The sequence below is a fragment of the Notechis scutatus genome, chromosome 1, assembly GCF_049901735.1.
Source record: "Notechis scutatus isolate UNSWTSFEM ecotype Mainland chromosome 1, rNotScu1.2, whole genome shotgun sequence".
NCBI lineage: Eukaryota > Metazoa > Chordata > Lepidosauria > Squamata > Elapidae > Notechis > Notechis scutatus.
Window position 1 is genome coordinate 68,469,633 of NC_142009.1, and position 237,220 is coordinate 68,706,852.

Genomic DNA, 237,220 nt, shown 5'->3' on the forward strand with positions numbered 1-237,220 from the left:
AACATCCTGTCACCAAAAGTGTTCAGAAAGTATCTTTTAATCTTAACAATCTTACCTAAATGTTTTACTTTACAGTAAAAGCTATAGCTTTGTTTGAAACAATGGGCCTTCGTTGTTTCTGAACTATGCTCCTGTTTTCAGGCCCAGTGGAACATTTTAAATTTTCTTTTGAGACAGGCAGAAAAGTAATGTATATTGGGTTCACAACACTTTAATATAAAATGAAACAAACAGAATGTTAAAAAGTTATGATATTTATGTAGTTACTTACCAAGCACATCTAGATTATATTAAAGTAACCAAAATATATTTATAATCCCAAGGCATGTCACAACTTTTGAGCACCTCTAATGTTTGGAAATTGAAAATTTCCCCCCTCCCCCACAATATATGTATGTTTTCCATTCCAAGGTGATATATTTGCATGGTAAATAATTATTTGGAAAATGTGTATAGGAAAAATAAGCCACAAAAATAATAACATGTTTAAACAGAAGCATAGAGCAAATCAAAAGGATCCACAAGTCAGAGCAAGCCATTATTGTAGGTAATTCAGAGTTGAATACAAATGAGTGACAAAATGAGTAGGTATGTCAATGTAGTTTGGTTTTTAAAGACAATGAATGAAAATTAAATCACGAAACAAACACACAGAGGAAGAGTGAATAGATTGAGAGGAAGGAGAATATCAGGGGTGGGATTCTACTGGTTTGACCCGGTTCTATAGCACCAGTAGCTCCGAAGAGCAGCTGACACCGAAGATCTTCTTTTCTTCAGGTGGACCGACCCGCCTGCCCACCCAGGCTCTAGGCTGTCCTTTATTCCCTGCTAAAGCAACCTTAGTTGCTTTGCGTGTCACAGCTGAGTGCTGCGTCTCAGCAGGAGATGGTTATTGCTTGCAGAAGTTGTTTTACAGGTATTGCACATGCAAACGCAGCGTACCAGTTTTTATGCTGGTAGGATCCCACCCCTGGAAAATATTGTGGTTTGTAGAGATTGCAGAGATACTGAAAAAGAGAAAGGTAAGAACAATATATGTAGTGATGTATGGATAACATGGAAGCAATGATAACTAGACGAAAGAAATGGAAAGATATACAAAATAGTATACAATACGTGTAAAGTATATTTAGCTGTATTTCTTTTGCTTTTCTCATGCTTTCTATTTCAGTGCTTACTATCTTTAACTCCCATGTTAGTGTAGTGTATGGTTTATCTCACAATAGCTTCCTGCATATCAATGAATGCACACAAATCACTGTAGGATTTCTCTCCTACATCAACTTGTTCGGGGAGGAACAATATGAGATGGGCAGAGCTGAGAAGAAAAGATGACCATTACTGCTGATTAAAAACCAAGCCTGCCAAAATCTTACTGAATTAAGTGTAGTAATAATACATCCATGCTTTGAGAGACTGACAGTTCTATTTTGAATTTTAAATGGATTATCCCAATTCAGTAAATAGAGTGTCTTGCAGAGGCGCCATAAAAAGTGATAATTAGCCACACACAATGTACATTTAAAGTTCTTCTGGACACCACCAGAGATAGTCAGAGGGCAGCTCTCAATTTATTATAGGTATCTGAATGATTTGCCTGTTATTCTTTCCCTTAATAATAGCACTAAAACCACACTGTTTATAAGAACAAGACATAGTAGATTCTTGTACAGAAGTGCTTGGTGTTCCTTTCAGTCTTGGAACCCAAAGGAAAATATTTCATGAAAGACTCTGATAATTTCCTGACTGGCGATTCCCAAGATCTTGTAAAAAAAGTACATTCCACAATGCTAAAGTCTGATTGTGAGACTAACACACAGCATTTCATAGTGATTGCATGATCTGGGATAAAGAAAACATTGAAAACCCTTAACTAGTCAAATCTTCTGTTTCTTATGAATATCTAGCATATCATGTTAAATACGAGTATCAGGTATTCTAAAGCATCTAAAACAATCACGTTGTTCTAGAATGTTAATGAACATTTGGGAGATCCAATTAGTTGTAAGATACTAATTCCATTCTAGACTTCTTTGCTTTTGTTGTTCTATTCTTCCTCTTTGCTGACTTCATTGGCTCTGCCTTTCTTCACTCCCTCTCTCCAGTCCAATGACAATTGTAATTCTTCCCCCATCCCCCGCTTTCCAGTTCAACCTTATTAGCTATTTTGGAAGAAGAGGCCTTTGAGGACTGTTGGTGTCTCCATGGCAGCAGTCCAATAATATACCAGATGACAAATTAGGTGGGTGAACAGTTGAAGTGGATTAAGTGCCTGCCTTTGTATAACCACTGTGATCCTGTTTCATCCCATCAAAGTGAAACCAAGCGTGCAGCAGCTAAACACACATATATTTTAGTCCCCCGTTACTAAATTATTGATATATTTAAACTAAACAAACATGTCCATGCTATTTGGGATCTATTAGTTTTCTGTCACACAGAAATTCCTGAGCATGCTGTTCAAATATTTTTCAGAAGTTATTTGGTTACAATTCTCAGTTGCCATTCTGTTTGGCTTGTATTCCACTCTACCTTTCCTTTTATAAATGACCAATTTATTTGGGGACTAGCCAACTACATTTTGCTAAGCAAAGCAGCTACAAAAACATAATTCTAATGCAAAATATACAGGTAGTCCGTCATGTATGACCACAATTGAGCCCAACATTTCTGTTGTTAAGTGAAACATTTGTAAAGTGAATTTTGACCATTTTATGACCTTTCCTGCCACAGTTGTTAAGTGAATCACTGCAGTTGTTAAATTATTAACATGGTTGTTAAGTGAATCTGGCTTCCCCATTGCCTTTATCAGAAGATCACAAAAAGGGTCACATGACCCAAGGACACTGTAATGGTCATAAATACGAATCAGTTGCCAAGGATCTGAATTTTGATCATATGACCATCAGGACACTGCAATGGTGGTAAGTGTGAAAAACAGTCATAAGTCACATTTTTTCAGCGCCGTTGTAACTTTGAACAGTCACTAAATGAACTGTTGTAAGTCAAGGACTTCATGTACTAGGTTGCAGATTTGAGTCCCATCTAGCTACTTTACTGGCATCTCATCTTGGGCTTGTTGGGTGAATCAAGACTGGAATATCTGCTTGGTGATCTGCATTGAAGGATCTGCTATATCCTAAAAACAAGGTAATGAGTTTGCATTTGTTACATAAGAAAATGGTAGCTCACTAGAGATTTTGAAGGAAGTGAACATTTTTGAGATTATACAGCCGCATCAGTCTTGGACAAGACCATAGTTCAGTCCAGAATATCTGGTTTGTATGTAAAAAAGTCTCAGTTTCAATCCCTGGCACCTCCAGCAAAGATTAGGAAATAATATTGTTTGAAAACCTGGAGCGAAGAAATACCAAATTTACCTTTGATCTTAAGTATCAGCTCACTAAACTTGGAAAGGAGAGCTATACTGAAGAAGAACTGGTTGAAAGAGATTTTGTTTTGCAATGTTTGCAGTGTTCTTGGAGAAGAACATTTTAGGATGAAGACAAAAATGCCTCGTCATCTGATTGTTTAGTTTTAGTTAATATAGAACACTTATAAGCTTTAGTTGACAATTAATACATATATTTGGCATTTATATATTGTTCCTTGTTATATATTTTTCTTTCCCCCCTTTACTTTGATCTATTGTACTTATCATGTATGCTTTCCAGAGTCACACAGATTTCAATAAATACTGTAAATAAATACTGTAAATATAAAATTTTAATTCTAAGTATGATCACCCTAGCCTGCTCTTATCTAGAAGGTGGAATGCCGTGAACATATTCTCCCAGAATTTTCTGTTCCAATTCTAGATCTTTAATTTGTCCCACGTCTCCTTCCTTGCATTAAATCAGTGGTCCCTAACCTGTCCGGCTGATGATTCACACAAATAGAGCTTCAAATGCACACGAGAGTGCCTGCCGTTAAGTCAAATGGAGCTGTGCGCTTTTGCATCCTAGTTCCAAACAGGCCATGGCCACTGCCCGAGGGCTGGGGACCCCTGCCTTAGATTGATCTTGATCAGATCTTAAACCACTCGGGTTGCTTTCTTATGGTTAAGAATATAATCTGAACCAGAAGTAACTGCCATTTTCAATTAGTATCCAAAAAAAACCTTAGAATTCAACAATGTGGTTTCATATTCTGGTGCTAATAAAAAAGGTGTTTCAGTGCTAGGCTTAACTCTACAAACATCACTGAGCCTTATTAAGTAATCATATGGAAATAGATTAATAACATGCAGATTGCCATTTAACCAGTCTGACTGGCTTATTTATTTTAACTGTTGTTAGCCCACCGACTATTCAGAAGATCTTACAGAGTGTTGCCATTTATGGGGCAAGTTTAGCTGATAAGTTTACCTGTTCAAATTTAAACCCTGGAAAGCAACTGTAAAATCTGTTAAATTACAGTTGTTAAAACTAACCAAGTTTTTCCCCATTTAAACACAGAAACTGAATGCACAGCTCCAGAAAGTTTAAAATGAATAATTCTCTATTTTAGGGTGATGGCTGGCTGATTGCTTTTACTTAGTGTTATCTTTCTCAGATCTTATGAATAAAAAAGATACATATTTTCTCTTTCAGGTTAACAATGAGGCAATCCCACCCTGCTAAAATGTAATCTCTCTCAGCTAAGAATTATGCAGGGTTGTGCCTGTAGCTGCTATAGAAACAGAGAAATCACAATAAACAATGAGGCAAATTTGACCTGACATATTTAGGCTATTAAAAGTTTTCTATATCTCTTTTCTGTCATCCAATGGATCTAATGCTCCACCTCTGAGAGATTACCTCTTTGGGGATTTGATACAGGTAATAGAATTTCGGTTAAGATGCCTAACGATTTCATGTCAACATATAGTACTTCATCTAACAACTGGAAGGCTCACCATACATACACACACAGGGAAGAATAAGTGTTAGTACACCATGCAAACAAATATATTAAGGATATTCAATTTATTAAAGTTGCTTAGAACTAAATAAAGAGGTGTAATGTGGACAATATTTACATAATATAACACACCAACTCTGGCATTTCCCAAAAGTAACTGATTCAGTGAAAGGTAACATGGCAAATCAGCCAATGATGGCTTCTTGAATACCTACCATTATTTTATCCATATACCAATCTTGGTTATTTCACATTTCTATTAAAAACAAAATTAAAATAAGTGGGATTGGAGGCAATGCAAATAGGCTAAAAAAATTCCAAACTTTTATTATACCTTTTATGTGTATCCCTTTCACTCCCACATCCCTGAGAACAAAATGGAGCACAAATTGCCCTGTTTGTAGCTGTATCTTGGGAAATCAGAAGGAGGAATTATTTCATTAGTCCGGATTACATGACATGTAAGACTGTGTTAAGTAAGTAAATTGATGACAAGCCGGGAATAGAAGTTGTGGCTAAAATGATCCTCCATGCTCTGGAGGTGACACTTGGCTTAGCCACATGCTGGGTTAGGCTACCAAGTGAACAGCCTATGGATCTTATAGTTATCCATTGTCCATTGGCAGAGTGGTACTAGATGGAGTAGACACACAAAATTACGTAGACTATTTTCTATGTGTAATTACACTAGTTTCCCAAAATGCAATTACCATTTAGGAGCCCCATCTCACACACACACACATTATCCACACATCTTAGAAAATGAACATAAGCTACATCTTTCATAATTTTGAGAAAAGTAGGAAATATGATAAAGGCCTTGTCACTAAACTGAGCATCCAAACACAGAGTGATGGAGACATGCCATGTGACAATCTAGTTGGGAGATGGCTGTTCCTCCCGAGTAGAGAAACAAATTTAATCTAACAGCCCATCTGTGCTTGAGTGGAAATCAGGAGTACCTAACATAAAAACCTTTGCCTGAACTAATACTCTTCAATAGCATGTATGTTCAGCTATACATATTCTGTCTTTAATCTGGACCTTTCTCTATCAATGTGTATATTTTGGGCTCTATCAGACTCATGCCAATACCTTGTAATTCTGGAACATTTTGCCTCAATTCTGAGTGGACCTTGGCCTTTACTGTATGTTTCCTGTGCTAATTTCTAAATTTTAGACTTGGCTTCAGATTTTACTTTGCCGTCTGAATCTCTACAGGACACCCATGCTGGCTAGAGTTGAGTTTGATGGGATATAACATCTGTGTAGAGTAGAATAAGACAAAATCTTTCCCACTATGGATAGCTACAATGTATTTGAATTTAAATTGCAGTAATTATTTCTATATTTATATACAATGCACATATAAATGACCTAGCTTGGTGTAGTGGTTAAAGCATCAGAGTGGAAACCAGACGATTGGGAGCTCTAGTCTTGCCTTTGGCATGAAACCAAATGGGCCGATCACTCCTTCTCAACCCTAGGAGGCAGGCAATGACAAACTGAAAATCTTGCTAAGAATAGTCCAGGCAGTTGCCAGGAATCACCGCTGACTCAAAGGCATTAAAAAATACCCCCCATATATGCATAAGTCTATGTATACTACCAAAATGTGTGTTCCCTTATATTCTTTTTATCCTTTGTTTGAAAAATGGATGGACGTATTCTCCTTTTCTTGAATTCAGTTCTGGGTGGTTTTTCTGTGCATCACTATATCTAAAGCTATATTTCCTTTTAGTTTGGTCAAAACACAAACCAACAGTAGTAATTCAGTTGTTAACTCCAGGCAACACACTATATATCTAACAGTCATGATGTCTGCCTTCGGCTGGCAGTGAAATACCTTTTCCTCTTGTAATGGATAATATGAAACAACAATCTTCATAGCACTTATGACCTGATCTTCTTGTTTGCTCTAAACTACTTAATAAAAAGTAATGGAGAGAAAAAGACAGGCACAGACCTTAAAAATGGATGGGTAGGGGTTTTAAAAGAATACCCTTTAAAAATATAGTATGCAATTAAACTGATGATTATAAAAATAATCTTACACATAGTTTATTTACATGTGCCATTAAAGTTAGATTTATATCAAATATAGCCTCAGGCATAATACATATATTTTTAAGTGTAATGTATGAGTAGTATAGTAGTTGTTATTGAAATACTGTTTTTCTAAAGGAGTTCAAGACAGAAGACATGGGAATCTCCCTTCATTTTATCCCAAACAATCCTTTGAAGTTGGTTGAACTGATAGAGTACTCAGTCTTCCAATGAGTTTCCATGGCTCAGTGAAGAGCTGAACCTGGATCCCCTAGTCTTACTCCAACAATCACACCAAATGCAAACAAACAGTACCTACAACATGTAATGTATGTGAAATGGGGAGCTAGGTACATAGAATAAATGTATACATAAATGCATGTGAATTTAAAAAAATAGCAACTAAAGGAAGCTAGACAACTTAAGTTTAATATCACTGAAGAGGCTCAGTCAATAAAAGTATATGCAGTGCCAGTTTATACATGAATTGTCCACAAGAATGTCATTACAATTCCTAATCAAATGAAATATCCAACTTCTAAAATAACTGTCAATAAATTGATTCATTGGATCCATAACTTCATAGGTTCTACATAACATTGTTCCCATTAGAGCAGGGGTGTCAAACTCAAGAGCCGGGGGCCGGATCCAGCCTGTGGGGTGCTTAGATCTGGCCCATGGAGCTGCCCTGGAAACAGCAAAGGATCGGCCTGCACTGCTTCTGCCAGCAAAAATGGAGCTCACGAGGGCCGCAGATGGCCCTCCCAAACTCCGTTTTCACTGGCAGAGGGTTGCAGGAAGCTGTCGCAGCCAAAAATGGAGCTTGGGAGCCCGTTTTTGCTGGTAGAGTGCTTGGGCCACCAAAAGCACACCCGACATGAGTGATGTCGAGCTGGTCACACCCAACCTGACCACGCCCACCCTGGCCCCGGAGGTCAAACACAACCCTGATGCGGCCTCAATAAAATCGCCATTGACAACCCTGCATTAGAGAGTTGCAAAATATAGGTCCATTGATTCTACATTTGTAAAGATATGAGAGACAGAGATTTTAAATCATTGTAATTTAGGAGTAACATTCTAGGGAACCCAGTTATTGGATTAGATAGCAGGTGATAAGAAAGACCTCTGCCCAAGATCCTAGATAGCGGATACCAGACAGAGCTATCAATGCTAATTCGATTAGATATGTATTCTAAGTTGGCATAAAACATTTTCATTGTTCAGATATTTGCCTTGTTAATTTTTTCTGCCAATTCTGATTGGTAGATTTTCAAAATAAAGGAAGGGTGTAAGAACTAGAATCTCAAATGGCATATCCAAAAATTTTTTTGCGACAAAGCACTCAGTGTTTCCAATATCTTTGTAAACATAAGACTCAGAGTCTAGGGCTACTCAGAATCTGTGACAGGGCTCTCATTTTGAAATGGTTTAAGTTATTTTGTATGTTTGAGGGGGAACCTGTTTAAGTAACAGATAGAACAGATAGAAATCTTTTGCCTCAAGAACTTGTTATTTTTGATTTGATCATTTGTGTTATTTCTAGTATCTTTTTAAGTACTACGTAAATGTTGATTTATTTTATAATAAAATTAGATACTTTACAATAGAAAACCAGCATAACATAGTTAAATTTAATAAGCCTAATTAGTAACTTAGTTAATAAAAGTGAACTGGATTTTTCAGTCTATACTTATTATGACATTTGTCGGCCTGGTAGCTACATAACGGAGGAGTAACCTACTATCAAAGCAATACAAACTAACTGGACAATTAACTTAGCAAAATAGAGGAAGTTTTCTATAAACACACATATACACACAAGCACACTGAATACTTTATTTGTCCAAGTGTCATTTGCAACAGAAGGAATTTGTCTTCAGTACAGAAGCACAAGTACTTGTGAATAAAGTTTTTAGCTAATACAATAAACAATATCTGACATACATTTCAGTACTGTAAATGCTTATATCCTAAAATTTTAGATCATTTTAATGCTGGCTAAGAAATTCTGGGAGTTGAATTCTATATACCTGAAATCTGCTAAGGTTGAGAAACATGCATGATAGCATCCCAAGTTATAAAAATGCCCAAGAATTTCTATTACAGTAGGCGTCTCCAAACTTGGCACCTTTAAGATTGTGGACTTCAATTCCCTGAATTCCTCAGCCAGACATGCTGTCTGGGGAATTCTGGGAGTTGAATTCCACAAGTCTTAACATTGTCAAATTTGGAGACCCCTGTATTACACCATCATTGGTCTGATTCACAGGATATAGGGTGATTTTTGGTTTAAGATTAAAGCAAGAAGGATAGAAGAAATTCAGCACAGCATTTAATTCATATTCAGCCAAAACCAATGTAATACCAAAGAAGCTGTATCTGTTGGCCTATGCAAAACCTTTGAAATAGGTATTTCACATAGAGCTTGAGTATAAACTAAGAATATTTCTTTTTGAAATACTGAAGCAGGTGGTCCTCTGTAAAGCTAACAGGGCTATCCAACTTCACATGCTGTCTCAGCAGTAAATCCTAGCCCTCCAGACACACAACTTATTATTCAGTACTTGGCTTGACTTGGTAGAAGATTCTCTGACAATCAAAATCTCTATCCAATCAGGTTCAATCCTTTATTTGCTTACACCTAATGGACAGACGTCCCCCTTTTTGCTCCTCTGGGGTGCAAATTCTATCACAAATAGCACGAGATAGAAACATTTAGATAATTTGTTGGTCAGAAGTTTGGCAATCAATGTCCCATGAAAAAATATAGGCCCCAGCTTTTTTTTTCTAACATTAGACATTAAAGTGTTAGACCATTTAGATACTCCAAGTAGCTATCTGGCTGGTTATTGTGACAAAGCTGCAAACTCTCCTTCTTCAAGGAAGAGATATTGTGTTATAGTGGTACAGTTCTTGCCATACTAGGACAATGATAAGGGAGAAGTCAAATCTCCCATCCTGAGGTCCATCCGAGACTGCATATATAGGCTCTATATTTACCAAGTATGGATTTGATCAGTTATAAAGGCATTTCATTCCAGCCTCATGAAGCTCAAACCAAGCATTTGACGGAGAAGGCAGGATTTTTCAAAGTGCAGAGTGGAGTTTGGAAGACAGTCATAGAGTGAGAAATATTTGGGTTTATGTGGTGAAATATTGGCCTGCTTGTTTTGCAAGTCATAAATGCAAAAACTACAAATGTTTAAAAGAGGGAAAAAGTGTCAACCTAACCTATAAAAGCATGGACTTGCAAAATTTATAAATCTTTAATCTTCATCTGGTCAGTCTGGACTGATATAGGCATTTGACAAAGTAGACCATAACCTACTTCTTAGTAAGCTAAAAAAAAAAAGTGGGTTAGACGGCATCACCATCAGACGGATTTGTAACTGGCTAACAAAACTCAGTGTAGTTCTCAATGAAACTACGTCTACATGAAAGGAGGAAGCAGTGAGTCACCTCAAGGTTCTGTATTAAGCCCAGTACTCAACATCTTCATAAACAATTAAGATGAGGGAATACAAGCGGAACTCATCAAATCTGCAGATGACACTAAACTGGCAGGAATAGCCAACACTCCAGAAGATAGTCTCAAGATCCAGATGGATCTCAACAGACATGAACATTAGGCCTATCCAAGGATGGGATCCGACTGGTTTAACTATCAGTTCTGTTGCTTTGCGTCGTGCGCGCATGTGTGAGTTGCACAAGTACAATTTACAACCTGCTGAGCTGCCCGGACAGCTGAGCAGCGCTGTGTGCGGGTGTGCAGCAGTTGGAAAAGCCCTTTTTTCCTGCTTTTTCAACTGCAGCTGTGCCGCACAAAGCAGCTGAGGTTGAAAAAGCAGGAAATAAAGGACAGGTAAGAGCCTGGGTGGGCAGGTGAGCCAAAACAGCAGCAGACATAGAACCGGTTCTCTTCAGAGCAACCAGTTCTACAGAGGTGGACAGAACCAGTAGAATCCAACCCCTGGCCCTATCTAACAAAATGAAATTCAATATAGAGAAAAATAAGGTTTTACCCTTAGGAAAGAAAAATCAAATGTATATACAGGTACAGATTAGGTGAAACCTAGCTCAATAGCAGTAACTGTGAGAGGGATCTTGGAGTCCTAGTGGACAATCACTTAAATATGAGCCAGCAGGTCAATGCAATCCTAAATTACATTGAGGGATAGAATCAAGACCATATGAGGCATTAGAACCACTTTATAAAGCCTTAGTAAGACCACACTTGGAATGCTATATCCAGTTTTGGTCACCATATTATAAAAAAAATGTAGGGACTCTGGAAAGAGTGCAGAAAATAACAGCAAGGATGATTAGGAAGCTGGAGGATAAAACATGATGAACAGTTGCAGGAATTGGGTTTTAGTCCAGTGAAAAGGACTAGAGATGACATGATTACATTGTCCCAATATTTGAGGGGCTGCCACAAAGAAGGTGGTCAACCTGTTTTCCAAAGCACCAGAGGTAAAAAAAACAATGGATGAAAACTAATCAAGGAGAGAAGCAACCTAGAACGAAGGAGAAATATCATCATGGTAAGAACAAGTAACCAGTGGAATGGCTTGCCTTCAGAGGTTGTGGGTGCTCTATCACTGGAGGCTTTTAAGAAGAGACTAGACAACTATTGGTGCTTGTCTGAAATAGAGGTCAAGACAAGGTTTCCTGCTTGAGCAGGGGATTGGACTAGAAGACCCCCAAGGTCCCTCCCAACTCTATTGTTCTGTTCCATTTTGTTCTGTTCTATTACATGTACTCTGTGAGGTGAGTTGGGCTGGGAGAGAGTGACTGGCCCAAGGGCACCACCCAGCTGGCTTTCATGGCTAAGGTGGAACTTGAACTCAGTCTCTTACCTTCTAGGCTGGTGCTTTAACTGTTTCTGGATGAAGATTGTGCTGACTGAATGTCCAACAAGCATGTCAATATTAAACCAATACTGTATAAATGTTAAATATTTAAACAATTAGATCAATCTTGGCTGCTTCAAAATAATAACAACCTCAGAGCAACTCATGTCTGATAATTAAAAGATTGCTGTCTTTACCTGCAAAACTGAAATGATTCCAACATAACACTCTTCTGTTCTATTTCTCTCTGGAATAGATTATTCTGAATACAGTAAGGCAAACTGTAAGGTGTTGAATATTAATAACATCATTACAATAGTCACTTGTAATTATTTAAGGCTTTTACTATACAATATCTTACTTATATCTTATATTCTTTCAGTATGTTGTAGGAAGCTCTCACCTCCACAGAATAAAATATTATTTATTCTTAACATTAAAAAGTGACAGGATAGAATATTTTCCCAAAGAAAACTACCACCATTAGAATAGCAAAAGACACAAGGCTCTCTACATTGCACAACCCCCTAGGAGCATCTCAGAACCCCATAAAAAACCATCCATTTCAAAACCAAGGGGTCAGCCACCCCAGAAACATTTGCTGCTGGCACTAAAGTTTCTGGAATCTGAAGTTTCTGAAGTTTCCTTGCAGCCAGTTAGCCTCCATTTTATTTCCAGCACCTTTCTCCCGGCTTCGAACCAGACCGGATTTCTTCTTCCCAACAATATTTTATATTCTTTTTCAAAGGCAAAGAAATTTCCTTCTCCGTTGCTTTTTTTTTAAATTAGAAACTGAGCAGCTGCCAGAAACTGAGTTAATTTGGAAGCTTTGAAACGTGCTGGACTAAAACTTCCAGTACCCACTGCTAGCTGCACACATTATGGGTGTTGTAGTGCAACACATCCGGGTGCACCAGTTCCCGGAATATTAAGCGGCGACAATCTTTTCGGGGAATCCACCTTTTTTTTTTTTTTTTTCCAGTCTAACTTTCGAGCGGACCATGCAGAGCAGAAGCAGCGACCCTCACACGCGCTTTTCCACCCCCTCCCTTGAGCAGCTTCCCCCTCCCCCCAAAAAAAAAAACCCAAACCCGTCGGCAACCCTCTTATATCCCCTCGAGGTGATCCCGCCTCCTCCTCTCCCAAGCCCACCTCTTCCTCTAATCTTCCCTTCACCTCAGAGACACAAACCCCCCAATCAGGGAGGCCAGATGCCATCGCCACGGCAACTTCCCGGGACCAATCTTAAATGATCCCGCCCGCAACCTTCCCATCAGCCAATCGAGAGGAGGCTTTTCTGAGCGCTGCTCAATGGGAAGCTGCGATTATTGCCCGTCCGGCGAACAGGGAAAACCATTACCCAATCGCCACAGGACCTTTTGCTTTCCTTTGCCCAATGGAGAGCCACGCTGGTCTAGTTATTATGCCACAGGAGCCGAGTTAGGCCAAACCCGGCGGCTACCGCCTGCTCTGTGGGGATCGCCCAGGCGGCGGTTGCTGCCTTGGCCTTTGTCCCCCACCCTTAGGCTCTGCCTTCCTCCGCCTCCTTTCCTCTCCTCCGCTGTCTGCACACAGGCCGGCGGATCCTACGGCATTTCCGAGCGCCTCGCTGCGTGTCGCCTCCACTGCCTTTCGTTCTGTACCCCGGAGTTCCTCCAGCAGCACCGTTTCCCCCTTCCCGGGGGTTTCACTTCTGCCGGGGGAGGAGGGGGACTTAATACCGCCGCGGCCGGACTCGTCTCCTGCCCTCCCCCCCTCCCGACACTCCCCCAACACCATAGGCGGCTCAGGCACCAAGATGTCCAACCGAGCGCTCTGCCGGGAGGCCAGCCATGCCGGCAGCTGGTACACGGCCTCAGGTACGAGCTGGGTCACAAGCCTCCGTGGGTGGGTGGGGGTTGTCTGCGGGGCCTGCTTGAGGAGCCAAGTTGAGGGAGCGGCGGGGGTCTGTTCGGGGGATTGGGGCGATTTTTAGCGCCCGAAACTCTCCCTTTCGTTCACCGGAGAGCTGCTCCGCTGTGCTTTATGCTTCAAAAGCCAAGTCCGTAAATCTCGGAATAAGTGGAATATTAATGCTGAACGGTGGACGCGAAGGAGGGTAAAACTGTGCCCGGAGGCATTGAATCCGTGCTCTTTCCCAAAGGCCACTTTGCACACACACACACACACGGAAAGGCGGATCGGGAAACTTAAGGATCGCGGGAGGCGTTAGCTTTTGGCGATGCCCCATCCTCCCCTTTGAACTGCAGCCACCCGAAAAGAGAGGGGGGGGGGGAAGTCGACTGTCAATTCACCAAAGTCCTTGTCCTAATAAGGCTGCAATCTCGGACGCGTTTTGCTGGGAAGGAAATCCCATTGAATCCGGTAGGGCGCTGCCGAGCGGTGCTTTAAGCTGCCGTGAAATTAACTTCGGTTGTGTGTGTGTGTGTGCCATCGCCGTTAAGGGGGGAGCATTGGCCAAGGGGGAAGAAGACGTGTTGCAAAATCGGCTGACGTTACCCTGCCAGGAAGCCGGGAGAGCGCCTGTTACTTCTCCGGGGTGGAGGGTATAGCAGCGATGAATCGCGGGAGCCGGCGTGGTTTATTGCGGAAGAGGCTCCCCCCCCCCCAATGATCGCTGGGGCCCGGGTGGGCCTTTGACTGAATCAGCACTTTTCGCCGGGAATGCCGGGACCCCCTTCTAGATCCCACCACCGCAATTAATCGTCCTCGGCCTCCCCCAAACAATGTCCTGCTTGGCCTGAGGATCGATTCCCCAAGGAATCGGCAGAGCCTGGAGGAAAAAAATCTTAAGGCTGGCCCCGGAAATCTCCCCTACTTCTCTTTATAATATTCTCCCGTAGAGGAAGCGGACAGCGCCTTTCAGCGAAGGTGCCGAGGACAAAGGACCGATGAGGAATCCTCTAGGGTGGGGGTGGGTTTCGTGTGGAGTCGGGGAACCGACCAAGATCCCCGAAGTGTGTATGTGAATGAAAAGGGGTCATTTAGGGTAAAGCGAGGGAGGGGGCGAATTGCATTGTGGGAACGCAGCAGTTGTAACTCAGGACCAGACTAGTAGGCATTTGTCTACTCGGGCTTCATCATCCTTACTATCCGGTGGGGTGGGGTGGGGTGGAACAATTTTGAAAAATACATTTTTAAATTCTGTATTGAAATCCCATGGAATTGAAAGATGCCAGTGTGTGCAGGATTTAAGGTTTTGAAAGGTTATTTTAAAGTCTTTTTGTTTGTCCGTATTTGAATTTCTGCATCATACATGCAGTGAGATTGTAAAGAAGACAATGCTTTTAAGCGGGTGCATTTAGATGTCACTTGATTTCCAGTATCGGTAAATTAACCAGATATCAATATTTTTCTCCCCCCCACCTTTGTTTCTTATACAGTAGTTTCTTGAGAAAACGTGCACAACAGTGCCCTCTGCAGGATGTAAGATTCACATTGCCTACACTATGATATTTTTTTTTCTGTATGTGCTCATATTTCACTTGTCCTAAAAAAATTCTCTAGGGAAAGACAAAGCAAGGAAAGCAACACATGCTTACTTCATCTACCTTCTGAATGTATATTCTCATCTGAAAAATGTGATAGAGAGAGGGAACATCAGTTTTTACAAGCATATATATAGCATATCAGGCTACTTGTTACTTGCTTAAAATTTTAAACTAAATCTTTCATGGCAGAAATTATAATTTAATTTTATAGCATGCTTTGCTTTTTTAAGTTTCAAATCTTTGCAACATAGAATACAATTCTATTGTTTAGGTATCTGGGAAGATGTGATTAAATGTGTTCTGTTTTACTTTTTAGACAAATATATCCACCAAACAAAGAGGACAGAAAATAGGACTAATTTCAAACCAATCATTATATTGGATGATAATGATCTAAAGATTATAGAGAAGTGTAAGCCATGTGCTACTAGGTTTTCACATCTATATGATATGCTGAGCCTCTTTATATGGATTCACCAACATTAGCATTTCATGAAAGCTCAGCATACTCCTTGTTAAAAATAAGGAGATATGGTTGTTGGAGCAAAAAAGCAATGACGAAACTGTATTGTTTATGGCCTTAAATGGCTAGCTATATCTGCTGCTGTTTATACAGCATCGCCTACTTTTCTTAGCCCTTTGGAGTTCTTTTCACAGTTTGCCAGTAGCCTCCTCTTGGCCTTCAATCCTAAAATGAAAAGTAGACTGCAGTTGAGTGGAAGAATGCCGGTGGAAGGAAGAATCCTTTCACAGGCAGATACTATTCTCAGTCACCAGAAATGAAGCTTGTAAGGAAGGAGATTTCCATCTTTTCCAGCTAGAAAGCAGGCTTTAAGGTTTTTTTCCCTCATGGTCTTTGTCTTCTAGAGGAATTTTCAAAAGAAATGTTCCATCAACTCTACTTGGGAATCCAGAATGAGAGAGACTAAGAGAAAGAGCCCTGAAATTGTTAACAAGCACTCTGTCCACTTTAGTATACAAAAATGCTTCCTGGCTATTCTCTGTAGGCTGATTGATATGACAGCAGGAGATTTTAGCTACATAGCCAAGCTGACAGATTAATGTAGAAGATTGTGAAAGAGCTTGATCAAACCACCGGGTGGGCCCAGCATGAAGATGAGTGGCAATGGTTACTTCAAGTCTGCAAATAACCCTGCAAGGTTGAAGGCCAGTTCCTGTACTACAAAGTCTTGAGCAGGGCCATAATGTGGGCAAGTCTATGAACATCCCACCATTTATTACAATAGGAGCACTGAGCATCAGAAGGCTTAAGAGGCCGACAAGATGACGAGAAGGTTACAGAGGATGGCTCCTTGAACCTCTTCCTTCCCTGACAGCTGAGTAGGCACTGGGAAATACCTGTGAGAAACTAGGTAGGGTCTCTTCTGAGCCTCTTGCCTTGCCCAGTATCCAGCTGTGATCCAGCTCTGATCACTCCCTAGGTAGAATTTTTTTTGCCTTGTCTCCCAATCACTTTCCCAGATACCATTACAGACTCAGAGGTTGCCTGAACCAACCAACAGTTGAAAGTCAAACTTGCAGCAAAGCCTTTCTTTGGGAAGAAGCTATTAGAATAATCAATAAGTACTGATAAGTCTGATTTTGCCTATAGCCGAATAGAAGGAAGAAAGCAAATACAATAGATGTCCTGCATCTTCTTTTCCCACCAAAGATCAAATTCCCTACTTAGTTCTCAGCAGGTTTGGGTGATACACCCTCTTGGATTCCCAGACTCAATAACCAAAATATTGCCAGGTTTAGCACACAAGAACCAAGGTAGACATTTCTCAGCTTTATTCCATTACTTTTTAAGTGGCCCTACAACTGCAGAAATTCAGACATACCTACAACCTCACCTACCAAAACAGGTAGATTGAGAGTACCTACTGTATCCCAGAAGAGATCTACATTCGGTTCCCCCCCCCCTTTTCTTTACGTTGCCAAAATACTGTCTTGAACTGAACCCTCATAATAAATTTATCAGGCGATGAAGCTTTAAAAAAAGGAATTAACTTTCTAATTTTAGTGGATTTGTCAGAAACTTACCTAATATCCTAACAAGGAACCCTCCTCCCCCCACAAAGTTTCCTCAGATTTGTATGCAAGAGCAATCAGCTTCACTTCTCAGCTCTCTTTTTCAGTCTGGTTTTGTCACTGAGTCTATTCATCAAAACCTGAAAATGTCTCCTCTAGGCCCTTTAAGAACCCAGTGGCTGCACATTTATGGTTACCTAGACAAGCTGCTTTCATAATGTCCTTTATATACCAAAAGCTTAGCTTGATGTGTTACTGTTTCTAGACCTTGTATGAATCTAACTAAAAGTATGTTGGTACTATCTAGGTGGATTCTACATCTGCAGTTACAATTAACAAAGAGGGAAGGAAGGTTTTCTTGACTCAGAGATGCAATGCCAAGAAAGAGAACTTACTATCTGGGTGGCTGAACCTTATAAAGCTGATAAAAGCACAATTATCACAGCACTGAATTTCAAGGACAAGCCAATAGCTCTATTTCTAGGTATTTAATATGTATTGAACCACTAGGTACATGTTCCTGCCATCTCATTTCCTTACATGGGTCTTGTCAGTAATATATGTTCTTAGTGACACCCCCAAAAAAAAAAAAAAACTAATTTTCTGTGAACTTATTTTACCAGGAATCCAGGACTCTGATAACCCAAGCCTTGGTTTGAAGGGTTGTGGAGATAGGAGTGTTCTTGGGAACCTGTACAAGGTATTTCTGGCCAGATCTTTGCTTCATGGTTTAGAACCAGGGGTGGGATTCTATCTTATTAACATTACGCCTGCTTTTAAATTCTATGGGTGTAATGTTAATAAACATTTTAAGTAGCTTTGGAGTGGAATCACCTACCTCTATAAGACATTATAAAATATAGACACAGATTTGGGGCGCCCATAATAACTGACCAACCTTTGAGTAATGCTGTATTATATCTTAGATCCATCTTCAGTGACCAAGAAGACCAGCAGTATCTTATTCACTACAAGGAGATTTTGATGATCTTACTCTAGTTAGAAAGAGAAGTAGATTAAGAAAGTGGCTCCCAGGATCTAGGATGTGCATTACCTTCCTATACCGTGCTTCTTCTGTTTCCATGTGTCTTACTGGTTACACATTTGTTAGTACAATAAAATACACAATGAAAGGGAAGTTGAATCACTCAGCTGAAGTGACTACATTGCTAAAGGAAGGAGCCTTTTTCCATAGGCTAGGAAGAAGCTTAACCTTTGTTTTCTAACTAGAAGAGATGGAGCTAGTCCTTTATTACTGGTTCTGTCTTCTGGTGACCTGAAAGGTACTTTACCATAAATCAGGCTACTATCCTAATAGCAGTGGATGAAAGATAGCACTGTGTTTGAAGACTAAATGTATAGTAAAAACTATCTTCCTGAACATTATACCTTGTACATTTGCTATAAATGGGAGGCCTCAGATTATATACAGGGGCTCAGAATTCCTTGAGCTTTAATGTGAATCTTCTTTGTGGGTAATAATTATTCATTGTGGTGGAAGAGTTGGTATAAGAGTCCAGTCTTAACTGTGGAAACAAGAAAAAAATTGAACTGCAGTTGACTCCAATTTCTTTGTTAGGGAAACTTTCACTCACCTCATGATGTCTTTCAGCTTTGTTTTAGTTATATATATATTAGATATACCTCTATCCACAAGGTAAAGCTCAGGTGTAGCTCAGAAAAACTTACATCTTTTAATAAAAATTGTTGGAAAAGGTGCTACTAGACCATTTCTATTTGTTACCAGATCCCTTCTATTTGGTTTCCCCCCCAATAAGATACATCTGCATTTCCTAGTTGTTTATAAAAGTGGAGAGGAGGAATAACTAAATCAGAAATGGATCTAGCATCTCTTTATGAGGTCAGTTTGGAAATTTTGGGGCTGTAACTGTAGTTGGAAGGTTTAATGTTAAGGCAGAAAACCCTATTACATCACTTGAAATAAAGATTTTTGTTCCTATTAATAAATTCCCAGTGTACATTACAGAAGGAGGACAGGGCAGAAGGGCAGAAGGACTGTTTTGGCAAAGCAATATAATTGTTCAGCAGTCTGAATTTGAATGGGAAAAGTGATTTAGAGGACATAGAAACATGCACACTGCATTTATTGGTGTCTTCTTAAATCATGTGCAAAGCTTATGTGAGTTAGGAAAAGATGCAGCTTCCTTAAGGATTTGCTAACAGATGTAATGTTTGTGCTCTACATATTTTGAATCATGTGTTCCCTTTTGAATCCATATTTTTGCACAAGCCTAGAAATAAATGTGAGTCTTCAGCTGAAGAGCAGAAGTTAAGTGGCATAAATTTGGAGAGACACACAAATGTGATTTACCTCCTCTCTTCCATACCAGGTCTTGAATACACTGCATGTGGAAATTAGTAAAAAATGTCTAGGTGAATGAAGTTTTCATTCGCTTTCCACAAAACTAAATCAGAGTCCTGAGATTTCTTGAGGCAAATTATAAATTTAAATAAAGTAATGGATTTTAAATGATGTGGAGATACTCTTATTGTGTCCAAACTTGTATGTACTGCAGAGTAAACACATTCCCTACTCTAGGGAGTTGGCATCAAGACAGAAAACTGAACTGGCTGGCTAGACAGGTTTGCTGTGATCTCTTGCTTATTCTACAAAAAAATCTGACATGAGCTCAGTAATTACAAAAGAACTTGTATATGCCAGCCCATTTTGCTGAAGTAAATGCTGATTAAGCACCAAAGTATAAAATGATCTGCAAGCAAATGTTCTTTTAAGAAGAGTGTGGTGATACCTTTGGGATCATCAACTTTATGTGCATATGTTTTTAAAGACTAGAACTTTCATCAGGCACAAAAGTTTATCCAAGATTGGCAGATTCTGGTTGGTAGATAGATAGATAGATAGATAGATAGATAGATAGATAGATAGATAGATAGATAGTTGAAGGAGGGAACTAAAATACTGTAAAGTGTAAACAAATGAGCCAAAAGATCTCTAAAAGTTCAACATTTGACAATTCAATGTAAAATTTAAAAATAACCTGAATATTTTTATACTTTCTTGGATGGATTGATTAACAAATGTTAAAATATTAGCTGTAAAGTTGTATTTTGAAAATCTTAAAAATTGTGCTAATTCAATTATTTTCTTTCATTTGACCATTTTATATTATAAATGTTTCTTTTTATTTCTCTGAAATGCTGATGCTATGTGATGAAGGATGATGAAAAAAGAACTTAATTTCAAATAGTGTCACGTCAAATAGAAATCTGTTGTATTCCTCTTATCTTCTGATTGCCTGAGTTGTATGTTTTCCTCAAATGGGAAAAGTTCATCCATTCAAGAAGCATTTTGCTTCTTGCGCTATTGCTGCTTACATTTTTAAATTTGCATTTATCATCTAATACGAAATACTATTAAGCATTGTGTGTATGTGAACCAGTATGCAGAAAAGGAATTAATGCTAAGCAAAAAGGATGATAGACAGACAGACAGACGGATATCTCAGTGGTTTTACTTGTTTCATTTGCTAAGTTTATATTGGTCTAAACTGTAATGGTTTTGTTTCACTTTAGCTTAGCACATTGAATAAACATTGCATCCTGTAAAGCATGGCATGTGCTTGGGCAAGTTTAGGCAATTTTAGTTGATTAAGTAAATTGTGATTGAACAAACAGCGGTTTGGCATAAAGTGCAAAACAAGTCTAAACAAAAAACAGACACGCCACATTTTGGTTTAGCGCATTGTTTAAACCAGACTATACTTTAGTTTGAACAGAGTCTGGTTTTTATTTTATTTGTGTTCCACCTTTCAATTCTAATGAACAATTAATGTAGCTGTCAAAATTAAAATATAAAATCAGTATAAGCAATTAAAAACATAAATTAAAATTAATACTATTACTTTTAACATTAATTAAAAGTTCTGACAATGAAATATATATATAACTTTTTTTTTACAAATGCCAAGCAGTGTGGCGGAATGCAACTTCTGACTGAATGCATTCCAAGATTGGGAGTAGCACAAGTGAAGGCTGACTTCTGTTGTCAGAGAAACCTTAGATCCTAACAAACAGATAAATGTAGACTTGTCAAATTATAAACCATGTAAGACTGTCTAGGTTGGTAGTTAAGATATAGCTTGTTTATTAATCTTTATTTTCACACCATTATATTGGCTGTCCTGAGGAAACTTTCTTAACTAATATCAGGGACTATAGAGATTCTCAGTCTCAAACTTTTAGCTATACAATTTGGGATAAAAACCCTTTGAATGGTGTGGGAGTAGAAATGGATTTCCAGAGGAAAAATTGCAGACTACAGGAACCAGGAGCACTACTCAGGTGACTCTGGGGACACAGATAAACCTCCCAAATGCTTCAATGACCCCCTAAAAGGATGTAAATTACCAGCTGTCTGCAAGGAATATAAATCCTGCCATTCTCCACTATCCTGTCAGAGCTGCAGAAGCTTCTTGGATGAGAAGTGAAATGTCTTCAAAAGAAAAAGACAAGAAAGTCCAGTTGCCTCCTGAAAAAGCACCTTTTCAACTAATGTCAGAGAATATTTGCTTTCATAATTATTTTGTGTTAAAATATTTAATAGTTTGTTTTATTTAAAATAAAAAATCACTTTTCCAGTGTTACTAAATATGGATCTCTGCCCTTATTATTCATAGAAGAGTCAGTTGGATTATGATTAGAAATATATTTACAAAATACATCTGGGAGAATCAAGATGACTTTGTTGGAATTTCACTGTATTATAAATTCAATCATACAGATATAATATTATTAATCATGTTTCATTCTCTCTATAACTATCAAACATCCTCAAAATTTAGTTTTTGTCAGTGTTTAGTGTGATGTAAGTGCATAAATAATAGTACTCTGTTAAGATTTCCAAAATTTGGTTAAGATTTTAATAAAAAGAATAAATCCGATAGGCCCAAAACTAGTCAAATGCTAACAAACCTTGGGACAGAAACACACTGCTACATGATTTTGATATTTCAGTCACAAATAGAAGATTTCAGGGGTGGGATGCTACCGGTTCTGCCTGGTTCTAAAGAACCGGTAGCTCTGAAGAGCAGCAGACACCGAACTGGTTCTGTGTTTGCTGCTGTTTGGCCCACCCGCCTGCCCGGTCTCTTACCTGACCTTTATTTCCTGCTTTATCAACCTCAGCTGCTTTGCGTGGCACAGCTGAGGTTGAAAAAGCAGGAAAGAAGAGGCTTTTCGCTTTTCAGCTGTCTGGGTGGCACAGCTTAATGTAGTCACCGAACCGGTAGTAACACCAGTTGAATCCCACCCCTGCAAGATTTCCCAGAATCCAAAATAAGGATAGTGGTCAAACCTTACTTTACATTTTTCTTTTGACTACCCTTACCGAAGCATATCTAAATTGTAGTTTTAAAATACATTAAATAAAACATTTCTTTGGGATTATTAAGTGACTACAGTTTTCTGTCAGGTTTTCTCTTGACACTGAGATAGCATTCTTCTAATACTGTATAGATTAGGCTGCACCTCATTTCTTTCTCATTCTACATGAATCTCTGAAATACATAATTTTTATTTAGTAACTCTTGACCAAAAATATAATAGAAAACATATTCAGAAATCTGTGAAAGCTACTGAAACATTATGCAAATATAATGGATTTTAAAGGGCACTTCTAAATCCAAGATTTGTCTGGAAAAAAAAAGGTTTACATTATGTGAAAGTGCTCATCCTTTGGAGAGATCAGTTTATGTGCTCATGGACATATATTTGTAGGCCTTAAATCAAGAATTTCTGGGAGTAATTTTAAGTTAACTTTGGACTCTGGAGTTGATGCGGAGAAATTTTGGGAGAAATGCATTTAATATAAGCATCAGACAACTTCCAAGGAAAACTTGTTTTCACTTCCTGCCTTGAAATAGGAATAGGATTTTCACAATGGTTGAATGATGCATTATTTCATTTTTTACTCTTCTTAACACTACTGTGTTCATTAAAGTGGGTTTTAATGCGCTTCTGGTGGGCAACCTGGTACCCTTTAGATCTTCTTGACCACAACTCCCATAATTACTGGCTGCTGGCTATGCTGGCCAATGCAGTTAGGCAAACCATTGAGAAAAAATGTTGCTTTAAGTCAGTATTTGAAACAATGAAATGTTGATTACATGGTGAGTACTAACACATTTACCATGATTTTAACTATTTAGAGGCAAATTGTCTTTAAAAAGTTTTGCTTTAGTTTTCAGTAATTCCTTAAGCCAGACTTAAAACACTGTCCCTTTTTAAATAACTATGTGGTACAGTTTATTTTAATATATTCACCAGTCTTCTTTCAAATTTTTAACAACTGTAGTTATGTGTATAAAGTAATTGTACCAGGGAATATAAAGTGCATTGAAAGGAGAGGGTGCATAAAGAGTAGAGTGAATATAGTGTAGATGATTTAGCCAACTCACAATAAATATTAAAAAACATCTTGTTATAAAGATGCTCTTCTGAGGAGATGGAAAAGTTATCATCTAAAAGATAGAAATTGCTCCTGGATTTAGTTTTGGTGGAAAGAGATATCTTGCAAGGCAGTTTCAAACTGCTCTTAATCTAGCATAAAAACAACTGTTTTTCATTGATTGATGTCTCCTATCCATCACACTAAGGAAACTAGTTTTCTATTCTAACAATGAACAATGTTAATTTAGTTGTGAACTCCAAACAGCAATTTATAAACCACATTTGAGAGAGGCTATGGCAGATGTAAAGTTAATTACATTCAGCAGTGTGCTAACTCAGCAGGTATTGTTGATCTTAATATGTTTGGATAGTATAATCTGTACACCAGAGAATTATCTTCAGCAACTGAGTATATGTTTCTGGCCAAGCAAAGCTTGGAGAAATAATGACAAATGGGGTAAATGAGAAGCTGACTGTGGTTTTAAAACTACAATATTCTTGTGATTCTTGCCTCATGGTCTTGTGTTACCTGTGCAAGAAATCTGATTCCTTTTTTTTCTGAGTCTTCCCCCACCCAGTGTTTATTTTGTCCCTAAATAAGTCATTTGCATCAATAAATCTATTCAATTTCATTCATTGGTATTAATAAAACTAATGCATCAGCAGATCAACTTTGGCTAAAATACAAAGCGGGAAACATTGACAACTACTTATTAGTAGCTCCATAATCCCCTAATGAGTTCTTCAGATTAAAAACATCATTAAATACAATAGGGCTTGATTGAAAGTCAAGCTTGTATTGTTTTAAATTATTGCTGGTACAAGAAGAATTAAATACATGGGAAACTATAACAAGGAATAATTCTTTGATAACATTATTTTAAAAATCCATTTTTTTTCTGTAGGACCTCAGCTGAGTGCACAACTAGAAGGTTGGCTCTCTCAAGTACAATCTACCAAAAGACCTGCTAGAGCCATTATTGCACCGTAAGTTTCCCCCCCCCTCTTCCTCCTGTTCACTGAAGATTGTAAAAGGGCTATCCCAAGAATTCATACAAAGATGTTAGAAAAAGTTACTACTCCCCTCAAGTAATTAGAGAGAGCAAAATCTTCCATATCCCAATTTATATTGATTGGATGATGAACTAGTCTTGTTCCCCTGACTTCTTGGTAGCAGTTTCTTACCATTTATTGTAGGTTGACTGTTGAGTTACAAGAACCGGTACACTTTAATTGCTTTGGTTTCACTGTGACAATTAGCTCTGGCTTACTCTGAACTCAGTCTGACAAGATATCAGTAGCAATTAGTTTATGGCTATATGTGAGGGCAAACTAGTTTGAATGAAAGATACAAGAATCAGTCTACTTCTGTCTTATTTTTAATTTCTTTTAGAATAGCTAACCATTTCCTGAATTTAGTCATTTATAATGGGCAAATTAAATATTTAATCTAAATTAAAATATCTCTAGTTTACACACACACACACACACACACACACACACACACACGCATACACACACACACACATATATATATAAAGAGAGAGAGAGAGAGAGAAATATCTAGTTTCTAATGTGTGTGTGTGTGTGTGTGTGTGTAGAGAGAGAGGGAGAGAGAGACTGACTTAAGTAGATAATTAGCCAAGCAATTCTTATTAAGAATCCTTTTTTATGTTCATATTATTCTTTTTTCACAAATATGGTTTTTTGAGCCCTAATCACAGGAAACTATACTTTTATGAAAACCATCTTCTGCTACTCAATTGAATACTTGAAATATTAAGTCTTCTAAGCCTCAACCACTGGGCCACGGACCGGTACCGGGCCGTGGAGCACTCTGTACCGGGCCGCAAAAAAAAAAAATTAAAAAAATGGCTTTCTTCGCCTTCGGTGAATGCTGCTGGGATCGGGATCAAGGACACAAATGAAAGAAGGGGAGGGAGGAAGCAACCGAAGCCTGTCCTGCTCTCTGGCTCAGCAGCTTCGGTTTCCTCCCGCCTCGTTCCTCTCTCAGTCGCTCTCTCGCTCCTCCACCAGCCCAGGAAGAAACTGCTTCAAAGAAGCCGGGGTGGGGTGGCTTTTCCTGTCGCCGCAGCTCCTCCGAAGCGCCCGTTTACCCCCACCCCGCTCGCACGCGCGCACTTCAATTCAGTGCTCCGTTCTGCCTGCCTGCCTGTCTGGTTGTTTGGGAGCAGCTTCGCTGAGAATAATAACTATTCGCCTCTTTTTATCAGCCGAAGCTGCTCCAAACGCAGGCAGGCAGGCAGCGAGCACTGGGCGGGGGGTGGGGGTAAACGGGCGCTCGGAGGATCTGCGGCGACAGGAAAAGCCACTCCCCCGGCTTCTTTGAAGCAGTTTCTTCCTGGGCTGGTGGAGCAGCGAGAGAGCGACTGAGAGAGGAACGAGGCAGACACCTGAGGGAGGGAGGGAGACACCTGAGGGATGGGGCTGAGGGAGGCAGGGCCGAGGCGCTCCCTGAACCAGGTGGTTTGCTGGCAGACATTTTATTACCCGACTAGGTAACAACATCAGATGTTACCTAATCAGGTAATGAAACGTCTGCAAGCAAACCACCAAACTCGGATTCTTCTCTCTCTCCCCCCCGGTCCTTGAAAAAGTGTTTGTGCTTGAAACTGGTCCCTGGTACAAAAAGGTTGGGGACCACTGTTCTAAGCAATCTCCTGCCTACAATTTTCACTTTAATTTTTAATTAAAATATACAGATGTGACTTTCTTTTTCTGTGCCTAGAGTTAACAATCTTGATATGGCATACATACCTGGGCTGAGGATTTTTTCTTTCAACGTGTCTGTATTTTCCCCCCGCTAACTTTTCAGAATCTGTATGCCTTTGGGATGACCAGACAGGCATTCCTTGTTTTTCTTGTCAAGAGGAACAAGGAAAGATTCCAGGAACTCTTTTCAATATGCTTCAATCAGCTTGAAACGGTATCTCCCAAGGAGGCCTGATTTTACTTGCTACTCCCTTTTTCTATAAAATAATTACTTTTGAATCATTGCACTGAGTTGGGTCAGGAGATCTTGGAGGCCAGATCTGATCATTACATCATAGTTTTCTCACTGCTAGTACCCACTTTATTTTCTGCCACATAAGCAAACTTTTCACCTTAATTTTTAGTACTTAGCTTGGAGCACTCACTTGATATCTATAGATTGGCCTAGTATCTGCTTATCAAACTCAAATATTTCTTTTATTGAGATTTTTCTGCAGAGATTCAAAAAACAGCCTCAAAGAAAGTGCCTTTTGTTTTTGGCAGACATGCAGGGTATACTTACTGTGGGTCTTGTGCAGCTCATGCATACAAACAAGTGGATCCTTCAATTACGTAAGTAGCATTCAAGAAGATTCTTGTCCTAACTACAACCAGATGCAGTTTGTATAGATACTGATTAAGACCACATAAAATTGTTTAAGGTGGATTTGTCAGGAGAGGAAATCTGTTTATCAGAGTTACAACATAATCAACTGGATCCTGAGATGTACGTACAGAATGTAGGGGACCTGTATGATTTTTTACTGATGCTTTTCCCCCCCACATACTTGTCTAAAGTCTATTTTTTATGGCCGGGGGAATCATCTTTAATTAAATGGAAAGCAGAGCGGGAGGTTGCAATGGAAAAAAGAATCTGAAAGATTTATTCTGTGTTCAGAAGAAGCCTTTGTATTGTCAAATACCAACTCTATACCTGTCCCAATGCAGATTATCTTTTGCCTGGGATTGTGCTTGCCAAATTCTATACAAAACTCTTCATGTGATCCAGGTGTTATGTGATTCAACTCCCCACAATCAACCACATTGCAAATATAATGTGGAAATTAAACAAGAGAATCTATCTAAGACCTCTTGATGTGCTTTAGTTATGAAACATTTTACTCATATGTTTTTTCTTGTTAATCTTCAGACGGCGAATTTTCATCCTTGGGCCTTCCCATCATGTGCCCCTCTCCAGATGTGCACTTTCCAGTGTGGATATATATAGAACTCCCCTATATGATTTGCGAATTGATCAAAAGGGTAACTGTACACAATTCATGCAATGCACAAACAAAACCAGTTCTTAGCCAATTTAGTCTTATTATTTTTCTGAGACTGTATATTCTGCATAGTCTATCTCTTAACCATTTACACAAAAAGGCAGCTGTATTGATGCAGAAGGTTTTAATACTTATTGCTTCTTTTATGTATTGGCTGCGTTTGCATAGAATTTTAACACACAAAGACTGAATTCAAATAGTGTATTAAGTCAAAATACAAGCCATGTTAAAGCTTAACTCAGTACATGAACTACAGTATACATTAAGCTTGTTGGTGACTGTCTTAGGTATATTTACATATAAGCATAATTTAATATTAACCATAGTGCATGCCAAACACAACACAATTGACCACAACCTGCAGTTGTTTACCTATTATATTTCTCTGCAGCTACTTCTCTACATCTTTGGTAACTGGCAGCTGCCAGTTCCAAGATTTTACGTTTTAAACAAAAATGCAGGAGCATATCTAGTCAGTCACAGATCATCCAGGTGTGGAGTGAGCAAAGTCTAATCCTTCCACCAGATCGTTTAAAATAAGAACCCTGCGTGGAGTGATTAAATAAACCTGAACAATGGAGATAACGTCAATGGAAGCAATTCTGCTTTGTTGCTACTTTTGTTTTTTTGTCTCAGTTACTGCATTGATTGATGATACTTAATTACATCAAGTTAAGGTGAAGTGGAAGTCACATCCAGACTAGGTAAGCTGTGGCTATGGAAGGAGTAAAAGTTATTCATAGCCACATGAAAACTATGTGCCTGCGTTCAATCGATACACTAAGCCTAATAGCAAAATGACAAGTAAATGTGTTTATTTCCAATGTATATTTCTCTAAAAATTAACCACATTTTCAGCTGGAAGTCCCGTATTGAGCTCATGGTTTAAATCAGAATGTGCAAAACTCATCAATTTGGGAATAGGACATTCTGAAGAATTGAGAAACATCCCACTCCAAGTCCAATCATGGCAAATATCCTACCTGACCATGTCATTCCAGAGATGGTTGGTACCTTCCAGGATATTATAAAGTTTCTGACCTAGAAGCTGATTGAAGTGTTCCAGGTGAAATGCTCATTTGGAATCCATGTCTGGGATACTTAGAACTACTCTGGTTCATAGAATTTACTTGTAGAAATTGTTGATTCACTCCCTCAATGACATGTTCCTGTTCTCAGATTGGTTAATTTTGTGCATACCTAGCTCTAACAAGCTTTTAGATTTTCAGACAAGCTTTTAGATTCTAAAACAAAAATACTAGCTATGTCTGAAAAATGTCCCTTATTATATTTTATAAACGTTAAAAGCTGTTAAATGTGCTATAACTCCACAGTTTTGTCATTATTTTATACAGTTGAAATCTTACATTAGTGTTCTCAAAGCTACATTATGTATAAGTAAATACAAATCAAACTAGCATATTTATTTTCCTGGTTTTTATGTGCGTAAACCTTCCCCAGTTTTAATTTTTTATTTGTTTGTTTGGAGTGGCCTATTTCATTTCTAGGCTGTCAGGGGGTGGGATTTCATCAGAACTACTATGAATAGCATTCTTACTACAAGCTGTGGTTCAAGTGTTTAATTCTTCAGGAATCATCAGTCTACCGTATAAAGCAGAAAAGGGGAGGGGAGGGTTATGCTGCTGTATCCATTTGTTCCTTTTTAAAATATGTTAATATATTTGAAATTTTTCAGTTTATGCAGATCTGTGGAAGACTGGAATGTTTGAGCGCATGTCTTTACAAACAGATGAAGATGAACACAGTATTGAAATGCACTTGCCTTACACTGCTAAAGCCATGGAAAGGTACGCAGATCATTTAAAAATTACAGCTATCAAATTGCATGTATAATAATAATATAAATAATTATAGTAATAAATCCATTTTCTCACTTATTTAGTAACATTGAATACATTTATGTCTTCAAAATCCTTAGTGCTTTGATGTACCAAACCAGTTAAAATGAGAGGACTGTGAACTGAAACATTTAGACATGTAAAGATAGGCTATATTAGAAGAATAGAAAAGCACAGGATTGGGTAAAATAGTTTCCAATAGATAATTTTTGTCCCTTTAATAATAAAAATATGTGCATTTTTAAATAAAGAGAGATTTAAAAATTTGAAATCTGTAAATATCCTGCTTCTGATCTCTACTTAGCTCATAAGTGTGTTTTTTAAAAAAAATAATTTGGAATGATTGGCAAAATTTAAAAAGTGTTACATAGACAAGCCTAGAGTCCTTCATTACTATGTGTGCTGCTGCATTCTGGACTAGTTAAATTTTCTGGCTGATATGTAACTGGGTGTAATCAGTAAACAGATGATACTAATCTCCATACCAACTGATGATCTCTCCTAGTTGTTTTATGTAGATGTTACAAAGGAACAGTGAAAGACTTGAGCCTTAGGCATCCCACATTGCGAGGCTTAGGGCTCGACTTCTCCTAACAACCATGTCTTAGACTGAAAAGTTATGGAATGTAAATTGATGATGCTACTCATTGCTGCACCCTATTATTTTTCTAATCTGTCCTGCAGTTTGTCTTTTTTTTTCCTGACAGTTTTGGGCACGCTTCCTAACAAACCATTAATTTGCAACCAACAATCCCATTTTATTTTTTAACAATATATCTTGAGTCTTTGTGTGGTTGAGGTTGAGGTTGGTACTTTGATTTGAACAGATGAACTTACATTGCTTTTTTGTATATTAAAAGACTTAGTGAACTAAAACCAGGTGTCTCAGGAAGACAAACATTGCCAGGCACCTTGACATTTGTGACTACCATATGTGGTATCCCGGCAATCATTTACAAAAAATCATTTACAAAAAAGTCTAAATGTTTTTGCCAGGTGTGCCAAACCATATTCATTGTCAGGAATAGTCAGACTTTTTCAGGGAGCTCATCAGGCCATACAGAATCCTTTGAATGTGAGGAAAAACTTAAAAGGGCACTGCTCAAGTTCTGAATCCTTTTTGTGAATCCTTTTCTTCTTCTTTTTAGCCATAAGGATGAGTTTACTATTGTTCCTGTATTGGTTGGAGCACTGAGTGAGACAAAAGAACAGGAATTTGGAAAACTCTTCAGCAAATATTTAGCAGATCCTTGTAATCTTTTTGTGGTTTCCTCTGATTTCTGTCATTGGGGTAAGTTAAATTATATATCTGCACATCTTCACAAAAGAACTCTTTTAAACCTATCTTAAAATAACAAACCTGCTTCAGCAAAATAAAGCAAAACATGGTGTTGTTAACATTCCCCAAGTTATTTCTTTTCTATTGTGATGAATTATTATCCATAATCTACAGCAATGGTTCCCAAACTTTTTCAGTCCACTGTCCTTTTGGTGCTACAAACTCATCCTCGGTGCCGCCCACCCAGGGGTGGGATTCAAATTTCTGTGGGTGTGGCCTAATTTGAGGGTGTGGTTTGCTGGTCACATGACTGGGTGGGCATGGCTTTCTGGTCATGTGACTGGCAAACCAAATACAAGTGGTCCTCACTTAATGACCGGTTATTTAGCAAGTGTTCTAATTTATGACTGGCCTCCCCAGAGCTACTTGACCAGTTTTTGGAGTTTTGACAGCTTTAGATCAGGGGTCTAAATCCCACCCTGCCTTTGTGTGTGTGAGAGAGGGAGAGAGAGAGGTTGGATCAGATTTCTCTCTCCCACCAACGCCAGAAAGCCACCGTCAGTCAAAATTCGTATTAGTAGTCTCTGGGATTTAAAATTATGAGTTTGGCGGTCCCTGAGGTCCAAAAGTTTGGCGACCCCTGATCCAAAGGGGAGAGAGGGAGAGAGAGAGAAAAGAAACAAAGAGAGAAAATAAAGAGAAAAGGGAAAGAAAGAAAAAGGGACAAAGAAAGAGGGGGGATGAAAGGAAGGGACAGAAAGAAAAAGAAATAAAGAAGGAGGGAGGGAGGGAGGAGAAAGATAATGAGATATCTATTCTAGTCCAATCACCTGCTCCAGCAGGGTTAGAAGGGAGTATGTGTGTGTGTGTGTTCTCCTTGGAATTTACCAGTATATTTTGGTTTTGCCTTCTTCAGAATTGGCACTTTAATGCATTGGGGAAAAGTAATTTTTAGGGTGGAGATCTGGTCCAATGGATCCTGTTTAAAGCCTCAACAAAATGTGAGAGCTTCCTGATAGTCTTGACCATGTTTCATCCACAAAACCTTTAATAGAAGCCAAAGAGGTTTCAGTGTGCTGGCAAAGATGTTTCACTGTGGAAAAGGGCCTCAGTCTAAACTAGGCCTCATTTCAATCTGATGCATCGGCTCTCTCTCTCTCTCTCTCTCTCTCTCTCTCTCTCTCCCTCCCTCCCTCCCTCCCTCCCTCCCTCCCTCTCAGATTGGCTTTGCTCTACTTTCCCGATGTGCTGTTATAAAATGCAATGTCATATGACTGCATTACTTTAGTGATGGCAATCCTGGTGGTCCCAGTTGCTGTCATAACCCTGGGTCTATGCAGGTTGCTAATCAGGAAGAAGTGGGAGTCCCAAGCAAGCAGGCTGGTGGGTTAGGGACAGCACTAAAGAGGGCAGGCAGGCAAAAAACTTCCTGCCAGCTTCCCCACTGATTTTGTAGGAAGCCAACAGGGAACTTCAGAAATCACGATTGCATGTAATCTGGGGGACTTCCTGGACTCACTGCTCCTGCTCAAAAGGATAGGTAGCATCTAGGCCTGGGAGGGCATACCTTTAGATTGTGTGCCGCCTGTGCCTGTTCCTGGACCAGGAGGCCCTGCTCACTGTCACTTATGCCCTTATGATCTCTTGCCCGGATTATTGCAATTCCCTCTACATGGGGCTTTCATTCAAGAGCATTCGGAAGCTTCAGCAGGTGCAGAATGTGTCAGCATGAGTAGTAAATGGTGCTGGTTACTTGATATATGAAACAGTAGTAATATGGTGTTTTGGTTGCCAGTGTGCTTTTAGGAGAAATTGTAGGTGCTGATTGCCATCTTTAAAGCCCTTCTTGGCTTAGGTCTGGGTTACTTAATGGACTGTCTCTCCTCAGCTGTTTCTGTCCATCTGATCCAATCAAACAGAATCAGCATGCTTTTAGTCCCATCAGTCAAAGAATGACAGTTGGTGAGGCCAAGAAGACAATGTTTCATAAAGTGGCGCATATATATATATATAAGGCCCCAAAGACCTGGTTCTGGGGGCCTGAGTATGTGCAGGGACCTACTTCTTAATTGTACTGAATTGCCTGTATTTAAATGTGTAATAATGGTTTTTATTCTATTCTAATTCTATTTCTCACCCAGAGATATTCACTGAGATGGATGACCGTATAAATTGGATGGATAGATGAATGGCTGGGTGGGTGGATAAATGAATGGATGGATGGATAATTATCTTAATGACCTTTCTTTTTTAAGGAGGAAGCCATTCTTCTAAACAATGCACTAGATTGCATTCTTTTCCCTTTCCCTTATCATTGTTTTATTTTCAAAAAACAGCTATCAGATTTACGCTCAAAAGCATTCCTAAAAATTCGGGCTATGCTTCAGGCTGTTGCTTTTCTTTGCAGTCTAAGTGTACAAACCATCTGGACAGGTATTTCTTAAAATGATCCTCCAGACCTAACTGCTCAGAAAGTTGAGATACTCATGTCATTTGAAGGCTTGTTTTACTTGTCTTAAGCAAAATCTTACTTCCCTAGGCACTGTTGATGATACCTAGGGTGGTAATGAAACATCTGCAGAAAAACAACCAAGTTCAGAGAACATCAGGAGACTAATCTTTCCCATAGTTGTGTGTGTGCGTGTGTATGTGTGTAGAGGGAGGGAGGGAGGGGGGAGGGAGAGAGAGAGAGAGAGAGAGAGAGAGATGAGGTACTTCCACCAGAATTGCCATAAAAGGAAATAACAACTTCAGCCCTTCAAGCAGTTGAATTTAAGCAGTAGGAAAGTGCTTTATTTAAGTTTCCCTGAGTAGTTTGTGCAGCTCTATTTCCAGCAGAGTAGCTTCCCATTTGTTTTAATTAAAAGAAGCATTAGCAATTAAAATCAGTGGGCAGGAAGCCTGGTGAGCAATAAAAGAAATGTCTGAAGTCAGAATAGTGCCTGCATGCACATTTAACATACAGGATTTTTTGTCCTTAGAGGTGAGATGCTTGTACAAAAGCAATGCATTCTGCACGTGCCAAAGTATTGTTAATTGTGCATAGAATAATTCTATCATTGTAGGATTCATAGACTCTTTTTAAAATTTGCATTTTTTGCTTGTGTGTTTCTTCCTCCTAGGTTAATATTTCAGATCTTTCAATACAGCATGTAGCTGGGAATGGGGTTTGGGGGTATCTTTCTTCAGGTATTACCAGAGGCATTTTTGATGTGCTTTGGAAAAAAGGAATTTCTTACAAATGCCATTGTGTTCCAGAATAGCACAAATTTCCGTATGTGTGTGTGTGTATGTGTGTGTGTGTGTGTGTGTATGTATGTATATATGTATGTATGTATGTATGTATGTATGTATGTAATGTGTTATTGTATATGTGTGTATACGTATTTATGAATCAGATTTGCTACAATTATTAATGTGTGATCATATTATTTATTTTAAAGATTGCTTTAAAACAGCTATCTACCTGTGTCAGGTGTTTGGAATGATATCTCCAGGAGAGTTAGTTTGTTTGGATTTTTGATACCTGCTAAAATGTAATTCTGTTTGACTTGCCATAAACATGTATACAGCTACACATTTGGTCTTTAATTTCATATGGCTTTTTCTCTTAAGGTCAAAGGTTCAGATACAGTTACTATGATGAGTCTCAAGGAGAGATTTATAGATCAATTGAACACTTAGATAAAATGGTAAGTGTAAATATCTCCTGCACATTTTCTGTCTTGAATTTGATCAAAGCATTATCCATTGTGCGTTATCCATCTTTATGCTTTGCATGAACCAATTCATACTATAGTTTTTGTTTGTGTAGGGCTTATTGCATTGTGTAAACATATCCATCAAGGTTTGTCAATCATGGTAATTTATTGTTTGAACCCAGACAGCCTCATTTTATTTCAAGTGTTTTTATGATGTTTTAAGCAAACAAGAGAGAGGGGAAGAGACGTGGTTTGGAGAGGGAGAGGGGAAGAGAGAGAGACCAAGAGACCATACAAAGCTACCATTTTGCTACAGTTGAACTACAGTTTACTCATCCCCATCCAGACTCCTCAAAACCTCCAGGCATTAAAACTGAGCCCAGTATCCCTTGGCTGACTGGGGCGGAGATATATAATATGAGTGTTACTACATATTGATGATATCTCATCCTGCGCCATCAAATAACCTCAGTAGAGGTTTTATGTAGATGTTAAACAATAGTGGGGAAAGAATTGAGCTGTGTGCCACACAAGAGACCTTCCCTCATCAATAAGAAGGACAGGAACAGAGAACCAGCCTCCATGCCCCTAATTGTTATTCTCTGGAACCACTTGAGAAGAAGAATACCATATTGACGGCATTGAAAGTAGCTGAGAAATCAAGGAGAGGAAGGATGGATGCAATACTTCCACCCCAATCTTTCCAGTGGTTATCCACAAGTGGGACAAATGTCACTTCACTCCTATACCTGACCTGAAACCTTTCTGTTTCTTGGCACTAAGGCTGCCAAAAGAAGTGTGTTCTTGCCTTTCCGTCCTCCTTCTGGGCACTGATAAAGTGGCTGGATCTTCAGTGTAGTTCAGCAGGACCTGAAGATTTCAGCACTATCCTTATCTACAAAAGATATTCCCAAGATCATGAAGCAGACTCCCTGTCCCGATAAAACCCCTTTTATTTAGGTTAAAGTGAATTCCTCTCCAGCAAAGTCCCAGCAAACAATCTTTCATGAGATTTCACAAATATAGACCTTTATCAGGCTTGGAGAGTTGCCAGGCCAATATCTTCCAAACACCACTCTGTAGCAGAAATTACTTGGCAAGAAGTCAGGAACAGATCTTCACCCTAATGAATTGAACTAATTGTCTCCTGCAAACACCACTTTCCTTTCGCTCCTCTTTATTCCCTATGGGAGGGCCCATTCACTTTCCATCTGTGCCCTTATTCCCGAGTCGACCTTTGTTCCTCCTCACTGTCCGAGTCTGCCACCAGGTCCGCTGGTCATTGGTGTGCCACAACAGTTTTATAAGTATGATTATTTGGCATTGTGACAGATGAAATCCGTTATAGCAGGGATCACCAACCTTTTGGACCTCAGGGACCACCAAACTCATAATTTTAAATCCAGCAGACTAGAGACCCCGGGAAAATCCCCCAAAAAGTCTGCAGGAAAATTCCCTGCCCCGTTTTCCTACCAATCAATCATTCTTTATTTGGGGTCACAAGATACCGTCTCCAGCTCTGTTCTCGGGGGTGGGGTGGGGGGGAGAGGCTTCATGCAAGGAAAGCAGCAGAAGCAGCAGAAGTCTTTCTTTCTCTCCCCCAAATTCTGCCAGAAGTGAGTCTTTGTGAGACTAGTCGCGCTGGCGCAGCCTCTTGGAACAGGATGCCTTGCAGGGTCCCAAAGTCTCATTTCTGGAGGAGTTTGGGGGAGAGAAAGAAAGGCTTTTGCTGCTTTCCTTGCATGCAGCCCAAAGCAGAAGAAGAAATAAGCGGAAAGCATCAGGCCGGTGGCCAGGCGAGGCACATGGGGCAATTGGGGCAAGTTCCCTTCCTCCGCCCTTTCCCCCCTCCCCTCACTACCTCGTGTTGTTCGCAATGCAAGCGACTCAAGCCTTGTGTTCCTGCGGACCATGTGGGCAGCACAGCCTTGTGTTCCCATACAGCCTGGATTAATTGCTTTGGGGGTGTGTGCTTTGGGGGTGACATTTCTCTGCGGACCACCAAAATTTTCTCACAGACCACCAGTGGTTCCCAGCCCACTGATTGGCGACCACTGTGTTATAGGAAATTAGCATAAAGCCTAGGCCTTTCACTTTATGGTTGGATGCTGACTCTGATGTTGAAAATAAAATATAAAAGAAAATAATTAATAGAACCTGTAAGAGAAGAAAATAATTACTGATTTTGTTGATGGCTCACAAACACTCAAAACACCCAATATCACTCTTACTACTAGTTTTTAAAAGTAAAGTCAATATAATCTATAAATGCTTTTTCCACATATATAACCTGTTGGGGTCCTTGGTCCTCTGAGCTTGGTTGTTTTCTTGCAGACATTTCATTGCCAATCAAAATAACATCACCAGTGCTAATAGGGAGTAGGGTTTCTTCTCATTTTATATACTAGTGGTTCACCTTGTCAGCATTGGTGGGCGTGGTCAACAGCCCAATCAAGGAATCACCAAGACTTCTTCTATAAGAAAAGCTCAGATAGTTTCAAGGACTCACAGTTCACCCCTGTGCTAAATAAGTTATATAAATTATTATATTCATAGTATACCATGATTTAATTTTATCCGTCAATCACACTGCCAGTGTTTTTTTTTTTTTTTTGTTAAATAATATTTTTTGTTAAATAATATATTTTATATTTGAGGCATTTACAAATTAATGATAACTTTATAACTCTCCTTAGGGTATGAACATTATAGAACAGCTTGACCCTGTGTCCTTTAGCAATTACTTGAAGAAATACCATAATACAATATGTGGAAGACATCCTATTGGTGTTTTACTAAATGTAAGTAATGTTGCTAAATGAAATATGGAGTAGAAGTTTTCAAGTTACAAATATATAAAAGCTCTTCATGCCCTCAAGGCTGTGACTTTCTGATTGCTTTGCCTAATTGAGAGGATCTGGTTGGCATACTCTAGATCCATAAAGAAAGCCCTGCTATTCTGCAGAACAGTAGATACCCTCTTTCTCTGTGGCTGTCCCTGGTCTTTGGAATAGTATTTCTTCTGAACTCCATGTGGCCCCGATCAGGCTTTTTTTTCCACAGGGATAGGACAGGGTGATTTGTGATCTCATTGATAATATGGTTTGTACTGTTGTTTCTCATTGTGGGTGTTTGGCCATATTGGCTTATTGTTGGCCATTTTAAATAATTACTCTTTTTTTTAATCCCACTTCAGTGACTGAGACAGCTAATAAATAGATTAAATAATGAAGTAATTTAGGGAGTTGAGAAAAGAGAACCTGTAAGATAGAAATGATAGAGATTTTGAATTTTTAAAATGTCCCTTTCATTAGTGTAAAAGTCCCACCAACTATTTTTTTTGGTTGTAATTGCATCTAGCTATGGGATGGAAGAGCATATCCCTTGGGGTGCTTGCAAGAAAACGTTGATAGAGCCAGTAGAATTGCATCCTTCCTGTTTGCCAGTGCATGGAGGAGTTGGGATCATAACTTTACCATGACAAGTTGATTATTCATCCAAAAATAAACCAATCTCCCTGTGAAAAAGGGATTTTCCTTTACCATCTCTATATATATTCTTGGATTGTGTGGGGGTGGTATGTGTGCGTGCTGAAATTTCTGCGTAAATCAAACAAAATACAGTCATTCAGAAAAAAGCCCTTTGTGTTAAGTTCCTCAGAACTCGGGAAAATTCACAATTAGTAGAACCATGGGACTATGTGCCTCCCTATATGAGTCAGGAATAAACGACATGGTGCCTTCCCAAACGCATCCTTTGTTCTCCCACTTGACTTTAAAAAAATATTGTTTTAATAAAAATAATTACAGCAGAAGATGGTGGATTGCAAAATGAGTATAATATTTATTAGCAGGATTGTATTTGGGCTCCATTTAATCTCAATTGAGATTAAAAAGCACTCTGAGAGTTAATTTGCCTCCTGACAATCAGTAGTGTTTTTAACGTGTTCCAAAGTGAATTTGTACATCCATCTGCCTCAGTTTTTCATATGAATGGTTATTTCACTAACTATGAGAAAAGTTGTTTGAAGTTCTTAACCTTTTTAAAAAGGAATTCATTATGAATGTGTTAAAAGTGTCACCAATGATCCGACTGGTCATTTTATAAAACTTACTTTTTATTCCATCTAGGCTATCACAGAGCTCCAGAAGAATGGAATGAACATGAGCTTTTCATTTTTGAATTATGCTCAGTCAAGCCAGTGTCGAAATTGGCAAGATAGCTCAGTGAGTTATGCAGCAGGAGCGTTAATGGTCCACTGAACCTCTGACTACTCAGGGATGACACCTGCACACTCAATGGGGTCCCAGCCTTGCCCTTGCAAAGATGCAGTTCCTGATCTTTGGGTATACTGAAACCTCAAACTAATAGAACTCTTTTTTTTTTCTAGTAGGTGTAGTCCTTCCTTAGTTACAACTCATTTTAAAAATGCTTTCTTGTTTAGGACAAGGGAGGAAGGCTGGTGTCAAAATGTTGTGACTTCTAAAAACCAGTGGCTATAAAGGTATGGTGACAGACGGTCCTTGCAAAATACAACATGTAAAGCATTTACCACATCCCAGATTTGCACTCTGCAGACCTGTGCACATACTCTGCTTTCAGAATAGTTTTGCAAGTTTAAACAGAAAAGGATGGAAGCTTTTTAATAAAAAAAATGCATTTATAAAAGATTCTGTATTAGAATATAATAAAACTCCAGTATAGTCAATTACTACCCGTGTTGTACAACAAATATCTTCTATTTTAGTTGCTAATAAAGGGCTGCACAACCAAAATGGCTGCATGTGATTTATTGTATATTTTACATTAAGCTAAATAAAATTGACTATGTCTTCATGAAGAGCAACTTGATGCTCTCCTGATATCTTTGGCTTTCACTAGCCTTGTGGCCGAAACCAATAGGAGTTTGAGTCCAAAATACCTGTGGAACTTTCATTAGAGAGCATGGATTATGCATAGACTGAATCATGCATAGATTGACAATATCCCCCCTACTAGTTGATTCATATTACTGCAATCTTCTAAGTTTGCTGTGGCTTTCACAGATTTTGAAGCATAACTAAGCTCTCTGTCTTAATTTGGAGAGCTCACTCTTCACTTCTTCCAAGTTCCTAACGTACAGGTTGTTTCTAGCAACAGGATTAAAAAGTTGTATGAAAGGGAGAAACTGCCTTTAGAAGAGCTGAGTAAATCGCACATAAGTTGCACAAACAGGGTGGAGTGCTTATTGGAGCTATCCTTGATGCTCATTGGGGAGAATTGTAGCCTGATCTGTTACAGCTGATAGGAAGACTTGCTTTGCCAACATATGAGTGGGCTGTGTTATAAGCAATTCTCAAAGAGCTTTTTCAAAATAATAAACACGTTCTGTAGTTGTGAGTAGACAAAAGCAAATATATCTAGGTATTAGTATTATGCATTGTCAAGCTGATACTTGTCAGCATTTTATCTCAAATGTAAAATTATATTTTTAAAATCATAGTGGTGCCATGCCTAAACTCTGGCAACATAGCTTAAGAGTTTCGTATTGCAAAAAATAATAAGCTTGGCAGCAAAATTAATGGTTACTTTCTATTTAATTTTTGCTGCTCTGAGTTGCCAGAGATTCTGATTAGTTGCTGAATTAAACCTCTTGGGGAAATTTCCATTTTCTCTTGGCTGCAAAGATTTCTGAATTCAGGTGGAACTCTGATTCACACTGTAAGTTCTGCATATTTTTTATTGCATTTATGATTGGAATAATGTTAGTCCATGTGGAATTCTTTAATATTTCTTTGCCCAACCAGTACTTTTATCATTTGCAGAATTTTTATATCAAGCAGTGCTTCAAATAATCTTGAAATAGTTGGAAGCATGTTGCTCATAACATTGCTTTTCATCCTTAAACAAAGTGAACATTATTACACCTTGGAGGCTGGGACAGTCCTAAAACATCCAAACCCTTAAAATTATTTATGCCTTTTGCTTTCTGACTTTTGTTTAATAAAAATTCATCAGAAGCCAGTAAGTTGCAAAGCACTATCTTCAATCCTAAACTGTATCTTCAACTCTATTTTCTTTGCACCTCCAAGCGATGTTCTTTAAAAACAAAACAGGTGATTACAGCCCTGAATTTTGTATCCCTTCTGCTATATGGGTATTTTGTGCCACCATGGCATTCATTTTGTGACACTACCAATAAAATTTACAGGTACGCCCCTAATTCCAAGCTTTGAGGATCACTGTAGTTTGAGTTCCTTTTTATAGTAATTGTAATAAATGTATAATTACAACAATAAAAACTAATATAAACTAAACTATAGAAAAATAAAAAGAGTGCAAGCTGTAGAAAACAAAGGAAGAAATTAGAAAAAGAAATATATAAAAGGTGACTTCCCATCTTCATAATAAGTGTAAACAGTTTTAGTTATTTACCACTTCCTTTTAAGGATTAGATTAACAGATCTCTTCTTCCTAGATCCTTTCTCTTAACCATAAACAAATCCATAAAGCCTTGTCATTTCAGAATGTGTCAGCGAAAGTCCATTGAGTGTTACCCCAAATAACAAATGTATCTATTTTAACCTTGATCAAATAAACCAGTTTTATATTCATTTTACTCTTAACAATTTTAATTTTTAGTTCATTCAAATGGTGTAGAACTTGGGGGTTTTTTCCTTTGTCCCTTCTCACAAGATTCCTCAGTGCTTTAATAAGTTTCTTTTGTAAATCCAATATAAGAAAATTATCCAATTGACTCTATTGCTTTAGTATTTGAATATTCCTTTTTTTTATTACATCATTTGATTTCATCTGTATGTCCAATGCACATCTTTGCCATGTCATTTTGTAGCCTGTCATTTGTAAATCAGTTTTGTCAGGTAAAACTTGTTCCTCTTATAGAACATATTTTAGATACAGTCTCTCCATAGAGGCAGATGTCTCTGTTGACACCATTAATATTGAGTCCATGTTTCAAAAATATTCAATATTAAAATATTTAGCTCCATTTTATAATTGTAAGTTGAATTTATGTGTACTCTCTTCATTGTAATCTTACTGCTGAAGTTTTAAAATCTTATACTTAAAAAAACAATTTTCCCACAGGAAGGATTCTTTATTTAACAGATTTAACAGATAATCAGAGTTGGAAGGGACCTTGTAGGTCATCTAGTCCAATCCCCCGCCCAAGCGGGAGACCCTACACCATTTCTGACAGATGGGAGTCCAATCTTTTCTTGAAAGTCTCAACTGATGGCGTTCCCACAACTTCCAAGGGCAAGCTGTTCCATTGGTTGATCTCACTGTCAGAAAGTTTCTCCTTATTTCCAGGTTAAATCTCTCCTTGTTCAGTTTCCATCCATTATTCCTTGTCTGGCCTGCAGGCGCTTTAGAAAATAGCTTGACCCCTTCCTCTCTGTGGCAGCCCCTCAAATATTGGAAGACCGATATCATGTCTCCCCTGGTCCTTCTCTTTACTAGACTAGCCAAGCCCAGTTCCTGCAACCATTCATTGTATGTTTTAGCCTCCAGTCTCCTAATCATCCTTCTCTGTACTTTTTCTAGAGTCTCAACATCTTTTTTATAATGTGGTGAACAAAACTGGATGCAGTACTCTAGGTGTGGTCTTACTAAGGCTTTATAGAGTGGTATTAGTACTTCCCTTGATCTTGATTGTATCCCTGTTAATACAATTTAGGATTGCATTAGCTTTTTTGGCTGCTGCTGCAAACTGCTGGCTCATATTTAGCTGGTTGTCCACTAAGACTCCAAGATCCCTCTCACAGTTACTGCTGTTGAGCCTGGTTTCACCCAGTCTATATGTGTACTTTTGGTTTTTCTTGCCTAAGTGTAGGACTTTACTTTTCTCTACGTTGAATTTCATTTTGTTAGATATAGTCCAGTGTTCTAGTCTGTCAAGATCCATCTGGATCTTGAGCCTATCTTCTTGGGTGTTAGCTATTCCTGCCAGCTTAGTATCATCTGCAAATTTGGTAAGTTCCCCTTCTATTTCCTCATCTAAGTCATTAATGAAGATATTAAAGAGTACTGGGCCTAAGACGGAACCTTGTGGCACCCCACTGCTTACTTCCCTCCATGTAGCCTTAGACCCATTAAGGACTACTCGTTGAGTACGGTTTGCCAGCCAGTTGCGGGTTCATCTAGTGGTGGTGCTATCTATTCCACTTTTTTCTAGCTTACTAACAAGTAGGTTGTGGTCTACTTTGTCAAATGCCTTGCTGAAATCTAAATATATTATGTCCACAGTATTTTGCTGATCTGCTAATTTAGTCACTGTGTTCAAGAATGAAATAAGATTGGTTTGGCATGATCTGTTTTTAACAAACCCGTGCTGACTGCTAGTTATTACTTTATTTGTTTCTAGATGTTGGCAGATCTGTTTTTTTAATTATCTTTTCCAGTATCTTCCTGGGTATTGATGTTAGGCTGATTGGTCTATAGTTTCCTGGGTCTGTTTTTTTCATTTTTTGAAGATGGGAACCACATCAGCTCTTTTCCAGTCCTCTGGTAGTTCCCCGGTGCTCCAGGATTTTTGAAAGATATGGTGAAGTGGTTCTGAGATTACCTCTGCCAGCTCCTTTAAAACTCTGGGATGTAATCCATCAGGCCCCAGTGATTTGTTTTCATCAAGATCAGACAGGTGTTCTCTAACTATTTTTTTTGCTTATTTTAACTTTTATTTCAAAATAGTTTGTATAATTAATTCCAATGTCTTATTTTAAATTTATTTGGACTCTTAGTCTGTAACTTTATAAAATCAAAGTTTTAATCCCTCTTGCTGTGACATAGGCAGGCAGGCAGGTGCTAGCCGCACCTTGGGCAGATGCTTATTCTCTGGTTTTCCTGAGTTCTAAAGCTGCCAGAGATTGCTATTGAGGTTTCCTCACAAAGAGCAGTTGGCTGGAGCACTTGTGGCTGATCTAGTCTTCTCCTTGTCATACTAAAGGGATGGAGTGGAAAGATGTGGTTTTGCTCATCTTCCAAGCAAGTTGATCTCACAGCTTAAGACAGCATTCAAACAATATGCATATTTAACTTGATGGTAGTTAGCTTCTGTTGTCTTGGTGCATCACTTTCTTGTAGAATTACAGAATTTCTTTCAGTTGCTAGCAAAACAAATCACAATCCAGGCATGTAAGCATCACTATTCGAAGACAACTTTTACTTCAAAGTACTTTTCCTAAATGCTAGAGAGTACATTGTATTTGTGCCATTGTATTTGATGTAGGATTTTGCTAGTTTCCGTGCACTGAATTCTATCAAATCAACCCACCAAGAGATGTGACATGGGGTGGACTTCTTAGCATTGGGCCTCAAACTCTTAGGGCAGATGTACCCTTTCTACTTAGCCATTAGCAGTTCTGGTCATTCACCATTTCCTGAAAGCAGAAGTGCGTGGCATCATCATCCTCCCTTTCCCAGAGGGCTGCAAATGCATCCTATGCTCATGTTCTCCAGCTTCACTTCCAAATTTCTTTTTTCCAAACTGAGTCTCCAGGCAGATGGTCTCCAGCACTTCGTTCTGATTTACAAGCAGCCATTTCTTTGATGGCAGCACCAGGCACATCCCTTCCCTTTCAACTGGTTGTTCCCTGGTGCATCCTGGACTGATGGGGAGTTACATTTTCAGCTGATCAGAAATTGCTGGGGGTTTTATAATCCTGTGGCTCTCCTTGAATTATCCTCACCCTTAAATGCAGAAGCTCTATTCATCCCTTCTATCTCCCAATGGGAATCCTTTCCATTTCTGTCTTAAGTCAGGTGAAGCAAGCTCATGTTTTTCCTACCCCTACCATGACCTGAAAAACTAATTAACTTCCTCTTTTCTATTTTAATCATTATTAAAAAAAATCAGTTTCAGAAACGAGCTTAGCCTAGCAATGTTCCCTCATAGTAATTTAAGAATTAAATTTTTGCTCTAGATGCACAAAGAAACAGAATCAAAAGGGCAACCTATTCTGTATTCATTTTATTGTTGTAGCGTCAGGACATTTCATTGTTATAGTGTTAGTACTTAAATGGGAGGGGAGGTCTACTTTAGTGTCAAAGGAGATACTGTGGGAAGGGAGAGTGAAAGCTGGGAACATAGCAGACAAGCAATGTAGGCTGCATTGTGAAGTGGATAGATTCGGTATAGTGCTATTGGTACAATGATCTTCAAATGTAGTTAATTTCCACCATTTTGTTTCCACAACAGATGTATCATAGTATGCTTTAACTAAAACACATGATACAACATACTTTGACTGGACCATGTTCAATAAATCAAACACTGATATATTTCGTTTTGGCCATTTGTTAATTAGAGCTTTATAGGGTCTTCTAGTATCACCCAGCCATCACCAAGACTTTTTCTCATTTCTGCTCCTCATTGTAGATAATGCTACAAATCGCTAGCAAGGAATTGCCCCTTGTTTAGTCCTAGGTTATGTTTAGGAGACATAGTGGTGCAGTGATTAGAATGCAGTATTGCAGGATAATTCAACTCACGGCTAGGAGTTCAATCCTCACTGCTCAAGTTGATTCAGCCTTCCATCCTTCCAGGGTCGGTAAAATGAGGACCCAGATTTTTTGATATGCTGACTCTGTAAACTGCTTAGAGAGGGCTGTAAAGCACCATGAAGCAGTATATAAATCTTATTGCTATTTTATGTTCATGTCAGGAACAGCACGTTTGTATTGTAGGCAGGTTAATCTGATGTTTCATTAGATATAACAGGCCAGACCTGTTTTGCAGATGTATTGGACTACAACCCCCACAATTCCCAGTCAGTAAGGTTGAAGAGTTGAGGAATTCTAACCCAGGGTATTTTGAGGATATTGCAGTGGGCAAGGCTGCTCAAGATTTCTGGATAAGTCTATTAAAACTAGGTTGTGAAATGCTTTTCTCTGAAGGTTAGTTAGTTTCTATCAGTTTCTAACAGTATTTGGGATGGTGGCATGCTTTTACCTATTGTGTCCAATAGGGGGAGTTGTTGTCTTTGTGCTGGAAAAGAGCGAGCAAGCAAATAACAGCTGACTTTTTTTTTAAAGAACAAGTACTTCCTCCGCTTCTGAAAGTATTGCTTGTTTTATGAGTTTGTGTGGGAGAGAGGAAGTGAACTGTGTACTCCCTTCCATTCCAAAGGCAACTGATAGCAAGGAGAACATTCATTATTCTTCCTGCTCCTAGTTAATAATCTACTGCAAGGGTGTCAAACTTGTGGCGTCATGGCGGTGAACGTGACGTATCCGGACTTTTTCCCCCTTCGCTAAACTGCACATGACGCACCTGTCCCGTGAGCTACTGCTACAAACGTGTCTCTTCAGCATTGACTTCAGGTAGTGTCAACTGACACTTTTGCTTAAGCATTGTTCTTCTAAAAAAATATGATATTCAGACAACCATTAGGTTACACCGTAGGATTTTTACCTCCTTCCCTATGTTGAACCTTTTTGGGATAAGTATTAAGCACCCATAAAAAGCAAGGGACTGAATAAAATAAAAATTCCCCTTCTTCCACATTGATTTCCACTCTTCATACATCTTCCTCTTCCCGCAAAAGTATCCCCCCTTATAGTGAAGACAATGTATTCTCTTCTTGTTTCAGGAGATAAATGATTTCTTTCCACTTTTAAAGAGAAACAATAGGCTCTTTTATTTTGCTCTTTCTTCCTACCCTGTCCTCCCAATTTGGCTTAGGGTTTGGCCAAATCATGAATAAAATGATATTTAAAAAGTTCCTGGAAGAGTAGTTCATGCATCCTCTCTGCCTCTTTATTTGCATGGTTGATTTAAGGAAATAATGCCATATTTGGGCTTGTCCCCTTAAAATTCTGCAGATTATTTGCTTAGATGTGCTTGGAAAGTTCACTGACTATTGTTAGTAAGGAAATATGCACATTCTCAGAGGATCCTTTGTTTATAGCCCAAGCAAAAGCCATTGAGTAGTCCAGACAATGAACTCTTTAAGCAATGTTTCTCAAGCTTGGCAACTTCAAAATATGTGGGGTTGCAATCCACCTATCTTAAAGTTGCTATGGTTGAGAAATACTGTTTTAATGTATACTGCAGAGGTGTCAAACTCAAGGTGCTTAAATCTGACCCGCAGGGCCGGCCTGGAAATATCAAAGGACCGACCCATGGTGTCTCTGCCAGCCACAATGGGCCATGTGAAGGCCTCATGAAGCCCCCACGTGCCCTTTTTTTTTTGCCTCCCCAGCCTACAGCAGCACTCTGCCAGGCAAAAACAGGCCGTGCAGCACATTTTTGTCTGGCAGAGTGCTGCTGGAAGCCAGGGAGGCTGAAAATGGGCCACCCAGGGGCCTTGTAGGGCCTCCACGCAGCATGTTTTTGGCTGGGAGAGTGCTGCAGGAGGCCATGGAGGCCGAGAACAAGGCATGGGGGGCTGCACACGGCCACCCTGAGCCCCGTTTTGACCATCAGGGTGCTGCAGGAGGCATCGGTCCCATCTTTCCCCTGCTTCCTGCTCCCCCACCTGCCGTGGAAGAAAACTACAATGCTGATCCAGCCCTCAAAGAAATGCAGTTTGACACCCCTGGTATACCGCCTATCATCTTCTCTAATGAAACTCTTTTAATTTTCTTCATTGATCACTGTTTTCTTAATTTTAGTTTCGGATTAGAATCTCTTCATGACTACAGCATTTCCGTATCCTTCCAGTATCCTCTCCACGTCTCCTTAATCATTTATTTTCTTATTCTTCCTATAGGCTAGGAATTGAGACAGTATTAGAATCAATTCCATTTCAGCTCAAATAAAAACATCTGATCCTTTCTGCTGAAATAAATTTCTTGGCAACAGCCTATTGCAGGGGTGTCAAATTCGGGGTTTGTGGGCCGGATGTACCACACGTTCGTCGCACCCAGCCCTGGTTTAGCAAAGGGCAAAAAAGTCAAGATACCTCACGTGACGACGCGAGTTTGAAACCCCTGGCCTATTGTATGCAAGATCTAGTGGACAGGGTGAAACATTTTTAAGTTCACAACAGACAGATAACATTCAGAAGCGTGATTCGGACTGTAGATTGTTGCCTCTGTATGTCAGAAGCACATAGTCATCAGCAAAGAGGATTTCTTGAATAACTGAATGGAGGCATTTCATCCATGTGTTCAAGTAGCAAAAGAGACCCATCCAATCAGTACGTGATGTACACTCCCCAGGCATGGACAACATGCAATGAAAGAACAGGCTGAACAGGACTGGAGTTGTCACATAACCATGTTTCTCTCCACAAAAATGGCAAATGTTGCTGATGTGTCACCATTGTAAAGGGCCCGTCCTATCATTTCATCATGGAGCAGCTGAATTAACTTAATTGATTTCCTTGGACATCTATAATGTCTCAGGGCAATCTAGAAAGCCTCCCATTTATAGTGTCAAATGACACTTTATTGTCAAGTCAACTAAGACAGATAAAAGAGGTTTGTTCTGCATAATGCACTTTTCCTGGACTTTCCTCATAGCAAATATCATGTTTGCTATACTCCATTTTGACTGGAAACCCCACTTTGCCTCTGGCAGGTTTCTTTTCGAAACAGTGACAGTCTGTTCAGGAGAATGTAGGCAAAAATCTTGCCTGTAATGGACAACAGTGCAGTGCTCTGTAGTTTTCAAAGTCTAGATAGGTTTTAAATTAATTTTGACTGAACTGACATATTTTGATCAATTTCAAACCAAGTAAACAGCACACCTTGGTTTGAAATCCTAAAAAATAAATCTGTGATGGGAGACTCTATAAAATGAGCTACCTACAGCAAAGACACAAAGAATACCCATAAGAAGGGAGGGAAATGGAGAAATCTTTTAAGATGACTGTAGGGACTGTAGGGATGACTGTAGACAAGCTAAGAAGCAACAAGGATCTGTGTATGAAATAGAAATGTGCTGATCACTAAGAAACTATACAGACTGATACTTCCCGTAAGCAGAGACAGACCCCGGAAACTTAAGGCTTGGAAGGAGTTGAGAAATAAGGAATGCAAAATATAGTGCCAACATATTGGGAAGAATATATCCATTCCAAAAGAGTCAAGGAAATTGTTGGTCTGTTACACAGGGAAAGTGAGGAAGTAGTAAAAGCAATAGGGAGGATTTTTTTATATTTGTCATTTATTTATATCTGTGTTCTGTCACAAGAGGGAGAAAGTGAGTGAATATGAATGCGAAAAAGGTAAATAACACAACTCAATTTCAATAAAGGGATGGTACATTAATTCACCCTGTTATGTTAAATACACTCAAGACAAAGAGCTGACGGGATTAAATTAACTGCTGACTAAAATTTTTGAAAAGTCTAGGAAACTGGAAAAGTGTCATAACTCTGAGACATTTAGTCTAAGTATTCAGAAAGGATAAGAAAGAGAAGCTAGGAATCTACAGCCAAGTCAGTTTTATGTCCATACTGGACAAATATTAGAAGAGATTGTCAAGTACTATGTCTGAAAACAGTAAAGAATGCTAGCCCTATCAAGAGCCAGCATGAATTTGTGAAGAATAAATCCTATCAATATCTGACATTAATCTCTCTTTTTATGACATTTTGACATTTCAAGGGACTGTGGAGGATGAAATATACCTTGATTCCAGTAAAAAGTTAAATAATACTCCTGATATCCTTGCATACAAGATGGACAAACATAAGCCAGAAAATAATATAGCCTGTGGCATTTACAACTGGTTGGAAATTGCACCTAATAGATGCTAATAAATTATTCTGTGTGTTCCTGGAAATATGAACCAAATCAGGCCAGCCAGGGCTCCATCCTCATGATTTAAGTAGATATTGAATAGACTCTCAGGATGCTTACATGACACAGAGGTTGGAATAGAAGGGCTCTTATTACATGTTTAGGTGAAACCAAACTAGGGGCAATGGCAACTTGCAACTGGGTAAGAAAATCAAATGCATAGGTAGTTCTTCAGAGTCTTGGTTTGGCTGTAGGGTGTGACAGAAAGATCCAGGACGCCTATGAGACCACTAGCTGAACTTGAGCAAGTAATCCAATGAGCACTTTAAAAAGATAGAACTGAAGAGGCTTCTTGGATGAAAAGTGAAACGTTTTCAAGGGAAAAAAAACAAGAAAGTTCACCTTAGGTTAAAAAGTTAGTGTACCCTTGAGCTTTATGAAGCATTTGGCCCAAATCACACAAATGCAATAATTCCATTCTGCACTGCTCTGTTAAATTGCGTTTGGAATGCTACATCCAGTTGGAGCATTGCAGTTTTAAAAGGACATAGACAAGTGGAGTAGGTTCAGAAGATAGGAAGCTAAAGTTTCTGGAACTGGAAAGCAAGTTCTGTGAAGAATGGTTAAAGGAATTGGCATGTTTAGCTTGAAAACTTGAAGATGGAGGATATATCTATATCTATATCTATATATCTATATATCTATATCTATATCTATATATCTATCTATCTATCTATCTATCTATCTATCTATCTATCTATCTGGTAAACATTTACAGTATCTTGAAAACTGACACTTATGCTTAGTTGAAACCTGTAACAGGCAAGGACAAATGGGTTAAAATTGAAGAATATTCAAAAAGTATTAGGAGTAGACACTGGAAATGCCATAGAACTCTAAGATCTATCTACTAGAAGATGCTCGTCATTGTTTTCCCAATCAAATATCCACTACAATTATTTTTCTGATTTTAAATTCAAGATTGGGCAACCTTGCAAGATCATTTTAATGGCCATGGGAACTCACTACAAATTTTGGTAATTGTATTATAGTTTCAATATAATATAATTATCAAAATATGAGGGCATCATTTCTCAGCTGGGGACAAACAAGAACACAGTAGCACAGTATAAATCTGAAAATAAGTTTACAGCAGTTAACAATTTCCAAAATCCTGAAAAATCTCTACTCCATCAACGTGGCCTGTCAGGCTTATTTCCTTCGCTGGCTTAAACTTGGTTAAAACTTGTCATACTTATTACTGAACAGCTAATGAGGAATCATTAAAATTGAATCTAGAGCAATACAGTACCAGTCATTTCATAGAGAAAATGAATGAGGAAGGTGCATACACAAAGCAATGACTTTTTATATCCAGTTAATGTGACTATGTCCTACTGGAACCACTGGTAAAAAGAGTTAGTCACGGACTGGATTGAATGAGTTGCATAAACAGGACCAGACAGTAATAATACCTGTAATATTTCTTATATGTTGTTTGCTTTCCATCAAAGAGGGTGGCAAATAACATGAACTAAGCTCACATCTTTTGCAGTTTGCATGTTTGCCTGAAAGCATTCCAGTATGTTCAGTTGGAACACAGGGTTGGATTAGCCCACCAGTCTGTTTTTTTCCTGGATTTCAAGGGATTTAGCACTTGATACATTTTTAAAAATTTAATAAATTTTATTTCCACAGCAGTCAAGCTAAAAACTTGTTCCGCCCCAAAAATACAGGATGTTCTTCAAATGTAGTTAAATGTTAAGTAGCTGAGAACATCTGGAGATTGATAGCCCACCCAAGTATCTGACCAGGCTTTCAATAATAAGGAGGAAGTCCTGTGTTTGAAAGATTATTTCTTTAGTTGTCTGTTTGTCTCTTATTTTATAGCACATTGGAAAAAGGAAATGAGTTTTAAAATATCGCAAACCAATCTGCATCTCAAATAATCTTAAATAAAAAACAGTGAAGCATAAGAGTGACGAACATAGCAATTATAAATCATAGTGCTGACAGCAGAAGATAGGTAGGGGAAACAATGAAAACACAGCTTTTTTCTTTGAAATAATAACAATAACAGCAGTTCTGTTTTATATGAGTTGTTTTTTAATGTGTTCTTAGATTCCTATTCAGCATTTCTGAGCTTTTCCAGCGTCCTTCAGTCACTCAAGCAAATGACACCTACAACAGAGTTGCTTTTATGTCCATCTTCTTCATGATCCAGATAACATTCCTAATAAATTTGCAGTGTGAAAAATTGACCAGCAAGCACGTGAAAATATATCCAATGTTTCCCTCCCTGGATTCCTTAGTGCAGGGGGTGTCAAACTCAATTTCATTGAGGGCCGCCTGCATCAGGATTGTTTGACCTCAGTGGGCTCCAGGGTGGGCATGGCCAGTTCGATGTCACTCCTGTCGGGGGTGTCTGAGGTGGTCCGAGCACACTGACAGCAAAGAGGGGCTCCCAAGCTCCATTTTCACTGGCAGAAAGGTGCAGGAGGCCGTGGCAGCCGAAAATGGAGTTTGGGAGCTCATTTTCGCTGGCAGAAGCACCGCGGGCCGGTCCTTTGCTGTTTCCAGGGTGACCCCTCAGGCCAGATCTAAGTACCCTGTGGGCGGGATCTGGCACCTGGGCCTTGAGTTTGACACCCCTGCTTAGTGCAAATTCATCTACTGTTCTACTGTGAAGATACCCCAGAATGGAAAGAGGGCAGTCAGTTCCTCTGGAGATGCTCAGTGGTTCATATTGTTTCCTGCACGTGATTCAGCAGTAACAACGACACAATTATGACATACAAACAAATGAACGTAACACCCAATAATCAGGGATATTAAGTCATAGCATACTCAAATGCTAGGCAACAATGGCTATGTTGTTTAAATTCAGATGATGAAAAAAGGGAAGATAAGGACAACACATGTTAAATGGTCACTGAATGTTTGATGAGGAGTAGAAAAGGATATACACCCGTGTTTCCCCAAAAATAAGACCTAGTCTTTTCTTTTGGGCTCCAAAATAAGCATTAGGGCTTATTTTTAGGAGATGTCTTTTCCCTCCCACATATGGGAGGCCTACTTTTTCTGCTTGCTTGAGGTGGGGCAGCAGGCCGCATGGTATGCTAGTGCCACTGCGTGAGGTGGGGAGCTGGAACTGTCCCATGTGCCCTGCACCGATTTACTTCATGGCTCCCACAGCCAGGCCACCCACACCCCGACATTTGCCTTGCCTCACACTGTTGGCTTTGGCAGCCCCATCTATCAGGACCCTGCATGGTCACCGGCCCACTTCTTCTGCTTGTTAGTGGCCGCAACAGAGCTGGAGGCAGAGTGACACACCAGTGTTGCGGCTACTAGGCAGTTGTCGGGGCATGGATGGCCTGGCTGAGGGGGCCCTGAGGTAAGCTGGTACAGGATGCATGGGGCAGCTCCACCCCCCTCACCTCACCTCATGTTGGCAGCACCACAAGGAACAAGAGGAATGAGTGGCTAGCCGGCTGCTCAGGCACTTAAGTAGGGCTTATTTGGAAGGTAGGGCTTATATTAGGCACATGCATGAAAACATGCTAGGTCTTATTTTCAGGGTATGTCTTATTTTTGGGGAAACAGGTACTTGTTCCGGGGGATTCGAAAATATACATAATTAAATAAAATATTTGTATTTAAAACAGGAGAGGAAAATCAGCAACTTATAATAAATAAAACCAATCCAAGATATGTTGTTACCTAAAGTAAAGGACTATACATCGCATCTTATTCCATGTATAGAAATGAATTGAGTGAGTTGGCATGGGAACAATGGCTCCCTTTATCAAGATACTAAGCATAGTGTTGTGAATCAATAAAAGTTACTAGCATAAATGCAAATCAGGGTTTGGAAACCTGCACACCTGATTGGCCCTTATACAACAACTAGGGATTGGTCCATAACTAGTCCCTGATTGGCCACTATTTTGACACTTCTCATTGGTTATAAATTTGAACTTGTGCACATGCCATTGGTTAATAAGGTAGCAGATAACCCTATAAAAGGGTTGCTGTTGCCCATAGCCTTGCTCTGTTCTGTTCTATTTACTATTATTAAAGAGTTGAAGTCACTGTCAGATGTCTGGTCTCCATTATTCCCCAAACTTAACACTGGCGACGAAGGTGGGATGCGGAGACCGAAGAGCTGACTGAGTTACAGAGCAACCAACAGAGCACGTGGTCGAACATGCACCATCAACGGCAACATGGCCAGCGGTGCCGTACCACCCGCTCCATTCAACCCAGAAACCGAAGACTGGGAGTCATACAGGGATCGGTTCCAGATGTTTCTGGAGACCAACAATTTGAAAGATGCAACAACCGGCAAAAAAAGAGCTATCTTTCTAACTCACTGCGGGCCTACCGTGTTTAAAATGGCAAAATCACTTGCCAAGCCAGCCGAGGTAAAAGAGATGGACTGGGACGTCCTCGAGCCTTTACTACGGGCTCACTATGCGCCCACCGTGCCAACCTTAGTCAGAAGACACGAATATTACCAGAGGGACCAACGGAAAGGCGAAAGCCTTGCCAATTACATCGCGGACCTCCGCAACCTTGGAGGCCTCTGCAGATTCGCCAACTTAGAAGAAGCCCTCCGGGACCGCCTGGTTCTGGGCCTAGAAGACGGCACGATCCAGAGCAAAATTATGGCTAAGGGGGACATCAGCCTCACCGATGCCCTTAAAGAAGCCACGGCAGCGGAGGCGACCAAGAAGTCGGCAGCCCGAATGCGCCGCACCAACGCACCGCTACGTCAACTCGCCAATGATACCTCGCCTCGCTCAGAGAGACACCCGGTATCGACTCACCACGAAGACCTAGAATCCCCATCAGAAAGCGATGAGGAAGAGGTCAACCGACTCCGAACGGAACGAGACCAGTTCACACAACCCTCATCCCGACCGTGTGCAGGATGTGGGCCGAATCACCCACGATCCAGCTGCAAATTCCTCGATGCACTCTGCCACATTTGCGGGAAACGAGGTCACATCGCAAAGGTTTGCAGAAGCAAACAAAACTCCAAACCCCGACAGGCCGAATGCCAGTCTTCCGGATTCTTCGGCACACACCGAGAAAAACTGAACCACCAATGGGGAAACCACTCCTACAGAAACAAACCATCCACCACTTCCACCAGGCGTGAAGAAACCAGGCAGGAAGAGACCCACCAAACAATCACCATAGGCCACGCTACATCCCTTGATGCCGGAAAAATCCGAGTAAAGGTCGCCATCGAAAACAAACCTTGTGTGATGGAGGTGGACTCGGGATCTTCCCTCTCGATGGTGTCGTGGAAAACGCTCCAACAGCTCATTCCAACCATTCGCCGCCAAGACCTTAACCCTCAAAGGGTTATACTCAAAGACTATCAGGGTAACCGAATTCCCGTCGTCGGGTCCCGCAGATTCCAGGTCTCTTTCAAGGACCGTACCGTCGCTCTACCACTGACTGTCGTGGACCGCGACAGGCCTAGTCTTTTAGGCCTTCAATGGTTCAGGCCGCTCGGAATCACTGTAGCCGGAGTCCACCGAGCCGAGAGCAGCGATTGGGAGGAGGCACTCGTGCAAGAATTCCAAGACATTTTCGCGAACGGACTAGGCAAGTACAAGGGGACCCCGATCTCGTTTAACTTGAACCCTGAGGTAGCACCCATCCGCCTTAAGCCGCGTCGGGTGCCATTCGCCTTGAAGCCTAAAATCGACGAACAACTCGATAAGCTAATAGCGCAGGGCGTGCTGGAGCCCACCGACCACGCCCGCTGGGAAACCCCTATAGTGACGCCTATCAAGCCTGATGGGTCACTAAGAATTTGCGGAGACTACTTGGGCCACCTTAAACCACGCACTGCAGCAAAGTGCATATCCAGTGCCGGTAGTGCAACACTTGCTACATTCCCTGGGTGGCGGGAAAGTTTTCACTAAACTAGATCTAGCCCAGGCGTATCAACAATTGCCTGTAGATCCGACCACGGCAGAGCCGCAAACTATCGTAACGCATAGGGGCGCATTTAAATGCAACCGGCTCCAGTTCGGGGTAAGCGTTGCCCCTGGAATCTTTCAGAGCTTAATGGAAAGGTTGTTACAAGGGATCAGAGGGGTCGTACCATATTTCGACGATGTACTCATCGCCGCCCCTAACAAAGACGTTCTAGAAAAACGACTCAGAGAGGTTTTACGAAGATTCCAAAACGCAGGCCTCAGAGTTAAAAAAGATAAATGCCAGTTATGTACCGAAAAAGTAGAATTTTTGGGATACCTCCTGGACAGCCAAGGAATCCATCCCACCGAAGACAAATTAAGGGCGATTAAAAAGGCCCCCACTCCAAGGAACAAGGCAGACCTACAGGCGTTCCTTGGACTTATCAATTTCTATAATGTGTTTTTACCCCACAAAGCAACGGTAGCTGAACCATTGCATAGACTATTAGACAAAAAAGCAACGTGGGTTTGGGGACAACGGGAACAATATGCTTTCCAACAAGTGAAGAAATTGCTAACTTCTGATTCTGTACTTATGCAGTACAACGAGACTCTTCCGCTCACTATCACGTGTGACGCATCACCTTTTGGGGTTGGGGCAATTCTGGCCCACGTATACCAAATGGAGCGGAAGCCCCCATCGCTTTTTTCGCGAACCTTAGCTAAAGCTGAAAGAAATTATAGTCAGCTGGACAAAGAAGCTTTAGCTATTGTGGCCGCAGTTAAAAGATTTCATGAATATGTTTATGGCCGTGCATTTACGATAATTACTGATCATAAACCACTACTGGGGATCATTGCGGGTAATAAACCAACCCCATATATTGTCCCCCAGAATGACCCGTTGGTCTGAATTCTTGGCGGCCTACAACTACACCTTGCAACATCGCCCGGGGAAATCAATTCTCCACGCTGATGCATTGAACAGAACGCCGCTCCCAGACTCTGTTGTAGATCCAGCCCCAACCATCTCAACACTACAGGTCGAAGCTCTACATGCACCACCATTGACGGCTAGAGACATTGCCTTTGAAACGAAACGTGACCCAGTTCTGCAACACATCCTACGCTGGGTTGAACGGGGGTGGCCGACGGACCAAATAGCACCGGAATGGGAGCCTTTCAAAGCCCGCCAAACTGAACTGTTTTCCCAAAAAGGCTGTATCTTGTGGGGCGATCGAGTCGTAATCCCTGGCAAATTGCAACAAACTGTTTTGGCGGTATTGCATGAAGGACATCCGGGTATCGTGCGGATGAAAGCACTCGCACGCAGCTACGCTTGGTGGCCGGGAATCGACAAAAGAATCGAGGCCTGGGTCGCTACTTGTCAACGTTGCCAGGACGTCAGCAACGCCCCGCCTAAAGCAAGCCCAACCGAATGGGAAACTCCGAGGGGACCTTGGTCCCGTATTCATATTGACTTTGCGGGACCTACCAAAGGACACACTTTCCTTATTACTGTCAACGCCTATTCAAATTGGCTCGAGATCCATCGAATGAACACAACTACGACGGACTCAGTTATCAATAAATTAAACAGACTATTTGCCACACACGGGTTTCCGGACGTGTTGGTCTCGGACAACGGCCCACAGTTTACTGCATTACCCTTTGAACAATATCTTGCTGATCGGGGCATCCGCCATGCGCTAACCTCGCCCGCGCACCCTGCGGCGAATGGACGTGCAGAAGGCATGGTACAATTTGTAAAAAGACCCTTCACAAAATGGAATTTGGCAACATCGACGAGAAAATCAATCGAATTCTCTTGCTGCAGCACATCACGCCCCACAGCATGACCAACAAAACGCCCGCTGAACTTCTTATGGGGCGGAAACTACGATCGCCCTTGACCGGCTCCACCCCGCATTCGCACCGGAAAAGCCTTTCGGCTCCAGCAGCAAATGCCGGGAATTTAAGGTAAGCGATTTAATCTTTGCCAAAAACTTTTCCGGCGACCCGTTATGGATACCCGCTACCGTTACCCACCTTACCGGGCCTAAATCTTACCGCCTGCTAACGGACGATGGGAGGGTGTGGAAACGCCACATAGACCAACTCCGATCGAGATTACCACCCAGCGCCCATGACTCCCGGGTTCACCAACTCAAGGGGGAGGAAATATCGGGAAATTGACTTTGATATGACAAATAGCAGGCCAACGGAAACCCTACAGCCCAGCGAAACACCGGAACTTGAAGCGGGGAGGGAGTTGAATTTTTCAGGGAACTTTAATACGGGGGAAACCGAACTGCAAAACCCCGAAGAAACACGGAGTAGCGGAGACAACCACAATGAAAGCAGCACGGAATCACCGTGCAGCGAAACAGAATTTAATAAAGATCATCCAAACGCTCCACCGGAACCGGACCTTAGACCAAAACTGGTGGAGCCATGGAAATCAACCAGACAGACCAAACGGCCTGTCTATCTTGAGGATTTTATTACAGCTCCCCTCAAACGGAACCCAAGGGGGAGGGGTGTTGTGAATCAATAAAAGTTACTAGCATAAATGCAAATCAGGGTTTGGAAACCTGCACACCTGATTGGCCCTTATACAACAACTAGGGATTGGTCCATAACTAGTCCCTGATTGGCCACTATTTTGACACTTCTCATTGGTTATAAATTTGAACTTGTGCACATGCCATTGGTTAATAAGGTAGCAGATAACCCTATAAAAGGGTTGCTGTTGCCCATAGCCTTGCTCTGTTCTGTTCTATTTACTATTATTAAAGAGTTGAAGTCACTGTCAGATGTCTGGTCTCCATTATTCCCCAAACTTAACACATAGAATAAATTGATCTGTTCTAATTGATAATTGTGTCAATGCTTAATGCAGATCACATTGTTCAGTTGCTCTTTTGTTTTGACCAAGGAAGAGTTTCTTGGGTGAAATCTCAGGTCTCCCCAGCTTCATGAGTAGAGCGCGATCTGGTTAAGTTGGATTAGTAACTACTTCTCACCTCTACAGGGAAAGGGGACCTATTGGGATGGGTCTATCTAACAAAAATCAGTAACAGCTGTTGATAAAGGATAATATTTGTAGCTCAGGATTAAAATGAGGGTTGGTGGTCTCTGAGCTTCTTGTTTTCTTCCAGACATTTCATTATGAGTGACAATTTCAATTGGTTGGAATGGGATTGGAAGAGTTTGTGAAATGATTCAGCCAATGCTTCTGTTGATGCCTTGATTGGTAGCTGGAATAAGGAACTTGCTTGGATAGTCAACACAATTGCTCTTTGGTAGTGTCTCTGAGCTACTTCAAAGATGGCTGCATGACATGCAAGGATAAATTGGAGAGTTAAATCAGTATAGATAATATATACTGCAGAAGAAGATTTGAATCAAATCTCATGAAGACACACACATACACATCACACTATTCTCTTTCAGGGTAAGCAACATTATGCAGAAAGCAAAAAAGGGAAAAGAAATAATAAGCCAAAAATTATAGGTAAGAGATAAGAAAAGAAATGTATCTATATATACTTTATTCCAGCTTTATATTTTTCAGTCCTTTCAAATCATCATTCCACCACACACATGTAAGACATCATGCATTGCTTTTTGTTCTTTAAGCACCTTACTTCTCTCTCTCTTTTATATTCTCTTTTTTAAAAACTTTATTAAATGCAAAATATAAAGGTAAAAAATACAAAATTGTACAAATAAACATAATGACAGATTCTATAGTGCAACCACTCATGTTTTCCTATAGTACAGTTTGATAGTGATTTAAATATTCCATCTAGATTATTAAGTGGCGGTTACTTTCTATCCCTTGTAAAATACCTGTGTTAATGATATAAATACCTATGTTAATGATATATATTACGTATTTCTCTATTCTTACTCCTGGATTACAACCACATAATTTTATAAATAAATAGTTTATTTGGCTTAATCAAAACGAGAGAGGAATAAAAGCTCGTACTATGATTTCCTGTCCTTTAACATATATATGGTAGTATATTTCTTAAAGTCCTTATTTCTTTTTATTTTTCACACTTACGACCATTGAAGCATCCCCACTGTCACAAATAAAAATTCACTGAATCATATTTATGACAGTTGCAATGTCCCGGGGTGATGTGATTAACTTGTGCAATCTTCTGACAGGCAAAGTCAATGGGAAAACCAGATTCACTTAACAACCATGTTGCTAACTTAATAACTGCACTGATTCACTTAACAACTGTGGCAAGAAAGATTGTAAAATAGAGCAAAATTCTCTTAACAAATATATTGCTTAGCAACATAAATTTTGGGGTTAGTTGTAGTCATAAGTAACAGATAACAGATAACAGATAATCAGAGTTGGAAGGGACCTTATAGGTCATCAAGTCCAACCCCCCTGCTCAAGTGCCCAAGACCCTACACCATTTCTGACAAGTGGCAGTCCAATCTCTTCTTGAAGGTCTCAAGTTATGGCGCTCCCACAACTTCCGAGGGCAAGCTGTTCCATTGGTTGACTGTTCTCGCTGTCGGAAAGTTTCTCCTTATTTCCAGGTTGAATCTCTCCTTGTTCAGTTTCCATCCATTATGCCTTGTCTGGCCTGCAGGCGCTTTAGAAAATAGCTTGACCCCTTCCTCCCTGTGGCAGCCCCTCAAATATTGGAAGACCACTATCATGTCTCCCCTGGTCCTTCTCTTCACTAGACTAGCCAAGCCCAGTTCCTGTAACTGTTCTTCATATGCCTTAGTCTCCAGTCCCTTAATCATCCTGGTTGCTCTTCTCTGTACTTTTTCTAGAGTCTCAACATCTTTTTTATAATGTGGTGACCAAAGCTGGATGCAGTACTCTAGGTGTGGTTAATGCAACTTAGGATTGCATTAGCTTTTTTGGCTGCTGCTGCACACTGCTGGCTCATATTTAGATGGTTGTCCATTAAGACTCCAAGATCCTTCTCACAGTTACTGCTATTGAGCCTGTTTCACCCAGTCTATATGTGTACTTTTGTTTTTTTCTTGCCTAAGTGTAGGACTTTGTTTTTCTCTACATTGAATTTCATTTTGTTAGATATGGCCCAGTGTTCTACCTGTATTACATGAAACAAATACACAATGAAAATCATTATTTTTCTAAGCAACAGTGGAGTCATCTGCATACAATATCATTCATATCTCTAACCAGCGCAACTCTAAGGTTACCACAGGCATTCCTTATATATGTATCAAGGGTGGTATTTAGCAGGTTCTGACCAGTTCTGGAGAACCAATAGCAGAAACTTTAAGTAGTTTGGAGAGAACCGGCAAATACCACTTCTGACTGGAGATTTTACAGTATCCTCCCGGAGCCACACCCATAGAAATGGTAGTAAAAAAAATTGAATCCCACCACTGATATCTATCCTTAAATACATTAATCAAAGGTACATTGTGCAGCTTGTCTTATTCCTTGCTCAGTGTTGAATCTTTTACTATGTATTCGTATAGTCTCACACATTCTTTACATCCATCCATACTCAACAACATTCAGCAACCAAACTTCATTTTTACACAAATTGAGGCTCTTGAGTTTAGCATACCCTTTCTCTAAATCAAGAAATGCACAATCAGCTTTCTTTCATAGATGTCCTTAAAACCTCTGAGTATGTCCTAAAAAAAGAGTTTAGAAAGCAGTCTGTAACATCTCCGTCTCTCTTTTTTTTCCTAGAGGCTATACAAGGAATATAGTATCTATCAAACAGCGAAGGGTACCATATTTGTGTGTGGTATTTTTTATGTTGGAATGACATTATTCAGTGTTGGTGTTTGGCAGGACATACAGATCTTTTTAGATTAAGGGAAGGAGGGTTATCTTTAGGGTCATAGATTAAGGGAAGGAGGGTTATCTTTAGGGTCATCATTCAAACTGAATGTATCCAGAATGTGTATTTTCTCAAAACCATTTCAAATTGTCCATATTAAATCCCACTTAACAAAATGCAAACTCATAGAAGGAGAAAGAAGATTGCCAAGGATAGAAAGGAAGACATCACAAGCAAGACATCAGTTGTACTTTTCAAGCAATATAGTAACTATAGTAATATACTATAGTTACCTATAGTAATCTACAACTTCTTGGATGCTATATATTCACCCTCCACAAATTTATGGCCTGACTTTTATTTGTTTGTTTGCTTGTTTAGCAAATTTATTAGGCTGCCTATCTTAATCAAATAACCCTGGGAAGTAGCAAAACATAAAACACAAATGTATTTGTAAAACAAGTAAAACAACAAAAATAAATCATGCTTGGTAAAGATAATCTGTTCCTCACCAAAACTATCAAACCAGAACAAAATACTGATTCCACTAATTCCCTGGCTCTAAAGACTGAGAGAATATATATCTTGGCCACAATAAATAGCTGTTATGTTGTCTATATTGTAGTTTAATAATTGGATTTGGCAGGATTGCTGTATAACATCAAGTTTTTTCTTGCATTGTAGGCACACAAAGGACAGCTATCAATGTTTCTTGAAATAATGTGTGCGGCTTTGCTCCGCATTTGGAAGGCTGCCCACTGGGTGGTCGAATGCATCAAGAAAGACACCAATGCAGGTTCTATCTTGGATGAGCTGCCCCGATCACAAGTTCGGGAAACTCTTTTATTAAAAAACACACAGTGATACGTCACAAGCAGTGAATTCTATCCAATCATTAAGTTACATGAGAAGGAATATTAGTGCACACATAGTAACATCCAATTACAATGCATGGTAGTGTGAAAGGTGCAAGGTAACAAATCAGCGCCTGCATTACAGTTATCCGCCCATGATAACGTGTTTGTTGATTGGTGATCTCTGTTCCTGGTACACTTTCAGCCTACGTGAGGCCTAGAGGCCTTGAGGCCTGGTATGTACCGAAACTATAGAAACTAATTTATTACTGCATCTCCTCTGTTTTAGTTTTATAGAAAGAAATTTCTTCTGGATCTTCGTCACTGCCCATGCAAAAACTCGTGCGAGCGCACGCATCAGGGTCTTCTGAGGGTATGACTTTGTACAGAGGTTCCTTTTCCCAGAGGGCATTAACCTGTGCAATGGCGCGCTTTTCAGCTAACAAGGATAGACTATTGGAGATAGTGCGAATAAAAATTGGTAATACACATGGAAGAATAACACATCCTAAAGCAATCATACCTATGAGAGCTACTATAGCTTGTAATCCTGGTAGTTTTGGGAACCAGGAACTAAAAATATTTTTAAGATCAATACCTTGCCATACTTGATTAGGATTATAGGTTAATTGTCGCATCTCAGTTGTTAATTGTGCTACTACTTTGCCAACTTTATCAATTTGAAGACAACAATTCGTAAGATTGAACCTACCACACACCCCTCCTTCTTTGGCTAGTATGTAATCTAAAGCCAAGCGATTTTGGTAAACAGCTGTGCCAATTTGTCTGTGGCAGTTGCTAGAGTGTTTAGAGCTTTGTCTATTCGTTGGCCAGCTAAATCTAAAACAGCTTGTAAGCGAATAATTCTATTAATCATATATATGGGGGTTCTGTACCCCCAGGACCCGTCTTGGGCCCAAGTAGCCACGCCATAGGTGCAGACGATTCTCTCTGAGCTCCAGGTATCCCCTGTATATTCTGATTGACAGGGGAAGCCTGCAAAGGTATTATCGGTGTTTCTTCTCCTGCGGGATAATGTATCATACACAGGGATGCCTAGTTCTTGCTTAATGGAGATCGGGAGGAGGAAAAAGGAAGGTCTTATCCACCCCAATGCACATGACCCTTGCCAATCTGCAGGAAGGGACGGATAGGCTAGGTTACCACAAATCCAATACATGTTATTTGGGGCTGTCCAAATTTGGGAAGATGTTGTGTCATTGAGATAGGGCAGGAGGGAGGTGTTGAACTTGGCAGGTGTGGTGGTAGCATTGACAGGTGCTGTCCAAGTCTGGTAGGAGTTATCCCATGTACCTAAGCAAAGGAGGTGTCCTACTGGAGTGGACCCATTTCGGGAAAAGCAGTTTCTACCAATTAAGTTGGTGGTAATTGTCCAGATAAGTGGATCGGAAACTGTTCTAGCTGTTATGTTTCCTACAGAAGACATGTTGTTGAACAGTGATGGTGAGGCTTCCAAGGCTTGCCATGGCCATTGTTCTCCTGTGGTGGTTCCCCCACAGACAAAACAATTGGTTATTGCAAGTTGTTTTGCAATTTTTTCTGCCATATCCATGAACAAGTTTTTTGCAATTACACTGGTATCAGGGGCTTTTTCTAATTTCCTTAAATTATTATATACCGACCAGCCCAATGATGTTTCCTTACCTTCATATATCACTTCGGTTTTTATGGTAATGTAAGTGTTTGGATCCGATCCTGTGCCATCAATCCCTATACCATAAGTATCCAAGGCAGGGTGTTGTCTGGAGATGGTGATTTCTACCTTGTTGTCTGTGGTAGACCCTGATATACGTTTGAAATGTGACAGATGATTGCAGGCTTTGTACCCTCCCCCAGTATAATCACAGACACAAGACCAACCTGAGCACTCAATGGAACCTCCACAAGGGACCCATTGATTGGGGTTCCCTATGGCCCAGTTGATGGGTGTAGGACACAAATATTTATGATTGTGAGCGTATGTTCTTTTCCAGTCAACCGACCCGCATGAATGCCCCCCTGGTTTAGAACAAGCAACACAAACATCAAAGGTTAAAACAATTGGGTTAGTACCGTCCCTGAGCACGGTGGTGTGGTTTAGGTAATAAAGTTTTCCCTCCCCCTCAGGATCAGATCTGCCAGAGGTTCTTGGAAGTCCCGCCCATAAGGTAACGTTGAGACGAACAGCCGTCTTGGGATCGTAGCAAATGGTTTTTGAGTTCATCTTGCATAGATGGTACATGGTCCCGTTGTTTTGGCAAGTTTTTCCGGTAGGAAGGCACTTCTGCGGTTGTTGGGTATGGTAGATGAGAGTTAATTGAATGAAGCCTGCTCGTGTGGTTTTGGTCAGGCAGGGGGTGCAGCCATCTGACACGCTGGTGGGATTCTGCGATCTCTTAACCCGATGTGGAAAGGGGGGGGCCTGAGCATGAATGTCAGGCTGATTCGTGAGTTGTCTGTGATGACGCTGGGGTGAACGGGGTCTGAGGACTGTCCATGAGTCATAGATGTTATGTATGGAATCATAGAGGCGTCGACCAGAGCAATAATAGGCAGTGGCAGTAGGACGAAGTATGAGGAGTGTAGTCCGAGGAGGGCGTTCAAAGGTGTTGATCTGGAAAGAGGCATTGCTGGAGATGTGGAGCCATGGCTGAGGGAGTGTTGACCATCTGAGATAGGGGGGAAAAATGTCCCCAGATGCAGTGCAGGTCAGCAGGAGGGGAGTACCTGGCGTGAAGTACGTCACTCGAGATGGAATGGAGACCTTGGAGGCATGTGCACCAAGAAGGAGGAAGAGGGTCGGCAAGGCAACGAGACGAATCATGATGATATGTCTGCAGGTGGTGATTTTTCTACCTTGGGGTGGTATGGTCTGACGTGTCGTCCAGGAACCCACAGGACACGATCTGGAAGCTGGATAGCTGCGTAGCCATGAACCCAGGTGAGGAGACCAGCAGGGCCTTTCCAAGTAGGGTCTGGCAGTTGGCGGTAGTATACCTGTGGTTTGGGAGAATCAGGGGAAGAGGGGGAGGAAAAATGTCGCTCCGCTGCCATCATAGCAGGGGTGTCTGAGAGATTGAGGAAGTTGAGAGTATAAAGACAGAGATTAAGAGTGTCTTGCATCGTCGGGAGGCTAGGGGTTCTTTTCCCTTTGATCAAATGTCGTTCTAACGCTGTTTTTAGCGTTAAGTTAGCTTTCTCTACCAGGGCTTGTCCCTGACTGTTATAAGGGATCCCAAATTTGTGGGTAATTTGCCACTTAGTGCAAAATTCTGACATAGCTGTGCTAGTGTATGCAGGACCATTATCTGTTTTTATTTCATTTGGGCGTCCCAACGATGCAAAAGTGCGAATGCAATGATTGATGACATGTTTGGAGGCTTCTCCTCTTTGCGGGGTTGCCATTATGAACCCTGAATAAGTATCAATTGTGACATGCAGATACTTCCAGGGGGCAAATGGGGGAAACTGAGTAACGTCCATTTGCCATATTTCGCAGGCTTTCAACCCGGGGATTTACCCCTAAGGGAATGGAATGGGCTTGTTGACTACAGGTGGGGCATTGTTGCCTAATGGCTGAAGCTTCGGCCATAGTGAGGTTGAAATGTTTCATGAGAGCTTTGGTGTTTTGATGGAAATAAGAATGGCTCTCCCAAGGAGTCAATGTGTGTGATGTCATGATGCCTGCAGCCGCTTGATCAGCCACATCATTGCCTTCCTGGAGGATTCCTGGGAAGGGTTGGTGGCTGCGAATGTGTGCTACAAAGAGAGGGTGCTGGCGCTGTGCAACAAGGTGTTGCAATGTAACAAAAAGAGAGAGAAGATTTTTATCAATAGCAGGAGAGAGGTAAGAGTCATGAATAGTAGAGACTATTTGAGTAACATATAGGCTGTCTAAGATCAAGTTGAGGGGTTCATTAAAATTCTGGAGGATTAATAGGGTTGCAGCAAGTTCAGCCCTTTGTGGTGATGTCTGCACAGGGGTGGTTTTAGTGTGCCACACCCCATTCCTTTATAGCGCATGCTCCTCTTTCCTACTGCCATCAGCAAATATAGTCAAGGCGTTGACCAAAGGTCCTTTGCTGATGGGAGAGGAGAAAGAAATGGGTATAGTCCGAATGATTTGAAAACGTGGATCAGCGGGTGGGTGGCAGGAAACTAATCCAGGCCAGTCGGCTAAGGCAAACTGAATTTCCTGGGAGTTTTGGAATAGAGATTCCCATATTTGTAGCGAAAAAGGGATATAAAGTGTGGAGACATCTATTCCCATAAGTAATTTTGCACGGCTCCTACCTTTTATGATCAATTGAGCCAATTGAGCTGATTTGGAAGTGATAGAGCATCGTGGCGTATGGGAAAGATAGATCCACTCTATGATGTGGAGTTTTTGGTCTTTTTGAGTTACTGCTGCAGTCATAAGCCTCGGGGTGGTTAAAATGACCACATCTAGAGGAGTATTGGCAGCAGCTCTATCTACCCATACCTTTCGGATATTTTCTTCTATTTGAGTTATTGCTTGGAGCTGAGGTTGCTGCAAGGATATTATGTCAGCAGGCTTTTTCCCCCAAGTAAGGGCTTCAAACAATGGAGAAAGAATATCAGTGGTTAAAGACAGGAAAGGTCGGGCCCAGTTTATGGTACCCAGATATTGCTGAAGTTGAACCAAGGTGGGTTGAGAAAGTAGAGACAAAGAGGGAAGTGAAGGATAGGCAGTAGTTGAAAGCATTTTATAGCCCAGATATGCGTATGGAGTTAGTACTTGCACCTTTTCAGGTGCTATGTGCAAACCTCCTTTTGCAAGGACGGCTTTCAGGAAGGAAAATGAAGTGAACACCGTACCCAGGAGCAGCTACAAGGATATCATCCATGTAGTGATACACCAGAAATTGTGGAAAAGCAGAACGATAGGGTAGCAAGACATTATTTACATAGTGTTGACACATGGTGGGGCTGTTGAGCATACCTTGAGGTAAGACTTTCCACTGAAAGCGGGAGGAGGGAGAGGAGTTGTTTAGGCGAGGTAAAGTGAAAGCGAATAAGGCACGATCTTGTACATGCAAAGGGATAGAAAAAAAGCAGTCTTTTAAATCAATGACCATTAGATCAAATTTTTCAGGGATGATGTTGGGATTTGGAAGACCACATTGTAGCGCCCCCATTGGTTTTATAATGGTATTCACGGCCCTTAGATCATGCAATAGCCTTCATTTTCCTGACTTTTTCTTTATGACAAAAATGGGGGTGTTATATGGGCTGACAGATGGTTCAACATGCCCTTTGACAATTTGGTCCTGGACCAGTGATTGCAGGGCCTCTAGTTTGTCTAATGTGAGGGGCCATTGGTCTACCCAAACAGGTTCTGTGGTTTTTAATTGTAGCCGCAGTGGAGTTTTAGCAAAAGATTCCATTAATCAATAATGAGTTTTGTGTTAAGTTGAGACATAAGATCACGGCCCCACAGGTTAGTATGTAATGGAAGGACCAAAGGTTGAAGGTAGGCAGTGTGAGAAATATCAGAGGAACTCACCAGTAGCCAGTGTTTGCTACGGTGGGCGTGCTGAACTCCTCCCACTCCCTGAACGGCTGGGGCAGTTTCCAAAGGCCAATCGTCTGGCCACTCAGCCGTTCAGATGACACTTACATCAGCTCCAGTATCTAAGAGACCCGAAAAGACTTTGTTACAGATTGTAAATTGTAACACAGGCCTGGCTTGTTCCACTGTCTGATGGACAGTAAATGCCCAAGCATCAGCCGTTTTAACAGGCACCAGAACAGCGGTTGCTACTAATTCTTCCTTGCTAAATTTTGTGGGAGTATTTCCAATTACTGCCATGGCCACTGATGAAAAGTCATCAGAATCTCTCAGAAACGGAGAGGCAATGATTCCCTTTGCCATGAGGTCTCGGATGGGATAAATTATGAGGGGCGTCATGGCAGGAGGGATCGTTTTCAGGCATGTGGGGAGAAAGTAAACAGTGCCTGGAATGTCAATCTCCATATCTTCTGAGGCAATTAGTTGGAAAGATATGGAGTCAGCCTTTGGAGCGGGGCTGGCTGATCGCCCCCACCTCTAGTTTCCCTGTGGCTGAGAAATGTTGCTGCGACACTGGTTTGCCCAGTGGTACCCTTTCTTGCACCTTGGGCACACTGTTTTAGGTTTGATGTTGTTCTGTGTATTATCTCTGGCTCTACATTGTGCTTTAAAATGGCCAGGTTTCCCACAATTGAAGCAGTTTCCGGCTGGCCTGTTTTGAGGATTTGCTTGCTGCAAGGCCATGGCCAGATGCTCCATATTGTAAGAGACAGTTCCCACGATTCTGCAAGCCTTTAGATAGTCCGAGAGGGAAGCCCCCCCTCGGGCAGATAGAGGCTGCAGAATCCTCTTGCAATCCTCATTTGCATTTTATTTATTTATTTATTTATTTGATTTGATTTGCCAATTGTTTACAAGATAATAAGTATAAATGTATACATAGTTGTGAATACATGAAATGGGTACATATAAGAAAAATAAAAGAATAAGAGAAACAATAGGACAGGGACGGTAGGCACGTTGGTGCGCTTATGCACGCCCCCTACAGGCCTCTTAGGAAAGGGGTGAGGTCAATAGTAGACAGTCTAAGGTTAAAGTTTTTGGGGTTTGGGGAAGAAACTACAGAGTCGGGTAGAGTATTCCAGACATTGACCACTCTATTGCTGAAGTCGTATTTCCTGCAATCAAGTTTGGTGCGGTTTACTTTGAGTTTGTATCTATTGTGTGCTCTTGTGTTGTTATGGTTGAAGCTGAAGTATTCATTGACAGGTAGGACATTGCAATGTATGATTTTGTATACCATGCTTAAGTCAGACCGAAGACGGCGTAATTCAAGGTTTTCAAGTTCTAGAATTTCAAGTCTGGTGGCATAAGGTATTCTACAACGAGTAGAGGAGTGGAGAACTCTTCTTGTGAAATATTTCTGGACTTTCTCAATTGTGCTAATATCAGATACGTAGTGTGGGTTCCAGACTGATGAACTGTATTCGAGTATTGGTCTAGCAAATGTTTTGTATGCTCTGGTTAGTAGTGTGATATTACCAGAGAAAAAGCTACGTAGGATTAGGTTAACAACTCTTAATGCCTTTTTGGCTATGTAGTTGCAGTGCGCTCTAGCACTTAGATCATTAGAGGTGAGTATTCCAAGGTCCTTTACAGAGCTTGAGTCATCAACAAGATCTTGACTATTCAGCTTGTATTTTATTTTCTGATTTTTTTGCCAATATGTAAGACAGAGCATTTATTTGTTGAGATTTGAAGTTGCCATTTGTTTGACCACTCTGATACATAGTCAAGATCTTTTTGTAGGGTAGCAGTATTGTCTGTGGTATTGAACAGCTTTACATCATCAGCGAAGAGAACGCAATTGCTCTTAATATGATCACAGAGGTCGTTTATGTAGAGTATGAAGAGAGTTGGTCCTAGAACACTGCCTTGGGGAACACCACTATTGACAGGTACTGGATTTGATAGTACGCTCCCGATTTTGACCATTTGTTGTCTGTTTGACAGGAATGCTTCTATCCAGTTATTCAGTTGTCCAGAGATACCATAGGATTTTATTTTTAGGAGTAGTTTGTCGTGTACCACTGAATCAAAGCCAGTTGGATTTCAACAGCCAGTTTCAAAAGCCAGTTTGATTTCAACAGCCAGTTTTAACAAAAGCTCTTTACGAGCCTCTTCATTTGAGATTTGTCTTTGAATGGCTTTCTGAAGCTCCTCTACAAACTCGGCATAGGGCTGATGTGAGCCTTGAGTAATTTTTGAAAAAGATCCTATGATGCCAGAGGTAGGGTCATCGACTTTGTCAAGGGCTTTGACCGCTATGATACTGATAGAGGCAAGAATACGTTGTGGGAGAGTCGCCTGAGCTGCTAAGTCCATATATCGCCCCGCACCGAAGATTTGATCCGCTCTCGCGGCCGCGCCACGATTGCGGGCAAATCTCTCAGCTTCAGCGCGAAAGTCTGACTCCCAAACAACATACTGTGGTCCAGTCAGTATCATACGGAAAAGATCTTTCCAATCTTGGGGTAACATGAAAAAGGAGGTGCTAATGGTGTTAATGAAGCCTCTGACATATGGTGCCTGGATGCCGTACATGGCCACAGCTTGTTTTAAATCTCTGATTAATTTCATGGGTAAAGGTTCAAGTCTAGGCATCATATTTCCGGTTCCATCCCCCACATATTCAACAGGACAGAGAGAGAGCTCCTCCAGGGTAAGAGAGCCCTCCCTGTGTCCCTGCGCCATGGCTTGTGCTATCGCTCCCATGGGTGTTTGATCCTCCACAGAATTTAAGTTAGGAGGATTTATGGGTTTAGGAGCTGTGGGAGATGAAGCTTCTAATGGGAGAGCGTCCTTTGTTTTGGTTTCAGCTGTATAAGGAGGAGGACCCGGGGGGGCTTTGGTCAGTGCTAAACCATGGATTTTTAAACATTCCATGACTATTCTCCATGTGGTCAGAATCTTTGGCGGAGCCCTGGGGTTATCATGAAGATAATCACCCAAACGTTGCCATGTGGAGACTTTCAAGGACCCTTTCTCCGGATAAGCCGGGCATTGTGTGTAAATGTAAGTCAAAAGGGTGATAAGGTCCTTCTTAGTTGGAACCGGGAGCATTTTGCCCTGATTCCTAAGAATAAGAATTGAACTCTTCGTTAATTCTCCTAATTCCTGCAAATGTGCTATCTGCGCTTTGGAGAACTTTCTGCCCATACTCACCTGAAGGGAGGATGTCTTCTTTGCAGAAGATTCCTGGGGAGGGATCCGCAACACGAAATGGCGTCCCTGGGTTGCAACTGGCTCGTCCGGCCGGGTGAGATAAGCAGTCAAAGATAAACGCACCCGTTTATTTTAACAGATCACGTCGGGGTCACCAGATGCGGCTTTGCTCTGCATTTGGAAGGCTGCCCACTGGGTGGTCGAATGCATCAAGAAAGACACCAACGCAGGTTCTATCTTGGATGAGCTGCCCCGATCACAAGTTCGGGAAACTCTTTTATTAAAAAACACACAGTGATACGTCACAAGCAGTGAATTCTATCCAATCATTAAGTTACATGAGAAGGAATATTAGTGCACACATAGTAACATCCAATTACAATGTATGGTAGTGTGAAAGGTGCAAGGTAATAAATCAGCGCCTGCATTACAGTTATCCGCCCATGATGACGTGTTTGTTGATTGGTGATCTCTGTTCCTGGTACACTTTCAGCCTACGTGAGGCCTAGAGGCCTTGAGGCCTGGTATGTACCGAAACTATAGAAACTAATTTATTACTGCAAATGTGCCCACAGAGCTTCATTTTATAATGTTCTAGTGCAATTTTTATGAACATACTAGCTGGATACCCGTGCTTCGCTACATAACTATGTGATCAGGCTTAGTTTTCGGGGAGGAAACTAAGGAGAAAAAAATTCTGCCTTTGCCTACCAGCATCCATTGGTATTCATCTGGCTAGCGTCCTGTCAGTGTGTGAGAGAGTTGAGTGCTGTTTGGAAACTGAAACAGTATTCACTGTGTGAGCAAGGAGACAGCAAGGAGCCTGGGCGTGGCTTAGATCAACTGTTCTGTACTAAAGCTGCTTGCTGCTGTGAAACTGAAACTGAAACTCCTCTCCTCTGCTTGTGTTTTACAGGTGGGGAGGGTGAGTAGAACTCTTTAGCATCAGAGTGTGTTAATAATATACAAAATACTAATACTCTGGTGGTCATTTCGAAAAATCCTTACTCTGAGGGGCAATGGATGTTTCCTATTTTGTATAGGACTCGATGTGCATTATCATCTTTTTATCCACAGATTTTTACAAACCATTGTCTTGTTTTTATTTCAAAACCTGCCACTGTGATTATCAAAAGAAGAATGATCTGTAAGCAATTATCAAGCAGAGCTTTAATGTTTTGTTCATCTGATCCCATCTTGCTATATTGATTATGCTTCAAAGTTCTGTATCAATATTTATACTGGTTTGCATTGCACTGTGTTTTTCAAACTTGTCAACTTTCAGATGTATAGCCCTCAACCCCTAGAATTCCCAACCATCATCTCAAAGTTGCTAAGTTTGAAAAATGTTAAATTAGGAGATGACCCTTGTTACTGATTGGTTGCTCTCTTTATATAAACTGTATGCCTACCATTGAAAGACCGGAATAAGCATAATTATTCTATTCGTTGTTGAGGGTGCATTCCCCCAAAGCTAAATACTGGTTTATAAATTTCCTGTTTAAGTAAATATGAGCGAGAGCTTACTATTCTCTAGTCACAATTCCAGTCACCACATTAGAAAATGTGATTCCTTCTAGATTTTTTTTTTTCAGCCCTCAAAGCCCTTGAAGCCATAGAAAGATCTCCAGGCTTTCGTTGCCTTCATTTTATAGGCTGACTCTATTCCCCTGCTTGAGAAATGCCACAATGGCTTATGCCATATGCCTGGAAAGGTAACACCCCATTCACATGCCCATGAGTATTATGCAATCCCTGTGAAATTATTTATTTATTTATTTGTAAGGACATGGTGATGCTCCCATTAGTGTGACAAAGTTCTGCCCTTTTCTATATTCATGTGACATCAACATACATACAAAGGATGGAGTTCAAACACATACTTGCATATTTTCTCCTACTTTCTCCTATCTTCATACATACGCCTGTAGATACCATTGAGTAATTCTCAGTATGAAGGCAACAAATGAGTTTGAACAACTTGGGTTTATCTTTGCAGACCCAGGATCTACCTCTACCATGAATATAAAACCTTCCACAAAATCATTTCATTTCAATAGGGCGATATTTAGTCAAATGGGTGTTAATTACTGGCTACATCTATCAAGGTTACCATTAGGTGAAAAGACCTTCCCCAGAGCAGCCATTTTGTCATGTTCCCAATGAATTAGCTCAACATTCTAATGTTGGCTGCCAGATTAAAATGATTTTAAATCTTTGCCATATGTGATGTTTGATGCTTACCCAGGATTTGGGTGATGGATGAGCTTTCTGAGCCTTGAGGGCATGAACATTCTGGTGTGAGAAAGAAGTTCCCTGAGGATGGACTTCAGTATGAATCTTAAAGGTCAGAAGACCTGTGGTCCCAGTGCCTGACCCAGATTGGATCCAGCAATTAATAGCTTTCTGTATTCATCTCACAATGGCCATGCATGGTAATATCAGGAAGTAGAAAAGCTTTATTTTTTCCCCTTTTTAGACGCCCAGCCCTTTTTGTTTCTGGTTAACTCTGTGTATTTGTATGTGTATATACAGAGTGTGCTTTTAAAGTTGTAGCAATGTTTCGGCAGAATCTCATCTGCCATCATCAGGCTTCTGTATTGTGTTCGTCTGTGAGTCAGACTTTTACAGCTGTTTCAGTTTTAAATTTGGGGCTAGCCTACTGCTTTGCCAGAATGGTTTTTTCTTCATCCTGATTGGTTGGGAGTCTTGGTCTGTGTTTATTGGTCTTGGAGTTTGCTGTGTTCTGCTTGATTGGTGTTTCTAAATATCTTCTGTCTGTTTTGTGGCTTTTTTTTGTCTTGATTGGCTGGCAACATTGTGTTCCTGTATTGGAGGCTTTTAGTGCAGCTTGGCTCCGAGTAAATGAACTGCTATCATTTATTAGGAAGCTAGGTTTCATCTGGGTGCCTGGTTATACATATACATATGTATATGTATACGTAGTATACACATGAACAGCACAGTAGCCTAGAAGTGAAGATGCTTGCCTCACACTTGGGAGCTTGAGAGTTCAATCCTAGGCAGCAACAAATGTTTATCAGGGCTCAAAGAGAATATATCTGCAGCAAACTCTGTGTGGTATTAGGAAGGTCACCTGTCCAGTAAATACTCAGCTCCACTTAGCCATCCTCACTCCACCCCAATAAAAGGGATTACAGAGTCATAAAAAGAAAAACAAATGTATTACACACACACATACATACACATGAGTGTGAAAGTATACACAAATACACTCTGTATGCATACATCTAAAGAAATATTTCCTATGGTAACAGTTCACAGTGGCAATATATCAAGATAGTATGGTACAACTTTTATTAAAATATCTGGCTTAATTGCAGAAAAAAGAAAAGGATTTATGAATTTTGTCTGAATTAAAAAATATAAAGCAAGACCAACAATGGTACAGTTTACATAGCTGGGAATGTTATCTACAATGGCTCTTTATTAATTAGAGAGCCAACAACTAATTGCTTTAATGAGGTTAATGTTGCTTCAGAGAAGAAAAATCCAAGGAAAATGATCCAGCCAAATCTGCATGCTGTTTCACATCAGCAGTTTTAGTCAGAAAGTGTCTAACTTTACAGTTTAATGGAAGATATTGATCTTATCTTTGATTATTGGGGAGATCTATTACTATTACTATTATTATTACTATTATTACTATTATTATTACTATTATTATTACTATTATTATTATTATATCCCACCTGTAATATTTATATAAATTACTTAGACAAAAAACATACCTCATACAGGTAGTCCTTATGACTAGATTTATGACTACAATTGAGCCCAACATTTCTGTTGCTAAATGAAACATTTATTAAGTGAATTTTGTCCCATTTTATGACCTTTCTTGCCACAGTTGTTAAGTGAACCACTGTAGTTCTTAAGTTAGTAACACAATTGTTAAGCAAATCTGATTTTCCCATTGACTTTGCTTGCAAGAAGGTTGCAAAAGGTGAGTACATGACCCCAGAACACTGCAACCATTATAAACATGAGCCAGTTTGCCAAGCCTCTAAATTTTGATCATGTGACCATGGGTAATGCTCCAACAGTCATGTGTGAAAAACGGTCTTAAGTCACTTTTCTTAGTGAGGTTGTAACTTTGAACGGTTACTAAAGGAATTGTTGTAAGCCAAGGACTACCTATACTCCTTCCTTCTCCTTTCCCCACCACAAGAACAAGCCTGTGAGATGAGGTGGGCTGGAAGAGCCTGTCTGGTCCAAAATTGAAGTAAGATCATAAGCTTGTCCACCCCAAAGATAAAACAACTAGACACAAACTGAGCAATGTGGTATATGCAGTACCGTGCAGTGAGCCATGTGCAGATCTGTCCCTTGGGGAAATAAAACAACCATTTCACAAACGCACGGCACAACATAGGAGAACAAACTCATCAGGACTAGTTTAAGCAGTTCCATCAGCATTTAAAAGACAAAAGCCACTCTTTTGAAGACATTTTGGACAGAGGACTTCTGATTTGAAAGAGGGGTCAAAGAGGCCATCTATGTCAAAACTGAATAGCCCTCTCCCAACAGAGCGGAGGGATATGACCAGTGGTGGGAATCAGAGCCAGGTTGGCTGTCATGGGAGGCATGGCCCATCCCTGTCCTTCAGTTCCACTGCACATGCAGGACAATTTCCTACAGCAGGGAACCTGACCCGGGGCAAACCAGTTGTTAAATTACTCCCCCTATCAAAGTGGGTCCTGGGTGCTGCGCTGCACTGCAGTGGAGAAATGGGCAACAGAGCAGCTGGCAGGAGGAGGCAAAGTGGCCTTCTCCTTCCCTTGCACCAGCTGCTCCATTGCCCGTTTCTCAATTGCAGCGCAGTGCAGCACCCAAGATCCACTTTGATAGTGGGGGATGAGTAATTTAACAACTGGCTCACGCAAACCAGTGCGAACCAGCTGAATTGCACCACTGGATACAACATCGTCTATCCCCAGTCTACAACACAGTCCTTTCAACAGATCCAAGAAGGCTCTAAACTCATTTGCACCACTGACGTGATCCTGGTAACACAGATAAACTTCCAGGTGGCCTTTCCATTCACTAAAAGAATGCAAACAGCCAACTGTCTGCAAGAATTATAAATCCTTCAATTCCCCACCATCTAGTCAGAGCTGAAGACGTGAAATGTCTTCAAAGAAAAACAAGCAAGTCCAGTTGCCTCTTGAAAAAGCACAGTCACAGTTTCATTTAATGGATGCTTTGCTTAATAACTGAATTGCTGGTCTCAACTGTAGTCACTAAAAAAGGCTACCTGTACTTATGAGTCAGTTTTCTGTCTACCTGTAAGAAAATAAATTGAAACGTACCACTTTATGTTTTAGCATTATGGGTGTACCCAGTTACAGTTTCCAGCAAAAGTGATAAAAATGCATATAACAAAATGAAGCTTTAATGCTATAAAAATATAATTAGCTCATAAAATATGAGAACAGAAAGCCATTATATAGTACCCAAATGTTATTTCCCAGCTGAGTATCAATTTTAGGCATTAAATTTATGGTTATTAAATATCATTTGGTGATTATCTATAAAATGTGTTCAAAGATATCAAAACAGAAGATTTGCTGGGCATTTTAAAAGAAAACAAACGCAACTCTCCGTTTGTGAATATGTCACTACAGCTATAGCTGTGAAAAAATGCAGTCAACCTGAAACAAAAATGTCTTAGGAATGACATTGCATTTTGCCTGGACAGAGTCCCAGGGATGTACAGTATATAGCTTCCAACAAGTTTATTGTTCAGACAGTTTCAAAATGGAAGAAGCTGTTCGCAATATAAAAACAGGAAATGCATCCCTTGGTTAATCGGGAGAGTATAAAAGACAGAACAGAACAGCTCCTTTATTAATAAAACTGCCAACAAACAGTGGGATGTATTAATAGGCACTTGAGAGTTATATTTTATGATCTAAGTCTTTGTGATAATACACTTTTATTAATTCCTTCACATGCGGATCCAATTGGCTGCAAAACCAATCGCTCTATCATAGAACTAGATAGAAAAACAGCAGTAAGCATGAAGTAATCTCTTTCAAGTAGTACATTATATTCCAGAAAAATGGTCCAGTCCAATAACTTCCTATTATCTAAATCATCTCACTTCAACAGTTTTATTGAAATGTACTATCATTTCAGAGTATTTTTCTAGTGTCTATATACTACTGAAACTATTGTGTGTCTGTTGGATACTTTGTAACCTTCAGTTGGGGAGAACAGGGCATCATAGACAGAAATGCTATTCAGCAGGTTCTGACCAGTTCTGGAGAACCAGTAGTAGAAATTTTGAGTAGTTTGGAGAACCGGCAAATACCACCTCTGACTGACCCTGCCCCCATCTATTCTCTGCCTCCCAAGTCCCAGCTGATCGGCTGGGTCTTCTTTTGTTGCCCTGCACAGGAGAATGGAGCTGGAAAGCAGGTTAGTGGGGTGGGGAGGGAATGGGATTTTGCAGTATCCTTCCCCTGGAGTGGGGTGGGAATGGAGATTTTGCAGTATCTTTCCCCTGCTACGCCCACTAAGCCACGCCCACTAAGCCATGCCCATAGAACCGATAGTAAAAAAATTTGAATCCCACCACTGATCACAGGGCAAAACTTTGTCAACCATGGTACCTCAAACAGATTAGTTTACATAATGCCAGGAGTCATTGTTTCTGAGGGAAATGGAATTTGGGAAAGCTCTGGCTGCTTTGGTGCTGACAGGCTGTTGCTACTTCCACATCACCACATGCTACTGAAGTTAGTTGCAGTCATGTGATCCTCATTCTCCACATTTCCTGACAACTTCCCAGAAGTCCATGGGGAACTCAGAAGGCGCAATTATGATTGCCAAAGCTTCTTGCCACCTTCCCATCAGCAAAGTCTTCCTGGTGGGAATTTGGAGAGAGTCAATGGAGAAATGTTGCATCCTCTGCCAATTCTGTGCTGGCACCATGCTGGTCACTCATGCCTCCCTCGCTTCCTTCCCCATCTGGCAGCATCCACTTACTTGTATGCTGGGAAGGGAAGGGAAGGGATTTCACACATATTCACTGCCAGTTTCCCACAAGGAAACCCAACGGGGAAGCCAACAGGAAGTTAGAAGTTGCCTCCACTTCCACAAATTCTCTTTGTTCGCCTTTGGTCATTATGTTTCTCTGTTTAAGTAAGGAAACTTACTTAAAGTTTCTTTATTTAACTTACCCAACAGCTCACAGGTTCTCTAGTACTATAAAGAGTGGTGCTCCATGGAGCTTTCTGAGCTTGGGTTTTTGTTTTGGTTTTTTTGCTTACAAACAGTTCAATACACAAGTAGGTAACAATATCAGTGCCTCTGTGTGTGTGTGTGTGTGTGTGTGTGTGTGTGTGAGAGAGAGAGAGAGAGAGAGAGAGAGAGAGAGAGAGAGAGAGAATGAGAATCATTGTGTTTGAAGATGCTGCTTGGTGGTCTGTTTCCTTTTTCTGGTGTTCTAGTTTGTGCAGTGCATTTGTATTTGTATTTGCAGTGCATTGGATGGTTACTTTGGTAATGAGACACTTGATTAGTGTGGCTTATTTTTCAATCGACTTGTGTTTCTAATTTGCTGTCTGATCATCTGTTGATGAGGATATCCAGGAAGGGTAGCGTGGTGTTGTTATTTCTTCATCTTTCATGAATTTTATTTCTTTTGCCTATAAATTCTAGCAAGTGAGCAGTCAGAGTAGAGAGATCCCCACACACCTTCACAATATCCCCATAGTGATGTGAACAAAATTTGGGCGCTTGGCAATCAGCTTGTATTCATGACAGTTACAAATCCCGGGGTCATGTGATATCCATTTGTGACTTGCCCAGCTGGCTACTGACAGGCCAAGTCAAGAAGGGAAGCAGTAGGATTTGTTTAACTATCATGTGATTCACTTAGCAACAAAAGATCTAGGGCCCAATTATGGTCATAATTTTGAGGACTCACTCTAATAGTCTGCACAATGAGGTGGATAATTTTCATAATTGTTTCAAACTGAGAATTTAATTGTTGGTTCTCAATGAAGCATCCTCAGAGTATTGCATTCCTATGTCAAAAACTGACATTTGTTTCTACTACAGTTAGAAACAATTAATGTTTCATGCTTTTAATTATTGAACAAAGCTTTTATTTTGCACAAATCTGCTGTTTGATGCAACCATCTATTCCTTCATACAACTACAGTGCATTAAATTTTGGAACATTTAAAAACTATAGAGATTACATCAAGGCAGCAAATCAAGAATTAAGTACATTCAAAGTTGCTTCAGTTGCTAGGCTTGTGTTTTGCAGTTATTTTTTGGTATATAGTATAATATATAGTAAAGTGTCACCTAACAATTTAAATGGAGAGCTATTTAATATTTCTATATCAGAAGTTGTATTGGTTAGGTCCTGGAAGTTTTTCTTGCTAGATGGCTGATCCACATGGCTTCTTTATATGTCCTTCTTTTACAAAACAGAGATTTTGACCTAGTTGAACATCGTTACTCTAACTTATTTTTATTGTAATTTAATTCAGTGCTGCTGTTTTAAATTTTGTTAAAGGCCATTAGACTTGATAAATGTGACTACAGTTTATTTTTCCTTGAAATTTCTGCTATGAAGAACAATTCAAATGGCCATCATTTATAAAATTAATATGGTTACATTAAAATTTTGGTTTATAAAAAAGAAAACAAAGTGATGCTGGTTCCACCCAAAATGTATTAGTGTCACAGACATAAGGTACGTATTATTATAATGTTCAGTCCCATTACTGCTAACCTTTTCATTATGGAATAAATTACTAAATGTCAAGGTTTGAAGAAGCAAAAAAAAAAAAAGCAAAGTATGAGTTCCTTCTCTTTTTCTATGTTTAAGTAAGTTTGCTGAATTACATACGGCAATAAAAAGTCCTTAGCCCACAATTTAATACAGATGAAGTAGCCATATAGGATCCATGTGTCATGGCCAATAGAGAGGGATTGTTGAGAATTTAGCATCTTTGTTCAAATAGGAAACACTCCTGAATAACTAATTCACCAAACTGCCAGAAAAGTTGTTATCTCCCATTCAACAGAGGATAACGAAACACAATAGACATGGCCTAAAAACAAAATAGGTATTTTACAGAAATTATTAATACCTTGGGTGGAGTAGGCAAGGCTAGATTTTTATGGCCTGTAAATTTGAGCATAACTGAATCTTGTTCATCCTTAAACAAACTGGTAATCCATGTCTAACCAATTTATTGATTACCTTCCTATAACCCAAGGGTCTGCAAACTTGACAGCTTTAAGACTTGTGGACTTCAACTCCCAGAATTCCTCTTCCAGTCATGTCAGCTCAAGAACTCTGGCAGTTGAAATCCACAAGTCTTAAACTTGCCAAGTTTGAAGACCCTTGCTATAACCTATGAGTCCATATGGATGAATCCATTTCTTGAAGGCTTCATCATAACTCATGTTCCTTTGCCCAGGCAGAGAATAGAATAAAATTGCAATGGATCACCTGTTTCTAGCACATTTTCAAATATTTATGTATTCACTATCACTGCTTAGCCTTTACCAAGATTTTTGATCAAACTAAATTATATGCTCATGTTAATAAGAATCTTTTTTGTTTAACCCAGTCTAAGAAAACAAGCATATAGCCCACAATACTTACTCACTGAAGCAATTTCTGGCAGCAAACCAAGACACAAAGAATACGTACAATATCCCTACATTAGAATATCTTTCAATGTGTGGAGAGATTCTAGTTTGTTCTTCTTGAAGACCCTGATAGAAAGGGAATGGAATAATAAAGGAAAATGGCAGAATGATGGAAAAGAGGCAGCACCGAGGAAAAAAGTATGAGAATTTGAAAAAAGTTGCTTGTATTATCTCTCAACCCCATCTTCTTTTGGTTTGATTAAAAGCTATTTTCTGACTTGTACTCTATATCTATGTGACTGTTGACTATGGTCAAAAGAAAAAGTTTGAGCAACATATATGACAGGCATTTTATCTTGTCTTGGTTGTTGTATACAGATGTGGAGACAGAATTTGAACTAGGACTAGGCAGTGTCAGGTACTTAATCTTCCTTGACCCACCTGATGGAAGCTATCTGCCACAGCTGCTATTTGAAGCATGGCCATAAAGTGCCAATAATTTCAGTGGCAGTCACCATCCTGGAATAAACATGAAGACACAAGATGGAAACCAATTACACATTTCCCTTATTTGCCAGTTTGGTTCAGAAATATAACCACTTTGCCTATATTTGATGCTTGATCTATACATATAGCACAACAAGTTAACAATAAAATAAGACTTTTTAAAAATGGCTTATGAGTTTTTCCCACTACCAGACTTATTAAATCCACGCATTCTTAGATCAGCAGAAATCTATACCAGCATGAAATTGGCTTGACCTCCTTGCTTATTCTTTCCTGTCTTTGCTGCTGCTCTTTTATGTTGGTGCAATTACCTGCCCTCTTTCTCATATACCTGTTCTATAGCTACAAAGATCAGAACAGTGCAAGGAATTATTTTTCCCTGTGACACTACAGAGAAGCAAAAGTTGGACTATGAAGAAGCAGGATAGAAAGACTATTGACACCTATTAGACAAAAATACGGGAGAGTAGAATGGACAGCCAAGAAAAGAAATGGATCATTGAACAAATCATCCCAGGGGTCTCACATGAGACACAGAGGACTGGACTCAAATTATCTTACTTTGGACACATCATGCAAAGACACTTTCTCTGGAGAAAGTTCTAATTTCTCTCTCTGGGAAAGTGGAAGGAAAGAGAAGAAGACAATTCGCAACAAGGTGGATATTATATGTAGCCCTAACTCCGTGATGGCAAATCTAGACCACACGTACCAGAAGTGGCACACAGAGTCATCTCTCCGGGCATGCCAGCCATTGCCCATTGCTCTTCTGAGTTCTGGAGCACACATGCGCGCCGGCCAGCTGGTCCACATGGGTGGGAGCACCAGAACCTGGAAGACCAGCTCCCTGGAGCATATGCGCACACCAGCCAGCTGGTCTTCGCACACGCATGCACGTTAGAAATTGGAAGACCAGGTGGCTAGAGTGTATGCATGCACCGGGAAGCTAAGCTTCCGGTTTCCGGCACTCCTGCACGCGTCATGAAGCTGCTTTTCTAGTTTATGGCACGCATGTGTGTGCTCCCATTTCAGCACTCAGTGCCGAAAATGTTAGCCACCACTGTCCTAATTTAATAACAACCCTCTCTTAACTAGCCAGTTGTGGAGGGGTGCAACAACCAAAACTTTAAGGACCAAAGCACCACTCATTCAACCCCATTGCAACTTCAAATGGTCACTGAATGAATACTCGGTAAGTAAGGACTACTTATAATAGGCAGTGCATCTAATGTAAAACATGAGGGACTAGGTTAGGGACAGATTGTGATGGGGAAATTCTATTCATGTGATTGGCTTGATGGCATACATTAGCACAGTTTAGGGCAGTTCTTGGATGGAGCATAATGAGGAAACTATTGCTTTAACACATGGTGTTAAGGATGAATTACAATAGGTTGGGAACCTTATGGTGACATGGCAGAAACCAAAAATGCCATGTTAGTAGCATTGATAGATGTAGCTTAGATAGATGCAAAGCTTACATCACTTCAAACTGTAGAAGGAAAATTATATGTTTCAATGTTTCCTTGCATAATGATAATTGTTGTATGTGAACTGCCCAGAGGTGCTTAAGATTGGGCAACCACATGAATCTCTGAAACAAATGAATGTGCAAATAAGGCTGTCATTTCAAATTATATTTGCCTAACCATGGGTATAACATCCAAAATCATACATAAATTATGACTAAAGCAGAAAAACTTAATTCAAGAGTTATTAACTGATGGTATGTATATGATATATGGGTAACTTTCCCACATTGCGATCAAAAGCTGTTTGACTCTTCTGTGTAAATGGCTAAAAATGAAGCTGGCTTACAACATCTCTTTTGGACATTCAACCCTTTCTTCTGCTTTAACTATAGTGGTTGGCTGAGACAATGCTGTTGAATATCTCTTTTTCTTTGCACTCCCTAATGTTAGGAATGTAAGTCACCTAATAGTTGGGTTGGAAAATATATAAACCAGGATAGACATTTTAATACTGTCTCTTTAAGGGAATGCTAAAATTGTAATTGGGTGTGGTTCCTCAAACAGCCATAAGACGGAGCCAGAAACCTGGGTTGTTCTGTTCTGTTGTTGCTGAGAGTGTGTTCCTACATTTTCCCTATTGACTGTTGCTGATCATAGTTCTTCTTGGATTTGATGTAAGTCTGTTACTGAACTGTTTATGATACTGGACTTTATTTTTGGATTATCCCTGGACTGAAAACTGACTGCTTTAACCGTGAATGACTTGGACTGTGTTTGGACTTTGCTTAACTGTTTACTGGAAGTAAAGCCTACATTTTACTATACAGTGTAGCTGTATGCTGTTTGTGTGTTATTCTTCACCACTCTCACTATGTCTCCCTGTGTGCGCTCATTCTCCTAATGGGGAATTACCTCAATACCAACCAATGTTGGGAAAACAAACACCCTTTGCTTTTCCTCACCTATTTTTCCCTGTGGTTTCCACCGATCAAACTTTGTTCAAGCCCCATTACTGCTGGCCTCTTATTTCATACTGGACATCTTCCCCTCTTAGTTTGTCCACTTGTGGTTTTCCTTGTTTCACCCTTTCAGCAGAGACCTGTTAAAGAGAAATTCTAGTGTTTCAGCAGTTTTGCAATCCAAGGACCTGCTACCAGGACTGTGACCAATGACTGGAAAGGAAAGGAGGTTTCCTGGCACGATGCACATTAATGAATTGGAGGGAGTTGCCTACAATGGTACTAAGCAGAAAAGTCTAACTCAGAGGTCTTCAAACTTGGCAACTTTAAGACTTGTGGACTTCAACTCCCAGAACTCTGGTCCCCTGGTCATGTGATCCCTTTTCACAACTTTCTGACAAGCAAAGTCAGTGGGGAAGCCACATTCACTTAACAACCATGGCAAGAAAGATCGTAAAATGGGGCAAAGTGCACCATAAATGTTTCACTTAGCAACAGAAATGTTGGGCTCAATTGTGGTCGTAAGTCGAGGACTACCTGTATAAGTAATACTGGCTCTGCCTATGGAGATTGAAACTAGTTTTCAGGTGAGTCTTTTTTCCAAGGGGGATGAAAAAGAAAGATAAAACAAATCCCTGTACTGAAAAGCAGCCTAGCAAGATGCAAATTTGAGTAGCATGTGCATTTATGTCCCTATTCAAGGTGACACATCATCTTCTATTTTCAGTAGCAGAAGTGAAGTGGTATCAACTATCTTTATTTAGGTTTGCCCGCCTATTTTACCCTCATCATCTTCTGTATATCAGCTTTCCTCACATGTGTGCCCATCACACTGTAAAAGAGTGTGACTGAGAAATCTCTGAATGAGATCCAGCACAAATAAATGAATAAATAAATAGAGGTAACCCTTTGTCACTGATTTGCCTCTGGTTCAATATTACTTTTCTGCAGTTCAAAGGTCCCCATTTCTTTTAGTCATAAGAATTTAACTACTTTGATATTAATGGCATTTTGATAATGAAAATGAATGAACATCCCCAATGGCTTGTAAGCAGGTAGCACCAAACTATGTTTTACATCGGCCTCACCATAATTTTCATAGTAACCAAGTACTTATGAATGCATTACATTTCTGGTTTTTGTTTTTGTTTTAAATGGAGAACTGGACTCCATTCCTTATAAAAGGATGGCTATTTTGACTTTTTTTGTATAAAAAGTTTTTTTATTTTTTACTCATCTCTTCAAGTGAGCAACGTGATTGGTTGCAACATTTATACATAGTCATAATTACATTTCCAACTTTCTTATCTAATTTCATATCAAATCATTACCTATTCCACTGATCTTTAAATAAGTTCTCAATTCATATTTCAATTCATTAATTCAATATCAAAAACATTTCATCCTCACATATATTTTCCATTCTTTATCCCCTATTATTTCCATTTTCAGCTTACCACCTATTTTATTTTACATTATTCATTATTGTCTTCATTAACTTTCTCAAAGCAGATATTTGGAAACCCGCCCTCATGAACAGACGAGTGCCTAACATGATGAATGACACCAGACCCACACCCACGAGGGCCACACGAGATGCCACCACCACACTTCCACGTAAAAAGCAGACTCACACCCACACAGAAGATGAGACACGACCACAGACCAGAAGCCGCACTGCAGCTGCATCACTATCCACTTCAAACCCCCCTGAGCCATACATGAAGCGAACTGACCCCCACCATGAAGATGCAGCACGACCAGCTGCACTGGCAGCATTGTGTTACTTTATTGGAGGTCTTTAGTGCAGCTTGGCTTCGGGTAAATGATTCCACCAGGCTGTCAATCATTTGGAAGCCTACACTCACAAACAAAAAAATCTCCACACCACAAGCCAGGCAAACACCTGGGCACAAACAGATCCCCCCTGATACCTCCAGCTCAAACACATCCCAACCAGGCACCCAGATGAAACCCAGCTTCCTAACTAATGATAGCCGTCCATTTACCCGAAGCCAAGCTGCACTAAAGGCCTCCAATAAAGTAACACAATGCTGCCAGCCAATCAAGATACAAAAAGAGCCAAAAAACAGACAGAAGATATTAGAGACACCAATCAAGCAGAACACAGCAAACTCCGAGACCAATAAACACAGACCAAGACTCCCAACCAATCAGGATGAAGAAAAAACCATTCTGGCACAGCAATAGGCTGCCCCAAATTTAAATCTGAAACCACTGTAAAAGTCTGACTCACAGACGGACACAATACAGAAGCCTGATGATGGCAGATGAGATTCTGCTGAAACGTTGCCACAACTTTAAAAGCACAACTATAATGACGTGGGAAAACACCCGAACAAAGCTGAAGGCCATACATGTAAGTACCCGCGAAAACTTAAGAAAACAAATATCAAACCTCTACGGGGAGGGATTAAACAGCCAGATCAAAACCTATGAGAAACTGGAAATTAAAAGAGCAGGAATACTATGTGACCTCCAATTCCTACGCAGCTGCAGAGATAACAATACTACACCAACCTGCTTCAAATTAAAATTTCATCAAAGCACAGCAGCCACTAAACGTATCCTGAAAAGAACTGAAATGGCTCTACTAAGGAACAAGCTCCACAGTAAGAGATTCCAATTAGATCAGTTAAACAAAGATTTGCTAGCACTACACCTGGAATTGAGCAGCAAAATCCACCCTCTACTTTGGGACAAGATAAAACAACTCACAACTTGGAGAGCTGAATCTTCAAGCACTTACAAACAGGCAAAGCTCTTGAAAAAATTAAAGAAATTAGAACATGACAAGAAAACCCCCAACAACTCACAACAACACCTGAAACAATTAGTGTACAATGTTTCCAACAGAGAACTCACCAAAACAGAAACAGAAGTCCTAACCAAAGGATTCAACTATGCTATAGCACCCCAAAAAATCCCCACAGAATCCATCATATGTGCAGTAGAATCCAGCCTAACTAAATTAAATACAGATGAAGCTGATAAAATAAGACACCAAGTTACCAAGCAAACCACCAAAAAGCAACTTACAGCAAAATGAAATTAAAGCGCTACAAACCCTGAAAAGAGACAGCAGCATAATCATCCTCCCAGCAGATAAAGGGAATGCCACTGTAGTAATGGACAGAAAAGACTATGAAACAAAATTGACAGACCTACTTCAAGACTCCACATACAAACCCATAAACACAGACCCAACCACATATCTGGAAAAATTAACCAAGAAGAAAATTATAACCAGCCACATAAGCAAAGAGATCCAACACACGATCATACCCAGAGAGAAATCTTCCAGATGCCCCAAACTATATGGCCTCCCAAAAATACACAAAGAAGGCATACCTCTCAGACCCATAGTCAGCTCCAGAGGAGCACCACTACAAAACCTAGCTAAACACCTAGCAAAAGAGCTACAGCCCCATGCTGAAACAGCAGCTTCTCATGTACAAAACTCATACCACTTCTTGGAAATGATCAAAGATCTACACGTGGAGCAAGAAGATCTGCTTGTAAGTTTTGACGTGGTTTCACTATTCACTCAAGTCCCGATAAAAGAGACCCTTGAAATCATCAAAAATAAATACCAACCAGCTAAACACCTCATGGAACTAACAGAACACTGCTTAACCAACACATATTTCATATACAAAGGACAAAGATACAAACAAATAGAAGGAGCCCCCATGGGATCACCACTGTCACCTGTCATTGCAAACCTGTTCATGGAAGAATTCGAATCCAGAGCCCTGGCCAATGCCATCCTCAAACCCAAACTATGGTTAAGATACATCGATGACACATTCGTGATTTGGCCCCATGGACAAGAAAACCTAAACAATTTCCTAACACACCTAAATAGCGCACACCCCAAAATCAAGTTCACCATGGAAACAGAAACAAACAAACAACTACCATTCCTAGATGTACTAATCTACAAAAAAACAGATGGCACACTAGGACACACCATATACCAGAAGAAAACACACACCAACCGCTACCTCAACGCCCAATCCCACCACCACCCAGCACAGATAAACTCCGTGGCTAAAACACTAATTACTAGAACCAAACGCCTGGCAGACAAGACACACATTAAGACTGAACTATGCACCCTGACTAAAATATTGACAGCCAACGGCTTCCACAAAAGCAAAATCACCAACTTGATCCACAAAAACACACTGAGACATAATAGAGACCCAGAAGATGAACAGACCCATGGAACAGCTGTCCTGCCCTACATAAGAGGCACTACAGACAAAATTAGTAAGATACCATACAGACACCACATCAAGACTGCCTTCAAAACAGACAGAAAAATAGCAGCCATCCTCAGAAACCCCAAAGACAAAATTGACCTGGAAAACCAAGGCATATACGAAGTCCCCTGTGCATCATGCCCAGCCACATACATTGGACAGACCAATAGAAGAATAAGCACCCGCCTGGATGAACACAAAAATGCAGTCAAAAAGCTGGAACACACTCCCTCACTAGTCCAACACATGGAAGCCACAGGTCATAGCATCAACTTCAATGGCACCAAAACCCTAGCCACTATAGAAAATTCCAGCCACAGAATCATCAGAGAAGCCATAGAGATTGAAAAAAGACCAGAAAGCATGAACAGAAGAGATGATTCCACCAGGCTGTCAATCATTTGGAAGCCTGCACTCACAAACAAAAAAATCTCCACACCACAAGCCAGGCAAACACCTGGGCACAAACAGATCCCCCCTGATACCTCCAGCTCAAACACATCCCAACCAGGCACCCAGATGAAACCCAGCTTCCTAACTAATGATAGCCGTCCATTTACCCGAAGCCAAGCTGCACTAAAGACCTCCAATAAAGTAACACAATGCTGCCAGCCAATCAAGATACAAAAAGAGCCAAAAACAGACAGAAGATATTAGAGACACCAATCAAGCAGAACACAGCAAACTCCGAGACCAATAAACACAGACCAAGACTCCCAACCAATCAGGATGAAGAAAAAACCATTCTGGCACAGCAATAGGCTGCCCCAAATTTAAATCTGAAACCACTGTAAAAGTCTGACTCACAGACGGACACAATACAGAAGCCTGATGATGGCAGATGAGATTCTGCTGAAACGTTGCCACAACTTTAAAAGCACAACTATAATGACGTGGGAAAACACCCGAACAAAGCTGAAGGCCATACATACCATACATACATACATACATACATACATACACACACACACACACACACACATATATATATATATATATATATATATATATATATATATATATACATACATATATATATGGATTTGATAACAATAAAGCCATCTTAATTTCTCTTACTCTATCATCATTTTTCTCATATATAATTATATAATAATCTTAAGGTAATTCCCAATAAGTTTTAAACTTCAAATCTGCCCAATCTATATATCTAAAAAAAATAGCCTATTTTGACTTCTGATCCAAGTCTTGCTCACAAAAATGTTCATGCTCTGAAGGGCAAGTGGTAGATTTTTCCAAGAATAAAAAATACCCCCATTTAGGTATAATTGAAAAACAAGCATTCCAAAGCCCATACTTACCCACATCTATGAAATTTAAAGTGAAATTTATTTTAATCAGCTGTTCCAATTTCTAGGTTCTAGAATTATATCCAGACAACACAAGTGAAAGAGTGACAAATTATAGGTTTATAAGATTTTTGAACCAAAAGGGATAAAAACTTTCTCAGTAGACCCTGTATGTATGTATATTTAATTAACTTTCCAATAATAATTTCCTATGATAATACCTGTTTCCAATTATGTTAGTCTTTTGTGACAAATACAGAGTTCCAAAATACAAAATCTTTTCTCACAATTTCTCACAATAGGGGTCTGAAGGCTAAAACATATGAAGAATGGTTGCAGGAATTGAGTATGTCTAGTTTAATGAAAAGCAAGGGCTCCATGATAGCAACTTTCCTTCAGAACTTGTGTGTGCTCCAACAGTGGAGGTTTTTAAGAAAAGGTAGGACAACATTTGTCTGAAATGGTATCAGGTTTCCTTCTTGAGCCAGGATTGGATTAGAAGTCCTCCAAGGTCTAATGCTGGTCAATATATTTCAGAGAGAAAGCACAACATTAGAAAAGGAATGCCTTGCTAGATGACAGTACTTAATAAATGGGACCGGAACATGCTTTTCCTGCCTAACCTAAAATGACAGATAGAACAATGAAGTTCTTCAAATATCCTGGATTCAGGCCATGTAGGGCTTTAAAGTAGCATTTTGAATTGTACCAGGAAGCAAACTGAAAGCCAGAGCAACTCATGGAGCAAAAATGTTACATGGATATAGCAAGACATGCCCATAATTCCCTGGGCCACTGGATTCTGCACCAATTGAATGTTCTTCAAAGGCAGCCCTATATACAGAACAGTGCAGTAATTCATTCAGGAATGACTAAAGCACAAATGACTGAATGCAGTATCTCAAGACTCAGGAAGGGATCCAAAGGCCCCTTGGCCAATACTGCCACCTGCTCTTTCAACAGGAGCTGTGAGTCCAGGAGCATTCCTATACTAAACACCACTTCTAGATAGGGTGGTGCAATTCCATCCAGAATTAAAGATGAGACATCACTGGATTTAGGAAGTTCTAACACCTAAAGTCACTTCATCTGTTAGGGTTGAGTTGAAGCCCATTCATCTCCATCCAGACCTCACAGCTTCCATTCACTGACATTGAGTATCAATAGCACCAGTTGGGGTAGCCAGGGCCAGAGATGCACTGTTGGGTATCATTGCCCTATGCTATCAAATGACTTCATCCAGAGCTTCCATATAGAAGTCAAATATGAATGGAGTGAGAATTGAGTCCTGAGGCACCTCACATAAGAGGGGGCATGGGCAGACTTCTCCCCTTATATCAACACCAAATTGAACCAATCCAAAAGAAGGATAACTAGCATAACACTGCCCCAAATTTTAATTCCCGGAGCTGGTTCAGCAGTCATACCATGTACTATGGTATCAAAAGCCACAGAGAGATCAAGGAAAGGGTGGATAGACACATTTCCCCACCCTGTTCCCTCTGGAAGTTATCCACAAGTGCAATTAATCTGTTTCAGTCCTGTTTCAGTCTCACATCCTGGACTGGACCCATTTGGAAGAAGTACAGGCAATCCTTTCTGAGCCTTTAAAGCTGCAAGGCAATCATATTCTTACTAGCCTTTCCTAAAAAGGGAAGTAGGATACAGGATGATATTTATCTAAAACTAAAACTAAATTTAGGGGTGGTTTCTGGGGGGAAGGGTTCTTCTGCCTCCTTAAGGAATAGCACAAGCAACCCGTCTCTCAAGAATGTATTCATCATCACCCAGATCCAACTACATATCATTTCATGGGTAGCCCTAGCAAGCCAGAAAGGTCTGGGACAACTTGGCATGACCAGCTTGGACTGGCCAGCTCAGCATGGCCAACTTGCCACCTCCAAGTAACCTCTGCCAACTTACCACTGCCAAGTTGTCACAGGACAACTCAACATGACCAATTAGCCTTGGGGAAAACGTGCTGTAGGCAGCCGGAGGGAAGGGCAGGTGGGTGAGCAAGCAGGTGGGTGGAGCGTAGAGCGGCAATGGCAGTAGCTGAGGGCTTCCCATTTTCACACTCCCTGCTTGCCACTGCACCGAGCTCCAGGACTTTCAGAGTTCAGTCTGCTCGACGGTGGTGGCAGCATGTCAGGAGGTGGCAGAGACTGGACACGTCTGTTTTCATACTTCCGTCACTGCTGTGGGCTGTTCCATTGCAATGGCAGTGTTTGGGCCATTTAGGGGTAGTGGTGATGGTCAGGTCAGGAAACAGAGAGAGGACAGAGCCTGGGCACGTCCCATTTTCACACATACCATGTTTGCTGCCATGCCAAACTCTCCAGCAGCTCGGCATGGGAGCAGTGGCAGTAATGGCAGAGGATGTGAAAATGGGATACACCTGACTGCCACAGCCTCCTGACCCCCTGGTGTGCCCACTTCCACTGCCCCCAAGTGGCCCAAACACTACCACCAAGGCCAAACAGCCTGAATTCTGAATGACCGGAGCTTGGCGTAGTAGTGGCAGTGGTGGTGAGTAGGTATGAAAATGGAAGCCCACGGCCACCACCGCTGCTGTACGCTCTGCCCACCCACTCACTTGCCCACCCAGCTCTCCCTCCGGCTGCCCATAGCAAATTGCCACTCTGGAAGAATTAGCCATGTTGACTTGTCCTGTGATGAGTTGGCAGATACGACTAGGTGGTGGCAAGCTGGCCTCACTGAGCTGGCTGAGCAAAGTTGTCCCATTCCGAGCCAGAAGAGACATACATCCAACACTAAGGTGGAGAAACTTAACCAAAGTATCTTGTCCACCTTCAGAAGCATGGTGGACAGAGCATTTTAAAATAGGCCATTACAAAAACTACACTCCCAGGTGCTCTAATGGCAACACTTCTCTATCAATTCTTTAGTTTTTCCATAATACCTATAATGTTCACATGGTTTTAAAGATGTACCTTTAGGATAAAATGTGGTCCTGATTTCTCAGAAAACCTTTTCACTGAATATAGATTTCTAGACAGAATTATCTAAGTCCAGTATTCAGGTCATATAGTCTGGTTGACTGAGGACATAAACTCATTTTACTGTTCCTTCCGTCTGGCCAATCACTTTCCTGCATACACTTCTGTCCTCAGGCTAGATAATTCACACCCCAATTTCTTCCTTTCAGTCCAATAAGATCATTATAGTCAAGCAGCTACACTTAGAATGGTGACAGGCTTCATTAATATACAGTACGTGCTGTGATACACATAGGGGATTTTTTATATATATACATATTCATGCTCATTACATTAAACTTAACATAGAAATGTGAGTATTTAGAGCTCTTACGGTCAGCTCTTGCAGACACCATCCGTTAGTTTTTAAACCAGCTGAATTTTGTTTTTGGCATGCTATGCACTAACTCCATTGTTTAACACCATACTGTTACAGAAACTGACCTGCGGCTGTTTTTACATACCTTTTCTGGGTCAAGGTCAAAAGAGAGAGATTGGTTGGATTTACCTAGCTTTGTTTTCCCATCTTCTGGTAGGAAAACAAAGTTGGGCACCTGTTGGGCAAGTGTAGGCAAGTGCTTAGAACAATGGGCGCTGGTATACTGCCAGGAGTTTTTAACTTTAATATATATGCTGATTTTAAAGTGTTAACATTTATGATTTTCAAATAATCAAGCAATAGTGAAATACATAAAAGCACCCATCCTTCCATATTATGGCTTCGTCACTGAGGATTAAGCTATAACCAATCTTGTTTCCTCTGTGATTGTGGAGGAACATTATATTGTGATGGCTACTTCCGACTGCAAGAACATATGCAGAACCCACAACCTACTTCGCAGTCTTTTTTCAAGCTTGCTAGTGAAAGAAGAGTCCATTTTGGTGGGAGGAACTGGACACTGAATTGTCATCGGTGGAATGAAAGCACAACAAATCAGTTGAGGCATCACCAGTAGTCAGGCATTACCACAGAAAGGAATGGGACAACTTGCTGCAGCCAACTCACGATGGCCAACTCATCTTAGCCTACTCGCTGCAGGACCCTGGCCAACTCACAACTCACTGCGGGACAATGTAACAATTCTATATAATTATTTAAAATAAATAAAACATATTTTTATTTTTGCCATTCGCATTTTATTCTGTTCCTCCTTTTGCATCCTTTCTTTAATGATTCTAATCCACCATTTTTTTTTGATATTAGTGTAACTCTTTTCCCGCAGTGAGTTGTCTGTGGCAAATTAGCTGTGGTTAGTTGACCGTGGTTCATTGGCTGTGGAGAATTGTTATAGACCCTGCCATAAAGTTACCAAATCAATCATGCATCTATTGTAAAATGACTGGTCCAAAACCTGCAACCCACAATTAAGATGACTCTATTCTACTCGCAGAAACTTTCTGTTTTGGTAGAGCAACCCTATTTTTGGAGAGAATAGCACTCTTCATGATTCCTTCCTCAGTCCTTGCCATTATCTCCTTTATGGTTTTTGATGGAGAAGCAGGTGGAGCCGGAAGGGGTCAAGATAATCTTCTCCTTATATTTAGGAAAAACCCTGTTGGCAGAGAAAACAATTTCAGGCAGGATCATATCCTCTGATTGTCCACGTTCATAATAATAATAGTTTTGTCATACCTGTATTGACATAATCTCCTATTGAAGATCACGTGCTCTAAGTCAGGTGGAATAATCCTATTCTTTCCTCATGGGTTAAAACCTTATTTACAAGTTCCATGTGTATTTATTTAACATATTTATATGGCTGCCCATCTACCAAAAAATTCTGGGTGGCAAACAAATAAAAGCAACAATAGAATCCATGATATTAAAAAAAAATGGCATAACAAAAATACCAATAATAGTGAAAAACCCTTTCTAAATATCTTAAACGATAACAGGTAGACCTGCACCCATATCAGAGCTCCAATAGCTCCCTTGGCAGCAGTGCCCGGGGGGAAGAGCCAGATCATTCCAGCCTTGCAGAAGTCTAAGAAAACAGAAATAATTCAGCTTTCCCTTTCAACAAGTGAAGAAATATTTAATAGTTTGTTTGCCAACTGAAGCACTTTGTTATGGATTTTGTGCCAACCTTATTCGAAGAGAAGAGTCTTTATGTTTCAAAATAATGGCTGCATATAAATCTTTCAGATACAATGCATAACTTTATGGGCAGAAAAAAAAAAAAATCCCCTAGTGCAAATACAAGATGTTTGCCGAGGAAATCCAGAGGCATCACAAAACTCTTTCTGAGAATGTATTTATTTATTAGACTTTTTTAAAATCCCATTTTTATTACTTTATAAGTAACGCAAGATAGAGAACATACTCAATAATCTTTCCTCCTCCTATATTCTGCACACCAACATTCTTGTAAGGATGGAATGAGAGAAAGTGACTGGGTCACTTTGGAAGAAACTGATTTCCGAATAAACATTTGCAGGCCACCCTTTTATCTTTATTAAATTGGGTTCAGAAGTGGCAGGAGCATGATAGCAACTACTGTACTTGGCTGCTATGAGTGCTGAGCGTTCACCTGCAACTCTACTGGTAGTTGACTTCTGTCAGCAAGAACCAACTTCAGAAGTAACAAAAAGTGGTCTCTGGACCACCTGGGCTGGAAAACCACCTACACTAAGCAGACACCAAACTCAACCCCTTGAGTCCCAGGATCCCTTTGGAAGATGCTGTCATATCTCCACATTTTATTTTATGCTGGGAAAGGTGGGGAAAAAAGAGAAGAGGAAGAAGACCAGTAAGCAAGGTGGACAGATTCAAGCAACGGTAGTGATGAGTTGAGAAGACCTGAAAAATCAAATCACGGAGAAAATCTAGATACGTGGTCGCTACATGTTAGGAAGACTTGAAGGTACATAATCAATCTGTCAGCAAAAGAGAGAGGTGAATATGAAAGGATTCTGTAACAGTGCACTTGTCTGAAATGGTATCCCGTCTCCTGCTTGTTGTTGGACTAGATAGAAGACCTCTAAGGTCCCTTCCAGCTCTATTCTGATTGATTGACTGAAATGCCTAAATCTGCCAAAATCAGTGGGATTCTCTAGTGAGATAAGGATGGAGCAGAAAACACAAGAGCAAGGAGATTCGGGAGTGGCTTGCCTTTATTATTACAACTTTAACATGTCCCCCACCTCCCTCCCTCCCTCTCTCTCTCTCTCTCCCCTCCCTCCCTCTCTATCCCTCCTTCTCTCTCTCTCTCTCTCCCCCCTCCCTCTCTTCTCCCTCCCCTCTCTCCCTCCCTCCCTCCCTCCCTCTCCCTCCCTCTCTCTCTCCCTCCCCTCTCTCTCTCCCCCTCCCTCCCTCCCTCTCCCTCTCTCTCCCTCCCTCTCTCTCTCCCCCCTCCCTCCCTCCCTCTCTATCCCTCCCTCTCTCTCTTCTCCCCTCTCCCTCCCTCTCTCTCTCCCCTCCCTCCCTCTCTCCCCTCCCTCCCTCTCTCTCTCCCCTCCTCTCCTCTCTCTCTCTCCCTCCCTCCCTCTCTCTCCCTCCCTCCCTCCCTTCTCCCAACCTCCTCCGACCTGATGCCGACACCTGATGGGATGGTTCAGCTCCCACGCTAACGGAATGCAGCTGACTCGGTCTCCGGGCTGGGAATCCTGAAGACCGTGCAGCAGTTCAGCCTGAATCCAGAAGGCGCCAAATTGTTGGGAAACCTTCGCACAGGACAAAGCGGGTTACAAACGAGAGGGCGCCAAGTCCACCCGCTAACTTGAAACCTGAGCGAGAAATGCGGGGTGGAGGGGGGAGGGTGTGGAGCGGGGGGAGCGGTCCCATTCTCTCAATCCCCGGCAGATTTAAATTGTCGCACGCCCAGGCGAGGAAGGGAGGCGGATTCGGACGACACAGGCTCGGGCGAGCCCCTCCTTTTCTTCGCACTTCGCCCTGCCTTCATTGGGAGTTGGAGGGGTGGGGGGGAGGCGGTTCTAATCCATGGCAGGTTTCTCCTCGACCTCTTCCGTCGTGGCTGAGCGCCTTTTCGGCAGGACTCGAGACCATGCACTGCTGGCCGAGCCTGGTGATGGCCATGAGCGCCCTGTTGGTGCTTTTGGGGGTGCTGCACTTGTTCTTTCGTCACCGGCCCACTCGCTACGGGAAGCACGAACCCCGGCAGTCAACCCCGGCCAAAAACCACGCCGCGAGGACCCCGCGCTGCGCCCACCTGCCGGCCGGCTGCGCCTGGTTCCTCCAAGAGCTGCCCGCCTTCCTGGTGCCAGCGCTTCTGCTGGCGCTGCGCGACCCTCCACGCTTCGCGCCGCTGGGCTGCAGGCTGCTGGGAGGCATGTTCTGCGGCCACTATTTCCACAGGTACCCCGCGTGGGGAGGAAGTCGGGCTGGAAAGAGAGGCGAGGCGAGGCGAGCGCGCCGATCTCCCCCTGCGCCGCTTCTTTAAGCAGATGCGCCCGATCTTCTATGCTTGCTCTTCTAAGCCTGCGGCGAATTCGCCTAGTTATGTATTGGGGGCGCGCGGAGTAGAGGGGTGGCAGTAGGGACGTCGAGTCTGCAAGGCGCTTCTTACACATCCTGATCCTTTATGGGGGACCGGGGGTGGGTGGGTAGGTTGAGTTTCCCAGGTTAAGGTGCCCGTTGCGCGAGTACGAAAGGTGGAGAGCTTCAAGAAGCCTCCGCTTCTGTTCTGGAGTGGCGATCCAAGTTGGGACCTATTTGGAAAGAATTAAACTTTTCCGCTTCTTTTGGACTGACTCTCCCCGCAGATATATATAAAGATAGACAGACAGACAGACAGACAGACACTCAGATTTTGAGGTCAGTTTAACCTAGTGCTGTTTTGAAATGGCGTACCGAGATTTAAGTTTTAGTCAAAGTAAATCCCGCTGAATTTTCAATAAAAAGTTTATTTATAAGGTAACATTTTCTAATCGAGCTTCATTCCTGGTGACTTCACTGCCAGGTTTAGTGGATAGGATCCCCAGTTCCTGCAAATAGTATTCTTGAGTAGCTGAAATGCTTAAGCTTTGCAACCCTTAATTCTTATGTGGGTTTTTTTGTTTTTTTTAAAGAGAGCAGTCTAAAAATATCCAGACATGTAGAGATGTTATCTTGAGAAATCTTAGTCTTTTCTGTCTGCTGCAATTTGTTGCAATAAATGTTCAGTTTCTATTTTAAAAAGGAATGAGGAAGAAAGAAGATATTAAAGCTATTGATGGAACACCTTGCTTTCCCTGAGATACTAAGATCTCAATACCACAAGAAACTGGTTTTTGTACTTCTAACACTTTATTGAACAATTTACACCATTCACCTTTTATGTCCGGTGCCTTTCCAGAGTCTCATCTGCTGCCTTCCTAAATCCTTTAAACTCTTTTTAAAAATATTTTATTTTTTTATATTTTTTACTCTTAAATTAAAAGTCTAAAAATAAAAATATACGTTTCTTGAAAAAAAAAGTCCCAACTAATTTCCTGTGAAGGATAGCCAACCCCAATGTATCCTGCAAGAATGTGGACTACAATTCCCACAATTCTTACCTAGAAACTGCCTCTAGGTTTTATTTATTTATTTATTTATTTATTTATTTGATTTGATTTGCCAATTGTTTACAAGATAATAAGTATAAGTGTATACATAGTTGTGAATACATGAAATGGGTACATATAAGAAAAATAAAAGAAGAATAAGAGAAACAATAGGACAGGGACGGTAGGCACGTTGGTGCGCTTATGCACGCCCCCTACAGACCTCTTAGGAAAGGGGTGAGGTCAATAGTAGACAGTTTAAGGTTAAAGTTTTGGGGGTTTGGGGAAGAAACTACAGAGTCGGGTAGAGTATTCCAGACATTGACCACTCTATTGCTGAAGTCGTATTTCCTGCAATCAAGTTTGGTGCGGTTTACTTTGAGTTTGTATCTATTGTGTGCTCTTGTGTTGTTATGGTTGAAGCTGAAGTATTCATTGAAAGGTAGGACATTGCAATGTATGATTTTATATACCATGCTTAGATCAGACCGAAGACGGCGTAATTCAAGGTTTTCTAGTTCTAGAATTTGTGGGAGTTGAAGGAGGGGAGGTGAAACTATCAAGATTTGTATTAATCCCATTTGTAGATTTATTCATGAGTGTCTGTTTGCACCAAATCCTATTGGTTCTGCTACTGTTGTGAAAGTGATTACCTATAGGCAGAAGGACGGACTAGATAGAAGACAGTCTTGAAGGGCTATTCCAATCCTTTACTCTGTCTGATTCAGCGGCACCTGCTTCCAAAGTACTGTATGTTACTGCAGCAGTTGTAATAGCCTTGCAGAAGAATTGTAACTACTACTTTAAGGCTATATTATATATAACACTCACTTGGAATTTGCCTTTCTTGAAAGTCAATGATTGGATTGGATTGGTTATATCTCCAATATAGTTACTTTGAAAGGGCAAGTAAAGTAAAACCTCTAATGTGTGTGCCAAAGGCACTGTGTAAATGTCATGTTACATAATTTCATTAAGCAGATTAAAGGTGATTTCAATTTTATTAACGCTTTAATCTTCATAAAAATATTAAAACAAATATAGTTAGCATTTAAAATTGATTTGGGAAGGCACAGCTTATATTCAGCTATATAACAATATGACATTTGTGCCGGCTTTTTAAAGTTAAAATCATAGTATTGAAAGATACAGGATTCAAATTTATAAAGTTATGTAAAATATATATTTAACAAAAATGGCCTAGTGTAAGAAGGGATACAATCAAAGAATGCTAAAGGGTTAATTTAATGAGAATGACTCTCTACTACAATACATGATTTGTGGCTTGCTTGTTCTATTTCACCCAATTCTCTGGGATCGGAAAGTAATTGAGAATGGAGTAAAGTCGCTTTAGAGCAGCGCTTCTCAATCTTGGTAACTTTAAGATGTGTGGACTTTCCTCTGGCTGGGGAATTTGGGGAGTTGAAATCCATACATCCTAAAGTTATCAAGGATAAGAAACATTGCTTTTGAGGTTCTTCTGGGTCTCATCCACACAGCAGCAGTGATATTCCTTCCTTTCTTCTCTCCCAGGACCAGAAACAGAATATGCCAACACATGAAATTGCCTCACATTATGTATTTAATCCTGCCTGCACTGGATTACTGTTAATACAGCAAAACCACGTGAAATTGAATAGTTTATGATACCTTCCCTGTGATCTCAAAGTTCAATGCCATCCACAGAAACAACCTGTCAAGTGTGTGTGTGGGGGCGGGGGCAGGTCTACGCCTTTTCTGCTTGGACAAAATTTCTTTTGGGGAAAGGAATATGGCAAATATTCCTTAGCAAATATCTGTCATTTTTCCGTGTTTGAGGCTTTGGAAATTTGGTGAGGATTAGCCAGATATTGCTCAATAGCAAACTTCTCGATTTTTTTTTTTTTTTTGAGAAAGATTTTATTACATGGTGTTATTTTATTTATTAGTTGGTATGTATACTTTGTTTTTTGGGTTGAAGTTACATTGTGTACAGGAATAACCACAACAGCAAAGTTCTCTTTCCACCCTTTTTCCACTCTATTTTTTTTTTTTCAAAGCCTGCCTTTGGGCTTCCGGATGTTCAAGCCCCATTCTCCTTCCCTTTGTGGTTAACTACAGGCTTCCTCCTCGATTGTCCATTTCTCTGCTATTATCTGATTGTTTGCCATAAACTTGTTTGCCTGCAGCTGTGAGAAAGAGCCACATTTCAATCTACAGTTCCCAGGAAGGAGAACACTGAAAGTATTTCTGACGTGCTACCTAAACTGGGATAAACACAGTCCTCGACTTCGGACCACAATTGAGCCCAAAATTTATGTTGCTAAGTGAGACATTTTGCCCCATTTTACGACCTTTCTGGCCACCTTTGTTAAGTGAATCACTGCAGTTGTTAAGTTAGTAATACTGTTAAGTGAGGCCAGAGTGATTTACAATAGCTCTTTATTCCCCAAAAACTTTATTCCCAAAAACTTCAACCTTAGACTGTCTACTATTGACCTCACCCCTTTCCTAAGAGGTCTGTAGGGGGCGTGCATAAGCGCACCAACGTGCCTACCGTCCCTGTCCTATTGTTTCTCTTATTCTTTTATTTTTCTTATATGTACCCATTTCATATATTCACAACTATGTATACACTTGTACTTATTATCTTGTAAACAATTGACAAATCAAATAAATAAATAAAATAAATAAATAAAATTCCATACTGCCTGTGAGGCAACTTAAAAAAAAACCCTGGCTGACATAGCTCCTTTTAGAGGGAACTAATCAGCCAACAACCAATCAGGAGAGAGTATTTTTCCAGCTCCAAGACCAGATTTAACCCTTCAACTGATAATTATCTACAATACATAACAAATACACTTGTTATCTAGTCTTCCCATTGAGTTAGCTTGTCAGAAGGTTGCAAAAGGGAATCACAGCAACCTATGAATTTCATTTGAGAACAGTTAATGAACTGACGAAAGACAATCAGCAGGAAATTCATTTGGCATTTGTTTGTCAGAAGGCTGCAAAAAGTGATCATACCACCCTGGGATATTGCAGCCGTCATAAATATGAGTCAGTTGCCAAGTGGCTGAATTTTCACCATGTGACCATGGGAGTGCTGCAATTATCGTAAGTGTGAAAAAAGGGGCATAAGTCATTTTTTCAGTGCCATTGTAACTTTGAGTGAACTCTTGAAAGTTGAGTATCTGTATTAAAAGACAAATACAGGTGTTGGCCAACTAGTACACTGACTTCAGAGTTGTTGTGGCTGTGTCAGTCTACAGCAGGGGTGTCAAACTCATGTCGTCTTGGGGGCATCACATGCCATATTGGGACATATTGCTACACCCGCCTGGGTGTGGCCAGTGTGTGATGCATCTGGCCCATGGGCCAGGAGTTTAACAGCCCTGATCTACAGTGTTTCTTAAAAATGGGAGCTTGAAGATATGTGCACATCAACTTTCATTATTCCTCAGCCACCCTACTGGCCAGTCTAATAGTTGAAGAATTTTGGCAATTGAAGTCCACACATTTTCCAGTTGCCAAGTTTGAAAAATATTGGTCTAATAATGCCAGTAAGAGCTGCATATACATCTTTTGTTTTGGCTTCATGCTTGTGCTGGAGAATGTTGCTAATTGCTTGATTGCCACCACCAATGCTGTATCTCCTTCCAAAGCATTCTAAAAGTGCAAGTCTGCATTGACAGAAGATGACATGTGTTATGTATTAGCATACTTACCTGCAATTGGTCGGTCCATGAGGGCAGGAATTTTGAAGAGCCATCACTGGCCACAGCCGCGAGCAGCCCGACTATAACAAGGGCTGCCGCGGTTTCTTCGGCGCTCAGTCCTATACAGAAGTGAAACAAATTGGAATCATGCTGGTGTCCTGAGCCAAAGCGTTAGCAGCACCCATTGACGTGAAAACAATGGCCTGGCCAGACCTGGAAAAATTACTGAGAGCTCACTACACACCAACCGTTTCCTGCCTAATCAAAAGACATGAAGTTTATCGATGCGACCAAAAAGAAGGTGAGAGCATTGGCGATTTCATTGCAATGCTGCGGGACATCGCTGGAGCATGTGAATTCCTAAACTTGGATGAAGCCATGAGGGACCGAGTGGTCCTAGGACTGAGAGACCTTACACTCCAGGGCCAATTATTAACAAAACCCAAAATAACACTAAAAGAAGAGATAGAGGAAGCTACCGCAGCAGAAGCTATGCAGAAATCGGCGGCCGCCATGCGGAAGATCAACAAAGCAACACCGGAGACCCCAAAAAATACCACCACAACCCACCACGAGGACATCGAGTCCCCATCAGAAGACGATGATGAAGAAGAAGGGGTAAATCAACTCCAGGCAGAACAGGGCAGAAAGAACCCGAATGGAAAAAGGAGAGACTTTCGTTTTTCCGGTTGCGAGGGGAACCATGCACACTCCGAGTCATTTCCTAGATGCCATCTGCAAACACTGTGAACGGCAGGGACATATTGCTAGGGCATACTGAGCAAGAAAGAACTATGGCCCTAGACAAAGATGGAACAGCCCCCCGAGAGAGAGAAAGACAAACAGGGAGCCGTTGGAACCAAGACAACAGAAGCAGGCAAGGGAAAGAAACAAGTAATGGAAAGGAAGAAACACACCAGATGGTGACCATTGGACACTCCAACACAACAAATGCCAAGAAAGTATATGTCCAGGTCACCATAGAAGGCCAGCTGTGCTGGATGGAAGTTGATTCAGGCTAATACTTGTCAGTGGTATCGTGGGACACCATAAAAAGACTGAAACCAGACATGAGCCAGGAAGAACTTGAAAAACAAACACTAACACTGAAAGACTACCAGGGGAACAAAATCCCCATAGTAGGTACCAGAAAATTCAAGGTAACATTCAAAAAATACACCAGAATTCTTCCATTAACCATAGTCGACCAGAATCGACCCAGCCTATTGGGACTCGAATGGTTTGCACCATTAGGAATCGAGGTCACAGGGATAAACAGCATAACAGAAACAGAATGGAAAGATGACCTGATGGAAGAATTCTGAGATGTATTCAATGGAGAACTGGGCAAGTACTGGGGTCCCAAATTTCCTTTAGTCTAAACCCAAATATAGCCTGCATAAGACTAAAAGTGAGGCGGGTTCCTTTTGCACTATAACCAATTGATCACGCTAAATGGGAAACCCCAGTTGTTACACCAATTAAACCAGATGGGTCGGTGTGCATCTGCGGGGACTACAAAGCAACCCTTAACCGCGCGCTCCAACAAAGCGCATACCCGGTTCCAGTGGTACAGCATCTATTACATTCCCTGGGGGGGCGGAAATCTTCATGAAACTAGTCCTCGCACAGGCATACCAACAGTTGCCCGTTGACCCCGAAACAGCGGAAGCCCAGACAATTGTGACGCATAGGGGGGCATTCAAATGCAACAGGCTACAATTTGGTGTCAGCATCGCCCCAGGGATGTTCCAAAGCTTAATGGAATGCCTATTGCAAGGGATAAAAGGGGTGGTACCATACTTTGATGATGTCCTGGTATCCGCCAGGAACAAAGAACAACTACGTGACCGCCTAAGGGAAGTCCTAGGCAAATTCAAGGAGGCAGGACTAAAAGTAAAAAAGGGAAAGTGCCAATTAGCCACCAGCAAAGTTGAATTCCTAGGATACCTTATAGACAGTGAAGGAATCCACCCCACTGAAAATAAAGTCAGAGCAATCAAGGAAGCCCCCAGACCCACAAATAAAACCGATCTACAAGCTTTCATAGGACTCATTAACTTTTATAATATATTCCTACCGCAGAAAGCAACCATTGCAGAACCACTACACAGATTGTTTGACAAGAAAGCAACCTGGTCCTGGGGGCAACAAGAAGAAACAGCCTTCCAGGAGATTAAAAACTTGATCACATCAGACAATGTACTAATACAATACAGTGAAACACTTCCATTAACACTAAACTGCGATGCATCACCTTTTGTCGTTGGTGCTGTACTCAACCACGTACTACCCGATGGGAAAGAAGGACCAATAGCCTTCTATTCAAAGACTCTGTCAAAGCCGGAGCAGAACTACAGTCAACTAGACAAAGAGGCATTGACAGCTGTCACTGGAATAAAACATTTCCACGAATATATCTACGGGAGAATCTTCACACTAATCACAGACCACAAGCCACTCCTGGGCATAATCGCAGAAAACAAAGCTACACTCAATATATTATCACCACAAATGACAAGGTGGTCGGAATTCCTGGCTGCCTATAACTACAAACTGACCTACCAACCCGGAAAAGACATAAATCATGCTGACGCCCTTAGCCATTGCCCTCTACCTGACATAGAAGACATTCCAGCACCAACCACATCGACACTACAAATAGAGACATTAGAAAACCTACCCGTGACGGCAGCAGACATTGCTAGGGAAACAGCTAGAGACAAAACCCTGGCGCGGATTTTAAATTGGGTAGGAAAAGGATGGCCAGAAACTGAGAGCGACGAGACCACCAAACCGTTCCGGAATAGACGAACAGAACTCTCAATGCTAAAGGGGTGCGTACTATGGGGGGATTGGGTGGTCATACCGGACGTTTTAAGGAAACACATACTTGAATTGTTACATGAGGGACACCCGGGTATTGTAAAAATGAAATCCCTGGCAAGAAGTTATGTATGGTGGCCAGGGATGGATAAGGAAATAGGGGACTGGGTGGCAACATGTAAACGCTGCCAGGAATCTAAGCCAACACCCCCCACAGCACCAAAACATGAATGGGAAACACCTAGGAGACTATGGTCAAGGCTACACATTGATTTTGCAGGCCCAACCAAAGGACATACATTTTAATAGTCGTAGACGCTTACTCCAAATGGCTAGAGATAAGCATCATGCATTCCACCACAACAGAAGGCGTCATTAGACAGCTCAGGAAACTTTTTGCAACACATGGATTGCCAGATCTAATTGTATCTGACAACGGGCCACAATTCACGGCAACAACATTTGAGGAGTTTTTAGCACAACATAGGATAAGGCACGCACTGACAGCGCCGGGACACCCAGCCATGAACGGATGGGCGGAACGCATGGTACGTTACACAAAGGAAACATTACAAAAGCTGGGGCCTGGGGACACACAAGAAAAGATAGATAAGCTACTAAGCATTCAGCACATGACACCCAGTGCCACAACAAATAAAAGTCCAGCAGAGTTACTCATGGGGAGGAAACTAAGATCACACCTAGACAGACTACACCCCACATATAGCCCAGAAAAACCAGCAGACTCCTACAGTAATTGCTGCACATTTCAAACAGGGGACCCAGTATACGCAAAAAACCTCATGGGGGAACCATTGTGGATACCAGCAAAAGTGACCCAGATAACCGGACCCCGTTCATACAGGGTAGACACTGGGGATGGGAGGAGCTGGAGGAGACACATAGACCAGCTCAGAGCTAGAGCCATGAAGGGAAACCTAAACAGACCCACGGAAGAGGGGGGAGACCCCTCAAGCAAACAAAACAAATACAGGGAAGGGGTAGACCCCTCAAGCAAACAAAACACAACCAGAGAAGAGGGGGGGACCCCTCAAACAGACAAAACACAAGTAGAAAGGGAGGGGGAGACCCTCCACGAACAAGAGAAATAACAGAAGAAAACCTGACAACTACGCAACAACCACTACTAACACTAGCCCCAGTCGGGAAACGCAAACACGTACCTGAGGCCAGGGAAGAAGGCAGGTCGGGGAGACAGGAACAGGTCCAGAAGGATAGCGGAAAAGCAGTCCCTGGTGGGAGTGGCCGGGCCGACTCAACCAGCCAGGAGCTTCCAAGAAGATGGACGGAAGGAACAACAGATCCATCCAAACAGTCCAGAGGCCAACCCGCGACTGAGTTGCGCAGGTCCAGTCGGACCCATAAAAGCCCCGCCTACCTACGTGATTATGTACAGTAGGTGAGGCTCATATTGGTTGGACCGGACCAGGTGGGGAGGGGTGTTATGTATTAGCATACTTACCTGCAATTGGTCAGTCCATGGCGGCGGGAATTTTGAAGAGCCGTCACTGGCCACAGCCGCAAGCAGCCCGACTATAACAAGGGCTGCCGCGGTTTCTTCGGCGCTCAGTCCTATACGGAAGTAAAACAGATTGGAATCATGCTGGTGTCCTGAGTCTCATTCCCGCGACTTAACATGATTAATCCAGCTGGCACTGAGTATTGTGTTGTGGCTATTTTGTAGATACTGCTGGCAATACATTCATGACTCCATTTACAATCCTACATTGTAAATGTGCTCATGAATGAATCAATGAATCAGAATAGAACTGCAAGGGACCTTGGAGGTCTTCTAGTCCAGCCCCCTGCTCAACCAGGAGATCCTATAACATTTCAGACAAGTGACTGTCCAGTCTCTACTTAAAAACCTCCAGCGATGAAGCACCTACAACTTCTGAAGGCAACCTGTTCCACTGGTTAATTGTCCTCACTGTTAGGAAGTTTCTTAATGCTCCTTGCCTCCCCTCTCTCTAGGACACTGCCATATTCTGATCTATTACATCAGTCTCCATTTCAGAAACACACCGCGTGTCCATTAGTCTCATTCATTCAGGCTGATAAATTGACCCCCACCTCTTTGTGGCAGACTCTCAAATACTGGAACACTGCTATCATGTCCCCCACGCCCCCAGGCCTTCTTTTCTCTAGACTAGCCAAAACCAAATCTTGCAATTGTTCTTCATATGTTTTAGTCTTCTAATCTATTTAATCCTCTTAGTGCTCTTCTTTACACTTTTTCCAAAGTCTCAACATTTTTTTTGTAATGTGGTGACCAAACCTGAATGCAGTATTCCAGATGTGGTTTTACTAAGGTTTTATAAAGTGGTACTAACACATGATTTTAATTCTATGCCTCTGTTTATACCACCGAGGATTGTATTAGCTTTTCCGGCTGCCACACACTGCTGACTCATGTTCATATGATCATCCACTAGGACTCCAAGGTCCCTCTCACAGTTACAGAATGTATTATCAGCAGTGTCAAACCCTTCCTCCCCTCCAAAGTAGAAGAGTCATCCTTGGCAATGATACTTTGCAATGCATTTGCATTTCTACCCAATCTCTCAGCATTTATGGCTTCCCTTCCTAAAGGGCTCTATTTTGACATCCACATTATTGTTCTGACCCAAGCCTTGTTCAAATCAAACAAACACAAAACATAGATAAAAGCAAAATCTTTTAAATGCGTCTCTGTGAATTCTGTTCATTCACAGCAAACTGCTATTAAAACTAATTGTCCCAGATAAGAGCAAGCCCCGTAAAGGCTGTGCAGGGCTGCCAAGAACATAAATGCAAGGAAATATTCAAAGGCAAAAGTCTCCAAAAACAAACCGGGATAAACCGAACATCCACGAGAACTTGAAGTGCAAGAACTTTGCTTCCTGCAAAGAACCCAACTCCTGGGGGCTGGCTTTTATCCCTTATGGGAGGGGCCATCAGCTTGCAGCCTTACTCCTGGGTCGTCCGTGCTGCTGCAGCTGCTCTTTTCTTGGAGCAGCCCTGCTTACGTGTGTGCGGACTGGGCACAGGTTCCTCGGGGTCCTCTGCATCACTGCTGCCAGACTCCACAAGCTCCGAAGGCAGCACCCCATTCTCTGATAGCCCTGGCTCCATCCCTGCATCACACGCAGGCCCTTCGTCTGAGTCTTCGCTCTCAGAGACCTCAGCTGTCCACACCTGCTGCCGGTGAACCACAACAATTATCAAGAAGAGTCAGGTAATACAGTATATGGGGCTTGTTGCCTCTGTGAGTAGGACACCTTTTACATGTAAATGTTTTACATTTATATTTTACTTGATTTGTCAATTGCTTACAAGATAAACATAGTTATGAATACATGGGTACATATAAGAAAATAAAAAACAATAGGACAGGGACAGTAGGTCCGATTGGTGCGCTTATGCACCCCCCCTACAGGCCTCTTAGGAAGGGGGTGAGGTCAATAGTAGACAGTCTAAGATTAAAGTTTTTGGGGGTTTGGGGAAGAAACCACAGAGTCAGGTAGAATATTTCAAACATTGACCACTCTGTTGCTGAAGTAAACAAACTTCTGCAGTCAAGTTTGGTGCGGTTAACCTTGAGTTTGTATCTATTGTTTGCTCTTGTATTGTTATGATTGAAGCTGAAGTATTCATTTGTAGGTAGGACATTGCAATGTATGATTTAATATACTATATTTAGATCGGACCGGAGGTGGCGTAGTTCTAGGTCTAGAACAGTGGTTCCCAAACTTTTTCAGTCCACCGCCCCCTTGGTGCTACAAATTCATCCTCAATGCCCCCCACCCAGGGGCAGGATTCAAATTTCTGTGGGCATGGACTAATTTGAGGGTGTGATTTGCTGGTCCCGTGATTGGGTGGGTGTGGCTTGCTGGTCACATGACTGGGCGGGCATGGTTTGCTGGTCACACGACTGGTGGTGTGGCTTGCTGGTCACGTGACTGGGTGAAAGTAGTTTGGTGACTGGCAAAACAAATACAAGTGGACCTCACTTAATGGCCAGTTGCTTAGCAAGTGTTCTAATTTATGACTGGCCTCCCCAGAACTACTTGACCTGTTTTTGGAGTTTTGACAGCCATGCACACACATATACACATACTCCCTTCCAACCCTGCTGGAGCAGGTCATTGGACTAGAATTGGCAAAAGGTTAGGGTTAGGGTGAATAGAATCTAACCAGAGATGATTGCCGATTCTTGTTGATTTGTTTTATTTGTATTTCTTTATTTTATGTTGCTGAATTGCATTGATATGTGTGTCCATTCTTGTGCACAACCCAGAAGCTTTTGTGATTCTTTGCAGCAAAAATTACCGACCTCTGGCTTTGCTCTACTTTTCAAACGTGCCGGCACTGCTGCGTTCTAGGTGCCGGCCCCACAGGTCCACCCCATTGAGCCCGCTGCACTGGAGGGACCTGCCCAAGCAAGTCCGAGCGGAGCGGTACACCAAATCAATGGGGTGAGCCTGGGAGAGGGAAAGAGAGAGAGAGAAAAGAGAGAAGGAGGAAAAGAAAGAGAAAAGGGAAAGAAAGAAAAAGGGACAAAGAAGGGGGCATGGAGGGATGGAGGGGGGAGGGGGAGAGAGAGAGAGAGAGAGAGAGAGAGAGACCTGATGCATCAGATTGAAATGAGGCCTAGTTTAGAGGCCCTTTTCCACATTGAAACATCTTTGCCAGCATCTTTGCCAGCACATTGAAACATCTTTGGCTTCTATTAATTAAAGGTTTTGTGGATGAATGCCTTTTTGGCTATGTAGTTACAGTGAGCTCTAGCACTTAGATAATTTGAGATGAGTACTCCAAGGTCCTTGACAAAGTTTGGATCCTCAACAAGGTCTTTATTTTTTTCTTGTGCAGTGCTTTCAAGCAGAGAGAAGAGTAATTAGTGCCCAATAATTAAAATGAGATTCATGTATCAGTGGCATGGAAGGTAGTCACTAGAGTTACAGTATTTGTTTTCTTTCTCTTGTTAATTTGCATGCTGTGCATTGTCCTGGAGGTCTCACTTGTACTATTAAGCTGAATTTAGTGTCCAGAATTCCAAGCAAAGAAGTGCTGTATTTAGGACTCATAAGAAGCTGAACAGAATTAAGCTATATTATGGCTTAAAGTTATTAAGAATGTACAAACCCCAGTTAGAATAATATTCTAACCATAGCTTTGCTCTTTCTACTAGTATTACTACTTTAACTAGGTTACTATGACCTTCTCAACATTCTTTAGAAGTCCATTCTAATATGGGAGTGGGGGTATTCCTTTGTAACTGCTTTACTTACTTTCTGCTAAAATAATGTTGTTTGCAAATTGCCAGTTTCCATAGTTCATAATAGAATATTTAAAATTCTCACATAATTTCTGCAGTTCCTTCTGAGATAAATCACCAAGTAATAAGGAGAAATATAAATAAGATAAATATAGGAATGGACAGTGGAATATATGGTTACAAAACAGTCATATATACAGCATATCTGCAGCATCATGGAATAGGTAGGATAGCGTAGGGTGGGATAGGATACTTTATTTTGGCAAGAATTGTGCAAGTGTAAGAATGGATCCTGATGCATTCCCTATTTGTCAGATTGTCAGATTGATTTAACTCTCCCAAAATTGTTTCTGAAAGCTCCATAATGAAAGAAAATAAGTGCATGCTCAAGGCTAAGTATGACCTCAAGGGACACTTAAGATAACAAATCAATTCTTTTCATGTTTATGTGAAAGTAAGAAAGTGAAAATTTAAAAGTAAATTCATATTTGTTGCATTCTTCTTCAACAGAAAGAAATTTGAAGCTGACTTAATTAACCTTCTAGCCTCAGATTGATTGGACTTTGGAGCACATCAACACATCTGAAGTGCACTAAGTTAGAAAATATCGTTTCATGACATTCACTCTAAATGGGAGCCATGAGCAAATAACTTGGCTAGTGTACTTTCAATATCTAAATGGGTACAGAATTCCTACAGTACCAAGTTTAAAGTACAAGTGATAGTATATCACTTATCTCTTTTACAAAGTCCTATTATCGACTGGTAGCTGGGTGCTTTCTTGAAATCATCAGTGATGAAACCATACATTTCACCTGAACACAGGTTACCAGTAAAGTATGCTAAAACAGATAAAATAATAGGATCTACTTGAGTCAATTTTATTCCATATCTTACAATAATAGGATTTTAAAATCAAGAATCTTTTCCTCATATATCCTGCTTCATGTTTGCAGAGGAAATCTTCAAAATGTAAACTAATTATTAATTAATTAAAGAATTAAAGTCCCAGAATGCAAAAATTCTGTTTCTTAAAAGTTGGACTTCATTTCTATATTCTTTTCATTTGTCCATTTGTAAACATTTTAGTATATATGTTCATAAATCACATGTGGTCTTTCTGTTTATAGGAATGTCACAAACTTTAATTGTGAGTCCTGTTGCATGAGGATTAAAACTCCATTTTAATATGCAAGAAGTCCTTTCTGTTCTCCTCATAATTAAAACCACATAATAAATCTTAGAACTTTCTGCAGTATTCCAGCAACTAGCTTTTTGAAGTATCAAGTCTGGCTAAGTCATTCTGGCACATCTTTCATCCTTTGAGCTGATATATGGGACACATTAAAGCAACAGGAACAAACTGATCTATCTTCATAAAATTTCATGTGTTTATTTTCTAGAAAAATAGTAAGGGATATTTTGTGGCAAGAAAAGAAGGGCAATTTTCAATTGTCTGCCAGATTGTAAACTAATATATATCTCAAACTAATAAATAGAAAAAGACTAGTAGAATAAGTCTAGCTGGAAAGTAGATGGAGGAGGGAGAAAGTTTGGTAGAACTTTCCAAGAATGAACATTCCCATGTATAGGTTATAAGCAGATAGCCCAACAGCACATGGGGAAAAATTTTGGATATGGGATAGACTTAGAGAAATGGCAGAAATTATGGTCTCGAAACTATAAAATAACAATGTCAATAGCATATAAAGAGAATTTGTATAAGATGTTTTATAGGTGGCATTCACCCCTGGCAAGAATAGAAAGGATGTTCAAGAATAAATCGGAGAAATGTTGGAAGTGTCATCAGATATCTGGATCATATTATCATATGTGGTGGACATGTGTGGAAGCCAAAAGAAACTGGACTAAAATTCATACAAGGTTGGAAAAAATGACAAAACAGCATGTAGACTTGAAACCAGAGATATTTTTATTGGGTATCTTACCTGAAGGATACAGTAGGAAATTGACATATCTGATTATAAATTTTTAACAGCAGCTAGAATTGTATTTGCTAAAAACTGGAAAAGTAAAAAAATTGTGATAGAAGAGGTGATTAAGAAAATAATGGAATGTGCAGAAATGAGTAAATTGACATTAGCAATTAGAGAGCAAGAAGATTACAAAATTTGGGATTTATTTATCAATGGCTAGATAAGAAAATAGCGAAATAAAATACACTATAATATAAATACAACATAATAGTAAAGATAAGACAATTGAATGATATGTTATAACTGACTACAATGAAATGAATGATATTATGAACTAGATTTTGTAAAAGTTGAGATTTACTCGTAAAGGATGACGTGAACTTATAATTAAAGTCTAATAAGGAGTTAACAATAATATAATATAATATGCATAGTTGATCTATATAATATGAATTTTAATTTTAATTTAGAAGGGAAAGACTGTTGATATAGTGCACAAAAGATATGTACCAAACAACACAGTGAACAATGGAAAGATGGTTTTATTTGTATTTGTCAATGTTTGTATTTGTCAATGTTTGTTGTCAAAATAAATAAAAAACTTTTTTAAAAAAGTTGTTTCTACCAAAGAAGATAAGACCAAATATTACAGCCAACGGCATGCTTGCTTTTTCAATAGAAAGAAACAGCTTGTTCACTTTTTATTGAATAAATGATTGCAAATGTTCACAGGATATTTTTTTGTTTAGTTATATCATCTTTATTTTTTATTTTTTTTAAAACAAGTTATTAGCTTTTGAAGACAAACAAAACATAAACCTTGTACACATTAAACCTCTTTCCCTTGTAAATTTTTACAAGGCAGATAATACAATATTTTATACAATGTGATTTTAATATTTCTTCTCATTGAATTTAATCATCATATTCATATTTCCCTCTGTCTTGTTTACAATTATTCTCCTCCCGCTTTCCTCCAAGGTTTTACCAGCTCTCACATAAACAGAAACACACAAAACACATAAAGTAAAACTTCTTTTTCAAAAAAGTAGCTTGGCCCCGGATTACCACTCTTTGTATGGACTTCAATTAAATTCATGTTCATCTTATATGCCATTACCTATCTTAATTACCATTCTGTAATTTCTTTGTAGCTTCTCCCCTCTTCTTTCCTCTCTTCTTAATTCTATTTTGTTTATTAACTTAATTTAAATCATTATATTTCTATCCTTTGTCCATTATTTCCAATTATCTATATATTTCATTCCCCATAGTAAAATAAAAAAATTTCTCCTGAAATCACAAATCAAAGTATGATGCCTTTCCATCGCACCTCTAAATTAACATTTAAGGTAACTCCAAATTCCCTATCTGATTCTGCTTAGTACATACTACTTACAAAAGAAAAAAGAAAAAAATAGTGAATCCATAACATAATTAAATATATCATCAAACATTAAATCTCATAACATTTCAATTATCTATTTCAAAAGCAAGTATCACAATAATATATTCATACTAACATCCACGCAATAATCAATTAAGCTCTACATTTAAACTAAATATTTCAAACCTTATTTTATTAAATCTTAAATTCTACCATTATTAAACTTTTAATATTTTAGTCTTTACTCAGATCTTATAAAGTTATAATTTTTTATTTTTAATACAAATACTACAATACTATCATATATACCTTGCAGAATCCTTTTAAAACCAAATTATATTACCCTTTATCCCTAAAAAACCATTTCTTTTTCACATCTTGTTTAATACCCTCGTGGCCTTTTTCCCCCTTCTTCCTCCCTGTCTTATCCCATCTGGTCTTTTTACCCCCCTTAACTTCCCCTCTCTGTTGTATTTCTCTTCCCTTTTGCTTTCTAACCTCATATTGATTTTGCATCTTGTTTTCTTCTTTCTTAAATATTTGTTTAAGTCTTATATCCTTTTTTCCCCCTTTCTTTCTTCTTTCTTTCTTAAGCACCTCTGTGGGTTCATTAAAGATGGCTTCTTCTTCTTCATCTTCTTCCATCAATTGTTGTATTTGCTGATAAGTAGCAAGCGCCATTTCTAAAAAGCAAAAAATTTGCCCCACATCATCTTTCTTTATTTTGCCATATTCCTCTCTCAGTTCATCAGCAGATAAAATCATTGTAAATCCTCTTCTTCTTTTTCTTAAAACAGCCAAAGATATTTCCAAGCTTAAAGCAAGTCCCAAAGTCCCAAAGTCACCAAACAATCCAAACAAAGCACAAAGTTCTTCCCTTCTTCCTGGGTTAAAATCAGTTGCAAAGGGAGAAAAAGAAAGCCAGTCTGTATTTTAAGTTCTTATTGCAGTAACTTCCAATCTCTAAAATCTTCCAGGCATCTCCTTCAACAGAATCTTAGTATAAATTTTCCTTTTGTCCTCTCCCTTCCCATTTATAACCAGAAGCTTTAGATTTTTACCTTTTATAGAATAGTAGTATTTTCAGCATTCATTCGTTAATTCCATGTGGAAGGAGAGTAAACTTTCACTTGAAACACTTTCACTCGCCGCTTGCCAAACTCTTCTGGAAACAAAGTATCTTTCAAACAAAAAACCAAATCTCAGATTTCAGGATGTTAAATATATCCTCTAATCCCAGTTCAGCCAAAATAACTTTCGCTTCAAAAATTTCTCCTTCTTCCTCCAGCACGATCTTATCCGGTTGCTGACTTCTTTGTGGCGGCCATTGCTGACCGCCGCTGGACCGACTTGAGAAAAGGAGGTTGTGCCGGGTGGGGAAGGGGTCTGCGAATACCCCAACCCCTTGTCCGGATCCTCCCTATCTTCGGTTGCCTCTACGGGGCAACCTTATCCTCCGGACCCGTCTGGGTCGGAGGAACCAAGCGCGGCTAGTGCAGCGGGGATCGCAGAGATCGCGAAACCCCACCGCCTCCGAAGCCGACAAACCGGAAGTCCATCTTTATTTTTATTTACTGTGTGAATGAAATTAATTTGTTGATTTGTCCACAGTGTATGTTAAAAAAGAAAAACAAACTTTCATGAGGTGTACTTCCTTTTTTTATATGACAGTAGTTAGGCAGAAACAACACTAGAGGAGCTATATTTATTCCAGGTTTCAGAGAAAAGACGTTCTGAAAACGTATCAGAGTGAATCTATGGGTAACAATGACAGGATCAGTGCAAATCTGATTCATACTTAAATAAATAAACTGTTAAAAATAATTGTCAAAGTAGATTTTTTAAAAGTAGTTGGTGAAAATGATCTGATTAATGCTAGCGTTCATAAATATTCTATATCTGATTAGAGAATTGAATCGGCATTAACACTTGAAACTATGCTCGAATGTACCCTATTTTAACAGATATGTTGGCTGTTAATTTTAAATGCACAATGTGCTTTCCTTGTCCCTGAAAGGCCTGCATAATTGCCTAAAATGGGGCTTTTTGTCCTGATTGCTAAGTTAATAAAAACAACCAGCACTTGTTTAATTCACTGCTTAATATGTATGATAAGATGCAAATGGCTTTTGCTGTATTTTTGCTGGAGTTATCTAATGAGCTTCGTTTAGAACAAGTTGATATTATAGTTTGTGAATAACTTGGAATGAGTCATGCATAGATCAATGCATGGATCAATATAAATCTGTTCTGTTTTACTATCCAATTCTGGTCCATCATGTTCTTCCCAATGTTTATAGTGAGCTTTTTTTAAAAAAAAAAAAAGACAAATTTTAACTTTATTCTAACTTAATTCTAATTCTAAAACACAGATCTTTTATATAAATATTTTTATTGTGCATATAGTTATTAAATTTCTCAAAGATTTTTTAAGCACACATTTTCTAAATTACTCCAGAAATATGTTCATTTTTCAAATTAGCATTGTGCAGCATTTTAACTAAGCACGATGGAGGCTATTAGAACTCCTTTCAATTTTCCTATGCTGCAATAGAATGTGTTTTGTTGAGCTTTCAGTATTTGCTCTCACAGAAACCTCTAGTGCCTTTTTGTTTTACTTCTATTTGTTTATACCGCTTTATCTAATTATCTGAATGCAAACTGAGATCAGATAAAACAAACTTAGCGTTTCTTGATGGCCTTGGGGAACAGATTGGCCCATCAATGAAATATAGTCTGTGAAAAGTTAAAAAAAATGTTAAAACTTATCTGTAGGTTGCATAATGACATCAGAAGACATGAAAAAAAATGGTAGTTGAAGGCAAAACTATTAGGAATGAAGAACTCTCTCTAGGAATCTCATCTAGGATTGGTAAATCTCCTGATGAATGCTCATTTGTTTACACACACACACACACACACACACACACACACACACATTTAGTTATTATAGACTCCCTAACAGTGGTGGGATTCAAAAATTTTTACTACTGGTTCTGTGGGCGTGGCTTGGTGAGCGTGGCAAGGGAAGGAGACTGTAAACTGTCCAGTCAGAGGTGGTATTTGCCAGTTCTCCGAACTACTCAAAATGTACGCTACCGGTTCTCCAGAACTGGTCAGAACCTGCTGAATATCAACCCTGCTCCCTAAGTTATGTGTACTAGAACAGATAAAATTGCAATCATAAACCCTCTGTCCTAAAGATCATAGCCAACACCTTGAACCGCTCTCAGAAGCAGAGTGGTAGCCAGTGAAGTTTGTGGAGCAGAAGTGTAAAAGGGGTCCCAAAGACTGGTCTCGCTGCTGTACTTTGCACAAGCTGAAGCTTCCAAATGGATTTCAAAGGTAGTCCCATGTAGAGCGCAATGTAGTAGCCTAAGCAAAAGATGACAAAGGGCTTGAATAACTGAATACAGAATAACAGAGTTGGAGGGGACCTTGGTCATCTAGTCCAACTCTCTGTTCAGGCAGGAAATCCTATTCTGACAGGAAATTTCTCCTTAGTTCTTGGTTCCTTCTCTCCTTGATTAGTTTCCATCCATTGTTTCAGATGCTTTGGAGAATAGCTTTACTCTCTCTTTGTTGCAATCCCTGAGATATTGGAACACTGTTATCATGTCACCCCTAGTCCTTCTTTTCATTAAATTAGACATACCCAATTCTAGCTAATGTTCTTTCTATGTTTTTGCCTCCAGTCCCCTAATCATCTTTGTTGCTCTTCTTTGAATTCTTTCTAGACTTGCAACATCTTTTTTATATTTTGGAGACCAAAACTGAGCATAGGGAGTCATGATCCAGAAAAGGTCGCAACTGGTGCACAAACCAGAGCTATGCAAAAGCTCTCCTGGTCATGCCTGCCTCTTCAAGCAGGAGACTTGAGCCCAGAAGAAACCCTAGGCTGCACACTGGGTCTGAACAGGATAGTGCAAAACCTTAGTCCAGAACTAAGGATGACAAACACTTGGATCCTAAGGCTCCATGCACCCAAAACCACTCAGTCTTGCCTGGCTAAGTCTGTTGTCCTTAATCCAGATACCTACAGCATTCAGGCATCATGAGAAAACAGAGACAGTATCATTCAGATTGACATGCATGGAGATGGCTTCATATAGATCAGAAGTATCAAACTGAAGGCCCAAGGGCCAGATCCAGCCTGTGGGGTGCTTAGATCTGGCCTGTGGGGCCACCCTAAAAACAGCAAAGGACCGCCCTGCAGTGCCTCTGCCAGCGAAAACAGAGCTTGGGGGCGCATGCCCGGGCTCCATTTTCACTGGCAGAGGGCTAGCAAAACAAACTAAAAAAAACAAAAACAAAAGGAGAAATTTAAGCATGCAAGAAGGGACAGGAAAGGAGAAGGAGGAAAGAAAAAGAAAAAAAAGGACAGATGGGAAGAGGCAAGGAAGAAAAAATAAGGAAAGAGAGCAAGGAAGAAGAAAGGAGAATGAAGATGGAAGGAAAAAGAAAAAGGAAGGAAGGAAGGAATGAAAGAAGGTAGGAAGGAAGTTTATGATGAGAGTGAGGGAGGGAAGTCCTATTTTAGTACCACAGGTGCCCCCAACATAAGTGATGTTGAGCTGGCTACGCCTACCTGGCCACACCCACCCCAGCCATGCCACCCTAGCCCTCCCCCGAGGTCAAATACAACCTTTATGCAGCCCTCAATGAAATCAAGTTTGACACCCCTAAAACAGATGTTAAATAATAAAGGAGAGAGTACCAAGCCCTGATTCAATCCATTCTCAACAATCCTTTTGGATTACAGTGCTTAAAACAAAACATTTCACTGGGGTAGCAGATTTCTCTGGAAAAGGAGGAAACTATTTTGCATACATGATGCTCTGTGCTTAAAAAGTGTTTCAAACATTTTATTTGTATGATTATTTTTATTAGGGATTTTTGTGATGAGGGTGGGTTGCTGTATACTTCATCTGATAGCACAGACTCATTCTCCAAGTGACAATGTAAATATTTTTAAGGTGCTACTGAAAACAGAATATTTGGCAACATGTAAGATTATTTGAGATCTTGAATCTGTTATAAATCCAAGGTTTAACATTACTTTTTCTGTTTTTTTTTTCCTTTCTTTCCTGGTGTACCTCAGGACATTCATTTATTCATTCTTGCAAAGAGGCAGACCTTTCCCATTGAAGATTACGTTTTTTAGTGCACTGTTCTGCTTCTATAATGGCTTCCTTCAAGGATACTACATGGTTTATTGTGCTGAATACCCAGATGATTGGTGTAAAGACATACGATTTTTGTCAGGTATTGTCTATGATGTGTGATGGGTCATATGTCTACTATCCTGTTCATCCAAACTCTGCCAACATTGGGAGGGGTGGAGGGCATAGTACCTGTGAAAATCTTAAGGCAGAAAAACAAAAGGAGAATTTAAAAAAAAATCCTCATAAAACTTGTTTTCCTGCTACAATTTTATACTAATTGAACAAAGATACCAAATAAATTCTGTACTCATGGTAATAATTATCAGAGGGGATTCTGATCATATTTCAGGCTACTATAGAAAGGGCTTTATCTCTTGAATGGAAGAAAGAAATGATGTTTAAAAGGAATTAGTACTTTTAAAATCTATGCTTGTGGATCCAATTACAGTTGGATATAGAACTAGCATTTTTCTGAGTTCACTACTCAGAATAATTTGCCCAAATATGTACCATATTAGGGAAAACAATAAGCTTTCTAATGAACATTTTTTAATGTGGAAAGTTTTGCAAAGTTATGCAGCAAGCAGACAAAATGAACTTAAGATCTGAAAAATGAGAAATGTGAAACTGAGCAAAATAAAACAATTTTGCGCACTCATACTATTGTTTTTGGGAGTATGTTTCTATCAGACATCTGCCCAACGCATTCTTTTATATTCAATATTTTATTGCATTTATTTAATTATTATAAATAGTTGATACATTTGTAATGAAAAATTTATAGAATACTATGTGTGACTTTTATACATAATTTTGCTTTAACTTGTAAGCCACTTTAGAAAAAGTCAAAAACACCCTATTGAATGCTGAGAATAATCGTCCTGATGATCCTGTATAGCAGAGGTGAGGAACCAAGACTTTATGATGTGTGAACTTCAGCTCCCAGAATTCCTGAGTCAGCCATGCTGGGAGTCTACAAGTCATAAAAGGGCCATCGTTCCCCACCCCTGCTGTATAGGGATCTCCTTGGTCCCTCCCAACTAGGAGAGATCAAGTCAGCCAGCCAGCACAGGGCTGAGAAATAAGCATGTTTTACCATTTTAATTGCCACAAGGCAAGCCTGAAGAAAGACTCTTCCATGGTCCTGATTGGAATTGCTCTTGAGATATCTCTTCTACATACTTTTCACAAAAAATAGGAAGTAGATTTTCTCAGTGGCAAACAATAAAGCCAGTGAAATATTTGTTTGAATAAAGTCTCTAAATCAAATACTTGTACTATCCAACTCATTTTTTTTCTTTAGGTCTTTTATTGTTTTTGTCTGGCATGGGAATCAATATCCACAGTGATTTCCTTCTACGTCAGCTAAGAAAGCCTGGAGAGTTCACTTACAAAATTCCACAAGGTATATCATTTTCCTTCCAAACTTCATGTAAGGTAGGACAATTCTGAAAACCTTGTTTGCATCACAAGAGCCTATCCTTAGGGCATGATAAAGCAGACACGAGCTGGAAATGTGAAACCATTTAATTGGCCTTTTGTTCATTAACACAGTTAATGAGATTCCCTGAGAAAGTCTTGATCAAATGCCAGAATGAAGAACTGGAAGAGATCACACTTACTTTGGGCCATCAGCCCTATTTCCTGCTGGTCACCATTTATTTAGCCTCTTTGGTGTGCCTAAAATGCAATGGAAATAGTTCTCTTACATCACGGGTGTCAAACTCGTGGCGTCAGGTTGCCATCACGTGATATTTCGCGATGATGTTTTTTCCCATTCATGGAGCTGGGGTATTTTTATGCTGTACAAAATGTGGTGTCTGACAACATTTTAGTTAACAATATTGCTCAGAAGCAGGGAATAATATATATGCGGCTTGCACATGATGCATCTAACCCGTGGGCTGCCAGTTTGACACCTCTGTATTAAACAATGTGTATTGTCCAACCTTTCACATAAGCACTCAGTTTTGGTACAATTCTTCAAGGGAGTCATAAACAAATAATAACAATAACAATAATAATAATAGTAATTAGCTGCTGTTTCTCAAGAGTATTTAAATGAATCTCTTCTATGCAGGAGGATTGTTTGCATATGTCTCAGGAGCAAATTTCTTTGGAGAAATCCTGGAATGGTTTGGATATGCTATAGCGACCTGGTCTCTACCGGCTTTAGCCTTTGCATTTTTTACACTCACCTGCGTTGGACCACGTGCTTATCATCACCATAGGTATTTTTATGCTGTACAAAATGTGGTGTCTGACAACATTTTAGTTAACAATATTGCTCAGAAGCAGGGAATAATATATATGAGCTTTTCTATATCAAGCTGGAATTGCTCTATGAGTGAGATGGGGGTGCTATCTAAATTCAATATATAAATAAATAAGTAAAAGGCCAATTGGTCAGAACTGTGAAAGCTTCAGAATAAGTGCTTCGGACCATTCCATGAATGTGATGCCTCTCTGCTGCTTATTAAAGCAACTCATTTTTTTGTTTTTCAGGCTTCTGCTTGTCTGAAAAAGGGTATTGTACCCTCAACTAAAGCAATTCTTAAAGCAGTTGCATTCCTTCTTTTCATCTTGCTCCCATTGATTTTATACTCTGTGCTTGTGCTCTTTTTCCTTTTCCAAACATACATTGTGTTAGTGTATACCAGAGGTCTCCAAACTTGGCAACTTTAAGACTTGAAATTCTAGACCTAGAAAACCTAGAACTATGCCGCCTTTGGTCCGATCTAAGTATAGTACCCTGTTTCTCCAACAATACAGCCTCCCCCAATAGGAAGTCCCAGCATGTTTTATAGGCATGAAATGAAATTAAGCCCCTCCCCCAAATTAAGGCCTATATTAAAACATTCGAAATGGGGGAAATGGCGGGGGCTTGCCGTTAGGAAGTACTTTTGTTGCACACCCAGATATGGTGCTGCCTACGTTGACCCCAATATGAAGTGCCCCACCAACGCCGAGGTCAACATCCAAGCCATCGCTGCCTGCCCGCCCGAAGATGCAAGGGGGGAATTAAGTTACCCCGAAAAGACGGCCTAGCCATTTTTTCGGGCTCAAAAAAAAAATAAGACCCGGCCTTATTATATGAGAAACACGGTATATAAAATCATACATTGCAACATCCTACCTGTCAATGAATACTTCAGCTTCAACCATAACAATACAAGAGCAAACAATAGATACAAACTCAAGGTAAACCGCACCAAATTTGATTGCAGGAAATATGACTTCAGCAACAGAGTGGTCAATGTCTGGAATATTCTACCTGACTCTGTGGTTTCTTCCACAAACCCCAAAAACTTTAACCTTAGACTGTCTACTACTAAGAGGTCTGGAGGGGGTGTGCATAAGTGCACCAACGTGCCTACCGTCCCTGTCCTATTGTTTCTTTTATTTTTCTTATCTGTATCCATGTATTCATAACTATGTTTATCTTGTAAGCAATTGACAAACCAAATAAAATAAATAAATAAATAAATCTCCCAGAATTCTGGGAGTCGAAGTCCACAAGTCTTAAAGTTGCCAAGTTTGGGGACCTCTGGTGTATACGTTTGTTTTGGGAAACAGATTATGCACATTCTCCGCCACATCTCCGTTCTATTTTTATTGTATTGTAAACTGTTCTGATTCCCCTTTTCACTAAAATTCCCTTCTCCCTCACAAAACTAACATTGTGTTATTAGCAAGAAATATGCAGTTATGCTTCAATCTATCTTGCTCAAATATTTGCCTCCCAGAATTGTCAAAATAGATAAAACAGTAAAAGATAAGTAAGAAGATGCCCATTTATTTGAAATATTAATACTCTGCCTTTGATCCAAATTGACTCCAGTGCACTAAAATTGACTCCAGTGCACTAAAATAATCTCCTGTGGGCCCTTAAAAATGAGAAATGCAGCTGCGGATTATAGTTCTGTTTGGATGGGCACTGTGACCCTGGGGAAATTCGTCTGTGATCCTTTCTTTTAGCAAATCTAAGTGTGAGCTGCCTATAGCACAAGGCACATGAGAACATATGTGTCTCTATCTGTTTTATTCTAGAAGCCAAACAGCAAGTCCATGGAAATGTCTGTCTTTCTAGATAGGAATTTTGTAGCTACCTTAGTCATTGTCAAACCACATAAGATAGTCAATGGATTTATCTAGTTGTGGCCTTCTACAAGTGGATTAGAAACTGCTGAAGCATCAGCTTTTTCCATTTACCCTTGTTTTCTTTTGTTTCCACACAGATCTGCTTCACTTGTGTAATTTATAGGACCTAGCACACAGCATGTCTATTGTCTTCTTGCTTTGGCCCTAAAACTTCAAATACTGAATTGTGTATGCCACTAGTCATACAAATATACACAACGTTTTCTGTAGGAGCCACACTGAATAGATAACTTAGAAAATTAGAATAAGAACTTTCTTTTCATGTTATCCTTAAAGCTGAGGCTTTTGTAAACATTCAACAAGGTCTTATAACTTTTTATTCTATTACTTAAGTTTTATTTAGCCAAGCATAAAAACCTTGTAGAAAATACCTAGAAATACAGGTGGTCCTTAATTTACAATTTACCACCATTCATTTAATGACCATTTAAAGTTATAACAGCACCAAAAAATGTTTCTTATGGCCAGTTCCCACAGTTATAACTGTTGCAGGATCCCCTTAGTCATGTGATCAGACTTTGGATGCTTGGCGACTGGCATGTATTTACAATGGCTGGATCCTGAAATTGTTATTCTCAACCTTTCTTGACAAGCAAAATCAATAGGGAAACCAGATTTGCTTGTGAATTGCCTAACACCCATAGTAACAATGGTTGTAAAATGGGCCATGACTCATTTACACTGCCTTGCTTAGCAACAGAAATTTTGAGCTCCATTGTGCTCGTACATTGAGGACTACCGGTGGCGACTCTTCCACTGTTTTATTCTTGGACTTTTCTCATGATGTATAAATAATGCTGAATATAGATCTCTGACATTAACATCCAGTAATTTGTATAATGATAATCAACACTTACCAGCTAGTTGCTATTCAAAGCGAGCAGGAGTTCTCTACAAATAATATCAGTTGAAGTTTGACCCTGCTGGAAGACATCAAATGTTTGAATCTTGTCTTCCAGAAGTACTGAGTCTTTTCAAGTGGCTTACAAGTGAAAGGAAAATTATGTATAAAAGTAACATATAGTATAGTATTCTATAATTTTTTCATTACAAATTACTGAATGTATATAACAATTAAATAAGTGCAATTGTTATAAATAATTAAATAATTGTTTATCATAATTAAATAAGTCACAATTATAAGTGAATATAAAAGAGTGAGTTTTGACATCATCGGAATTGTTTCCATAGTGGCAGATGGTCCTTTGTTAGGGAGAAGGACATAAAATTAACTTTTCATTTATCATTTAAATCACGGGCGTCATCATGTTGGCATCACATGACGTATTGGGACTCCCCCCCCCCCTTTGCTAAACTGGGAAGGGGCGAGGCCAGCACATAACGCATCCGGCCCCGGGCTGCAAGTTTGACACCTCTGATTTAAATGTTAACGTTCTTTGAAACTTTGGATCCATTTATGACCCATTTTTGAAGAGCCATATACCAGAAGAGATTTGAGAAGTGAAAGTCTACCTTCTTAAAGCAGGTTTATAATTTAGGGTACATATCTGCATTTTCATGTTTGTGTATGTTTTCTTACAGGTTTTATCTGAAGACATTCACAGCCTATCCAAGATCAAGAAAAGTCTTGATTCCTTTTATATTTTGAAGAACAGTTATCAGAATGGATGGATGTTATGTGTTCTTTATTGTTTACATAAATGTTATATTATTGTAAAGTATAATGTATTAAAGATTCTTGAATAATTTCATTTTATATAATAGAATTCTTTTGGCCCTTAAGAGCATGAAGAGTATTCAGCAACTAATGTTGTCCTACCTGCATTTCACAGGTTGGTAACTAGTGCTGCTTGTCTGGGAAATTGAACTGTTATCACTATCTACTTTTTACAGGAAGCAGTGAAAATTAAGAAACGTTCAGGTAAAGGGGGGAAGGGCTTGTTGTTAGCTGTAAGCCTATTGCTTTATTTCTGTGTTCTTTCTCATAAAGACAAAGAAAACATTCTATTAAAAAGTAATTCTCAGTTTCAAGGTATATGAGTGCATCTTTTGGTATTTTTCAAATGAGTTATGGTTGTATATAATTATCATCAAAAATGAAATGTAAGCTGCTCAGTTATTGTAACAGGCAATTTAACAGGTGAAAGTGTTTTTTATAAGTGTGATGCATGAGCTGAATATGGCATCAAATAAACATCATACCTTTTGCATGAAACAGAAAAAATATGCTTGTGAATTGTGGTTTTGATTATTAGAAAAAAATGGATAATAAAAAGGGGTGGTTGTAATAATAGAATAAGAATTAATATTGTACATGTATTTATATTTCCTGCAAAGAAAATTGGAAGCTTCTTTCTTTCTATCTTTCTTTACTTTAGCTTTTCTTTTTCTTTCTTTTTCTCTTTCTGTCTTCTGCTCTTTATTCATTTTTATGTGCTTTGTAAAACTTTAAAATTATTTTTTTTAAAATTACACAGAGCATCCTATCATTTAAAAAAGTAAATATCCATTTACTTTTACCTGTCAAATCAAGAAATAGGTATACATCTCCCATCTTCTTATCCAGATAGATATTTTGTGTTAAAAGCCTAATATCTGGTGACTCAATGGATTCATAGCACAGAAATGGTTCTTTATTGCCCTTTCTTGGTTTTCTTTTACTTTTCAATTTAGTCTGTAGCGCTCAAGTTTCTGAGTAGTTCCCACACATCCAGTTCTGACTTAGCTCAGTTTCAGAGTCCAGACAAGAAAGATTAACTGTTGCCACCGACCTGGCCAACTAATAAATAGTCTCAAACTGCCAACAAAGAAAAAAAAACCAGGAGCTGTTCAATGCTCCCAACAGCAAAATTTCTATGCTTCTCAAGAGACATCTAAATTTCTGTGCATATACAGTACCGCATACAACAGGTCTGGCTCCATAGATCAGTTGACTAAAAGGTAAGGAAGAGCAGAAATTGATCAGTTTCCTCTTATAGTTCAAATGACAGAAAGACGAATATAAAGGTAGTCCTCATTTATCAACTGTGTGTTCAGTGACCAGCATTAGAACAATGCTGAAAAGAAAATGAAGAAAAGAAAAAATAGCTTCACAGCCCATTTACAATCTGTGCAGCACCCCTCAATCGCATGATCACCATTACAGTCAGTAAGTATAATGTACTCCCTCTCCTCTGCCCAGAGTAAAAAGATTAGAGAGGGATTTCAAGAGAGTAAGCTGTTTGCTTTTCTACACAACGAAAGCAATCATGATCGCGTAGGCAACAGGAAAGGATCAAGCAAAGGAGAGAGAATATAGAGAGGGAAGAATGGGAAAATATGCGCTGAAAGTAATGAAATTTACACTGTTATCATCTTGAAGAATTTTTTAAAATAAAATGAGGTACCATTAGCACACTTCAAATTTATGTTGTAAATGTGAATGACAAGAAGAAACATTTTATCGTATTTGGTGGATGTGTAACAAGGTTAGAAAATTCTGGATTCAGATGCATACGCTAACTCAGAGGATTTTAAAGATTAATATACAATGGGAGACCAAAAGTTTTTCTTTGGGGATTGATGGTTTTTGATGATGAAGAGACATCCATAAGGTCAGTGCACTGGTAGTGTGTGTGTGTGTGCACATACACACAGACACACACACAGACACACACACGTGGGCACTCATGCAAACAGGAGCCAAAGGTATGAAACTAGTCTTGCCTCTTTCAAGCCAGAAAGTATAGTCATGGACATGTGATTTCCTACTTGGTGGGAAATGTGGGAGTGGATGAACCATGATGAAGTGTAAAGTTTTGTAGGAAGAAAAATCCAGTCCGGTTCCAAGCTAGGAGAAAAACACTGGAAATAAAATGGAGACCGGCTGGTTGGAAAGAAGGTCTCTGTTTATTTGGATGCCAGAAACCTGTTTCTGGGGTGAATGTTTCTGCGGTGGCTGACAAAATGGTTGAGTGGATGGATCTTTATAAGGTTCTGCAGTTTTGTGATTGAGATGCTCCAGGGGTTGTGAGCCTTGTGTCTTTTACTATGTTAGTGGTAGTGGCTGAATCCTAGCGTATTCTAAAGTTCATGTCCTGTCCATAGAATTTGGGTGGGGGAATGTAAATTCTTAATCCCATCAGCTCCAGCCTTAGGTATGAACTGTGGTTGAAAGTGTTTTATTTATGAATAGATTGGCCCAGTTTTTCTGAATGGATACAAATTATATATTCCTAAAGGTCAGCCTCTTCAAGCTTCTTAGTTTGAAGCTATTTTCTTATGGTGGGAAGACTGGGGCTGCTTCCTGCCTTTATTAAGATTTTTTTTTCTCCATTTCTCCTTTGGGGAAATTCTGCCTCTTAATATTCTCCAAAATATTTCATTCTTGGGATCCCACAGCTTACATGTGCTGCATGACTTTCTAAATCTGTAGAGCTCCCTCCTGCATACTCCTTGACACTCCTCCTTCTGGGATGCGTCAGTTTTAAATATTCTTTCATTTAAAGTTTTTGCTTGCATAATGATCCCTGCTGGATAGTAATTGTATAGCAACTGTATTTCAAATCTGGAAGAATACATTGTGAAAGCCTTTAGGAGAACTTAAAAAACAACCATAAGAAGTATCCAGAGATGCCTTAATATTAAGATAAAGGTTTTTTTCCCCTTTGATTCACTTGATTTTTATTGCCACCACTATTGGCTGCATCCCTTCATGTTGATAGTGAGTAGTCAGAAGCCAATAGAATATTACATTACACAAGATATGAGATTTACAAGCATTACAACAATATCAGGGCAATACATTTTTAGATGATATCATGTTTAAGAATATAAGCTTTTGAATTCACCAGAACTATTTGTCTGCTAAGCAGAGGAGGACTAGCACAGAGGGCAGATGTTTGAGCTAAAAATCTACATGGTATTCAGAAAAAGCAAACATCAAGTATCGTATGAACTGGTTTGGGCAGAATGGGGTGCAGCCTCTGTAGAGATTCTATTATACAATTGTATTTATTGTACTTATACACCAAATCTTGCATCACACCATGGTTTACACAAAATAAAAATATAAAAGCCACACTACAATTAAACAAGAGAATAAAGCTTACATGGTTCAAGACTTCAATATCTATAGAATTGCATTCTCCCAATAACATCTGGCAGGGGTGGGCTGTTTGTATGTTATTTGGATTAAAGAAACATGCCTATGCAGGAGCCACCACTTCTCCATTGGTATCAAGTGTTTAAAGGATATCATCTCTCCTGATTTTTCAGTAATCTGATGACGACTCGATTATACTCCAATATGTCTTGTGGACAGGATTGTTGGAATACAATTCCTCCAAAAAATGAATGTTGGTTCCTGTTTTTCCTATGGCTAGCAAACTACTTAGGATTGGTCAGTTGGAATGCAAACAAACAAACAAATAAATAAATCCAACCAATAGTTAAAATAATCAATCAGTTCAATACAGTTATCATAGGTACCCACATCAAACATGGGCAATATTAACTTTTGATAATTCTGGGAGGAAAAGTCTATTTTAACAGCTGTGTGGGAAAATGCCAAGATTAGTACCAATCTAATATCTGCAAGGAATTTATTCTATGGAGCAGAGGTCCCTACCAGGAGTAATGGCAATTGAGAAGGAGTGTCTTTTACTTCATGAGCCTAGGGGATCTCAAAATGTCAAAGTACACAATATAGGATATGGAAATATATTAAAATTAAGATGGGTATAACATCTTTTTGCATTCAGAAGGCTATAAATTAAACTTGACATAATTTCTAAGACAAGAAATATGTGTATACATACTTTAATGTAATATTCATTGGCTCTCCTGGTTCAGTATAGTTGAATTTACTTGCCCTACCTTCCTAGATAATGCATTTGTCATTATCAAGTTGTCATTTATTTTTATTTTTCAGTTTTGTCCATGCATCTGATTTTAGAGACTGAAATTGCAAAACAGTGCAAAGACAGCCTAAGAGTGTAACACTGATGTTTGCGCCTCTGGCCAGACCGGTGGGTCAAAGACCCATCATAAGAATAGCGCTCACTCCAAGAATCACATACTGACAATACAGAAAGCATTTATTACGTTACTATCCTGGGTGTGAGACCAAAAAAACATTATTTTCCTACAGAGAGGATTTAGTCCGAAGAAGGGAGAGTTGCTTTCCCCAGTCAGTCATATGCTTTTCTTTACTTTTCTGCCTCCTTTGGGAGGATCATTGGATCTTTGGATTTGTTTGTTTGTTGTTGTTGCTGCTGTTGTTGTTGTCGTTTATGGGTAAGACCTGCCAGGAGCAGATCGACCACTATTCCCTTTTGAAATTTGTATGTTGTTGTTTTGGTAAATTGCCCTGCCGTGGCCTGGCCAAAGCGCGTTCAAACTTCAAAGCAACGCATGCCGGGAATTGTAGTTTTGTGGAAACTGCATCCGAGGACTTCCTACGGTGTCCTCTCTAGAACATCCACTTAAACCAACCGCAAGAGAACAGGGATTTGAAAATTCCCGCGACGGCTGTGATTTGCTCTCGCGAGACCTCGTCCCTCCACCGTCGGGCCCTCCTCCTCCTCCTCTTCCTGCAGCCGGTGAGTGATCGGGTGGTGGGGAGGGGGGGAAGAAAGAGGAGGTTGCTGCGTAGGCAGAGAGCGGGCGAGCGCGGTGACGGGCGGCTGAGTAGGCCTGGCCCAGGGAGCCCGCCAGCTTTCTTTAAAACGGCCGCGGCGGAAGCGGGAGAGATGCTGCTCTTCTGAGGGTGATAACGCGAGCGGCGCAGCCCAGGCGGCAAACCCCCGCCTCCGAAGCAGGTACGGGGGCGGGGGGAACAAGACGCTTGGCCGAAGAGCCAAGGGCTGGGCGACCGGCTCGGTTCGGCAAGCGGGGCTTCCCTAACTAGGCCCCGTTCGGCGGGGAAGAGGAGGGCCGTCGTCGGGCTTGTTATGTAACCAGCCGTTGGAGACACCGGGGGGGAGATCCGGGGCTGCCCTCGTTGCGTTGCAGCTTCGGAACCCCGCCAGGCTGACGGGGAGGGGCAGGGGGCGGCCTTCCCCTTCCAGCCCCGTCGCTCCGGCCTCCTCGCTATCGCCAGGCGCCGGGAGAGCCGCTCTGGCCGGGTCGAGCGGGTCCTTTCCTGGCGGCAGTTTCAGACCTGAGTGGGGGAGGAGGAGGAGGAGGAAAAACGTGCTTCGCGCTATCTACCGGACTCTGAAGGAAGGCGAGGTCGGCGTGCTCTCTTCCTGAGGCCCTGCCCCGGTGCCTCTGATCTACTTTAGCGAAGGCAGCCTTTTGGATTTTGTTCGCAGGCCCTCGTTCCTGGCCATGAGTCTCTCTCTTCTTGGAGGCGTAATCGCTAAAACGAGATGAAACAGCCATGGTTTTTTTTGTTTTTTGTTTTGTTTTTAAGAGTCCGTCGGATCATAGGCCTGGCCTGGACTTCTTGCTGCTTGGACAGTCTGGTTGGTTTTGTGACTGCGGAGGAGGCTGGGATTGGTTTAATCGCATTTCTTTCAACAAGTGTGCAAGTTATTTCTCGAAACCAACCAGACTTTTCCGTTTACAGGGCCCAGTGTGTAATACTTGGTGTTAATTGTGATTTCACCTGATAAGAATAAGGCAGCGATCATGAAATGCTGCCCAGCGACTTTATAGAATTTGAACTGACAAAAGACGCTTCAAGGCTTTGGGTGGCGGGTGACATTTTAAAATCTCCCCTCCCCCAATTGCAAATTTTGTAAGAAGAAAGTTATCCTAAAAGTAACAGCACTGAGCTGTTTTGTGCATTTGAAAATATCCCTGTCCCTGAAGTGTGAAACCTGCTTAGACCTGACAGCTAGGTAGGAAGATATAGATATAAATAAGCTAGATATAAACAAGGGTGAGCTGTTAATGCATCTGTGTTTTAACATGTAGACAATTATCAGGATTACATTTGAATTTGACCTACCTTTCCAGAGTCAAAGTAATTAACAAACATGAAGACTATTAGTGTATGCTTTAGGAATGACAGGAAAGGAAAAGTATGCCTTGATAAGAGGAAATAGTCACAGAATGTATTGGCGTATCTGATTTCCAACTGATTTATAAATGTTGGTAAAATGTACAAAATATTTGATTGATAATCAAATTGTTGACATGTCAGCAGCCTTTGCCTTGAAGTTAATCTATATCCAGAGACTGCTGCATAGTTGGTTGTTCTAGATTAGGAATGTTGAACACATGAACACTGGGTTCCCCTGTGAAGAGATTATTTTTTTTAAGTGATCTCAAAAGCTAAACATTATTTTCTGCTAGTTTGGTTAAATGATCACATTATCTGAACACACATAGCAGCATATACTTTAATATAATAAGAGCTGCACAATGTATTTTTCTTGTTCTTATTGGCATGCTGAATTGGTATTTGATGACCCTGTTTAAAGTGAGGTGGGAGGGAGGGCAAAATAATCATCTGCAGGATACTGTTAAGGATTATCTGAAGTATGTGGCAGATAAAATCATTCAAATCTGGAGTTCTGTCTGGGAGAAGACTACCTTATCCAGAAGCATCAATGGAAAATCCCAGATTCAAGCAATCCCATAACCCATAGCTACTTGATCTGATTAGGATTGAGCCTAACCCTAATATTTGATCCTTCCCAACCTTGACAGAGTTACCTGGTTGGCTTTCAGTAAATATGTAAAATTCCATGTCAACAGCATATTGACTATACCTAATGCCAGCAAAACTGTTTTAACCAGCATGCCCCTGCTCTTAACCATTTGAGCCAGTCCAGAAGAATACTATGATCAGTTGTATTGAATATTACAGAGAAAAAAGGAGGACCAGTGGGGATGCATTCCCTCCAATCAGAGATCACTCAAAAGTGATTTTAATGCCATCTCAGTGCTATACACAGGCTTGAAACTCCTGGAAGAACACCAAGATAATCTATTTCTCCTAGAGTAGGGGTGAAAAACTTGTGCCTGCAGTCTAGAGGCATCATGCATGACCACGACCACGCCTGGTTTAGTGAAGGGGAAAAAAGTAGCGATAGGTCATGTAACGATACAAGTTTGACAGCCCTGCTCTAGAGCCCTCTTAAGCTGCAACTTGATCATCATCTCTGCAACTTTCCCTTCAAAATAAAGGTTGAAAACATGGAAATTATCCAACATCATTGGGTACAGAAATAGTTTCTTGAGTACAGTCCACCCCATCACTGAAGAATGAATTTTGGATGAAACCAAAAAGTATTTCCTGACACAGGACTTAGCCAACTAGAAAGGACCTAATTCGGGCAACCATGCTCTCAGCTTCCGAAGCCCAATCCATATCCTTGGGACCAACAAGCTCCAATTATTTCCATGGCTCTTTTGTCTCCAGTTCTTTTGGCTGTCCCACAAAAACAGATAAGGTTGATTTGTTAAAGATCACTTATATTTGATGCACCTTCTGATAGGACCCAGGAGAGCATACTTTCTATTCCGCTGTTTCTATCATAAGAGACAAGTGGCCTATCCTTGCTTGCCTTTACAAGGCGCTGAATTCCTGATTCTTTCTCCCAGCATTGAGCCAGGTGATTAGTTGAATCCATTTTAAGTGCTTTATGTGGCTAGTTAAATATAGGGTTTATTGGTTATGGATACATAAGCTGCCCCTGGTGCAATATATTTTAATTGCTATTTTTGTTGATGTTTTAGTTGATTGTTAGTCACACATTTGCATGGAATGTGAATGGAAATAAATAAGTTGTAAACTGAATTGCCTTCGTTGTCATGAATAAAAATTCCTCTGGCAAATGTTCTAAAATAACTAGTTTTATTGTTAAATGTAGAACCCAACAACCCAGTATTTTTACATTCTGATACCATGTTTCCCCGAAAATAAGACCCAGTCTTATATTTTTGCCACCAAAAAGACAGCAGGTCTTAATTTGGGGGGGGGGGGTTGTCTTCCACTGACTCACCTTTGTGGCTGTGGCACCAACAGCCCCACCCAGCAGGAGTCCATTGCTGGGCCACTTCTGCGGCCACTTGTTGCTGCTCGCGCATGTCACTCCCTGCCTCTTTTTCACTGTCAGAGACCTTTCTGGAAGGCCTCTGACAGCAGCAGAGAAATGAGATCCAGAATGACGTATGTGGTGCCCCTGACCTCCACTTCACCGTCAGAGGCCCTTCAGGAAAGGCCTCTGTAGCCAATAGCAGAGCTAAACTAAGGCTTACTTTCAGGGTAGGTCATATTTTCAGGGAAACAGTAAACTAAATCAAGACAAAAAAACTATCACAAAGTATCATTATAAAAATGTTTTGTGGTCTTTGAAGAAAATGTATTTAAGGCTTAAGAAAAGCAATATAGTTATAAAATTCACTGAAGGAATAAATAGACAATTTTATTATCTTTTATTGTGTATAAAACATGTAATTTACAATTTCTTTTCCACTGTTACGTATACTAGCTTCCTGTAAGCGCAATATATTGCAGCTTAGAAACTATTTTTAGATATAATGTTGAACAAACAAGGTCTAAAATAGTATGTAGAACATACTAGTATTGTTTTTAGCACTGATCTTGTTATCAACAGCATTTTTCCAAAATAAAGTCTTTCCTGATTTCTGAAGAAATCAGTACATTTAAAAAAATTAAGCACATGATTTTTTTTCTTCTACAAATAATCTAGATGCTGACTACAAAAACCTTTAAAGGAAATAAATCTAGAAATGATAATTGGGCTATCCCAAATGGTCTAGGCCAGGGGTGTCCAACCTTGGCAACTTTAAGACTTGTGGACTTCAACTCCCAGAATTCCTCAGCCAGCAAAGCTTCATGGCATTCCATGAAGCTGATAACAAAGACCTCCTTAACTTCAGTGATGGTGAATTAAGGACATAGATCCCATAGCTTAATCCAGTAAAAGCATAGCCAGTTGAGGGCATTCTACCAAGTAAACAGTTAAAGCAAGCTCAAAAGGACTATTCACAGTCATGCTGTGCACTTGTGGATAAGTTTTTACATATTTACAGACTTTTCTGGGAGAAACTCGGGTTAAAGGTATATTTTAAGTATAATTTATAAAGACGTAATACTGTATACTATACTAGATTTTAATATTTTTATTACTTTGTAAAGATATATTTTCCTACAAGTGTTTAGTTCTATAGTGGATTTATTAACAATTATAGTTTGACTTATTGAAAATTATTGTTCATGGAATGATATCAAACATTTTGCATGCTTAAACCATGTTCCCAAGTCTTCATTAATTTGCTTTTTGCAAATTTCTTAAAACTGATTTAAACTAAATAAAACTCTTTTCATATTGCTAAGGTTTGCATTTTAAAATTTAAAATAATATAATAAAGGGCTATATATTTCTATAGAAACATTTTCTATGGATTTTTTTTAGTAAAAGAGCAGGTATTTGAAGTACAATAATATAGTCACTTTTGCTATTATCTCATTTCACTGGTCAGGATAGTATCACAAAATCTGAAATTTAAATATATATGCTTTTCATCTTTGAAAAGTACATTGATATTATGTAAATTAACCTAAAACAGATTCAGTTGTTAATAATCTTCCCCTCCCTTAGCCAACTAAATCATAATTCTTCATTGCCATTGGTGTGATAATTCATAGAAAAAAATGGACAACAACTGGCACACATATGTCTCTTGTTAAGGTCTAGCATTTGCCTTCACCTTGACTTGAAATATATAGCACTCTTACGCTACTTGCCTATAAGAGTGCTAATGATAAATTGTGGAGCCTGGCAAGGTGATTTTAGTGCTGGCCCTGCCTGTCCTGAGCTCATTGGGCAATGTCAGATATTAATAAAATAATATTTGTAGCTGAGGGTTGACATGAAGGGTCCTTGGTGCTCTCTGAGTTTGCTTGTTTGCTTGCAGACGTTTCATTACCCAAAGTAGGTAACATCATGCACTGATGTTACCTACTTTACCCACTGATTTTACTGCACTGATGTTACCTACTTTAGGTAATGAAACGTCTGCAAGAAAACAAGCTCAGAGAGTACCAAGGCTCCTTCTTGTCAGATATAATTTGTAAGCATGTGACTGATTCTGGTAAATTTTATCTAGTAGCCTCCATTGACTTATGCAGGTTGATATACCGCTGCCTTATCAGTAACATCTGAGCCCTACACACAATGATTGTACTTGCCTTGTCTGCTGAGTGAATCAAATCTAGCTCCTGGGCATAGAGCAGCACCCAACAGTGCTTAGGTGTATACTGAAGGTATTGGCTGCTGCAACAGCAAACCTCCCCTCAGTATTAGTATGAAGGGAGGAAAAACTTAAGGTCTTAGATAAAGTAGTCATTTGTGTAAGAGGCCTTCTCTACTTCATTGATGCGCAATGCTTACTGCCTGCTGAAGGTAGGAAAGAATTGTTTTCTATCCTTCCCCCTGCTAAGTCAGGCCTCAGGGAGACAGTATAACATGGCTGTTCAATATTGTCTGACATAGTCCAATTTTACATTCTAGAACTGCAGTATTCCTGGTTCCTCCAACTCTTCAACCTCAGCAGCCTTAAACTGAAATTCAGAAAAGGAGCAGTTCTACTTCCTAATCATCCTCTGATTTATTAAGAGAGAGAGGGTGAGGTGAGAAAGCAATCAACACCTCCATCTGCACTTTGGCAGGGAATTTAGGAAAAAAGATGCCCCTGCAATTACCCAGACCCTAACCCTAGCACCATTTATTTAGTTGTCATTTGCACCTGTCAGAATTGCTGGAAGTTTTTTTTTATTTAATGCAAGAGGTAGAGTAAGGGGGAGGAAACAAACAGAAAATTCAGCTCTCTTTTTCCCTTTTAGCCTTATTAGTCATATACTCTTTAAAATTTTAAAAAAAAACTTAAAAGAAAATAATTACAATTAAAGAGACTTAAAAGAAATTAATTAAAATCTGGATTTCTTTTAGCATGCTATACCACAGCCTTGGTGTACAGTACTGTATTTTATAGTACAGTATTTGTAATTTGCTGGCACTAACTGCTTAATTGAATAAACTTCCCATTGCATTTTTTATAGTGAAACATGCGAGACCTAACTGCTCATGTAACCAGCTGTCTACTGCAGTTTCCAGATGTGACAATACAAGCACTTGGAGAAGATGAGATAACACTAGATTGTGTACTTTCTGGGAAATTCACAGGAGGTAAACATTTGAGCCTATACTTCTTAATTATTAAAACTACAAAAGATTATTGTGATATGCATGATTAAATATTTCCGTGAGGGCAAAGAAAAATGGGGTAGAGAAGTAAATTGCATGAATCTACAATTTAGTATAGGAAGGACTTTTCTTGAATCAGTACTTCTATTGTTGGACATACTGCCTTTTATATTTCTTTAAATGCAAAATCTGATTGTAGAACTACAGCGGGTTTATCTGTATAGAAGATAAAATTTATGATAAGTCCAGTGTTAGATAATCCACATTGGCTTAAATGTAGCCCAATTCTAAAGTTTAGTCAAATGTTAATAGCTTTAAAATAGCTTTGGATTCTTATTCTTTTTTTTACTGTGTAGCAGTTTCAGTTTTCAAAGTGTTTGTTCATAATTGGTTGTCCTTTTATAAATTCAGAACTTCAACAAACTGTTGAAAGTGTGCTAATATATCATTGCTGTATTTTTCACCCTGTGGATATCTTTGATTTAAATATCCAGTAGCAAGTACATGCCTTATTAACACCAAGGGAAGTTTTAAAAGTTAACCTTACTCATTATATTTGCTCCATCATATTTCTTGAATAATGTTTTGCTTTCAATGGGAGCAGCATTATCCATATAAATTTCTGGTGATTTGATTCTCAGGAATTAATATGAAATTCATAAATTATCTTGAATTATATAGCATAAGCCATTTTTATCTTAGATATATAGTATATGATCTGACCTCTAAGTTTTTAAAAAATGCATTGGAGACAAGTTAAAAATGCGTGCTATTACTCAGCACTAGACGCAATATAATCCTGAAGCAATGTCTCCATTCTCCAAGCAATAAGTGCTTTGTTTGCTAAGCCTTTGCTACAGTTGTCTTTATCTGAGTTCATTCTTCTCTTGGACTTAATCCTGTTACCAATAGAGGGCTGAATCATTGTTCCACTGGAAAATATTTTGCCACTCTGTACTCATCCTTGCATTTGCTTAAACAGGAATCATAAGAGTATTTAGGAATTAGCATTTTTTGTGTGAAACACCATAGTTTTTAGGAAGTGTTCTCATTTGTAAATAATTTAAAAATGTGAGGCATAAGCATGCTGCTGCAGATTGCAGTATATAATTTTTTTCTGAACTCATCAATTAAATTTACTGGGCTATTTAGTCTAGAGCAGGGGTCGCCAACCTTTTGGACCTCAGGGACCACCAAACTCATAATTTTAAATCCTGCAGACCACTAATATGAATTTTGACTGATGGTGGCTTGCTGATGTTGGTGGGAAAGTCGGTCCCATATTCCAAAGCTGCAGTAGTCACAGGACTGGCCCTTTGGTCATCCCAGAGCTCCTCCGGGATGACCAAAGGGCCAGTCCTGTGACTACTACAGCTCTGGAATATGGGACCGACTTTCCCACCAATGTCAGCAAGCCACCCGGGCGGATTTCCTCCCCGCCGTTGGTCTTACCTTCTACCGTAGTTCCGGCTCGCATAGTTCTACTCAAGGTCAGGTTTGTGCTTGGCTGAAAGGTGGGGGTCAGCAGGTGGGCGGGCCATGTGGGCAGTGCAGCCTTGTGTTCCTGCGCAGCCTGGATTAATTGCTTTGGGGGGTGCTTTGGGGGTGACATTTCTCTGCAGACCGCCAAAATTTTCTCGTTGACCACCAGTGGTCCGCAGCCCACTGGGTGGCAACTACTGGTCTAGAGTGTGTTTCAAATGGTATGTGACTAAGATATGGAATTAATAAATCCTAGTGCCTGATGCAAGACTTTCCCTCCAGTGTTTCTCCAATTGTTCTATTTTTCAGAGATAAGATTTCCTCTTATATATATTTCTTCTCTTCTAGGTCGAAGTGGGTTGGCTTGCCTTGCATGTGGACCACAACTTGAAATTGTAAGCCCGATCACAGGAGAACGACTGTCAGCATATCGTTTTAATGGAGTGAATGAACAGCTACCCACTATTCTTGCAGTGAAAGAGTTTTCCTGGCAGAAAAGAAATGGACTGTTAATTGGTTTGGAAGAAACAGAAGGAAGTGTTCTGTGTTTGTATGATCTTGGAATATCCAGAGTGGTTAAAGCGGTTGTTCTTCCTGGAAGGGTATATGCATTATTTCTTAATTTAAAAAATAAGTTATTTGTCCTGAGCTCCAGCTATTGTTTCTGCTTTAATGCTTTCTCTTACAGCAGTTTTAATTCTCGTAAGTATTAATTGTGACCTTTAAAAATTAAAACCACATCTTTTTATATTTCAAATTTATAATGTAAATTAATCAGTGTTGCATTCTGTAGTATAAGATGGTTTAATTATTAGAGTTATATTATTTTTTATATATTAGAATTATTAGAATTCTGCCAAATTCTGGAAGAGGATACTAAGCAGGCTGAGCTGCTAGTGAATGTAGAAATAAACTCTTTATGAACAGTAAAGGATTTTTATGTAATATAAAAGAAGAGATAAAGAGAAACAAAAATTCACATATTTGTCTTCTCGTCTATGAAAGAACTTTTTATCATTTTGCCACAACTAAATTTATACTTTAGTCAGAGTAAAATAAAACAATAATGTGGTTAAAGTTACCCTTTAGTTTTACTTTCTACCTTATTTGTTTCAAATGTATTGCCAAATGCATGTGTATTTGCACAGATTATAATAAGCAGTAATGCTTGGTTTTTGTTCTTTTTTATCTTGGGCAGCTGCTGACTGCAGTAGCATGGCTGATCTGATGTTTAGAATTGGCCAAAATTGGAAGTAGGAATAGTCCTTTCTTTAGGAATATCTGTGCTGTTTTTTGAGAACAGCCCAACTCTCAGGAATAATATTTTAAGAATTCAGTGAGAACTGTGCAAATAGTTCTCTGTCTGGCTTTTGGTGTAGATGCAGCCAATATACTGCTACTTTATTTTATTTATTTATTTGTTTATTTTAAATAATATATGTCAATAATCAGAAAACACTTCTGATTTTTTCCAGTTTTCTTTGCCCTTTTTACTTAGATATGAATATAAAACAAATATTGAATTTGATTAGAATTGTCTTCTTCTTGTCTTATATTTAGTTAAAATCAGAAATAAAGTGTGATGGTTTAGTAGGTCCTCTACACTTCAGTTTTTACTCTTAAAATGCTAAAGGCGTGGATGAGGTCAGCAAAAGAGTGACAAATCTATAATTTATGATTTAGCTAAGAAAATAAATGATAATATGTAATATTAGAAAGCAGTATATGCAGAAGTATCCTAACATAAAATGTTTTGTGAGAAAGCAAACACAATCCTTAAGGGGAGTTCAGTATTCCAGTATTTGAAAAAATAATTGACAAAAGGGATGAATCTGGTTGTTCAAATTCAAACAGGGTTTGGATGGCATTATATGAAGAGTATTTTTTTTCAATGAACATTTGTGTTCTGTTTAGGAAGCTTAGTGATTTCTTTTGGCAATGAGTTGAATCTTATTTATTTTATGTTTGTTAGGATATTCGAAGCAAATTTATTTGCTGCTTGTCATCCTGGAAAAATTATATTGCATGATTTATAACATTCTGAGGATAAATTAATGGTTTTCTTACGATCACTTAAATAAATGATAGATGAAAGGCTTCTATGTAACTATTTTGGAACAATAATCAATGTGTGTCAAATATATGAAAAATTAATGAACATTTGTAATAACTTTTAGTGGCCATGTAACAAAATTGCACTCATTGCATTTAAAGAGGAATTGATTGTATCAGTATCAGTACTTAACCAAAATAGTTTTTCTGAATTACTATATTAAACTGAATGTGGTAGCTGTTATTTGGATATTTTGACTGGATTTCAATAATTCAAAAATCACAGTTATAAATCCCAAGGTGACATTGACTGTTTATATGTTTATCCTATAGGTTGTCCAATTCCTTAACTAATATTACACTTTTTTAGGTCACTGCTATTGAACCAATTATAAACCATGGAGGAGCCAGCTTGACAACTCAGCACTTGCATCAGTGTCTCAGATGGCTATTTGGTGTGGCTGTGGTGGTTACTGATGTTGGTCATGTCCTCTTGATAGATCTTTGCTTGGATGACTTATCATGTAACCAGAATGAAATAGAAGCTTCTGGTAAATGACATTCCTTTTCATCTGTAATACTGATTTCTAGAGGATTTAAGTTTTCTACATTATATGGGAGTATAATTTACAAAATTAAACTCATAATACTAATTGAAATTATCATCACTGAAGATGACTGCGGTTGGTCTATTAACCCATAATATGTATATTTGATTAAGATACAGAAATACAAATTGACAGCAGCAGGAGAAGATAAAATAGAGCAATATTTTTTTCTGTAGTAATTCACTGAACTAGAAATACTGGGCTTTCAGATTTATCTGCAATAGAGTAGTGATGTAGATTATAGATATGATGTACCTCTAACCTGCTATGGTATTAAATCATATGGAAATGGGCTAGGAACAAATACTTAGAAATGTAGAAACTTTTGTTTGACTATCCGTTAATTCCTACAGCTTCTTTTTTTTTTTTTTAAACAAGTTTTATTAATTTTCAAAACACACAAGTCATCATTTTCCATTACATGTTTAAACCTTTTTCCATTATAAATTTAACAAGTCAGGTAAACTATAATTCTATTTTAAACCATTTCCATATAAACATACAAAAACCTCTTATCCAATTTCCCTTTATTTCTCTTCACTCTTATTCAATTTTATTATTATTATTTCATCTACTTCTTTCTGACTTAGTTACCATTATTCTCATTCTATATTTCTACAAGGTTTTATTAATTTCCCCCCCAAAAAAACAACATAATCACACAACACACAAAACATATAAAAGATCTTTTTGGAAAGTAACTTGGACCCAGGTATCTCTCTTTTCATGGACTTCAATTATATTCAGGCTCATCTTACATATCATTACTTATTTTATTTACCATTCTAAGTCTTCTATATTAACTTCTCCACATATTTCACTCTTCTTGATTCTATCTTAATTAATCATCTTAATTTGAGTCATTATATTTATATCTTTTGTCCATTCTCTATTATACCTTTGTCTCATTCCTTTTAAAAAGAAAGAAATTTCTCCTGAAATCACTAATCAGAGTATGATGCCTTTCTATCTTCCCACTAAATTAATCAAATTAATCTTTAAAATACCCAATCCGATTTTGCTTGGTACATTCTAACTGAATAATACATCTAAAACAATTAAATACATAGTTAAGCAATAGATTTAAATATTAAAAGCGAAATACTATAATGAAAGTTTTATAATAACATCAATACCATAATCTTAATAAACTCTTTAATTAAAGTTTAATATTCTAAATCTCCCCTCATATTATATTTTCAAACCAATCATTATTAACATTCCAACATTTTAATCTCTTATCAACTCTCAAGCCATTTAAATTTTCTATTTCTGATACAATACTACAATATCATCTTATGTACCTTGCAAAATCTCTTTAAAGAAATTATACTTATCCTTTATCCCTAAAAAAATTTCTTTTTCTCATTTAATTTCAAAACTTTGTAACTTTTCTCCACCTTTTCCCTTTCTTTCTTCCCCCAACAAACCTTTCTAGCCCCCTTCTAGCCCCCTTCTTCTAGCCTCTGCCTTACTGGCTTCCCTTCTCTGTCGCATTCCTCTTCCCTTTTGTTTACCATCCTTATATTGATTTTGCACCTTGTTTTTCCCTTTCTTAAATGTTTTTTAAATCTTAAGTCCTTTATTTCTCTTCTTTTTCCTCTTCCTTCCCTCTTGGTGAGTTCTGAGATTTATTAAAGATGGCTTCCTTTCTTTGTTCTTCTGCTGTCTTCATCTGTTGCAATGTTTGTTGATAATTAATAAGCGCCATTTCTAAAAAAAGGAAGGCTTCTTTCAAACCAGCTTTACCATTTTGTTTTGCTTGCTCATAGTCTTTTCTCAGTTCCTCGATAGAAGAAGCCATTATAAATTTTTTCTTTTCTTTTCTCTTACAACAGCCAGAATATTCCAAAGGAAAAATAAGACAATCCCAAAGTTCTCAGTCAGTCCAAACCAAGACAGAGTTCCCACTCTCTCCTCCTGGGGTAGTATCAATTAAAGAAAAGGAAAGTCCAAATCTGTTTCTTAAAGTCTTATTACAATATATTTTAGTCTTTCAATCCTTAAGGCATCTCCTCCAACAAGGTCTTAGCATACAAATATTTTTTTTTAAGTCCTCTCTTTTCCCACTCACCGCTTAGAGCCAGTTTTCACCTAAAAAAAATAGGTTTCTTAATGTTCACTTTTTATTCCGTAAAAAAAGAGGGTAAGCTATCCTTTCAGCACCATTAAACTGCCGCTTTTTTCCTCTTCTCGAAGGTATCATTCAGAAAGTCATACTTTTCAGGAATTTTGTTAAATATGTCTTAGAGTCCTAGGAACCAAGAAAGACTTTCTCCTCTCAAGCACTTTCTCCACTTCCTCCTGCGCATTCTTACCCGGCTGCCAGCTTCTTTGTGGCGGCCATTACGGACCGCCGCTGCACCGTCCTGGGAAAAGGGGGTTCTGCCGACCGGGGAGGGTCTGCAACACCCCAAACCCTTCTCCGGATCCCCTACCTTCAGCTGCCCCTGCAGGCAGCCTAGCTCATGCCCGTCTGGGTCGGAGCCCCAACTTGCTAAGCGCGGCAGGGATCGCGCAGCTTCGCAAATCCCTGCCGCTCGCGAAGCCGACAAACCGGAAACTCCCTCCTACAGCTTCTGAATATCTTGCCTCACCAGCCTACACTTGGGTGAAGTGACTGAATCCATATATGGATTTATTAAATAGAAAACTGTTAATATTATGGACCAGAATCTGGAGTGCTCATGTTTTTTCTCACATGCCCAAAATAATGTCCAAAAGGCAAAGCACTCTTATTTGCTTTATTATGAACATCCAGATTGTGATATGTATTGGTATAAAAATATGAAACTCTGTTGATTCCTGTAGTCATTTTTTCAGGACCTTCCACGTTCAGGAAATTTTAGAATCAACTAAAAATGAAAGCAACTGTTAATTTGGATTTGTAATAAAATCAGGATATGTTTTTAATGAAACAAATGCACATTTATTGATATGTTCATTTTTAGCTCTTTGGCACTGGAGGCATTAAATTGTACCCAAGAAATAGTCTAGTGTGTACATGTCAATAGTGGGGGGAAAAGAACAATGAAACAAGCTATTGGAAAGCTCTAGTAAGCCTCAACAGATTATTGAAAAATTAGATGCAGAATAAAAACGTAACAGTGAAGTTATCATTTCAAAGCTTTATTTAGGTTAAATATTGGATTGTGCAGGTATTTAATTGGATTATCTATAATGTTAACAAAATCACATGTCTGCATTTCCTCTTAATTTTTTTTGAGAAAGGAATGAACTAATGAATGCACACAGTTCAAGAATAGTTATGGAGTCCTTGGTACTCTCTGAGCTTGTTTGATTGCAGACATTTTATTACTGGACTAGATAACATCATGATGATGTTATCTGGACAGGTAATAAAACATCTGCAAGCAAACAGTCAAGCTCAGAGAGCACCAAGAGCTTAATAGTTCAACCATGAGGTACAATTCTCTTTTATTGATGCAAAATAGTTAAAATGAACAAAACCAATCTGTATCATTAGTCAGTCTTACTTAATTATGTGCGTAAGCTACTTTATTCTGTGAGCAATTTCTTTAAATAAGCAGCTTTTAAATAAGGCAATAAGAATCTGTTATATGCTGCCATATATACAGATCTAGAAGTTATCACTGGAATCCCTTCTGAAATCCCACAAGTAAGGGAAGCTGTAACAAGGAAAGGCCGACATCTCTGTTTCCAGTTATTGAACCCATCAGGAACTGCTGTGACAACTCTCTCCTATATACAGAGAAGCAACCAGTTAGTTGTGGGATTTTCTGATGGCTATGTTTCACTGTGGAATATGAAAAGCTTGAAGAAAGAGTAAGTGTATGAAAAGTGGTATGTTATTTAAAGAAATAAATTGAAAAGGAAACATGCTGATATGCTGAGCATTGAAATTGTATATATTTTTGAGGTGCATATTCTGGATATTTTGTCCCCTTACTAAAAGGACCAACGTATAGCTCTCCAGATGTTGGATTGCATTTCCACTGGTTCTCGCTATTTGTCTTGTCAGCTTGAACTAGTGTGAGTTAATGTATCATTCAACCTTACCTTAATGTATTATAACGTGTGCAGCAATTTTGAAGAGATAAGTGAAAAGGGATGTTAATGTAGCATGAAAGTTCTCACAAGTGTAGATCCATTTATGAGACCCTCTTTCTAGAAAAAGACTGGGGTGAAGCAATTGTTCTTGATTCGTCCATCCTCTGGAGCCTTTTGAAGTTTCATCTTCAGGAATTAAAATCCTGCATGCAGAACATTGTGCCTGATACTGCAAATAAAAGGAGACATTTGTTAAAAAAAAAAAAAAACATATTTCATTGTGAAGTTCCAGCCTTTTTACAATAGAATATTTCCTTGGATTAATTCCAGTATATTCAAGTGAATAAAATAACTCTAGTTACTATCTTATAGTTTAGGAGAAAATAAAATTCCCCAAATGAAAATTGATCCAACATATACTGTTTTATTATGCATATATTATAATTAGGATTAATAATATGGCTACCTATTTAATTTGTTTCTGTAAGTTTTGAACAGTTCCATGTGATACGTATTTTAATTCAGACAGCATAATCTTTTTAGTCTATATTGTAGAATGCTGCAATGTAGATTATACATTACTCAAAATACCGCATTTCCTCTCATTTCCATGTTGATTGTATAACTGAATATTGAATTAAAGTATGACTACTGAATTTCCATCTATTATAAAACAATAAATATTAGAAAAAATGCCAAAATAATAGAATATCCTGTAAACTAGAGAATTATATTTAAATGTTTATCCATTTCCCATGTCTTCCATCCTACCCCTAATATTCAGATACCATTTCCAATTGGAGGGAGGGAGAGTTCCTGTATATGCGGTTACTTTTCAAGAACCTGAAAATGATCCTCGCAATTGTTGCTACTTGTGGGCTGTCCAATCAACACAAGAAAGGTGGGTGAAGCAGTTTGGCCACATGACTGTAGATTCTGAAAATGTGTTCAGATCATGATTTAACTTGTGTTACCTTGTGTTGCTACTCTCTAACAAGAAATTGGTTCATTGGAGAGAGATGTTTTACCAGACTCTAGGTATGCAGCTGTATCTGTTTCAAAAACAATAATATGAAATGGAAACCCAGAGTTAGGATCTTGGCAATTATTTAACCCTAAAAAGCCTTCATTTTCCCTACTTAGGTGTTGAAATAGTATATGTGTACTAATGGAAAATAAATGACAGGAGAATAAAAAGGGGATAATTTCAGGAATTCTCATTCTTTGTTCTTCTCCCTTTCTGTGTTGAGAAGCAATATGAAGAGTTGAAGGAATGAAAAAGGCAAGTTCTACACTCGATCCTATTGATAGATACTTTTAAACTGGAGAAACTTCATTCTTACTGAGAATTTGTTCATTTTATCTAGGAAACATGGATTTGTTATGTATTAAACATGTGTCTCTTAAAACTTTATCTTAGGTTTGAGGTGCCCAGTAGAAATGACATTGGTGAATTTTAGTATGATTATTCTTGTATTCTGTAGAAACATGAAGATGCCTGCAGTTCTTGTTCATATATGAATATAATTTCATGATCATTTCAGTGGCATGGATCCTGGTAATTAAGCAAGCGAGATCATGCAGATCTCGCTGCATGAAATAAATAGGATCAATTTGATTTTTGTGCAATTGGTGGAGCTTCTACATCTGAAATAACAATGAAAACCTTTGCTGTAGTGATAGCAGTAGCACTTAGACTTACATATATACTGCGTCACAGTGCTTTACAGCCCTCTTTAAGTGGTTTACAGAGTCAGCATATTGCCCCTGACAGTCTGGATCCTCATTTTACTGACCTTGGAAGGGTGGAAGGTTGAGTCAACCTTGAGCCGGTGAAGATCGAACTGCTGGCAGTAAGAAGTCAGTAGAATTGGCCTGCAGTAAAGCATTCTAACCACTGCACCACCATCAGTGATACCTGTTAGATGAAGGATGAGAAGTATTTTGAACTATTGGCAGAGGAGACTTGCGCAGTAATATGGTTGTGTCATGCACAGGGCGGAAATTTTGAATTTTGTCAGGGTGTTGGGTTGTTGTTTTTTGAGTTGGAGCTTTCAACTGTAAAAGACTGCTTTAGAGAGCTTAAACAGTTGTAAAATAAGGCCTCCCATGTGAACCCTAGAGACATAACAAAAGTTCCCTAGGGTGACAAGGTATCCTTTCTGTGATTTACTATACAATTCTGCTTAATTTACTATCTACTATATATTACATAGTAAATAATTGAGATGCCTGTATTCTTCATGATAGTCTTGATATTTCATTTTAGTGAAGGAGATATTCTTAGTTTACATCTGCTGCAGTTGGCTTTCAGTGACAGAAGACGGTTGGCATCAGGACAAATCATGTATGAGGTAAGTATGTTTAAATTTTAAGTACTAAAGTAAAGTATTAAAACCTTTTACGGCATTGTTTGAAAAGGCAATAATCTCACCACTGCAAGCAGGCTGCTAGTTTGCTTGCAATTATGTTAATTTAGATTTTAAGATAATTTGGCTTGCTGTGGAAGAAGTATATGCTCAATTTGTATTTAATACTATAGCTATTGAGATAATTCTACACGTTTTAGACAGTATTAAGAATATTTTTAATTTCACATGAATATGTGCTTGCATTCAACAGTTTCTTCTCAATCGTTAACATGTTATACATGCTGAGTTTTGTACTTATTCAGCCATTTACATTATTCCTTGTTATAAAAGAGAAAAAGAGATTAATAGGATATAATTTAATTATGGGCCATTTCCTGCCACAGATTTAAAATTGTTGATTTTGTAAGAAGGTAAATAATAATGCAGTATTTGAATGTAAATAGGAGTCAGAGACCAAGGCATCAATTGGGAGAGTGTCCCAAAAAAGAGTGATTGCCATGGTTGTGTGATAAAAGCCATGGCCCTATGCAACAAATAAAGGGGTGCGCGATTTCAGTTGTGCGGTTCAGCATTTTTCTGGAAATCTTTAGCATGGAAACTTGAAAGTGGGACTGTAAATGAGAGGAGTTCTCAAATTTGAGGTCATGTGAGAAGGAAATAGAAAGAAATCAGTGGTTGTTCATAAGAACTATAATAATGAAATTGTGCTTATATTTACATATAAGCACAATTCAAAGCATTTATTTTAATCTCTCATTCTTAATGCAACACCCGAAAACCACTTGAACTTTGTTTTGAGTTATATTTTTAAGCAGATATTTTTAATGGCTTGTGAGTAGTTTATATATCTTTCAGCTGTTTTAGAAAGAACAAGCCTCAAACATTCTGAGAAGCTTAGAAAAAAATTTCACATATACACTTCCTTCCAGGGCTAATTTTCCATAGGTTTAACTGCATTCGTAACCATTATATTTTTTTCATAAATTCAGTTTCCTGCCTTTCCCTTCAAAAATTGTTTAATTCAAATACCTGATTTTCAGTATTTATATGTTGAATCAATAGCTCATGTATAAGTTGCCTAACATTGAACTAGATTCATCACAGGTACTGAAACGTCACAGCCACTAACTGCTTACTAACTGACACGTGAACTGCCTACTGATTTGCACATTTTTCAGCTTGGTTATTTACTTTTACAATAGACACTGAGAAGTCATAGAAGTTTCTTTAAGTATAGTTTAAGCTAAGTGTAATTGTATTTGTGCAGCAATTATCTCTTAAAGCATTTTAAATTATTAGGAAAAAATAAATTCTCTTACTTTAAAATAATTTCTGTGCTGTTAAACAATAAAATGGCTTCTGATTAAAAAAGCAACAACAGTATTTCCTCATTTAAAATAACTGGTTAGTTAATATCAAGAGGTATATTGATCTGTGAACTACTGGGAATATACATAACTACTGGGATTATTCTAATTTTGTGGAAAGTAATTTAGAATCAAAATTTTGCAACCTGGGAGAAGACATACATATATCATCAGAGTAGTTCTAACATGTTTTTACATTTTTATTTAAAGAAATATTGCCACTTCTCTACTACTGAACATTCATGGCAGGGTTCAGTATGCTTCCTGCTTTTAGTTGTTCTTTATCTTTCACTTCATTTTTAAAAATTTTCAACACCACTGATGAAAAGTTGCCATTCAGATAATACTTTTAAGACCAAAAGAATTTTATCATAATTGAAAAGTGTTTTTTCAAATTCCCAAGATGATGATGATGTTAGTTGCGAAGTTGTGCCTGACCCATCGTAACCCCATGGACAACGTTCCTCCAGGCCCAAGATATTAAGCATTTGTTATTAAGAATTGAAATTATCACGTTCTTGATCAGATACACTGACTTGATATAATATTTTTCCAGGGTTTGGAATACTGTGAAGAAAGGTACAGTCTGGACCTTACAGGGGGAGTCTCCTCTTTGAGAGGACAGCCTAGCAATACCAAATTAATCGGTTGTCAAACTATAGAAAAATTTCGAAGCCATGTTGACAGAGAAGATAGTATTAATGAAGGTTAGTATTGCACACATCACAGCTAATAATGAGAACTTATTATGTCAGACTCAAGCCGGAACTATACAATTTGTTTCTGCATAAATGTTCTTTGAATTTTTTGTCCTGTTTAGTTCTTAGTAATAATTTGTGGTATATATTTCACTTATGAAGCAACCTAGATACATTTTGTGATGGCCTGTAAATCTGTATTAGGATTAGTACTTGACAAAAATCACTGAAAAGTATGTATGCATCCACAAAGACATACAAATGTATATCTAATATAAAAGGAGTGCCCTTCTGCGTGTGCAGTTGAATTTCCTATTGTGCTTCCTGTATGAGCATTGTGTTCCAATGTTACACCCCCAGATTTGGTATGGAGAATGGGCAGAAGAAAAGAATTGGGGTTTTTATTGCATTATCAAGCAGAATGACATATTTAGATCTGACCAAGAACAATTAAAAGGAGCTATTTCTGGCTTTGGCAGTTAGATAATATGACTTTTCTGAACAGATCAATAAGTCACATCTCTATATTTTCCAAGAATACTCAGTAGAATATTCTGTTACATTTTTTAGCCACAGGAACATCAGTGCAATTTGCTCGAGAATTTCATTAATGCCTTGGGGGAGTGCAGGATATGATGGATGATACAACATTTTCCCTTTCGCTCTCTGCTTGTATCATCACATTCACCCATGTCCTTTTGTGTACTAGTTTGGAAATAGTCTATATTAGATTATTATTAGCGCACAAAACATAGTCACCGAACTGGTAGTAACACCGGTTGAATCCCACCCCTGAGTGTGCTGCAGCTGCCAAAAAAGCCAACACAGTTCTTGGCTGCATTAACAGAGGGATAGAATCAAGATCACGTGAAGTATTAATACTTTATAATGCCTTAGTAAGACCACGCTTGGAATAATGCATCCAGTTTTGGTCACCACAATGTAAAAAAGTTGTTGAGACTCTAGAAAGAGTGCAGAGAAGAGCAACAAAGATGATTAGGGGACTGGAGGCTAAAACATGAAGAACGGTTGCTGGAATTAGGTATGTCTAGTTTAATGAAAAGGACTAGGGGTGACATGATAGCAGTGTTCCACTATCTCAGGGGCTGCCACAAAGAAGAGGGAGTTAAGCTATTCTCCAAAGCACCTGAGGTCAGGACAAGAAGCAATGGATGGAAACTAATCAAGGAGAGAAGAAACATAGAACTAAGGAGAAATTTCCTGACAGTTGGAACAATTAATCAGTGGAACAACTTTCCTCCAGAAATTGTGAATACTCCAACACTGGAAGTTTTTAAGAGGAGATAGGACACCATTTGTCTGAAATGGTATAGGGTTTCCTGTCTGAGCAGGGGATTGGACTAGAAGACCTCCAAGGTACCTTCCAACTATGTTATTCTATTATCAAAAAGCTTCAGATGGTCACAGCTGTATACATTTCAGAAGTGAAATTTAAAGCCTTTTTTAATCTTTTACACAGTGATGCAATAGCATTTTATTATTCAGTTTTGATAGTTGTTTGCTTTCAAGCATCAAAGTTTATTTTATAATGATAGATTAATATTTGCCAAAGATTAAATAAAGTATAATCTGTATAACCAGCTGCTTTTCACATGAAAAGGTAACGACATTGATTTTTGCTGCAAATGTGGTAGGCATCTTTTTTTAAAGAAAAAAATGAAACTTTCTATCACTTTCTGCCACCTTAAATTAAAACCATCTTTGAAAAAACTTAAGTATTTTTGTTATGTAGATTTTTGGTGAAGGGTTATAAAACCCTAGTTTACCTTTAGCAAAGAAAGATAGCTGAGAGCAAATGTCACATGCACTTATATTCATGGACTCTTAACTTGGATTGGACTAAGTAGCTTAATAAGTTAACTGCATGACATTCAAGAGTTTATGCATAGCCAAGTATATTATTATTTTGCATGGTTATCTCTTGAGAGGTAAAAGAATGTAAATCTATTCCATAGAATTGTATTGATATAATTTGTAGCTGCCTTTTATAGTAATTCCATCACCTTTTCTTTTTGATCCAGTCACATCACCTGATACAAGTGTATCTGTCTTTAGCTGGCAAGTAAATACCTATGGTCAAGGCAAGCCATCTACCTACTTAGGTATTTTTGATATAAATCGGTGGTATCATGCTCAGATGCCAGATTCATTAAGGTAAGTGGTAGTTTCCTATCACTAAGTTTCAGAAAAAAATAGATTTTAGTGCTGTCAGATTTACTTCTTCTTTGTCTGTTTTCTTAAGGCCAGGGGAATTTTTACATAATTGTCCATATTTTGCATTATGGTCTTTGGATGCTGTGGTGAGCATCACCTCTCCTAATCATATTTTGGATGTCTTGGTACATGAACGAAGCTTTACTCGGGGAGTGCCTCCTTCTTATCCTCCACCTGAACAGTTTTTTAACCCAAGCACTTACAATTTTGGTAAGTATATTATCAACTGCTTTTATGGGAGCATTCTGAAGTTATTGCATCCACAGTACTTTTGAAATATTGCTGATGGCCTTTCCAGGCCAAAAAAATGGGATAAAAATCTAATAATAATGCACATTCTGTGCAGTCGATCAATTAGTGCCGTTAATTTGTATGTCAGCTACAGGAAAAGGGCTGTGTAAAGCTCAAGATTTATTCTTAATACATATAGTCCTCAACTTACAACCATTTGTTTAGTGACAATTCAAAGTTACAACGCCCCCCCCAAAAAAGTGACCTATGATCATTTGTCACACGACTGTTGCAGCGACTCCATGGTCACATGATCAAAATTTGGAGTCTTGACAGTGACAGTGTCCTAGAGTCATGTGGCCACCTTTTGTGGCCTTCTGACAAACAAAGTCAATGGGAAGATAGATTCACTTAACTGCAGTGGTGGTATTCTACCGGTTCGGCGGAGCCGGTAGCAGTGATGAGAGCTGTTGGGCCCACCCGCCCGCTCGGGCTCCCATACTCACCTTTATCCTCTGTTTTTGAAGCGCAGCTGCTTTGTGCAGCAGCAGCTGAAGCGACCGGGAGAGTGCAGGCTTGTAGGAGATGAGTTGGAATGCCTCTGCACCTGCACAAAGTGCATGTTTGGTGCACGCACGCAAAGCGCGCTCACCAAGCCACACCCACTGAACCGGTGGTAAAAGTTTTTTAATCCCACCACTACTTAACTGTGTTACTAACCTAGCAATGAAATTATTCATTTGACAACTGTGGCAAGAAAGATCATAAAATGGGGCAAAACTCACTTAACTGTCTTGCTTAGCAACCAAAAATTTGGGCTCAACTGTGGTTGTAAGTCAAGGACTACTTGTATATTGAATGCCCTTTGCTGCATTTTGATATAAAATATTAACATCCTAGATTTTCCTTTGGGGGGTAGTATTAGTGATAAAAAGTATGATTCTTTCATAGTACACTTAATGTTGAAAGTCAACTGTATTACTTGTTATGCTCTGCCCCAGGGAGTAGCATTTCATTTTAGAATTAAATGTTGGAATTTAGGTGTGGGAAAACATTAATACTGGAAAAGCTACTCTTCCTTTCTCTTTAAGCAAGTGCCCTTTCTCCTTGTATTTTGTGTGTGTGTGTTTGTGTACATTTTTTTTTGCAAACCTTCCTCCTGCTTCTATTGTACAGGGGCAAGAAGTTGATATACTAGATCCGTGATGGCGAACCTATGGCACCCGTGCCACAGGTAGCACGCAGAGCCATTTGTGCCAGCACACGAGATGCAGGCAAACTTATCTCACTGCACATCACCTCACAGCTGATTTTTGGCCAGTTTGAGGCCTTTTTCGGCCTCCCAAAGGCTTGAGGAAGGCTTCTTCAGGCTTCTACAAGCTTTGTAGGCCGAAATCTAGCTCCGTTTTGTCATTTCCAGTTTTTTGGGAAACACAGGAAGTGACGAAACAGGGCTAGATTTTGGCCTACAAAGCTTGTAGAAGCCTGAATAAGCCTTCCTCAAGCCTTTGGAAGGCCAAAAAAAGGGCTCAAACTGGCCGAACATCAGCTGTGAGGCGCAGTGCAGGTAAGGGGGCGGTGGGGGGTGAAGGGTGGGGTAGGATTGGGTGCATATGTGTAGGGGGCGTGAGGGGGGGTGTGCATTGCGTTCTGGGTGCTGGCACGTAAGCATGAGCATGCAGGCACGTGCACAATTTTTGGCACAGGAGCCCAAAAAGGTTAGCCACTGCTGTACTACATCAATAATGTAAAAAGTAGTAGCATAGTGGGGAGCCATCATTATTCCTAGCTTGGTTTTAAAATGATCAAATATATATTTCAAGATTCATAGAATTAAATTATAGTCCATTGATGTGGACGGAGACCTGGATGTAGGCTGAGGGAATTTAACTCTTCATCTTATACATTTCTCCTCTCTGTATCAGTGCCCGAATATATACTAGCAATGTTGAAATAAAATTGCTGGAAAGTTTTTTTTTCCTCCATTATAATACCAGTCATTTGCCCCTCATTATTCTCATGAAGAACTCTGTTCCATAGATTTCACTTGTTTGCTGAATTGTGGAATAGTTCATATGTCTTGCACAGGATTTCAAAAAGATGTAAGTATTATTTGTTTACTGTTGTATTGTGGCATTCTATTTATTTATTTTATCTTTTTCAATTCATCAACGTGTGGATCAGTTTTACTTTGGAAACTTCATTTCTAATTCCTGCCTAAAAGAAAAAAAAAATCAGTGGTTTAATAATTAATCGTTGATTTCTAACCCTGCAGAGCCAGTTTGGTCTAGAGGTTAAGGCATCAGGCCAGAAACCAGGCGACTGAGTTCTAGTTCTACCTTAAGGAATGGAAGCTGGCTAGGTGACTTAGACCAGTCATTCTCTCAATCCTCAGGTGAAATGGCTATCGCAATCAATAGACCAACATTTGGTTGATATGGGAAAACAGACCCCTGGAGCTGGCAATGCAGAAGTTATGATTTTTTTATATGTCTGCTTACACTTCCCATTATATTTGCTGAGACCAGAAGGCACCACTTCCTTTAAAAATGTTTACTTTCCCATTTTTAAACATTTTACGTATTTTCTTAACTGGTACAGGTAGTCCTTGAATTATGACCACAGTGGAGCCTACCCATCATGATTGCAAATCATGACAGTTGTAAAATGGATCAGTCACTTGACCATGTGGTCTTTATAGTCTTTCTTGCAATAGTCATTAAGCGAATCATCACAGTTGTTAACCATTCATTCATTATGGACACCATTTTACCAAAACCTGGAAGTAAATGCCAGTTTTTAATAAAACAGTTGTAAAAAACATCATGGGATTGTGGGATGCTGCAAGTGACCATAAATATGGCCTGGTTGCTAAGCACCCAAAGTTGGGCCATTCGACTGTGTGTGTGGGTTTGGGGGTGGACCAACTGTCAGATCTTCAAATCAGATCATAAATACCCAACCCCGGTAAGTTTGTCAAAACTTTGAACAGTCACTAAGAGACCAGTCATAAATCATGGACTGGCTATATTTGGAATCACTTAAAAATAGTTCTTAAACATTTATGACTTTTTGTACTAGAGTACACAGTTTTTCAGAGGCACTTGAACAGCCCAAAGCCTTGCAAGTTATGGGGTATTGATTTTTACTATCCTGCCCATATGCAACACAGGCACTTTTATTTCTTTATAGCTTCTTTGCTTGGTATAAAGAATATGGAAGAAAACTAATAAATACAATAATTTATATGGTTTAAATTTGACAACAATTGTTTAATTTTAGTAGTGATTTTTCAGTGTTCTACAGACAGTTTGTCCTAATGCAAAATTGTTTGATTAATTGCAGACATTGCATTTCTTAAAAAATTCTTCCTGTTCATTAAATGAAACTATTCCTGAGGGTTATAATAGATGCCTTATAGCTGGTTTACTATCTCCAAAGTTCATTGATATACAGCCAGCAAGTCTGAGCCAGGTAAGTTTATGATGAAGATAACATTGAAAATGCAATCATTCTTTTATTTGATTCTTAAATTTTATGTCCTGCCTAATTGAATTGGGTTATAGCATTGGATCTAACAAAAAATTCCACAAGGGAAATGAGGTTTGTGAGCAGCCCCAGTATGTTCGTATTCCTAGCTGGATCCAACATGTCCAGATGAATTACATTTTAATGCTGAAATTGTGAATTACTGATGCCATGAAATGCCTTTTTTAAATTTTTTTTTAGGAAGAGCAGTTTGAAGCTGTATTATCAACTGCTATCCAGACAAGTTCATTGGGACTCCTCACTAGCTGCATTAAACAGTGGACTGCTGAAGGTAAATGTAACCTTGTTGTTCAATAAAATCATTTTGTTAAAGTAACTTCTATAATTTCTGCTTTTTGTTTTTTAAAGAGCAACCAAATTCTGCACCCAACTTGCGTTTTGTTCTTGAATGGGCATGGAGTAAAGTTGTTAAAACAAAAGAAGACTTCATTTGTCTCTGTAAGTAATATCATGTGCTTTGAAACAGTGGAAAACAACATATTGTATACAGAAATCACTCAATAATTGGGCTTAATTGTTTAATTATATTGGATAAAAACATGTTGGATTCTGAGTCTTGACTAAGGTTGTCAAAACTCTATTTTTTTTTAAGGTGCTCCCTTATTTGATGGATCATCTAACTTCATTGATCCACAGACTCTACGGTCTCTCCAGCGCTGTGAGTTGCTTCTTAGCAACCTTAACACAGTGTTAAACTGTTTCATCATGGAAGCTCAAGAACTGACTGAAAAAGGTATGTAAATGTCATAAAATTTAAGATGCATATTTTATATTACTTTTAACAAATAATCTTACATTCTTCTTCATGTATTTGTATGTTCAACTATTGTATAGCCACTTCCCCCTTTGAATTAGAAAATTATTGATTTGATCTCCAGACACAATACAGAAAAGTTTAAAAGAAAACTTATTATCTCATTCTTAGTATAGTGGAAATTTTATATCCTGTACAGATAATTTGTGGCTGTATTTGAATTAAAGCTAGAATGCCTGTACGGCCATGAATGAGCTAAATGATTCCTCTATCTTTAAGTTGACAATTTATTACCCATATCTTGTCAAGGTTACATGAAGTTTTTTTTAAAAAGCAAGTCTTATGTTCATTTTTTTAGGCATTACAGATCTAACAAACAAACAGGTTGTAACCAGTCTCCTTTCGCAGTATTTGCAAGTGGTCATCTGGTTCTGTCGATCCAATCTCCTTCCAGAAAATTTAGGTAGGTCTCCTTCAGCTGTCATATTTCAGTAACAGGCTATTTTCCATTTTATTACTAGTGTATGTCTATTTCTTACAGAAAAGTTAACATCGTTTTGAAAAAAATGTTCCCTGAAAATCTAGATTTTTAATATGCACATTAAGAACTCATAGAAGAATGCTTTTTTATTGCAGTTTGTTTAGGACCGTTTCATCTTTACTGTCACTATTTATTACATATGTTTCATATTGAATCAAATTTTATTCAAAACTGCTGAAACTATTCTTTTTTCCTAAAGGCAACTGTTTATGCTTGTAACCAATTTTCCAGAAGCAAGAATGAGAAACAGAAATTTTTATTTCCCTCCCTTCCTCCCTCCCTCCCTCCCTTCCTTCCTTCCGTCCGTCCGTCCGTCTGTCTTTCTGTCTTTCATTTAGTTATGGAATATTAAAAGTACCTTGGTGAATCTTTATTTTCTTGATAGTGACCAAAACTAATAGCAGCAAATTGAATGATCCTTGAATTTGAACCTGTTCTTATAAAAAAAAAATCTGCTTTCAAATATTAACAGGATTAATCAGGGGAACTGGGTCATTATTGCTTTTTACTGCTAATAGGTTTGTGCACTGTGAGATATGCACACTTCATAGCAATCCCTGACTAATTTATACCAATAATTAGAAATCTGCTTTCCTAATATTTTTCTTAATTTATTCAAAATATGATTACGGGCAAGGTAGTTGTGTCTTAACTTCACAGCTACATTGCAGTTAGCCAGTATAGTTGCCATAGTATTCACACTTGCTGTATTTTTCTAAAATGTTAAACTCATGACCAAGACAGTCATATATTAGTGCATGAGAATATCTTGCCATTAATATTTCCGTAAAACTTTCATTTTACTTGCATTCTCAATTACAGTGTTTTGAAGCCTGGCTGGATTTGCATTTTCAATGTCCATGCTAATATATTGGCAACCTGTACAGTGAGAAACTTTGTTAAGATATTTAAATTTAGTAACTGGAGCACTAGGGTTGTGCAGTGATACAGAACACACAGTTATAGCTGATTGGTGGAAGAGTGCTGGCTCTTGTTTGAGGCAACCTGCGCCGTGATTGGTTGTTGTGGGTGTGGAGGGATAGTTTCCCATTTTTCCTTATCTGTGTGCTCTGTGTTCTCTGTGATTTACCTGATGATGCTCCTGTTTGCCTGATTATCTTGTTTGGTGTGTGTGTGTGTGTTTATATACAAGTTAATGTCAGCGTCTCTGACTCCATTTGGACACCGTGCAATTCCCTGACAAAATTTGTTTCCAATTGCTTTCAAAAATGCTGAGATACGTTGTATAATTTAGACATTTGTAACTAGAGTCAGTGATAATGCTTGACCAAACAATTATCATTGAATTTTATCCTATTCTCTAAGGAAGAATATGATGAACAATAATATAATGAATGACATTAATAATGGTAGTAATTTATTTTTTTAATAATTGAATTCAGGATTTTTAATCCAGTTATGGAAGAAGATGTACTTCTTACAAATATAGTTTGAACCAACATCTCATCTATAATTTTCTTGGTCTTTTGGATATTTTATCAAAATGTGAAAGCTTGATAGAGTTGGAGCTATTAGTAGATTATGGTAATACCAATTTTGAATGTAAAGTTTTTCCAAAAACAAAACATTTAAGGGTCTTCATTTGCTATTGACAGCATTTTGTATGTAACTGGAAAAGCTTATGTTTAATATTTGATCAGATATAGTCTAATTAATATTTTGAATTGCCACAAATAACAATATAAATATGCAGTAGCAGTTCAGATTTGAAAATTCTGTTTTTGTATTCTGGCTACAGCTAGAATTTTTTTTCATCTGATGCATTTAAAAATGAGTTTTTATCTTTTTTTTATGCAGAAGAAGACATGCATTTGCCAAAATCTTTCTATAATTACCAACATATTCAACGGTTTTACATTAGTTGTCGTCAAAAATTGGAACGCTTATCAAGGTAAAGGTTTTTTTAAAGTGTGTTAAGTCTCAGTAAAAAGATTTTATTTGTTGTGAGCAGCTTTTAAGTAGTAAGGGAAAGGAAAAAGCAAGGTTTATGTAAAAATTACTGAGTGCAGGTTTAGAAAACAAAAAATGCGTAGGGAGAAAATATCACGTCATTTTCTTGCTGACATTTGAGAGCCTGTTTATTCCCTTTTTTCATGACACGGAAGGTGGTTCAGTGTCTGCCTTCCTTTTTTCCCCCTTGTTTTTATATAACTGAGTAATATCTTGTACTCCTCGGGCCCCTTATAAGTTGTTACGTGTTTCTAGATGACATTTATTAAAGCATGTGGCAAATAAGTGTCCACACACTTTTAAAAAAGTGATTTTAGAGACTAGTCTTTTGCTTATGCTTCTATATAAATTGGTTATCTTTTAATGTTTGGTTGAGGTCTTTGGGTTTTTGTGAATAAATTTTGAAGGAAGAGAAATTTGAATTGCATAAATTGTTACTAAATAGCCTTTTTAAACTTGCTTTTAATAATAGGAAATTAAATGCCTGCCTTCCTGTTATAGGGGCAAATGGAACCCTGATTGTTTGATGATTGATGGCATGATTTCCCAGTTAGGTGATTCAGTTGTGAAGTTGTGGCAGAGAGATGGGGGAACCGGAAAGTATCCTCCTCCATCATTACATGTAAGTAACATGAATAAGACAATCAGTTTTATGTAGTGGTTTAAGGCATTAGGAAATAACTGGGAGACTGTGGATTCTAGTGCTGCCTTAAGCAAAAAGCTAGCTGGGTGATTTCGAAAATCTGAAAAGTGCATGGATTTGTCCAGGAAATTGCCACCGACGATTTTTTTCAAGATTTGTTATATTTGAATAATTAGAATAGTTGACTCTGTCTGTGTGTGTTCTGATTATAGGCACTGCTTGATCTCTACTTGTTAGAAAACACTGAGGAACTCTACAAGCATGCAATTGTATCCTTTCAGAAACATAGAATATAACAGTGGCTGCAGCACATTTAATTTTCAATGTTTTAAAATGAAATTGTTCACTTAACATTTTAGCATTTTCCATTATCATTTCTGTTCGACACCTACAAAATAAATGAAAACATGGATATTATTGGAGTTGATAATAGAATATTGAGCCTGGGAGGAGTTTGATATTTATAAGCCTGCTTCCTACTTTGTAGGTCTCTCCGCATTAACATATCCAGTTGAAACTTATTCTTTAGACCCAAGATAGAGCATATTTAATCCAATTCATGTGAATTTTGTACTTTCGCAAGGATATAGCACCATAAAACATCATTAAGCATCCCAGTTGTATGCAGAACAGGAATTGCTTTAAATTTGACAAACCTATTTTGAATTAAAGAAACTTCTAACATGTTTTAAAGAGTCTTTTGTGTGTCATAGTCAAAGTTTTGACTCAGAACAATTCAGATGAAATATTTAGTAGGCCCCTAATGCGAAGCTATAGAGAGGCTTGGAGAGGCCAAAGTTCTTCTGTGTTCTTTACTTTCTTGATTTCAGTAATTCACAATTTCAAGTGTTAAGTTACATTTGCAAGATAGAATTTGTGACTTCATAATTTGTTTATATTAAAGATTGAGGTTATATATGTTTTAATATTGTCAGTGAGATTTTACAAGATAAAATTGTAGCAAAATATATTTACAAAGTAGGAATGTTCACTTTCATAGGAAACATAACTTTTGGTTAACCTTAATAAGCTGATCAGACAATTTATTTATTATTGGATATCATGCATTCTTGCCCTAACAGAACTGATACTTCAGTGGATTCTTTCCCAACAGCCTTTGCAGTCCCAATAGGTCTGGTAAACCTAATTCAGGGTTTTTGGTGTTTGGATCATAATGACTATGAGGTCAGTATAAAGTAGCAATTCCATTATTTATTATTGGATTTATATTTTACCTCTTGGCTGATATAAGTTTTCAGTGCTTCCTGAGAAAGTTCAGTAAAGTACTCAAGAGTAGGTTGTCCTCAAACTGTAAATAATAAGTTTGCTTTTACAAAGATCTAAATTGGTGGCAATATTGGAGGCAATATTAAATTTAAATATGCTAATAGTCTTGCTGAAGCCAACATATACAACAAGAAGAAATTAAAATTAGCAATCTGGATAATGCAAACTTGGAATAGAAGTACAAAATACTGCACACACACAGACACACACTGGAGAAAATACTAGTTTAGATTATTCATATATGTTTTATTTCTATTCTAATTATAACCTTGCACTTTTGCAGAATTCTCTGTCCTATCTGTTTCATCCAGCTACAATCAAATTGCCTTGGCAACATATGCAGATCATTCAAGCTTTGATGTGTCAAGGAGAGCACAAGCGAGCCCTTCGATATATACAAATGATGAAACCATCAATGATAAGTAGCACTGAAGTTGCACTCCACCTTACTGTCTTGCTATATAACAGGTAAAGCACGTCTTTATCTTTTCTAATACTGTGCTTAATTCATAAAGAAAAATAGCCCTCAAGAAAAAGAATCAAAATAACTATTTTTTTAATGAAAGGCATAGGATATTAAGAGTTTTTAATGTCTTTTTTTTCCTGTAGCAAAAAGATCTGCCAAAATTCTAATTCTGAATTTAATTTCAGTTGCATGGTGGAAGCTTGGAATGTGTTGCGGCAAAATTCTAGCCAGTTAAAGATCGAAGAGATGCTGAAACATGTTTATGAAATCTGTCAGGAACTTGGACTGATGGAAGATTTACTAAAATTACCATTCACAGAAACTGAACAAGTAAGCCAGAACAAAAATAAAATCTACGAAGTAACTTTTCTTTAAAAAAAAAAGCAGTGGATGACTGATTAATACAATGGCATTATATGTGTCTGTTTATGTCATGTAGGAGTGTCTAGAGAAGTTTTTACAGACAAGTACTGGTATCAACAATCATGAGTTTCTTTTAGTTCATCACCTCCAGAGGGCCAACTACATTCCTGCCCTGCAGCTGAATCAGTCTTTGAAGATTAATCTCATGGTAAATCATAACATTTGGGAGTACACAGGAGAAATTAGGATTATTTTCTAAAGTTACTGTTGTCCAAAGCAGGAATTGGAGGGGGCATCTCAGAACTGGCCCTCCCTAATTCTCTAGAACATAAAGTAATGGAAAGGGTGGTGGGGGGAAGCATTTTCAGATTGGCGAGATTTTTTTTACGGTAATATTGCAATAAAGATAGTATTAATTTGGTTTTGGTTTCCTGGTCTAGACCAGCAGTCGCCCGCGGCCCACTGGTGGGCCATGAGAAAATTTTGGTGGGCCGCAGAGAAATCTGACCCCCAGAGCACTCCCCCAAAGCAATTAATCCAGGTTGCACAGAAACACAAGGCTGTGCCGTCCACATGGCCTGCAGGAACACTCCCTGCCCACTCACTCCTTACCCGGCAAACTTGCCTGCTAAATTGCTATTTTTCCTTTTTCCGACCATCATCTGTTCTGCTGTGCAGGGAGATTTAGATTAGCTAGGAAACAGGAAATGGTTGGATTTCTTGCTTTCTAGCTAGTCTTTAGATCTTTGGCTCTGCTTTTAAGCACAGCCGAACCTCCCTTAGGACTGAAGGTTTTGTTATTCAATGCAGGCTCACAGCAAGCAAATTGAGAGACTGAGCTAGCTGATGGCAGAAAAATAAATCACTGAATGAATCTGTGATTCTGTGAGCAACTCAATCTGTCTGCCTGCTTTGCCTGATTTTGGGTAAAAGTTGCTCTTTTTTATAAAAAATTCAATATTTATATAAATATTTATAATATTTACATCCAAGCCATGCCCATCCAGTCACATGACCACCAAGCCACACCCACAAATTAGGCCACGCCCACAGAACCGGTTAGTGGTCCCTGGGATTTAAAATTACAAGTTTGGTGGTCCCTGAGGTCCAAAAAGTTGGCAACCTCTGGTCTAGACTACCTGACAGGATCTTGCAAAAAAAAAAAGAATAGACCAGAGCTGGTGCATATTGTTTTTTCTTCCATCATCCTTTTTGTAGCCTCTATCCTGATCTGTCCACTGATTTTCCCAGCAGCTTTTCCTTTCCCTGTTTCCCCTTATCTCCTGTTACTGGCCAAACAGAGCCTCTCCAACCTATCTATAGAACAGAATAGAATTCTTTTTGGGGCAAATGTGATTGGACACACAAGGAATTTGTCTTTGGTGCATATGCTCTCAGTGTACATTAAAAAAAATAACATCAAGAAATCATAAGATACAACACTTAGTGATAGTCATAGGTTACTAAATAAGCAATCAAGTCATACTAGGAAACAAAACAATATAAGTTGTAGAGATACAAGCAACAAGGTTGTGGTCATAAGTGGGAGGAGATAGGTAATAGGAAGGATGAGAAGAATAATAGTAATACACTCTTAGTAAATAATTTGACAGTGTTGTGGAAATTAGTTGTTTGGCAGAATGATCGCATTCAGGGGGAAAACTCCTTGTGTCTAGTTGTTCTGGTGTGCAGTGCCCTAAAACATCATTTTGAGGGTAGAAGTTGAAACAATATATGTCTCAGGATGTGAGGGGTCTAGACATTTTCACAGCCAGTATACAGGTCCTCAATGGAAGGCAGGTTGGTAGCAATAGTTTTTTCTGCAGTTCTAATTATCTGTTGAAGTCTATATCTGTCTTGTTTGGTTGCAGAGCCAAACCAGACAATTATAGAGGTGCAGATGACAGATTCAGTAATTTTTCTGTAGAACTGAATCAGCAGCTCCTTAGGCAGTTTGAGCTTTCTGAGTTAGCGCAGAAAGAACATTCTTTGTTGTGCTTTTTTGATGACATTTTTTTACTTTAGGTGTCCATTTTAATTCTTGAGATATGAGAGAACCTAGAAACTTGAAGGTCTCTACTGTTGATCATGTGTTGTCTAGTATTGTAAGAGGCAATAGTATAGGAGTGTTTCTCCTAAAATCTACCACAATCTCTATGCTTTTGAGCTGAAGTCTACAAAGAGGACTCTTGCATAGGTCTTTGGAGATTCAAGATGTTGTAGGATGTAGTGCAGAGTCATATTAACAGCATCATCTTTCAATCTATTTGGTCAGTAGGCAAATTGTAAGGGGTCTAACAGCGGATCCGTGATGGTTTTCAGATGGTCCAAGACTAGCCTTTTAAATGTTTTCATAACTACAGATGTTAGAGCAACCAGTCTGAAGTCATTCAGTTCCTTGATGGAAGGTTTCTTCAGCACTGGGATGATAGTAGAGTGTTTGAAGCAAGAGGGAACATAGCACATCTCTAGTGATTTATTAAAGATTTGGGTGAAGATGTGGGGGCGCAAGCTTTTAAGCAAGGAGGAGTCTGGTTGCTTTTCTTAGCTTTTGTCTGTGAAATAGACTTTGCACCTCATTTTCTGTAATCATCAGAAGTGGTGGGCCCAATGGGATGGGGCCTGTTGTAGGAGGCTTGGCTGTTGTTGGTGTGTCTGAGATGGGGGTTGTGCAGTTAGGTGGCAGTAGTTTTCTCTCAAACCTACAGTAAAACACATTCAGGACATCCGCCAGTTGTTGATTTCCTTCAGCATGGGAAGGAGGTTTGCTGTAACAGGTTATTTTATTCTATATTTATTTCTATCCCTTTCCCTTGCAGTTTCTTTCCCCCTTCCTCCTTGGTTGCTGATTCCTTGGTTGTTTTTCATTTCTACTTCCAAAATACATCAATGCAAATCACTCTCCAAGGCAGCATGTTATTTTGAGTCCATATCAAGACCAATCACATGCTTCAGTCCAGACTGGCCACCTGAAACTTATCTGTTTCATGCATGGGAAGGTTTATGCATAGAACATTTTATACATTCCTATTTACTATTGACTCGGCATCAGAATTTACTAATGTTCAGATCTACTTGGTCTGTAACTGATCTTGTTCAAATTTATGTACATGGTTTGTAATTGCCTTAAAGGGGTGACATAAAGGGGGGGAGGTAAACTTCAGTTGTCTTTCAGCTGTTTTGAGTGCATTTTTCATTCAGAATTCTTTTTATTCTTAAATAGAATGATCCTCAATGGAGAGAGAGATCAGTTGCCAGAAATTCCATATTAGACCATTATGGCAAAGTTCTGCCTCGAGTTCAGAAGAAGCTAGCTATAGAGCAAGCCAGGCCTTACCATTTGCCACCTTCACTACGGCGGGAAAGTAAGTTTCTCATTCAATGAAAATTGCAGAAATCTATTTTAAGAATGTCTGTGGAGATTCTCAGTCATCCAGATCATAGTTGTCTCAAAGATACTTTTTTTCTTCAAAAGGCAACTGGACTGTTTTTTCCTTGAGGAAGAAGAAGAAAACATTTCGCTTCTCATTCAAGAAGCTTCATCAGTTCTGCTGGCTGGGGGATGGAAGGATAGGTTCTGATAGGATGGGGGGATGGGGAGGAAGTATTTCTTTGCACTGATGTAGTTGTTAGCACTCTCTGAGAGCTGGTGAGGCCACTTGGGGGTTTATCTGTGCCTTCAGGATCACGTGAATTGGGGTGTGATTGTGGAATCTTCTTGGAACTGTTGAAAAGGCTGCCTTGTAGACTGGAGATAGGTGGTGTCTTATTCCTTTCCCTCTGCTGAGGGAGGGGTGTTCAATTTTAACATAGATGGATTCTTTTACCGCTCTTTCAAATCAATTTTAAGAATATTAATTTTTTTTATTACTGTCTTTACTTGATTTATTTTTCTTTTTAGTTTTAAGACCAAAACCATTATCAACAGTTGCAAAACGGATTGCTACTGGAAACGTAATTACAAAAGCAACTTTTATCAATAATGTATTGTCCAAAATTGGAGAAGTGTGGGCAGGAAGTGAGCAGAAAACCAAGTCACATCAGAATGATAGGTAAGTATTTCTTTCACTATCCAGGCATAGGGATGGAAATCTTCAGCCCATGGGCATAATCTAGCCAAAAGATTGGTGTATCAGTTTTATAGGGCCTTCCCGGGCCTAACACTCTCCAAGTTGGCCTGAGCTCTGTTTGCAGTATCCTGCTGAGCCTCTCAGTCAGAGAAGTTGCAACACACCTGTGCTTTCTCCAGAAGGCACCATCAACTATTTTGGATAGCCTGTAGATTCCATTTACAATCCTGCAAGGGCATTTGAAAAAGCTCTGTTCAAAGTAAAACAGAGGACATCAGTGCTCTCTTTTTTCTGGCACTTTTGCCTGGTTTCTCTATAGAGGAAAATAAAGAACCAGAGCTCTCCATTTTCCCCTGTATGGACAATACCATTTTTTTTGTGATGGCTTTCAGACTTCTCCTAGATAGAGAAATGAAGGAGTCACTTTTGAGGAATTGGCAAGACATCTTCCCATGATATCAAAGCTACCACCATCCTGTATTAGGATATCGTTGTGTAGTGTTGCGTATCCCTAACACTACAGAGAAATTGTTTTCAGTCTTTATTCTGTTACTCTGATATTACTTCAGTAGTTTAATGGTGGGTTTTAAATTGGTAGAAACATTGACTTAGAAAATAAAGGACTTTTGCTCAAGGGCTGAAGATACCAATAATTTTCTAAAGGTGTGATGGAGGCAGCAAGAATTATGTAATTTATCCACTTTCTCCTTTTGAAAAAAGTAATATTTTGATGCACAAAATTATACATTTCTCTTAATTTGACTTCTCATTTTTTTCTTGAAAGTGGACCCAAAGAACAATCATCTGTGTTGGAGCCCTGCCCTGATAGGCAGTTACCAGATCCATTTATTGGGACACCAATTACTAAATCTTTAAGAAAACGTTCCAGGTAAAAAGAAAAAAAATATATCAGAGAAATGCACTAGGAAATCCACAACCAATGTTTGTCCTTTACTTTCTGACTACTAAGAGTCATTAAACCAGATTATTTATAATGTGACCCTATTCTTACAACACAGTGACCTCTGTTGACCCAGTCGTTATATTGTGGGACCACATAAGCCTAGTCTGTTAATCTGTTTTGTGTATCTAAGAAGACACGTACTAAAACAACAAAGTTGTTCATTTTAGAACTCTAAAACACTGCTTGGCTACAGCAGCCAACTTGCTTGGTCAATTAGAATAGGAGTAGGAATGGAATGGAATGGAATGGAATGGAATGGAATGGAATTCTTTATTGGCCAAGTGCAATTGGACACACAAGGAATTTGTCATGGTGCAAATGCTTTCAGTGTACATAAAAGAAAAGATACATTCGTCAAGAGTCAAGAATCATAAGGTACAACACTTAATGATAGTCATAGGGTACAATAAGCAATCAAATCATACTAGGAAACAGTCAATATAGATCGTAAGGATACAAGCAACAAAGTTACAGTCATACAGTCACAAGTGGGAGGGGATGGTTGATGAGTGATGAGAAGAGTAATAGTAGTGCAGACTTTGTAAATAGTTGGACAGTGTTGAGGGAATTATTTGTTTAGCAGGGTGATGGCGTTTGCCTGTTTTGTCCTAATACAGGGGCTCATGAAATGTAAGGCTCTTCCTCAATAAATTTTATATAGTCTCTTCCAAAAATTGTGATTTCTGACTCAGCACAGATGGTGCTTTACTTCCTCAGTGATCATTCAAAATTACAATGATGCTGAAAAAGGAGTACAGTGGAACCTTGGGTCACGAACATTCCTGTTTGTGACCAAATTGGGTGGCGAACAAAAAATCCACCCAATTTTTGAATTGGGTCACAATTCAAAAATCGGGTGGCGAACAAAATCGGCATGGTAAAATTCCCTTTCCATGCCAATTTCCCCTTCAGCACCATTGTTTTTCTTTTTCTCCTGAGGAACCCCACTACAGAATATGAGACCCCAGAGATCTCATACTTTGTATCACCCACACCTTGATCACCCAGGCTTTCCAGTACCCTTGTACTGTCCTTGCTGGTCTGTTCATGCTTTCCAGTACCAGCCTGCTGCCTTTTCTGATCTCACACTTCCCAGCACGTGTCCGCTGAGGTGCTAGCCCATCCGTGCTTCCCTATACCTACCCAATGTCGTTGCTAGCCCATTCACACTCCTTAGTGTTTACTTGTGGCACCCTCCATTTCCCCCCCCACATTCCTTATTTGGAACTTCCCTCTCTTCCCACTTAACAATGCATATAGTCCTGGAACTATGCTGGCAACAGGAATTGCTGGGATTGCTGTTACTAAACAATGTGAATATATGTTGTCAGGCTTTGTGACTGCATCACTTAGCAGTTGCAGTCCTGATTCCAATTGCCAGCATAATTCGAGGACTACCTATATTATGACTCTTTATTGCCTAAATTGCCTATAAGAAGATTCAGCCAATCAATCGCTAAGGGAGTCAAAGACAAATGCGGGCTGTATATATTGGGAATTGCTTAGCAAATGCATATCCAATTGTCAGAGCAGGGATGTTACATAATGCAATTAAGAATTAAATGTTTGATGATATTTAAAAAGTTAAAGTAATGTGTACTGTCCATGCTTGAGTAGCTTACATCCTTTCAGATGACAGTTTGAAAAGTGCCTTCATCAGAGTAGGTGTAATACAAAGCAGCTTAATGTTTTAAAAACCTTGAAATATTTACAGATTGCTTGACTTGATGATCCAACCTATTTCTCTTGATTCACCACCTTTGAGAAGAAGCCAGCAGAAGTCACCAGAAGTTTCTGCTTCTGGCAGATTTTCTAGCCCACTGCATACCAGTTCTCAATACTCCGTAAAGACATTACTGCCCAAGAACATTGCAAGAGCACCAGAATTAAAATTGTTGGAAACACCTCCTGTTGTCAAGGTATATAGATTTTTGTAGGTTGCAGAAACCTGTATTTCTGAGGCTGAAAAGTGAAGTAATAATGACTTTCTATAAACTCGGAGCTTTAGATTACACATTTTTAAGATGTTTTGTCCTCTCCTAGAGAGCTAAAGCTTTGGCATCCACATCATCCTCAGTCTTCCCTGGTTTTACTCCTCAGTCAATATTGAGATCCAGCGTTCGCACTACTCCTTTAGCAACTCCAACTGCATCTCCAGGAAGATCTATTACACCCCCTTTGCGTGCAAAAGAAACAAAAATATCATTTATGGAAGAAAGCAAAACTTCACAATGGACTGGGGTAAGTTGGCAGTAGTGCTGCAAAATTAAATACACGAGTTTTATGCAGGACTCTGCTCTTGTCATCTTTATTTATTAAACATTTCTATATCACTGCAATCAATCTGAGTTTTGGCAGCTCACATAGAAAAAATATAAATCAAAACCTAGCCAGTGCAAAAGGCAGCAAGACAATAATACAGAGAAAAAAATAAATAAATGGAGAGGGGGTTTTATCCTGTGGAATATAGAATAGAGAAAGTGAATTCACTTCAGATCTGCAATTTCTGATAGGGATGTGATTATAGAGCTCAGTATATAAACATCTAATATATGTAATTTGCCCAACTGGAACTATATGTGCTCTGGGTAATAATTACCCTGTATATTGCTTTGAGGAAAACTAAATAGGAGTTGGCTGAAATAAAGGAGATAAAAATACAACAGGAAATAACAAACATCCCCATCCCCCCTTGACATATGGATAGTTCTTGAGTTACAACCATTCTTCAGCAATTGTTTGAAGATACAGTGTGTTGTACAAGGGTACGTAAGGTTAGTCCCCAAAGTTACAGCTGTTGCAATGCACCCACAATCACTCGGTCAAAATTCAGGCACTTGGCAGCCTTCCTGCAATTAGACTATAGGGGTGCTTCAATTCCCCCATGTATCTCCTCTCCATCCATGCCCTTTTGGCTCCCTGAATTTTGCAGTCCCTGTCACCCTAGCTATCTTTTTTCTCCCACTTAATGAGCAAGCATGCCTAGCCTGGCCCTTTGCAAGGCAGTTGCTGGCCAGGGTTTCTTTCCAGAGTTTCCAGCTGCTCAGCAGCTTCCTCACAAGACCCTGGAATGATGGCTTAAGATGGCCAGCAGCAGCCTTACAATGGGACAGGCTGGTCACGCCTTGTCAACAACAGGACCATAAAATGGCAGCAGTCAGCTGAAGTGGAGGCAGGGTGACAAAAGACTTTGGAGGACAGCTGGGACTGAACTGGGGTGGCTATGGCTTCCCAGTGTACCCAAGAGGCCCCGTCACACTGTTCTGCTGGACTGGGCTTTGCACCGTGAAGGACTTCATGCTGCAGCTTGGGTCCTTGCAACCCCAGGGCTGCAGCGCACTGAGAGAAAACCTTGAGCATAGCGTATTCTTCCCCTCTGTTCTCTCCCCCCCGCCATCTCACTTCAGCAATACTCCAGCAATGTGTGGCCTCTGCTAGTCCTCCCGGGGCTTCCCCTAATCTCCTTTAGCACCCCAATGCTCCTCATATACTTAACCACCTGCACATCTGGAGTTATGACAGATGCCAGGATTGTCATCACTAAGCAATATGTTCACATGACACAGAGTTCCATGTTAAAATCAGCAGTCCTTTAAATAAATTGTAATTTACTTATTAACTTTTAATTCAACCTATGCAAATAAGTCACACATATTTACATTGTGGATAGTGGAGTACTCTGGATCTCACATTATTGTATGGTCAGATTTTCTTGATTTTTTTTTCTTTTCCTTATTAGGAGACAGATCATGAAATAAACAATGCAAATACATCTGGATATATTCTTGAAGCTCAAATGGAAGAAAATTGGGTTAAGAATAGAGAGACTTCCTCCATTTCAGATCACAGCCTTCAGGAAGAGCTTGAAGAAAGAGACCAATCATCAGAGTGCATAACAAGTGATCAGTTGAATGAAACTAAAGTCTCCAAAGAAATTAATGACACTGGTATGAAACCAACATACATTACTTTAGAATGTCATGATGCAAAATCAGTTGACTTTGGAAACAGTAACTTCATGGGCTCTCAACAAACTACTATTTCCTCTGGAGAAATTGTAGACCTACCAGGATCAAGTGAGAGAGAAGTAATTGAAAATGAACCTATAATGGAACAGCAAACATCGGCAAATATAGACCAATCAGCTGGTATGTATAATGATATTGATTGTCCACAGGTATGATGGAAAGGAGCTAAGAAGGATGGTCATATTGAATCAGCAGAGATCCCATCTGGTTTTTCCCTGGTTTTTGAACACTGGTAAAACTGGTATTATGATTTGAACTTTTGGAGGTGGAACAAAATACTCAGTAGTAAGCTGATGATCCTTACACTCTTGGTATTCGGGAATGCAGAAAAGTCTGAATTAAAACAATATATCTAATAGAAAAATATGTTTTTAGAAAATGTTGATAGCAGTATTGCCTGGGGAATTCAGATGGATCTAAACTTTAAAAAAAAGCATTTTATGTCAGGAAAAAGGGAAGGGGGCCTAGGAAGGAACACTCAGGCTCCTGAGAATTTACACCAGTAGAAGGTATATGAGAATCAGGGAATGTGTTGTATCCCACCATTACATAGACATGTAGTACTTTGATTTAAAGCAAGTTGTTTAAAATACTATGGGGCACAATAGTAGATGACTTGAGGGTTAAGAGAGAAAAAAATTCAGGAAAAGCAACAGACCTCTGGTATGGTTTTCTTCCCCTTCTCTCAAAACATCTGAAATGCATTATACAACTTTTCTGTTATCTTGAACTATAAATAAAAATATTTCTCTGGAAATGTGCAGAGAAACTTAAGAGCCTTTTGTTGTATTTATTAAGATAACAAGTTATTAATAAAATCAAGTAATAGCCATTTCAGTGTCCCATGATAGTAGATCACCTATGTTAATAGACATGAATAGGTTGTCCTCTTAGGGGGACAAGCAGTATTTTAATTTGATACAGCATTATTCATTATGTTATTTGTACATCATAGCAAAAAGAGCTCACTTCTCTGTGTAAGAGATCAAATTCTCAGTAAAATATTTGGCACACACAGAACTTTCTCTAGGCTGGTTGAACTGACATTGTGCTAAAAACACAATCATAGTTTATTGAACAGTAGGTCATACAATAATGCTAAATTACAGTCCCATGGTTTAGAAATTTCTGAGTTTACACCCACAATAAACCACTGAAGTGTTAAAGAAGACAAAAGCAGTGACACAGCTATATAGTGTTCCTGCTTTCTTCAAAGTTTATCTCAAGCTGAAATTAAAACCAAAATTTAAAAAATATTATTTTGATCTATTTAATTAAAATGAACATGTGAATTCTAATCATCCTTACATTTAAAATAATTTGGCTCTATTACTTGGGATGCAATCCTCCGTGCAGCTCTGAAAAATCAAATGCAGCTTTAACCTCTATACAAATTTTATGCTTACTAAATTGAATGTGGAATATTGGACTAGAAACCAGTAAGCATAGTAAATAGTCCAGCTGAACTATAAATTCAGCATGATTGGTCTGATGTTTGGGCCTCCGTCTTTTACAGCCAGTTCAGTTTTGATTCATTGCATGTTCCTGAGGTTTTGGAAGGGTCAATAGCAATTCAGGATGGGGTTTGTCAGCTAAGCCAAGATAAACATTTTAATGCTTCCATTCATTTTTTATTGTAACTTGAGTAAGAACATTAAGTTCCACCAGTATTATGTGAGCTTCTGTGGCTTGGAAAATGAGAGGTAGATTTATGTCTTTAAAAAAAGATGAATTAGTATTTGGAAAAAAATCATTATTGAGGATACAGTATTTTTAACTTTTACTGTCCATAGAAACCGATGAAAAGGATCACGGGAAATGTGGCTCATTTCTTGAGAATGAAGTATTTCCAAAGGCTCACTTGAAGGTTAACCAAGACACCATAGTCTGCTTTTTGCCTTCTAATGAATGGTAAATATGTCCCGTATAATTTCAAAATTTTAGATGAAGTAGTTTGCTTTAAAATTTAAATTGCATGTATTTCCCACTTTATCTTTCATGATTATGATTTATCCAGATAGAATTGAATGCTATTTTCTAGTAGAGAGCCAAACTCCAGGACTGGGAATCAGCTTGCTTTTCCCTTGAAAGAGCAGATCCACATCTGGGACTCTTGCTTGAATTCCCTGATATCATTACACTTCCTGTTAGCTCATCGGCAAGAAGTAATTTGCACATTTGTGTCTATTGTACCCAACTGCAATCATTCATGGATCAGATTTGATAATGGTTTCCCATTAATCTGAGGTACTCACCAGTTAGACTATTGCAATGTGCTCACCATAGTATTACTCTAAAAGAGTGCTTAAATTCATATAGAATACAGCAACTAGTCTGCTATCCTATGTTGAAAGTTCTGCAGAACTTGACAGTTGACTTATTCAGTTCAAGAGGTTAATCTATGAAGTCCTCGGACTGTTGTCTGGGTATAAAATTGGACTCTTAAGCATGTTCTCTGTTAACAGTGGTCTGTTGTCAAGCAGACAAGGGAAAACTTCCTCTTGCAATGACTTCTTTTGTAGTTGCCCCTAGCCTATATTCTTAAACTACTGACTGGGGCTTATTTGCTATTGAATAATGCCTCAGCAGACAGCAGTATGTAGTTGATCACTGATTTCAGAAGCTTATCAGATTTAGCCTCAGTATGTAGATGAGAAACTAGCTGAGAATTCCAGAATATTGGACTACAGTTGGAAGTTCAAAAAGGATTCCAGATGAAGACCACGGCAGACCACAAGAAGATTGCATGGGTGCAATTATCTGGCTACTTTCCCTAATGGAAATGCTTATTAATATCCAAACTTTAAGTGAATGTGCAGAGTCTTAATAGTTACATCAGTTAGGCATAACTTTTACACAATAGCAGTGGGTTTACAATTTCTATGCAATAGGGCCAGGCTGGTGTTTTGGGGTACTCCTTGCAATATGATTTAATAGTCATGCATGATGCCAAAATAGTATACAACAAAAACATTTTTAAAGTTTTATCTTTTTTAGAATCTTAAAAAGAATGGACCTTTATATACATGTATCTGTTTCTGCTTTTTGTATAGTGCAACTCATACCCTAGAATCCAACATGCTACCATTGTTGGAAGACAACAGATTCCTTGCTGAAACAAACAGCCAAGTTCAGAAGATGGAAGGAGCAGATGGAGAATGTAGGTATTTTGAATATCAAACAAATGGAACAAGCAATATGAAGTGGTTCTTTTCACATCTTCTTTCAGGGGATATAACATTCTGAAGCATATATCTAAAATCTTTTAACTTGAACATTTCTATCTTGGTAATAGCTTTTTTTAATCAGCTTTTTTAGTATTTCATTATTTTAATTATTAATGCAAACATAACTCAAAGAAGTATTTTAATTGTTTCTATCATTAATTTCTCTATTGATGCTGTTCAGATTCTACAGTGCTGTTGCATAATTTAGATCAGGGATCTTAAATTCCATGGGCCAAATGCAGCCTTTCAAAACATTTTTGGTAGCACAACAAGATTTTAAGAAAGAGTAAGCTAGCAAAAAATATTGCTGAAGAAAATAGCAATTTTGCTTGTCCGTGTTACTTCATGTAAAAATAAAGGTGAAAGAAGAGTTTGCCAGTATCCCAGACCAAAAGGTAGCATCTCACACACAGATATGTATAAGAGTGATTGTGCAGCTTGCTGATATCAGATGCTTTGACCCCTCCCTTAGAAAGAAAACATTGCATGCTTGGGATCAGGTAACCGTTCTAAGGCACTGTCACAGGGCTGCATTCCCCCACTTCTTGTCAACTACTAACAGGCCTGGCTCTTATGATCTTGTTCCTTTGCCTTCCAAAGGCACCTCAGGCTGTAGGGAGACCCCACATGGGGGGCAGTTGTGAGGTCTTCAACTAGGCAACTTCAGAGGTTTAGTATTTCCTTCTTACAATGGAATTTCTTCCGCTTTGTTGTTCCTGGCCATTCTCTGTGCAAGAGCAATCCACAGCATACTCAGTGCCAGTATCAGTAGCAACCCAGCCATCAGCTTTGTAGTTCCTACCACAGCCTAAATGGTAAAAATGAAAGGTGAAAAATGTAATATACTGAATTGCATACCGCGATACTCTTACTTCTTTATTTTTTTACTCACAAGAGATTTTGGATCTCTACTCAGTCAGAAATGAAATCTGGTGATTAAAAATACCTAAAGCTTTGCTGTATGTGTGCAGACTGTCAAACTTGTATAAACAGGCAAAAATTAGACAAAGCCATTAGGTCATTGTAATCTTAATGCAAAGAATTAGAAGAGGTCTAATGTTTGTTTTTTGAAAAAGATGTGATTACAGGGTGGAACAGATATTTCAATACCACTTGCTGTTGGATGAATATTTGCACAATAAATATTTTTTCTGCTTATCCCTTGAGGAGAAATAGTTTAATATTAGTATTTACGATGTATAAAGGTCAAGAACAAATTTTATTATAACATGTCTGTAAATGAAAGATGAAAAATATGGTTAAAGGATCTAGTCATAGTACTTAGCAGTAAAAGATTTCATTCAGAAACAATAAAATCAAATAATGTCAGAAAATCACTTTTTCAGCTGTCATCAGTATTCCTGATAGTGAAGACATTGCCAGTATCCATTCAAAAAACGAACTGGAAGAAAAAGAAGCAATAGATGAAAGTGAATTGGAAAAAACAATCCAAAAGGAACATCTAATAGTCCTGCAAGAAAAAACATTGCCTAATATTGACTCTGAAAATCAAAACGTGGATGTAAGTTAACTTCTTCAACATGATTAGAAAACTGCCATCACACTTACTCTTATGTTACCAGTATGGGTCCCAAAATTTCTTCCTAAAGAGTTTCATATATAAACAATTGACCCAATTGTATAATCTATGTCTCTTTTATAGTATCAATTAAAAAAAATCAATAACATTTCTATACTACAGTATAACCATGGACGACAAGCCAGTATGGTCTTGTAGTTAAGGCCTTAGGCTAGAAATCAGGAGATTGAACTCTAGTCCTGCCTTAGGCATTAAAGCCAGCCAGGTGACTTTGGACCAGTCACTCTGTCGGTCTACGACATCAGACTTAGGTGAAAAGCCAGTCAGTTCCTTTACAATAAGTTGATCCAAAAAAAGTAGATCCTGCACCTGTACAAAAGAATATTAGGAAAGAAAAAAGGAAGTAACTGGTGTATGTGCATACAGTTAAAAAACACTTTCCTGATCATTATAAATAGGAAGCGATAGCTTCCAATGGGTTTGGAAAGCCAGAGTCTGCAATTTCTTTTTGAACTTTTTTGCTGGGGTTACTTTGCAAACCAATGCATGGATTGCTGAATTGGCCAGTGAAGTGTAACTTAAGAAAATCTGAAATTTTGAAGTATTCATGGTATTATATTTCTTGAAAAATGCTGTGTAATGGAATTCAACTTATGTGTTTTCTATTTTAGCTGATGGGAGGCGGAAAACATGAGATACAAGTTTCAGAAGCTATAGTAGAAGAAATCCCATACAATGAACTGTGTTCCTCAAGCAATCTCAAATTTCAGTGTCACTGTGACAATGTAGAACAAGAAGTTACCTGTGAATTGCTTGAAAAAGATGCTGATGAATCTTCATTTACTGAAAGAGATGGAGAACTTCTACTGTGTCAGAATAATTTTTCTTTAATATTAGAAGGTGATGACGAAGCTGAGCTGGAAGATTCTACAAATTTGCATACTTCTCTGAAATCAGCTGGCCCAGAATCCGGGGATAGAAGCAACAACCAAGAACTAACTACAAATTCTGTGTCCACAGTAACCAGTAATGAAATACCACAGAATACTGCTGAAGTACTACCTTATGTACCTGAACCAATTAAAATGGCTATTGCTGAAAATCTGTTAGATGTAATCAAAGACACAAGAAGTAAAGAATTTTCAGCTGAGATAATAGAACAATCTTTTCATGAAAGCATAAGCAAGAAAGTATTAAATTTATCCCAGGGTCCTATTCAAAATGTTCATGACACAAATAATGATGTAGACTTAAATAGAATTGAAAATTTGACACCTGTTATAAGTTCAACAGATCATGCAAACCAAAGTCTAAATATCTCATGTAATGATCAATCACTGACAAAGAAAAATAAATCAACTATATTGGCAACCCCCATTCTAAGGAGAAGTACTAGGCGAGCAAAGAAGTCAACAGTTATTTCTGAAAATCTACCACATAATTCTGAAGAACCTCAAGAACAACAGATTCTCCAAATTCCTGATTCTCCCATCAGAGATGTGAAGGAAACAAAGAATGAGTTAGAAATCTCAGCAAATGTTCATCCTGTTTCACCGACATTTCTGGCAAATGCTACTACAAGGAGTGGAATTAGGAAACCAAACAAAAGTGTGTCAAAACGTTATGGGCCTCCACACAGTGATCTTCCTTCTGCTCGCCAGAGGACTCCTAGAATTACAAGAAGTGTAGTAGGAAATCAAAATAGTAATCAATTTATTATTGATCATACAATCCAAATGACAGTCACTCCTAAAAGTGCAACAAAACTAAAAGCTATCGCCTTGCAACTTGCAGAAAATGTAATTTCAGATCAGGAGGTAGAACCTCAAGGAAAGCAGCTTTCTGTATCACCAAAAAGAGGAAGGAGAAGAAAGCATGGCATATTGAAAGTAGTGACTCAGGCAGAAACCATTTCTGAGAAGCTACCATCACCTAGTCTAGTTCGAAAGAGTAGAAGTAGAAAGACCAGTGTGTCAGAAACCATTTTTAAACATGACATGCAACCAAATGAATCACAGCTATCGGAACAGGGGAAAATACAAAGAATAGGTACATCAGAATTAATTTCTGATCAAGAAAGTGGTCTTATTGAATCATCACTTACTGAACCACCACGTCGTAAAAGAGGTAGACCAAGAAAAAATTCTTTGAATGTTTCAGCAGAATCACAACTGGACTTGTCACTGTTGTCTTCTCCAGATGCTGCATCCTCAGTCCATAAGCGAAATACTAGGAGTGGGGCTGTACAAACCTTGGCATGTTTACCCTCTCTAGAAACTTCTATAATGGAAACCCCAAAGAGAAGATCTTCAAGAGTGACATCTCGAAGTGTAGAGAAAACAAATGTAGAAAATTCTAACCTAAAAGAATGTGTTATCCAGCCAACTGAGGCAGTAGCTTCAGAAAAGAAGTCTGAAAACAGGAGGTCTAGGATAACTAGAATTAGAAAGAAGTCTACGTTGTCTTCTGTCTCAGAAACAAGTAGAGAGGAAGAACATTTGCCGCTAGCAACTGATAATGAAGTGGAATCAGAGACTACAGAGGTAGCCAGGCTGAGGCTTGGCGAAATAGAAGAAACTTTGACACACCGTGCTGATAGCATTAAGAAGACAAGATTAACCCCAAAGAAAGTAAAACAGTCACTTTCCCTGGATATAAATAAAACCTTCTTTTTTTCTCCTCCTCTTACTAAACTCACAGCAAAAACTCAAGGTATTTGAAATTTTGCTTCAGAAATTCTGTATAGGATAATCAAATTGCTGTGCATGAGGGTTGATCCAAGTCTAGAAAGAGATAGCAGTTACACATAAAAATGGTTTGGGGAGAGGAAATTCACAGAAATTGTACAGGTAGTTCTTACAGGTCACTTAATGACTGAAAAAAAGTGACTTATGACCATTTTTCACACTTATGACCATTGTAGAATCTCTGATCACGTGATTTACTTTTGGATGCTTGATAGCTGACTTACATTTGTGACGATTGCAATTTCCGGGGTCATGTAATCACCTTTTGCGACCTTTTGACAAGCACAGTCAACGGGGAAACCAGAATCCCTTAGCAACTGTGTTACTAATTCAATAACTGCAGTGATTCACCTAACAAATATAGCAAGAAAAGTCGTAAAATGGGGCAAAATTCACTTAACATATTTTTCACTTTGCAACATAAATTTTGGGCTTAATTGTGGTCGTAAGTTGAGGGCTACCTGTATTTGCTTCTTAAGCATATTCATAGAATAAAAATGTGTTTCTGTTGATACATTTGCTAATGGTAGAGATCCAGAATTCTAATAGAAAAATTGCACAAAACCTATGAAGAACCATGACAGGCTGCTATCTTGGTTTTTTTCTTGTCAATACCATAACATCTGTTAACAGAAAGTAGGGTGCTGATTCAAACTAAGTTTGAGATGGTGAAAAAAATAAATTGATCAAAAAGAGCCACCCAGTTAACAAATAACAGATGTGATGTTTGTGGAACAGGGCGGGGAGATCCTAACCAAAACCTCCACACCCCAATGTTAAGAAAAAGGGAAGGATTGAACTTAAGAGACTATGCCTCTTGATTCTTTGTCTCAGGTTTTGTTTTTTTCCACTGACCAACCCTTGTGGGTTGGGTTTTTTTTTTTTTTTTTTGTGAATGAAGAAAGAGGCAACCTCTATTTATAAAAGGGAGAGTGCTTCTAAGCTAAATTGAGAAAACATGAAGCCTAATATTTCTCTGAAGTATAAAATAGTTCTAAGCATCAGTGGTAATTCAGGGGAATAATTACTCCTCCCTGTATTAATTTTCTACGTAGGAAATATGGTTTGGCTTAATTTGCTGCCAGACTTCCCTTGATAGCAATAAGATGCCATTATTTGGTTTTCAGTTCAAATGGGACCTATGCAAGAATGAGTTATAAAGTATTACAGTATCCAGGGTTTAAAAATTTTCTGTTCCATTCAACAGATCCTGGGGCAGCTAAGAATATCAACTAAATGTGGATCCTTGTAATTGGTTCACATGATAAACTGCTGGATGCAGCATTGTAGTTAAAGGTTTGTGCCTCAAATGTTTATTTCCAAAGTCAGTTTATGGTTTCTAATTTTAGGTGAAAAAGCAGTGACACCTGTTCAACTCAAGGGTATAGATTCAGATTTGGCTTCTAAGTTTGTGTTCTCACCCCCTGTTCTGAGGTCCAGGAAAAAGCAGATGTCTAATATTTCAAGGATTGTGGAAGACCTGGTAAGTAATTTGATCATTTCTTCTGTATATATTCAAATGTTCTTATATTTCCGGTAGAGTAAGCAACTTGATAACTAAATTTTGTTAACTTACTGCTCATTGTATCATTTTACATAGCAGGCAATTCATTGAATGTCTAGTTCCTACCTCTCAATATTCACTTATAGTATGACAACAATTCCAAAGCACTATTTATGATTTTTCAATTTGCTAACAGTTGGTCGTCTTCATCAAATAGTTGGAAAATATTTTTCATTTTGTTTATCTTGTATCACTAAGAGTCTTGTGGGATTTACCTATTTTGGATTTAAAGTAAACTTAAAAGCTGGGGGACAGAGACAGTGCCTTCTTGTTTTGCCTTTTTAATATTATTTGTCCTTAGGAATTACCAGTTAAAGAAGAAAAGCATGCTGTTTCAGTAGCCGCTTTAGAAAAGCAAAATATTAAAAGCAGAACTACAAGGTCAAAAACAACAAAAACAAGAAAGTATGTAATGATTTCTTTTCTAAAATAGTTGTTTCAAAAAATGATTGTATCACATTAAGTCCTTTTTAGCTGCTAGAGACCACATACGTTTTCTCCACAGCAGCCTATTCCTACCTAACCTGTTGTTTCAATGGAACAGTCCTCACCATTATAATCAAGTCCATCCTCCTTGCTATTTATTGTCTTCTCCTTCTCTTTCTTTTCATCTTTTCCATAGTTAGAATCTTTTCAAGATTGTTGATGACTCTTTATATAATATATCCAAAGAGGATAATCTGAGCTTGATAATTTGTGACTCAAGTGAGAATTCTGGGTGATTTGTTCAATAATTGTGGTGTTTTTTGTTTGTTTGTTTTTTGCTTTTTACTGTATTCTCAAGAGTCTTCATTAATACCATAGATCAATATGATTCCTATCCTGCTTTGAAAATAGTATGTATGAAAAAATATATTTCAAAATTAGTATGTATGAAAGATGGCACGTTGATACATTTAATATTTACTTATTGCAGTGTGAATTCTGATTTTGATTTGTTACTGTGTTTTCAAATATAGTTAAATTAGCTTAAAAATGCTCTCTTTTCTTACAGAATCTTAGGGAAAGATAGTAGTTGGTCACCCCCAGCAATGGAAATCAAGTTCATTTCACCCTTTGGCACCCCTGCAGATGAAACCAAACAAAAGCAAGGAGATTCTGTGGACAAAACAGAAAAGGCTGTTCAAAAAAACGCGCGTAGGAAGGAGAAGAGACTGTCTAGTTACCCAAAGCCAGTTGTACGGAAGAAGATGCTATAACTGCTTTTAAAAATGTGTGATGTACACCAGTGTTTGTAAAGTCATCACATTTGTGAGGAATATTAAGAGAAAAAAAATCATCTAATTTGGAAGATAATTTATATAAATTATTGTAAATTTTCAGAGAGCTAAAGATCTTCAATAAGTAACTCCGTATGGAGTGTGATTTCTTCAGTCAATGCAGTTTTGTATTTTATAATATACTTCGTACATTTATATAATATGTAAATAAATATTTTAGGAATGTTAAATAAAAATGTATACTTAATGATTATTGTCCACTACATTTTGGAAGAGAATAATATGGATGCAGAATGCAAATGACCCAAAGGGGATTTTAATTATGACTTTCCACTGTTGGTGCCTCTCGGATGGGAGGCCAGCATTCTTTTTTAAAAAAACAGTTTGATCTTATAAAAAAATTTTAAAATTAAAATTTCACACTTTTAGAATTTTTAGAAAACATGTTGACCTCATGGGAATTAATACTAGGAGTTATCCATCATAAATAAAATCTTATTCTCTTTATTCAACATGTATTTAATTGAAGAAGTCAGAATGTAAACCATTGTACTGAAGCTGTGCAATATTTTTTTGTATTTGTTTTAACTTGGGAAAGCTGCTCTTTGATTTAGAAAACAAAATCTCACCTCAAATGTTTTTTTTTTTTTTAACTTGATGCATCAGCAGAATGTTCTTAGCATTCAAGGTATTTATTGTCACAAGTATTCAACAAGGGACAGCATTTCAGGGATTTCATCTACTTAAATTTAGTTCAAATTTGATATTTTGAGATGATGCATGTTTTATAGATTTTGTGGTTACTAGAGAAATGTTACCACAATTTTGCTAAAATAAAATTTGTCTGGAAATACTCTTCTGTAGTATTCTATCTATCATTGGAGCATAAAAAAGATGAATAGAGGCTGAATTAAAATTATAGTTTAAGAGAAAAACTGCATAAATAATTCAAATAGAATTTTACATAAGTTTTCCAACATTTCAGATGTATATTTGGAAACCAATACATAGTAGCGGTCAACCTAATCTAATGGAGCTCCTCTTAGAAATAATTTATCAGTAACCTTATACAGGTGACAAGTGAAGATATCAATAATGTATTAGGTATAAAGCAGTAGGTGATTGGGCTCCAGACCATCTTTTTAAAAAATTTATCCAAGCAGTGTCCTGGATATAACTGGTGCTTGCATGCTATATTTTAATTCCTTGAAGAGTTTAAGATGCCAAACACTGACAGTGTGAAAGTGGCAGTACGTGTCAGACCTTTCAACCAGGTTAGTTGTTCATTTTGTGCAATCGTATTGTTTTTAAGTCATTGAGTTATTTGTGTTATAGAGAAGAGAGATGAACAAAAGGCAAAAAATGGGGAACTTGAGTGTGATAATGGCATCAACACTCAGAAAATAATGTGTTAAATGGGGAGACAGAGCGAAACTTGGCCATGATATTTATATTACCCAAGTTAAATAGACTATCCCTTGCTTGTGGTACCAGGCCTAGCTTCACTTTTCAGGCATTTTTGCCTGAGTCTATCAATGCTTGATATACTAGGTGGTTCCGTTAAATTTGCAAATATGTTCTGCCTTGGAAATGTGTTAAGCCCTTGAGGCTGAATACAATAAGCATCTGTAAATCTGATTTTAATTGCCCATTTATTCCTAACAAAACTTTTAAAATAAATAAAGTAAAATAATGGATGTTATTTAACAAGACATTTAAAATATGGGTTTCAACTACCTGTTCAGCTGGCAAACCCAGAGGTTCCACAGATGCTAGCAAGGATTTCACGTTTAGAGACAATTCCCATACACATGTATGTGAGGAGAGCATTAAAAACATTTTTTTTACCTGCTGTAACTTCTTATTCTAAAAGCAGTAGAAGATAATGCACCTATAGAAATCTTCCATTTAAGATTTGGAAACCCAAGACAACATCTCATATAACCAGGGACCTCTCTGTATTGTTTTTTACTATTGTATTTAAAGTTTTTAATAAAAGCTACGTTTAAAAAATAACCAGCTTCTTCAAAAATGCAAATATATATGCTATAGTCTAAACTGAAAAAAAAAGATCAAGTTAGCAATTTGAATTTTAATGGATTTAAACTGACTAACTTCAACAGAGAGAGAAAAATGCAGGCAGCAGATGTGTGATTTCTGTGAATTCCAGCACAACAAGCATACATGATCCAAAAAATCCAAGTCATGTAAAGTCCTTTACTTTTGACCTGGCATATTGGTCACACAGTGGATTTTTAAAGGACAAAGATGGCAAGCTTGTTTCATCTGGACCAAACAGCAGATATGCTGGGCAGGTAAAAAGTACCTTAGTATTTTCCATTGAGAAAAAAAAATTATTCCACCATCAGTTGTAATGACAAAAATAGATTGTACAGACTAGCCAATAGGTAAGCCTGACAATCCACATGCCCAGTCACAGCAAAGTTTTAGTGCAAAAGTAAATGATTGCAGTTATTTTTATACTTCATGATTTAATCAAAAATCCTCTCCCTCTCTAACCATGAGAAGGAAATTTAAATTTAATTCAGCTCAAACTGGTTTAAGTAAATTTTTCAGATTAGGGATGTGGAAGCAGATGGATTTTGGTTCTTCAACGCTTCCTACCATTTTCGTATCAGAGCTTCCTAAGGCTGAGTTTTCCCAACAGCTGTAGAAACTGAGAAATGGAAGTGTAGCATCCAATTTCAAATTTGTCGTTTCATAGACGAGTTCCTCCTTGGTTGACGGGAGAGGTAAACCAGCCAATTCTAGGAACAACACAATAGGTGGGTATTAGATTGCAGTCTAAATTGAATAAAAATATGAGCTTCCCAGTTTAAGTCTTGTTAACATTCATTTCTTGGACCGCCACTTTTAACATGTTTAAAAACCTCACCACCTAGAGCATAGCCATGCAATTTAGTCATTAATGTGGAAGTTTGAGGATAATTGAGATCCTTCATACAACAAGACCAGCTGCCATTATTCTCTCATCTGCTTCTTATCTGAATAAAAATGTGATGGGTGATGTAAACTTTGTATTTCATTATTCATTTATCTTTTCCTTAGCCGGTGCTATTAATGCTATCAGAGTTAAAGGGGTGAGACTGTCTTAATGATGGCTCTGGAGGCATTTTTGGAAAACCCATCCAGAACCCCAGTGGGACCTGAAAGCTAATATCGGGGACAGTGTGGGGGGGGGGGGAGAAAGGCAACCACATCTCCCCTCAAGAAGTTACCTTTGTTTGGGTATGCTAGAATTTCCTTTACTGGATGTATTTTTCTTGAAAGTCTGATCAGACATTTGTAAGTATCACCAGATCAAGATATAACATCACTATCATTTGTGCAGTTAAATCTGATAAAACTGTTCTATCATTATAGAGGGACATTTTTCATGACCTTGGTGAGGGAATTCTGGACAATGCTTGGCAAGGTTACAATGCCACTCTTCTGGCTTATGGTCAGACCGGCTCAGGGAAGAGCTACTCAATGATAGGCCATGGTGCAAACAGAGGCATAATTCCAGTCATGTGTGAAGAACTGTTTAAAACGATTCAAAATCAAGACACAAACAAACAATATCAGGTATGTTCAAAAGTTCAGGCATTGCAACATAGCTGACTATGACCCATTTACAAAAATATACGTATATTGAGATGCTGGTTTATTTTTATCATAAATGGACATGATATCCCAAGGTATTGAGATATTGCACCACTGGAAGATCTGAAGGAATTGGATGGAAACAATTTATCACAGGAAAAATCTATATAATTGCTAATATTGATGACAATCAGACTAAGATATAAACACATAGTCAGAAATAAGATTTTTGAGGGACAAAGAACATTATTGTGAAAATTGTATACATAAAAATATTTCAGGTCATCCCCATTAATTTCTATTGTATCAATAAGGGTTCATCTCTTTTTTAAGAAAAAGTATCTTCCATTTGAAGAGGAAATTATAGGTAATTTGACTCCCCCTGCCCTTTTACTATACATTCATAATAAAAAATAAAAATTATGTGGTGACAGTCTTTGGATGACGTGTGTGTGTGTGTGTGTGTGTAGATAGTATGTTGGTATGTTTTAAATCTTAAATTTAAACAGCTACTTTCCGAACAAGAGGGAACTTGGATAAAATACAACTACAGAATACAAGCTAGGTGTATACAATAATGCAGAACTCTATAGAATATACAGTTGCATTTTTCTAACTCTAATTAAATACTTAATAATGGAACTAATAATTTATCTTGTGGTATCTTCCATTTTCCCTTTTATAGATTACATTTAGTATGCTGGAAATTTACAATGAACAGGTAATTGTATTCAGATGACATTTAGCCTTTTTTCTTTTTGTGATATATTTTAATATGGGAGGTAACATTTGTAGACACTTAAGAATCTGAGTTTTCCTCAGAGGATCTTTATAACAATTCAGAAACAGGATTGATGCTTATACCAAAGTTACTGGTCTCACAACTCATCTCAATCCGCAATGGCAGTACAAAAAAATCTCAGCACAAAAAAATCTGAAAATCTAGGCAATTCTGTAGTTGTCTGGGAATATAATTTTCATAAGAGCTAGTTAATATGATCATAAACTGGGGAAATGATTTTTAAAAATTCCTAGCAAGCCCCTTCTTCCAGCAGTTCCTCAATAAAGGATAGCCTATGCAGGTTAATTCCCTTCAGATTGTACAATAATAAAAGGAAGGTACTCTTAATAACATAGAGTTGAGTAAGTCTTGTGCCAATCCTGAGACACTAGCATAGCTAAGTATCTTCTAGGCAATCTTTAACACAAGGAAGGTTTTATGAGAAATTCCCTTACAAATGAAGTCTTCCCTACAGATTGTGAAAAGGGTTTATTGGGAAAGAGGAGAGAGGAAACACGAAGGAAAGAAGCTCTCATAAAATTTCAACTCTATGCAGCAAGCCTAATTAGTTACTTACTAGGTTACTGAATATGAATATGCGGATACATTTCAACATATGTTCACCAGGAAAAATATTATTTGGAGATTCCATTTGGATGGTCTCAAGCGAACTCTTCTTCCCCGGTCTGTGCATGCATTTGTAAGTTGACAGAATGTGGGGGCTTCTCTAAGTGAAAGTCAATTTTATTTGGGAAATGTTATACTTTCCTTTGCACAGTCAAGAACAATGCTTGATCTAAGTGCTGGTTTTAGCCAGCAACTCAGAAATGGTCTAGAGCAGTGGTCCCCAACCACCGGGCCCCGGACCGGTACCGGTTCGTGGATCATTTTGTACCGGGCGCCGCCATCTTGTTTCGACGGCGCTTGAGAAAGTGCTTACGGGTGAGCTTGTCGGTCGTCGATTGGAAAGCGGCGTTTGGGTGCTGAAGAAATCTTCGCACCTTAGTTTCGTCAAAGGGGGGGGGAGGCTTCGAACGAAGAGCCGTCCCGATGGCGGTGGAGTCTCGCGTTACTCAGGAGGAGATTAAGAAAGAGCCCGAAAAGCCCATCGACCGCGAGAAGGTACAAAGGAGGAGTTGAAGGTGGCGGGGAGAAGCGGGGGATGGCTGGCTGGCCGGTCGCTCATCTCGCCTTGCCTTGGTCATGAGTGCTGATGCCGGTACCGGTCTGTGGATCGGTCCGTGGATTGTACCGGTCCATGGTACAAAAAAGGTTGGGGACCACTGGTCTAGAGGTTAATACACCATCCTACTGATTCTTGGTTGAATTATCAAGGAGCAGCCTGGTTTATAAGTGTACACTGTGAAAGGTTCTCTGGGCAGCTACTGTACACAAATCAAATCAAATATAAAATATTGAGTATAAGAGAAAACTGTTAACATATTACATTCTACAGACATGATATTCTTCCGATTAAAATCGGAATTCCGATTTTTTTGGGATTCGCACCCCTTTCCCCCCTTCTTCTCCTCCTTCCCCTCCCTCGGAGGCCCGAGTCAGGAGTTGCTACCGCTGGCGCGGCTCTGCGTGGCTCCAGTCCGCGTTGCCTCAGGAAGGGAAAGGCAAAAAGGAAGAGCCGTGGCGGCGCTTTGCAACGGCAGCAGCGGCTCCTGGTTTTGCCTTTCCCTTCCCGAGGCAACGCGGGACTGGAGCCGCGCGGAGCGCGCCGGTAGCAACTCCTGACAGCCCCAGCCGGATACCTGAGCGGAGCCGGGGCGGGCGGTGCGAGCGGAGCCCGGGCGGGCGGGCGGTGCAAGCAGAGCCCGGGCGGGCAGGCGGGGCGAGCGGAGCCCGGGTGGGCGGGCGGCGGTGCGAGCGGAGGCCGCTGAGCGGCAGGAAAAGGGAGCTGGGCAGCGATTTCTTGGCGCGCGGTGGGGGGAGGTCTCTTTTGGCCGGCCCCGATTTTTTTTTCAGAGGGGAATATCATGCCTGATTCTAGTCAAGGCAGCCTTTAACAATTCAAGGATCAACATGTTGGAGATAGAGGATTAAAACACAAAACTGAACATGCCAAATAGGGGCAGAGAGAGGAGAACTGACTCTAAATCATCTTCAACTTTCTTTCTTCAAGTGTTACTATATTAGAGTCCCTTGTATGTAATTAAAATAATTTTCGTTGGTATATGAACCAAACCATCTGAACCATTGCTGCCGGTCATTTATTTTGCAAGTTTAAAACAACATAAATATTAGAGAACGCTCACAATATGATCCAAATATCTTTAGGCAGTCTTAGAATTTTCACAGGGAGAATCAAAGAGGGTTGGAATTCCAACATATCTGAAAGATACCAGGTTGGGAATGCTGCTTGAACGTTGCTGCACAGTCATGTGCACCCAACAGAAGGAAATATATGGGCCTTATAACCATTGAAAATGTTAAGACACGTTTTACATTTCTCTGTAATTTCATTCAATCAACCGTGTTCTCTTACAAATAGGGTTTTAAATTTTAAGCATTCGCCTCTCCACTGAAATGACAGCTGATCTTTGTCCCGTTTTAAAATAAACTTTATCTGCCCTTCCAGGTAATAGATTTGCTGTCTAAAACAAAAAAGTATGGTGGACTCAAAGTTAGAGAAGACCAGCAGCAAGGCTTCTATGTGGATGGTTTAAAACTGGTGCCTTGTGACAGTTATGCTCAAATTGAGAGACTCATGGAGCAAGGCACAAAAATAAGGACCACAGCTTCAACCAGCATGAATACCACCAGCAGCAGGTCTCATATGGTCATCACCATTCATTTTAAACAGGTACAGGGAAGCCACAGTTGCAGACAATAGCCAAATATGGCACACATACCAGTGGTAGGATTCAATTTTTTTTTTTTTAACTACTGGTTCTGTGGGCATGGCTTGGTGGGCGTGGTGTGGCTTGGTGGGTGTGGCAGGGGAAGGATACTGTAAAACTCCATTCCCTCCAAACCCCACTAACCTGCTTTCCAGCTCTGTTCTCCTGTGCAGGGCAACCAAAGAAGACCCAGCCGATCAGCTGGGACTTGGGAAGCAGAGAATAGATGGGAGCGGGGCCAGTCAGAGGTGGCATTTGCCGGTTCTCCAAACTATTCAAAATTTCTGCTACCGGTTCTCCAGAACGGGTCAGAACCTGCTGAATAAACCACCTCTGACGCATACGCAACAAATTAGGCTCTTACTGCTCTTACTAGGGTCTTACTGTGGAGTTTCTGATTCCAGATAATTACAGCTATTTTGAGAAAATGTTTGCCTGTTCCATGAAAAATGTATGTATTTTCAAAGACTGTTTTCTTAACCCATGGACATTTGACCTATAGTATGGATTTATGTATGTCTTATGTTAAATTTAAAAGTGGTGTCTGAATGGTAAGTTGAGCCGCATAAGCTGACTTCTAAAACCTGAATCCAAATTAATGACGTACTATTACTATGTTTACATAATAGTGGTTGGGTTTCCACAACATGATGAATGTCATTATTTGTTGTATGTGTGATCTTATTTTTGTTTATATTTAATATTTGATAATATCAGCCTGTTGTATATTTTGATGAATATACTGAGTACAGCAACGTCTCTTACACCAATATCAATAAGAGAATGAAAACTTGAGGCATTTCTGAAATACCTGCCCACTTCAACTCTGCCCACTTCCTTTCTAAATATTATTTCCTGCAGATTTTTCTGAAAGATGAAATCACAAAACAGTCCATTATCAATTTAGTGGACTTGGCAGGGAGTGAAAGGCAAAAGTCCCCCGGATCAGAAGGCGACAGACTAAAAGAAGGAACACGTGTAAATCTGAGTTTAACCACCTTGGGAAATGTCATCAGGTACAAAACCTATGTAGTAATCTGACCTATGTATTGGCTCTTCCTCACAGTTGCATTAACATTAATTGTTCCAGTAAAAAGTATGCTGACATAATCTTTGCTGCCTTGCTACTGTGCCCCTCTCACAGTACAAGCGACTGGTGATGTCCAGTTTTAATGCAAAACAACTTAAGGGTTGCAATCATTGGATTCCCTGGCTGCATTATTGTTGCCCATCCAGAATCACCTTCTGGTGGGAAAAGTAACCAACAATCACTGTCAGCCTGTGGCAGCCTGGGCTCAGATTACAGGTGGCATAGCCTTAGCCACTTTTTAAATTACCTAAATCGGGGGTGTCAAACTCACATCACAGCGGCATCACGTGATGTATCGGGACTTTTTTCCTCTTCGCTAAACCGGGCGTGATGCATCCAGCCCACTGGCCAGGAGTTTGACAGCCCTGACCTAAATGATAAGTCACCAGCAGCGTCATTCCTCTGTGCAACTTGCCACTTATCACTCAGGCTATGGATCTAGTGTTCTTTTTGAAAAACTTACTTCAATGTATGTTTTGTTTTGTATTCTTTTTTAATACACGCATAGAGCAGGGTGTCCAACCTTGGCAACTTTAAGACTTGTGGACTTCAACTCCCAGAATTCCTCAGCCAGCAAAGCTGGCTGAGGAATTCTGGGAGTTGAAGTCCACAAGTCTTAAAGTTGCCAAGGTTGGACACCCCTGGCATAGAGGGGCAGACTGCATCAGCCAACAGGGATTGGGCACATCCCAGGCTCTGATCATGTCTCGCCACAAGGCCTTGCGCATCATTCGAAGAGTCAGAGTTGTGTTGGGAGAAGAGGAAAAATGTCACTTCAGAATTGAACAAATATGCACTTAAATTGCATCCATGGTGGGCTGGAAACAGTGGTGGGATTCAAATTGTTTTACCACCCGTTCGGTGGGCAGGGCTTGGTGGGCATGCTTTGCCTAACACCGGCACACAGCTTTCCCAACAGCTGAGACCTGCAGCGCCAATCAGCTTAGAGCAGTGATCCCCAACCTTTTTTACGCCGCGGCCCGGTATTCCCAACCTTTTTTATGGCGCGGCCCAGTACCGACATCAGCTGGGTGCCGCCATCTTGTTTTGATGAAAGTGCTTCCGTGAGCTCACCGGAAGCACTTTTCATCAAAACAAGATGGTGGCGCCAATGCTCGGTGAGCTTTTCCGGGTAGAAATGGCTTTCACCCAGAAAAGCTCATCGAGCTAGCGCCGCCATCTTGTTTTGATGAAAAGTGCTTCCGGTGAGCTTTCTACCCGGAAAAGCTCACCGGAAGCACTTTTTCATCAAAACAAGATGGCGGCGCCAGCAAACCAGCGGCCTGGTAGGACTTGTTCCACGGACCGGTACCGGTCCACGGACCGGTGGTTGGGGACCCCTGGCTTAGAGGATAAAGAAGAAAAAAGCGCAGGGTAGGAGGACCGGATCCTGTGCTTTTCTCTTCTTTTTCCTCTCAGCTGATTGTCAGTTTTTTTTCCTCCTCTCAGCTGATCTTTTTTTTTTTTTTTAAACTACCGGTTCTGCTGAAACAATAGCATACCACCACTGGCTGGAGAGGTCTTAAAAGTGACATCATCAGGTTATCTCCTCTAAAAATGGTTAATATTTCCTGCGATTAACAGATGTGAGGATGAAACCCATGTCTCGAACATTACAATACAGAAGTATAATTTTACCTCTTAATTGATAATATAATAATATTAATGTGCTACTATTAACATACCAATACTAATCTAGATTTTGAAAGTTCAGGTAGTCTTTTAGAAAACTTCACTTCCCAAACAGCAGGTTACTATTACTTTAATCCTTATTTCACCAATACAATTCAAGAACATACTATCATAATACTCCTCTGAGGTAACTTCTGAATTTTTACTCTTTTTTTTAGTTAATTACAACAATCTTTTTAACTTAATTATTAAAACTATTAACAGGCTTGTTAGGCTTTTCTGTATAGAGCATTTGCTCTCACCTGCCTTGTGATGAAGATGCTGTTTCGTAAATGAAGTTACCTTAGAAACGTTCTGTTCTGTTTAGCTTTTGGTGTTTTCTGTTGCCTAACCTCATTGGAGGGCCAGGGGTGGGGGAGTCCAGACATTGTCCTCTCCCATCTGTAAACCTTCTGCTGATGCTTCTTTTTCTATCTATTGGGGTGGGGGTGGGGGAATCTCTAAAGTAGAGGTGTCCAACCTTGGCAACTTTAAGACTTCAACTCCCAGAATTCCATGCTGGCTGGGGAATTCTGGGAGTTGAAGTCCCCAAGGCTTAAAATTGCCAAGGTTGGACACCCCCTGCTGTAAAGGATAAGCTAAAATCAGAGTATAATATTTTTCAATCAGATAATGCCTCACTACTCATGTGCTCACTGAATGTCATTGGGTACTGTACAAAAACGCTTGGTCTGGCCTATGTCCCCTTGATCTTCAATTGCATTATGTTTCAACAAAAGAACTCTGAATGGCATTTCCCATCTTCCATCTTCCTTTTAGTGCTCTGGCTGAAGCTGCCACGGGAAAGAAAGTGTTGCATGTCCCATATAGAGATTCAGTTCTCACCAAACTTTTGCAATCTGCATTGGGAGGAAACAGTAGAACTATAATGGTAATATGTTATTCCACATACCCTGTCCTGTGGAGGTTGAAAATTGTGTGTATGGAGTGTGGGGGGCATCTACTTTCTTCCCATCTCAATGTTTGTTTCCTGCTGATTCCATGAAGGCATCCACCTGGTTTTCTTTAAATGACAGTGCAGAAATGGCTAGCATTGCTGCCTTTGGGAATTTTGTTGCTTTACTTCCCAATCATGCCATTTCCTACTGGTACTAGCCAAAATTGACTATCATGAATTCTCCAAACTTATGTTTATATACATTTTCTGCTTCCTAAAATAGCTCATTAAAATATAATATCAGACACAGAGGTGAAGAGGAGAAACTGCTTCCTTCTGTCAACTAGGGTTGTAAAACCCTACTGCAATAATCCTGAAGGGTTACTTTTCCCTCTCAGTAAATTATTATTTATTGTATACCACCTTTCTTATTTTTACAAATAACTCAAGGCGGTTAATATATCCACTACTACACCTTCCTCCTATTTTCCCCACAATATACATGATATATTGTAACAAGCTCCTCTGTATGCTTGCGTGTGTTTATAACTGGTTAGATTTGATATCCATAACCCAAAGGCCATACAAGGCAAAACCAAATCAAAACTTATATTAATATTTTGTGATTAAAAGTAATTGCCCGTAAAATAAGACACACTTGTAAAAGTAATCCCCTCACCACTGAATGAAAACCCAAAGCATTATCTAATACCCAAGTTTACAAATGCAAGAAAAAAAGGAGCTATTTGTGCTCCAAAAGCGTCATGGTATAAGATAGTGGTATCACACAAAAACATATATGCACAATGGTCTCACACAAAAAGGAATATACAACTGCAAGGCATTCTATTTGGACTTCTACCAATCTTTTATGCTTTTCTCAGAAGTAGAAATATAAAAGCCCATGCACCTGGAAACAAAGCCAAAGCTAAAACTGTAACAGAATAAAATGCCAAAACTCCTGAAGGAGTTATCAAGGTACTCCAGCCAACCCTACCTTATTTAATATTTCAGCTGCTTCTTAGGGCTTTCTTCAGAGACTGATTGCCAATCAACAAAATGCATAAACAAATTCACATTTACCCTGTAGTAATTCCCATTGAATCCGTACTTCCAATGCTCACATAAGTAGGCACCATTTATTGCTATGCTGGGGTGGATCTGTTTAAACCAGTTTACTCTTTCTAAGATGAGGCTGTGTGGACGTGATTCTTGAAATACAGAACTGGTAAACAAGCCAAGAGAGACTTTTGCGTTGAGCTGCAAATACAGTGAAGTACTGTTCCAATGAAATGCATGGCTGCTTACTTTAGAGAAGTCCCATTAGTTCAGTAATTCTTACTCCCAGATAGCTTTGGGAAAATCAGTCAGCATGCTGGCCTCTCTCTCTCTCTCTCTCTCTTCTCCTTCCTCTCCAGGTGTTGCAGATGAATCTCTCTAGTCAGGGAGATTTCCCACCACCTGCAGCTCCTAATTTTGTGTGTGTGTGTGTGTGTGTGTGTGTGTGTACTCATTTGGGTGAAGAGACTCTCTGGTTAGAAGAGGTTGTCTACTAGCTTACAGTGCAGAATTCTTTTTGAAGCTTCTCCCCCCAGCTCAGTTTTAGCCACTTTGCATTAACATTGTGCAAAGCAAATGTGCATTTGTTAGCTTTCAAATCATATGAGCTACTACTAAGTGAATGTCTATCCCATATCACAAGGGTACAGTAATTTCAAAGGGAAGGGATTTTTCTTTTAGGTGGATTGGTGTGCTTCCCATCAGCACCCAAATAAAACATACTGTTTTGTTCTCTTCATAAGAAATGTCTTTAATGTTTCTAATGCTAAAATAGTGTGCCCTTTGAGATGCTGGGCTCAGGTTCAAGTTACCACTCAGCCACGGAACTCCCTGGATGACTTTGGACCAATTAGTCGTTCTTAGCCAAAGTTTCTTTACAAGATGGTTGTCGCTGAGAGAAAGTTAGGAGAGATCCTTACGTCAGCAGTCGTAAACTCTCAGATTATATGGGCATTAAAGGCAAAAAATATATATATCAATAGTTCAAAAGGAGCCCTCAGAAAGGCTGGAAAAAGTGAAGAATAAAGGTAAGGTGTTAGCATTGTCCAAGATTCAGCCTTTGATGAGAATATGTCATCTCACCTAGCACCCATAGCAATTAGGAGGACATTGTAGTCATCTCTTTGATCCCATCTATCCTCCTAATCCAGGGTGTCAAACTGGTGGCCCACGTGCTGAATGTGTCATGCACAGGCCACACCCACCCCAGCTCTGTGAAGGGAAAAAAAAGTTGTGATACATCACGTGACGCAGCGAGTTTGACACCCATGTCCTAATCCTTGACGGTCCCTCCTGTTTCCTTCAAACTTGCCAAGCATTTTGTTCCTATTCAATCATCCACTCACAATCACCTGACTGAAATACAGGTAGTCCTCAACTTAGGGCCACAACTGAGCCCAAAATTTCTGTTGCTAGGTGTTAAGTGAGTTTTGCCATATTTTTTTACCTTAATGACCTTTCTTGCCACAGTTGTTACTGCAGTTGTTGAGTTAGTAACATGGTTGTGAAGTGAATCTGGCTTCCCCATTGATTTTGCTTGTCGGAAGGCCGCAAAAGGTGATCAGATGGCCCCGGGACACTGCAACCGTCATACATATGAGTTAGTTGCTAAGCATCTGAATTTTGATTGAAATGACCAAAGATGATTTATGACTATGTTTTGCAACATTTATGACATAGTCATAAATCACTTTTTCAGTGCCTTATAACTTTGAACAGTCACTAATTGAACAGTTGTGAGCCGAGGACTATCCGTATGCAGGTTTCTGATCAACGGAGCAATCATAATTTAGTTCATCTAAGACTAATTGTTTAATTCTTCATAGATTTTTATCTACTCTTGAGGTGGGGAAATTGTGAATGTTAAAGTCCACAAGTCTTAAAGTTGCCATATTTGGACACGCCCAAACTAGAATATGCATACAGTTGTGGGCAAGGTATAGATGAGATGAGATGAGATGAGATGAGATGAGATGAGACGAGACAGACCTTTGCAGCTTGGCAGCCCGGTTGTGGGGGGAGAGGCATTCGCACACAGCCCGACTTGTGCAAGTGGCGGGTGCGAGTACCCACTGGCCAGCTCATGCAAGTTGCGCACATGCTCCAGTCAACTACTCACATGACCCAATTCCAAATAGGCCGTGGTCGGGGAGTTGGGGACCCCTGGCTTAAAAAGTTTGCTTGCCTTTTTTATTTACATAAAAATGTTGTACTATCAAAGATTTTGACTACTCTTTCCACAGTGGACCAATATTTCAATCTGTGTCTTTTATACAAATACTGATTGGATAGCATTTCTCCAGGGGTAACCATGACACTGCCAGTTAGCAGTTTCTATTCTGTGAGTAACGTTCAATAACAAATAAAATATGTTCCATGAAAATGTATTCACATTTAATATGTTTACATATTTCTAGATTGCAGCAATTAGTCCAGCAGACATATACTATGATGAGACATTGTCAACTTTGCGGTATGCTGAAAGGTAGATTGATTTCACATCCTGTAAACCAAAGGGGTAGGATTAGAATCCAATTTGAGACACGGAATTAACTATTGATAAACTGTTACTTGACAGCTGGTTTGGTGTAGTAGTTAAGGTATCAGGTTAGAAACCAGAAGATCGTGGTTTCTAGTTCCGCCTTAGGCACAAAGTCACACTCTCTGGAGAGGCCCTAGGAAGGAGGCAATGACAAGCCACTTCTGAAAAACCTTGCCAAGAAAACTGCAGGGACTTATCAAAGTAGTCTCTGAGAATTGGATATGATTGAAGAGAAGAAAAAACCTTGTTATTTATGACACATGCCATTTTATGCAAAGTATCTGGTATATTGCCATCACTCAAAAGATTTACTTCTGAGTTAGGAATTATCCATTTTTAATTTACTTCAGGCCAGGCCAAGTCTAATAACACAAAATATATGGTTGCCAAATGATAAAGATGTGAAAAGAAAAAAAGAGAAGCATGATAAAACAAAACAGACTGAGATATTTTCTCAGGAATATTTTAATTTTGAAAACTTTGTAGACTTTTCTGCTGTCTCCCCGCTTCCCACTTTTGCATCTTCCCCCCAATAATCTACATTATCCTGAGTAGGTTCAGAGCAAGGAGTTCTCTCCACAAAGTTTCCTCTTGACCCACGTGGGATGAGACAATAAATTGCCATGGGATTTTGTACTGAAGTATTGCAAGAGACACACTTAAGATGAGCACAAGTTTGACGGTCAACTTATGCAGGCCAGCTTGTCATAATGCACACAATTTCAACCAGCTTTCCCCAATCTTTCAAAATCTTTGGAAGATCTTTTGGACTAGAATTGACTGTGATGTCTGGTCTGCAAAAATCTAGTAGTTTTGGTCCTTCTTCGTTGGCATGTAGCAGTTATCCAAATTTTTGTAGATCAGATCTGAAAGCCAAGTATCAATATTTACTTGGATTCTTTCCTTCTTCAAGTCAGTACAGTAATTTGTATTTTTTTTCTGTTTTGTTTCTTCTAAAAGAACAAAAAAAATAAAAAACCAAGCTGTGATAAATTCAGGAACAACAGCAAAACTGATAAATGATCTCAAGATGGAAAATTGTAATTTGTTGTCCAGATTGTCCAGCCTTGGGAATTCTGGAAAAACAGTTGTAGATGAAACAAGTATGTATTTTGCAGCAAAAATACCATAATTACTGGATTTTAGACTCTTTTCTATGTTTTCTGTTGTCTGGAAGGTTTCACGCAATGGAGATGGCCTAGATTCAACACTGCCTGGTGCAGACATAAAAGTATTTTTGCTTGACCATGAGTAACATTTCTTTCCATGATTGTTTTTCTAACTTGAGCCCTGCCCTGTCTGTCCTAAACACACATGCTATTAATCACTAAGAGTCCTCTGAAGCAGCTCATTAAAGAGACAATTAGCATGGGAAAGATAGTCTAAACTAGGGGTATCAAACTCATGTCCTCACATTGTGGTTGCTAAACCCGGGGTGGACATGGCTAGCACGTGACACATCCAGCCTGCGGGCCATGCATTTGACACCCCTGATCTAAACCTTAATCACATACAAGAACTAGACCCCTGAATAGCTCAGATGTCAGTGATGACCAGGAATAACTTTCCTGAGTGGGGATTAGGTCATCCATTTCCAGAAGAAGTAACTTTGACCATTTGAACACATACACATACTATAATATTGTATATTATATATTCATGTGTTTGATAGTTCTGCCTTAAAAATTAAACTTGGGAACAATCTTTAGATGTCTCTAGGATTGACACCCCCAACTTTGGAGATCATATATAGGCCTGGGAACTTTGGTGATATCCTTTCAGAGTAGGAAAATGTAGGAAAAGTTTCTTTCTCTTGCAGTCTTAAGTTAATTTTTGGAGGCACTTTTGTATGTCCCAACAATCCCTTCAGGGACACGTAGATATAATTCCTTTCTGGAAAGATTGCATCAGTATTTAAATATGTTTGTTTTAATTTCTGAATATATAGGAATCAGAAATGTCTGTATATTTCAGATCTTTTTTTTTTTGTAAATTTTATTTGAGTTTTCACAAAGAGAAAAAAAAATACAAATAAAACATCTTTTTTGAAAGCAGCATAATCCCGGGTTACATTTCTTCGTATAGACACAAATTCAGGTTCATGCTCATTTTTATATTCTATTCCATATCTTATTACTATTTTACATTTTCTGCATAGCTTCTCCCCTCTTTTAATTTTCTCAATTTTATTTTAATTATCTCATCTCAATTCAAATCATTGTATTTATACTTTTTGTCTGTCCTGTTTCAATTATCTATTATTTTTCTCATTAAACAAAATTTCTCCTGTAGTTACTGATTGGAGTATGACGCCTTTATATCTTTTCCCTAAAGTTGTAACATTCAATATAATACATAACTTCACAAAGAGAGAAAAAAAAATACAAATAAAACATCTTTTTGAAAGCAGCATAATCCCGGTTACATTTCTTCGTATAGACACAAATTCAGGTTCATGCTCATTTTTATATTCTATTCCATATCTTATTACTATTTTACATTTTCTGCGTAGCTTCTCCCTCTTTTAATTTTCTCAATTTTATTTTAATTATCTCATCTCAATTCAAATCATTGTATTTATACTTTTTGTCTGTCCTGTTTCAATTATCTATTATTTTTTCTCATTAAACAAAATTTCTCCTGTAGTTACTGATTGGAGGATGACGCCTTTATATCTTTTCCCTAAAGTTGTAACATTCAATATAATACATAATTTCCATTCGGATTCTGCTTGGTACATTCTTAAAATACACACTGTATTCTTTAAAAAAAAGAAAAAAATTATAAATGTATATAATTAAAACAACATTCCATTCCAATTCAATTCTATCATTAATATTAATATTCATTAAAGTCTTAACATCTTTAACATTACTTTTCAATTAAATATCATACTTCTATGGGAACAATTATAAGCTTTCCATAGTTAATTCCCCCCCTTCACTTATATTTTATAAAACATTAACTAATTAAAATGTTCCCATTCCTTCCTAATTCAATTTTCTCATTTATTTTATTTCACTTATTTTATTCACAAACATTTCACTAAATTATACTAATTATTTTTTCCCTCATTTTAATCATACGTTGTTTCCAATTTTCTAAAGTTATTTCTATTACTAATATAACAATACAATCTTATGTACCTTTACAGAATCCCTTTTTCAGTTAGATTTTCACCCATTATCTCTAAATAGATCCTGTTTCTCTATATCTTGCCCCGGTCCTTTGTAACTTCTTTTCCTTTCCTTCTTCCCTCTCTTCTTCTCTCTCCCTTTTTACCCCCTTGTCTCTCTACCTCTATTTCCCTCTTCTGTATTCCCCTTTTCTGTTGCTTTCCAGTATTATACTTATTTTTTGAATTATTTTTCTTTTCTTTGGTTGTTTTTTAAGTCTTAAATTCTCCATTCTCTTTCCCCCCTTTCCTTTTTCTTCCCCACATAGAATTACTTGTTCATTAAATATGGCTTCTTCTTTGTCCCAGTCTTCTTGTTTTGCAGTCTTTTCTTGTTGTTTCTCATAGTTCCAAATCTCCATTTCTAAGAATTGAAAAACGAAGCCAAAAGAACCCTTCCCTTCTTGTGCATCTTCTTTGTACTTTTTAAGTTCCATTTTCAATTCATCCAGAAGTGGTGCCATTGTATAAATTTTTAAACAACCAGCCGATTGATTGTAGTCATTCAAATATAATAACCAAAAATCCAAAGATCACCAAATAATCCAAATACACACAAGCTGTTTCTTTTTTGCTCTTTTTTTTCACTTTCTCTTCCTGGGGTTACTATTTAGTTGCAAAGTTTCAGTTAAAATGTATCTTTTAGAAGTCTTGTTGAAGTTTTACTGTAGATTCTTTTTAATTCCAGGCAGTCTCCTCCCTCTTCCAGATCCTGCCCTTATTCTTTTTCTCTCCCTTCCTGCTTATGAAAAAGAAAGTTTTTAATGTCCAGAAATCTTTATTATCCCTTTGGCATTTTGTTTTATTTTCAGCTTAATTGCCTATTGATGTCAAAGCAGATTTTTCCGATTTCTTATTTCTCTTAGTTGTCAGTATAGGGAAGGAGAGAGAAGAAGGGGAAAAAAGCCAAACCTTTCCCTTTTCACTTTCCTTCGCTGCTTCCAACTCTTCTTTGGGAGCGATGTTATTTTTTGTAAGTTTAAATTCCAGGGTACCTTGGTTGTTGCTTTTACAATTTAACCCGGTCAGCCAAAACTTTCACTTCTTATCTTCCTCCTGCACATTCTGTTCTGGTCAAGTTCTTCTTTGTGGTGGCCATTTCTGACCACCGCTGCAACCGCCTTCGGGAAAGGGAGTAATGGCCAGCTGAGGAGGAGAGATGTGGCTCTCCTCGACCCTGCTGGCGGTCTCCCCCCTCTTCACCACCTCTACGGGTTGGCTTAGCCCCGAAACCAGCCGACTCGGGGCGCTCCAGCGGCGAGCCCAGACAGAAACCATGCACGATCGCGGATTTCTGTCTGTCGCCGAAGCCCTTCAAACCAGAAGTCCTGTATTTCAGATCTAAAGTATTACAATAGCTTCAGTGATACCTAATTAGTAAGCTGAGTGAGGATGTTAATTAAATTATCCTGGTTTTTTTCGTATCCTAATTTGGCTTCCTTGTCTTTTGCAGAAGAGCTTCGTTCCCTGCTGGCGGAAAATGAATTACGGATTCAAGCTATTCAAGCAACTTGGGAATATCACCTGGAAGAAGCCCGGAAAGAATGGGAACAGCAATATGCAGCAATCACTCAGGTCATGGCTTGTGATGCAGAAAGCTTGTCACATTTGTCTGGAGCCTAAGCACCCTCTAGTGGCTTCTCACTATGGTTACCACTATTAGAACAAAATACAACTGGTCTTTTTAGTAGTTGGGTCAACAAGGCAACGTGTATGTTTATAAAGCAATTGTCACTTTTTTCTTCAAAAGGCAACGGAATTGTTTTTTCAATTGAAGAAGAAGATGTTTCACTTCTCATCTAAGAAGCTTCATCAGTTCTGATGGCAGATGGTGGGGGAATGGCAGATTCTGATAAAATTGGCGGGGGGGGGGAGATGGATGGATTGTAATTATTTGCAGTCAACTAGTCATTGGCACTCTCTGGAAGCTGTTAAGGCAACTTGAGGGCGTTTATCTGTGCCCTGAAGATCTACTGAATCAGGGTGCAATTGGTTGTGGAGTCTTCTTGGAAGGGCTGCAAAGGCTGCGTTGTAGACTGGAGATAGGTGGTGTGTTATTCCTCCTACTCTGCTGGTTCAGTAGTTACAGTCAACATTTGCTTATAATTTCCTTCTTATTTCAATGAAGGAGAGAAATCTTGGGGAAGGGAAGGTAGAATTGTTTTCTGAACATGCCAGATCTTTTACAGTTGCAACAGCTTTTTCAAGTGGGCTGAACAAAGACTGCTTCCAATAAGATTCATTTACTTTCCTTGAGAAATTTCCACAGATCTAGTGTGCAGGATAAACTATTTTGTTTAGCAACTCAGAGTCTTCATGCCAAAAGTGCATCACCTCAAGTCTCCAGGACACAGGTGGCCTCTAGAAGCTTTGAATTACTCCTGAGCAGTATTTGACAAAAGAGAAATGCTATTTGCATTTAATTAATTTCATTTTAAATGGCAGGAAGTGATAAAAAGCTACGTTATGGTTTGCTGTGGGCCTACCTAGTGTTTTGGAAGACAGCTTCCAGGATTTGAACTTCAAGACCAAATATAGTCCTCACTCAGCCCAGAAGTTCATCTCTGGACTGAGCTGTAGAACTGTGCTTGTGTGTTGCGGGCAGGGAAAAGTGTAAGAAGAAAGTAAACAAATGAAAACACTGGCCTGAGAGCAGAAGAAATAATGGTGCAAAAAATTAAATCCTCATAGATGATAACATACCTTTAATAGCTGTCAATACCTCTCTGCTCATAGTGTACAGTATGTGAGGGGGTTCCAGGATATAAAAGCAAACATTCATACTGTTAATACTCAGATCCTGAAAACTATCCCTGTAACAGGAAAAAAAAAACCAATAACAAAGACTCTTGCTTCATTAAGTTTCCGATATCTTAGAAGTATAATGCCAAATCAGTATGATTTTGTTGTCGTACTGGATTTTTAAATCAGAAGGATGATTTGAGAGGAATACAGTACACAATGGCACCATTATTTATAATAACCCTCTCTTTCAGAATCCTTTGGGAAAAGATCAAATGTATTTATTACTTAAAGGGAACATGTCATGTGGTCCTCAGCATGTGGAGAAGAATATCTGCTGAAATAAGATTGATTTGATTCTTCAGCAGGAGAGACAGATGATGGAAACCTTTCCATATCTTGTGAATATTAATGAAGACTCTCAGCTTTCAGGAGTTCTGAAGTATTTCATTCAAGATGGTATTATTTTGTTAACTATAATATTTCATTTTGTAATACAGGTCGTCCTTGACTTACAACAATTCATTTAGTGACTGTTCAAAGTGGACAACGGCCCTGAAATGTGATTAATGACTGTTTTTCACACTTATGACCATTGCAGCAATTCCCATGGTCATCTGATCAAAATTCAAATACTGATCAAAATTCAAATATATATTTATGACCGTTGCAGTGTCCCAGAGTCATGTGAACACCTTTTGTGACTTTCTGATGAGCAAAGTCAATGGTGAAGCCAGATTCACTTAGCAACCTTCTTACAGCTTAATAACTACAGGGATTCACTTAACAAATGAGGCAAGAAAAGTCGTAAAATGGGGGAAAGCTCACTTAACAAATGTCTCACTTAGCAACTGTAATGTTGGGCTCAATGGTGGTCATAAGTTGAAGACAACCTGTATGAAGCATCTGATGCATAAACAATGTCATTCAAAGAAATGTAAGAGCTTATAGCCTGTTTTTTCTTTATTGAAAGTTGTGCAAGTATCTTAAGGACAGGGCAGATCTGATGGACCCAGGGGTGGGATCCTACCGGTTCGGTCTGGTTCTATAGAACCAGTAGCTCCAAAGAGCAGCTGACACCTAACCGGTTTGCTGGGGCGAGGTTTTGGTCTGCTGTTTGGCCCTCCTGCCCGCCTGGGCTCTAGGCTGTCCTTTAGTGACTGCGTTTCCCTCCTCAGCTGCTTTGCACGGCCCAGCTGAGTGCCACTCATCAGCTGGAGAAGTTAAATGCTTACTCGAGCTGGTAGCACGCATGTGCATGCAGCGCGCGTTTGACGCGCATGTGTGCGCTCCCCGAACCAGTTGTTATGCCAGTCGGATCCCATCCCTGGATGGACCATTCGGTCTTTTTCTGTTAATTAGTTCTGTTAATTTTCTGTTAGCTGTTAGTTTTTTTGTGTTTCTATTATGGACACCCTAGGGTAACTTTCATTGGTCTGATGCTCTTTATATATGAATAAACTGCAACTCTCAGAATTACAAACAGCAAAATATTGGCCATTCTGGCTTGGCAGTCTAGGAAATGCATTTCCAGTGCATCTGGAAAGAGCCTATTTGAGATAGACTGATCATTCAGTGTGGCAGAAATATGCAAGACAAACATTTTCCTTTCAGGGTCTACTGAGGTTGGCCAATCTCCATCAAACACAATCATCCTCAGAGGTTTGGGGTATGTATCAGAACAATTCAGTGCTCACTGTTAGAGTGCATGTAATTGATGGGTATTTTTGTACAATAATTAGAGGCTCATTAAATAAGAGGCTTATTAATACCTTTGCCTCCCTGTCTCACAGCTGTGATATTCCAGGCATCTCTCTGTATAGCTTAGTGTTTAAGAAGTTTTTTTCTTAGTGTAAAAAAGGAATAGACACTCTAAGACAAATTATGTGTAACATATTTATTTGTCTTAGTACCCATTCCTTTCTTTTGGATCATAACAAGCCTCCAAACCCATATGGATTATCAGGGCCCTTTCTTTCTCAGTATCTTTCAACTACAATTTGTGTACAATTTCTTGCTGTCATTTTGAGGCAGGAGTCATATAACCATTGTAACATGAGCTTTATATAATTGCAAGAAAATTAAAAACTTCAAAACATTTCCTCCCAGATACAGTGCTAAACATTTTGAAACATTGTGTTCTGTACGATCCATTAGCATACTTGTAAACACCATGCCCTGATTGGCCAGGGCGCACGGCGACCTGATTGGCCGAGCAAGCCGCACTGATTAGCCCGCCGCGAATCCCCACGATTGGTGGAAACTAATCGCAGGAGATTTAAAGTGGTGCCATTGGCCGCGGCCGCCGCGGCCAGACAATATAAGCCGCCGCTGATCTCCTGAACCCCGAGTCGATCTCGGGACTAATAAAGAGCTGAAACCAAGTCACTGACTCCCAAGCCGTCTTCCAACAGCGAACATAACACATTGCTTTGTCTTTTTCAGCCCTTACCCTTTCAAAAATCTTAAGCCTGGCTAAATAAGAAACTATCATAGGAGTAGATAATCTTTTGAGATTGAAAGTGTTGGTAGAGACTGAAATAGAAATGTGTGATATGCAAAGTGAGGACATTGTCACTGAACTTGAACATCCTCCCTTCATTTTGTCCTCCTCATTTCCAGTGATGTCTTCTTTGTTCCATATATGATTGTGTTACTAGACATCCTGTTATATTTCCTGGATTTATAGCAGAAAACCTTTGACTTGTGGTATGAATTGCTTGCCTTGCTTTTTTCCAGCATTTTGGATAAGCACGCAACATTCACGTACACCGATGGCAAAGTTACTATATCTCCTTGGGATAAATGTAAGGTCATTGTGAATGGAGTACCCATTGTGATGAAAACTAAACTTCAGCATCTGGTGAGTTTTGTGTGGATTTGTCATTTCTCCAATGTCCTGGTGTGTCTCCTACCTTGGAATGCTATTGTTCCAAAATACAACCAGGTGGCTCTTGAAAGTCAACTCTGCTACACCTACTGAGCAAACTGGTTTTTCAAACTGAGGCTTAGGATCATTTGGCAAGAACTCAGTGTCCATTAAGAGAGAGTAAATGCAAGTATTGTGGCCACCAAGCTGAACATTTTTGTGGAACATTATGGCCTAATAAATGTTTTGGCAGCCTCTCCAGTTTTGTATTTTATACAGGCAATATAAACAAGACATTTATCGATCTTGGCAGACACCAGAGGACATCAACTGAATTCACAACTTGCATAATCTAGAGCACAAGAGAATATTATACTTTGGAGAGAAAATTATTACTTTGGCTATTGTATAACCATCAAAGGGAAAGTAGATTGGGCTCACACCCGCTGTAAATTCTTTAACTATATTTTGTTGACTAAGACACCATTTGAGTTCAAAAAGCAGGGTAAGTATGCAAACAAACCACATGATGGCATTGCTATAGGACCCAGTATCTTGTTTCAGTGAAACAAAGTTTGTCCAAGTAATGAGGAAATTAGACTACATTTGAAACGGGCAATTTTATTTTTCAACTCTTCCTCTTGAATGTAAAACTTGTCTTCGGAAGCATTTTTAAAGTCTCCCAGATCAAATTCACCGCAGCCGAAATTGGACAGGACACTTACTCATTGGTTTGTTAGTCTCACTTTCCTTGAGGACATCCAATATGTGATCTGTGGTTCTTTTCCCTCTTCTCTGTTGTATTATTTTCACAATAATTCTGAAGCTAGACTGAGAAACAGCAAAATCATTTCAGGGTAGATTGGGGATTTGAATCTTTCATTTTGGATGTACTGAACCCTTGTATTGTACATTGTGCAGAGCACAAAGTGCTTCACTACTTTATTTTATTAGAAGCCCCTTAAATTACTTTTAAGTAGGTTAATATTGCATCAGTGTTATCTGTGTATTTTAGAAAAAGGGGCTAATGTAAGAGAACAAGCGGCTTAATGCCACATACTGAGTTTGTAGTTAAGACATTTGAAAGAATTCTTCTCACTTAAGAGCTCAGTGCATTTATGTGTGTTTTATTTCTTCTTTGAAAATGTATGCATTTTTATTTGGGGTTTTTATTTTTTCTGTGGCTCTGTCATTATTTTAAAAGCAAAAAAAAAAAAGAATAAATAAATTTAAAAACAACAGTTCAGTCCCTTTTAAATAACAATTCTCTCACTCTTCCTGGCTCCAAAACAATAATATTCAGTTGATAGTTTTGGTCTTTGATAAGCTTTTAAACTACAATGAAATAGAAATCCTTTCAGCATGCATAGTGTATACAATCCCTCAGGACCGGCTAATTTTGGGATCAAACAGTGCATACTTCTACATTGGCCCTCCAATCAACCGCACCAGCGAGGATCTGAGCAGATATGATTATGATTTCATTCAATCAGAGTTGGCAGCTGCCAAAGGCTTCAGTGTAGACAAACTTGGTAAGCATCTTACTGTAATCATTCCCCTGTCGAGGTTTGCAATTTTAAACTTGTAACAAGGTGCTATTCTTTCATTATAAACTTGTTTGAAAATCTGTTCAGTGAGTGTGGATTGAAGGGATTCCACCATTAATAACAATCAGAGAGACTAACAGACCCATCCCTCCATTCTAAGCAGCACTTTGCAAAGTATGGAACTGGGACATGAACTTGAAGTTGATGGGCACCATCCAAAATCTTAAAGTAATTCTGTGCTTAGGTCATTGTCTCATCAACAAAGGGGCGTTTGCACAATATGATAGTCAATGTAAGCTAGAAAAAGTTGTAATCCTACATATGTTCCAATAAGTTATTAATTTCTCCCTAAAATGAATAAATGCAGGCAACTTTATTTGTTTAGTCTTGACCCTGGGCTGCTTTTCTGAAAGGTGCTGCAAACAGGAAGGATGGCAAGCCAGACCCCAGTGTCCTTGCTGCATTCCATGATTATATTAAGTTGATGCCATTGGTTGCTGAAGCAAATCAAATGAGTATAGAGTTGAAGAAGGTATGGCTTGAATACATGCTTCTCTCTTTATTATATACTATATTTTGGGGAGTTGCAGGCCAGCATTTATTGAAGGTATCTCATGATGTAAGGAAAAAAATGGGTTAGAGCTAGTTTATAAATGAAATAGACATATTAGTTAATTTAAAATTTATTGACTATAAAAAGGATTTATTATTGTGGGAACAGTTCGGAGAAACTAAGTCACCACAAGATGGAAATCTTGTGCATAGATTAGTCTCATGTCTCATGTGCAACTGTGGCACAATCTATTCTTGGCAGAGTTGTATGTGCTTAGAAAGAACATAAAAACATGAGTAGCTTGAGGGTACCTCTTGATTTAGTTGTGTAATCTGTTTCTGTATTGTCATCCAATAAATAAGAACAATAATTTTTCTTTCACAGAATAGGGTATTGTTGTGGCTACTTATGCTCTCAAGTAAGTAATGTTGCAGAATAATTAAAGGAACCTAACATTGGAAACCTCTTGAAAAGGAAGGAAAAGCATTTAGAAATTATGCAGACACACAAATATGCAAGAATCTCCATGAGTTTTCTTTTGGTAGCTTTCCACATTTATGCCAAAGTGCTACTCAACAAAAATATTGTATTGAGCTTTTCTTTAACAGAACCTAAAGTTAGAACTGAAAGTGAAAAATCTAGCATCCTCGGACTCCAGAGGTTATGACCTGCAAAAAGAGATCATAATTAAAGTAGTACACAAAGTTACTAACCAGGTACGAACAAACTTCTGCATTAGTAAAAGATTGCATTATTGCAAGAGTGCACTGAATTGCAGTGAGTTTCTTGTGAATGTTCTTTTCCCATCTAAAGGCATTTATGGTGCTGTGACTGGTCTTATTTTGAATGAGGTGTGCTACTGCTGAAGCTCCAAATTAGCTGTTCAAATGTAAAGACATATTTTATAAATTTGATTTTGTTGGTATTCACAGACAAAGACTTATGCTGCTTCTGTCTTCTTTCTTCTCCATGTTATTTATTTATTAAAGCATATGTGTTGAGATATATCCATAGGAAAAATAATTCAAATATACATGCATAATTATCAAGTTAGCCCTTAAAAAAAAGAAGAGATATTAAACTTCAGACACATTTCAACTCCTACCTCTCCTAGTTCAAATAAAACTGAACTCTGATGCTCATCCTTCTTCTTCTGAATATAAAATGCCAAATACCTCTAGGGACTGTTCACTTGGAAGGCAGATTATTTATTTCTTAATCCTTTCTTATTTTTATTAACAGAAGCAAAAAGTTAATCATATGCTATGTGTTCAGCCTGTCTTCTCCCAATTAGGCTGGAGGTGAAGACATATGTTTATAATAATTTCCAGGACTTTTCATCTAAGTAGAAATTTCTGTCTATGCTGCCTCTATCTTTTTGAACAATACATATGGTTTTCAGAGTATAAACAATAGGATTGGTTTTTGTAGGTATGGATTTGGTCAAAACCCAAGTTCATCAACAGAAAATTTATAATGGAAGAGCTTTACCAGCAGTTTTTAAATGGGGAAGATGTACAAGTTGACAAAGAGAGTGATCCATTTTGGGATCCTGTGGAGGCAATTCATCTAGGATCTGCTCATATCTGGCTCCAATCTCTTGCTTATTGCATGAAACTTGAGGAACAAATAGAACTTCTGAATTCTGAAGGAATGGAGGAAGCAATCCTATTGATCAACATTATCCCATGTATGCAAAACGGGAGGTAAGCATTTATGTATCATGACTGTAGAATAAAAATTGCCTCAGGAAAGGCCCATAGAATATGATAAGTATGAGATAATGCATTTTCCTGAATAGTGAGGATAACTCAGAATTCAGAGTTAACATGTCCTGATTTGGATAGAATGACAAATGATTATTTGATAAATGAAGCATTCTTTTTGATGGTCTTCCATGCAGCCACCTTGAGGGAGGGGTAGAACAGGTTCATAGCGGTCTTCACAATCCAACAGAATGAATGCCATTACTCTCTTATATGCTTAGCGCCACTCTTACCCTTTTTTTCTCTTCTTCCACTCTACAGACCTTTGACAGATGATGATATGATTATCGACCCTTTGGAATTGCTGGGTAAAAGAATTGATTTCCAGATTCACATTTTTCAGTGCCTTGGAGTTAAATGGATTAAAGAAGTTGCCCAAAGGGGAATTCAAATTGGGTATTCTTTTTATATATATATATCTGTTATTTAATAATGAATGTATTTGGAGTCTCGCATTTTTATTGTCTTGTTGAAGGTATGTGCCTTTACTGTTTAATGCTCAATTTGATTTTTTTTTCTTTTAAAAGATTGCTTTGATTCTTTTTAGCTTTGTTTCTGGGCTTCTTTCAGAGGGAAAGGGATGCAAAAATAAAATAATAATAAAATAACTGAATTTCCACTGAACTATTGCTTCTTTTGCATATTTAGATATAAAGTTTATGATCTCCCACATGTATTATACACAAAACCTGCTTGGAAAAATGCAAATCCTAAAATAGAAGAATTGGTTCAATTTTCATCCATGAAGGTTTCCCAGGATTTTTTGAACTATTTACAGAGAAATGCTTTAATTGTTGACTTGTGGGGACTTCAAGGTATTATTTTAATTTCAGCTTCATTAAATTATATTTGCATCTTGATAAGTTTCATGCCTATATACCCAAACGTACTGCATAAACCTGTCTTTTATTGTTTTTTGAAAGACTTAACATTAAAAAAAATCCTTTACTTTTGGTCTTCCGAGCCTGCCCTGGCAACCTCAGCTTGTAGAAAGGCTTCAAAACATTCTATCAAGGGATATCATCCATGCTGGACTTACTTCCTGCTCAATATCGACCCTTTCCTTAAATTTCCCATTTATTATCTCAGACCTTACTGTCTGATTTGCTACCTAGCATGGTAGCACAACTCCCTCAGCACTGTCTTAGGCCTCAAGATAGTTACTCACGTAGTAGGTAGTCCTTGACTTACAACAGTTCATTTAGTGACCATTCAAAGTTACAAGGGCGCTGAAAGTAGTGGCTTATGACCATTTTTCACACTTATAACCTTGCAATATCCCCATGATCACATGACCAAAAATTCAAATGCTTGGCAAGTAGTTTTTATTTAAGACGGTTACAGTATCCCGGGGTCATGTAATCACTTTCTGGGACCTTCTGACAAGCAAAATCAATGGAGAATCCAGGTTCACTTAACAACCATGCTACTAACATAACAAATGCAAAGATTCACTGTGGCAAGAAAAGTCATAAAATTGGGCAAATTCACTTAACAAAGTTTTCACCTTAGCAGCATAAATTTTGGGCTCAATTGTGATCGTAACTTGAGAGCTACCTGTATTACTGTTATCCTTGTTGTCTTCTCATCTTTCCTACTACTTTCTCCAACTGGTGTATTATTATTTTTCAATTGTTTATATCTTATGATTTATTATTGGATAATGATTTATGATCTATGACTTATCACTTAGTTGTTTGTATGTGTATTGAGAACTTACGTTTGTCCCGGATAATTTCATAACATTTATTTTAAATTCCGTTCATTTTACTGATTTCTTAAGCATTGTTCACTCAATTCCAAAATGATTTTTTTAATTTTTATTCCACTCTGAGTTTTCTTTGCTTCTTTTTTTTTCTTAGTGATTCTTGCTTCTGTGGGCTACATTATTTGCAACCTTCTTTTTTCTCTCCGTACACATTCTGTGGATAGCTTTCTCTCATCCTCTGTTTTCTTCTGCAATCATGCTCCTATTTGCAATTGTTTTCTCACTCACAGCTTCTTTCTACTTATCATTCCAGCAAACTTTCATATTTCTCATTAGCATAACTTCACAAACTTGACTGTTAATTCTATAGCAATTTTCCTTTCTTATTTTCTTGCAGTGATATTATACTATCTAATCCAGATGGGGTTTTTTTTCACTATTCACAGGACTTTCCACGTATTCCACTCATTCTGTTAGGAATGACTTTCAACAATAATGACTTATGACCAGATTTCCAGTCCCAATTGCAGTTGTAATACCCATATTGGAGTTATAGGTTTCAAAACCTGTTATTGATAAATTTAATATTCAATAATTAACTAAATTGGGCAGCATATGACTCATAAATCAGAATGAAATATTAGCAAAGATTTCTATCTAATTCTATCTAAAGCAGGAGTCCCCATAGCTTTTCAGAGGTGGTTGTCCAGTCTCTTCTTAAAAACCTCCAGTGATGAAGCACCTACAACTTCTGAAGGCTACCTGTTCCACTGATTAAATTGTCCTCACTGTTAGGAAGTTTCTTAATGCTCCTTGCCTCCCTCCTCTCTAGGACACTGCCGTATTCTGATCTATCAGTCTCCATTTCGGAAACACACAGTGTGTGTCCATTGTTCTCATTCATTCAGGCTGTTCAGAATCATCTCATCTTATATTCTAAACTGCATTCTTCCCAATGCCATGATTGTCACCAGGTGGGCTCATACAGTAGATCCTACAATAGATACAGTAGATCCATCACTTAACATAACTTTGGCCTGCCAAGGCTTTCACGCAATATTGTTTAGTAAGACAGTTTACGTATTTTAGCTCTGTATGCAGAATTCTCTGCTAACACTAGGAAGAGTACTGGTCAGTTGCATACCCTTTGGCTGCTATGACACAAATGCTATCAAGTCCAACTTTACTCATGAAAAGCTCAAAAACTATTATTTGCTAGGCAAGAGATTTCTGATCAACAGTTCACCATGCAATCCAACAGATTATTCTTATTCCCTTATTCCTTATTCCCCTCAACTAAGAAGTACTTGCAGTATACGGATATAGAGTTTATTTAGGGATGCAAAACCTGTAGTTTTCCAAATGTTGGTACACTAAACTTCCATCTTGCCTCACCTTTAGCCAGGCTTAATGTATCCAGAATATCAAGAGTCTATCAAAGATTCCCCACCCTACCTTGGCTCGTTGATATAAAGAGCCAGTCTTTGCAAACCTGCAAAAAAGTAATAAAAATGTATGTATGTGTACAGATATATGTATTATGCCTGCATATATGAATTTATTGGCCAAATAGACCTAAGAAATATCAAACTAAGCAGAAACAATACAATAATTGAAAGGAAGAAAATAATATAATATTCTTACCTTTGTAGCTGTAACTTCTAAACATTTCGGATCACTTTGCATTATAAGCAGCTGGAATAATATATACTATACTGGATCAAGTTCAATTTCAGTGTAGAAAGCTGTACTGTTGCCCTTTGGATCAAATGCACAATTCCTTTTATTGTTGGTTAGTTCATCTTGCTTGTTCATTATTAGATTAACACAACCATAAAATTCTGACTGTTCTGTTGGAAATAGTTTATTTATTTATTAAATTTTAATGCTGTCCATCTCCTTGATGCAGTGACTCTGGATGACATCACTTGGAGACTTGCTTAGTCTTCTTGGGTGACACTGGTTCCTCTAGCATGCTTCCTGTTTCCCTAGGATACTGTGCATTAGCAGTATCATAATGGTGGTTGTTGGCTAGGAGTGGGATACCTGCAGGCACCTGAAGGCTATAGCAGAATATGCCATCAGGTGAGAGGTGAAGGAGGACCACTTGCGTTAGCTGAGGCCAATCTGTTTAGAAGCATGATGTAAAGAATCTTTAAAATAGAAGTCTGAAGCCTAAGGATATATCAATCCAACATTACAACGTTAGTCAGGATCACTGATAGAAAAATAAATATTGACACAAAATGATCTTGTTGTCAGCTAGAAAATAATGCATGTTTCTTAACTAATGGTATTTTCCTGGCCCTGCAGAAGGATGTGCAGAACTGTGTTCTACTGAGGAAGGCATGGCTGTCATTAGCGAAGGCTCATATATTATTGATAATCCAAAAGAGAAGATTTTAACACAAGGTGATCTGGTGAGTTATGTGACCAGCAGTTAAACACACTTTATTTTTCATTTCCATATAGCTGAAAGAATGAATGCTTTTATGTATTTGGCCAGCTTTTGAATAGAGAAGGAGTTTGAAACATGCAGGAGGGAGTCCAGGGAAAGGGAGAAGGATCATCGAGGGTTGTGGGAAAAGGCCAGCACTGAAAAAGCAAATAGAGAAACAAGTACGAAGTTATACTGGAGTGGGACAGTGGTACTGGCGAGATAACATGTTATATGTATGATTTTTCTGCCTTCTGCACAAAGGTGGATTTGAAGCTGTACAGATGCAGATAGATAACTCAACAAGATGTCCATAACAAATTACATTTATTGGTTCATCAGGTATCCTCATAACTCACATTTGTGACGAAGTTCTTCTTTAATGACCAATCCTTTGTATATCTGTTTTGTAGTAAAAGATGGTTATCTCCTAACCCATCTCGTAGCGATAGAAAGTAGCTCCCATGAGTTAGGGAGTTCAAGCAAAAGTGAGGAAAACCTCCCCCAACCCTTCGAGGGTCAATTTAGTGACCAATCAGGATTACAGATGTGGCCACGTGACATGAACTACATTTCCCAGGATACCTTTAACTACATTTACCATGATGCATTCCCTTAAGGGGACAGCTCATAATTCCTAAGTAACTATCCAATTCCCATAGACTGGCTGGGACAGCACACTCCCCACCTGTAATTGTAAATTCCACTATTAAAAGAAGAGAAGAAAAATTAACTATAAACTAAGATAATCAGTAAATAGTAATAATATGAATAGCAGATAACTCTATAACTAAGATAACAGTAAACATTAATAAAGCATCTAACAAAGCAAAGCATGCAAAGCTTGAGGTTCAATCTTCAAGTTCAGCCTCTTGGTGCAAGTCTGCTGGTCACCTCTGGTGGCCTTTTAGGGTATACAGGTACTTTGGGTGGCAAAGGTGAAAGTCTGGTGGTTGCTTCTGGCAGCCTTTTAGGATTGGAATGGTACTCTGGCTTCCACAGTGTCAAAGGGCGTTGGGAAGCTGTTGGAAAGGGTGTTGCGGAGGCATATGCCCGTGTAGAGCGTCTTAGTGGGCGTCTGGTGGTTGTTGGCATCCATTTAGGGTGTCCTAGCAAAGGTGTACTGATCGCCGGCGGCCTTTTGGGCTGGAACGTCATTCTTGTTTTCGATGGTGTTAAAGGGCTTCGGAAGGCAGTGGAATGGATGGTGCTAAGGCATTTGCCTGGGTTGGAGCCTGCATCCGATCGTCACTGACAATTCCTACAATCCCCCATCCTAGTGGAGATTTGATGGCCACTGAGCCATCTACAGGGCCGCCCGACTGACTCGGAGAAGAGAAAGCTGCGTGGGGCATTATTTCCCAGCAAGAGTAGGATCTCAGCCTCTGGATCTAGAGCAGGAAAGTGATGAGCCAGGTGCTGTAGGTGAGGCATGCTACTTATGACCTCAGGTGTTGCGATCTGACTGCGGTCGTTCTGTATCCCATCGCATTCAAATACGGGTGGTAGTGGGAACCGGGAACTTCCATCCAATGACTCTATGCAGAGTCCAAAAGCTCTCCTCCCCACCATGCTTCTTGGTCCATGGCATGTTGATACAGTGAAGTGAAGTTCATTCTGTTGCACCTCAAAGAGGTCAAAGAATGCAGGCCTGGCCAGGGTGCAGGTGCTTTGAGTGTCTATCCGCATGTACATTCTCACGGCATCTTCAGGGCGTCCTTCAGGGTACACTTTGGCTAAACAGATGGGAAGACACGAATGAGGGCATGGTGAGTCGGCGCACAGTGCTGTGCAGTTGACACTCATCCTTGGTTTTGGTTGCGGTTTGGCAATCTGCCGAGGAGCCCTGCATGCTTCTGTGTTACATTGAGGCTCCTTGTTTGAAGGAGGGCTACGGGATATCTGCAGTAGTGGCTCGGAGTCTGGATGCAGCATGGTCAGGTGCTGGTCACTATTGCATAATTCGCATTACACCTTGGCTGTGCAGTACTTGGACAGGTGTTTGAATTTGCAACACTTGTAGCAGTATTGGTACTCCCTTAAGCAACTCTTTTCGTTGGATCAGTGCAGCTGTTCAGTGAGTGACGAGTGTTGTGCATAGGACAAAACTGTATTCTCCTTGTGTTCGGAGATCTAAATTGGGTCGTATTAGATGAGTTCTCTCCCCAACTGTGTGTGGATGAGGAGTTGATCTCGGTGTTATGGACAACCATGAAAGGTCTTTCCCTGGTAGTGTGCATAGGGCCTGAGGGTGATATATGGTTGCTGTTGTATCTTCTGTCATTAGGAGGACTAACAGCTCTGAGTCCATGGGCCCGGTGTGTGTTGCACACTGTAGCCTGGTGGGCCACGAATTCTTCAAGAAGTGTGAAGGATATAAAGTGGTGGCGACCCGTGGCCATGAAGGTGTCAGTCAACTGGAGCCATTTTTCAAGTATCACCTGCAGAAGTTTTCGAACAATTTTGTTCTGCGTGTCGATGTGATCGAGACAGGCGAGTCCCACTAAGTTGGGATCCCGTGTGCCGTTTTCAGCTGGACAAGTATGTTAGTGAGGTCTATGATTTGGCGAGGCTGGTCGACAGGAATTTTAGGAAATCTGTTGAGGCTATCCAAGAGTGTTGCTTCTACATCCTCAGAAGCGCCATACAGTTCGTCAAGCCTTTTCCATGATAACCGTAGGGCAGCAGCTGGGTCGTCTAAGTGGGATGCCAAAAGTGCCCTCGATATTTCAGCAGACTGTGGCCCTAGCCATGCTATCAAGTGTCTGATTATTTCATTAGGGTTCAGGCGTGCCACCTGAACGGGGCACAGGAAAAGTTTCTTCCATACTAGATACTCGCTGCCTGGCTTGTCAGAGAATCTGTGAACTCTGTTGGCGTGCAAATTTAGCTTTCCACTCTGTACAGCCAAGTTTCTCCAGTAATCTTCAGCATTTGCTGAGTTAGGGGGAGGTACTGACGTAGAGGGTTCTCCCCTTGGATTCTCGTTGGGTGTGTTTGCGTTGTAAGTCAATGACTGGTTGTAGTCTTCCTCCCAGTACTTACGGAGGATGTCATTCTCCCATACTGGGGACGATGCTCAAGCATCATGCTGCTGTGTAGGCTGGGCACGGTTACCTTGTGGTGCCTGGGAGCAGGCATTGGTATTGAGGTTGTGCAGGAATGCTGCTGCCTGTGGATTGAGTGTGGCAGTTGTCGTTGATGGCATGTCGACTCGTCGAGAGGTGGTTGATAAAGCTTGGAAATGTTGCCTGGAATTGGATCATCCAAACAGAAAGACCCTATTTCTAGCCACTATTCAGAATCTTCAAAGGTTGGAGAGGATAATTGTGGCAAGAGTTAATGGGAGAATGGTCGATTTGCTGAAGAGTGTAGATTTATGTCATTGCACTGTCATTTCATTTGGGATATCCTCAGGACAGATATTCAGTCTTGCACAAATATTTAAGGGGAAACAGCACTATTGTAGGAATAGCATCACAGCTCCCTTGTAATATAATAGGAACAGATTTCCTAACGTGCCATAAGTTGACAAAACTGATCTGTCCCAGAGCTTTGGAAGAGCAACCAATACAGAACTGTTGCCAGGATTACTGTAGAATAGATGATAAAGGGATCAGGACTAAAAGGAAGGAAAAAATCCTATTGATATGCTAGAAGAAAGGAGTGAAAAGTAAATACATCACGAGTTCTGCCCTAAATCCCCCCCCCCCAAAAAAAAACAGCAGAAAGGAAAAAGTAGGAAACCAGAAAAGGCTACCTCCTCTGTTAGGAAAATAGAAATATGAGAATGATTGAAAAGGAGAAAGAGATTAAGACGACTTTTCAGCTCTAGCTTGAGGTCTGAACTTTCCAGGTGGTTTCTCGAAATTTTCGTGTACTTACTAGGGCTGTACCTTGCTATTAATTAATTAGATTTATTGCTGATTATCTTCCCACAGGATAACTCTGCGGGACTTACAGTCATGCTCCTAACTTGGCATACTTTAAACCAGGGATCCCCAAACTTGGCAACTTTAAGACTTATGGACTTCTGGGTGTTGAAGTCCACAAGTCTTAAAGTTGCCAAGTTTGGAGACCTCTGCTTTAAACAGACGTGTCTTTATACATACAGTTCTCAACTATGGAATTGTTTTTCAGAAGTGAGCAGCTATCGCTTTTGAAGGATATCCAAGGATATCCTAGGACTGTATGATGAGATTTTAGCCTTTAATCCATGCAATATTCCTATCTGGATCAGCTTCCCCTTTGAACTGCTATTTGGAGAGCGATTCCCATTATTATAAATGATTTATTTTGTGAAACTATCTCATTAGACCAGCCTTTTCAGATATTACCATACAGCAGCAATAGGCTGGAAGTTCTGAAGAGCCAGGATGGGGGGAAGAGCCTCCTGGAGAAGGTCAACCTACAGTATGTGGTTGCTATGAATTAGCATTGATTTAATGGCCTAACTCTAGGTCTCTATGATGTGAATATCTGCAGTCATCCGTGTAATTGTTTCTTGCTGATGGGACAGTTGTTTTGTTTTGTTCTTGAGGTGGGGTGTCAAACTCATGTGGTCATGGTGGTGTCATACGAAGTATTGGGACTTTTTTCCTCTTCGCTAAACCAGGCGGGGGCAGGGCCAGCACGTGACGCAGCCGGGCTGCACGCTGCAAGTTTGACACCCCTGTTCTTGAGGAAGAGATCCCCAAATATATGAAGGCTTCTCCAGCAACATAGAACAACTAGACGCAAGAACGTTTTTTCCCCGAACGCCATCACTCTGCTAAACAATTCCTTCAACACTGTCCAACTATTTACAAAGTCTGCACTACTATCACTATTAATCTTCTCATCAATCCTCATCAACCATCCCCTCCCACTTGTGACTGTATGACTGTAACTTTGTCGCTTGTATCCTTAGGATTTATATTGACTGTTTCCTAGTATGATTTGATTGCTTATTGTACCCTATGACTATTATTAAGTGTTGTACCTTATGATTCTTGACTCTTGATGAATGTATCTTTTCTTTTATGTACACTGAGAGCATTTGCACCAGGACAAATTCCTTGTGTGTCCAATCACATTTGGCCAATAAAGAATTCTATTCTATTCTATTCTATTCTATTCTATTCTATTCTATTCTATTCTATTCTATTCTATTCTATTAATAAAGAATTATATACCCATCAGTAACCAAACTTCAAAGGGAGATCTTATGTACTTTATGATTTATAAATTATCAGCACATTTTATTTTTCCCCAGTGCCCCTGTCCTCCTATTATGGCACATTGCTTAAAGTATTGATCTGGACTTTGCTTTTACATTGCCAATAAACATTTTAATTCAATGAAAAAGCTTGCATTAATAGCAATTTCCATCTAAATAACTGCATATGCACATCCTAAATCATAAACAATATATTTTATTTAGGATATCAAAAGCCATATTGCTGAACTTTACCAAAAGCAATTAAAACTAGAAGAAGAGACTGAATTACTTAGAGATGTTAATAGAGTTCTGACAGAGGAAAACATACATCTGAAGACAAAACTGAAAAAATATGAGGCAGAAACCCATTTCAGTAAGTATCTTATTGTAATTCTTCACTTTTCTTTATGTTTGCTTTGAAATTAATAAGCCAGCAATTAGTAGCCCCCCAGATTTGATGAAGCACTGTACAATGTTGAACATTCCTTAAACCCAGAGGTGGTATTCAGCAGGTTCTGATCAATTCTGGAGAACCGGTAGCAGAAATTTTGAGTAGTTCGGAGAACTGGCAAATATCACCTCTGACTGGCCCCACCCCCATCTATTCTCTGCCTCCTGAGTCCCAGCTGATCGGCTAGGTCTTCTTTTGTTGCCCTGCACAGGAGAACGGAGCTGGAAAGCAGGTTAGCGGGGTGGGGAGGGAATGGGGATTTTGCAGTAGCCTTCCCCTGCCATGCCCACCAAGCCATGCCACGCCTATCAAGCCACGCCCACAGAACCAGTAGTAAAAAAATTTGAATCCCACTACTGCTTAAACCCATCTGAAATTGCTGAGAACAGGAACTTTTAAAATAATTATTTTATTAACTGGATGGAATGTTCCAACCGGTTTGAAGTGAAATATTTTCATTTTTGACTTTGTAGTGGGATGGTATTCTGAAGATCATTTATTTATTTATGACATCTGTTTTCCAACCTTCATTCAAGAGCAAAAGCGGTGTACATAAATACTCTTCGTTGTATTTTCCCCCACCACAACCCTGTGATGAGGGTTGGATTTACTAGCTTCAAGTCATCCAATGAGATTCTGTGGCTAAGAGTGGATTTGAATCTAGATTTTACCAGTTTACCCAGTCAAACAACATAAATACCACATCAGAATTTTCCAAGCTATGATGCATAATTGCAAACATCATAAAATTAGGATACAGATAAGAACTTTAGAGGTAGTCCTCCACTTATGACTAAAATCAAGCCCAAAGGTTCTGTTGCTAAGTGAAACATTTGTTAAGTGAGTTTTGCTCCATTTTACAACCTTTCTTGCCAAAGTTGTTAAGTGAATCACTGCAGTTGTTAAGTTAGTAATATGGCTGTTAAGTGAATCTGGATTTTATACTGACTTTGTCAGAAGATCGTAGCAGGTGATCACACGACCTTGGGACACTGCAACCTGACGAGTCAATTGACAAGGGTCTGAATTTTGATCACATGGCCATGGGGATGCTGCAATGGTCGTAAGTGTGAAAAATGGTCACAAGTCACTTTTTTCAGTGCTGCTGTAACTTTGAAGAGTCAATAAATCAGGGGTTCCCTACCTTTTCTATACCCCACGCCCCTAGAACACTTCTGATATATTCTCACACCCCTTACAAAAATAATTATATCATATACTTTGCATATAATTTTGAAACTTCTAAACTCAAGTTTTGCACCACTCCAGGATACCGTCTTGCACCACCAGGGGGTGCTAGCACCCCAGATTGGGAACCCCTACACTAAATAAACTGTTGTGTTAACAAATGTATCCCAAATTTCCTGATATTAGGAATGATTGCAAACAGAGCTCCAAACAACCAACACTCTTTGCTGTAACATTTTATGGTGGGTCCCCTTTTGTGCAATGCATTCCTATTCTGAACCCATTGACACTGATTTTTAAATCTTCTTCTTATAGGTAAGATCTTAAAATCTCCTTCAAAACTCCACGTTAATAAGATAATTTCAGCAGCATCGAAAGATAGCCGCACAATGTGCAGTTCTCGGGTCAGCTGTGATGCTGAATTTGCTAAAGCTCTCAAATCCTTCTACCAGAAAATGAACGTGATCAGAGGACAGTTCTTAAAACTACATCACTACAGAGCCCCGGTACACATTATAATTTTCTTGGGAAGATATGGATTACATTCTCCTTAGTTCTAAACTGTTTTGTCTTGTTTTCTGGATATCATCTCCACAAAGGTCTGAGAAGTTTATCTTTCTTCAGGTTTTCATACCTAGTACTTTCTCAACTGTCCTTTATAGCCCGGAGATCACCACTGAACTGGGCCAATTTTAGATTAGGGTCAAAATGGGTACCTTGACTTGCTGTCAGGGAGGCCTCAATATTGAACACTTAGCTTAGCCTTATTCTCTCCTGCTGTAAATATGCACTCTTGCTATTCAAATTTAGGACACTAGAAATACTAGTCTATTCTAAATCAAAATTGTTGGAGAGTAATGAGATAAATACCAACAGTAATTATTTAAAATACCTTATTGAAATAGCTTTGTTCTATAGGCTGCCTGTTTGTTGTTTCCATATCAAAGTTCCCATTTTCTTGACAGGTATTATGAACCACACTGTAACTTAAAACATTTTTATACTATACAATATTGCAGGAAAGAATGCTATTTATTTTATTTTTAGGATGAAGATAACATCCAACTACTTCGACTTTTTACTGAGAGACAATCACACTTGTTGAAGGATTTTGGAGAACAACTTGAGTCAAGTATAAGTAAATTGAAAAATGATGTTGCCTTAATAGTTAAGAAGAAGCGAGAGGCTAGGTTACAGCAAGGCATTAAGTGAATGTGGTTTACCAAGAAAATATGTGAATTGGAAATTAAATCAGTACTTACATATATCATTATATGTCAGCTGCTTTTGAATTTCTTCACAACAAAGAAGGAAATATACCGGAATTCATTATTCATTGTAATAGGGATAGTACTGTGTATCATCTTCAACTCTTCCCAACAACAGAGTAATAAGAAAGCTTTTGTTACTGTTGCTAATTATGAACTTTCCTTTCCAAACATGAGACTTATGGAGTTCTTAATGCTCTCTGAACTTGGGTGTCTGCTTGCAGACATTTCATTACCCAACTAGGTGGCATCATCAGTGCATGTGAGTGTGGGGTTTGCTCAGTTTATATTCAATAGTTTGCCCTGCCAGTATTGGCGGGGATGTGGTTTTCTCGTAAGGTTTTTTGCTCGTTTCAGCTTTCTCTTTTATTGGAATGAAACTTTCTTAGTTCTCTATCAGTACCACAAGTCATAATAAAAGTTTAGATTTCTATATATCCATGTAGTTTATGTTGTTGATCTTATTGCCTCCTAAATTGTGAATAAACATAAGCAGTTCCAGAACATCCCATTTCTGTACCGGATGTAAAAAAAGGCCTTCAGCATTAAATATAAGGATTCATAATCTTGCTTTTAATTTGAGCTAATAAAGAAATTAGATTACATTTTCCATCATACTATCTAAAATAGCAGGATGAAATATACCACATTCTTGACCTATTGGATCATCTAATTCTTATACAGTACTATAGCTGAATTATGCTTTAAATATTTATGAAACTGAAAACAGATTTTTCAATCCTTTTATTGCATTGAAAAATAACAAAGAAAATAACAGCAACTAAGTATGAGATTAAGTTCTTTAAAATGCCAGATACTCAGGTATGTTTCAGCTGGAATGTATACTTAAGATATGAAGTTTAACTTAACAGGTTAAATGCTTTCATAATGCTATAGCAAACAATCAAATATAGAAAAATACCAAATGACTGGACTCAATAAGACCTAAGCTAAGGACAATTACTTTATTCTGTTAGTCAGAAACAAGATGTCAATGGAATTTATTCCCACCTTCAATATTTGATCAGTTGACACGGTTTTCACAATTTAATCTGCAATAACTTTCAAAAATCAAATAGGAAAAAGTATCGTTACTGATTAAAAATGAAATGGATCAGAGTTAAATTTAACAAATATTGGGTTTGTTTCTAAAAAGCAAGAGGGCTCTATGAGTCATTCTGTTAGAATAGATTAACCATTGCTAATTAGTTAATGGCAGTTGATACCTATTTCCAATACTAATAAGTCCATCTTCCTAACTCTCATGTGAACCATTCAAGCAATAGTATCTTTACACTATATATATTAATTTTATCAACTTTATTATTTCATTTCGAATGTGCGTGAGCACACACACACACAGTTGCTGGTCATATTGTATCTGGGTTTTCTTTTCAGGCTTCAGGCTTGCTTATGACAGAGAATTCAATTCCATGCTTGTTCAGTCTCTCCACAAGTTTTGTATTATAGAACACAGCCCCAGGAGAATAGACACCACCTCTGTAAAAACAAGTCACATTTGTGTTAGCAACACACAAATACAAGGAAGCCTACATTTTTACAACAAACCATATTACTGCAAATTCCAATATTAATGCTATTTATGTATTTATTTTATTTTATTTTATTTATTTAATTTATATTGCCTATGGCGACTCAAGACAGCTTATAGAATATAAAACCATATTTAAAATAAAAACAATAAAAACTAACAAAAAAGAATAAAATAAATTAATTAAAGTACAATATAACAAAATCTGAAAGAAAAAAAAAACCACCCCCAATTCCCACCCCCCGCCCTGATGACAGCAGATCACACGAGCCATTTGATGGGCTCCATCCCACTCTGGGTTCCCTAGGCCCACTGGCAGAACCAGGTCTTCAGTGCCATCCGGAAGAGTATTAGAGAGGGGGCCATTCTAATCTCTGGGGGAATGATGTTCCAATTTGGGGGTTACAGTTGGGGTATTCTTCTGACATAACCCCAAAATCTTAATGAGAATAGTTTGTAATTAAAAAAAAGAAAAAGAAAAAAACATACCAGTGATTTTATAAATTGGATACATGAAATAACTGTGGGGTAACTAATGCAATAGACAGCGCAACCCTAGATATGATTACACAATAGTAAATTTACTGAATTCAATAAAACATATCCAGATACATAAGACTGCAGTTCAAATCATAAACATGATAAGCAGATTTGAACAAACTGGTAACATTCTTTTCCAACTAAGTATTAGTAACTATTCAAAGAGTAATATGATTATTCTCTTATTCACAAACCAAAAGTATTAGTAACTATTCAAAGAGTAATATGATTATACTCTTATTCACAAACCAAGTTTGGATGGCATACAAAACAGAGTTTAAAGAGTTTTTATACAGATTATTTTACCACTTGTTACAAGAACTGTACTTCGCAAGATCCTGTAAAAATGTAGTGAGTTTCCCTTGCCCAAATATCATACAATTGAACATTAAGATAAAATTAATCAAACTCCTTATATAGGTAGTCCTTAAATTACAATCATTCATTTAGTGACTGAAATTACCACACACTGAAAAAAGTGACTTATGATCAGTTCTCACACTTGCAACCATTGCAGTACCCTCCCAATCACGTGATCAAAATTTGGGTGCTTGGTAAATGCAAAGTATTTAGGATGGTTGCAATATCCTGGGGGACCTGGAATGGTCATTTACAACCTTCCTAGGGAGTTTCTAACAAGCTAAATCAATGGGAGAAATCAGATTTGCTTACCGAATACATGATTCATTTAATTGAAGTGATTTGCTTAACAATCATGGCAAAAATGTCAAAAAATGGAGTGTGACTCACTTAACAATTGCCTTGCTTAGCAACAAAAAATTTGGACTCAATGTGGTTGTAGGTCGAGGACTGCTTGTAGTGTATTGCTTCTAATGTTTTTTCCTCACTGCCAGCTTTCTATAAATAGCTCAAAATATGTGGATAATGAGGGTTTATAAAATGGGAGAAAGAGTTACTATAGCACAGAACTGTATGTTCTGCCAATAGCATTTTGGCATTTAGTTTCTTATCCTTACATGCAGGTAGACCTTTGCAGCATCCCCATGATCATGTAATTCAAATTCAGATCCTTGGCAACTGGTTGATACTTATGACTGTTGCTATGTCCCAAGGTCACATGTGATCACCTTTTGCAATCCTTTGACAAGCAAAATCAATGGGGAAACCAGATTCATTTAACAATCATGTTACCAACTTATTAACTGCAGTGTTTCACTTAACAACTGTGGCAAATAAAGGTCCTAAAATGGAGCTAAATTCGCTTAACAAATGTCTCACAACAACAGATATTTTGGGCTCAAGTGTGGTCGTAAGTCGAAGACTATCTGTATATTTCACTCAACCTCTTTGAAAAAACTGACACCAGCAATATTGCGAAATTTCTCTGGTGATTATTTTCATCTAGTAACCATGGGATGCAAAATAAGGTAGACATTTCATGATTAGAAGATAAACACTCACTTTTTGGGAAGAGAATTCTTGTCCTTAAGAAGCGCCACAGCAGCCTGTACCATTGCTATAGGTGTAGTAACATAACCAGCCTCTGTAAAGAAAAAGATATATCATTACACTCATCACTTCAGAACAATTTGAGATGAAGATGGAAAATGAAACCACTGTGATTAAGTAGAAATACAGTAGATACAGTAGTTGCTTTATTTGAATGCCAATAAGGACAGGGAGAGCGTACAAGAATTTGGAGAGAGAAGGAAAGTCAAGAGAACCAATACCACTTACATACCACTTCACAGTGCTTTATAGCCCTTTACAGCGGTTAACAAAGTCAGCATATTGCCCTCAATAATGTGTGTTCTCATTTTACTGACCTTGGAAGGCTGGAAGGCTGAGTCAACCTTGAGCTGGTGAGACTCAAACTACCAAACTGCTGGCAGTCGGCAGAAGTAGCCTGCAATACTGCATTCTAACCATTGTGCCACCACAGTTCAGAGTTAACCATTGGACACAATAACAAAAGGAAAAAGCAATTAACACATTTGTGTGTACTGTGTATGAAAATAAAAATATAATAGTTCTGGTGACAATCGTTCTCTAAATAAACATTCAAGAGGAATTTTGTTGTTTTATCTGATAGAACTCCTTCACATGCAGCAACCACAGAATCCTGCTACATTCATCCAAAACGAAAGTATTAGTATTGTAATTACTATTAATTACTAGTAATTACTATTGTATCACAAACTCCACCCCTTTTGGGTGCACATCTACAATTACAATGCATGTAAAAAAGGGCAGGCTGTGCACTGCAATGCTATGATACTGCTTTTGTCAGTCTGACATACTTTCAGACATCACTACCCGCACAACCATGTGGAACTGTTACTTGTATATTTAATGCCAGATGAATTGTATTTTATAATTAATAATATTAATTTTGCTCCAATATTACCTGGTCCCCTCACTTGAGTGCAGATTTTAACATCAGGTTTGCCCTCCTCTGGATTTTGTCCTGTGCTATATCCCTCTCCAAGAAAGGTCATTTCAAAAGATGATTCTTCCATCTGTCATTCAAAAATAAGAAATAAACAGTATTATATCACCAGAAAGCATCTCAGTGTACATCAAGCATACATCTATACAATTACCCTGCATCCTAATTTATATCCATTTTGGAAATGAAATCAAATTATGTTACAATGATTTTTATTTCTAATCTGATTTGAAAGAACAATGTATATGTAACCTTAAGGTAAGAGAAAAACTTAGTTATGGGTTAGTATTTCTAACACAGCAAACTAGATTCAAAGATATGCATGCTATGCTAAGAGAAAATAGTACTGTGATTTATTTCTTACTGATCAGCCAAAGAATTTTTGCACAGACTGAAATCCTGAGATGCTATGTATATAAATAATACAACATATAGACAAGATTTATGTTTACAGGAGGATTACATATTGCCTTTTTTATTCAACATTCAGATGTGCTTTCTGATACAATACAGCAAACCTGAACATATCCAATGCAAATCTGAATAAAACAATCAGTGGTGAAATAAGTTAAGTTTGCCTATTGGACTTCAACACTATTAATGTATCCTAGCATTCCCAAACGGAACATTTGTCATTGTTCACTCAATTTGTTTACAGAACCTTGAGATATTTAGTCTGCATTTTTAGAACTAAAATGCATAATCCATGTATAGGATTAAAACATTTTCTAATATAGGCTATAGAGCAGAACATGTGTTTGATCCAGTACATATAACAGTCTCATGTTAAGATATCAGAGTAAAAATAGAATAATAAAGATGCGACCTCTTTTACTGCATAAAGTGTAGATAAGGATTCAGTTAGTAATATCGCAGAAAACAATAATTCCAATATATATTTTTGTAAGAACAAAAGTAAAAATTACCTGTTTTTCTGTTGGCCCATCTTTTGTAAAATGTCCTCCAGAAAAGAATTCAGGATACTGAAGAAAGCAGTTTTATAGTAAGATTCAGAATAATTGAACAATTGACAAAATTTGTCAAATTTCAAAACTATTTAAAAGAAATCCTACTTTTAGCAGGAGCTTTCTTCCAAAGTTGAATTTCACAAGCATTAAAAATAAAAGACCAGCAAACATTAGCTTTATGACAGACGTGAGGCCACCCACGGTGGTGTAAGCAGCATACTGCACCTGAATAGGAGAGGCCAGTGATATCAAGTTTAGTATCCATTTCCATGAAACATTTAAATGAATTCTGAGTAAAACAAAATCAAGACCCAGAATTTATTCATAAACAAGCCAAAGTTATTTAAACAGTTAATCTAGGAAATAGACTAACTATTCTTAATCAGGACATTGTTAAAACAGCTGCAGACAGAAGAAAACACTTCTAATACTGGGTCTACATTGTCACATACACAGTATTAGTAACATATCTGTGGTCAAAGCAATAAGAAGACATAGTAATGTACTTTTCTAAAGACAATATAAAGGAAACGTATTCTGAAATCCTTGAAATTAAAGGATGGCCAGCCTACAGACAAAACATTAGAAGGTAATCAAGGATCCCAATGGAATACCATGACATTTTTATAAGAGAAACGATTATATTCTTCCTCCTATTTGCCATTTAAGAAATAATTTGAAGTATAAGTCTGAGCAATTATTATTTGTTTGAACATGGTCTTACAAATAAGGACTCATGCCTGAAAGTTTAATTTTGGCTAAAGAGGAGCAGGTGGAAATTTTGCCTCTTCTGAAGAATAACTTAGATAGTGAATCCCTACATACAGATTTTTAAAATTTAACAAGATACGGACAAAGGTTTATTATTAAAAAGTAAAAACATCACTGATGGACAGCTTACATGAAAGATGGAAGCTTGTACACCTTTGTTAAAAAGAAACAAAACTAACATTATAACATATTAAATAAACTTACAGGTGTTTCCTGCAAATGTGAATGCAAATACCGCTGAGTTCGCTTTACTACAGAGGCATCTGATCCCATGAATGGAATGGAATACTGTTTGAATTCATTACTGTAAAATACTGTACCTCTAAAAAAGATGAAGAGAAGATGAATGAAGCATGACAAACATAACTTGGATTTCCACTAAAAAAAAAAGAATATTTACAGTAGTGATAGGCAGTGGGTTTTTTTCAAGGATGATAGTCCAATGATATTAATAGGTGGATATTAACATCTTCAGTTTGTTTTTGTATTTTGGGTAAGTATAATTGCAAAATAGATTTGCAATTTTGGGGAATAGTGGAAAATCACTATCTGGACTGCAAAATATAGTACCTCCAGTCTAGACAATTGTTCACTTTTTAGTGATAACTTCCAATACCACATTTTGTTTCAGGAAAGGCCTTGAATAACAGATTACAGATCAAAATTATTTAAAAATGTCATTTTCTTCCCTTTACTTAAAAAAAAAGTGAACATATTTGCAACTTAAAACTCTAAAAGACATATATTTTCTATACCTTCTTTTGAGTTTTGCTCCAAATACTGGAAGTGGTTTATGTCCAATTTGTTTTCTAATTTTCTTCAAGTTGTCTTGATCTGCCAAGCCATATACAGCCGATTTCCAGGTTCCATCATGAATACAGGCACCCTGTTAAAATAGCAATATATATATATATATATATATATATATATATATATATATATATATATATATATATATATAGGATCTTTGTTATTGTTTCTCGCGTAAGATTCAGTATCTAGGCAACGTTTGGATCCACTCGCCATCTTCAGGCTGGTGCTTCGGTAGTGCCAGTGCGCAGTGTGTGACCGGAGCTGCCATCTCTCTATATACAAGTGGTGGGGATGGTGTGGGGCTGGTTGGCTGTGCTGCAGCCTCTTGATTGGTGATGGAGTTGATGACATCACTCCATCAACCAATCAGAGGCTGCAGCAGCCAGCCAGCACCCATATATATATGAATATAAAAGATCACATACAAATACCGCGAGAACCTCAGAAAACAAATATATATATGGTGTTCGGCTTGGTTGGGTATTTTCCCACGTCATTGTAGTTGTTCTTTTAAAGTTTACGTTTCAGCAGAATCTCATCTGCCATCATCAGGCTTCTGTATGTGTCCGTCTGTGAGTCAGACTTTTACAGTGGTTTCAGATTTGAATTTGGGGCAGCCTATTGCTGTGCCAGAATGGTTTTTCTTCATCCTGATTGGTTGGGAGTCTTGGTCTGTGTTTATTGGTCTCGGAGTTTGCTGTGTTCTGCTTGATTGGTGTCTGAATCTGAAACCACTGTAAAAGTCTGACTCACAGGGACACTACAGAAGCCTGATGATGGCAGATGAGATTCTGCTGAACGTTGTAAACAAAGAACAACTAATGCGTGGAAAACAATATATATATATATATATTATTCTTAAGTTTTCGATTACATGTATGGTATTCAGCTTTGTTCAGGTATTTTCCCACGTCATTATAGTTGTGCTTTTAAAGTTGTGGCAACGTTTCGGCAGAATCTCATCTGCCATCATCAGGCTTCTGTATTGTGTTCGTCTGGGTGGGGGTGTTTTCTAATCTGACTGGGTGGGGGGGTGTTCTCAATCAGAACACAGCCAAGCCCCCACCCAATCAAGTCACACCCACACTAGCAGTTAAAAGGAAGAAGCAGCTGCAAGCTCACATTACTCCGAGAAGCACAAAGCCGAAGACACAAGCCTGAAGATGATGAATGAGACTTCATTGAAACGTCGCCAAAATACTTCCAATTTTACGTGGGAGAAAACCCAAATAACCAAAGATATATATATATATATATATATATATATATATATATATATATATATATATATATATATATATATATATATATATATATATGGAGATCAAAGTATACGTTTGGCGAGGTCCCACTCGCCATCTTCAGGCTGGTGCTTTCGCTTAGTGCCAGTGCAACCAAAGATCCACATACAAATACCACGAGAACCTCAGAAAACAAATATATATATATATATATATATATATATATATATATATATATATATATATATATATATATATATATATATATATATATATATGGATCTTTGTTATTCGGGTTTCTCCCCGTAAGATTGGAAGTATCTAGGCAACGTTTCGATGAAGTCTCATTCATCATCTTCAGGCTTGTGTCTTCAGCTCTGTGCTTCTCAGAGTGATGTGAGCTTGAGAAGCACAGAGCTGAAGACACAAGCCTGAAGATGATGAATGAGACTTCATCAAACGTTGCCTAGATACTTCCAATCTTACGCGAGGAGAAAACCCGAACAACTAAAGATCCACATACAAATACCCATGAGAACCTCAGAATATATATATGGCATTCGGCTTTGTTCGGGTATTTTCCCATGTCATTGTAGTTGTTCTTTTAAAGTTGTAGCGACGTTTCAGCAGAATCTCATCTGCAATCATCAGGCTTCTGTATAGTGTTCATCTGTGAGTCAGGCTTTTACAGTGGTTTCAGATTTGAATTTGGGGCAGCCTATTGCTGTGCCAGAATGGTTTTTTTCTTCATCCTGATTGGTTGAGAGTCTTGGTCTGTGTTTATTGGTCTTGGAGTTTGCTGTGTTCTGCTTGATTGGTGTTTCTAATATCTTCTGTCTGGTTTTTTTTGGCTCTTTTTGTATCTTGATTGGCTGGCAACATTGTGTTACTTTATTGGAGGCCTTTAGTGCAGCTTGGCTCCTGGTAAATGGACGGCTATCATTAGTTAGGAAGCTAGGTTTCATCTGGGTGCCTGGTTGGGGTGTGTTTGAGCTGGAGGTATCAGGGGGGATCTGTTTGTGCCCAGGTGTTTGCCTGGCTTGTGGTGTGGAGATTTTTTTGTTTGTGAGTGCAGGCTTCCAAATGATTGACAGTCTGGTGGAATCATCTCTTCTGTTCATGCTTTCTGGTCTTTTTTCAATCTCTATGGCTTCTCTGATGATTCTGTGGCTGGGGTTTTCTATAGTGGCTAGGGTTTTGGTGCCATTGAAGTTGATGCTATGACCTGTAAAAGCCTGACTCACAGATGAACACTATACAGAAGCCTGATGATGGCAGATGAGATTCTGCCGAAACGTCGCTACAACTTTAAAAGCACAACTACTATGACGTGGAAAATACCGAACAAAGCAATGCCATACAAGTACCGTGAAAACTTAAGAAAACATACACATACACACACACACACACACACACACACACACACACACACACACAGAAGCCTGATGATGGCAGATGAGATTTTGCGAAACGTTGCTACAACTTTAAAAGCACAACTACAATGACGTGGGAAAATACCTGAACAAAGCTGAATACCATACATGTAAGTACCTGCGAAAACTTACATACATACATACATACACACATATACATATACATACATACACACACAATTAACCCAACCATGAATACACACAACATACACACAAAAATATATATACCAAAACTGATTGAAATATTAATGTATAGTATTTAAGGGGCATGCATAAGTACACCATCGTGCCTCCCGTCCCTGTCCTATTGTCCCCATTTAATTGTACCTGTTTTCTATATTTTTAGTCATGTTTATACTTATAATTTTGTAAGCGATTGACAAATCAAATAAAATAAATAAAAAGCTATGTGTTTACATTCAGCCATTTTTTACTTTCTTCTTGCTTAATTATTTTGTTACAGAGACTTGAGAAAGGGTCACATAATCCATAATTTGTGAACATGAGCATTACATTTATTCATAGAGCAACAAGGTCAGAAATTGAGAGAACTGATGAAAATAGTATTAAAAGATCCCTCTGGAAAATGTCTAGTTTTCCTTCCTTTTTCAAAATTCTTTATGGGTAGTCAGAATTTTTTTTTATTTAGGGATCTGTTTTCCTGGATAGAGATGCTCTATAATTGCATTTGTTTCTATTGTTAATTGTTTTATTTAGATAAATTTTACAAGCTTTTTTTGTCAATGGTAATATTTTATTTCATATATAATACATTTTAAGGAGCTGTTTATATTGCTGCAGCCATTTGGAATACAGCAGAAAAGAAATAAACAAATAAATATAAAATGTACTCAATACCATATATTATTTGTGAACAGTGTAGCCATAGCAGAAAGTGCATGAAAACAATTAATTAGATCAGAACAAGCATTAAGAGATATTTTTGCTATTTTGCTGATTGCTGGTACTGCTTTTGTTTTTATATATAATGTCCTGTGAATGTTTCAAAATTATCAGTATTATATCTTGCTGTGAACTGCTCAGTTTTATTAGATTGAGGCAAAAAATAAATGAAACAAATAAGTAAGAATCTGTCAATAGTTAAAATATACTAATAGTCATATTCAGCTTCATGCTATAGTTTTTATAATTTAGCAATTGCCCACAACAAACTTAGAGGGGAAAAAAAAGAAATTAACCAACCTCTGGTCCCGATTTTACAGTCAAAAAACTTTCAATTGCAGTTAAGGTACCTTTAAAGAAAGGTGATAGTAAAGAACAGTTAATATTGTAAAAAAAATGTCAATTCAACAACAGTTTGTTAATGTTTATTATTGTTGGATAATTGGCATACAGTATTGGTAAGTTTTTTACACATTTCATACATTCAACAACATATCTGTTTTAATTGAGGCACATAATGACTTTTGCAAAGAGAAAGAAAGCAAATATGTTCATTTCACTTGTTTCCTTTAATATAGACACCAGGATTTCAATTTCTACTCGACACACTGAAATATACAACTTCAGCCGCAAAGTGCTCCAAGATTGAACAGGTTGCAAATCAGATTTACTTCAGGTTCTTGGCCATGAGTGAAGAAGGGTGTAATAGATCCTGGTTTCACCTGAGCAGCTCACTGAAAAATTCAAGAGAAAGACTATCTCTGTGATCTTCCCACAACACTTGGCTATTGCTGTTCCAGTCAATTTAGGAACATAAGGTATGCCTTTCTGGTTTACAACATTTTCCTATGTATTGGAAAGTCTGGAAATTAGATAGGGACCATGGTAGCTTTCTAAACCTTCTAGTGGAATCAAGTCTATGAGACACAGTTCTTTAGCAGAAGATGTGTTCCTCCCTGTTGTGCCATATAAGGGAGCTGATGTTGGGGGACTATTCTTCAATACCTAGGCCACTGACCTCTATTGTCCCTCAGGATACTTTCATATTGTCTGTCATGTTGTTCAACACTGATGTGAATCTGAGGAAGATAATCCAACTTTTGAAACACCATCAATTTTAAGGAAGAATTGATACCCTTGAACAAAGTCTAAATTTGATAATGGAATAAATGAGGAAAAACAAATTGAAAATGAAGCAAAAAATAACTGAACTGCTATTAGAAATAGAAACCTGAATTGGGAACTGAGGTTCAACCAATTGTGAAAGGGATTCCATTCTCCCCAAAACCAGGTTCATAGTCTATATATTTTCTTTGATTTTCAAACACCACCAGATGTGCAGACAGCTGCAGTAAGGAGTGACTTTACTTTATTATGCTTAGTCTGCCAGTTGATATCCTTTCTGAGCTGGATAGATTTGATGTTTATCCACATCTTGATTACACCCTATCTTGAGGAGAACAATACAATTCAATTGTGTTGAATCATAATTGAATCTCTAAACGAAACACAATTGAATCTCTGCATGAAAATTATGCAAAAAATGCAACTGATTCAAAATGTGGTAAATTTGTATAAGGTACAGAAACCAAATGAGGGTTGTATTTAGGAAATACCTGTTATCTACTAATTACAAATGAAATATAACTGAAGGTACTGGCACATAAATAAGTCCTAGAACTACATATGCATCTGCCTCTCTTTTTATGAAACTTTTCCTATTGATATTTTGACACTGTCTCCATTGTCAGAGGCCATCTTTTTGCATGTAGCTCCCAGGCTGTAGTTAAAACTTCTTAAAAGAATTATATTGGTCCCCTCTCTCAATATTTACAAAATCTGTAAAGAAATGTCTTCTTTATCAGGAGTTTAATTAGCTTTTTATATTCTGCTTTCATATTTTGTTATCTATATCATCAAGTACTTGTCAGAATAAAAAGCATAGCACAAATGAAATAAGTAAATAACTTACTTTAAGCGCAGTGTTTAGAATGAATGAAGTGTAATGGTGTGCATGTAAGCAGTGTAATTACTGCAGAAGAAATTAGAAATAGAGGCATTCCACTGACTTTGTTGAAAGATTGGAATTGGGGGAGGTCTCTCCCTCAATTTCACAGCTAGGTTTCAACAAGAGAGAGATGTGTGGGAAGCAAGACTGCCAGATATTTGGTCAGATCTTCCATCAGAAATTTTCTTTCTCTGAACTGTTATTTATTTTTAACATTATTTAACTTTCAGAACTGATTACTTTTTTCTCCTCTATTCCCTTTTATTTTATTATATGGTTTTGTTTACATACATTTATATGGTTTTGTTTACATACATTTATATGGTTTTGTTTACATACAGGGTTTGATTTTTATTTGATCAATGAAAGCTTATCTAAAGGACTGTGTGCTAAAGAGATGGAGAAGGGTGGGACAGGTTTAAATAATTAATGAACAGATTATTTTTAGAATACAGGCTATCATTTCACCATGAACTAATCTAATATCTTTAAACATATGAATAAAGTAGCTACTGTACTTCCCCTAGCATTTATCAAAAGATCAATCAAACATAAAAATCACCTTTTAAGCTGTTTTTGGTGAACAACACTCCCATATCTGCTGGAATAGAATCAAAACCACAGCTTCCAACAATATATACCCCTTTTTCTTCAGCTTTGCTATTATAATGTAGATACATTCCTTCCAGATACTAAAATAAAAATGCAATATTATATAAAACAATGCATTTCTAACATTCAAGCAAAAATAACAAATTTCTTAACATTTTTTTAAACTGCTTTCTTAGCTATTGTGTCATCTTGCAGAGTTATAAATCTTTATTAAATGTTATTAACCATCAAAACCATTCAGTATTTTACAGTTAAATTTAAAATTGGTTATGTTTAATATTAAGCACAGATTTATAGAATTTTACAAGTTCACCCAAGAAAGCTAATATGGTGTGTTATATTGTTGGGAACTGGACTAAGAAAACTCAGGTGCAAACCCATTTACCATCTCTCAGTCCAACCTACCTTATAAAATGGTGACAATAATAGGAAGAAAAATCCCAATTGTGTATTTTCTGTGACTCCCAGAGGAAAGGTAGTATAAAATATAATTATAAATAAAATACTTTTACTATCCTAAACACAATTCCTGTCTACCAATGTCCATTCACACTGCTAATTTATGGAAATGAGAGATGAGTAATCTGAGATTCTTATGTGAGTAGAGAGAAAACCAAAGACATCAAAAAAAAAAAAAACAAAAACCCACCCTGCATGGATGCTGCATCACATGGTATGCAGAGCACCAATACAAAGTTTGATATATGAAGTAAATAATTATCCTGCACTAAGATAAGGAGTAAAGATAAAAGGGATTGTGACTTAATCCAAATATTATTCCTCAAAGTCTGGTTCATTTTCTTAATTTTACATACCTGCGGTTCTCCACTAATGTCAATACAGTTTGTGCCATTCTCAACACAAGCTTTTACCGCAGGTTCTCCAAAAAAACGGTACTGCAAGAATGAAAAAAGACTAATAAATTATATTAATCTGGAATAATTTACTAGACCTAGTTTGAAGTTTTGTTTCCATTTAAAAAATAAGAATAAAGGAATAAAGGAATCTTAACAAAGTTATGATGTAATTATGTTTTAGCTAATACATTAAATTAAATGTGAATAAAAATTGGGTTTATTTTATAATAATTTAGAGATTACAGCTATACATATAAACCTGAATATAAACTATAAAAAATTAAAACAAAAAGAAAAAATGTAACTTATATTAAAAATATTTAAATATAGCAAACAAAAAAAGAAAAAATATCCCCCTTTGACACAAGTATATTTTTTTAATAACTCATCACATTATCTTTAAAAGCAACAAAAATTCTTCATCCTATCTAATTCCTTATTTGTAAACAAGTCTTAAAACTTCATAATTCAATTCTAATCAGCAAAAATCCATTAAGGGTTTCCAGTAATATCAATATATCTATTATAAACTTAATCCAAAAACCCACTTTATAATCCTTTCTTTTCCTTCTAGATCCCAAGCTTTACCTATAACAAAATCCTCAAAATTTTAACATGCAACTATAGTAAATCAAAATCCATTAAATGTTATCAGAAAAAATAAATAACTGTACAACAGTTAAAACATTTCTTCTCATATCACACATCGTATCCGAAAACAGATTCTTAAAACCTCATCATTCAACCCTAATTAGAAAAGTCAATAATTATTGAAGATAACACATCTCTTCATTTTTGATCAAATAAATCAACTTTATATTCTTTTCCCTTATTCCCTATGATCTTAGTCTTTAGTCCCATCAAATAAAGCCCTAGAATTTGGTTTCTTTTTGTTCTTTCTGACTTCGAACATTTTAACAGAGTTCTTTCGTTTTCTTTTTACTTTGCCTCTTGTTATAGAACCATCAAAGTTTTAACAGATCTCTTTTGTACATACAGATTAGGAAAATTATCTAAATCACTCTTCTGATTTGTTATTTATGACATCTTTAACTGCTGAAGCCCCATCCAGTTTTATTTCTATACTATGCAATCCATGAGCCCTTGAGTGATCGTTTCAGAGATATTTCCTTACCAGATGCCTCACTGCCTTCAACAATGGAAGAGTATCTAATGTGTTGCCTTCACTGGAAAAGTTCTTAAAAATTCAGAGATACATCTGCCTTGAAAATAGCTCAAGTTGAACTGTATAGCACAGTAAAACACAGAACCAACCACAAGAAATGTTTTGACATTTTACATCATAAAATGTGAGGTGGTGTCCACGCAGAAGGGAAAGCTGGGGTGATGAACTACAGTGAAATGGCAGTTTCCCAGGAAGGGGGACACACATTCCAGAAAGGGGAGGGAGACAAGAGGCAGCCCAGCTCAGAGCTAGATAGAAGACAGAAATAGAGTACAAGATGGCCACTCCATAGAATCTCACAGGGTATATCTGCAGGCTAGTAGTAGGAAGGATTTAGTCTGGTAAGATTCTGCCTGCTATGTGTAAATAAATAAAGAACTGAACTCTAGATGAATTATTCCATGTTATTCTTAGGTTTAGCCTGACATAAAGTGCTTTATGGTATTTTTTATGTCATAAAAGATTTTATAAAATTTGCCAAATTTCAATTCCACAGAAGTCATGGGTTCTGGACTTGGAAACAGTCTTTAAATTAGCTCATTTGAGATACCTTGTTTCAAAATTGTTGCCTTACTATTGAATTATGATATTCGTTTTGGCAATCAAGGATGGAGTAATGTACTGATGATAAAATACTATCCAGTCTAGTATTTTTGTAGTTTATTGTAGAACAGCCTCAGAATGTTTCATTTCTCCTGATAATTTCCTAGTTTGCAAATATGAAGATCTGGAATTGAGATAACTTTCTCTAGATTCAATACTTAAACACATTTAATATAATACTTTAATGATTTAAATTTGCTTGAGAATTACATTTTCTAGCATAAAATAAGGTATATTAAACTAGTTTTGATATTAACAATTTATTAACTTCCATTTGTTTCTGGTACCAACTGCGGCACAAGTTTTTTTAAAAATGTGCTTAACATTATAGAAGAGTGATGAATAAAAATTAATATTATGAATTTCGGTTTCAGTGTTAAGAAATAGGATTTTCTCTTTAATTTGCATTTAATTAGGAAACATTTTGTTTTAACAGATAAAAATCTTCCTAAAGAAATAACAAAAATGTACTAATTACAAAACATAAAAATCAAATAGATTTCTGGTAATATCTTACAATGTCATGTTTTAAGTAATTGCTTTGGGACAAGCACACTTTTTATTTATTCATAAAAAATAACTAGAAGAAAGCACTTACTGGGCCTACACAGTTTAGAACAATATTCGTTTGTTTAGCCATAGAAGCAAGAGAAGATGGATCGCTGACATCACAGAGAATTATGCCAATTTCTGACTTCAGTTCTGCTTTCCCTGCAAATTTAATATTGACATGTTATTCTGAAAACCTCTCTTTAATTATTTTTATTCAATCCACCATTTACTCAATCACTATTTATTAAAGCTATTTTTTACATTTAGCTTTCCAATTGCTTTCAGTAAACAAATTATATTACTTCTATATCCATCTCTATCTCCCAAATATGGTTTCTCTACACAAGCAAGTGAACATGTGGAAAGATAGTCACTTGTTACAAAAGCTCATTAGAAAAAAAAATAAGTATTATATAAAAGAGAGATAATGCACAAGGACAAAAATGCAAAAAATATTTCTTTTCACTAACAAATCTAGTTCTGGAAAAAAGCTTGCTGACTTCCAAAGATCTTGTAGTGTTGTAAAAAAGGCTGTAAAGCAAAACCACCATAAAAGTGTTATTATTATAAAATTGCAGTATAAAATTGCACAACTTCTCTGGCTACACCTAAATCAATGCAGATAATTTAATCTCAATTTCCCTGGCCCCAAACAGGATGGGAGGCATAGAGATAGGCATGCCAGACTCTTGGTCAATGAGCTGCAATACAATGACACGCCCTTTATATGATTTTAAATGACAGTTAGGGCAATTAAGGTAGAATAGAAGAATAAATAAAATACTGGTTCTGATAGAGAAGTGAGTTATTGCGTCTACTTGGACTCAGCTATCCATCCTTCCGAGGTCGGTAAAATGAGGACCCAGATTGTGGGTGGCAATGTGCTAACTCAGTCCCCCCTCCTCTCTGTCAGCACATTGCCCCCAGCAATCTGGGTCCTCATTTTACCGACCTCGGAAAGGGTGGAAGGCTGAGTCCAAGTAGATGCATTGCAAACCGCTTAGAAAGGGGCTGTAAAACACCGTGAAGCGGTATATAAGTCGAAGTGCAATTGCACCGTGAGAGACAGACAAGCGGTTTGATCTGATGAAACTTCGATCCGAATCAGCAACTCTTGTAACATTCTTAATCCAAGCCTCCAGGGTTCAACTCGGCGATGAAGGGAATCATTTACACAAGGTTTTCTCCCCTTCCAGATGTGCCCCACCCAAATGGCACACCTCGCGCTAACCGAAACGTTGGGAAACGCAGTCCAAGGCTTCTCTCTCCCCTCCCCTGGCCTCCCCCCGCCCCACAGGACCACAATATTAAGGTCAACGTCGGACACAGCGTTATTGATTTTCCGACTGCAGCCAAGGAAACTGCGCGGACGCCTCGTGAAGTTCTTTTTTTTTTTTTTTTTTTTACTGCAGAGTTTGGGGACGGAGGCGAGTGGAAGGCCCGCACTCCGCAACGCGACCTGCCCTCCTTTCTCTCACCCAACTTGGTGGCCGCCTTCTCGACCACCTCCTGCAGCTTCTCCCGAGACCTCCCGGCCACGGCCCAGCGCAAGGAGCCTCGCAGCTCATCCTCGGCGGCTACTCGCGCTATCTCCTGGACCACGTACTGCCCCGTGAAGCCCGAGGCCCCGAACACCACCAGCTGGAAAGGCCGCTCGGTAGCCATGGGAACGGGAAACCAAAGCGAGCGGCCGGCCGACAAAGGAGCGCCGAGGAGAAGAAGAGCGGGACGAGGCGCAGAGCGACAGCACAATCACACTTCGACGGCTGTAGAACCAAGCGGCGAAGGGGGCGGGGATTGGCTCCGCCCACAATTTCGGGCCTGGACGGCTCACGTGACAAGGCCCTAGCCCAGTTGCCTCGCCCTGCGTAGGTTGTTGTTTTCCAAACCGACGGGGCTGTACCCTCCTCCGCCTCAGGGGCGAGCTCGGTCGTCGGCTCGCTCCCTGCCCGTGCACGGTGGCCCGTTGTTTCAACTTCTCAAATAGAACAATCGCGCGAAGTTCCTCTGTCGAGGGAAAAGCAGCCAGTCATTTACTTACTGCTCCTTTAAGGAGAGCCCGCCGAAGCTGGTTGCTGCCAGAGCTGGTCAAAGCGCGCTTGCCTGTCAAATTGCACTTCATATACATAATAAATGAGTACGAATAAATGGGAACAGTAGGACAAGGACGGTACACTGGTGCGCTTACGCACGCCCCCTTACAGACCTCTTAGGAACGGAGTGAGGTCCATTCCTAAGAACAATTCCCATTGTTCATGCCCTTTGGAATCGATAGCAAGAACTGGAGGCTAAAAACAGGAAGAACGGTTACAGGAATGGTAAGTGGACCAATGAACAGTGGGCCAAGGTCATCTTCAGTGACAAGAGCAATTTCTACTTGACTGGGAATCAGTGCAATAAGTA

General features: G+C 38.8%; 5 protein-coding genes and 1 long non-coding RNA gene across 13 annotated transcripts; 5 read left to right on the forward strand and 1 right to left on the reverse strand.

Annotated features, from left to right (window-relative positions):
- Positions 1-13,185: 13,185 nt before the first annotated feature.
- On the forward strand, positions 13,186-39,427 carry MEMO1 (mediator of cell motility 1). 2 transcript variants are annotated; one of them, XR_003371041.2, is made up of 10 exons: positions 13,191-13,663; positions 24,664-24,745; positions 27,035-27,103; positions 27,681-27,793; positions 29,510-29,621; positions 30,821-30,963; positions 34,567-34,643; positions 37,349-37,453; positions 38,783-38,998; positions 39,097-39,427. XR_003371041.2 is itself a non-coding variant. In XM_026669374.2 (9 exons), the coding sequence occupies exons 1-9, from the start codon at positions 13,603-13,605 to the stop codon at positions 38,912-38,914; spliced, it is 894 nt and encodes a 297-aa protein (XP_026525159.1). In that variant the 5' UTR covers positions 13,186-13,602; the 3' UTR covers positions 38,915-39,427. The 2 variants fall into 2 exon arrangements, 1 of the variants encoding a protein (XP_026525159.1); XM_026669374.2 differs by having other exon boundaries at positions 13,186-13,663; positions 38,783-39,427.
- Positions 39,428-95,811: 56,384 nt separating this feature from the next.
- On the forward strand, positions 95,812-123,826 carry SRD5A2 (steroid 5 alpha-reductase 2). Its single transcript, XM_087966947.1, has 5 exons — positions 95,812-96,203; positions 117,606-117,769; positions 118,973-119,074; positions 119,750-119,900; positions 123,373-123,826. The coding sequence occupies exons 1-5, from the start codon at positions 95,893-95,895 to the stop codon at positions 123,437-123,439; spliced, it is 795 nt and encodes a 264-aa protein (XP_087823073.1). The 5' UTR covers positions 95,812-95,892; the 3' UTR covers positions 123,440-123,826.
- LOC148132841 (uncharacterized) lies at positions 97,027-98,364 on the forward strand. Its single transcript, XR_015749849.1, has 2 exons — positions 97,027-97,401; positions 97,897-98,364. It is a non-coding gene; the product is annotated as an uncharacterized LOC148132841 (long non-coding RNA).
- Positions 123,827-127,942: 4,116 nt separating the features above from the next.
- AHCTF1 (AT-hook containing transcription factor 1) lies at positions 127,943-179,823 on the forward strand. 7 transcript variants are annotated; one of them, XM_087966962.1, is made up of 36 exons: positions 127,943-127,960; positions 134,813-134,939; positions 136,788-137,041; positions 138,862-139,042; positions 142,699-142,906; positions 143,916-144,032; positions 145,401-145,485; positions 147,427-147,577; positions 149,611-149,743; positions 149,832-150,013; positions 152,075-152,136; positions 153,380-153,508; positions 153,764-153,854; positions 153,932-154,021; positions 154,176-154,316; positions 154,696-154,800; positions 156,697-156,790; positions 157,351-157,471; positions 157,705-157,761; positions 158,531-158,677; positions 159,063-159,247; positions 159,389-159,575; positions 159,685-159,816; positions 162,832-162,973; positions 163,510-163,660; positions 164,463-164,567; positions 166,357-166,561; positions 166,686-166,883; positions 168,382-168,790; positions 170,464-170,581; positions 171,724-171,830; positions 173,244-173,419; positions 174,109-176,149; positions 177,534-177,667; positions 178,050-178,153; positions 178,743-179,823. In XM_087966962.1, the coding sequence occupies exons 2-36, from the start codon at positions 134,819-134,821 to the stop codon at positions 178,945-178,947; spliced, it is 7,068 nt and encodes a 2,355-aa protein (XP_087823088.1). In that variant the 5' UTR covers positions 127,943-127,960; positions 134,813-134,818; the 3' UTR covers positions 178,948-179,823. The 7 variants fall into 7 exon arrangements, with proteins under 7 accessions (XP_087823088.1, XP_087823101.1, XP_087823082.1 ...); XM_087966975.1 differs by lacking the exon at positions 127,943-127,960 and adding an exon at positions 128,366-128,591 and having other exon boundaries at positions 173,244-173,423; positions 174,119-176,149; XM_087966956.1 differs by lacking the exon at positions 127,943-127,960 and adding an exon at positions 128,366-128,591.
- Positions 179,824-179,948: 125 nt separating this feature from the next.
- On the forward strand, positions 179,949-218,805 carry LOC113413264 (kinesin-like protein KIF28). Its single transcript, XM_087967013.1, has 23 exons — positions 179,949-180,242; positions 181,092-181,283; positions 182,353-182,556; positions 183,260-183,295; positions 185,943-186,167; positions 187,066-187,220; positions 189,746-189,857; positions 193,340-193,407; positions 194,425-194,567; positions 198,093-198,214; positions 199,750-199,840; positions 200,996-201,050; positions 202,121-202,244; positions 203,638-203,782; positions 204,211-204,329; positions 204,959-205,066; positions 205,782-206,056; positions 206,378-206,512; positions 206,765-206,931; positions 210,138-210,244; positions 215,684-215,834; positions 217,416-217,606; positions 218,148-218,805. Exons 1-23 carry the CDS (start codon positions 180,189-180,191, stop codon positions 218,310-218,312), a joined length of 3,144 nt encoding a protein of 1,047 aa, XP_087823139.1. The 5' UTR covers positions 179,949-180,188; the 3' UTR covers positions 218,313-218,805.
- A 292-nt stretch (positions 218,806-219,097) lies between these two features.
- SCCPDH (saccharopine dehydrogenase (putative)) lies at positions 219,098-236,607 on the reverse strand. Its single transcript, XM_026669380.2, has 12 exons — positions 236,296-236,607; positions 234,864-234,976; positions 232,435-232,515; positions 231,570-231,699; positions 229,300-229,349; positions 225,365-225,495; positions 224,814-224,931; positions 223,944-224,063; positions 223,797-223,853; positions 222,829-222,940; positions 221,883-221,964; positions 219,098-219,868 (listed from the first exon to the last, which is right to left on the reverse strand). Exons 1-12 carry the CDS (start codon positions 236,480-236,482, stop codon positions 219,763-219,765), a joined length of 1,287 nt encoding a protein of 428 aa, XP_026525165.1. The 5' UTR covers positions 236,483-236,607; the 3' UTR covers positions 219,098-219,762.
- Positions 236,608-237,220: the final 613 nt, after the last annotated feature.

Excerpts from the sequence above, each read along its gene's own strand:
- MEMO1 (XM_026669374.2), top strand. The coding sequence starts at position 13,603 with ATGTCCAACCGAGCGCTCTGCCGGGAGGCCAGCCATGCCGGCAGCTGG. Across the intron at positions 34,644-37,348 it reads TTGAACACTTAGATAAAATG|GGTATGAACATTATAGAACA; the intron begins GTAAGTGTAAAT and ends AACTCTCCTTAG. Across the intron at positions 37,454-38,782 it reads CTATTGGTGTTTTACTAAAT|GCTATCACAGAGCTCCAGAA; the intron begins GTAAGTAATGTT and ends TATTCCATCTAG.
- SRD5A2 (XM_087966947.1), top strand. The coding sequence starts at position 95,893 with ATGCACTGCTGGCCGAGCCTGGTGATGGCCATGAGCGCCCTGTTGGTG. Across the intron at positions 96,204-117,605 it reads TGCGGCCACTATTTCCACAG|GACATTCATTTATTCATTCT; the intron begins GTACCCCGCGTG and ends GGTGTACCTCAG. Across the intron at positions 119,901-123,372 it reads CGTGCTTATCATCACCATAG|GTTTTATCTGAAGACATTCA; the intron begins GTATTTTTATGC and ends GTTTTCTTACAG.
- AHCTF1 (XM_087966962.1), top strand. The coding sequence starts at position 134,819 with ATGCGAGACCTAACTGCTCATGTAACCAGCTGTCTACTGCAGTTTCCA. Across the intron at positions 153,509-153,763 it reads AGCCAGCAAGTCTGAGCCAG|GAAGAGCAGTTTGAAGCTGT; the intron begins GTAAGTTTATGA and ends ATTTTTTTTTAG. Across the intron at positions 170,582-171,723 it reads TTTTTGCCTTCTAATGAATG|TGCAACTCATACCCTAGAAT; the intron begins GTAAATATGTCC and ends CTTTTTGTATAG.
- LOC113413264 (XM_087967013.1), top strand. The coding sequence starts at position 180,189 with ATGCCAAACACTGACAGTGTGAAAGTGGCAGTACGTGTCAGACCTTTC. Across the intron at positions 201,051-202,120 it reads ATCATCCTCAGAGGTTTGGG|CATTTTGGATAAGCACGCAA; the intron begins GTATGTATCAGA and ends GCTTTTTTCCAG. Across the intron at positions 206,513-206,764 it reads CAAAGGGGAATTCAAATTGG|ATATAAAGTTTATGATCTCC; the intron begins GTATTCTTTTTA and ends TTGCATATTTAG.
- SCCPDH (XM_026669380.2), bottom strand. The coding sequence starts at position 236,482 with ATGGCTACCGAGCGGCCTTTCCAGCTGGTGGTGTTCGGGGCCTCGGGC. Across the intron at positions 225,496-229,299 it reads CTGTAAAATCGGGACCAGAG|GGTGCCTGTATTCATGATGG; the intron begins GTTGGTTAATTT and ends CTATTTTAACAG. Across the intron at positions 224,932-225,364 it reads GGAGCAAAACTCAAAAGAAG|AGGTACAGTATTTTACAGTA; the intron begins GTATAGAAAATA and ends CATCTTTTTTAG.